Source organism: Leptosomus discolor, chromosome 7 (assembly GCF_034619465.1).
Source record: "Leptosomus discolor isolate bLepDis1 chromosome 7, bLepDis1.hap2, whole genome shotgun sequence".
In the NCBI taxonomy this organism is placed as follows: domain Eukaryota; kingdom Metazoa; phylum Chordata; class Aves; order Leptosomiformes; family Leptosomidae; genus Leptosomus; species Leptosomus discolor.
The window spans coordinates 13,047,616-13,304,011 of record NC_141397.1 but is presented as its reverse complement, the minus strand read 5'-3'; the positions used below and the strand labels follow the sequence as shown (position 1 = coordinate 13,304,011).

At 40.6% G+C, this 256,396-nt stretch overlaps 5 protein-coding genes across 6 annotated transcripts in view; 3 read left to right on the top strand and 2 right to left on the bottom strand.

Moving 5' to 3' along the window:
- Positions 1-79,526: 79,526 nt before the first annotated feature.
- DAZL (deleted in azoospermia like) lies at positions 79,527-90,707 on the top strand. The gene is made up of 10 exons (XM_009950844.2): positions 79,527-79,655; positions 79,921-80,012; positions 80,494-80,545; positions 83,999-84,065; positions 84,396-84,529; positions 85,917-85,994; positions 86,824-86,874; positions 88,913-89,017; positions 89,834-89,932; positions 90,654-90,707. The coding sequence occupies exons 1-10, from the start codon at positions 79,617-79,619 to the stop codon at positions 90,705-90,707; spliced, it is 771 nt and encodes a 256-aa protein (XP_009949146.2). The 5' UTR covers positions 79,527-79,616.
- Positions 90,708-121,626: 30,919 nt separating this feature from the next.
- Positions 121,627-208,220, top strand: RFTN1 (raftlin, lipid raft linker 1). The gene is made up of 9 exons (XM_086468267.1): positions 121,627-121,774; positions 152,766-152,952; positions 164,378-164,486; positions 177,802-178,225; positions 182,127-182,330; positions 191,654-191,769; positions 202,973-203,076; positions 204,423-204,504; positions 207,783-208,220. Exons 1-9 carry the CDS (start codon positions 121,630-121,632, stop codon positions 208,218-208,220), a joined length of 1,809 nt encoding a protein of 602 aa, XP_086324393.1. The 5' UTR covers positions 121,627-121,629.
- A 7,182-nt stretch (positions 208,221-215,402) lies between these two features.
- OXNAD1 (oxidoreductase NAD binding domain containing 1) lies at positions 215,403-234,056 on the bottom strand. The gene is made up of 8 exons (XM_009955012.2): positions 234,045-234,056; positions 230,314-230,476; positions 229,984-230,047; positions 226,430-226,536; positions 222,776-222,917; positions 219,294-219,536; positions 216,375-216,483; positions 215,403-215,732 (listed from the first exon to the last, which is right to left on the bottom strand). Exons 2-8 carry the CDS (start codon positions 230,442-230,444, stop codon positions 215,578-215,580), a joined length of 951 nt encoding a protein of 316 aa, XP_009953314.1. The 5' UTR covers positions 230,445-230,476; positions 234,045-234,056; the 3' UTR covers positions 215,403-215,577.
- Positions 234,057-234,752: 696 nt separating this feature from the next.
- On the top strand, positions 234,753-237,074 carry DPH3 (diphthamide biosynthesis 3). 2 transcript variants are annotated; one of them, XM_086468084.1, is made up of 3 exons: positions 234,753-234,878; positions 235,014-235,088; positions 235,558-237,074. In XM_086468084.1, exons 1-3 carry the CDS (start codon positions 234,771-234,773, stop codon positions 235,621-235,623), a joined length of 249 nt encoding a protein of 82 aa, XP_086324210.1. In that variant the 5' UTR covers positions 234,753-234,770; the 3' UTR covers positions 235,624-237,074. The 2 variants fall into 2 exon arrangements, with proteins under 2 accessions (XP_086324210.1, XP_086324212.1); XM_086468086.1 differs by lacking the exon at positions 235,014-235,088.
- Positions 237,075-254,526: 17,452 nt separating this feature from the next.
- GALNT15 (polypeptide N-acetylgalactosaminyltransferase 15) overlaps positions 254,527-256,396 on the bottom strand; it is a 25,615-nt gene continuing 23,745 nt past the window's right edge. Inside the window, exons 10-11 of the mRNA XM_086468252.1 lie at positions 255,753-255,893; positions 254,527-254,673 (exon numbers count right to left, since the gene is read on the bottom strand). Coding sequence (XP_086324378.1) covers positions 254,527-254,673; positions 255,753-255,893 — 288 coding nt within the window. The remainder of the gene's footprint in view (positions 254,674-255,752; positions 255,894-256,396) is intronic.

Sequence of the window (256,396 nt, the reverse complement as noted above, 5' to 3'; positions counted from 1 at the left end):
CCGGTGTGCCCTGACGTACCCCGTACGCGCTTGTTTGCGTTTGCTGTGAGACAAACACAAGTGACTTCGTGTACGAGGTCTAATTCAAAGAGCCACACGTTTATATTTACGTCTTGACACAGCAGCGTATTGCAAGAGCTTGATATTTCACGATTAAGTTGAATAAAGGGAAATGAAATGCCGCAGTCGAGCGCCTGGCCCTCTGCTTGAAATTCAGAAGTTGAGTCAGACGGGGAGGTGCTACATCGAGAGCACGGTCAAAATTAGGAATTGCAGAAATAGGAGTGCAAAGAGTCATGCTGAGCAAGGGGACAACTGAGGCAGCCCACTCTATCTGACTTTCAGCATTTGGCTGAACTGCTTAATGCAGGAGCTAGACTCGGATTATAGTTGAACGAAAGCACTACACACCCAATTTAGGTTCACCCAGTTGCCCCCTGGAGATTGCTTACTTGTCTGGAGCCTTGGCACCAGTGACCAGACACCTATCGTAGATACCTAGAATGAGGCAGCACAAATATCCCCCCTCAGTGTGCTGGTGCAGAGTCACACAGTGGACACACTGGAGTGAAGAGTACATTTTCAATCCAGCCCCTCAGCTCCAGAGTCTTACCACGGACTGCAGAGCAGTACCTCCATCCGTTGGTGGCCCACTGCCTTGAGCCGTCTCCAAAGGGAAGGCACAGAAGGCACCTCCATCTTCTTCGGAACGCCAGCTCACTCCAAGACACTGAGAGCTGCGGGGGTGATGCCTTCTTCTGTCCATGTTTAGTGATTGCATCGCTTGGAGTGTGAGAGCCCTTATTTCAATCCCCTCTCTTCCTGAAGGGATTCATGTCCGTGTGTCCCCACTGCCATTAGACAGCCACCAGCTCACAGACTGGTTTTGGTGAGAGCATTTTCCTCAGGAAGCTGTGCCACATTGTAGAAAGGAAACCAAGAGATGCTGAGCCAGAAAGAAGACGGAGTACAAGTGGGAATGTGACTGCAGTTTAGCGGTAAACTGTTCATGGCCGTTATTAAATAACTGTCTTGGGAGCAAGGAAAGGACCAAAAAACTCACCTTTTGAGGTGAGAGGTCTAGTAACTAAGATGCAGGAACCCACTTGTTTTTGTGTCATGGAAGTGCCACACTACTGCCACAGAACAAATCTGCTTCAGGTGCATGATAATTACATGTAATAAATCATTAATCTCTGGTCTCTGACTTGCAGGCAATATTCTGCCTGCAAGTCTGGACAACGGTGTTCATCACTGTAGGAAAAAGGTGCCGTGAAGTATATGATCCAGCATGGAGGAAAGTATGAACCTATGTGGAGAACATTACTTACTCAGTACCATTTCTAGCGGGTCAAGGAAGTTCAGAACCTGACACTGCTACATCACTCATATATGCGATCCCAATTCTAATCAAACTATTAACAATGCTTCAGTTTAAATGAAAACCTAGACATTTGTGGGATTTAGGCTGTAAGCACTGAGGGACACTAATACTAAACTCAAGATTTGAAATAGCCAAAGTTTGTGTTTTCCATTAGCTGGAGATGCAGTGATTTTACCATTTGCCATTATCTGAACATCTCTTGCGAACATCTTGCCTTGCCATTCAAATAGGAAAAGGCAGCCTTAAATATTAAAGGAACGTTCAGTATTGTATCTGCAGATGTGCACATCGCAAACCATCCCTACAGGAGACGCTTTGTCATTAGGATCACTGTTTCTTCTGGAGGATGAGATTTACACACAACAGGTACAAAATGTTATTAGAATCATTTGTCACAGAGCGTTGTCAGTAAACTGGTGAGGAAGATGTGTGCTTTCTGTCATTCTGCTGCTTCAGATGCACATACTAAAACACCAGTTTTAAGGCCTTTAGCAAAATTTGATCAGTCCTGTCTCAGAGAAAAAAAAAAGAAGAAAAAGCCCCTCCCTTTTCAACTCTCCTTATCTGTCCAACCTGTATAGAAACAAGATAACACCACTGAAAAAGAAATAATTTAACTTTAGCCTTGGCAGTTCTGTAATGAATGATATCAAGACCTGCAGACATTGCCAGATTTTTGGCTGTGAAAGCAACGATTTAATACAAAGGAATGAGTAAAAGTTCTGAACCTCATCCTAAGGACGCATGCCCACAAGTCAAAGTAATAGTACTGGCATTATGCTTATTCTAATAACTGAAATTTAATTACTGATAAAAACATAGTACTACACACTAAACTAGAAAGGTTGTGCTATGAAGATGGAGGTAGCAAATAATTATTTCTCCAAATCTGAGATTTCTTCTGATGACCATTCACTGATTTTTATTATTGCCCCATTCTGTTTTACAGAATTTCCTTCCGTTAGCAAAGTGTTTATTCCGATGCATTTTGAATGCATTTAAGTTGAAAACGACTGCCATATTCAGAACGAAGCATTTCTGATAAACCCAAGCCTCAGAAATGGCCACCAAGATTGGGCTACTCTATAGAGACCTTGTTTATCCCAGTGAGCTCAGATTTCCAAAGCAGTTCATGTTATACTGACGTAAACAGTACACTTCATTTGCCACAACTTTCTGAAGATCATGGGGTGAAGAAACTTTCTCTTTATCATTATTCAACAGTGGCATCAGCAGGCTCTATTTGTTTAATTGTTAAATGAAATACGGATTATAATAGAATCAAAAGGCACCTCTGTGACAATATTTAACTGTGAGAACTTGCTGTCATGTGCACGTATTAGCTATTTTCATAAAATCCTATTAAATATCAGAGTTCCACAGCTAAGCTAATATTACCCATTGAACTTTTCTAACTCAAATACTGTGGCAGCAGAAACCTGCTAAGAAACAGGCTATGTTTAAGCCCCTAACCAGTGACTAAATGACCAGTATTTAAATAAGACAAATACCAGATCATTACTAATATCCTAAATACTTTTTATTCCAAACACGAAAACTTTAATTAGCAATTACGTTGTTTAAATGCTGCTTTTCTGAAATCTCTGCTTGGAATGTGTTTTTTCATTATTATAAGTATCTCTACAATTCCAGTGATAATTTTTTAAATTGCCTGACTTGATTGTTCAGGTCACAGTCTTGAACATACTTGTTTATTATACTTGTTTATAATTAAGTATACATGTTTAAGCAGTCCCATTACAGATGGAATCTAATTCATAATTAATCCAAAGCAAAGTTTAGCTATAAATAATGCATTATTGTGTACAACATCTGTAAAGTGCAGGTGTGTCATATGCACATAAAAAGAGCAGACGGTACAAGTGGGGGAATATGAACGGATGTGCACTAAAGACAGGAAAAATGTAGGTAGGCAAACATAGGCTAGATTGACAGATTTGTTTACCGGAAAGCATTTGTTAACATTGTGTACTTGAAATTAATTATATTTATAATTTTGGAAAGTTCATTATACTAGCAGTAAGTATAAGGATTTTTTTTTTTTTTTTTTTGTCAAGCAGATCAACCATTTTAGCCTATTAATTGCAGCCTAGGGAATGTTCACTCTCTTTGCTACCTATCATGCCAATTAGTTTGGCTAACAGCCCACTAAATTTGACGGTTGAGGATTAACAAGAGCTTAACAGTAAATCAACTCTTCCCCTACACACTATTGAATCTAGAAGGAGTGTTTTTCCAAATCAAGATCATTCAAAATTTCTTCTCTAAACTGTCTGTTATTGAGACTGTCATGCTGGGGGGTGGGGGGTAGCTGGTTGCAAGGTAGCCTTAAATCACATTGCTTTGAAAATGAGATTCTTTGTTTATACATTTTTAAAAAGGTCAAGATTTTTCAAAACCAAACAACGGTATTCCCTGGCTTTTAAAATAGTGAACTGTACACTTTAATGGAAAGTTAAAGAGCAGACATGAAGGACTTTCTGGAAATCAGGCTCCCTTAAGCCTCAGTTTGCAAACTAGAAATTCAGTCTCTTTTTGAAAGTCTTGACCTCGGCACTAATTTTGAGTGACTCTGTTGGGGATCCTGACGCTATCTTAACTGGAAATGAGAGTTTATCGTATTCTAATGGCATGTTGTTTGTTTGCCACTCTTGAAAAGGCTGAAAACAAAACTTTTTCTGTTTGATTTTAGTATCACCGGTTGGAAAAACTTGGTTTGTAACAGTAATATTTCAAGTTATATTGGGTAAGGTTTCTATGGAGGAAAATGTGTATTTTCTTCTACAAGGAAAGACAGGCACAGTGGGTAAGACTTGCATCATGCACATTTCAGCTGAGGCGCATATGTTTTACCAGAGAGACTGCAACAACAAACCTGTTCTTAAAGTGTTTCTGATGCATCATTAAAAAGCACACACAAACAGTGTTTGCCATCTCCTAGTGTGTACTCTGCCCTCTAAGGAGAAGTTACAGTTACAAAATGGGCTGAAAGCCAGGATTCTGCAGAGGATTAGGTTTCATTTTGTCCCTCTTTATATTCGTTAGTAACTATTGGATATATACAGAGGCATTTGACTTCTGGGACGTAAGGCATTTCAGAAGTCATCTATTTTTGTAATTTGAGGCATCTGACTGTTATTACAGGAGCATGCAGATAAAGTAGCCCACAACGAGCTTTTATAACTTCTTCAAACCCAAACTTTTCTTTTGCAGACCAACCAAAGTGTTAATACTGATCAAAACTTTCGTTACATTCTCACATAGAAAAAACCCATAAAGCTTTTAGTTTGTAATTTCAGGATTATATGCTTTACAGATTCTCTTCATAGCAGAATATTAAACACTCACTGCTTTGAGGAAAATTGCATCTCTTCCATTATAGCAGAGTAAGTAAAGAAAACAGGTTGATTTTTGTCAGCTGAGTTGCTTCTAAAATTGTCTTCATTTTATCATGTCCATGAGGGTAAACACTGGGTCTACACATGCTTAGCAGGAATTGCAGTGTGTTATGTCTTCACTTTGAAGACATAATAGGAAAGTTAACACATACACACTTTGAAGACATAATAGGAAAGTTAACACATACACACTTCTGCTGATAAACAGTTAACTATATGCTGGTGTCTGTTTCTCTTGTTAGAAAGCTTATGACACACAATACCACAAAAAGAGGAAAAGACATGTATAACAGAAGAATGAAGTTCTTTTAATGAATGGCAGTCAAAATCCACACCCTTCACTTCAGCCTAGTAACTTTTCTGAATTACAAGAAATCATATGGTATTTTTAGTATATGCTCACAAAAGAGGTGGAGGGAGGAGTTGATTAAACTCATCATACTCCAAGACACAAATGCATTTCCTTTTAGTCATTTGAGAAAGATCACACAGCACCAATTATTTGAAACAGTTTTTAAAAAGGATGCCTACACGTGGTGGAACACAGTTTTTCATGCTGTTTGGCATTGACACTGGTAGACTGCATTGCAACAGCCAGTGAGATTGTAATGCAGTTCCTTAATCCCATTATTTTCTTTTATATTGCTCACATGTGTAAAATAAACATCAGCTCTTGTCCCATAGGGATGGTAGAACTGGGTCTGTTGCACTAACCAGAACAGGTCTTAACAGAAGTCAATTCCATCATTTAATTTGTTACCTAATCTTTCAAGTTCTGAAGCATAAGTCAACAGTCATATTTGTTTTCTTTATTTTTAGCTCTAAAAATGCTAATAAGTTACGGTATTTATAGATGTTTTCACATGCATATTCAAAACTTCTTTACTAGAAATAGCTTTATGGTTGAACCATCTGGTCAGAAGACCTTAACTGAACATCTATTGTACTATTACCACAAACCAATAGAAGTGCAGTAGTCAGAAAATGCTCTTCTTAATTTCTCAGAAACGTTTATTTATATTTTTCATAGACCACCCATGAAAATCAGGGTCCTGACTGTTGATGTAACTTTTCCTATGTTCTCTGGATTTTCAGATAAATGTATATATACAAAAACTCACTGTTAGTATACAGCAACTTAATTCGCTGAGTAAACAGCAACTGAAGTAAGGGGAAAGCACCACTTTTCTTCTGCCAAAAATCAGAAGGGAAATTCCCCACTCTGTTCTTTGCTATGGCAGTGCAGTCCTGGAGGAAGAGGGGGGAATCTCTAGAGGGATGACGGTGAGATGAAGCACTACTTGAAGAATCTCTAGTTTTCTTACCTTTTGCCTACATGTATCAGGAGGCTGGGAAAACAAAGTTGTTCCAGCTGGCACTCCTCAAACTCCTTTTTGTACAGAAAAAAAATCCTTCCATGTTTCATTCTCCCATCCAGCTCCTCCTTTCTCTTAGAGATCTGTAAGTTTCACTTTTCTTGAACTCACTGTACAAATTGCTTCTTCCTCCTCCATCTAAGAATCCACAACCAAGTCTGATCCTCTGAGAATTTCTAAGTCACAGCCCAAGGACAGAAGGAAGAAACCCCAGAAAAATTGGAAAAATACTATATAGGGGAAGAGGATGAAGGAAGAAAATTTATGAAAAGGGACAGCAGAGAAGGATGAAAGGACATAATGGTAAAAACTATTAACATTTACTTATAGCAAGTCTCAGGATTACTATCAGCATATTCCATAGCACTAATATAGTGACAGGGAAAAAGAAAATTGTGAACTGCGTGGTAATGGGCAAGTCAAAATTGGGGAAGGAGATAAAGCCAAGGAATTGGCAAATGGAAAGCCATGGTAGGAGGAGGCAAGTAAGAACTGTTAGCCACTGGAACTGGAAAACAGAGTTGAAGACAAAAGAGGACAGAAGGAAATAAAAAAGGTCGGTCAGATGGAAGAAAAATATATTACTGCAAAGAATGTCTTGAGATACAATATTACAGTAAAATTCAAAGAACTTACTTAGCTGTCAAGGGTCATACCCTTGAAAACTAGACCGATCTCATGAAATTATGATGAATGCAGGAGCTCCTTTACGTTCAGACACAATGAGGAAGTAACAGACACAGGCTGAAGAAGGGATTTTCTCTTTCAGACTACGTTGCTAATATGGATATGTTCCGTATGTGTTTCGTCCAGCAGAAGCAGCTGAGGCCTAAGCACATGCTCCTTGGCTATTTGACATTAGTCATTTCAGTACTTAATAAAGTCATTTTCTGGGGAAGAGGACATAGGGGTTTTGTTCTATTTAAAATTCCTCTTTTTAACCCCTTAAGTTATTAAGTTCTTCCTAAGCGAGAAACAGAACATGAATTTGCATATCTATGACAAATAAGATAGGATTACAGATTTTAATCTTTTTTAAATTAATGATACTTATGTCTGCATTAGAGAAGACTAAAGGCCCCAGCCAAGATCAAGGCTCACTGCCATTGACAGGATACAAAAATATATGGCATCACCCAGTTCAGAGTTGGCACCTAGCCACCCGGCTTGGAAGACAAACAGTGTGATCTTGCATCTGCTCGCAAAAGACCACAGAGATATTCTCTGGATAATTTAAGAAATGTCTAACAGTTGAAAATGGATCCAGGACCTCCAAAATTCCTGAGCCCCTTTCTAAGCACTTGATCATCTTTCCTCTCTGCACAAATGTCTTCTGGTGCATATGTGTGTAGCTAGAAGGAATTTAGGACAAAGAGCAGTGAAGAAATGAAGCGCTGTGTGTACCCAAAGGATCCACCGGTGTACACCAACAGGCTTCACTGATTGCTACCAGTCTGCGTCTTTGTATTTTCATTTGTTTTAATTATTTTAAGGCACCTCATAGACTTCAATCTTATTTGAAGTCTCAAGTAAGAGGCACTATGATAATACCAGCTGTTTTACATAAATGATTCTGTACAGGTGCAAAGGGTGATGTGTCAATGAAAGGAAAATTATCTTGATTAATCTTCATTAAGTGCTGCATTTTGACATAAGATAGGCAATGAAATAGAGGGACTGATTTACTTAACTTCATATCTTTTAAAGCCTCACAAAGGCTCCCTGGGCATTTAGAAATGCAGGTGTGTTTATCCAAACTCCTCAGAATTAAGTTCAACTCTTTTTCTGACCAATTATCTCAGAACTTTCAATTCTGGTGATTTCAGTCACTACTTCTGACTGAGGAGGTATCACTTAAAATGTTTAAATATTGTTCAGCTCGAAAAAAACAGTTTCTTTGGCGCTTTTTTTCCCCCTGTTATCTAGCTTGTTGAATTATTAATCATGCTTTGTTTCACATTGTTTATCAGCATGGTTTCTGCATGATGAGTACACACACACACACAGAGGTTTACAACTGTTTTCTTTGTTTCCACATTCTATGGTGAGTATCCTTTGGTTTTCCTAACAAAATACAAAGCCATGCTACGGAAAAAGTAGATGAAGTTACATGAAGCACATGCAATAGATGTTTCCAGCAAGACAAAGTATGTGAAAGGACCAAATAAAGCTAAAGAACAATACACAGCACTGTTCCCCAGTGCCAAGCATGGGAAACACCTCACAAATACTGGTTGTAAATGTAAATATACATTGCCTAAGGAAAAAAGAAAAAATGGCTAGAAAAACAGTAGGTTCCATAAAATAAGTATTTAATTTTTATTTCTGGCGTTTGGAATCAACCTAAGATTTTAATATGCAAATAACTTAAAAATCCAGTGGGAATCCAAAATTCAGGAAGAAAAAATCTTTACCCTAAGGCATTAATATTGTTTCATCACATGTGAACTAGTTTTCTTAGTGTTGTCTAGTGTATTTTTAAATTTAAATAGGAGTAATGTAAGATATACTTCCTTTTCCTTGTAGTTAAAGACTGACCTTTCAGTTCACTGGCACAAACTTCTCTGAAATATCTGCCAGGCAAAGCAAAGCTTCCATCTTGATTGTACACTTTTATATAACAGTTTGAACATTACAAATCCACCAAGTATTAAAACATACTGTTCTACACACAGAGCTGCTTTTCTTTCAAATGCAGACTATAATTAACTATAGCCTCCCTTCTGTTTTACCTTATTCTAAAAGAGTAGTGCTGGTTAAATTGATGTATAGGTTCCTTGGTTGTCAGACTGGCAAAAAATCAGTATAATACAAATAGGAGGACAGTTATTCTCAGAGAAGCAAAAAGTGCTGGGCAGCAGCTTGACTATATATTTTACATCTTGTGAGCTATGACTTAATTAAAACTTACAGAAATTATCTGAATATCTGTATTTTGTTCTACAACCTAGGGCTGTCAAGGAATTCTTTATCATGCCTTCAACTAGAAAGATTTACATACAGGATTTTTTTTTTTTCCTGTAAAAAGACAGAAGTTGAGAAATTCAACACATAAATTAAAGACTATCTACATACATGACATGAAGTTAGGCTGGCTACACCAACTGAGAATATGACCTGCAAGACATCAGCTACATTAGCTACCCTGAAGGGAATTCTATTTGATTCATAGAGACATGCTTGGGCTCACAATATATTGACTTTGACCAAGACAGAGAGAAGCTTGCTTGTATTTATGTTCTTCCATTTTTTTTTAATGGGGCTGAGAGCAGTCAGATACACTGAACCTTCGTGGACTGCAGTTCATGGACTTCAGACCCTACAGAGAGATAAGGATTGGGAGGGAAAGAGTGTATTCCATCCTTCAGGCAAGCCAATTTTGAAGTGGTATTTGTTTTTGTATGACCCCCCTCTATTGCTGGGACTCCAGCAGCAGTAATGCACGAAATAGTCCCCCACTGCAAAATGAGTGCCAAAGAACACTCTAACTCTGGGTTACTAACAAGGTAATCATGATTTCAGTCAAAGTCCCTCTGCTTTCCAGGCCTATTCTATGTTTCAAACTCCTAATGTTGTTTCCTTTCCATTCCCTAGTATTGCTGTCTTTATGCAGTAATAGTCTTCTCTGCAGTAATGCCAATCATTAATGCCAAACCACATTCCTTAAATAAATGAACAACTATGTTACAATGTGATGCTGTCCTTTTTTATTTTGCTTCACTTTTCTGGATCTCTGCAGACTACAGCCATTTGCAACAGGTTTTCTTAGGGCCTTATCTTACAGAAGACAAAATGTTCTGGCCCTAATCCAGGAAAGCACTTAGATACATGTTGACATTTAAGTAGATGAGTGGCCTTAGTGAGGTCAATTGGACTACTTACTTGTGTAAAGCTAAACCTGTCCTTAAATATTTTGTTCAATGGACACAGACTATTCAGCACTTTGAATGACTGAACCCTTCATGAGATCATACACAATTATTATTATTATTATTGCACAAATGCTTTATGCAATAATAATTGCCTTCCAAATTATTTGAAATATGCAAGTTTATATTCAGCTAACAATTACTGTATCAAATTTCAATCCAACCCCATGGAAAAGGTGTGTGATTAATTCCAGTAAGTATAAGGTATTTCTGATTGTCATTGTGTATTTCTGCAGTGTTGTGGAGTATTGAGAGTGAAAGGATAAGATGTACTAGGGTCTAGGCAGGACCTCAAGCCTGCCCCACAGAGCATGGCTAAGTCTCTATTACCCCTAGTTTGCTCTCTGGCAAACATTTGCAGCAATGCTAGTTCCTGCATTTTTCTGAGGGAGCTTTTCTTAAAACGAGGCAAATGACCAGACCCCAAACTTGCTAGCATTTTTGATGAAAAAAGAACATCAAGATACCTCAGCATTATGTTGCCTGTCTAATCACAAGCTAGTAATGCAGCAAGTCAGCTGAATGTTGGTTCATTGCCCTATAGTCCAGCAAGTCGATTATCCAATGTGAGACATACCTCAGACTTAGGTTTTTTCTTCCTCTACAGTAACTGAACGACTGTCTGCTTTCATGACTGATGTATTTTTCCCACGTGGCATCATTAACAGAAATTTACAAAGAATGACATTTTGTGGTCACTTACCAGTTCTTTCTTTGAAGTACGAAGCACAAAAGGGAAAGAGGATATATCTTTTATAAGGCCTGATAGGAAAGCCCAGCCGTGTCTGGCCATCACAGACCTCTCCAATACTGCTTGTTTCTGCTGTGACATAAAGGGTGCAAGGCTTTGAGAGCTCAGTGAACCGCTCTACTAGCAGGAATTAATTTGTTAACAAGTGGGACGATCATGGAGTCAGCTCATCTTTCAGCTTCCTTCAGACTTTCATCAAATAACTTAGATTAATGATTTCAGCAAAAATTCCAAGGCTTTCTATTAGAGCAAAATTCCTTCTTGGTCCTGACATGTATACATTACCTATGTAAGTAAACAGGAAATATTAACCAGTGAGAACCTAATTAAGGATTTTCCAGTGCTTGTGTACTTATATTTTTTTATGTTATTCAAGTTGTTCTGGAAAAGCGAAAAGCTAACACACTGCTTTGAAGGGTATCATCTTCTTCACGCGTTCTTCATCCTGCACATGAACTCTCTGCCACCAGCTGAATGCCACAGAAGGTTGTTGATCTCTGGAGTTGTTGATCTCTGACCTTAGTTTTTCTAGTACACAATAATCAGTGGAGTCATCAACATCTAAAGGTGCGTCACTCCTTCTTCATAGTATACCCATGTTCAGCATGAAGTAAAACATTACTCCACATGTAAAACCAACAAGGTTTACAAAGCCTCTGAATTTAACTAGCTGTCAGAAAAAAATCAAAGTTGCATTCAGTTCCATTCATATTAACACCTTGAAATTCGAATACTCTCAAACTGCACTTGGGCTACACATCCCTTTTAACTTCTCAAAACAATGTTGTAAATCTTGCAGCAATAACCTGCCTCACAGGCGTTCGGCACTTCCTGCTCGCTCTACGGTAAGAAAGACCACGCAAAAAAGACCGCTGCCTCTGACACTGGTCAGAAGCAGGAAGTCAGGGAGGCATCAGAGAACAAACAACACGTTAACCCAGCCTGCTAAAATCCTCACAAGCCCTTTGTCTGAGCTTGGCCAAAGGTTAAACTGTTCCTATGAACTAATCTCTTCTGCCTTAATTTTATGCTGACTTTCTATTGCATGTAAAACAGGAACCAATGGCCAGACTGAATTCCAGCTAAAATATTTTCTGGTTTTCTTTTGTATTTGTTTGATTCAGCAAATCTATTGTTTGTTAATTGTTTTTGTTACAATACCTAGCACTTCAGTAATCCAGGAAATGTCAGAGTATTTTGGCTTTGAAAATACTTTCATGATCATCCAGAGCTGTTAAGAATATCAGTTCAAAACACTTCTGCATATTTGTCTTGTTACAAGACTATCGGTGCACTATTCTAAGGAGAACACACCTTCAAAAAGTATTCAAGAATGTGTATTAAGAAAAAGGAACATTCCTCTTTCCAAAGTATGCAAATTTTAAACATGGCTTGAAAAAACAAGCCTAATCATTAAACTCTAACACAAGAAAATAACCTTCTGGGTTTTTTAAAGGGGGAAAGAACCTCACAAAACCCTATGAGAACCTTGACCCAAACTCCTCTTCAAACCTACCTGGAACAAATACCAATTTTATAAGTCTTCTGCTCGAGTGTGTGCAGTTAAGCTTTCTCTTTCTCTTTTTCTATCAGTGTTTCCAAAGTGCCTCCCTCTCACTGGTTACCAGGCAACAGAACAATATTGCTCTGCATGCACATCCAGCAATAACTGACATTTTACTGTATTTTTGCAGAGTTTCTCAAAGAAAATAAAGATGCCCTGAAATACTGTCTTGTCTGATAAATAGCTACTGCCCAGAAGACATTTAAATGCTTAAAATGCTGATTTCTTTCTTCATAGAAATTCAGAGATTGAAAAAAAAAACCCTTCTCTAATAGAGAAACTCCCATTAAAGTGAATTTATAACACTAAAATAGACCACACTGCAGAAGAAAGCTGCTGCAGTTGTTATTTCAGACAATTAACATCCTTTTAGGTTCTACAGCCACTTGCATAAGCCCCTATCTTACAATCAAGGCAAAACTAATGAAGCAGCTACAGGCATCAAGAGTACTTTTCAGTGTCCTAAAGACTAAAATGCTGTCTGTGTGACAAAGCTCTTTTTTCCTGCTTTGTTTGATGGTTTGATGTCAATAAAAGTCACGGAAGTTCAGCAGTTTGCCCAAAAATCTTTGGTTTTGTAACCAGTTATTAAAGATGGGCTCAGATCCAATCTAACCACACACCTCCTCGTCACCCAAATCACCATTGAGAGGAAGGAGAAGTTCACGACCCTTCATTTGGAATCAAGTTGCATTCAAGAAAGGTCTGATTCTAGGTCTTGACCAAAGTAACTCCAGTTACTTTTATGTAGTTGTGATTCACATTGTAGGTCAATTCACCTTTATGTAACATTAAGATAAGAAACTGAAGGCTTGTGAGTTTTTTCACTCCCAAAACAAAAAAAGAAATCTCTAATTATAAACAAATATCCCATGTAATCCCACCAAAACGTGCAGTGTACTGAATTCATAATCCTTCATTCTTAAATATTAAAAAGGTATGCAGCAGTACCAGTGAATAGCCCTCATGGGTATGTTACACAAATTTATCTTAAAACAATGTCAAGGGTGAAATCTCAGAATACTCAACAGCCTGTTTTTTGATTCTGCAGTGGTCAAATTGCACCATTTTAGAAGACTTTTTTTATTTAAATTTATAAGAGTAGCGTTCATTTTTGTCACAGTTCTGTTGGACATTTTTTGTTTCCTTTATTTTAGATGTAAAACTGGAAGTGAATAACGTTCTCAGACTAGATAAAAATGTTTCCAGAGTTATTTGAATCATGACCTTCAGAACAGACAGTGAATCAGGATATTTATGACACCTGAAAAAAATAGTTCCATTCCCTATTGCTGTTGATGTAAAAGTAGTATACAACTACTTGCTAGATAACAGCAGAAAGACCCATGGTTCGCTTTCTGGGATCTAGGAAAGCGCAGTACAGCATAATGATGCATTCTCAGCTTGTCTAGATAACACAAATAGCATTGCTCGATGCATACATTTGACACTTTATTTACTCCAAAAGTCAGCATAGATGAGCATTGAGTCCGTACAATAAACACCTCGGTTCTGTTTCTAGCTCTTGCAGGAGGCACCAAATGCAAACACTGGATTAACTTATTTACCGAATGGCTGGAGCGTTAGCTGGCTATTGCCTGTAGTGGGAATATTATGCCTTGGTCAAAAGAAAGACTCCAGTCTGCACTGAAATATAAATAGTGATCACAAGAACTAACACCTCAAGGCATGACCTGGCTTGTAGTTTACTGTCATTTCTTGTACTCCAGTCCTTCCCCATGTACAGCTTCTTTTAACTGAACAAAACATATCATGAGTTTATTTTACAGTTCGTAAAATCCAGCACACTCAAGAGTACTTACTGAACCTTATATAAAATCACCAAGCGGTAGGCAACAGCGTATTTTCTCTGCAGAAGAAAGCAAACAATTAAATCAGATAGGACAAGAGTAAGTGAAAAGACAATGTGTCTACAGAAATCAGACAGATCCCTTATGTGTCCATTCTAACGGTTGACTTCATTCATAGAAGTAGCATTTTTTTGAGAAAAAAGTTCAAGTCAGGCAGCAGAGGGGAGATGGTGGCATCTGGAGTCCCCTGAAGCCAACTTCACCTTTTATCTTATCAAAGTTATAATATTTGAGTAGTCCCGCTAAATAACAGGGGAGAAAAAAGCACTTAAAAATGAGTAGTTATTTTTTATATGTTGCCAATGATGAGAAACAATATTTGCATATTGCATCCTTTTCCACATATACAGACACACAACTTTCAATCCAATTATTTTAAGCTAAGCTAAATGAAAAAATAGATTGTGCTATCTCCTAAAACCCAATCAATGGCCACTGTAAAGATCAATAGCTTAAAAAACTATTGACTGTTCATGTCACAACCTGTACTTTCCATTCCACACTAAATACGATTGTAGATCAATATTTGCCAGATGTCCATTTGGAAACAAAACATTCTGGCTATGGTCTCTGTCCTTAACCTTGCAAAAAATGTTTGTCTTTACATTTCATTTAAACATCCCCTGGTGTGCTGTAGTATTCCACTAACAGCTTCTCCCAGAAGTCTTGTTATCTTCGTTTTCTAAACGTAGAGAGGGAGGTACTTTCCATGGCTTTCATTAGTCTGCCCCACATTGTACAAATCAGACTTCATCATTCTGACAGTGGAGATGTGTTTATTCAGAAGGGGATGAGAGGAAGGGTTCTGATCTAGTAATAAGGGGCAGTTCCTTATCTTTACAGAGAGCTGACTATCAAGACTCAGCATGCTTCTTTTGCACGCCCATATTATTGATGGATGTCCTTCTAAAAACAATCACCGCTTTTTTAAAAAATGGAAGGCTAAACAGTACAAAAGCTCTTCAGCTGTTAAAATCCCACTGCTACTCCCCCAAACAGATTTGAGGTGCTGCGTTTGTGGAGTGCGGGAATGTTCCCACGTCTCAGTGGCAGGTGGCATGGGCCCAGGCACTGGCACTCGCGCGCCCCGAGCCCGAGGAGCTGCGGTGCTGCCCAAGGCTCCACTGGTGTGGCAGAGGGGGAGCGGCGCTGCCGACAGGATCTCTTCCCTCCGAGTCCTGCGGTGGGAACTGAGTAAGCACTGTGGTGGTTTGCATCTGAAGGAGGAGCTGGATCTTGTGTTGTCAGAGACGGAGCGAAGGTTTAAATAGGTAATTTTTAGAGACTGTCAAAACTGAAAAGTGTAAACATTGTTAACATTTCTTTAAAATTCTGGCAGGGAATGAAAGCTGCCTGGATGCGTGCCACCCTACAGTTGCAAAAATGTTTAGCAACCCATATGCTGCCCTAGAAGATAGGTCCTAGGCAGATCCTCCCTGATGGGTCCGAGAGCAGCAGCAAGCAGGCCTTGGAGCGCCGCTGCCATTGCCCCATCCAGCACCACTGCCCTTCCTGTTTCTGCAACAGGGTTCGCTCGATGTGCTGCCGCACCAGGTCCTAGAGATAGTGGGCAGCGCTAGTTTTGGCACGGGAAAGTATGGATGCATCTCTTTTCAACTGTAAATAGTTCCTCTTTCCATTTACATTCATGTAGTAGGGATTCAAATATCCTTCTGACTTACCTACAGGTTATTAAATAAAGTCTAAATTTCCTTTGCATTTGATTTTGCATAATATGGTTCTATAGAGAATAGTTCTCATTTACCAATATAATTCTGCAGTAACTTTATGGGCGTCTTTAGTCCTACATCACTGTGAAATGGGTGTAAGTGATTTCAGAGTCAAACATTAGGATTTTTCACAAGTTTTCTGTAGCTTAGAAAAAACACTGATTTAATAACTGCGATGTAGATGTTTTTAACATGCTGTCAATGACTGCTATGCCACACGACTCGAAAAATTAAAAAGTCAATTGCTTACATTTTACTCTCTTGTCTGAGCAGTCCTGGTGAATTTATCAGCACACTAGTGTAACTGAAGCAGAATTTGGCTCAGTGACGCAAGATGCTATTAGCATTTCAAAACAGGCAACATTTTGCAACAATGACAAATACCCTATAACTCACATAAATTACATATACTTGCACAGACTTCTGTTTGGTCACACAAAAGATTCATTTTTTTCCCTAAATTCCAAATGGCTAAATCTGGATCCCTCATCCTCGATCGGGGGTTACCACATGCCTACCATCTTGACTTTAATTAATTGAATGCTTCTCGACCCTGTACCTTCTCAGTCCCATAAATTATTCTGGCCTTTTCAGTCTGACATTAATTACAGTGCCTCACAATTCACACTGACACACTTTATCTTGGACTCAAACTGTCTTTCATGGTGATAGCTCCAAGCATACATACCAGTCCTTCTACAGTTCATACTGCTCTCTCCCCGCTTTCGTACCTGTAGTCTGTGATGTAACTATCAGCTTCATCATCCTATCTTGTCCACTGCCCATCTCTGCTCCTCCTGCACTTATCTAGATTCTCCATTCCTTTTTCAGATCCAGGAAGGCAACTTCAGGTATCAGTTACTCCTGCCCATAGCCCTGAACACCAAGGAGAAGGAGAAACAGGGTATTTCAGCAGAGACTGGGGAACGAAGAAAGCTTGAAAACATTGAGAGCTTTTCTTGTAGATTAATGTCTTTTCCTAGCAGATTGATAGAGGAGTTGCTTTGAACACTGCAGCCACACCAGTAGTTTGGCAATTTTTCAGCTACTGGTTATAATCTAGATGTCTACTATATTGGGGAAAAGGCAAAGATCCCAATAGTGACTAATTTAGACATACTGGGCTGGCTTGCCTAGTTGGGCAAAAGAGCAAGAGCATGGTCAACTCCTGTGGGAATTTTCCTGCCCAGCAGCTCTGCAGCATTTGTATTTTGGTGGCTTCGCTGAACGCTCCCGCGAGCACACAGCTGCCAGCTGGAGGCTGGCAGAGCCTGCGGGGATCATCGCTGCCGGCAATCGCCCCAGGGGCCTCACTGCCTTCCCCAAAGGCTTCTTCCCAGCTGTGGGCTGCTGGTGCTGAGCAGAGAAGACACAGCCCCGGAGGCAAACAGCGGGGAGACAGAGAGAGGACTCAGGAAGGCTGCAGCAGCAGCAGGGCTGCAGAGCGTCGCAACTGAGAGAAAGAAAATGATGAGATGAAGGGAACGAAAAAAACGTTTTTCTTTCTAGTTAAGTACTGTGTTCTTCCTCTCCCCCACCCCCCATCCTATTTTTAGGTTTTTTAGGAAAAAGCTGATCCCTGCCACCCTCTTACAACCTCCATGTTCAGGATGAGCACACTCCTCGGAGCCCACAGCTCTTCTGGAGCTCTGGCTGTGCATTTCAGGTATGGCCACGATAAGGCTGTCCCAGCCACAGCCAGGCCACCCCAAGGACAGCAAGGCCAATACTGCTGACTCAGGAGATAATTCCATTCCCTGCAGCTGCAGGGAGAGGTTTAGGCTGGATTATTCCATGTCTCAGGTCGGTTAGGGAGCCTGGCATCATGCACTGCCACACTAGTGAGAAGCAGGTTATTATTCTCCTTCTCAGCTTCACAATCATAACCCTAAACTCCAGTCATATGTCTCAAACATTTTTAAAAATACCCTACTTAGAATCTTTTTTATCTGATTACAAGACCATGAAAATTTCCAGATGCACTTTTTGGAATTACACTGTCAAGAAACTGAGAATTTTAGCTGTCACCGTCAGCTAATACAGTCACTCTGGACAGCTGTATTTCACGGAAAAATACCAGCATCCCGATCTAAACAACAACAACTTGGAAAAGCCTGAGCAAACCAGCAAGAACATGATGCAGAATGCTGTAGAAACCATCAACGTATTTTACTAATTAGATTAGAATTAGCTGTAGTTATAGTTAAAACATGTAAGCATTTACTGTGTTACGTACCCTGATGACATTAACATGATGTTAAATTAGTTACGTATGGATAAAAGCTTTTTTGATAAGCAATGAAAACCAATATTTTCCTAGTGAACTTTTGAACCTCTGTTATTTCAAAATGTATTAACGTTGCTGGTAAGGGAAAAGAGACAAATTTATGACTGAAAGCATGGAAATTCTTGCTTTCTGAGGCATTCTGAGGACGAAACAGTCATGAGAAAGGACACCTACCCCCTATCTCCCCAAGCAATTTGTGCTCTAAAGCTAACCGGGAAACAATCTCAGCCAGTATTCAAACAGATGCCAAGAACAAACGTAATCAGTTAAAGAAAATATGCTAATAATACTTTAATCCTCAATAGATATAATCAATACATAAACAAGCCAACAAACACATGGCTGGAGATGTGTCCATAAAAGACTGGAAAGAATCAAGCCATCAATATCTACCCTGATAGTAGTCAAGTAATGCCTTGTGCTTCTGTAAGCTGGTAAAGCTATTTTGTTTGCCTATGATTCAACACAATTACTACATCACCAGTAAGTTTGGATTTGAGTAAGACTGAGATTGAAACCACAGTATTTCTTTTATTTTAGCTGAGATAAAAAACACTCCTGCAACTGGGGAATGATTCTGTAACATGGAGAGAGTCAGGACGAATCTTCCCCCTGAGTGTAGCGAGCACTGGGCCAAGCCTTGCCTGTATTGGGACTTGCAATGCAACTGTGAGATGGCAACATCACTACACATCCTGATGCTGAAGAATGTCCTTGGTATCACCTGATATAGTATTACCTAGTAACTTACAAAAGACTGAAATATTTAGCGTAGATTTCCCATTTGAAATGGCAACAACAAAAGTTTTCAAGTTTAATGGAAAAGTTACTTCAAACCTGTTAATGAAGAGCACTTTTTCAACAGATAAGTACTACCAGCAAATTTTCATCCTTGTTACTGCCTGTCTTGCATCCCATTTCTCATTGTTACCTTCTTCTTATCTTCCATGTTATCTTCTATGCAATATGTTGGCAGAGTATGTAAGACAGTAGAGCAATTAAATAAGACTGTCTAGTCTGGCCACTGGCATGACAGGACAGAGAACCTAACACAACCATCTATGCATCAAGCCCATATACTCTGTTTGGGTTATGCCCAACAAAGATGCCTGCTCTTCACTTTTTAGTTTTAGTGCTCTTTCCCTACTCTTTTCTTCTTCTCCAGCAGGCTGAAATAATCCATAACACTGGAGACACAGGAGCCGTGTGACTCATTTCTTTGCCTGTGGGGTCCATCAGCTGAGAGATTTTGTTTGATTTCTTTTTCCTTTATTACATAATTTTAAAATATAGTAATAAATTGTAGCATAACTTTAAAATTTACCACAGGCCACAAAGAGAAGTGGTGCATTTTATTGCAGTGAAGTCTATCTGCAAAGATACTACAACTAAGTAAACACCATATTACACAAACTCCACAAACTAGGATTTGACTTAATATATTGGGAATATTGTTTAAATGGTTAATTTATTGACTGCATCTCTAAAACAGCTTATGCAGAGAATTCAAATCCTATTTATTCCAGCCTTCCAAAGAGCTTAGGGACTATAATATCTGATAAAAGGTGTAATGAATTGTGTATTGTATTGTGTATTGATACTTTATTCAATATATTTTTTTTTTTATTAATTGCTTTTTTCAAGTGGATTCATACTTATAAGTCATTGTAAAATCTCTCCTTCCCCCTCTCCCTACTTTCCTTATCTGCCTTTCCCACTTCTTCCCTTATTTGTAAATGTCCCCCACATTTCCTGGCCCCCATGCTCTCTCTCCTTCCAGTCTCCATCTTGTAGCACTGTTTTTGTTTTCTATATTCTTTCTTTTGACATCCAGGATCTTCATGTCTGCCACCACCCTATACGAAATCATTCCTTCTGTACCATTCAGTATTCCCTGCCTCTGTACAGTATCTAAATGTCTGCCTGCCTCTTTCACTCCCTTCTCAGGGACTCTCCCTCTCCCATGTTCCTCAGAACGCTTTCTGTACATGCTGCATGCCCTGCAATCTTCTCCTATTATCCCTCCTGCTATTCATTCAAGCTCTTGAAGCCCATCCAGTTTCTGCTCTACACTCTGGCTCTTTTTGCTGCCAGAAAATGGTCTAGTTCTCGTATTTCTGGGCAAGGAAACAATCTCCATTTCCTATCTCACTTCCTGGATACCATTTCACCATCAAATGTCTCTGTCTTTTATATTCAACCCCTCTTCCTCCTCAGTCTTAGCAGACCTTAAATTTCTGCCTTGCTTTCTGCCATTTAAAGGTTCAAGTATCACAGCATCATTTATCCTTAATGTATATCTGCCTCTTTTATGTATAATTAATCCAACATCAAATATAGATAACCAAACTCCTCCCAGAGTACGGATTTATTGAAAGGCAGTTCTTTCTAGATAAATTATTTACAGGTCAAGTTTCCTTGTAGAATAAGGGGTTTCCCCCTGTATGGAAATCACTAACTCTCAAAGGTAGCCCTGAAAATCCCATTCAATAGTGTCTGGTATTCTTCAGTGTTTAGTGTTTAAACCAACAATAAGAGATTTTCATTAGTATGTTGGCCAGGTCAAAATCCTCAAAGAACTAGAAGTTATTTTCTCTGAACATCTTGGGTTTCCCCCATTTCCTCATTCACCTGTCAATGCTTGTTCCTTGTTGTAAATATCAAAGATCTTTTAAGTGATAACTACTGTTTTGCTCGTTTCTGCTTAGAGCCTTGTGCATCACTTCAATCACCATTTCCTTCCAGTGTCCCAGGTCTCTAAAATCAAGGTCAAGCTTCTCTTTTCTCCTCCTGGGAATGCCCACTTTACAGGTTACATACTTCACCTTCAGCTCAGAGGGTTAATTCGCCGCTAGACTTTTTTGAGATGTCAGAAGTCATATGTGGCCTATCTGTCTGCTGCTTCTTTGGAAGAATTAATTACAGCAGTGTTTGCTTCAATTCTCCAATAAAGTAGCTGTATTCCTAGATATAGCATAACCTTTCATATTCAAGGGGGAAAAAAGAGCATTTCACATGGGTTTACAGTTAACTCCTCTAGTCTAGACTTCAAAGTGAGACTATATTTATGAGATTCAGTAAGCACCAGTCCTGAGGGCTCTTAGTCTGAAAGACACTGCAAAAGTATCTGAAAAGCAAAATTTTGGAATCTTCCCTTCTTCTTGGAACAAATTTATGATTCACGATCAGCAAGCAGGCTAAAACAAAATTTAAAAAAACAACCAACCAAACAAAAAACCAGTGATTAGAGAGTCCAGTCACATCCTATCTAGCATATTAAGGTTCAAGACATTACTCCTCAGTGAAGGCAAATTCTGCATTTTCTCCTAACAATTGCTGAAGAGATCTTATCCAAGCTGCCTTCATTATGGACAGATATGAATCTCAATTTCTTAGAAATGTGTCTGTAACAGTAACCAGGGATGAACCCTCCATTATTTTTCAGTGCTGCTAATTCTACTGTTAGGATGGAAATCTGAAGATTAAACCTGCCCATCGTTTAGTACTTACGATCACTGCTGCTCCTTGTTGCTCAGGGTTAACCCCTTTATCTTAGAGGAAGCCTCTTGTAGGTCACAAAGACCGGAAAGGTCTGCAAATAAACCTTGTCAGAGAATTCCTTTCCTTCAGCCCTCTTCCTTTGCTTTGATATATTAGATGGTCTCTACAGCACGCTTGCACTTCAAATGAAGTAATCCTCCCTGTGCCAGCTACTCTGTCAGGGGGCCAGCTATTGCCATTATTTTATAGCACAAAGTGGTTGTACCGCATTAAAGTGTGCGACCAATTATTTTCATTACTGTCTATATGGCATGTAGCATGCCACTGCCAGCTTGTAAATTCTAACTATTAAACAGTAGTTTTGACTGTATTTTATTATTGGAAGAACAGTCTGCTCTTCTTGGAAACATTTTCTTCTTCCCTCCCCTCCAAGATACCCAGAAATTATTTCAGTCTTTTCAAGATAGGGATTTCAAAGTGTCCTTTCAATTAAAAACCATTTTTACTAGCTTAGATGGTACTCTGGTTACAATTTGGTTTTTATAGTTCTATTTTGAGGAATATAGTAATCTGAAACTACAAGGGAGGGAATACCACTGGTTCTTCCAGCAGCTGGAGATGAAGCACATTCCAGGGTTAAATGGCTCTTGGTTAATACTTGCAGCAATTTTGTCTATAATTATTCTCAATGCCTGAGAACTGTCTGCATATGTGGGAAGAGTATGGTTTTGTGGTTGTTTGGAGTTTCTGAAAATCCGTTTGTTCCGTTATGTTGCATCTAGGAGTTCGCTAAAAAGGTGAAAATATAGCTGAAATCTGACAATTCAGAATGCACGGCTGGTGCAGACTTTGAGGAGTAAAATTTGTGTGGTGCAATTAGAGGGAAAAAAGGTAGCTGGAATTCTTCCAGTCATGCCATCCTCAAGCACACTGCCATAGACATTCAGGATCAATCACTTTTCAGTTAGAAGTATCTTTAGGATGGATTTACATATATCCTCTCTCCTTCTGCACCAAGCACAGGTATATAGCGTGCATTATGCCTGCTCACTTGCAGAATCCCAAGAAATTAGAGAGTCCCCGAAAGAGAGGAAGGAGAGTAAATGATGAAAGTGCATATGGACATGTATCTTGAAGACCACTATTTACAGAGCAGATCTGTGCACAGACTGCCATGCTCACTGTAGGCAACGGGCAGAAAAGAAGAAAAGATTTAATCCTTTTCAAATAGAAGGACAAGGCTTGTTTGACATCCCAGGTGTGACATGATGCCTTGTCCCTAGAAATGTAAAGTCTGTGAAAAAATATAAGCAGGTTAATGTTCTGATTCTGGTGAAAATCTGATTTAGCATAGGCAGAAACCATCTGAGAGAGAAAAAAAAAACAGTTTCACTTATTTTGTGAAAAAGTCTGTATCTAGCTTTTAGCTTGCGTTTTTAAAAAACAAATGAATGAACAAACAAACAAATAAAACCAAACAACTTTAATGTGGACCACTAGTGCTACAAAAATTAACTAAGCCAAACTCAGGCTGAGGAAGGCAGAAGAGAATAATAATTTTTTAAACACTTTTGAAACTCTAGTGGAACAAATCAAAACCCACAAGACCAAGTAAAACTCTGAGCAGTGTACCAGAAGTTACAATTCCTACTATCAAATTCCCATCTTGATCTACTGTAGGATTAGCCTCAACTCAGTTCAGTCAGTACAAATAAGCAAGATAACTGAAACCGTAATTTATATTCCTCCACCTTCCAACTGATTGTTTTGTATGACTTCAGGTAACTTGGGTGAGATTCTGCCAAGCTTTCACATGAAGTGCTTCAAGAGAAGAGGGGACACAGCAGGCAAGGAATGTTTTCTGGGTGCTTATATACATATATGCTGAGCAGAGGTAGAGGGCGGATGACACCGAAAGGCTCTTCAGAAATGCTCAGTGCCAAAAGGGATGAGATGAGGTAGGTGTGACAGGTAGAACTGTAGCTCCACTGGCTGCCTGTGTACAAGGTCCGCTGACCCCATTTTAAAGATGAACGTGTATCTTTATCCAGGTCAGGGGAAGGGAGACCAAAACAAGACTCCTCAAAACCTTGTTCAGGAATTAAATGAAAACTTCTCCTCCCTGTACTATACCCAACTGTATTTACCACCAGTTGTATTTTATTGGTTTTAGTGTATTTTTTTTTTTTCCCCACAATTATTACATAGCACTGTAGGCATTACACAGAGACCCTAAGACACAGTAGCTTTATGTTAGAGATTGTACAAATACATACGAGGAAATGCTTCTTGCTTCAAAGAACTTCAATCTACTGTTGCTTATAAATAATAAAAAACAAAGGGGAGGAAGAGAAAAACAGGAATAGAAGTGTAACAATCACACAGGAAGTGAGCAGCATGGCCTGACTTTGATGTTTTTTATGTTGGAATAAATCTGGAGTGGGTTGACCTCAGCCAGAAGTCCTATACCAGCCTAAAAGCTGCATCAATCAGGAGAAAAGGAAAGTGAATTCTGGGATTTCTAGAGTCTAAGGAAAAGTCACGAATGCATTTTATATCATAAAGAGAGAAAAAAATAAGTTAAAAAATTACACAGATTGGAGAAATAAGATGCTGACACCTGTCTAGGAAACATTTGATAGCATTTATAGCACACCAGTGTGAACTTAGAAGAACTCAGAAGGGACTCCATGTAAGCAAAAACATTGGAAAATTGGAAAACAATTCCTTTGGTGAAAAAGTAGCTTACTGAAAGTCCACCAGGCTGGGAAGAAAAGGGAAAAAGGAATATATTAACACAACAATATACAACACAAATGATAAGGGTGGGCCACTAAAGACACAGCTCAGCAGGGTTAGGCTCTCCCCATTCTCTTCCCCAGCTTCCCACACGGTGTTCCCCAGCAAGCCTTCCCACAGGTCCGACTGCTGCTGGAAGGACCTGGAAGGACACACATGAGGGGAAGCCCAGCAAAGGCTCACAGTGAGGCCTTCCTCCCGGGCAGTCAGTGCCCATGTTGGCCACTCGTTTCACGCACAAGCACCTCCCCATCAGAGGACTGGGAAACCCATTTTTTATAGGTGGCCCCTATAGCCAAGAACTGGGTATTGTTTGTGTGACTGTTCAGCTGCAGGAAAAAACTCATCTGTTGTCTAGCTTGCTGTTTCGCAGGGTGGCACTTAGCACCACCCAAGCCACAAAGGGGACAAAAGGTTTTTCAGCTGCTGATGGTCAAAGAAGTTACTTGGTGGACTAACTAAAGGCCTGGATGAGATGCAAGGCACCTCTTCTTATTTGAGTTTCACTTTTGTTTTTTTTTTCCTTTTAATTAGGCAGCAATATAATGGGAGAAATACAGAGTCTGTGTACAACTAACAGCAAGCACAGTCAGCAAGATGAAGCTGGAGTAACGGGACTGTATGAAGAAAGGGTTGTAAGTTGGTTGATTTTTTGCCCCTATATTGCCCAGTGATAAAACAAATACATGGCCAAATGAAAGTGAAAGAATTCAGGATATGTATAAGGGGTAATTGTAAAATTTTAACATCCTTCTGCTACCATCTGATTTTGATGATAGAGAGGAAAAATTAATTCCTCTTTTGTATGCTGCTGAAGTGGGAATCACCAAATTAGGCATATTGTTTGTGTCATTTTATTTTATTGTTCTGTAGCTACAAGAAGAAATCAATAAATAGACACTAAAGAGAAATAATAGATACTCTCCAGAGAAAGCTAATCAACCTATTATTGACTCATCTACGATTGTTTTTTTAAGAGAAAAATATCGAGACAATTTTCAAAAGTCAGCTATCTTCACTGAATGCAAAGCCTTGGCGGTGAGTAGAAGAGCCATCAGGCAGAAGGACAACAGGAAAAAGCTCTCACTGGGCAGAGGTTACTGCCAGAACATAATGCTCCACAGCTAAGGACTCACTAGGCATTTGAAAGGAATACAGAATTTGCATTATATTTTCACCTCTAAATACTATAACCAAAACAATATACAAATGGCTTTTGGAGTATGTATGTGCATATTTACATATCTGATTTCAGTAATATAACTGCTTATCCACAGTTAGATGCTCAGTCACTTGAAACTTTTTGTCTGTGAGTCTTCCTAGTGGGAAACTGTTCATCAATGTCCCCATCCAGAGCGGACAGACCCTTGGACGTTAGGAGTTACGCAAGAGCCCACTCACACTGTACAAGTCCCAGTTCAACGCGTTATGTACCATGTAACATTCCTTAGTTTTCCTGCAGGGCAATGATTTCATCTGCAGTGCGTCTGCTCTCTGTCTGCTGGAATAACTCACCTCATTCATTCAGAGAATATTTTCTAACAACAGAGCTGCTCTCACATCTCAGTTTAAGAAGGACAAATAGCTCTCTTAAAAACAAATGTCTGGCCAAAACTCTTCTAATAATTCCAAATGTTATCCCATAATTTAAAGGAAAGATCTTTACTGAACAAGGTTGTTTGCCCTCATACGCCAAGAAGACTTTTAGTTACTTTTCCTGCTACTCAGATAGGCTCACATTTTGTATTCACTTGTGTTTCAATTAAAGAATTATGAGAATCTGTAACATCTGCTTCCTAAATTAAATACTAATTTTTTGCTGTCAGTATAACCTAATAGACCAAAAGCTTTAAAAACCTCAGGCCAAACTTGATTTTCTGATGCACTCAAGTTCTGAAACACATTTATTGCTCTGAGTAGAACGTATCTTAATATAGCATTCAAATTTCCTTTTTCTCCATAGATCTGAACAGTAAGATGGCTTACAGTATTAATCCTCAGAATCAGATGAATCAAATCACTGATTATTGATTTAACAGATAAGGGTTTTATTTTATTTTAAAAATGTTATTTGTAATTGCTAATCATGTTTTTATCTGCATCCGTTAGTATTTTTAAAGTGCAAAATACATGATGGGAAAGTCATCTTTAATACACATAAAGAACTGTGCCATCTACCAACTATACATCAAATCCGTCATCATGCACAGTACTGAAATTCCAAGTAAGCCAGTATTTGCAATTGCACTCACAAGTAGTACTGGTTAAAATGTGTACGTGGCATCATAAGTGTAGTAGCCAAGTTATCTGGAGGAAAGCCTATTTAAAAAACTGCTGAAAGAAGTTGGAAATAGGTACCGATTCTCAGCCAGTAGACTTAGACATCAGTCTTCTATGGATATTCATGTATATCCACAGTGGAAGAGAGTGGACACAAGAACATGACCTTCCACCTGCCAACACCTCCTACTCCGCAAAACGGAAGTTACCAAGATGTTCCCCAAAGTGGTTAGTTTAAGCTCTGTTCATTTTATCAAGCTTTCTGATACAAATTACTAAATACATTTTGCAAGGTGCAGGATTTTCAAAAGCATTTAAATTACACATGGAGCATAAGGCTCCAAATCCCACCTTGGCTAGACTTTTATTTGTGCAGGATCTGTTTAGTTATGATGCTTTAAAGAAAATGAAAGAGATCTGTTTCTTCCATAGTTTAAGTTCTAGTCCTCCATATGAAATCCTCAATAAATTCTGTTCCCAAGGGGTTTATAGCAAAACCAAGGGGTTTATAGCAAAGGGGTTTATAGAAAAGCCCGTTTGGGAGACAGTTACTCATAACCTCCTTTCCCAAACACAGCAATGCTGACAAACAACATTAACATAATTCAGAATTTCACATACTGGTCGATGTATTAGCTGATGGTATTTGAATTGCTTTGAAATGCTGCCTGAGCCTACAGGTGCTGTCTTGACGCATCAACACCAGCTCTGTCAGGTGGCAATAAATCCACCGCTGCTGTATTCAGGAGCAGTTATCTCTTGCTGTTAAGGCTGCTCCATACTGTACTCGCCACCTGAGACTTTCTCATACAAAATACTTGAATTAACGCCTTTATCTCCCTCTTTCCTGGTATTTAAATAAGGCACTATTTCTCCATAATCTGCATCCTTCTGCTGTAAAAAGAAAAACAATCATGTAGCCATTGGCTATTTCTTGTGGGAGCACTGCTTTTTCAAACATTATTTTCTACAGTAGCTACGTGCAGGGTGTCATTTTCACAAGGAAATGGCAAGAGCCAAATCACACTGGTGGTTTGCTCCACCTACCTGTCTCTTCATCTTTTGGTGAGTCCCCAGCATTTCTGATAACAGTTTCCAATGACATGATCACATTGGGTTTATGAACCCAAAGGCTGAACGAATTGCAAGTGATGAAAATCTAGATTTCATTTGTTCTGTTCTCTAACTTGGTAACACTAAACATGATTCAGAGTTTAACTTCACATATTTTTAATAGTTTGTTTGCTATTTTGACATTCCCACCAACCTGTAAGACTGACAGTGAGAGTAACCAATATTTGTATGGCTCAACTGCAACCCTCTGCAAACTACTTAAAGTCATGCCCAATAAACTGTACCCTGGGGCTAAACAGAATGTACTTAATTTTTAGACAGAATTTCCTCAAAGAGTTATCAGCAATATCTAAGCTGTAAATACACACCATAGATTCAGCAGAAAGCGCTGTTATTCATGTAGTACTGGAGGCTCAAGAAACCAGCTGCCCACATAAGCTGGCAAGGAAAGGACCGGGGAAAGCTGACCTTGTAGCAAAGGCAGCTTGACTTGCCCTGAACCCAATTTAGTGATAGCAGAGAGTAGGTGAGGCAGTTCTGAAGACCATAACAAGGAGAAGGGAATGAAAGTTAGGGTCAGCCGTCAGTGGCAGATAGGATGGAGTCCCTGGTCAAATAGATGAAACGAGTTCAGCAGAGTACCCAGGAGCTGCTGGGGGTTCAGCCTCCTGGGCTCAGGACCAGCTTTGAGATGGCACAGCTGGTGGCCTTGGGAGAAAGAGAAGAGACCTCAGCAAGGGCTGTCCTGCTTCCCAGGAAGCTGCTTTTAAGCTGAGGCTCTTGGCCGAGGTGTGCTCCAGCTGTGTCACAGCTACACCTGCGCCTGGCCATGGACACATTCATCTGGACCCCAATCCTGACCCTGTGGACTGAGCTTGTCCCTGCATGTCAGTGGGGATGTGCCTGGTGATGGGGACTCCAGACCAACCCCAGCTGCTCCCCCCAGCCTGTCCCGCTGCCCCTGTGAAGAGACCCCCCTGCTCCCGGTGCCCCAATCCCCAGGGAACAGCCTACCCTGACAGGTGTGAAGAGTGACTGATGGGTGTGAAATGGAGAAGAGAAAATGGAAAAGGTGATCCTGGCCTTAATATCATCCAGATGGTGCTCCAAGATGCAAGGAACAGAAGAATCCAGGTGCACAAGATGTGTAAGATCTGATCAAAACTCACCTAGCCACAGCTTTTCTAATCTGGAGCAGGCAGAGGGTTAATTTGATGCACCCTTTAGCTGCTGACAATCAAATCTCACCTCAGGGGACACAATACATCACTCCATCCCTGCTTTTCCTTTGAAGTAGTGTGGCAAGATGGAACTGCTATTCATCCTTATGGAGGCGTATCAATGTTGAGCATCACAAGGGATTCCCTCGCCCTCTTTTCAAAAACCAGCTGGTGAGTGGACTGAAAAAACTTTCTTTAATCGTCTGGATGGACAGCTGAATGGCAGCTGTCTGCTGCTGGTGTGCAACAAATGGAGCTAGATTATTTTTTCAGCATGTCTCAACAAATCTATACGTGTTTTGCTTTAGGAGGCCAATTTCCCTGCTACCAGCTTGGACTCTTTTGCTTGTCTCTGCTTCATGGATCCATTTTCATGTATTTTAATGTAACATCTTATGAATTGTTGTCCTTTCCCTTCAAAATGCAGATAAAATTGAAACCTGCCCCTTTAATTGTCAGGTCGGAGCTGGGTAACACTGTTCTGGTCATTCTATGATAATATCTTTAGGATTTTGCAAATAATTTAATTAGACTCCACAATTCATCTATGTCCAGCCAGGTTTATTTGGTTGTTTTTTCTTGTCAGATCAATATATGTATAAATCAGTTTACGTATAAAGCAGTTTATTCCACTGAACTGCTATCCAATGATGAAGACAGCGTGTCTGCCACCACTAAAGTTTATTCTGGAGGTGCAGTCTGCTTGTAAACATGTATCTGTAGAAGAAAACATGTCTGCTGCATTCTTAGGGAGGTTTTCAGCAAGGCCTTTTTGACAGGAACAGCTTACGACCATCTCTGCCTAATGCTAATCTCTCATACACAAAGACAAAAGGCTTTTTCTGCCTAGAGATGCCTGCCAGAGCCTGCGACCCTGCTGTGCCTACAGGCTTTCACTGTTTAGTATAGACTGTGATGCTCAAGTGCTACGCTCCAGCTTTCACACCTCTGCAGCAAGACAGCCTCCTTCCGCAGCAGCAGCAAGATGAGGCAAACATTTCCCCTCTCCATCTTCACAGGTTCTTACCATCAAGAATAAGAGTCGAGTTTCGCCCATTTACCTTGTGCCGATGGTGGATTTTCTCCCCAAGCTGAAGTGGCTGTTGCAGCTGCAGCAGCGACTGGTGTGCTTGCCTTCCACTTAAAATTAACAAAGCACTTTCTATTTGCTTGGGAAATGACAGCCCACTCAGTTTCTGTCGCGATGCTCTCCAGTAGTTCTGGGAAAGGTTGCTGTCTGCTGCACCGTCCAGACTGTGCATGGTTTGAAGCTGCCTACAAGATTTATTTCTGTGTCTGGAAGCAGTCTCTCCCTGCGGTGTCCCAGTCACAATCTGGTCTTTTTTAATAGGATCTCTGTCCCCATCCTTAGTTGCAAAATGGCTCTTCTGCCTTAGATCAGTCACAAGCATTGCTCGCTCTCAGACTGCTTTGTTTCCACCCAGTGCCATTTCTCAAAATGTTTTTTCTCCTGTCCCAGAGTTCAATCAAAGCCATGGAATAAAACAGGAATCTGTTTCACTCAGTGTGTGATTTTTTAATTGATTTTAACGTCTTTATTTTTCTGAAACAAATTAATAAAAACAACTCTCTCAAGGAACACAATATACAGAAGAAATCTAGCCTTCAATAAAAGATAAGCACTAGGATGCTAGAGCTCAAAATCAAGACCTGACAGCCTGATGATTGTCTGTGTAACCTAGGCACAGCCAAACACTTTTTCACCCAGAGCAGATGATGATCTGTACAGCAACAGATCTGCGTTTGGACAGGCAACTTTAGCTAGATCTTCCGGATGTGGCATATTTGTCTAAAATCTAGATATCCTCTGTGTATATATTGGCTTATATCATATTATTTCATAAAAAAATAATAATAAAAAAATCTCCCAGAAAGTCTGCAGTGAAATTTCAGTTACTTTTATTTTATGTTCACAGTTGTGCTGGGAGAATTACACAGACATCATGTCTTTACTCTAGGTTACTTCTCACTCCTTTTAAATGTTTTTGTCTGCTATTCTCCCATTTTCTTTTCTCTCTAACCGTATTTTATTCCAGGATCACAGACATTTAGTCCGTGTAAGTGCATAATGAGGACACTGAGACTAAGTGTAATTAAAATCCTTCCAAGTAAAATGATTACCTATTCAATTAATAGAAACATACTTAAAATTCTCCCCTGATTTTAATCTGTTGACAGTGGCAGCTGCTGCTTCCAGTGGTCTTTCTGTATGCATTGACTCTTCCAGTCAGCAGTATTACATCAATAAATGCATATGCCTGTCATGCTCTGATTAAATAATGAAACTGAATTATCTTAATTCTATCCAAAACCTTCTCTGGTATCCGATGTAAATTTTATTTTCAATAGTCTGAACTTCAGATGGCTACACTTAAGGCAAGTGACTTTTGAAATTATTCCACTGCGATTAGGTAGGAAAAATAATGTATTTTATTTGTATATTGCAGCAAATCCCCCAAGACCGACCTACAATTTATTTTGTAAATTGCAAACACTTTTAGAGGGAGCATATTAAATAGTTAGACAGTACACTGCAAGATGGAACCATTTGATTTTGCTCTGTTTGTCTAGTAATTAGCATACAGAAGACAGAAACTCAGCTGGGATTTCCATTTACTACCATCAGAGAAATCATCCTATAAATAGCTGAAATGATGCCACTTTTAAAAGATACATAAAACAATAGCTGAAAATACTGAAAAATAACTTGGAGTATGAAGAAATACATTCCAATACAATAGTAAAAGGTAAGGAAGTACAGGCATTGTTTTCAATAAAAGGATGGGAAATACCTTTGCTATATAGTTTCCAGATTTTATCACGTCAGGTTTACTTGCTTTGGCTCCAGTTATCTCTTCTCATAGAGATTTTCCGTACCAGAAAAAAAAAAAGTCTGCAGAGATAGGACAACAAATTGTATACGGAACTAAAGTAGAAACTATATTATAGAACTGTTGGCAAAAAAACCCCAACAGTTCCCCGAGTGCCCTTCAGGACTTCAAAAAGTGCAGGTATGTGGTCAGTATGATGTCTGCTTTTGGGGGTTGATCATCTATTCAGTTTGAAAAGAAGGAATATTTTTTTCAAACTTTAAAACACATAGAACCACCACCTGGAGAAAACATAATTTATGAGGAAACCTTGTAAAACCTTTGAAGCCTTTCAGCTCCCTCTTGCACTTGGAAATATCGGTGCTCTGCAGGTACTGCAAGTGTGCTGCCAGCTGTCGGAGACACCCGATACGCAGCATGCCGTGATCTACATACTTCATATACGTGGCCTGAAACGGGGTGAAGGAAAGCAGCGGAGAAACACAGTGACCCAAGGGATCAGGTTTTAAGCTTTTGGCATAAGAGAACAAGTTTACACACCAAAATTACACCAATTTATTCAACAGAAGTCAGAAGAGTATGATTAGCTTGTGTCATCTCTGGTAGATCAATTAAAAGGTGCTTGCCTTCTTATAGTTTATTCTCTCAGAGAACAGCAGAATAAGCTATAGCAGCCAGTCCGTCTATAAACAGTGCATGCGAGGAATTGCGCAACGCAGCTTTACTGGAAAAGAAATTGTAACCCTACCACCTCACATTCTTCTCACATTGGTGTAACTGTGTTGATCAAGCCTTAACAGGGGCAGCAGTTTGCCAGGGCTGAGACTGTCCCTGCAGATAACAGAGAAAGGCAAAACAGCGAAGGTAGAAAAGACTGAAAATAGAGTGAAAAGCATCATAACCGACTAAAGTCTTAACAGTTGATATGTAAAATAAGCCACTACAGTTGAGAAGCAGTCATGAAATCTTTTTCTAATTCAGGAAGTGCTCAAAACGGATTGAGGAATTGGACTGTATATTTTTTATGGTTTAGTGACTGAAAATGATAATACAAATTAAACCACTGAGCAAGAAAGTTCATTTCAGGCTAATGCACAAACAGAGCTAGAAAAACTCAGGGCTCCATTATCTTATAAAAGAAATCATGCTTTTCTAGCAAACAGCCTTAACTCTGTTTCATCTCAAACTATCATTTTTCATTAGTTGAGATGTTGTTCACAAATTTAAACATAATTGTAAAAAATCAGTTTATTAAAGACATACTTTTCAACACTTGTAAGAAGAATGTCATTAATTGGAAACATAGAGCTGTCCATCCTGCCTCTGGACCTCAAGGTTTGTCATTCAAGGTATGTCCCTGTCACTCTTTCATTCACTCAAGGATACCTTTTACTAAGAGGGAGATGGAATGGAAAACACAGTTTTCTTTTAAAAAAAAAAATTCCTTGTTAACTGCTAACCACAACTAACAGAGTGCAAAACCCTTCATTTTTGCTGATCTGGACAGCATCATACAAAGACAGCCAGAGAGAAGGAGGGGGCAGGATCTGTCCCCACCTGCACAGCCCTCATTACTGCCAGTCACGGCCCTGTGCATGTCCCAGCTCACGGTGGCAAAAATCCTTTCCCTCCACTGCCTACACTGTGGCTGCATTAACCTCTAAATGCATTTAAAGCAGTCCATTTACATCAGTGGAAATGCTCGGTTGTTACGGAAAGGAATTTGGCTCAAAGGCAACATCCACTCCTCTAAACGTGTCCTCCCCAGGCAGCTCCCGGCCCAGGGGTGCAGAGCGACTCACAGCCGGACTGCTCAGGACCAGCAGCAGCGGTGGCTGTGCTCACGCGCACAGTCCTGGTTTCCAGTCTCCCCTGTTGCCCTTGCAATCCTAAAACATCACTTTTTTCCCCGCCCTGTCTTTTTCCATTCCAAGTGCCAAGAAAAGTAAGTGAGGACTGTTATTGTAACGTGATGCTGAGGGCATGTGCTGCACACCATGAGGGCATGTAAGGGTTGAGATGATCTTGGGACACCGATGGAGGGCTGGGGAGAGAGCAAGGAGCCAAATTTAGTGCAGTCTCGTCTCTGCTCCCATCTGGAACAGTAACTCAGAAACTCTCCAAATACACCCAGGTTTTCTCCTGCGGGGAACCAGCTGCTTTGATCCAAAAGAGAAGCTGGGAATGAAGCAACATGCATGCAGTAGGCACGGACGCAGGAATGAACCAGAAAATTAAGGCAGACACACCCTATTGTAGCCCCCCCACCTAATCCATAGGAAAAATTGGTACTGCCCTATCCTGTCCATCATCTAGCAGAAGAAGACAGCAAACTAATGGAAACTGAAGCTGGAAAAATTCAAACCAAAGTGAGATAAACACTGTAACAGCAGAATTAATTACTCATGGGAAATGATACATTCGCTGTAACTGCATCTGGTTCGACATTATTGAGCTCCTTCTAATGGTAACGCAGTGGAATGATGGGCACAGTATAACAGTTTGTGACAGAACAAAGATAAACACTCATCACAGAAGCAGTCCTGAAAAACAACTATTTAACTACATAGGTGTAGATCTGTCTTCTGTAAAATAATATTTGCTATCTATGACACTAAATAAGTTACGAATGCCTCCACAGTGTGGGAGAAACGCTGATCTATCACCATTCAAAAAAAAGCACATGCTGTTTTTCCCTGAAAATTCCCTCTGCTGATATGCTAATCATATTACTGCTTATCCACGGGAGGGGGGGGAACCTAACACAATGAGAGAAACACGAACCCATGAGCACAACACAAGGCACAGGCATACATTCTCATAAACCTCACTTCACATTCAATATAACTATTCAGTTTTACTGACAAACAGTTTAAATGGCAACGACAATGAAACTGAAGATTCCTATTGACTTTAATATAACTATCCTGTACTTTCAAATTTTATTCAGCAGCTTGAATATATTCAGAGTAATAGAAAAAAAAGAATGTATGATATAGCTTATAGCTGCTGAGTTGAAGTAAAGTTGCAGATTGGGTTTTTTTTTGTAAAAATAGCAGTTCTTTCCAACATTCAAGCAAGCTTTCAATTAGGTTGGGTTAGCAGAGGTCAGAAAAGACAAAAATTTTGTAATATCTTTCAAATATCAAATCCTTTTCCAGAGCAATTCAAATCCTGTGAGACCTCCTTGTACGTCTTCTAGTGCTCACTTGAGCAGTAGTAGCCCCTTATCAAGGACTGAGTGCAATGAGCTGTCCCCTATTGCCAAGATCTTCCATACAGTACTGCAGGATCAAAGCACAAAGCTCAGGAGAGAAGTATTTAGGTAGCAAACCAGTCCGCTGTCTAATTAAAATGCTTGAAGCCTACATGTGTTAACACCCAATTTTCCACAAAATCACTTTTCTTTCCAGTAATGTTCAACGATGAACACTTCTATGAATATATGACTCAGAACTTGCCTACACAAGGGCTCCCAGACACCCCCACTTGTGCCCAAGGATCTGCACCAAGTACCACATGGTTCAGCCAGCACATTTACTTCAAACAGCTCCTTCAAGGTGTCCCACAAAAGCTTGCTTTCTATGAATAAGGGTGGTCGGAAGCAACGCATCCACCTTCTAATTCTGCTTTTTCTGCTGCAGCTTTAGCTAGATTTTCTGATAGCCAGATGGTCTTTGTCTCACAAACAACAGGGTCACCAACTAAGAAGCTGCAGACACAAAGCTAGGTATGGCGGGTAATTAACAGACACAGTTAAAGTCTTACTAGGATAGGAGCCAATTTCAGCTGTGTATGAGAAACCACAGCTGGATCACTGGTTTCTTGACTAAATGAGAATACATCCCTTTGTCCACTTTTTTTTCTAGAAACAACAGACTTGGGAGCTCAAGTCCAATGTCAAAAAAAAACCCAAACCAACAACCTTACATCCTTAAAGCTACTTCACTGTGTCTTGTCAGGCCCCAAGTGCACAAATACATGCTACGACCTCTTTCCCCTTCGGCCCCCACCCAGAGATTTGGCTGCCGCTCTTCAAGGTCAGCTTTGATACAGTGGAGCTGTGTAACTTTGGATCAGGCTGCTTTGAAAAGTGTGTGAGAAAGAGCTGTAAGACGTGTTATCTGGGGCCCCTGCCCCTTGGCTCAGGAGCTGCATTTGAGCTCAGGCCCTTGCTATCAGCTCTTGCCTGCGCTGCATTATAGATATGCCTGTGCCTGGCTCTATCTTTTGCTAATCCCATAAATGCCTTGCTGATTTGACTGGCCAGCTTGGCCTTGGACCTGTTTCATCACTATGGACGTTTCTGTGCAACTTTGTACTGCTGTCAATCAACAAGCAGTGGAATTACTGAATCCTGGTCTAGTAGGGATTTGCATACACTGTAATTCCTCTCCTCCACTCAGAAAATACCAGAGCTGCTCTCACTGTGTCCACAAGGCCTCACTTGTAACAAAAGCCTGAGTTCCCAACCCACATTACCCCCCCACCTCCACCGTGCCTCCGAATCTCTGACTATGTAAGACCATGTACGATGTGACTGCCTTGTGACTGCGCTGACCAGTCACCTGTGCTGATGGGGTAGCAGCAGATTAATCAGAGCAGGTAACTCCTGCACTCACACGTCAGCCCTTCCTTCATGCGGGCACCCATTTGCCCAAAACTTACAAGAACTTTGTATCTTTGAAATCCTTTGCTCCTCTGCCAAGTTCGAATGACACTGGCCAATAGGTACAAAAGCTATCGAAGGGAAAGAATGATAAGAACAGCAGGAGATCAGACAAAAAGCATTACTTGAGTGCTACTAATCTCTCAGATTTTAAACAAGACTATGTATGTCCAGCCATGTAGAAAGAAGAAGTTTCAGAAGTTTACTCCATTAGTATTCACTAATTATGCAGCCAGGAAATAAGTAGCCAAGTAACTAAGAAACAAATTGACGAACTGACATAGAACTAAGTAATTCCCATGAAAGGCTCCTTCAGGACTTGCATAGCACTATTTACATCTTATGGAGGTGATGAAGCAGGTTTGGCAGGATGTTGGTCCTCCAACTCCTGTAGTGCATCTTACACTGGAAAGACTAACACATGGGTAAGACACACAGTGAAAAACTCTTCACACTTATCGATCGGAGGAGCTATAATAACAGGTTCCTTTTTTCCCTCAAACAGCACTGAGATGTAAACTCTGAGCCCCTCATCTAACAGGGTTTTGTATTCTCACAGATTCTCCGCAAATCGCAGATCCTTGGTAGTGCAAAACTAATCTATTAACATTTTTGATTTTTCCTGTTTCCATTGGACAGTTTATCTTGAAGCCTAGTACATCGGTGTTTCTACTCTAAGACCTGTAACAGAACAGCATTTACCTTCTTTGAAAACCTCCCCCAGCTTTCCTGCATTTCACCTGGCCATTCGTATTTTAGGAAATTTGCAGTGAAAGTTTCCCCGTATTTTCCTTTCAGTTTAGCAGTCTCTTATCTTTCTTTCAAAGCTTTATTGTAGCATTCAGTTCTTCATCAGCCTGAGGATACAATGGTGATTGTTGTCTGTGTCTATGATTCCTCTTTTCCTCAGAAAAAATATGGCAGTTGCAAAGATATGAATCGTCATCTTTTTGCAGACATCAGTTTTCTGAGCTTCCTTCTCTGCTGAAAAGTGTAAATCGAAAGTCATGACCGAAGCAGAAGGCCTGTGATAGAGGCTGCTGCTGGTCATTTGCTGAAGAATTCATTTAATAAAACACCGTAGCATTAGTCAATGGCAAATGAGCAAGGAGGTCTACAGTGTCGATTGCCAGCTTTTCCTGCAGTCACTCAAATAAAAAGATGGGGTGGCATCGGCCTGTACCAACTCACACTTGTTTTGTCAGGTGAGAGAACCTTTTAGAGTAGCTTGAACATCCAGCCCTGGCTACTGATGGAGGACTTTTAACCACTGTTATGACAACCCACTGATGTGCATCATGTGCAAAGTGTATTGATTTTGCCTCTAATTCCTCCAGAATAATACATTTATGAGTTATTTCCCTGTCTTGCAGAGAAAGTTCAGTCCAGTTCAAAGTAGCAGAGATGAATTAGATTTGTTACGATTATTAGTCTATTTTGCTGTCAGGACGTCATGTAATTTCTGCTCAACAGGACAGACTAAACAAGTAGCTTTCTACTGTTCTTCTGAAACTGCAGCAAAGACATCTGATTTGTTCAACTACTCCCATAAAAGAAGACAGTACTTCTGAGTAGTCAGAGTGTTTGGGGAAGACAAAGATGAGAAAAACAAGCAGTCAAACATCACATTTTCATCTCCTGATTTGCTTTCTGTCACATATAAAGAAAACAATTTTACTTTGCACTTCTCTTTGGTGCAGAGTTTTTTCAATGTTGGCTATACAATAATGGGCAAAGGAACATGATCCGAATTTATGGCCCTAAGCCAGGGTGTCCTCTTCCCTACTACTCCTGTGCAAGCCAGTATTTCTTCTCCAAGGTTGGAATACTTTTCCCTTGGTTTCTGTAACTGTTCTTGAAGAGCCCATAGCGGTCTTCTCAGGGTTGATCTCGTGTATTTGGGTAAATGTGGCTACAAAAACACTGTCCCAAGACATTTCTACCTCATTCAGCAAAGATAAAGTAGCACAACATTATAAACTCTGGTCACTCATAATTACGGTTTTCACCAATTCCGAATGAAGTTGTGATACATTTGTTCAGGACCCACTTTAGATTTCAGGCTTTAAACAGCTTTACAGATGAAACATAGTTTGGAATTAAGGTTCCATGCCATAATGTAAGAATTAAGGAAGATTGAAACACTTGTTATGGTCCTAGTGCTGGGGCTTGCATAATTACAGCAGCTTACTCTGCACCTGGTTCCGTTCCAGTGGAGAAAGCATGTTGCCCTGAAAAGACAACTCTATCTGAAGTGGCATTTGAGAAAGTGAAATTTCAATTCTGCTAAGCTGATATATTGCAGAATATCCTGTAAATGTTCTTATTCTTTCATGACTCATCAGCTAACACTGGATTCCAGGCTGCTTATTGAAAGCACTGATCATTAATTCCTTTAAAAACATTAGATTCAGTTTCAAACACATGGCGAATGTTTTAAGCACAAAAATTATCTTATGAAGATCATGTGAGGGCTGTGAGGGCTCTGTTAATTTGCAAAACAGAGTGTAAAACAAGATTTAAAAGCATCTTTGCAGCCTGAACACTTGCATTAATCCAGTGTGTAGACACGGTCGGCTTGCAATGCTTACAGCTTTATTCAGCTTCCTAGATCTGCCCAAAGACAGTATTTTCTTTCTTCCTTGTCAGAAACGGTGGAAATATCCACTCAGGAGATACTATTTGTTTGATAGAAACGTTTGGAGCAGATCTTTAAGCTCTGGCGATGCCTCGTTTCTACAGAAATTGACAGCTGACTCAGGGTTTATTGCCTGGTTATCACACTAAGTCCAATCCTAACTCTGAATAAAACGCTTCGCACAGCTGTAACTACTCTCTGAACTACCTCGTGTAATTGATTAAACTTGAATCAATGTTATGGGAGTGTTTTTACAGTGTAGAAGCATTTTGCTTGTCCCACGCAGCCAACACAAACCACCCCCCTGCAGGAGTCCGCGCGTCGGGGAGCCCGCGAGTCCAAACCCACAGCTGCGCCCAGGCCGCCAAGCGCAGGGTTTGTTTCCTCAGGTGGTTTATGAGACACAGCCTTGATCGAGCGAGTGGCGACCTTCTGCAGCATCGGTCCGAACGGCACGGGGGCTCCGGTGTGCCCACCCAGCCGGAGAGCCACCAGCCCGCCGCCGCCTGCTGAACGCAGCAGAGCCACGAACGGCACGGCTCGCCCCAGCACGCTGCCCTCCGGATTGCCACCTGCGCCAAAACCCTCACTCCTGCTGCCCACACGGAGCTCCGCCGCAGCCCCCGCCCCGCTGCCCCGGGCTCGGGGGGCGCCGGCCCCGCCCGCCCCCCCTCGGCGGGGCCACCGCCTCGCTGCGGCCCGGGCTGCCCGCAGGGCGCCCCCTGCCGTCCGGCCCCCCCTGCCCCACCGCCCCGGCCTTCCCCGGCGGTGCCTCTGGGCTCTGCCGGTGACAACTGCAGTGCTGGTGGCATTCGGTGAGAAACCGGGATGCCCCCCGCCCCGCGGCGGGACAGCAGGCTGTACTGCGTGTGTTGCTGAAGACAACAGGTGTAGAGGAAACATTAGAGTATTACATGGGAAAGCAGAACAATTTACAAGGGGTAGCGTTGATGGAAAGAGCTATTTTTCCAGTGGAAATGCAGGCAGCTGAGTTACAAGGATGACGACGAATGTTATTCACTGCACAGTTCTCTGAAGAGCTGTCCTTGCCGAGTAAATGCGAGAAGTTTACGGTTTTTTTCTTGGAGGATTGTCTCAAACTCCAAGTTTCCATCAGAGCAGTCCAGGACCATCATCTGCTCCAGAATTAGGTTGCTTTCCTAATTTTTGTCAAAGTTTTAAGGACATCGTGTCTGTCCCAGTTCACATTCATCCCCATCGTTACGTATTTATCTAACTGAACCAACCAAACAAAACCTTTACTTTAAACTACTTCATTTTCAGGCAATCCTAAAGAAACAAGGCTTCTGTGGCTACCCTGTATCTCTGCTGACCCCTTATTTTCTGATAATACATATTTTCTGATAATTGGCAGCTGGATAGAAGAGCCAAATAGAAAGGGCACTTTAATTAGTACCCCACTCAGCATGAGTCCACAGTCTGTTTAGATCGCGCCCAGTCACGCCACGTGCCATCCCGTGCGGCTGCAAGGGAAAGGGGGAAGGAATGGAGGGCAGGTCAGAGATATGGAGGAGGAGGAAGCTGGGCAACCATACAGACATGGAATACAAATCACCAGGAACAGAGATTTCATTAGGTCAACTAACAGATCAACTTATTTTCTCTCTCCCTTGTGGCTCACAGTGTTTTAGAGCCATGTTATTTGGATTGACTTTGGCAGCAGGTAACTAGATCAAAATGCTGTCTATCCATCTGTTGTGTCGATTACTGTAATTTCTTCCCCTATGTGTTGTTTATATCATGTTTAGATGTTGTTTCAAGATTTTTTGTCAATAAACATGGCAATAACTACCAGGGCATACAGATCTTCACCACTGTGAAAGGGGAAAATAAAGCTAAAATGATGTGTTCGGTAACTTTTAGTGAATTAAGACATGGCTTTTTTAAACGTAGGTCTTTTATTAATTGCATGAGTGCTGTATAACCACTGCTTGGAGAAAAAATACCTGGTCAATGGTTTAATAGATTTAGTATTTTCAGCTTTTAGGACAGAATAAACCTAGAGAACATTATTTAAATATTTTTCATTGATTAGGTCATGTCAGGTTCCCATTTTTCCCACGGAAAACAAGAGTTGACCTTCACCTTCATGTCACATATAATGCACCAAGGCAGCCACGGTCTTAGCAAAAGAACTTTACAGGCTTTATAAATTCAAGATTTCATAACATATCTGTAGGTAGTAAGAGATATACTACCTGTATCAATAAGACAAGCACTGACGTACAAATGCATAACCCAAGCACTGACTGAATTTCTACCATACTCCATTGGTATCTCCTGTTTAATTTTAGACCAGAAGAATATTTACTTGGATGGGTTCTAAAACTGGGTATATCTCTTTCAATCCTGCAATTTTTCATTTTATTACAGCCACCTAATTATGCAGTTATAGTCAGATTTCTCAGGAGGATAAAGAAAAGATCCCTGTGTTTTCCACAATTACAGGAATGAAAAACAGTTCAATTAAATCTACTTTCTTTTGCATAATTTGTGTTCAGAGTAGAAGCCAAAAATAAACACTTTAAAATCAAATCAGAACTGTAGTTCTACATTTATGCTTATAAATGAAATTTCTAAAATGTGGAAACATTGTTTTTAAACATTAAAGAAAGACAGGAATTGGTAAAAATGTGTGCTGTAGCTAAAGAACTACCAAAGATAAGTCTCCTTGCTGTCAGAGCTCAGGCACACCAGCCTCCCCCCACCAGCCCTGGTAAATACAGCCAAGGAGCTAGAATGAACCTGGGATGCTGCACTAAACTGCACGTATGAGTGACGCCTGCGAGATGCTGGAGGAGGAGGAGACGGATGTTCCTTCCCTGTGAATTTGCTCTTGCACACATAGGGTACTCAACTAACGCATGTACGCACATATGTCAAGCGTACATATACAAAGAGGTATAGAAACACACCACCCACGCCCCCACTGCTACCCGGTGAAGTCCGCAGGTGGGATTGCTGGGGAACTTCAGGCTGAAGGGGCCCCATCACCTTCTGCAGAGCACTGCTAGCACCACGGGCAGAAGGGAATTCATAGCCACGGCCAGCCCTCACTTGCCAGGCGCAGTTTAACCAGAGTTCATCTTGGCTGTCACCACAAAGAGGTCCTGCTGGTCCCTGTTGAGCAGCACAGGGTAGCACCATGGTATGAAAGCAGAGCCTGTGCTGGCTGAAGTCCTGCAGTAATAAAAGTTCAAAAAATTGAAGTTGAAGCATTAACAATTAAAAACCTCAGTTGCAGTTTAAGGCCTTCTGAGTGAGGTTTGGGTTCTGTTCTTATTAAAAAAATAGACATTCAAGCTGCTGCTTTGGTTCAGGTCCAGGGTTCTGGTTCTGCATTCTAGCAGTAACAACATATGTTGGTCAACAACCCAGAGACAGACCAGGCTATAAACTGGGAGAACTGGGATGCCCTTAATGAACAGAGTAATAAAACGGACTGAAACGTGGTAGTGTAAATGCTCTGTCATGCTGCTGGGGAGCAACAAGAAAAACCTCCATGATAAGCCGAGGGCTGGAAATACCAGAAGAAAAGAAACACATAAGGCAGAAAACTGTCAGCAAACTGTCAGCTACTCAAACTGTGAGGCAAAATGTGCACAGCTGTGAAAAAGGCAAGTATCACAAAGAATTTAAAAGGGAGCTGTTTCCTGCAAAGATACCTGAATACTACTGGTTTTAAAATTGCTGAATTTTCATCCCAAATGCTGTATATATTCTGTGTGCTCTTCAGGAGAGATGAATTCACACTGGACCACGGCTACTCAGATGATAAAGAGGGCACAGAGCCCCTCTCTGACATGCGACTGAAAGAGTGCAGTGTACTCAGTCTGCAAAAACGAAGGTTGCCAGGGAAAATGACCACACAGAAATCAGATGGTAAATGACACTTTGGAGAAAGAGACACAACCTAGAGGACAGGGTTTTTTACAAGAAATGTAAAATGGTATAAATGGATCATTAATATATTTAACCTAGGAAACAAAAAAGTATTTTTAATCTACAGAGAGTTTTGAGGCTCTGGGACAGCTTTTCAATGGGAGTAATGGTAACAAAAAACGTAAGTAATTTCAAGATGAAGACTAATACATTTGTAAATGAAAGGATAATGTATGTGGTGACCTGCATTAGGGTAAGTGCAGCAAAATTGTCCCAGGAAGTCCTTGCCAGGCCTATGTTCATATCAAACAGCCTCAGAGAAACAGGAGTTCTGACTGGTACAAAGGTGCTGTAAAAAGTTCTGACATATAACTTTGTAAATCCAGATACCACCATTATTAATTATTTTACTGCTGCTAATTTTAGTGGAAATCTTTTTGGCAAGCCAGGCTTATGTCAGAGTGATGTATTTTCTTCTTAAACTGCAAGAATGAGTTGTCTCTGAGCTATCAAAGTTTCTATTTTCTTGCATTTTTTAAATTTTCATTTACTTAGTTTCTGGACATGCCACCTTCAGTTAAAAGTTTTCCTGTTGAAGGGCAGGGTTTCCCTGAGCTCATATTTTATTTCTTTAGAATTTTTATGATTTCAGGAATTTTCAAGTAAATTCTTCGTACCTTTTCAGATTTATCACTGTCAGTTTGGCTTAGTGGAGCCACATATTCTCTTCTACATAAAATTATAGACTACACTGTATTCATGCAGAATTTTAAAGCAGAGATTCAAAGGTATTGTCTTTACTGCCACTGCTCTAATTGCTCCAAGAATAACTTTATAATATCTGCAATCCCAGTAGGCAGTAGTACAGAAAGGAAAGCCATAGCAGCTTTGTTTTTCAAAACCTGTCATGTACCGTAAGCAGTGATGAATCCAGATACAGAATATCAAAAGACACACGCAGTGTTCCCCTTCATTAAACAAGCATTTGATTTTAAAACATGTATTGACTGCCAACTACAAATACACTGTTTTCTAGATCAAAGAGCGTCTGTGAGGTACAAAATCATTGACGGTGGCTGTCATTGCAGTACTGGATATGCATATTCTTTCAGGATACTTTAAACAGGTGCAGCCAAGTGTATAACCAGGCAGCAGAAGCAGACCAGCTTGTAAAAGGAGAATTCTTAGCAAAAAAAATTACCCTATCTGAGCTCCATGCTGCTGCCACTAGGATGCTCGCAGTACCCATGCATAGACACTTATAAGTAGGCGATTTATGCATCCACTGCACTGCAGTGTGCAGATAAATATATCTACAGATTTGGAAGAAGCAAAGAGAGTAGATGGTGATGCTGAAAATTACTCATCGGATTTCAGGCGAGCAGCTGGGATGCTGAGTATGCAGAACAGTTGAAGAACAGAATGGAGATTAACCACCCTGCACCCTTCCTGCAGGAGGACAGGCAGTGAGGGCTGGGGCTGAGAAAGGCAAGTGGGGCTTTTAAGGTGAGACAAAACCGCTGAGGTCTCACTGTTACTCTGCTGTTATCAGCTGCCTTTGAAACAAGGCTAGAAATGGCCCATGTAAAGGATGACAGCCCTCTGCTGATATGAGCTGGCTTGTCAGCTTGAACTGACGGGAGTTTCTACAGTTAACATAGCAGTTACTGCTTTGCTAACGACCTCTGTAGATGTCAGCGATGACATTTCTTTTTGTTCAACGTGCATTGATAAAACCACAGGCAATGGCACAGTAAAAAAAAAAAAAAACCACCAAAAGTAAAATCTCTTTAATATAAAAAAATTAAACATTTTACCAGTGTTGAAATACCAGGATTAGGATTGCCTGTGATGCCTTGATTTCCACTTGCTGTGCATATTTATATTACTACTGTCTCTAATCAAACAGCCCCCCCCAACGCTTCGTGCACAGGGTAAGTGTGGCGATTGAGCCTGTTCTCCCCAGCCCCCTTTCTCACGTGCTGCAGAGGTGGAAAACTGTGTGGCTAATCAGTCTGTAGACTACAAGAAGAGAAAGGGGAGCCCCGTGATGTAAAACCACGTACTGCTGCCCTGACGCGAGCTGTTTCAAAAGCTGTTCCCGGTTCCCTTTATATTGTTAACCTGTGCACCAGTCAGTGTCACACCAGCCACCCTGCCTGTGCTGGGGGCACTGGATCGTTTCGGAATACTGGTTGACTCCTGGCATCTGGAAGGTTCCAAGTTGCCAACCTGGGGTGACACAGCTTAGGCTTCTGAAAGGTGAAAGATGTGTTCATAGCTAGGTAACAAACTGATAGGCAAAAGCAAGCTGACTGACAGCAGTAACTTGGAGGGCCGTACCTCAAGCCCTTAGGAGGAAATGCACTATCAAATGCTTCCTCACAAATAAGTGCTACCCGTTTTTCTCTTGACTGCAGCATGACCCTTGTGAAGAAATAGTGTGACCATGCAATTAAAAATTATATCATAGCGCACACACATAAACTGGCTAAAGGCAATTGCTCTATTACAACATGCGCAATGCTTTGTGTAATCTTCTGTGCTTAAGTTTGCAATATTAGTAACATTCTCTCAACAATATTTGCAAGTTTTATAAGCATAGATGAAAGGCACTAAAGAATTACAAAATAATGTTACAACATTAGGCTGAAGAATAGCAACACAATTCAATTTCTTTCAGGACATATCCATTAGGATCAGAAACTGATGATAAGAGTTAATGGTTATCTAGTTATGCCGAGAGTTATAGGTATACAAATTACATTTCCTTGAACAGAGCAGACATCAATCTTTGATTGCTGAGGCAGAAGAGAGCAGCAAGTTAGTTGGAATATAGTGAATGACTGTCTATTTATGGTACAATTAACATTAAAAATTTCCAGGACTATAGGAGATCAAAAACAATTATTTATATTTTCAGGTGTGCTGCAGTTTGGCTATATTGTCTGATATTACTGTTTACTTTAAGCCAACTGTCTGCAGATTTCTTTTCATAGTGTATTTTAACATTTTTGTACTTTATCAGTCATAGCTGGAACTCTAAACCAATGCTGAGATTTTGATTTCGTTCAGTAAAGGACCATACCTTTACTACGTATTTGTACTATAAAACACCAGTACTTTCCTGACACTGCAACAATATAAGTAAACTAATAGACACCACCAGGAAAAGAGAAATACAGTAAATCACTTTCAATCATGTACTAAAGCTTAATGAACAAATATCAGTGGGATTTTCTAAGGCTTACAGAAATTGTGTTTTTTTAAAGGAAACTATGAAAAATTAGCAAATATTGGCACTAATAATTTTCATAAATGGTACTGGAATCAGGCCAATGGATAATAATTTATCCTTGGGTTACTAACATCAATTCTTACAGTATTACAAATATAAATGATATCCACATTTTACAAGTGGAGAGAGAAAGAGCAAGCAATTTGCCCCAGCAATCAAACAAATACAACAACCAAAAGCACAGAAGCTCAGCTGCTGCAAATAATATGCAAAATGTAAACATGAATGTATATATGAATATTCTGCTCTATTTAGGAGTATATTATCTATATTCATTCAGAACATCAGAAGCATTTTTAATCCCAGCTTGAGTCTTTGCAGTAAATCGTTACTGTAATAAGAATTAAATTTCCATTTTAATTTATGTCAAATAAATTGCTTGAGAGAGGCCTCACCCCTATGGGTTGAAAAACATTGTATTAATAATTGTTCAGATGGTAATTATACATACACTATGCTTGAAACTTTGTTTTGCGAAGCCTCTTTTTTTATTTTGCTTTGAAACCAATTTTTAAGCAAACCACGTGTGAGAGAAGAGAAGCAGTTTGGTTTAGAATACGTGAGTCAATGAAGAAATGTGTGTCATTCTTCCAAATCAAGTGAATTACTAACACCCACAAATTTAAGGAAGTCAAAGCACAAGTGTCAAGAAGAACAGGCAGAAAAGGCACTGAAAGGGCCAAAAGAACCCAGGAGAAAGAGAAAATCAGAACAGATGTAGAAAGCTAAGAGGATGTTGTGGTTTAAACCCCAGCTGGGAATTAAGCACCACGCAGCCACTTGCTCACTGCCCCCCTCAGTGGGATGGGGGGGAGAATCAGAAAAAAAAAAAAAAAGTAAAACTCATGTGTTGAGGTAAAGGCAGTTTAATAGGACAGAAAAGGAAGGGAAATACTAATACTAATAGAATATACAAAACAAGTGATGCACAATACAATGGCTCACCACCTGCTGACCAATGCTCAACCAATCCCCAAGCCATGCTGTCCTCCAGTCAACTCCCCCCAGTTTATATACTGGGCATGACATCACATGGCACGGAATACCCCTTTGGCTCCTTTGGGTCAGCTGTCCCAGCAGTGTTCCCCTCCCAGCTTCTTGTGCATTCCCAGTCTCCGTTGGCAGGGCAGTGTGAGAAACTGAAAAAGTCCTTGACTTAGTATAAACCCCACTTAGCAACAACTAAAACATCCGCGTGTTATCAACATTACTCTCATCCTAAATCCAAAACACAGCACTGTACCAGCTACTAGGAAGAAAATTAACATTATTCCAGCCAAAACCAGGACAGAGGAGTTGGGTGAATCAAGACTAAAGAAATAAAACTGGCAAGCAAGTGCTATTTGAATAAGCCATTTAGCAAAATAAGAGAGTCATAGTGAGAAAGATCATAGGAGTATTAAAAAGAAAACAATAAAAATGACAAAATTAAAATCTGTGTTTTCTTATGTGCTTTCTAACTGTGCCCAAGAGGCAAAACACAATCTCATGTTAAGACAGAATGTATTTTGGATTTAGCTCATTGCCAGTATGATTTATGAGACAAAGACCAGATACTAAGGGTGAATAAATAGTAAAGCAAGGTCTTATGGCATTGGAGGCAGAAAGAGAAGTGGGGAGCTGCACAAGATAATATCACAGTGATGGATGAATGCAGATACATTCTGGGTTTTTTTAGTATGCATTCAGTTCTATGATAAATATGAGTTTCAAAATGCAGCAAATTGCATACATAAAGGATAAGCAAAGAAACATTGCCATAAGAAGATTTTACATTTATCTGAAGAAGTGAACTGAAACTTGAACATTAAAATTCTGTATATTTCAATAATATATCTCCATCAGCTATGGAAAAGGAAACATTTATCACACCAGATATTAAAATGCATACCTTAATGTTCTTCTTACCTCACATATAAACTAGCTTCACTCTATTGCTTCCTCCCTTTATGACAGTGCAGTTAACAGATAAATCCTTTAGAGCATGGACCTGGCTAGCTGCAGGCAGTTATTCAGCAAATGGCAAACTAACAAATAGCCACATATCCCAAATATATAAACATTTTAAACCCCTCTTTGTTTCCAGATGGAGAGATTTGATTTATAGTGTGGTTAATGACACATGCACAGAAGACCGGTCTGCACAGCAGCCAAGGAATACAGTTGTCATGCTTACCAGTAGCTCAGGGTTTGAACACCCACAGCAGTGAAGCTGCAGCAGCACAGGCTTCTCCCGGACGGAGCAGAAGACATCTATTCAGGCCACCTGTCACACTGCTCACCTGCACTGCAACAGGCAACTAATCTGGGTTAGGAATGCCAGCACTCACATGTTTCTCTTATCTCTAGACATGTCTTCCAAAAAACCCAAAGGGTCTCTAAGGGAGGTACCTGAGAACACCGAGAAGGACTTGGGAGCAGCATGAGCGAGAATCACAAAAGGCTAATTTGTAGTTCATGTTCTAAATGCTCTACTTGTTCTAGCCTCTAAGTTATTCAGCAGACTTAACAGAACTTTCACATTTGCAGTTTGCTTTTCAGGTGTGCTTCTGCTCAGAACAGAGTTTCTAACGCTAAGGCTTTACTAAGTAATCCCTTAAGGATAACTCTGAAAAGAAGCATGTGTAAGGAAACAGAATGGACACATTTACTTTGAGCTAAAAATACATACTCACTGTGTAGCCTGGTGTACAATGTTAACTTCAGGTGGTGGAAGAAGGAAAATAAAATCTCAAGGACAACTATATATATGGACTGGGGCTTCTGTTCAGAAAAACACATAGTAAAACAGTTTTGAGCCTTGGAGAATTGTCTACCTCTGAATTTCTAAGTAGACAACCTTACAAGGATATAGAAAAGCCTCCAATAGTAGGAAGATGAAGTAGATTAGACACCTCCCTAACAAAAATCTGATATTGGTTAAATTGTTCAAAAATAATAATAATTTTTAAAAAATCACTGAGAATCCTATGATACATGTTAAATGATCCATGACAAGAGGGCAGGTAGACTAATGGAATGAATACTCTGTCTTACAGTCAACACTATACCTGACAAATCTATAACCAAACTTATTCCATATTACACAAAGGTGGACACATATTCTTCTTTTTAGTAAATGTAATATCAAAGTAAATAAAAACCTTCTTTAAAGGAGTTTGGCAAAGTAAATAGAGAGAAATAACTATGTATTTAATCTTTTCAAACACAGTATAACATGAGGACTTACTATGAAAAGGATACAATTGGTTCTTTTAGTTAAAATTAAACATCCAACAAAGGTATTACACTTGGGAAGGGACTATAAATTTCAGAGTAAAGCTCAGAAGAAAAAGACAAGTGATAATATTGGATGTTAGATGCAAAAGAAGCAAGGACAGTAAATGGCCATCTAGGAGACGAAAATATTCCCAGACATCGTTCAACAAAATTACTGATGGGATGAGTATTCTTACAAGGTGATAAATGCACTCAGTATTCTTTGCTCAGAGAAGTACAAAAACTAACTTTTTCTTTCAATCACATGCTTTTTGCTAATATTTTACGTGGTTTGTCTCTGTAGTGCCCTATTCTTTCAAGAAGTATTTAGACGAAGGTTACTTCTACTTCCAAGGTATTCATAGAATCACAGACTCACAGAATGGCTGAGGTTGGAAGTCGCCTGGTCATACCCCCCCTGTTCAAGCAGGGTCACCTAGAGCCAGATGCCCAGGAGCATGTCCAGACGGCTTTAGAATATCTATGTCCAAAGACAAGGACTCCACAACCTCCCTGGCCAACCTGTGCCAGTGCTCCATCACACTCACAGTGAAAAAGTGTTTCCTGATGTTCAGACAGAGCCTGCCGTGTTTCAGCTTGTGCCCACGGCCTCTGGTCCTGCCACTGGGCACCACTGGTTCCATGCTCTTTGCACGCTTTCTTCAGATACTCAGCATACATTGAAAAGATCCCTCAGAGCCTTCTCTTCTCCAGGCTGAACAGCCCCAGCTCTCCCAGCCTTTTCTCATAGGAGCGATGCTCCAATTCCTGCATCACCCTAGTGGCCCTTCATTGGACTTTCTCCAGCATGGCCATGTGTCTCTTGTACTGGGCAGCCCAGAACTGGACAGAGTACTCCAGGTGTGGCCTCACCAGTGCTGAGCAGAGGGTAAGGATCACCTCCCTCTACCTGCTGGCAATACTCCTCCTAATGCAGCCCAGGCTACCACTCGCCACCTTTGCCACTAGGGCACACTGTTGGCTGATGCTCAACTTGGTGTCCAGCAGGACACTTAGGTCCTTTTCTGTCAAGCTGCTTTCCAGCCAGGCAGCCCCAGCGTATGCTGGTGCCTGGTGTTGTTCCTCCCCAGGCGCAGGACTTTGCAGTTCCCCTTCTTGAAATTCATGAGGCTTCTGTCAGCCCATCTCTCCAGCCATATAAATCTCCAAATTAGAATTCCTGTAATTGTGATAGTTGTAATCTACCAAACGCTGTTGAACAGCTGAGTGCATACCTAATCTTAATTACGAGTTTATTTCACCTTCTAATGGATTTGAAAGAATAAAGAATGGTTATAGAAAATTTAACAAATGACATCACTGTAAAAAAAAAGTTTAGCATAATTCTTATTCAAATCCATACAAACAAGAATTAATCTTCAAAACAGTAGCTATGAATCATTGTTTCACAAGAGACGAAATTCAGGGCATAGAGTACATGGCCAGGGCAAAAAGGTAACCGTAATGAAGGTATAAACATAGAATCTGCTAAATTGCAACCCTATATTTATTCATCTAGACCAAATTATCCCTTCATGCTGACAACAATAATTACTTTTATGCACAACTGATGTTTACCATAAACTTCAGAATAAAAATACACTGCAAAACAAAACTGAGAAGTAAATGTTACATTTTGGTAAACATTTCAGGTCAAACCCTGGTCTCAGTGAAGTCAGTATTAAAACTCACATGGATTTCAGCTAAATCAGGATTTCATGTTTCACACAGTTGCAATGGACAAACTGGCTCTTACGATCATGCAATCTTGGTGAAAATGGGAAAGTTACAAAACTACAATATGCAAAGTACATTTGGCAAACAGAAGATAAAACTGTCAAAGATTATTTCACAGAATCGTAGGGCTAGATGAGGCTTTGGGAAGCTATCCAGACTGAACCTCTCACTTCTGTTGATTTCTTCTGCACCTCCTATAGTTTATCTACATCTTTTCAGTGTGGTGCAAAAACCAGATGCAGTGTTCCAGCTGAGGTCTCACCAGTGCTGAGTATACCAGCATAATTTGCTTCATTATCTCATTCATGACCTTCCTGCAAGTATTTCCCCAAACTACATTATTTCACTCTTCTGTAACACTACTGCATCATCAGCTTATATTTATTTTGCTATCCAGAATAAGCTCTGGATTTCTTCTGCTGTGTAACTGACAGATGGTCATTCCCTGTGTTGTTTCTCGGTAACTGATTTCTGCTTCATAAGTCTCGATTTTCCAGATCTATGTAATGAATTTATCCTGCTGATTATGGGCCATGATTCCAATTTGTTAAGATAGTTCTGCCCTTCACCATACTTGCCCTCTCTTCCAGCTTGCTTTTAGTCATAAATTTTGTAAGCACATTCTCCTTTCCACTATCCAACTGCTTAATTATAATATTAAATAGAAATGACCTTAGGACAGACTCTGCTGGAACCTAACTTAAAATTCCCTCTGTTTGAAGCAAAACACCAGTAACTCATCTTTGAGAGTCATTTTTTACTCTGCCTCTAGACTCCATTTTATTGTTTGCTTGCAATATGGAACAATATCAAACCCATTTCTAACAGCAAGATATATCGTACCACCCACAACCCCTTTGGTCATGAAGCTCCTGACAGTGTAGTTGTTGATGCCTCTTTTATTCTCGTCTCTTAATAAAAGAGCATCCTGTAGGTTCACAGGCTGAGAACAGGAAGGCAGTGCTGTGTCTCTTGACTCTTCTTCACCCGTCACTAAGGCCCTCAGCACTGCTTTTCTCCTCCAGACAGTAGTAAAGCATGCCCAGAAAGCAAGGAGGAGAAACCCTGCCACATAACCCTACCAGTCCTCCCTCTTTCTCATTCCCTGTTGCCCAGATCTGCAGCACCTTGTGTCTTAAGAAGAGAGAAGGCACTGCAGATGCAAAAGGTAGGATGGGGGCAGTTGCAAAGACTGCCTATAATAGTTGGGAACTGTTGGTCTAGAGTAAATTTGTTTATATTCTCCAACTTTGAACATTTCTCACTCTAAATTTCCTTAAACTTGCTCGGCCTTTCTTCAGGCTGAATTTTAAAAAGCTGGTGGAAAGGAAAGCAACTAGATCCGTCTTTAAAATCTGTTTTAAAAATCCAGATGTTCATATCAAAATAACATAGTTTAGTCCCTAAATGCAATATAACTTGTTTACAAATAAATTAATAATGCATTGCAGGAAAATGTTAATAGTTTAGTATTTATCTCAATAGCAAGAGAAATCAAATGAGTCAGCAATACCTATCACCTATTTGGCTCCCTTTCAGGTGAACACAAAGCAAGGAACAAGTAGCAAAGACGAGGAAAAGCAATAACCTACAGCAACAAGGTTTGAACAGTCACTTGTTTCTCAAGATATTACAAGTCCTGGTTTAACTCTCTTTCTCCTTTTCTTCCTTGCTGCTAAATTATACGGCAAATTTTGAGCATATACAAAAGTTTGTTATTTAAAGGCATTTCAGAAAAAGAAAAAAAAAGTTTTATTTTTCAGGATTGGAGCAGGTAAGAAGCTGTGAGGTACGATAAAGTGGTAGAGCTAAAAGGGGGAGATCTGCATAATCACTGCTTATATCAATGCTGAGATCAGCCAGTGCTCTCAGATCTGTGTTAAAAATAATTTGGGCCCATTGATGTGAACAATACTTTTTAAACAAAGACTTTGATGTCTGAATCACTATATTAACGGTGACGTGCAAACAACACAACAGTGAAATTGCCTAAAAAAAACCCAAAGCCACACACTACACAACTATAAAACACATCTTTTAGGTGAATGGAATGTCTACTTTTCAAACCACAATTACCTTCTTCAAAATAATAAAAAAGAACAGAGAGAAGTCTATAATCTTTTCCTTCAGGAATTTCTTAGACACTCTTTTATTCAGGGCCAGGTGAAATGCATTCTGCATACTCCTACCTCCTATGAAAAAAAGTGTTTAATGTAATTCCTAGCCTCCAAAGGACTTCTCAAAGACACAAGACAAAGAACACGCATCTCACCCACATTCTCCTTCTGGTGTACAGTGGTAAGTATTCAAATATTCAAAACCCTGAAATACACCGATGCTGTTCCATGTGTTGGTATGAGCACGTTATATGGGTTAAAATCCCTTGTGAATTCACTTCAGTGAAATGAGTGGAAGTTTAGGCTTACATATATGCATGTACACAGTATGAGCTTGTGTGAAATTTTCTTTTTTAAAGCAAATGTTTAAATATAACAGATGTTCACTTTGTTTGCCTTCAAAGTGCTGGGGAAAAACACTAAAGTTGTTCCAAATATATGGTCATAATATTTTCTCTTTTTTTTTGGCAGCCATCAGATTGCTTTAACTTCATTCAAACTGAAACAAGCAGTGCTATAGTAACACTGAAAGTTTGATCACGTATTATATCTAATGTGATGTAAAAGTAGTTTTCTAGGACAGAAGTTGTCCCGTCCTGTGTTACTGTTCTCTTCCCGTACCCTCGGCTCTTAGCCTCAGGAAAGGATCTCCCACCATTCTGTTTGATTCAGTAATTAGGAGCGTAAGAAACGCCCTTCTGGGTTCTGTCAATGGTTCATGTTATCCGTCTCTGACAATGGCAGTAGCAGATGCTATAGAGGGAGAATAACCTCTGCTCAGGATAAATTCTGACACAAATTTTAACAACAGAGGACAGGATCCAGGATGATGCCAGATACACATTGCTTTTGAAAATCATTGATTTTATGATACCTTTTAGAAAATAAAACTACCCTAATATTCTCTCAAAACAAGACATATTCTATCAACTCTTAATAGGGACAAGGAGAAGATATCTCTCCTCTTTGCTCCACTGCTTTACATTATCTTTTTGGGTTTTGGTAACATGTCCCTGTTTCTGTGACCTTTCCTGTTCAAGATACTTGAACATACATGAACTATTATCACTCCATTCAGCTTCTCTAATTTGAAAAAAGCGATTCCAGATGTGGCCAGTGTTTACCTCCTGAGCACAATCTCTCAATTCCAGTACCGTGGTAGACATCCTGCTGTGCTTGCTCTTTTTTATTCATTGCATTCACTAATGCATTGATCTCTCTACTTCTCTCAGTATCATCAGTATAGGACATATGTGTGGATTTAACATTCATGAACCTGGGCTCGCTGTCAAGACCTAGAAATTGAGATATGTAGTCACTTACAAGAGTGCCGTATAGCATAACAATTATTTTGCAGAGGTGCAATTTCCAGGCTAGGGTCTTTCTTTAAAACTGATGTATTCAAAAGTCTACTATAATAATAAATATAAAACAAGAAATAAAATTAATGATTACAGCATGTCACTTGTATGGTAAATGTCACATGATTACTCTTCAACATTCTTCCTCTAAAACCTTTTTTCTGTGTCATTTTTTCTTCATATGCTGCTACCTAAGATTGCATATACCTAGTCCTTTAAGCCAACTTGAAAGTTTCAAGAATGGTTACAGTTTATGACACTATTATGAAATCATAAAGCACCATTTGTGGTTTTAATACTATTTTTCATACTTTCCTTGTATTCTTGACAGCCATACAGTTCCACTCGCTACCTCTGTGACAACCTCTCCACCCCACCACAAAACTGAATCACAGAGCAGACTTTGGAAGAACTTCTTTACTTTTTTTCATCCCCTGTCATAACATAATCAATGAATATTTGCTACTTCAGGCATAGTCATCCACACAGACTGCCAGTTTTCATTCACGTGACTCCAGATTTGCTAAAGACTGTAGTTTTTAGAGCATTTGCTGCCAGCACTTAAACCATAGGGCTGATCAGAAACATTTTGTGTCAGTGGAGTTTGAGTGGGTGCACTTCCTTCAAGTACTTTGCTATGGGCAAACAACACTAAATTTTGGTATTAACAGCTGTGACATCATTGGCACAGTCACAGAGATAAGAAATTAATTGTTCAGTTTCTGCAAGATCTTTCAACAACCAAAACAGATAAACGGTTAATTATATTTAGTTCTATACCTACTGCTTGCTCCGTTTCTTAGATACTCGTCTAACTCTGGAAGCCCAGAAATAGTTCAGCCAGTACGATTTGTCAACTGTTGTGCATCATGGTAGTAAACTATTTGTCAGAGCTTTAGAGATACAAAGGACAACTGCAATTGTATCTTTTGCAAGCGCTCTCACAATAGGATGATTACAGAGCTTGTAAGTCATGAAGACATTAAGCCATTAATTTTGCAGAGAGGAGTAGCATTTCCAAATATACACATACTTTTACACGGGAAAATGTGATGCTGATCTCTGTGAATGAAGGTTGAGAAAGTTCTTCTTAAGAAGGCTGACACAAGTCCAGGAAATATGCTTTGATGTTGCCCACCTGACATTCTGAATGGCTGAAATGTCAAAGCTATTTCTTCTGAAAATAAATGATAAGGCATCTCTGACTTGGGACTATTAGAACAGTCTGAGAGAGACTTTAAAGAATTTGTGCACGTAACATTACATTTCAATCTCTTGGGGAGCTGAGGGGAAGTGAAATATAGTAAAATAAAATTCAATCTTGCAATGATTTGCCAGTATGTTCAGGATTACAAATTTGTGTCTGCTCTATAAATTTTCACACACCTCAGGTTGCAAAGATGCCACCTTCAATACAGTAGCATTGAAAATATGCTACTTCATAGTTGGAAAATGTCTAAAATACTGCATTTGATTAATGTTTTAATATTTTCTATGATAACACTTTGACATTTACTTCACATATGGGTTAGCTCTTGATTTGCAAGGCACTTTGTAAATACTTTTCTATGGTGACTTTTAAAAATCAGGTATGGCAAATGTTACAGCAAGGCAGCAGGAAGAGGAACCAGACTGACAGCTACAAGGATTGGGGTTAGTGAGGTAAAGTATTAAATTCTCACTATTGTGGTAAGTTCTTAACTGGGACCCCAACAGTCCCTACTTTTACCATGCAGGAATCATATTCAGAAAGATTATTGACTCAAATCCACTCAACATAATCATGTCAAGTTGCACCTGACAAAAGCAACCCAACTGTAGGTGTAAGCATGCAAAGTGATTATTTGCAATTAAGACAAATGCAATTCAAAAATAAATATTTACCAATTGTGGTGACTCCTGCAAGGTAAATAGGTTGAGCATTCCCAGTACTAGGAAGTCAACTGGAGACAAGATTGTAAGGCTGAGTGCTTATTTCAAGTCCATGACTTATTAATCCCTTGGAATTCAAATAGCCTTTTTTTTTCATGAGAAAGCTCCTGGCTTTTAACAAGTTCTCATATCAAAAGCCTTACTGGTCTCCAATTCATCAGCTAGCAAAAGTGATGGCTTATGACAAAGATGTGGGCAGCTCCTCAATTAGCAAGGAATCACGATTAGATGGTTCTTTTTCTTTTAAAAGCATTTCATACCCTTACTATTGACCTGTCATGAGGTCCTGGCTGAGATCACAGAATAACATCTTGGTTCAGAACTCCGACTTGATGGTCCCTAGCAAAAGCCTGAAAATATTATTATTGAAATAGTTCATCCCCAGAACTTTTTGAATCTTTTCACAATTCCTGAGTGGATAAGGTCATTGCAATGTAAAGCCATTGACATCAACATGAATAAAACTCTCCTGTGTAAGCAAAGTCCCATGCAAAACTATTCAGTAACCTCCAGTCACTTAAATCTTATGAGACAGAACAATGAAGATAAATTAGCTAAAGCATTTGATTCCAAAAGAAAATATAACAACACTGTAACAGTTAAAAGATCACAAAAATTGAGTAAGTGGTACAACAGATTAAAAATCTTAATTTCTCTCAAGAGGTATACATATGAGCTAGAAAAATATAAATGCTTCAATAAATATACTGCAAAATACTCCTCGCCCCACCCCCACCCCCCCCATGTTCAAGTAATGTTAAAAAACTGAAGGAACATAAAAAGGTGGAATTTTTATTCAATTTTTTTTGTTTTGATTCCTGTAGTATCACATGGTAGAAAACACGCAGATACTGATCCTTTTCTCAGCTATACTATTAATGGCCAACATACTGTACTTTCACTGAAGTCAGTGAAATTGTAACAGTTTAAGTCTTGAACTTAGATGGAGTAACCCCACTATCCAGTTGTGTAACTTCTAACTCAGGGAACTCTTCAATTAAATTGAGTGAAAAAACAACATGGCTAACGTGTAGAAAATCGGGCCCATAATCATGACAACAGAGAAAAGGTGAAAGTTCAGATTTTGTTCTATCAAGTAATCTTATACAAAAGATAAAGGCTTTAATACCTCCATGAGAGAGGAAGCACAGAGCTCTTGTATGGGTGCTGCAACAATAGTGCCGTTTTTCCCTCCCTGAGGATGTTAAAGAAATAAAGGGCAAGATGAGACTACACTGCTCTGTCCATTCCTTGGCACGGCTAAGAACGAGCACCAAGGCTGCTTTTGTTCTCCTTCCTGACTTCTCCTTTAGCATAGAAATAGAACAGCAAAAATCTTGACTGGAAGACTATAAAACACAATACTTCTGCAGTTTTTCTGTAGTTTTTTGAGCAGCCTACTCTGCAAATTCATTCAGCTGTAGCTGGAGCTGTTCATACTTTCGCTCACTCCTGTTCTCATGCCTGTGTTCTTAGCAGATGCTACATCAGAAGTAAACAAGCTTGTCTTCCATATGCAGAATGGAGCTACCTTAAAATTATACCTTTACCATCCATTTTCTTCTTCTCAAATAGTTTCAGAAACTAGGATTCTTCTGCTTCTGATCTGAGTAGCACTCATTTGTCACTGATTTGATTTATCAAAGAGTTTATTTCACAGAGTTATGAAAGTAGCTTGTATACAGGGTTACAGCAGTGAATGGATTTAAGTCAGCTGGAAATGTGTGGAAAGACAGCTTCAATACTTTTGGAAAAGCTAACAAAAGCTACAATTAAACAAAAAAAAACATGTCTGAAAACACTAAGATAAAACCATTGTCACTTTTTTTTTTTCCTCCTTAACTATGGATAATAAAAAGCAGTCATGGCATCTGTGCAACAGAGGATTGTTGCAGTCCAACTTGGATTCTGTATGCAATGTTCCAATTTCACAGAACCCACCAGGGGAAACACCCAGCAAAGCTGAATATACAATTGAGACAAAAATTCATTTCTTCTTATTTGAGTAAGGTTGTGATTATTCAGTAACCATAATATCAGTATCAGAACTATTAGCATCGCATATATTTTAACAAGCCTCAATTTAAAGTAAAAAATACAAATACTGGTTAAAGTCAACATTAAATTTTGTAATTAGCACGATTTTTCTGGTGTTTTAATAGGTGTTGATTTAGATAAACCATTTATGTTGCTGATTTGAATATTTCGGTTTCAAATAAATTGGAATAGTATGGGTTTAGCTGCACCTGGAAGGCTTGTTCCAAACGCAACACTGCATTTATCTTTTCCTCACATTCTTAAATTAATTTGGCTAAGAGCTATGCTGTACTAGAAGAATTTCCACCACTCCAGCAATTTGGCATAGCTGCACTCCTTGTGACAATGCAGGACACCAGCACTTTCTTTCTGGACACCACCCACATAAACAACACTGACAAACTACCAGATTTTTTGTGTTGGCATAACTGTATATTTAGGAGTTGTCAAAACATTGTGACAGTAAGCCTTTGTAGTTTATAGAACTGGCATGGTAATTAAGATGAGCTCAAGAAGACACAAAATTCACTTTTCTCATATGAACTAGCAAAGCAGAAACTACAGTCCCTGACGGTTCTCAACTTGTAGACTGGAGTTCTGAAAAACAGTTCTTCCCTACTTAGCATGCAGGTTAAAAACAGACTTCTAATGTAATGAAGATGAACAAATTTACTCAGCTTTTAGGGTTTAAATATGAACTATTCCAGACAGGAAATTAATTCAAAGTGGAATAACTATTCTATCTACAGTTCATCAGTATCAGAGTATCAGTCAATGACATCAAAGCGCTTCCAGCACAGACATGCTAGGTTTGTACCACCACAGTAAAACCATCATTCCTGGAAGGAACCTAATAAGAACAACAGAGTTTTTCTAAATGAGGGACATGGATGTTATGACCGAAACCTCGAGTGTAGACATCTCTTACAAAAATCTCTTAAAAACTGATGCAGAATATTTCTTATTTACTGTCTTGCATTTTTTAACATTCTCCACAGCTGCTGGAGGCAGTATTATTTGAATCCTTTGCAATATTGGTATCAAAACATAAAATCATACTCAAACCTTTTATCAAGGACTAGGTAATAGTATCTCTTTCTCTCTCTCATTGCTTCCTTATCAATGTGATCTTGTCAGGAGTTGGGACCTGCCTGGCAGGGCAGAACCTGCCTGGCATCATCCTATGATGGAGACTGCAGCATGCTGATGTTGGGATCCCACCGATGTCTTGCTTGACACGCTTTTTTGTCAAAAGTGCCTCTTCATTTACCTACTTTCCTGCTGGGACAACAGCTCTTACAGATTCACTTCTCTGACACAGATGGTCTGTCTACTGTACGAAAGGAAAGCCCTATGAGTTGAGAAGAGAGGGACAGTATAGCCTAACTTTTGTCCCTGCACCTTCTCACCAGCAGAGTGAAGAGGCCAACAGCTACCTGTCCCAATCTTTGGGAGACAGACTTGGGAGCCACAACTGCCCAAACAGGCTGTGAAGATCAGGGCATCCCTTTACAGTGTCACAGCACAAAACTACCACAGCATCCATGCATTTAGTCATCACTGCTTATCACAGTTCACCTTCACATTGCTTACAATCTATGGTATTGTAAATGAAGGAAAATTGAGATAATGTCATGGCTTTCCACTTCAAGTTTTTTCAGACAAATGCATATTACTTCTTTTTCTTTCTTTCTTTTTTTTTTGTAAATAGAAATAAAGAACTTACTAGATAACAAGACAACTTTCTATTGCTTCCCTGCATAAGCACTATAACTTAGAATACCTAACATGGAATACGTAACTTTTCCATACTCATGCTGCATCTGTAGTCCCACTCCACAGCACTAGAGGGGCAAACGTCAGGTGAAAAGTGCAAACACATCTGTACTGCCCAAGAACGAACAAGCTGACATACCAAGAGCACTGCAAAAGAACGTGTTTCTATGTGTGTGATATAAGCCCACTTGGACTCTGCAATACCTTCAGCAAAACTTATTTTTGACTTAAATCACAGAACCACAGAATGTCAGGGGTTGGAAGTGACCTCAAAAGATCATCTAGTCCAATCCCCCTGCCAGAGCAGGACCACCTAGAGTAGGTCACACAGGAACGCGTCTGGGCGAGTTTTGAATGTCTCCAGGGAAGGAGACTCCACAACCTCTCTGGGCAGCCTGTTCCAGGGCTCCGTCACCCCCACAGTGAAAAAGTTTTTCGTTACGTTAACGTGGAACATCGTATGCTCCAGCTAAACAAATACCTGCATTGACCTACAGAGAGATTTGGCAAGGGTTTTGGCAGAATTTAGATACAGAACTTGCCAGACACTCACCAAACTCCATATGAATTTCAAACCCTACGTTTTCACAAATGCATTTCTTGAAGACACCTAAAATTCGATTTCTACACGGTCACCTGACCTTGTCATTGCTAGGCACGTGGAGCTAAGGCCTGCTGCGATCCAAGTGCTCCCATACAAATAACAGAACTTTTAAAATTAAGAAAATACAAGTTTATAATTAATGGGAAATGCAGAACAATAGACGTGTTAACTGAACCACTGAAGTATTCACTATTTTTAGGCAAAAGTCCATCAGTAGTTGCCTGAGTAGCATCACTTTCACTGGTGTTATTTCAACATTATAGTCAAGGATCTCGGCTCATTTTAATGCTGGACTGCAAGCATGGCAAGCTATCTAAGGTCAGTGCCTGATGAAATTATTATAGAAATGTTAGCGCTCTCAGTGAATAGCTCATACAGACCTAGGGCTGAAAACAGTTGAGAGCTGCTAGTTTTAAAATCATGTTCCACGATTTTTATTATACAGTTCTATGTTTTATGATTTTCTATTTCCTCTTCCTAACTAGAAGCATCCTGACCTACTAAGTCTTTTTTGTCTCTGACTTATATAATCAGCTGGTAAGGAGCTACCTACCTTTCCAATGCTTTAGTGCAGACTACACAAGGTCAAAGTAAAATGTCACATGGGTCAATAATACTTAGTACTCAGCATCTGCCAGCTGTTCCTGTGCTTTCTGAACATGAACATTAAATTCAAGTGGAACCGTTCACATCTTTATTTTAGGCACCTCTAGAACATTCATCATCGCAGTAAGTATAATAACTAGATGTAGAGAGATCCTAATTTCTGCAACAGAAATAGTATTTTAATATACATAAAGGACATTAATCACTTTGCAAACCTTATTTTTATTCTCTGAGACTAATTTCATCTCACTAGGGTTTCATATGGGCATTTTCAGATCCGCTTGCTTTACCGCAACGCAGGTAAGTCAGATACTAAGTCAATGCATCAACATAACGCAGTAAAGTAAAAAACAGATGCAGTTTTTATCAGAAGAGGTACATTTATTGTTCTTCAAACTAACAGAACAGTGTAAATGTTAAATTTCTCAATTAAAAAAAAAACCAACAAAACGCACTAACTTCCTAGTCTGATTACTAGCCGTTTAGGCCCCCAAAATATAGAGTACATGCACAGCAAAAACTTGACACCTTCCCAGAAATCTATGCCAAAGTGTTTTTATAAAACATCATACTTCTAAAATCAGTGAATTTTGGAGGCCTAATATATTATTTTGAACACTTGGTTTTGGCAGAAAACTTTTCTAATTTTTGGTGCTAAAAAAAGGTTGAAAATGCAAATCCAAAGCACTGGAAGACAAGAAAGCAGACAAAAAGAACCAGAAATGTGTGTCTTTCTCAAGCTTCTAATTTTTAAGCTATATATTGATTACTTGTGACCTAAATTATAATTTGAATGCTTGAGATGTCACTATTATAAAAATGTGAGACAGGATCACTAGTAAGGTATCAAGATTTGCTTCCAAGGCCCAGTCATATGCAAGGATCAGAGTGACAGAACTATCCAGATGACAAGGAGTCAGTGTCCAACACTAAATGCATGTGACATCTATCAGGATATTTACTGCAGAGCCTACAGTACACAGACGTGACCAAGCTAACTGCACGCAGCTTGGCTTGGAACTTGAGGCAGTTTAGCTTCACCAACAAGTAAATACTGATGTGTGGAAATGATATGTATGCAGAAACGTTTAATGGGGCTGTCAGAGCAATGACTGCTGTGCAGACACACGGAACTTCAGAGTCCTCACTTCCACAGGCTCATGTACAGCCTTGCACGGCAGTGGGAAATACCAGAGGGCTGTCAGTATTGCCAAATCACTCAACTTTACCCTTTTCTATAAGAACTTGAGTTTTATATAGGGTTCAGCCTTCTTTGAATAGACTCTCTTCAACTGCAAATCGGAGTCCTTACTTCACCATTTGCATCTTCCAAGTACAGCAGCAATTATTCCAAGCTCTGCATCAACTTGGTTAGATCATTTCTGCTCTTGCAAAATAACATGATTCGAGCTAACTAAGCTATCTCTACACAGCACTACACTGTGCCATGTAGTCCCACAGAGTGAAACTAAACTGGATCCAATATTTAAAGAATGCTCAATAAAAGGGCCAGATATTGTCTTTAGGACTGCTACAAGTTTCTATAAAGATAACCATAGAAGAGTAATTCATAAGTGATAGAAAAGATTCCACGGTGACTAAGTGAACGAAAAGAGGACATAAAAATCAAATCTTTCAAAATCTTGTTTCCAAAATGAACTGTTACACAGAACTTCCTTTCCTATCTTCCTTTAACCAAGCCAGAGGAACCATCTAATCAATCAGAAAGCTGAAGCATGTCAAAATCTGTTTTCAAAGAAATAAACAGAAGGTTTGGGAGGACGGACAACAGCGTGTGCGGGCAATCAAGGGAAGATTCCAGTGATGTTAACAATAACACAGTACACAATTTATTTTCTCGGAGTGACAGAACTATCCAGATGACAAGAATTCAGTGTCATTTTCTCATTACTTGCTGAAGTGTGGATCTGGAGTAATCTACATTCATAGCAGCAAATACTTAAAGCCAAGATTAAGATCTGTAAATAACATTTTTCAGCAACTGCCATTATCAGTCAATTCTGAAAGTCTACAACTCAGGTATGTACATAACTGGATGAATTTTCCAAAGGCTGATAAGGCAATTATAATTGCCAAAATTCACGTGCTTTTGCCTACCAGCTCTACAGCATACAATGGCAAGTTAAATGTCAGTTAAAATTTCATTGGTTTTCATTGTTTTCCTCCTTCCAAAGGTAAGGAAGGAATACAGGTGACAATTCCACCTGTATCAAGTTCTTCTTGAAATCCCTCTCCCACCCCTGCCCCTTTTTCTTTTAAATTTCATGGTAAGTTTTAAAATAGAGCCTTTTCTTGAACAAATCATTGCTCAAAAAAAGTTTCTAAGACATCTCACGGCTACACGATCGTTTGTAGATAGCCCTGAGTAAAATTCTGACATTCTTACCTGATTAAACGCCAAATCCCTGATTTGGTGTCTTCCCAGCACCTTTTGCGTTGGAATGCAAGTTATTCTCACAGCCCTGGACAGAGTTTCCAGAGCATGCTTTTGTAGCATCATCTCCATTTTATGTGCAGCTCTAACGCTACAAGAAGCTATTGACAAAAAGGTCTCTAACACAGTACATCCTGTGGATGTCTATATTCAGTTTATCCTGAATGACTGGTATCAGGCCTAAACACTTGAGTTAGCTTAGCCTGGTACCACCACCCCAGCATGCAAGCCCACGCTCCAAAGCCTCGTGACTTCTGAGCACCGCTGCCATCTGGGGGTATGGTCACCTCCACTTACTTTGTTCTGTACAATTCTTTTCCGGTCTGTTGTGGCAACTGTGGGGGGTATCTGTGTTCTGAAAAACCGAAGCCACAGCAAAGTTATGAATATTCAGATTCTTTCAGAAAGTTTCTGATTTCAAGTAGATACCTCACATAATTTTGATTAACAAGTCAAGGAATGCTTGTGCGATGGAGGACACTAAAGAAACTGTTATCTCTAATTCAGATAATTTAGTTCAGCAAGGGTTCTCTGAGCAGGTAACGTGCTTCTACTAAACAAGGAAATAAATGATTCATTTTGGAAACAAGATTTTGAGGGCTTTGCTTCTTTTTTCCCCTGACAAAAAGCATTTCTTAACTCTTTTTACAACCAGTGCCACACCAACAAATGACACCAGTCACACGGCTTGACATATCCTTGACATCAGTCCTATTCAGGAAGGAAAGAAAATATTAAAAACAGAGAATAAAATGGAGATTTTTTTCTTTAGACAAAAATAATTAATGAAATTGTAGATCCACTGTATTCACAAAGGCACCCAGAAGTACTGGGAATCTGCTTTGCTCTCCAACACTCCGTCCTCTCTCACTATATACAAGTCATTGTGAAACATCAGAGCTGACTAGTGGTTTTCTAAACACCATTTAAAAAACTGTTTCTAATAAGAAAATTATTTATACATACAAAATTATGATTTTAACTGACTAAAAAAAGTCTGTCAACATAAAAATAACACTAAAATCTAGCCAGACTGTGAAAAAAACATGAATATTCAAGGAAAATAGAAAAAGCTAAAAGATTAATGGAAATTTTCAAAGATCTAGTGAAATTACTGCTAGTGAATACTCAAACAAAACAATTAAAAGACAAAAATGTATTTTTTTAGTCTTAGACATCCTTCTTTATACTGTAATTGACATCATTTCACTGGTAATGTTCACAGATACAACAGCAGGATTTACTCTACTATTATATCAAAACAGATGGACTTTACTGTATTTCATACTGAAGAAACTTTAATTACCAACATAAACCAAAACATTAGACTATGATGTTATCTTTTTATCCTAAATCAATCAGCTCAGGAAGGACACCAAACCTATCTATAAACACCTATCAACATATTAATCTACAAGTTTACCTCCACAAAGACATTTCCAGAAATTTCATTTCATTAAAGTTGACAGTGTGAAAGTTTAGTCCAGAACATTCAATATTACTTAGAGTAATTTTGGTAATTAAAGCATGCAAGAGGTTTACGCTATTTCTTTTTTGAGTAAAATCAAGAATCTAAACTTAACAAAGGAAAAGTGCTACTCATGTACTGTAAAATCAGCAAGCATAACACACTGACTAAAAACTTAGAAAGACTGTTGTTCTAATTTTGTTTTCCCACCAATATATAATAAGATTTTTGAAAGGAAAAAAAAAAGTAATCAGTAACACTCCTGGCAAAAACTCTAAACCAAAGATTTAGTGCCCGATTTGCAAGCAGTTTAGTATCCTATATATACATCCAGATCCAAATATACATTCCAGCAAAGACACTGCAAATGAAACTCATTCAAAAGTTAATTAAGGCTTTTCTACACATGGAACTGTTCCTGATTAATTCCATATGGGGCCATTCTTATTACAGAAGTGCCTCATTCCATTTTAGTTAACGGGATTGTTCAGGAATGAGAGTTGCCTGTACATGGAATTAATCAGAATCATTTGTACACTATTTTAATTACTCGTTGTCCTGGTTTGAGTTAGAACAGGACTAATCACACTCGTGACCAAATAAGATTTAAAAAATAAAAAAATCAGTAGGCTTTAATTCACACTAAGTTTTGTGCTGGCCTAGAGGTCTATCTGTAGGGATGTCCTTGTAAAAGCATCTTAAATTAAATATCTGATCAAAAAATATTAATTAGCAATGAGTAATATTTTGATTTTTCTCAATAGGTATAGAAAAAAAAAGGAAATACACCATAGTGAAAAGAAACACAAGTCTTAAGTTTCTGAAGAAGGGCTTTCAGGTTTCCGGCCTTGTAGTTGCCCATCTCCTCTCACTTCATAAACAATCTGATCATATTTGAGGGTCAGGACTGTTTCATAGTCTGCATGAACTGCATGATAGATTATGTCAGATGGCACACAGGGCTGGAACCTCTCTCTTTTCCTCTGTCTTGGGCAATAAAGGAACTTGTATGCCAGAGCAACAGCCCCACCCAACTATTTGTCATACATGCATATCACCCTGGCTTTGTCCTGACACAAAGGATGGAATGAGGTCCCTCAGCACACTGGTGTTGAAGTGGAAGGAGAAAACAAGAAGAAAATGCCCATACAGATGTTTTCCAGGAAGGGTTTCAGGGAGCTCAGGCCACAAGACTAGTACTGCGGATAACACAATAGTATCACCACCTTGTATTCTTGGCATAACATATATCTAGACTGATAATACATTTTCAAGACTTGTACATAGCCCATTCTCAGTACTTGCCACTCCTCTTTGTTTCCTTTGATTCAAAGATTTTTGAATGCTTGAAAAGTAACGATTTTGGCTGCTGTTCAGATGACCGACTAACAAATGATACTGTGATCCTGTGGAGAAAAAAAAAAACAAAAAAAAATTTCAAGTGCATTTTGGTTTTTATACACACATCAGCTCTGTGAGAGCTACACCACAATGATAACCCTTCGGTAGTCAATACCCTATGTATGTCTTATTCATTATTTCAATGCATGATTTTCACCTGGTAGATAAAAGATTGTAAAGGATTTGGAAAATTTTATCTCTCTAAAATCACTTTACAGGGAGTTAATGACTTCTGGCTTAGTGAATACCAACACTGCAACAGACAAAAAGTGGTATAACACCAGAAACTATCTGAATGTATTTCTTGGCTCCCTTTGGCAAAAGCATGTTTACCAAGCTATTTGCCTTCCTAAAGAATTCTAGCTGCTTTAGAAAACAGGCTTAGGTATGATGTTTGTAAAAGATTTTGTAGGATTTACTTACACAAGATTTTTTGGCATTACACGCTTGCTATGCAGACTGAATGCAACCGGGGGCAGGGGCGGGCAGATATACATCTCAGCTACAGGTTCTACTGCAAATGCAGTTTTATTAAAAATGTAACTTCAGTACTATCTTATTTCTCCTCTAGTGGAACACAGCCTATTTCAGCAAATGGGCCTTTCTAGCCATTTGTTATGTAGATACGAATTCTGTTTACACCATTAGACTTTGTTGATATGACCAGTACAAGGGTAGTTTTACCAGCAAACCTTTCAGTTGTAGACAGTCATATGCAAGTAATCAACTTCAGTACAGCGACTGTAAAAGGTCTGTAGTTACTGATCTAATAGCTGCTAAAGAGCTCACTCAATCTGCTATTAACTCTCAACCAACCAAGTCAAATATCCTACTGTTGACTGCATAACTCTTTGCGTAAGAAAGAAACGAGAACACAAGCCAGAAAGGTCGTGTTTACTGTAAATATTTCATTCTGATACTGAGCTCAGCAGGTGATAAATATCATTCATTGTCCTCTTCCTTCTCACTTCAGTCAGGAAGATGTTAACCTAATGGCATCCATAAATAAACTCAAGCAGCCTCCTACCATACCAAATGCTGCTGTTTGGTGACTAGGGAAATGTTTCTGGTGACTCCTTACATGACAGCTGGGACATCTTCCTAAGCAAGAGAGAAGCTTTAAACCCTGTTCCAGCAGGGAGGGAGTGTTTTGCAGTAAGCTGACAGGGCAGCAGAAAGAGTTCAAACCAGTCTCACAAGTCCTTTCACCCTAAGGATTGATCGCTATTTTGCTTCCCAAAACAGTGTGGGTTCTTACCTGCTGTCTGCAAATACGGCAGTCAGCACTGATTGAGGAACTCAGGGCTAGGTATTTGTATCAAGAAGTAGTTTTCTTTACATGAGCAAAAAATTGCTAAGATCCACTGCTGTTTTCCCATCTTCTTCATAGCATCAGTATATAGGATAGAAACTTTCAGGGAAGGTAGAATGCAGTTTGCTTGAATTTAAGAGAATAATAAAGCCAGTAGGCAGAGTTCAGTGCAATAGCAAGTCAAAACCTTCAGCTAGAAATCGGGATCAACAGATCTAAGAAATCACAAGATACACAAGAAGTCTATGGACTTCAAGCCATAGATGAAAACAGCCCAAAATCAGAAAGATTTGCCCAAGATTCAAAATATGAGTGGACATCTGCAGGTTCAATGTACTAAGTTTTCTTTTTAGGGTTTCCCAACGCTAGTGTACAAGAGTCTGGATATGCATGTAAGATTGCAGCCCACTAGTTCAATCATCTCAAATGCCTATGTGATTTTTAATCCGTGGTCACAATTAATCTTAAGAAGCTCAGAGCATGTATAACATATACTGTACATAGCATTTCGAATTAGGATTTTGTACAAGAGAAGGTTTAAAAGTACCATTACCCCTCTCTCAGTTCTATCCTTTTCAGTAGATAATTTTTATAAAAATAAAAAATTATAAACCCCAAATTGTTTGGTTTATTTCATAAAATATAAAACACTGACGCTGTGGAAGTCGTTGCTTTGCTGAGATATTGGTTGAAATTCAGGCAATAAAGACTGGGTTCAAATGGTATAAGCAAAAAAGTATCTTTGGACTCAGAGGTGTAAGAGGATAAACATTATCAGTCCTCAACATTACTGAACTGCAAGGGCATTTTTAGCGTTTCTCCAGAAAGAACTATCCACAGTATGTAGTGCACCCATCACGGTGAGAAGCACACCAAAATCTTTCAGAAGCTGGGCAAAAGATGTGTTAAATCAGGGCCAAGGCAATGAGCTGAGAGGGTTCTCTGAGCCATGGGTATATGTTTCAGTAAAGGCTGGCATCCCACTCTACAGAATACAGAAAAGCATAGGATGCTGCTTTTCCTCCTCCTCTTTCTTCTATAGCAGATGGAAAGGTGATGCTCTGCAAGGAAGTGACATTAGGAATGGCATCATACATTGAAACACGTGTGACAGACAGTATTTGTTCTATTTGTCTGTTCTAGCTTCTACATTCTGTTCCTTTAACACAAGGGGCACTAAGGTGAAACTCCCTGAAGGAAGGGACACAGCTGCTGTCATTGCAAGCAACTCGTGCTCCTTACCCTGCGGAAGGAAGAAAAGTTTTCAGCCTGCAGGGCTAGAGAAAAGGTAGAACCTGCAGCACACTCAAGAAACAAATGAGAAAAGCAGACAGATATTCAAACTCCCTTTGCAATGAAAAAACTCTTCTAGCAACTAGAGATGTGTACAATTTGTTAAAACCCAGAGCAGCCCTTACCTATCCCCTCAGCTTCAGTCACCTCTTAACAAAGTTGATTTATAGAAGCATTGGATGGCAAGGGGAGATTGTTTATAAACAATTTTTATTTCTAGTCTGTTTTATTTAGTCTTTTTTTCTTTCAGGAAAAAAAAATAATCCCTTGTCCTCTTTAATTATCAGTTCAAATAAAGGCAGTCTTTTGGTGTTTAAGCCTTTTTCACCTCTGGGGAACTCATTTTAAGGCAAACGCCACTTCCAAGGTCCAGCTGACTCAGTGGTCTCATCACACTGAGGCAAGAGCACTCTGGATTTCTGTTCGGAGGGCAGCATGTCGCCTGCGCCTGAAGCGGCTGGGAGGCTCTGTGCTGCCGTGGCCCTGCTGTAGCACAAGAGTTAGCGACGGACACGGGGGGGGGGGGCAAATCGGCTTAAACAAAGGTAGGACCTGCCGCCCTGTGAGGGGCTGAGCGAGCCAAGCAGCCGGGCACTCACCCATGCTGGAAGCTCTTGACCTGCGGAGGGAAGGGAAGAGGGAACACAGTTAAAACGCCAGTCTGAAAGCGGAGAGACTGAAACGTAGCTATGACAAAAGCCTGTAAAATCATGAATGGCATCAAAATGTGAAAAGAGGACAAACATTGGCTGTTAAGGCATGAATAAGATGACTCTAGTTAAATTATCAGGAGAAAAGCCTAAGCAAACACGCACTTTTTCCAAACAATGCCTACTTGCCTTGGGGCACTCGGTGCCAAACTCTGTTGCACAGGCCGCAGCGTAAGTGGAGTTCAAGAAGTGACCAGAGAAATTTACAGGAAAAAAACATCAAGTTATCAAATGCAGTAATGAAGAGGCTTAAGAAATGCTTTCGAGGTTGCCAAGGAGAAAATAAAAGCAAGAAAAATCACTCTAGCCCTGTCCCTCTTCACATCCTTTCCCTAAGCACTCCCGCTGGCTATCGTGAACAAAGACACCCAGCTGCTAGAGCCGTTTTTACATCTTCCTGTGTACTCGCAGAGTTCATTCCTCTAAAATGTTTGGATGAAGAATATTACATACCTGCACAATATACTACAATTTTTCAGTCATGCCACAGTACAAACCAAAGCGTATATCAATCCTTCCTACAGTGGTAAAGTTATTCAGGTTAAATTTAATGAACTAGTCAGAATTTAAGTGCCTAAAAGCTAATCACAATGAATTGGTAGTGTTAAATATAACCGTCACCACAGAATAGTCTCATATAATGATTTTAGTATTGTCCGGTCTTAGATTATGCACAACTCAAGTATGTACAGTTTAGATGCTGAGTCTGCACTGAATTATTGCCTGTACATTGTACAGAGTTAAATTTATCATCAGACTAATTAAAGTGTTCTAAAATAGCACAGTTTCTAGAAAAAATAAGCTCCCAAAGGAATTCCAGTACTGAAAAATAAGTCAATGGATTAGTGTTCAAAATATTATTCTGGGTTCCATCCAAATCAAGGAAAAAAAAGTAATTTTATTGGCATTTTATACATGCAGAAATTCACTGTGTCTTTTTAAAAATAAGTTATATGTGTCCCATTACTTCTTACAGTGTTAGGGGGGAAAAAATATTAAAAAAAAAAAAAAAAAATCAGTCAGCAAATGATCCACTACATTTCAAAGGATTTTACTATGCCAGTAAAACACAGATTCTGTTTTGCTTACTGAAGCCAACGGAAACTCTACTAGCGATTTCAATGTGAATTATAACAGCAAGTTATATAAGGGTTTTTTTTAAAATATAGATGTTCATCACAACATTATGGTATATTCCCTACCAATGCAATCAGAAGTAAAGGAAATGTCCAAAATTTAACTAGATACAGCATGATCCTTTAAAGCTGACTGCTGTGAAATGCATGTGGCATTCTCTCTTCAGTACGAAATAAGTAACTTGGAAAGCAGACATTCAAATCCTACTTGGTAACTCAGCATCTTTTTCTTAAACAAGCTTGCCTAGCTGCCTAAAAATTGGAACCGTCTTCTATTGTTCTTAACCTAACAGCTTGCATATCTTCTTATGTCCTCCTTTTCATGTTCACATTACTTCCTAAGTGCAATTAGCTGCTTTAGCTTTACAGAAAGACTCAACGTTATTTTCAAGATCCCAAAATTGCAGAAGAGTTCCAAGAAATGCTATTAAAATTCAAATGCTGTATGATACTCTTGCTATCCAGTTTTAGTTCCACATCTAGGAAGACTAAATCTAACCTGCTCTTTAAAGTATGTACTTTTGACTATTAAATTGTAAGATGTAACCACTACTATTTGTAATCAGATTTTTTTTCATCAGATTTTTTTTGTAGAATCCTCACCCACTGCAGCCTGTCAGATCCCAAACCAGGGGCACACCCTGAATTATTTTGATTTACCCGTACCTCTAATTTATTAAAAAAAAAAAAAAAAGCAAACAACCTAAAAACAGAAAGCCAAACCCTGATTTATCTTTTTATCTTTATGGTAACTTTGAAACAAACACAGTAACTGATCATAGCTCCTAGATTACTTAAAATCATAAAATACCAAGAGAATACTATTTGGCTAAGATACTCAGTTTTTTATTTTAAATGTGTATTAAAGTGATAAATACTGTGCGGTACAGCAGAATATAAAATTTGTTTCTTCTGCTACTTAGTGCCTTTAACATATAAAGATATTGAGCAATAACCCTTCCAGTAGCAACATTAACAAAATAAACCAAGACAGTAATCCCCTATGCCACTCCCTCCACCCCTTTTCAGATTTGTGTGTTAGAAGCATAAAATAAATTACTCTCTCCTTTGTTTAAGCAACGGATATTCTCCAATTGTAGAAACTAATACTGACTTAAGGAAAAACAGGACACAAACTGGACCCAAACCCAGTCCACATTAGCTCAGGAGGATAGCCTCACAAAACTAGAACCTTTAATGCCTTGGTAAGGGTTGCTCTTTTACGTTGGAATCATACTAGTTTTGCTAGGAGAGGGCAATACCACCATTTCCATGATAAAAGGTAAAGAATTCTTTTTCTTGGAACAGCATTTGTATTATCACTTCCAGGACAGTTATCTTGCACTTAATAGCAAAGGGGAGATCCTTCAGAATACTCCTGAAAAGTATCATAAAAGAGGAGCTAAGAATTTTAAAAAACACCCAAGCCACCCCCAATATGGCTTCTGCTCTACTTTTAAGAGTAGTTTAGTAGTTTAGTTATTAAAAGGAGAACTACTCTCTTTGCACTTTATAAACAGCAGTACTAACCTGTTGCCACTCTTAAGGCCAAATATGAATCCACTTTGTTTTAGTAAATATGTAATATTTACCCTTCATTGTTTGACTACATTTTCAAATAAAAACTTAATAAAAGATCTGATAGGGTATTGTAGAGCATCTCTTTTATTTAAGTAAACAGGCATTAGCTGCATGAAAGCCCATGCAAATGCTTACCTTTAGGTTATACAGCAACTCAACTAGCTTTAAAAAAATCCCTCCTATAGTTAACATAAATACATCTTATGTGATCAGGGCTTTGTTATTGCTATTACCTAAACCAGCTTTGGGTCCAGGTGCATCTAGTGCAGCAGTCTACTTTTATTAATATCAGCATCTGAAAAAGGTGAACACTTGGCACATTGTTAAAAAAATACCCATGAATTAGAAGAAAAATCTCATGGGAAAAATAGCTCACTTGTTAGGTACACTTCAGTTTATCGGTTTAGCTTTGTACTTCCATTTTTCATCCTAAACAAGCATCATTCTTATGCCTTTGCCGTTAAAAAACACTCAACATATAATATAAAAATCTTACTAAGCTAGTCCAGCCAGAGGCTGAGTTTATTTTGGTTGATCCGTAAGATTCCCTTCTGCCTGAAACTTTCTAAAATCAGTATCTGTTCTAAGCTTTTTAGATCAGTGGCAAACAACTATTTAAAACTAACTTCCCAAACCCAGTAGAAGCATTTTATTACTGTAGAACCAGAAGGGCTTCTGTAGAGGTTTCCTTCTAGAAAGGTCTCGGGCCACTGGTGAACAGGCAGCGGATCGGCCTTTGGTACAGGCAGCAGGAGCTGAATGGGAACAGCCGGCTCTGAGAACAGCTATGTCACACTGGTTCACGAAAACATTGATGAAAAAGCTTCAGCTTTTGTCTCAAAGTGAGTGAAAGCCTCTCCAACAAAACACGGCTCTCAAATCTCAACAAACCAAGTGAAGTGCTAGCCCTTGTCAAAATGACAAGAGCGTGTTGCTACCACGCGCACTCAACAGCAACATCCTGCTCAAAACAAGGCCACAAAGAATAGTCTCACCTAACCTCCGAACAAAGAGAAAAGCCACGGCATCCCTCACCTTTCTCTACAGACGCCCTCCTAAACCGCCGACCATACAAGAGCTGACCGGTGGGAGGCAGGAGGGGGCGAACCCCCGCACAACCCCTCGCACCGCGCCGGTCCCGGCCGTGAGAGGGCGGCGAGGGCGGGTGTGGCCTTTCCCCGCCCCTTCCCACTTGGGGCTACTTAAGGAGAGGAGCCATAAGCGAGACGAGCTGCCTTCTTCTACCTTTAGGGGGAAAAAAAAAAAAAAAGAAAAAAAAGAAAAAAAAAGGGAAAGAAAGGACTGTTCGGTGTTTGTTTTCTCAGGAAAGTTCATATTGTTTTTGTTTTAAAGGCCTCGTTTGTTTTTAAGTGTGTGGGCACTGCCTCAGCTTCGGTGAATGATGGTGAGTGGAGGAGGAGGGGGGACGAAAGGGGAGCCGCGGCCGGCACGCTGGGAAGTGGGGTGGTGGGGGTGCGCTTGAACGCTGAGCCGTGGGGCGGCCTTTTGCTGGGGGCTGCGGTGGCTTGCGCGGGTCCTCCCGCGGGGAGCGGAGGGGAGACATGAGAGTTAACGTTTATTTACTTGTTCTTGGAGAGAAGAACTGGGATCCCCACAGCCGCGGTGGTGTCGCGTTGTAACGCAGTGAGCGGTGCGCTGCTGCCTGGGCTGAACCCCTGAAGGTTACTGTCATTTTTAATACCTTGGAGGTTTAGAAGTCTAAAGAGGAGGTGTGGGGTTAAGGCTAGAGAGGGGGTACTGCAAGTAAAAAGCTAGGGGCTTGTGTGTGGGAAAGTTTTCGGGGCTGGCAGACGTCGGCGCCACGGACTGCTGACTTCGTGACAGGAGGCGCTTCACACCATGAGCGGCCATTTTGTGGCGGCCCCGCCACATGGCGCCGTGCCGACCCGCCGGGTTCTTTCCGCTCCGCGCGTGGCCTGAGCGGGCGCTCCTCCGGCGGGCCGGGGAGCCACGGCTGGGCGCGGGCGGCGCCTGCCGGCTTCGTCCCCGCTTGCCATTAGGGTCGGGCGGGAACCCTTGCCCCGGGCGTCGGGGCCTGCCAAACAGCTTCCATTGTCTTCGGAGGGGCGTGTTGGGGCCTTTGCCTTCCCCTCTTCCCCTGCGCCTCCCTTGGCAACGAGGCCGGTAGGCAGGCGAGGTGCGAAGCCCGCAGGACGTGAGGCGGCGGCAGGAGCGGCGCCGCGGCCCCGCCGGCTCCGTAACGCGCTGGCCCGAGGTTCCACGTCTGTTCCTTTTACCGAAAAAAGGGGCTTCGCGAGTGTGCTGTGGGCTCCGGGCGGCCGGCGGAGCCGCTGTATGAGCCGCACGTCGCTCGGTCAGCGTACGAGCTGCTCTTCCTTCTTCAGGAGTGTTTTATTTGAGAAATGGAATTGGCGACTGTGACCCAGGCACTTGAAGGACACCATAAAACCAGGGAATTTATTTTTTTTTTTTTTCCCCTCCGAAGTTCAGCCGTTGGGAGTGCGTGGCAGCGGTTGACTGGGAGCTCCACCTGCTGCCGGTGGGCGGCCGCGGCGCTCCCTGTGCCGGCAGCCCCGTTCCGCGGCCGGCGGCGCGCTGCCGTGGGAACCGGGTCCTGCGCACGAGAGGCCGCACAGCGGGACCGGTATCGGTGTTCTTAACGTCTAACTTAAAAAAAAAAAAGGAAAAAAGTTTAGTACTTACTTTAAATGAAGTGTGTGAGGTCTGGGAAGGACGAGGAGAAGCCTAAGAAATCGGGGACTTCTGCGGCCGAAAGAAAAGGTGTTTTTTTTTCTCCCCTAGATATGCATAAGACGGAGTGGTGTTTGTAACCCACTTGAGGAGGTAGGTGTTTCTGCCACCTGGCTCTACGATAGTCCTTTTCCACTTTTTTTTTTTTCCCCCGAAAGTATCTAGCCTCATGACTGCTGTAATCAAGATGTTAATCCAGCTTTCTGGCATCAATTTATAAGATGCTTGCTGCAATAATGCAGAGAACGCATTGATTAAATTCACGTTGTGATAAGAAAGGAAAAAAACATGCTATTAATTGCAGTAAATTGAAAAACTTTAAATAAGCCCAGGTTTTCTGACACCTAGAAATCTGAATTCAGAGGTACTGCACAAGAGGGATGGACAAATCAACCCTACTTAGGGTACTTTTGGAGGGTTGGGTCACTTGACCTGATGCTATAATTTCAGGGTAGCCAACAATCAACTTAAGGATTTTCCCGATTTTGAAAATTTAAGGTGGCTTAGGCTTTGGACACCGATTCAGCATCAGTGTGATGTATGTGGAAGTACAGTTGTTTATGTTAATGCTACATTAGGTAATAGAATAACAATTGCCTATTGCACGGGTAAAATAACTTGATTTTATGTGGGGCAGTACTTTGTTTGATAGGTTAGAGAGAATTTGTCTGATTAGACAGAAGTCTTTCATTGTAGTAATGAAGACATGAAAAGTAACTTTGAAAGGAGGAGGTTTTGTTTCTCAGCTTTGTACTATAAGACTTAGACCACTACATTTTTCAATAACTGCTTCTTTTCAAGTTCCAAGAAATACATATATAAACAGATCTTAAAGCTTATTTTTGATGACCAATTTGTCAGAATGCCTAAGGAGCCTGTTTACTCTTTCTTTTAGATATTTAACGTGTAAAAGCATTAAATAAGTGTATTTTCATTGAAAATTGTGTTCTGAATCATTAGTGCAAGAAACAAACGCTGCACTTGGGTGCCAGCCGAGGCCATCCATGGTGTGTGTACCAGCAGTATTTGCATGCCTACCCGTTTCCTTGTGCTGGTTCTGGCACCCGTGGGGCGCTTCTGCTGTGAGTGGTTTCCTGTTCTGGGTTGCCAGAGAATTTGCACAGCAAAGTGAATACTTCTCTTTTAGCCTGGCTTGCTGAAACAGATCCAGAAAAAAAGAAGTAGAAGCCAACAGTTAGGTCAGCTTAAGGTTGCTGTGGAGTTGCAGTCTCTGGTTTCAGTTGAAATGCCCTTTAGCTGGGGGTGCAGCAAAGACAGGGTCTTCTCCTCACCTCTTGCTTCATTTTTGCCCTTGATGTGTTCTTATGCTAGTGCAAGTGTTTACATGATTGCAGAATGTGCTTGGATCAGAAGTGGATGTATCTGAAAAGTACTACAAAATTTTTCTCTTGAGAAATAGGATTGATTTCCTTGCACAGTGATGTAAAGAGCCATCGTGGTACAATAGGAGGGAAGGGGGAGAACTATCTTTTTTATGTTTGTAGCAGAAATGTTCTATTATGCAATCTTTATTGCCATGGAACAGTGGAAGCTGCGGTCTCCAACTTCACTGGAGGGTAGAGGGAGTTCTTGGAGGATAGAGGTAAAGGATTGACTTAACTTCTATTGAGAATTCGTGGTAGGAGGCCTAGTCAGTGAGTAAATAGAGCGTAGGCAACAATATCTGGTGTGCTGGTACCAGGTTCTGTATAAGGTACAGCTTCATGAAATGGTTTTGAACAGAACTACTGGCTTAGCACTGCTCAGCAGAGGCTAAACCTCCTCGGTTTCCATTTCCTCTTTAGCATCCACTGATCCTGAGGTGGATCTGCTGGTTGTCTGCTAGCATAGTAGTTCTCTTCAATAGCAAAATCCTAATTGGATGAAAAACTGCTCACTTCATGTTAATCTTCCTGCCAAATTTTGTTGAGCCGGCTTAATTTGAACTGGGAAGTGTTAGAACTTGTGCAGAGGAGGTGTAGGGAAAGAGGTGGGGCAAGTCCTCTCTGGCTTTTACTCATGGTGTGTTGTTAATTTGGTTCAGACACACTGCGATTGTATTTGGAGGGCTGAATCTTAGTTTTGGCTTTGTTTAATGCTGGGCAAATCATGTGCCACATGTATAGTTTGGTTCTTGTAATTTTGTCATTGCCTTAGTGGGTGTCCAGTTTGAATGAGTACTTGTCACTCACAGCTGCCGTTTAAATGTGCATTAAACATGAAAATTGTTACATTGAAAAATTGGGTGCTCTCTATTGCAAATTATCGGGTTTCGAAATACCAGGTAGTTTAGACTAAAAAGTTCAGATTATATGAAGTAGGTGAATTGTATTAATGTTTCAGTGTACATTAACACAGAGGGAGGAGTAATACTGAACTGGTCAGAGTAGTTTGTTCTTACCAGCCAGGCAAAGCGTGGCACATAGCTAGAACTGTTCATTCAGGAGGGTAGAAGACAAGAGGGGCTAGAGTTTGTGCTGCCCGTGGTGCTTGGATTGTATTTTAGTTCTTGTAAATACCTTTGTAAAACAGACTTCAGACCTTCTGTGAAGTATGGAACACGTCTTTGCTACCATCGGTAACAAGAAATGGAATTGCAGATGGTCTGTTAACTGGAACAAAATATGGAATTACTGATTGTTTAGGGAGCATCGCATCTTCCTCTGCACTGAAGGAATCCATAGCTTCTAGGTTGTGACAGAATGCCTTAGGACTGAAAGTGCATCTGAAGCCTGGGTGTGCAAAGCCCATCATGTCTGCAGTTGCTTTATAATCTTAACGTTCTGTGCAGCTCATGCACAGCTCATGCAATGCACGCTTAAGATCCTGCTTTGGTGCAGGCAACTCGGAAGCAAGTTTGTAGTTATTCATATTCCTGTTGTAATTGACAATTTTTTTTTTTCTGAGAAAATGAATAGTGTGAATGTTCCATCAAGGTCTGATTTCCCTTTTTACAGCTACTCTGTAGTATAAGCCTGTTACCTGTGCTCTAAAGCTGTTTGTAAGCTTACTTGCATCTCAGTTATTTAAAGCTTTTGACCAGGAAGATGAAAGAATTTATTCTGTTGGTTAATGGATTTACAGTAAGCTGTATCTTTAAAGAATTTGCTGCTTGTCTCTGAAAGGAATTTGGGAAAGTTCTGAAATTAATTGTTTTGGCATTCTTTCTTGTGTATCTGGTGATAGCAACACTACTTGTGAAGCTTCACATAGTCAGACAGGGCTAATTAAAGTAGCCTAGGTTATGTCTAGAATTACATTTTTAAAGTTCTGTAGAATAATTACTTCAACTTATTTTCCAATGAATTATCTATTTGCAACAAGTACTTTAAGGAATTGGAAGGGTGCTATTGCAATCTGTTGTCACAGGCTATATCTATAGGAAGATGAAGACATTCTAGTCTTAAGTGTACTATAATAATTGGACTGAATTCTGTATTTCTGTTTCAATTTTTCAGTCTGTGAACGTGGAGGCCCAGTGTGCAGGTGTCTCGGAGGACAATACCCGTTTGTCAACAACCAGCCAAGGATACGTTTTACCGCAAGGAAAAATCATGCCAAACACAGTTTTTGTTGGTGGAATTGATATAAGGGTATTTATACACTTTTAATTGTTTTAAGATGGGTACAGGGCATTGCAGTGGGAAGGAAATGGGAATTTAACTCCTGGGTGGGGTTTTTTTAATGTGTGTCTTTACCAGTCTTAAGGTATTGCAGTGTTGGGAGGGAATTTTGGAACAGGTGAGTAACTTCTGTTCTTGTGGTCGTAGATGGGTTGAAAACACGGTACTGCCTTCTTCAAATCAGTTCTAAACAACTGGATGTGTTTGAAGAAGTTTAAGACTTTGTTTCTTTTAGATGAATGAAGCAGAAATTCGGAGTTTCTTTGAACGATATGGTACTGTGAAAGAGGTGAAAATAATCACTGACAGAACTGGTGTTTCCAAAGGGTGAGTAGAACATGAATAGTTGTTTTAAGATGCTGCTTACGTGGACATAATTCTGTCACAGATAATATGAGTAGCTACTTAGCAACTCACTTGACATGCTTTCATCCAAACCTCTGTAGTAAATACAAAATTTGGTGAAAGTTCCTATCATAATACTTAGAATTTTTTTTTACTTTCTGAGCTAGTGATACCAACAGCAGTGCACATTTTGAGTAGCTGAAATGGGAGAACAGCCCTTTATTGTATTTGATATTATTCTAGAATCCGCCGTTCAATTCCTTTCATCTGGCCCAGTAGTTTATGCTGCTAGTTAGCAGTAAATACATTTTCGTGCTGAATTAATTGTAGTCTAGTGTCCTGCGTGATACTTTCGGCATACAATATAATGTACCTGGCATATACTCTGTTAACTGGTCTTACTCAAAATAATATAGCTAACAAATCAAAATAATTACTGAATAACTTGTTTTTTTCTTTTCAGGTATGGATTTGTATCTTTCCTGGAGAATGTGGATGTTCAAAAAATAGTAGATGTAAGCTCTTTGTCAAAGTTATCTGAAGTTGATATATGAAAGCTGGAGACATGTTCAGGGGAAACAAAGTCATGTATGCTGTAGAGTAAATTAGGACAAGGAAAGTCTAGGGCTGCCAAAAAGTAAACTTGCTAAAAATTTCAAGTGGTGGTACAGTGTGTGTATATTTACTTCAGTAAGAAGCAAAATTAGTTTTAGCCTTGGTGTGCGTGAATGTGTTATGTCCTTGTATTTCTGGTTGTTCTCATTTGTTTATGTGTTTGAAAGCCTCACGTGTGTTTTGGCTCCTTGCTTCCTGTATTGGGTGACTGTCATAGATCCCTTGTGCTTATGGCAGATACGTAGACCTGTCAGCGTCATTATTGGGAATAACAGTAATGTGGAAAATGGCATTAGCTTTTTACCTGTGTCTCAGCAGTTGGAAGTATCTGTTTCTGTTGTGCAGTGTTCATGCATTTGGATGGTTACCTGGAGTGCAAGTATTTTTTAAAGCCTCCTTGTCTGTAAGATGCAAGTCATCACACAGTTTTCCTGTAGTTTCCACAGGAGATAAAGGGGTTGAGCTGTTACAGCCCTTCTGCTCTTAGAGTTTCAGTATCAGAGAAATCTTCAATCTCAACACTCTACCAACCAAATCTGTTAGGTGGTTCTGATAGACTTCAGCAGGTCACAAACCACCGACACAGCTTTGTTTGCCATCTTTCTCCCAAAACTGAGTGCAGTAACTGTGGAAAATAATGTGTATTGAAATATTTACCTCTCTGAAGTCTTTGCTTCAGAAAACTCCCATGTCTCTGGAAGATGAATGGTCTCTCATTTGCTTCTGAAGCTCTCGCATAGGGAAGTAGATCTGAAAGACAAATACAGATAAATGTGCCAGGCACAAATTTAGTGTTCTGTGATATGTTCAGATGTGTTTACTGACTGTCCAGCTCCTTAAAGGAGAAAAGAACATAAAAGTGTAGAGCAGTGAAACTCCAGCAGGAGATTCTTGATTCTCACCGAAAGACTTCCAAAGCTTGCTGTTCAACTCTCGTGGCAGGATGACAAAAATACTGTTGTACTAAGTAACAGACTTAATCTGAGAATACCTTTTTCTTTTTTACTATGGAATACATTTATTGTACTGGATCAGTGTGGAATGCTTGGTTTGAGTCAACAATCTCTGTAGAGACCTCTTGAGTAGTGTTGTCACTTGAGCCACTGCTGATTGTGTATCTCTGTTAATATGGTACTCACCGATGTGACTTTGTATACCAGGGGTATACGGTGGATTTTCTTTTCAGTGCAAATTTTGGTTGTACAGGCAGTACAAATTCTACCATGTCAGGATAGAAATGATCTTACAAAGCTGTTTGCTTCTGGAGGAGATGGGAAAAGGGAAAGAATGAACATCTGCATTTTAGGGCTTAAGTTGTAAGCAGAGATCAGCTCACTGAACCATTTCATGCATTATTTGTACTAAGTGGTGGTCACAATGTTTTATGTAAATGAACATTTGTGGTTGGAACCACTCTAGATGCCTGCATTTATCTGCCTAGCTTTGTGCAACCTAGAAGTGTTTTTCATCTGATTTAGATGTGATTCCGTTTGTAACTGCATGCTGGTCCAGCATGAACCTGTTTGCAGTTCAAAACAGAAAGCTATCTTCTGCTTGTCTTCCAAGAGCTCTGATTGCTCAGGTAGAAATGGTGGTTGCATGGTTCTGGGCCCTACAGGATCAGTTAAAAAAAAAACAAAACAAAAAACAAACCAACAAACAAAAAACAAACACATACACCTGTGCAATTGGGTTATTTCACCTCTTCTACCCATGTCTTGCTTCTGTTTTTATCTATATAAGATGATCAAATAAGACATTTTTTATATTACTATTTTTCTGCTTATTTTGCTTATTTTTACAATCAACAATAAAGTTGCTCTTACCTGTTCAGAGCACTTTCTTTAGTAGAAATGGGAGAAAAAGCTTAGTGTGTTAAAATTGCAAGCCTCTTATTTTGTTCTGAAGCAGGAAAGCCCTTAGTGTTGCCTGAGAGAGAGAATTGCAATAGACTATATATCTGCATCTGATACAGATTTGAAAACTTGGTACCAAGTTTGTGTTAATGGGGTAAACCAAAATCTTAAGTTCTGAGGTATAAAGCATTTGTAAACATCAATGTAGCCCTCCAAATTGTAACAGAGTACACTGTTTTGGGTAGCATCATGTGCTATGCACATCTGCATAGGTAGGTGAGCATGGTTCTTGTCACTGTCTTGGCAGAGAATGTAAGATCAGACCCAAAGGTGAATTTTCTTTTGGGAGTTTTGTGTGGAGATGTTCCTGAGTACCTGAACAAACATTAGTCTGCTTAAATCTGTGTATTAAAGCAACTGTTTATACTCCAGACTTAAACTGTAATCTTGTAGAGAGCAGAGTCTTACAGGCCCTCTTCTACAGTCAGTCCAAACAAACCTTGAAGTGCAAGGATATTACGGTGCTGTTTCAGCCTACATCCATCAGTGAATATTATTCTAGTTTTCAAACTAAGCAATTTCGTTGAAGAACACAGAATTCAACTTAAGGGAGGAAGGGTGCTTGAAATTCTTTCTGTGCTTTCTTTATGGCCTCAGATACTGTGCTGGCAAAGCAGTACTCAGTCATTGATCCTAGAAGTCTGAAATCCTGCCTTCTGTGTGAACTAGCATTTGGGCAGAATTTGCAGAGTGAGTTACGCGTGCCTCGGGCATTCACTGACTGCTGAGGAGTGCTTCCAGCCCTGTTACGCAAGGCTGTTTCAGCTGCCTGTGTTCTTGGGTTTGGGTATTTGAGGAACACGTGAACTGTATTTCAGTTTGTCTGTCTTAATTAGTTTGTGTTCTGCGTAGATGCTTTGGGCAAAGAAGTTGTGAAATGCCAACGTGTTGGATGTTCTGAAGGAATACAAGTGAGAATTTCTCTAGTGAGAGTACAGTAATATGCAGGTAGACAGTAGTGCTTAGACAGCCTTCTGCTTGTAGTACTAGGTGGACAGCTTCTAACATGTTCCATGAAGCCTGTTGGGAAGCTTGTGGGAAGGAAGGTAAGTGGCGAGGTAAATAGGGTTTTGAGAGAACCTAGGCTATGGTCACTCTACAGATACCCTTTCTGAGGCAAGAGTAGTTTGAATCGGTGTATAAAACCGGGAGGCTGGCAGCCACTGATAGGGAGTTGCGAACTGCTAGTAGTGCATGTTGCTGTTACGGCCAATGATGTGTGTGTGTGTGTATACAATAGGTTTGGAGAGTTGGCAAGCAGGCAGACAGGTGTGCTGAGTGCCTTGCAGGAAATCAAAGGCATGAGGTGTTGAGGTGGGAGAGGAGAATGGAGGCTGTTGAGCCTGTATGCAAGGTATTGAAGCAGCATAAAGTCTCTTTAAAATAGAACTATCCATCTTGCTGCTTCCCCAGCTTACAGAATAACCTGTCTTTCAGTCACAAATCAACTTCCATGGCAAAAAGCTGAAACTGGGGCCAGCAATTAGAAAGCAACAAAACCTGTGTAAGTATATATAAACAAATTTGTTCATATTACAAGTATATTGCAAATTGGTTTTTTTCTTAATTATACATTGACATCCCTGCAAATCCTTTTTATCTTATGTAATAATGTATATTACAATTAAACTTCAGGTCTGAATTTTATGACCTCACTACTTCTGTGATGTTGTGCAGTTTCGATAATAAACCTCAGCTTGGTAGCACAACACAGTGCAGCACAATAAACTTAAGAGTCAAAACACTTAAGGTTTTTTGCAGCTTGAATTCAGATCACAGATTAAATACATGCAAAAGTGTCTTAATGCTTTACTTTTCTTTGTTTTAAAACAAGGTTCTTACGCGCATCCCAGACCACTAGTTTTCAGTCCTCCTGCACCACAGTTCCATAGTGTATGGGGTAGTCAGAATACTGAGACGTACATGCAGCCTCCAGCTGTAATGAGCCCTGTAACACAGTATGTCCAGGTAAGGCTGTTCGTGCCACTGGTTTCAAATCATTGTTAAATATTTTTAAAGGTGCAAGCAAATAAAACTTCAGGAATATGTATTGAGATTCCATTCTTACCTGCTTGTTTTTGTGTTGCCTTCCCCAATAGGAAGCACCTAGCTTTAAAAGAATGCCAGCAACCTTGAAAAATGTACTCAGTGCTGTGATCTCTTTATAAAACAAAAGACAGGGAGATACTTTTTATTTTGAGGATGAGAAAACTGTTGAAGGTGGAGCCAAGATTTAATTATATAACAGTTCTTAAGTGATCTTGTTACTTGTCACAGATGTACTTCATAAATGGAACGCATACAGATATTTAATGTATCGCTGCCCTCCCTCAGAATAAACCTCAAACTTTAGATTTTTTTTTATAAAACAAGTTTGGAACCAGAAGTGGACTGTAACATTTTTTTCTCCTCTTAGCCAAACAAATTCTTGTTTCTGAACTGCTGTTCTGTCTAAGATGACTGTGGTACGGCATCTGCCGTTAACAGCTGTGACCAGTACTGAATGCCTACAGGACATCACTTTATTGGTACTTGATAAACATTCTTTGTGAGATGTAGGCAGGGTACTTCTGGCCTTGTTACAAATCCTGTGCTGTCAATAGAAGGCTTTCCAGGTTATGGTGTCTTCCTGTATTAACCCTATATGATACGGCCGTACAACAGGGCAGTGTTAGTTGCAAACTGAATCTGATTTGTATCTCCTATTAAGCAAATGAAGATGGGCAAACTGCAGTGATTCACATGTTTGGTTTTTTTCCTAATGCAGAGGGCTTGATGGTAGTACTCTTACTGGTTTTCCTTAAGTTTATTGGGAAAGCAAAATAGTGTAAGAGGAACTAATTCTTTTAAATGCTAGAATGTGCCTTTAACTGTTCTCTGAGGAAGCTGAGAAGGTTTCAGGTTAATGTTGTGTCAGAATACATGCAGTGAAGAAATGCTGGGAAACTGTCTGAATTTTAATGCTTAGCTTGCCTTTAGCTCGAAGAAACTGATCTTCAGGCTGTAGTCAACTATTTCATGGTGGTTGGTCTGCTTCAGGTCATACTTTAGAAGTTTATGGGATGAGTTGTACTTCTGAAATGACTGAAAGCAACAGTTACAAGCAATTGCGGGATTTTTAGATACGCAGTACACTCTAGAGTCACACTTTCTTTTAGTGCCAGAAGCATTGAAGTGCCGTGGGAAATACGTAAGGGTTGCTTTTAAATAATGGAGCTAGTCTGAAACAGGCACTGAAGTAACGATGTGACTATACCCTTCTAAAAATGGGCTGCTGGCTTTCTAAATACCTTTGCAAATATCATACTTTTACCTTGCTTCAGACTTGTGTTTTCAAAAGAAGTTTTGTTTGCAGACATACCCGTACGGTTCCCCAGCTGTATTGATACAGCAGCAAGTTCCTGTAGGATATCAGCCAGCCTACAACTACCAGGTATGTAACTGCTTAGAAGCAGCAGAAAGGCTGTTTGGTACCTGACAAAATGTGAACAGAATGAACGATGTTAACTGGGCTCTGATCTTTCTGTGTTTCCTTTCCTGTGAATTCTGTTTCCCTTCAGCTCTTGGTTTGCAGAAATCAAAAGTAAAATCAAAACTAATCATATTTTTATTCTAATACAGTGAAAACTGTTGAGTAACTTACACTTTTTTTGCCTTTTTCTTAAATATGCAATGAAAAAACGATGTTCAAATTAGCAGAAATTATGTGACTCAGTAGTACTTTTGTCTGGTGGGAAGGAACTTTGCATTTTGTAACACGCTACTGTGCGGGTAGTAGAACACTGAGTCTTATCAGACTGTGTAAATGCGGGATGTATATAGAGAGGGGATGTGCTCTTGAGCTCTAAAAGTATCTGGGAAGGCACTTCACTGATAGTGATTTTGTAAGTGAAACATGTGGGTAAGTCCTGTTACTGAAACTAAACTAGAAGTAGTTTAGTAACTAGAAGTAACTAGAGGTTTGAGATGTTTTCGTTGTGGCTGCTGTGATTCCCTTTATTTTCCTAATCTTTAGAATTTTAAATTTTTAACTTGGAATGAGTAGAGGAAGGAGGTGGTTGAATTTGTGGTAAGGATGACCTTGAGCTAAACATGGAGTTACACATGAAAAAGCTATCTTGCTGGACAGAAGACTATAAATGACTGTTTCATGAAAAATCCAGATGTGAAATGTTACAAAAGGTGGCTCTTAAAGAGCAGGTTACTTGTCTGTGGTGGAAATGAATGAGTAAAAGCTGGTTCTTGTCCAATTCTTGTTTGAGGTTCAACCACAATGGATTGCTGGGGAGCAAAGAAATTATGTTATGCCTCCGGTAAGTCTACAAAGTTCTAAACTTCTGGAACTTTTGTCTTCTCAATTAGCACACTGTTTTGGCAGCTTGATACTTAAAAAAAAAAAGTGGTGACCTGATGCACAATCCTGACTTACAAGATCTGTATAATACTACTGCTTATTGTTCCAATTTTTTTATAATTTAAAAAGCCTCAAAATACTGTGCTTTGCAAATGCTGATGTTTGTTTGCCTCCTTTCAACAGCTTTTTAAAATTATTTGCTGGATTGCTACAGACTGTAGATGGTGCTGATGACTTCTAAAGAAATTACTTGCTCTCTCTGACTTTACACAAGTGACGTCCACATGAGAGGGAAAAAGTATTGTGTATTTTTTAACAGGGTTGGAACTTAAACTTGCATTTTAGGTGTTTTTGTGTTCTTTGGGTATAATCTTGTCTTTATTGAGCACAGTTTCTATTAAATATTTAAAAGCTGTAATAATTAATTTTCTTCCAAGGAGTATTCTTTCACACTAATTCCCAGCAGATGTCTGTAGAATGTGTGGAACGTAAATGGGGAAAAATGAAGAAAATGGAACTTTGTGCATATATACTGCTGCCTACATGCATCTGACAACTCTGTGTCTGATCATATTAGAAGAATACTTTATTCCTGCTCACTTCCAGTCATGTGTGCTAACTAAGCTTTGCTTTCAGCTTCTCAGCAGGAAAGCAGCCTTTTCATGGAAAGTCTGTATTTCTGTTAGAATTACATTAGCTTTTATGAGGGCAGAAACAGACTTGAAAAAGTCCAGAAGTCACTGAAATACTGATTACCCTGTTGGCTTGAAATAATTTTTTTAATAACATCCGTGAGCATGATCCACCTGTGGTATATCACTTAACAATTAAATGGTAGCAAGCCAAAGGGTTTTTAGACTAGGTGTGCATGGTGGCTTTCATCAGACAGTCTAAGCTTGATTGTATGAGCAGGCAGCTTTTTCTAGAAAACTCAGTTAAGCAACTTTAAGTATCATTCTTCACAGACTCAAAAGAGGACAGGTGAGTAAGGAGATGGGAAACTTCATTCTTCCGTCTGCTGCTTTATACCTACCTGTTTGTTTGGAGCATAATCTGACACTGTAGGTGTCCCTATCTCCAAATATTATCAGCTTGAACCTAGTTTTGTTGACAGGCTTTTGGGAGTGTCAGGTGGTACACCTTGTGGTTCCTGTGGATAATCAGAAATAACATCCTTAAGAACAATGTTGCAAGAAACTGAAAGTTACTGTCAAGGTGGGGTAAACCTGATTGAGGAAAAAAGACAAAACAAAAAGATGTTTTGTCCCTGAAGAGTGAGAGTGAGAATGCTTAACCCTGCTGTTGAGATCCTGGTAAAATTGGCTGTAAAAGCTGCTCGTCCTCTCTGGAAGCATCAGGAAGAATGCTTCCAAAAGAGTAACTGCTTCATCAGCCTCCTTCGTGCTGTAATTAAACTCTGCACTGAGTTGCCAATTCCTGTGCTGCACTGTAAGCAGAGGGAAGCAAGGAGAATATTAAAGCTGAAAAATGGCTTGTGCTTTTCTAGACTTCTTAACATCTTGGAAAAAATTCAGTTGTATCATCATGAAGGAAAACTTGAAACAAGAAAGGAATGGTATAGAGAAAAGCAGCTTCTTGGAAGGGCAATGGTAGTAGGTGTTTTCCTTCCCCTTCTTTAATTTGATTTTAGTGCTTAATCTCTTAAATTGCCTGCTGGTTGTCTTGAATTCTCAGTGAACACCTTCATTGCTCAGTACGCTTGATGGCAAGACCCCTACATGGAGGAAGTAGGTTGAGGAGCTAGCTCTAAAAAGTGATTAGAGTGGGGAGAAAAGACAGACGTTAGAATACGTGCTTTTTGGAAGGAAATGGAACTGGCTTAGCACAGATCAGGATACAGTATTTCCTCCACTCATGAAACTTTATTGAGTTGTGATGATAAAGTTGTCATAGCTTATGGGTAGGTGGGAACTGATGGCAACACAACTGCATGTTTTCCCAGTGCTGATGAAACACTGATATTTAAAACTACACAGGTTTATACTTCAGTAAGCTATCACTGCCCTGAGGAACCAGAAATTACACAGACAGAATGTGCTGTTCCAGAGCCCACGCAATTGTCTGCTAACAGTCCACAAAAGGTAAGGGCTTTCTCAAAACTTAAAGGGTTGTTTTGGCCATAAATCCTATGCCCAGAAACTTGCACATGAGGATTATGTGACTTGGTGAAGAAGGCTTCTGACCACTATCCTGGAAATGAAGGTTATAGTTGCTGCTTTAACCAGTTGCTTAATCCACTGTATCTGATTTCTGTGTACAGCTTCAGAAGCCTCACCTTTCCATGACACTGTTAGTGCTTTCTGTAGTGCTGAGGTCTGTGTAAAATGTTGTGTTCATTAGTACAATTGGTTCATTAAGTACAATAATGTTTTTAAGTGACAAGGCTTTACTTAATCTGCTGAGAATTGCAGAAGAAATTGCAGGTACTAAAAAAAGCAGGTTGGGTAGCACTGCCTGCTGTCTTTCGCGGGTTTATTTTAAGCTTAAAACAACTGAATTGGTAACGTTTTACTCCCTCCTTCACTTTTTGTGGAAGGGGGACCCCAGTTTGGCCAACAGCTGGCTCTGAATTCAGTTTTCTAAAGGAGACTTCATTTTTTTAGCTGTTGGCCTATTCCATGACTGAAGTGGCTTGTCACCGGTCAGAACCGTTACGTTGCAACATCTAAGGGTGATAATGAGTTACCAAGAGGAAAAGATTAAAAAAAACCCAAACAAACAAAACAAACAAAAAACCACAAACAACAAAACCCCAAACAAATCAAAGACTGAGCTCAGGAAACATAAGGCAGTCGACAGGAATCCTGAATGCAAAGTGAACCCTGTGACACCCACATTGCTAGTAGTGGGCTAAGAAAATCAGTGTTGTTGTAGATGCACCTATAACTGTATTTCAGAAGTCTGTGGACAGGAGCATACAGACAGTGGTATCTTGTCTGTTTAATCCTGAGAACCGTCTGAGGAACGCCTTTGTATCACAAGATGACTACTTTAAGGTATGTAGTGAAAGCAAAATTAAATCCCTAAAACACAGATGACTTTCAATTTGTTCATCTACAGGATACCGTAAAGATGAAGGGATTCCTATCTGGAATGCTGTTTATGTTGGTTTTCCTTGTACGTGCTCAGAGGTGTATGGGTGTCTCTCAGTTGCTTAATGCTGGAAACAAGTGCTGAAATTGGATTCAGTGGTTTTAATCAAAACTGCGTAAAAAAACTTGCTGAACAGCCAACTCATGGGTACTTGGAGTGTAAGACTGGCCAGTCATTTCTCAGTAACAAATTGCTGTGAAAGGGCAGTGGGTTACTCCCTAGGTTGGATGGAGGATGTTGAGTTTGAGCCTTGATACCAGTTAAGTACCTGCTGCAGGTGGTGGCTCTGTGCTTCGTGCAAAATGTCTATGCTTTAACCAAGAAACTGTAGCCCAGGTTGGTAGCTGGTCATTGTATTTTTGCATAATATTCAGTCTTTGTAGAATTGCATTCCAAGTGGTGTTTAATTTCTGTTGTTTGTTAATGTTATATTTAATATTCTTCTTCCTTTTTTAAAAAGGACAGACGTATGAAGTAGGCATGTGTTCTTTGAAGCGGGAATACAAAAACTGTATTAATTGGGTTTGGAGGGGGGTGAATAGAGTACGGAATGTCTTGAGATGCTTTTCATGAAATTTCCATTGCTTTATTATCTAGAGAGTTTTTTTTCCTGTCCCATTCCAGGAGAAGAAGGTGCATCACTTCAGAAAAGGAAGAGCAGTACTCAAAAGTGTTTGATCTGCAAAGACTTCAAAGCACCTAAATTCATTAACTTGATGTTGCTGCAGTTCAGTTTAGCAATACGTGCAGTATAACCTCCTTCAAACAGTTTCTTCAAGCTGAAGTTTGTGTTCCTGTTCTACTGTTTCAATGCAGTTGTTTTTGCTTGAGTAGTTTGAAGTTCAAAGTTGTAAGAGTTGACAAGCTTCCAGGTTTTATTAATTGTTTGCATGCCTGTCCTGATAACTAACTGGAATGTTAAAGAGTTTATATGGGAAAAACTCCTGGGTTGTTTCGTGCACTTGGATTTTCTTCTGAGCTTTACGGTACAGTTTGCATGTTACACTTAAATTGTGGTTTAAGAAAAACTAAGTGACTAATACTGACCAGTTACCTCTTGCAGTTTAAAAATGGAAGTAGTTATCTGCCCAAGAAGTTGTATTTTGAAACAGAGTTCTTAATCAGTGGAACAGAAGATGTCAAGTTATAACTTGGCTGAAGCCCTTTAAGTTCTGGTTGTCTTTAGACTACCTAATAATGTGGTTATGTTCATTAATGACAGTTTACGTACCTGCAGTCGCGAGCATCCCTGTTGGTTTCGGGAAAGCAATTAAGAAAAACCTAAAATTCCTGTATGTAACTTCAGAGGCAAGAATGTAATTAGCTGTATTGGCTACTCAGAGTATGCTTTTTTTACTTGAAAAATTTTAGCAATGCCTGTATGTTAAAATGGTGAGGAAGCTACTGCGTTTAAAATGTGCCTTTGTTATGTGATGCAAACTGTTAATCAAATAATATATGTAAGCCTATTTTAATGATTATGTAGATTTTAGTTGTGTGTTTTGAAACAATTAAAATAAATTTTTATTTTCACTTGGCTTCCCAGACTTGGTGACATGCTAATATAAAATAGAGTTCATTTTGCATAATTATTGCAGCATAATAAAGGTTTGTTGAAGCTGTTGAAAGCTTACCTCCCTATAGGAGAATTGCAGTTACTACAGATTCATAGTAACAAACTTCGTTTCATAGTAATGAGCTGCAGTTTTGAAAGAGTAGAACTGAGGACTGTGTTTGGTCTGGTGTGTATGCGGGGTCCTAGGCTGCATTTCTCCTCCTACTCCCAGCACCTCAGTCTGTGCAGGCAGAAGAGGAAGTTGTGCCTCTCCTGTTGAGGATGTACATGTGAATTTGAACAGTGTTGCGTGTCGGGCGTCAGGTTTCCAGGTTTGGCAGCAGTAATGGCCAGGAAGAGGCTTACCCAGGGGTACGTGTTGGTGAACTGTCCACAAGGGAGCTGAGTTGCTGCAGACCTGGACATCCAAGGGAATGTGGCACTGACAGGAGAAGTGTCCAAGGACTGCTGCTCGGATGAAGTTTTATTGATGAGAAAAGGGTGGGGGGAGGGCAATAGCAATGATTGTAGGTTTCAAAGCCACTTTATGCAGAATTGTACCAGTGTTCCGATAGCATAAATTGACCTGAAGAAACAAAGCTGTTAAGTTTTTCTCTGCTCACTGTGTTCGTGTCACTAAAGATAGTGTTGAGTGTTTCCATAATACCAGTTTGCCATGTTTTTCTCAGACTATTGTTTTAAAGATAGTAGCTTGATTATACTTCTGTATAAGCAGCTTTAAGAACTCTTTAATCTTAACACAGTTCAACTCAATATTTAAAAAAAAACCCTGGAGTTTTCCAAATATTGGGACCCTTTCCTTTGCAACCTTTAAATACCTAAACAGCCTACTTGGGCTGTTAAAGCTGTGGTGTCAGTTTATTGATAAAGGTAATTGTTTCTTTGCAAATGTAATTTCATTTTGGCTTGATGTTCTGGATAGCTTGATTGATCTGGGATGTATTTGGGGCTTTATGCTGTAGCTATGAGAAACCAGGAAGTGCCTGTGTGTAGTTCCTCACTGAAGAGTCTCGACACCAAAAGAGGAGATAAAACAGAAGATATCTATATACAGTGCGTGTTTTATGTTTATTTGACCAAGTGTTACCCATAGGACCATCTGGTGAGTGAGCTGATTGTTCAGTCTGTCTGAAATGGTGGTGCTAGATAGGAGCTGTTCTTACAGGCGTGCTGGGAAGGTTTACCACTGTGAAATGCGTAGTCCAGGCCTTATGAGCGCTATTTATTTTCTCTTCCATTAGATCACGTTGATGTTGCGCTGGTTTTGTCAGCCGTTTCTCACCTGTACGAACTAATTCTTTTACTCCCATCTGGGAACTGTACATTCTGTGGCATATGCCAGTAAAACTAGCAAGTTATAACTAAGAACATACATTTCTAATGCTGTCTTGAAGTACCCTATAAGCATAACACAAAAAACAGGAGGTAAATCTCTTGTGTTGTACTCAGAAAGTTGAAACATCTGTTCAATACGGCTGTAGCTGAAGGCATTTCTAAAAGAGGTGCATGGCTGGAGCTTGCAAATTTGTACCTCTTGTGTCACGAAATCGAGAGGACCATGTTAGTTGTGAACGGGTTAGGCTGCAGTGAGTGCTTGCGGCTCTGCCTTTGCTTGCGCAGAGTGGGTACGTCCGGTGTGGGACCCAAAAGCGTGCAGGTCTCCTTGAAACAGGAGGCAGCCTTTTGTCAAAGGGGATGATTGTTTAGACGAGACAGAAAAATACAGTGCTTGCATTTACTTGGTATTCTAGAGTGATGGCACTTGTTTGTTTTAGGGTTCTTCCCTGAAGTGCCCCAGTGAGCTGCTTGGTGCTGTGGCCTTTTTATAGTTTTTCCAAGCCTTGCCTCCTGACAGAATTAGTCTTGGAATGAGACAGCCAGCCAGATGGTATTCTTGGATCGCCATTAGAGTGATTGTCTGGCACAGACGCTAATTCCCTGTCAAAATAGAAATATTTTTTTCCTTCTAGGTATTTGTGTGCTAAACCAAGATGCTAAATTCTCTCTTACATGAAGGTGATCTGATCCTTGAATGCTACAAAGAAACAAAGGCTTTTCCGTTAATTGTGTTTCACAGGGTTTTCTTTTGCGTGCCTTAATGGAGCAGATTTTTTAAAGTCCTCTAACAGGTATACAGTCCATGTTGCTTGCAGGAATAACTTGATAGAACAAGGATAGATGTATAATTTCAGACCTTCACTGTCTGCCACTTTCAATGGTGCTGAGAAAGTAAATAATAAAAAAAAAAAAGCAGGCTCTAAAGAGTAAGCAGGGCTGCTTCACCTGAAACGTGTCTCTCAAGAAAAAGCTTAAGTAGCTTTACAACCTAGACTGATTCTTACTTCATATTTTTTCATTCATACTCTAAAGTTTGAGGTGGACTTCATTTTAACTTTTCTTTGGGGGAGGGAGGGGAAAATACACTTCTGTAACAACATTTTTTTTTTTTTTTTTTTTTAGAAAGAAGACATGGTCTGAGTTAAAGGCCTTTGTATTCCCCCATGGACTATTCTGGCTTTAGCTACTGTGAATAAATTCAAAGTGTGTTTTTTTTTTTTTTTTTTCCAGGAGTGTGTATGTTATGCTAAAGACAGACATGAAAAAGGGTTGTTCATTCTTTTAGCTTAAGGCTGGGAGGCCCTAGTAAGTGTAGCCATGAGGAGGACAGGCTTTACATTTAAAAATGTTACTGTAAAATACAATGTCAAAGCTGAAAATAGGGGAGTATCTTTATCTGTACAGGAACTGTTTTAGGACTAGCAGCATAATTAAAATCACACTCTTGATCTCTGAATACCTAGTCTGGTAAAGATACATGCTGCAGTCAGTCAATATATGTCTGATACAGTGGAATATTAGAGGTGCTGCTTTTAAGCCCATACACTACCTATGGGTCTGCAGCACTCTGCTCTTCCTGGGGTGTGTGCATGTAATTGTGCCCTCTAAGTTTCCAGCTGTTAACCTGTTCCTGTTGGTACTTCTGCAAGATGTTCAAATTTCAATGTGGTGCTTGGCCTATCAAGGAGACTGCTTTCCTTTTCCCCTACTTCCCTCAAGGTAAGTCCGGCCTTATCCTCTATATGCTTTCTCTCTTAGAGGAATAATATTTTGTGGACTAGTGCCTTTTTTTTTGGCTAGAACGGACTTAACCAAATGGGTTTTCCCCTTTATTTTGTGCCGGTTCCTTTAGTACACTTTGAATGAGTGTTCAAGGAATTCTTAAACTTTTTGCAAAGTCTTCCTTAGAACAGTTTAGGACTAGAACCACCAGTTAATGGAGGTTGTTTCCCTGAGAAAAATTGGTGCCTAGAGCTGTAAAATCGTAGAATTGTAGAATGGTTTGGGTCAGAAGGGACCTTTAAAGCTCATTTAGTCCAACCCCCTGCAGGGAGCAGGGACATCTTTAGCTGGATCAGGTTGCTCAGAGCCCCATCCAGCCTGTCCTTGAATATTCATTTCCAGGGATGGGGCTTTCTTGAAAGCTGCCCAGCAGAAAGGGACCTGGGGGTGTTAGTCACTAGTCAAGTGAACGTGAGCCATCAGTGTGCCCAGGTGGCCAAGGTGGCCAGCAACATCCTGGCCTGTATCAGAAATAGTGTGGCCAGCAGGAGTAGGAAGGGATCGTGCTCCTGTACTCAGCACTGCACCTCAAATAGTGTGTGCAGTTTTGGGCCCTTCTCTACAAAAAAAGACATTGAGGTGCTGGAGAGTGTCCAGAGAAGGGCAACGAAGCTGGTGAGAGGTCTGGAGAACAGGTTTTATGAGGAGCGTCTGAGGCAACTGGGGTTTAGTCTGGAGAAAAGGAGGCTGAGGGGAGACCTTGTTGCTCTCAACAACTACCTGAAGGGAGGTTGTAGTGAGGTAGGGGTCAGTCACTTCTCCCAAGTAACAAGTGATAGGACAAGAGGAAATGGCCTCAAGTTGCGTCGAGGGAGGTTTAGGTTGGACATAAGAAAAATTTCTTTACTGAAAGTGCTCAAGCACTGGAACAGGCTGCCCAGGGAAGTGGTGGAGTCACCATTCCTGGAGGTGTTAAAAACAAAAACAAAAACCCACAAACAAACAAAAAATGTGCTGATGTAGCATTTTGAGATATGGTTTAGTGGGCATGGTGGTATTGGGCTGATGATTGGACTTGATGATCTTAGAGGTCTCTTCCAATCTTATGATTCTATGATTCTATTCTACCACCTCTCTGGGCAGCCTGTTCCACTGTTTCACCAGCCTCATTGTAAAACGTTTCTTCCTTACATCTAGTCTAAATCTGCCCTCTTTTAGTTTAAAACCATTACGCCTTGTCCTATTGCGGCAGGCCCTGCTAAAAAGATTGCTCCCATCTTTCCTGTAGGTCCCCTTTTGATACTGGAAGGCTGCTATAAGGTCTCCCCAGAGCCTTCTCTTCTCCAGGCTGAACAACCCCAACTCTCTCAGCCTGTCCTCATAGGGAAGGTGCTCCAGCCCCCTGATCATTTTTGTGGCCCTCCTCTGGACTCTTTCCAAGAGGTCCGTGTCTTCCTGTGCTGAGGACTCCAGAGCTGGATGCAGCGCTGCAGGTGGGGTCTCACCAGAGCAGAGGGGCACAGAATCACCTCCGTTGAAAAAAGGTCCTAGGTAGCTGAGCTGCGCTGCTGTCTGTTTCTTGCCATAAGATGGTTTTAAGCTGGACGTAGAAAGCAGTGAAATAGTTAAAACGGGATTAATGGCTCCTGTGCATCGTAACAAGCAAGACAAATTGTCTTTCTTAAAACATGCGAAGGAGATCCTACGTGCACGTTGTGGAGTAATCTTTTCCAGCCACTCATCCCCAAGCCTGTGGCATTGCATGGGGTTGTTGTGACCCAAGCCAAGGACCTGGCACTTTGCTGTGTTAAACCTCTTAGCATTGGCCTTAGCCTGTCAACCCAGCCTGTCCAGATCCCTCTGCAGAGCCTTCCTACCCTCCAGGAGATCAACACTCCCACCCAACTTGGTGTTGTGTGCGCTCGATCCCTTCATCCAGATCATTGATAAAGATATTAAACAGAAGTGGCCCCAGTGCTGAGCCCTGGGGAACACCATGTGTGACCGGCTGCCAACTGGATTGGACTCCATTCACCAAAACACTTTGGGTCTGGCCATCCAGACAGGTTTTTTTTTTACCCAGCAAAGAGCATGCCCATCCAAGCCATGAGCAGCCAGTTTCTCCAGGAAGATGCTGTGGGGAGTGGTGTCAAAGGCTTTACTAAAGTCCAGGTAGGTAACATCCACAGCCTTTCCCTCATCCACTAAATGGGTCATCTTGTACTAGCAGGAGATAAAGTTAGTCAAGCAGGACCTGCTTTTCATAAACCCATGCTGACTGGGCCTGATCAGCTGGTTGTCCTGTATGTGCTGTGTGGTGGCACTCCAGAGGATCTGCTCCATAACCTTCCCTGGCACCAAAGTCAGAGTGACAGGCCTGTAGTTCCCCAGATCCTCCTTCTTGTATATGGGTGTCACATTGGCTAACCTCCAGCCAACTGAGACCTCCCCTGTTAGCCAGGACTGCTGGTAAATGATGGAAAGTGGCTCGGGGAGCACTTCTGCCAGCTCCCTCTGCTGATCCCTTGGGTGGATCCCACCCAGCTCCGTAGGCCTGTGTGTGTCTAAGTGGTGCAGCAGGTCACTAACTATTTCCCCTTGGATTATGGGGGCTTCATTCTGCTCCCCATCTCTATTTTCCAGCTCAGGGAGCTGGGTACCCAGAGAACAACTGCTCTTACTATTAAAGACTGAAGCAAAGAACGTGTTAAGTATCTCAGCCTTTTGCTCATCCTTTGTCACATTTACCCCCCACATCCAATAGAGGATGGAGAGTCTCCTTAGCCCTCCTTCTGTTGCTAGTGCATTTACAGAAACATTTTCTATTGTCATTTCTATTTATGGCAGTAGCCAGATTAAGTTCCAGCTGGGCTTTGGCCCTTCTAATTTTCTCCCTGCAAAGCTTTGTGGTGTACCCTTAAAGCATCTTCCTTTCTCTTACACACCTACTAGGGTGGAAATCTCTGAAGGTAGTACCTTTAATTACTGGGAGAAAAATCCTCTTCAGGGTTGTTGGGACTTGTAGGACAGTACCTCATTGCACTGAGCAGCTGCCCCGGATTTGCAGGTAGGTTTCAAGTCTGCTGCAGATGGTGTTTTCCCTGTAGCCGTTAGAGGGCTCTCACATGCATTGCCACATAGAAGGATCGAACTGCGGTTACGAGATGGCAAACAGCAGTTACACTGAAAACATCATTGGTCAAGGTGTATATATATAGAGCATATAGACAAAACCTTACATTATGAATAAGATTTCCCTTCCTGTCCCTTAAGTCAAGACTGTTCATTACCTTTATTTTGAGCAAACATGCAGCATTGACTTACTTACGATACCAGAGTAAACATTTTTTTAAAAAGGAAAAAGAATCCAGTCTTTTCCTTTTTGTTAGGTGTTTCACTTGTGCAGACAGAAGTTACTGATACAGCACTAAACGTTGGGAATGCTCACTGAGGTTGCCTGCTTTGTGCTTCTGATTCTACTGGAACAGGAATCTTTGCACACAGTTAAGCAACTTATTTGCTGATTTTTTTCTAAAGAAAAATGTCGCAACAACAGATCTTTATTGCTAAGACACTTTCTGTAAATGCTGGACTCCATCTAGTTTTGACAGGGAAATAAGTCTGTGTAGAAGTCTTTCTATTTGGATGTTACAATAGCTTTCACAAACCTTAACTTGTCTGTTGTGCCTATCTCACTGTTACAGTGGGTATTCCCTGACTTAGGAGACAGCCAGACTCAGAAATTACTTATTTTCTTAGGTGGTCTGTGGTAGTTTCATTAATTGTAAGTGCAATTCTGTTAACATGTCTTAAACCCAGATTTTTCAAAGAAAGATAAAAAGGATGAACAGTAGTGGAGTTTCAGAAATGGTATTTTAGTGCTGTGTTGCTTGTTAGTAAATTGTGAAGCCTGGGCAGATTAGCTTTATTTTGCCATGGTTTCTGGGGACTTCATAAGGTGCACAGCGCTTAAGCATGCTAGGCTACTAGATGAGGAGCTGCTGTGCTGTTCACACCCAAGCATGCCTTCTGACACTGAGATGGTACTAAACATGCCTGCTGGGGTGAAGGAAGCCTGAATATGGATTTTTGACTTCTCTTGCTACGTGTAACTTGATTGTGTTTGTTCAGCTTTTAACAACAGTTTCTTAGGCAGTTGACTCCATGCAGGAATATCTGCAAGAGGTTTGGGAGTCTTGAGCTGGGGAGTCAGTGGATTGAAATAGAAGATAATCCTGGAACTAACACCTCAGCAAATCATTGTACGTCCAGGGAAAGAACATTTTCTAGGTTACTGTGTAAATTCAGGGCTGCTGCATAAACATTTCATGTCTCAGCATAGCTGAGCAGGTGTCTACTGACTCCATTTCCCTGAGCTTGGGAAGATGGACACAATAGAGAGCCATATCTGCTTCTGCAATGTTCCTTATTCATGCTTTTGCAAGTTATTAAGCAGGTTCTAAACTCAGGCCAGCACTAACTGCAAGCAGAGGTCCTTCAGCCAAGTGAGGTTTGGTTACTAAGTGAGCAGTAGGCTGTACTCGTTCTTTAAAACAAGCTCTTTCAAAGGGCATTCTCAAATAAATGAGACTGAAATATTTTTACATTATAAGCCTTGAATTCCGTCTCTTCTCCTAGAGTCTTTGATCCATTTTTGAGAAACTGTACCTGAATATAACACAGCCCAGTATGGTGACTGAGCTGGGCACAGACTAAAGATACATGAGGAGCTCACTGTTTCTGTAGTATTCCTCATTCACGTTACACTTTGTAATACTTCGGTGTGATCAATGTGGATGGGTAATAAACATCTTAGACTAAGCTCTGGTTTATAACCACCTAGGTTCTATCTTTGTATGTTATTCTTCACACTGTGGTGGACCCAGCTGTGCAGTCCATCGTCTACGTAGAATTGTACCAGTTGCCATGACAGCATATAACTACCTACTGGTGACAGAATAATAGGCATGTGACTTCTGTGGTAACTGTCACAATGTAATTTAGTCATCAGCCAGCAGGTGGGGCATTAAGCTAACAAAAGCCTACCAAATACTGTCATTTAAAACACGTTTCTCTTGTGCAAGACTGCAGTCTGTCCTTTTCACAACAAAAGCTGTGCACCGCAGAGTCTAGCGGTTCTTATTGTAGGCTAATTAATTTCTGCGTTAAAAAATACAGCTGTAAGACATGCAATGAAAATACTTTGTAGATTACCAAATCTTGTGGTACAATGCGTGATGGGTTTGGCAGAACTGCAGGGTTTGTTTCAGGTTTGACACTGGTTCTGAGTATATTGTCAGGACAGAGCTGGGCACTCCATAGGGGAAGAAGGACAGGGAAGTTCAAATCACTGATATGTTTTGTAGCTGAAAAATTCGTGTTATCTTATTCCAAATACTTTTCAGTTCCTCTCTCCATTTGCACAGTGCTTAAAAATCAAATCCTTCAATGAATTTGACAGTATTTCAAAGGGGTGTAGGTCAGAAAAGGCTTTGGTCTTCCTTTCTGCTCTAGGTAAGATTAGCTTATTCTACAATCCCAAGAATCTGAGAAATACAAAACAGTAAGACCACCACCCCGTAGTGATACTTAAATCTTGGTATATTCTAAATGTACTCATTTAGCCACCTTCTCTGTTCCCTTTTCTGCAGAGGTTGGGTCGAAATGAGTAAGAACATGGACCGCTTCTTTAAACTGGATACTCGTTCTGGATCTCTCTGTATTTGTAAATGGAACAGGGTAATTGGCAATGAATGGGAACTCAGCTATGCGGTTTACCTTTGCCACTGGTGCTCAGTGTCACCTGCTGTTTTCAATGCTTCCTAGGACTAGATCCCTCTAGGTTGGTTGGAGGAGGGGAGAGGGCTTATCTAGCAGAAAATGTGGATATCTTAATTTTCAGTTGCTGTGTCTGCTTCCCCTAGGGAATTATGAGCTCTCTGAAATGTTTGCTTTCTTGGGTGACATTTTCCAATATAAATGACATTTTATGACAGGGTATTATGAAGCCAACAGTGAACAGACTGAAAAAAAGAAAAAAAGAAATTAGTTAGGGTTCACTTACACATTTGCTTATCTTATTATTATAGAAGCATCACTGAAGAAGCAAAAAAAAAAAAAATTTTTTTTGCCGAGTCCCTACATTTGGTGGTGACCCTTAATCAATCTTAGTTAAGAATTACTATCCTTGTCCAAATCAAGGTTTGTCTAGTTCAGTATTATAGGTCATTATATGGAAATCTTTACTTTAGGAAAGTAAAAAGGCAAGAAAATAAATCCTCAGGGACGTGCTCAGCTTCTAGCAGCTTTGCGTTAGGTTTTCTGAGCTCGTCTTTGATCCTTCCTTTTGGTATATGTTGAATGGACCAGCAAGGCAGGCTGTGCTCGAGTATTTTGCCACAATGTCATAGAATGCAGTTACAAATAAAAGGAATTACATTTGCTGTGTGAGTCCAATATGTTTTCATCCTTGCCTTTACGGATCTAGTAATGCTTTAACCCAAATAAAAATCCATTAACTTGCAACAAAGCTGTTACTTTAAAAAAAAAAATCAAACTATGAAGCAAACTTCTTTCATAGACCATTAGGATTCTTTAGCAGATTTTCTGCCATACTCAGTGTTCTGAAGATAATCTGAATTCTGTATTTTTAAAAAAACCCCAACCCTGTGATGGAACTGCCTAAAAAGAGGGTAGTAGTAGATAATACTATGTATTTATACCTGCTGTCCAGAAGCACTCAATATTTGTTGTGAATATCATTGTTTCAGGTGCCTTATACATGCTGCCTAACAAGCCAAAAATATCCCGTATGCGGAATTAGAAGCAGCTCCTGAGGCTGTAGGTTGTGTCCAGACAAGCTAAGTGAGGGAAGTTCTAGAGTATATGGTAAAGTATTGTCTGAATAAGAGTCTTGTAACAAATGTAGGGGTCATACGTAGCTGATGATGACTCTGCGTCCTGAAGCTTCGAGTGCTCAGCGACAGATCCTGTTACAGCTACTAGAGTAGTCTCTTAATCCAAGTGGCAGGGGTCTGTGTTTTGGCAGCAGATGATGTATTATCTCAAACCAGCCTGCTTGGCTTGTAATGTGCTGCTTCAGAAACTATAAAATCCATGTTTCTGTGTCTGTTCCCTCACATATGTACAAGCTAAGGATGAAACAGAATTGTATTATAGCACTGTTAATTATTTTGGGAAGAATGCTTTTCAACTTGGAAAGCAGAGATCTCAAACCTAATTGGAAACAGAATTCTGTCTTGGTTTAAGCATAGGAGCAGTTAAGAGGATTGGCTGAAATGTCTGTTAAGTGTGCCTTGCAAGGCATTGTGAGAAACAGACATGATCTTTGTCTTGCCTTATTCAAGAGCAAAGTTCCATTTTATTTTGGTCTGAATTAAATAACATGGAGAGTTAAAACTCAGTCTCTTTGACCTGTTAGGAAACTTAAGTTTGAAAACTTGATTTTTGTGACATTTAATTTTAAGAATCTTACTACCTGCTCTTTCATCCTGGGCGCTGCGCTTCACACCTAGTTATAAAGAGAAGGCAGAACTTGTGGGGAAAATGGAGTTGCTGTGACTAGTCACAAATGCCACTAATGTTTTCTTACTTATTTGTTACCTATGACAACAAGGATATACTTTAAATATACATGCTTAACTGTAAGGTCAAGGGTAAAACTTGAAGTTTTTACGTTTCTGTGCACTTATTCCCCAAGTGCACAGTATAGCAGAATAAAATTTCTAAAGACTTGCAGCAGGTTTTGTATCTTACCATGCCAGAAAACTAAAATAGTGCAGAGAATACCAGCTCTTGCTGTTACAGTAAGTTAATCTGTTTATTAGTTTAATTGTACAGGTAACATCAGACAAGCTTATGTTTTATTGTGTCTGCATGGAAATGCTAAAGAGCATAGAGTCCACATTTACCTCGTTCTAATGCTGGTCACTTTGTTAATTTGTTGTGTGTTCAAGCAGCTTCTCTTTGACACTGTTGGCTTTCTGTCTCTGGTGTCACAGACTGTAAAGTTTTCCATTCTGAAATCACTTGCATAATGAAACTGCCCAGATCAGTATGGTTTTGTAATTTTCAAAATCTGAAACTAATGCGTAGCTTCTCCCCTCATGCTTTCATCTTGACTTTAAAAAAGGATTTCCGACGTGTTTGTGTTTATCTTTAGATTCTCTTTGGCCACATATTGATAAATAGTTCCTTGAGACTCTTCAACCTTTCAATCTGATTGTGTTACCTGTGCAGATACTTCCAAGGGTGCCGAATATTAGGCTGTATTCACAGACCACCTAGACTCAGGGCACTTTGCCCCAGTTATTATTGCTCAGTGTGACATTATGTACCTTGTACTGAATGCATCGGGTCTGTGCAGCTGTCCGCTCTCTTTCCTAAGTTCAGGACTTCATCAAAGCTTGCTCGAATATATCAACAATACTGCAATTCTGAGATACTAATTTTAGCGTAAACCAGACTCTACATACCACAGCTTCTTGTCATGTGGTGTTTTTTCTTGTAGTACTGTTCCCTGGGAAGTAGAGTTGGATCTTGGCCCTGTGCATCCATTGAAACTGCTACAGGTCTGATCCATTTGTGACTCGGAAGCCTTAAACGTCTTCAATCAATTTGCAGATACCAGACAAATGTGAAATTGCTTAGAATTTGATGTCATCCTCCTTTACCAAAGCTCAGTCTGAGGCCTGAGGGCCGTGTAAAGGATCACAGCTCTCATGGGATTTTTTTTTTTTTTTTTTCAAGGCTCTTAACACTTCTTCCTGTTAAACTAGTAAAGTGACTTTTGAATTGAGAGAAGTGTTCCTTGACTAGGAAGTCTTAGACTGTGATACTGCTTTTAACTTAACGAACTGGATTGAGTTGCATGATATGGATTCTACTGTAAGTACCTATGCTGAGCTGCTGTTGCTCCCCTTCTACTATGCAGAAATATTCTTTCTGTAGGTTGGGAAACTTTACTTACCAAAAGTACCAATTTTCAGATCATTGTGTTAAGTGCTGAATTTCCCAGGACTGTAGCTATGTAGTGTTTATTCAGATGGAAGTGAAGCAAACTCTTTCCACAAGCTGTTATGAGCAGGGCTAGAATCAAGTGCTCACAACCTTAAGACAGTGATGCATTCTAGTCTTTCACCTAGTCTGGTCACTGTTTGTGCCGTTGGAACAGCTGGGCTGCTGCAAATTTGTGGAACAGTTTTTTTTCCTGGGGTGTATCTTTCTTATCCATCTACTTTAAAGGTAATAGACTGTTTAACACTTACTAAAAAATTCATTAATCTTTTTGCATTATTTATAGTGCCTGGTTGTCTAGTCCTTTTCCATTAAACTACCAGAATGTTGAAGAAACAGAAACCTGTATTGAGTACACATCTAATTCCTTACTGATGTACTGCGTAGTGCTTAGTCTGGGTATCCAGAGAAAGGAAAAAGCAGATATTCCAGCTCCTTCAGTAGTTTAATGTTTTTTGTTAACATTAAGTCTTACTCAGCCTTCTGCACTGGTGTATTACCAGCTGACCTTTCATGTAGGGTTTTCACTTTCAGGTTTTTGAAGCACCTTACAGAAATTAATATAACTCAATTTTTTACTTCTGAGAACAGAGATGCAAGAGAAACAACTTGGGTAATGTAATCTGAAACAGGTCATAGCTTCTCTAACACTCGGTTAGATTGGCCTTTCCGACGGGGAAAATTTGACCACTGTTTTGCAGAGCCACTTTTAGTGCCGACTTGAAATAATTCTCACTCTCTGGTCAACAGTCTTTTATATGCAGCCATTTTGGGCCATATCTCTCCTGTTTCTGAAGGTTCTTCTAGAGCTTGTATTTAACCAAAATTATTAATGGAATGAGAATATAAAATCTGTATTTCTGTCTGTGTGTGGAAACATTCAAGAAAGGTAAAATAAATAGGGATGAATTAAGTAAACTGTCAATAATTCTCAAATGTAGCCCAGCTTTCTTCTTACCCCTACAGAGGCATATCCCTCAAGTCAAAGTTACAGGCACATAATGTTATATAACTATGTGTAGTCTTCAGAAATCCATGGCCATAAGTGTATTTAAGTTTCAAGACTACAGAAACCAGCTTTCAGAAAGAGCTTCCAAAACAGAAAATTGACCCTTAGTTATACCTAGCCTCTGCAGCTCGCTAGAAGTTGCGTGAGGATTAACAATAGAAGCACTTAAACAAACAATAAAAAAAAAAAAAAATTAAAATTATCCTGTGCCATTAAAATGCTGTAGTGGTAGGACTCTTGTTTAAGGTACTCTTCCTTGGAAATAGAATATGAGCTATTTTGAGTAACTAATTGGGCTAAAAATGTGACCCAGCCCGAGTACACAAGTGTGCATAGGCTGCTTCCCCATCCTGGAACCCTGGAAAGGTGAAAGTGGCTGCTACTTCTGAGCAAAGGTCAGATTTCTTGCTGCTGTGGCAGAAAGGGTTATACCACCGATAGGGGACTGGTCCGATTCCCTCTCCAGCAGCAGTATAGACCTGACTTCTCCATAGCTTTCTATTCTGTCTTGGTTCCTCTGGGATTTGGGGGCAGTTTTCCTGGTATTTCTGAGAAGCTATGGCTTAGTTCTGAATAACACACGATGAAATAATTCCTTTCCAGTAAGAAAACAGTTCATCAAAAATTAAAACTCTTAATTTCCACTCAAGCTTCTCATCACCTCTGTGTCTTGAGTGCTTCAGCCTGTTGATGACTCAGACCTGTTGAAAACTACAAGACATACAAGATCTTGAGAGTGCAAGAGCCTTGGAAAAACAAATCAGAACCAGACATGGGTCAGACAGATACAGATCCTTTCTTGATGCTACCGGGTGGGAGATTGCTTGGTGCTAAGGGATTGTGCAAAACAAAAGGAATGGTATTCCCTAGTAATCATACCAACTCATACAAACTGAGGTGGAAGTGGAAGTGAGTACAGGTGGAATGATATATTTGGCATTGGTAAGACAGAAGGTGCTGTCTACTACAAAATACAAACTAGAAATCAAAAAGGTGGTTTTTTTTAACAAATAAGAAAAGAAGTCTGATCCTTGAAGAGTAATTAAGATGTCTCATGGCAGTTTGCACTGGTGATCTGAAACTAACAGTAACAATAAATGGGGAAAATATACTAAATGCCTTGTCTACCTCACATGGAGTCTAGTATTTCTCATTTTGGCTTTTCTTTCATAATTTGTCTTGTTAATAAAAATCTCAGTAGATACTAAGCAGGCTTTTGCAGAGTGGAAGGTAAATAACAAAACTAATTTTCTTTACTGATATTTTTGTATCTTTCTGATTAACTTGACTTTTGCTGAAGCCTGTTCAAGGTGATGTTGCAGGTTTCTCTTGCTTTTTGACAGAAGAAACACATTTGTACTAAATTAGCTTCAAATATTTTTCATACTGCTGTGAAAACTAGAAAAATGGGATGTGGTTGATTTGAATGCTGGAGTCTAACATTGTAGTGAAAATAACAGTAACTGCCATTACGCTGAATTTCATACGAAATAATAAACAGCTTCCACTTGTGTGGATCTTCCCAATCAGTTGTTCAAATAATGCTTGGAATAACCAAGCAAGAGCTTATCTAGTGGCATAACTAGAAACACCTTCCATGAGAGAGAAATGCTGTGCGTGTGATTTCTTGCTGCTTTTCACAATGTGTAATCTTCTCTGCCTATGCCAAAGTACAGATATTTGGCAAAGCAGAATTCTTCAATGCCCTACCAGTAGCAATTTACACCTACATTGAACTTGCCTTACCCAGCTGCTCCCAGCACTATGAAGTGCAAATGGAAAACGTGATCACTCCTGCCTGTGATACAGGAGGTGGCAGAGCTCTGCACTGCTAAATGTGTGGATTTGCAAGAGAGATTACACTGGCTAGAAACAGAAATAAAACATATCAAAGCACTTTTTTAACTCCTAAGGTAAACTAATATTCCCTAATGGAGTGTCTAGGGGCAACATCTTACTGTTGATTAAAGCAATAAGGTCCTTCAGTTGTTTATAGTTGTTAGAGCAGTATTTTACTATTTAATTACCAAGTCATTTGTGTTTTGCAGTAGTTTATTGTTCTGAGGGGTGTGTGTGTGCGTAGACTTGCATTTATATATTTATATTTTTATATATATATATATATAACAACTCTGAAAAGTCTTGGATGCTCATTTAGTTTTTTTCAAGTTAATAAGATTTCTCATGGGAAGAATGTTGCCTTTTCTTAGATTACCACATGAAATACCTGTTAAAGTCAGAGTAAATTCTAGATAATAGATCATATCTTATCAAATCAAATCTATACCAAAATGGTTCTGATAAAGGCAAAGTATTTCAAAATATGTCAATACTGCATATTTTTTAAAGACCATATGAACACTAACTAGCGAGCCAGAGTGGAACACTGAAATTCTGACAGTGGTAGTCTGGAAACAATAGTTTAGATGTGCAGCACCAATTCAGATTGTATGCTATGCCTTGACTTCCATGCTTTGATACCAGGCACTTGAATCATCTTTGTTTTCTTGAATTTTAACATAGACACACCTAAATAGGTGATATTAGAGGCAGCCTATCCTGGTAATTAGTCTGCTGCTTCTGTGATACACTTCTGTAGTCAAGAGAGCTTCATGTCAAAAATCCTACAGAACAAAATTTTAATTCAATTTTCTCTATTAAAAAGTGCAGAAATAGGTTGTATACTTAACACTGGAGTAGAGGAACTCTAGGTTGAAATTGGTGCATCAAAACGCCTTGTATCTGATAGCTCTAAGTTTGCAGACATGTCTGATAGCTGCTGACTGTGAAGTGGGTAGTGGAAAGATGGTTCGTAGTGCCTGGGTCTGTGCTGTGTGATCTACCGCAAACATTAATTTGAAGCACTTTTCATCTGTACAGGACTGCTGCTTTGTAGCAACCTGTGGTCACCCAGGAATGCTGCTTTCTTAGCATTGATGTCCCTTTCTGTATCCAAGAAGACTTTGCACCAGCAAAAGTCTGTAATGTTGTCAGACATCCTTTCAGTTCGACCCCTGAGGTGTAGATCTGCAAATCCTATGGTGTCGGCAAGGTCTGGTGCCCAGGATGCTCCTTCTGGAGCCATCTATGACCTGATGTGTTTATAATACAGGGAAAGCTGCATTTTCACTTCTTCGTACACACTTAGCAATCCTTCCCCATATGTTTTAACAGTAGTTATCAGGAAAACAGCTCAATTACATGGCACCCTGATGTGACTGCATGCTGCTTTCTCACACAGTCGGAAAGCCAGAGAAACTAATGAGTGGAGGAAAAATGATGAAGGACAGGGAAAGAGGAAAACCTGTGTAAATAATTAAAAGAAATGGGGAGGAAAAAACCAAAACACACAGAAGGAAATAGAAAAAGGAGATGGGTAAAGTTCCCACACAAAATGCGTTGCTAGTTTTTGCTTCATAGTTCAGCAGTGGTAAAGTAGCTTCATTTCCCCTCTTCTGATGTGTTGATGTTATGCTTTTGGCTACTGACTACTAGCTAATGCTGATAGTTGTGCTTTAAGAGGACTTGAATGTGGACAGAGGCTACTCTGGGAAAATTTTCTTGTTCCCTGATGGCACTTGAGGGGAAAGTGGAGGGAGTAATTTCAAATAGATTTCATCCATCACAACAGCAGCCTTAAATGCAGAAATACTCTGCAGTTAGGAAGGAATTGAGGTGCTAATGTAATGTTTGCTTATGTATTTTTACAGAAATTTGGTTTATGCACCTACACAGTAGGGAGAGAGAGTCTCAAGTGGACAAAGTGTAGCAAATGTAGTTGTGACTGCTGGGCACAAGGGCTTCAAGCACTTTCAGTGTTAATCAAGGGCGTTTTAGGAGTTGCTGAACAGGTTTCTGTCCTAATAAGAGGACGTGCAATGAAGGTGGAAAGCAAAGTTCCAGACTCAGTCCACAAGCATGACATTTGGGATGGGTACACGTTTTTCTGGAGAGACAGGGAAGATGAGGGTGAAGGGTTGCCTCCTCTGTAAAAAGAGCAGCTGGAACGTATGGAGCTTTTGGATGGATAACAGGCTGGTTGACAACGCTAAGGATGACAGGAGAGGATACTGAGGGTGACATGTTGGTGGATTACAGACCAGCTACTTATGATGAAAGTCAATTAAATTAGCAACTCAACAGCATCTATGGGTCACAGGTCCTGATTCTTGGAGAGGAGTTAATCTCCCTGACAGCTGGAAGGGCAACATGGTGGGATACAAGCAATCCAGCAGATTTCAGGAAGCTTTCTGGTAGATAGACTGAATGGGTCAACCAAGGGTGTTGCACAAATGGATGACCACTAACGAGGAAGAATTGTTTAGGAACGTCATAATAGCAACCCTGGCTGTAGTCATGATAATACAGCGGAGCTCAAGATCCTGAAGGGAGTGAGGAAGGTGAGTCCTTGGACTTCAGAGAGCAAACTTTGGCTGATCTGGGGGACTGGTAAATGGGATGCCATGGGAGGCAGCTCTGGAAAGTGAAGGGAGGGTAGGAAAGCTGGCACGTTTTTTTAAGGGGGACCTCTTCCCTTGCAAGAGTGGCACATCCAAATAGGAAAACAAGTTGATGAACTGGGACACCAGCTAGGCTAAACAGGTACAAGAACAGGTTACAGTGAAGGAGTTATTAGAAATGTTGCCAAGGCATGTAGGGATGGTGTTGACATAGGCAGGAGCTTGTGGAGTCTCACGTTGCTCTTAAAAACCTATGCTAACAGTAAGAGGCTGAGCAAGGAACATGTAGGCCTGTGTTGAATGTGAGCACAGGTATGGCCGATGTACTCAGAGCTGCCTTTGCCTCAATCTTCCTGACCCATGTGCTTGGAGGCAAGGTTCAAGCAAGTAAAGAACTACTAGCAATGGATGAGGATCAAGACAGATATTCTTCTGAGAACTTGACCTATACGAATCTGAGACCAGCTGGGTTGTGTTTGAGGGTGCTGGGAAGAGCTGGTTGATGCCTTCAGAGCAGCTGCTCTCTGTACTTTTTAGAGTGCAATGAGGAGGGTCCACAACAACTAAAGCACGGCAAATGTTGCATCCGTTTTCAGAAAAGGCCAGAAGGATAATTTGGGGAACCATGAGGAAATCGGTCCCTGGGAAAATCATTGAGTACCCTTGGAAGAGACTTGCTTTTGTGTATTTCATGTATCTAGAAAGGGTGCCATCATGCCTCACCAGCTGTTTGCCTTCTATGATAAAATGGCTGCATTTATAGGCAGGGGGATGGTAGTGGATGCCATGGCAACTTTAGTAAGGTGCTTGGTACTGGCTCCCGTGCTATTTTTGTATATGCTTTGGATTCTGTAGTCTGGGTGGGTGGACAGCTAGATGGGTGAAAAGCTCATTGCGTGGTTGGGCTCAGACAGTTGCAGTTTAATGGGTTGCACTTTGCCTGGAGGGCAGCAGCACGTGGAGGCCTGTTGTATTTTAACATCTCTTTCAAGGACCTGGAGGAGATGACAGGATCCACTGTTGCCATGTTTGCACGTGACCGCATACTGGGGGTGCCATTGACAAGCTTCAGGGCTGGGCTGCTATCCAGGAGGACCTGGGCAGGCTCAAGAACAGGCCAGAATGAACTTTTTGAAATTTAACAAGGACAAACATTCTGCCTCTGGGAAGGGAGGGCACCTTGCGCAGCTCCAGACTGGGGGCTGCCTGTGTGGGTAGCAGCTCTGTTGCAAAAGCTGTTGGCTCGTTAGTGGGCAGCAACCAGACCCTGGCCAACAGAGATAACAGTGTGCCAGTAGCTTGGAAAAAGTGACTACCCTCTTCTATCTGGGACTCATTAGGGCTCTTCTAGACCATGTACTGTGTCCAGGTGTGTCATTCCCCCCTCACAATCCTGTGACAAGAAAGTTGTTGACAAGCTGGGACAAGCTCAGTGGAGGGCTACAAAGGCCAGGGCTGGAGCACGCGTCCCGCAAGGAGAGGCTGAGGGACCTGAGCTTGTTTGACCTGGAGCAGGGAGGTCTTGCCACCACCTGAGGGAGGATGAGAGAACAGGCATATTGAAAGGAGGTGTTCAGGCTCTGGGTTTAAGGAAGCTGGTTCTACCGCGGTGAGTCCAGGTGTGGCTTGACGGTGTGGGACTGAAAGCACCGAGGAAGAGTCCTCCCCGGCCCGGGGCGGAGGGGAAGGGAGCAAAGCTGCAGCACGGGGGAGCGCCGGGGCCGAGGGTGGGGGCTGAGGCGGGCAGTGCGTGAGGGACTTCCCGCCCTGGCCGGCGGGCGGAGCAATCCACCTTCGGGCCGTGTCGGCGAAGCAGGCGGGAAGCGCCGCTGCCCCCGTCCCTGCCTCGCCGCGGCTCTCGCTAGGCGCGGGGCTCGGCCCCGCAGCGCGGAGGAAGAGGAAGTGGCCGCGGCCCCAGGCCGGCCGGGCTCGGCGCGGAGCGGGGCTGCCCGGCACGGCCCCGCGGAGGCGCCTTCCCGCACAAACTTTCCGCCGGGCAGCGGCGCGGCGTGGCGGCGCTGCCCCTGCACCTCCCCATCGCGGAGCCGAGGGGGGAGCGGCCCCTGAGCGCGGCGGGCGGGCACGGGCGGCAGCCGGAGGAGGAGGAGGAAGCACTGTCAGTGGGGCCGGCCGTCTCCGCCCGCCGGGCATCTTTCAGCACTGCCGGGCTGCTCTTCGCCCGCCGCCTGTCCCAGGTACCGCCGCGCACCCGCTCGGCCCGCCGGGCAAACTTGACGAGGGGGCGAGAGGGGGTTCAGGGCCGGTGGAGGGTTGCTGCTGGGCAGGGTCGGCGCGGCAAAGCGGGGAAAGCCGCTTCCAGGCTCAGAATCATCTTGATTCTCTGGCTCCTGAAGTTCGGAGGGGGGCCCGGGCTGGCCGGCGTACCCGGCTTTGGAGGGGCTGCTCGAGGCTGGCGGGGAGAGGCACTCCTGCCCGCCCTTTCCCCGGGCGGTTTCGGTCTGTGCAGCGCTGGTGAACCGCTGCTCGAAGCGGTCCCGCCCGCTTCGGTCCTGCCGTTTGCCGGGGCGCCGGTGCGGAGCTTGCCCGCGCTGGCCCTTAGGCCCGGGAAGGCGGCGGGGGCGGGAGGGGGGGCGCCGTCCTGTCAGCCGGTGAGGAGACCCCCGGGCTCCGGCGGGGCTTTCTGCGGCCGGGGTGCTTGCGGCGAGCGGGGGCGGCATTGCTGCACATCGCTTCTAGCCAGCGCGGTTTTTCGCGTCCAGCCAGCGCCGGGGTGAGGGAGGGCCGAGGAAGGAGGAGAGCTGCGAGGGGAGCCGGGGCGGGGGGTGCCCGCCTGCCTGCGCGCCCTGCCCGGCGCCGCTCGTCCCACGCCGGGCACCTGAAGGCGGCGGTACCGCGCCATGCCACCGGGCGGCTGGCGGGGCTTGGGATCTTAGAGTCGTTATTTTCAAAGGCTGGGCTGGAGGTTGCCTTTTTAAATCCGCGGTACTGTTTCAGTACGTTCTTATGACAATACGAGGAGAGGTAGAGTGACCGTGGGCCAGCAGTTGTGCATCTGAGTATGAAATACATCTCTGGTTTATCTAAATTCTTCTCAGAGCAGTTACTTCTCCTAGCCTGTGTATTCCTGGAAAAGGGGGATTTGGTTGGATGGACTTCTAGAGCTCTTCTGTGATACTTCCAACTTGGTCAAATAATTAGCGGGAGACATTTGTTCTCCATTACGACTGAGTGAGCTGCCAGCTCGGGCCAGGGGAACAGGCTGAGCCAGCGGCTGCTGTGGGGCAGGATGAGAAGCAGTGCTGGAGTCGCCCTGTGGTATTGGTAGGGGTGGTTGTTGTGCTAAAGCGATCTTTGGGTGTAAAATAATAAAAGTTTAACTATGTCTGACAAAACGTTCTTTAATGTTTTCAACCCAAGTTTGGAAGCTATGGTATGATTGTATATCACTTCTATTTTTATTTCTGTTAAAGAAGCAAATTATAGTTTGCTTTTTTTTTTTTTTTAATTTAGTAGGAGAATAATAGTGTCAAGACAAGATCTCTAGTTTACAAGGGGAAATCTTTCTGTACATCTGCTTTTGTGTTTTATTTTTAATGAATCCAAAGCATTTCAGCTTCTGGTATTGAATAACAAGTTCCTGGCAATAAGCCTCTTTTTCACAATACTAGTGGTCACATTTGTGTATTTAATTTCTGTTTTTTCTAAGGAAAAAAAAAAAAAGTTCTCAGAATGAAGAGTTATTTTAGGAATCTAACTTAACCTCAAGTTAGTTACATTAGACAGGGGGCTTTCCACCACTTGAATGCTGGCATTCCCCTGGTCTGAGAGCAAGAACATAGCACGAAATGGGTATATACAGCTGTGATTAAATACCTAGGGGAGTTCTGAGCTGTGTGGTACTGGAAAACACAGATACCATATTGGGTATAATGAAGTGGCCTTAGAATCTGTGGTGAAAAAGCTGAAAAGCTAGAGCCACAGCCTTTCAGAGAATAAAAATGAAAATCGATGAAGTCTGTATTTAAAATAATAAATAATCACATAACTATTATTCCATCCCCCAACTTCTTGTGAGGTCCCGCAGCTTCACACCTGGCTCTGAGAGTCCATTTTACCTTTTACCCCAAATCGGTTGGCTAGGGTTTTACTGCAAGGCAAACTAGCAAAAGACAGTAAGCATGGGACTGTCAAATCTGTCTAGCTTTGTGTTTTACCATGGTTTTACTCACCGTCCTTCAAGTTGCTGTTCATACATTGCAATGTGCATCTGTTTTTCATGCCTGTTTTCTGTGGGTTCAGAGTGGTGTAGGATTGACTTTAAAGGAAAGTTGGATTCATACCTAATATTCTTATGCATGCTTCTGTCAGGTCCGTTCAGTCTTTAATTTGCTAGATAATAAATGTTGGCTGCTATAGTTTTCTCTTAAGTTCTTGAGAGTAGTTCTCTAGTCCTTCTTAGCATCTCAGTAGTCTCCTGACTTCATGTGGAGGCATCTTGCTTGAACATTTGCAGCCGTGGTATTTCAGAAGAAATTTTACCTGTGCTTTGTCCAGCGATGTTAACACCTCATTATCTCAACCAGAAATAACACCCTGCCTCAAAGTATTCTGTAGAAATATGTGGTACCATCTGAATCTTCTGCTATACTGAAAGACAGCATCATGGTATTACCAAGCATTAAATCTTGTAGATGAGTGTTCTACGGTGATGGGGGTGGGGTAAGAAGCAAGGGTCTCCTGCAGACCTACTGTTCTCAGCTTGCTCCCCAGCACCAACACAACACTTGCCTTACTCCTCCACCAGTTCTCTCTGATCTTGTTTGCTTTTCTTCCTCCCACCCTCTCACCCATGCACACACATGCAAATTCCCTAGAAAGGGTTAAGGGCAGCTGTGGCAGCCCCTGGTTCTGGGCGTGGAGCCCGCAGAGGTAGCCTGCAGGCCCAAGGACAGCACAGAGGAGGTTAAGTGTGTGTTATGCGGGGCAGCAGCGTGAACACCGTAATAAAGACAATAGCACCTGGTAATATTTTGTTGAAATCACATTATCACAGTGGCGTGCTATTTGACATGCTGCATGCCAGGGCTGTGCTTCCTTTGTGACTTGTGTATACAAGACCTATCAGGGTAGTCTGTTCTAACATTACTGAATCCGTTGTGTTTATCTGTGTCTTCCCAAAGCTTAGAAAACTCTTGAGGCTAGACTAGCAATTATCTTAATTGGCCAAATTATGTTTTCCTCCTTTTTTTGTGTAGGCAGTACATTTTCTTGTCTCCTAGGTAGATGGTAGGTACCAAACCTGGTGCAATACTTTGGTTTTTAATTCTAGCAGATGGATCTGCGGTTCATCATGACAGGTCTTCCAGAGCTCTTGGTATGAGTCTGAATTAGTCCTCCTGATTTGTATTCTGCTTCCATTCAGCTGTGGTATCTTTGGCCTCTCTAACTGGGCTTGCCTTCTGGCACATTTAGCTTTATGCTGGTGTTTCTTGGTCCGACTTTACACTGGTGTTTCCTGTCCCTTGAAAGCTCTCTGCTTATTCTACCTTTCCTTCTTTATTAGGTAATTCATCTCACTGGGTCTGGAAACCTTCTTATGAATTCTCTTGTCACTTCTTGGGTTACAAATTCTGCAGATATTCATATTGTAGTTTAAACATGTTCCAGACCTCCCCTGTGCTCACGTCCTCCAACTTTTCGTTCTTGTTCATTTCACTAATGCATTCCCTTAGTTTTTGAGGTATGCCTTTTGAAATTGAAAACCTTAATTGCAGATTTACTTGGGTTGCTCTACCGTTTAATTTAAATAAAATCAATCATAAAAAATAAATCTGGGATTATTCTTTCACCAGCCTTTCTATAAGCAGAGATTTAGTTATCAGCTGCAAGTCTAAAATCCTGATAGTGCTAGTCAAATTGTAGGTATACGATGAAAAAAACCAGTCAGTTGTGACATCCAGCAATAGATAGGACTGATTTATGGTAATTGTTCTTTATATTTTCAAAATAAGTCCGAGAGTCTTTTAAATTACTTGGTAAATGTTAGTTACTTAAATAACTGATACTTCCCCACAAATAAAAATTGTTACTTATTGTTTATTGAATATTTGCTTACATAGTTACCTGTACGGTGGTACTCTTCAAAAACGACCAAGTAGGTATCTCTCCGTACAGAATTTCCCTCTTAGTAAGTGTAATCCCACAGAAAAACTATACAGTGATAAGTCAGAGGGGGAAAAATGGGGATGTGTCAGGAGCATGGCTGTATTCTGGGAACCTATAAAGGATCATCCTAGCATACTGTTCTCCTTTCTTTGTTTACCTGTACAGCCAGTTTGGCAGGTCTGGTGTTTTTAATCCTCTGCTTCGGTTATGCTTCTCTGTCTGGTGTTTTTTTTGCCTCGTTATTCCTCTTCTGCTTCATTGCTTTAACTATGCTAGGAAAGGGACTCTGCTGTAATTTCCCAGCTCTCTCAGGGTTTGTTTAGAGCTGAATGGGGGACTAAACACTCTGATGTTTTGTATACTGGGAAGGGTGCAAGAATTAAGTGACCACATGCCAGCAAGTGAACTGAGCTGAGCATGAAGTGCTTATTTTTTTGAAAATGGAAAGGTCAGAATTGCAGGAGTGAGAGTTTAAGAAAATAAGTGTGTCTCATTACTGCACAACAACTGTGAAGTCCTATAATTATTTGTAAAAGCCTTCCAGCGTCCCTGTGAGGTAGCTGAGTATTACCCATGGAAGGCAGAACCAGGATGAAAGGACTTAACCAAAATTGAGAGAGAAAACCTATTAATACATTGCAGTTATCTTGTTTCCCAGCTGCTGCACTCATGAGTAAGAACATTGTATTCCATAATTTTGTGAAAGGAACTTTAGCAGTAGCTCATGATACGTATTTTAAAAAATAAATTAATTCATGACAAACCTTACAAAATTAGGGCACTAGTTTTGGACAATTAACATTTTAAATGTGTTAATGCAAGCAAGCTTGTTGTCACTAATTGTGCTTAAAAGCAAGCTGACAGTAGCATAATTTGGCTGTTTTCTTTGGATGCCATTGTAAATATTAAAATTACCTTGTTTCTATTTCAGGTGGTAGTGTATTGCACTTACATGTGTATTAGAATATTCAGTCTAATGCTATGTGCTTAGCAGTTGACTCCAATATTAGAAGTGTTTAAAAGAATCGTTTAGGAATTCTTTTCAAATCATCCCTGTAAGCAGTCATTGACATGATGCTTTCTGTGATATTGGTATAGTTGAAATAAACTGCTTAGCCAATATATGCTTAGTTGATAAACATCACTTAAATTACTTAGTCTTGTAATCTAGTCAAGCTTCCGTTAGCCATGTGGGTCTGTTAAGTTTCAGTGTAATTTTTGTTATTATTCCTTGGAGATAAATTGTTATGGAGTTCCATGAAAGGAGGGGGTGGTGCATCAGAAAATTAGCTCTGTTTGTTCTCAAAAAAACCCCAAACAGAAAAACAGATAGCAGGCAAGGTTTTCTTTCTTCTCTTCTTTGTGCTTTTTTCCTGCTGAAAAGGAATCCTGGGGCCTGGACCGCTATTAACAAGAAAATAAGTTGTTGGCTACATGATATTATTTCATATTTTTTGTTGTTCTTTGCCGATTCTGAACTTGTTGTATTACATCTGTTTTAAACGCAAGCTAGTAAAGTGAGAAAGCAAACCCAAGCTGCGGAAGGTAATTTAACAAAGCTTAAGTTCAGAGTTGATGAGTTGAAAACTTAGCAAGTATCTCTAAAAGAAATACAAAAATTCTGGTATTTTATTCAAGATGCACTCATTTTCATGGATCACAGAGGTGCTTAAAAATGGAAATAGTGTGGTTTTTTTTTTTCTTTTGCTGAGTACAATTTGTTGTTATTTTTTGTTTTTTCATGGCAAAGGACGGTACCAATTTCAATAAAACTTGCATTGGGAAGGAGTGCTCAGGGACAGGTCACTTGCCATGTTGGGGCGGGTTTCTGTCCTGTTACCCCAGATGCTCCCCAGAGCTCATCTACTCCTGAAATACATGACGAAGGACAGTAATGGTGAGGAGGTGGTGGAGGCAAAAGGCTTATTCGGTGGCTTGCAGGTTGGGCGTTTGCTTGGGATGTACAAATCCTGGGTTAAATTTTTGAACTCCTTTTGCAGAAGCAAACTGCTCATTTCCTAACCAGTGGGCACCTTTGCTGTCATTCACAAGACAAACTTAGGAATTAATTGACTGTAGGCATTGCTGTTGTTCTGCAACTCATTGCACCTTCCATTTTTGATGTTTCACGAAATAAAAATGAGATATAGACTAAAAAATTCCAATTTGCTATTAGATCTGCATTTCAGTTCTAGTTTTATCATCATGTGGCTGAACACAAGAACGATTTTAGAGATTATCAAGATCATAGAGCATGTATAAGATTAATTCACAATCTAAGTGAGTTTGTGGACAGAAGTAGTTTTTCCAGCAGGTGTAGCTGTAAGAGCCCATAGCTAAATCTTAATTTTAATGATTAATATTCTTCATTAGATGTTACTTTTCCTTTCACTCAAGGTATTTCTTCTAACTATGGAACTAGTGAGTTGATAATTAAATTTTACATTAATGAAAAAGTTTGTCTTAGAACCTACTGCAGAGCAAAAAATATTTGAAAATTTTACAGTGTTTTTGAATAACTTGTTTAATTTATTAAAAAGTTAATATTAGTGATAATATTTTGTTACAATACTGAATAAAACCAGTAGAATTCCCATGCGAGTATAGAAAGCCAGGATAAATACATGTAGTACAGTATATAGCAAAACAATATACCAGCTGAAAAAGGGGGTCGAAGTAGGTTTAGATTACATTAAATGCATTAATGATGAACACTTCTTACAGTACTCTTTGATAACGTCAACGTAGAAAATTAAGAAGGTGAATAATGTGCTGTTGGCAGCTAGGTTTGTAACTGAAAGGCAAGGAAATATTTTTCAGACAGGCATGGAAAGACTCTGAACAGCACTAACTTTGCTGCAAAGGAAAGGGAGGAAGAGGGTAGTAACTAGTGTTAAAAATCTTTGGAGGGTTATAAAGCAAGCTGTCCCAGTAGGAAGTTTGTGGGATAACATTGAGCAGAATTTGGTGATTCGGTGATTACTTGTCATATACACATTGTTAGTATCTTTGAGAAAACTTCAAGTATTCGTACTTCTCTGGATTTTTTTAATACTCAGACTCCTGTATTAAGGTTGGAACTTTATTTCTGAAGATTTATTTTCTACTGCTGCAGCACTTGCATCCTAATTACTGTGGAAAAGATTGTGATGTTGTGAAACTTACTTTTTCTACTGATACCTCATTTTTATTCAAGTGAAAACATCCTTTTCCATATGTGTGCGCTTTAGTATCATAAATATAATTGTCTATACTTAATGAGATGTGGGAAAGTGTTTATCTTCAAGGATGCTAATTGAAGTTTTAGCCAAGCAGCAGGAAGGTGAAAATCAGCCTTCTGGTAAGCAGTCACTTAGTCAATTAATACAAAAAAATGTATGCTTTCTGTCCAGTCCCAAGTGGGCAGATGTCTCCACACTGAATGACTTAGTGGGTTGGCAGAGTTTGCAGAGGTCACTACCTGCATGGTCAGTGAGGGTGGACTGGTTTTCTCAAAAGGGCTGAGGAAATATTTGCTAGAAAAACATAGGAGAGTGTCCGTGGCTGCCACTGGAAGAGCAGCCTTGTGTTTTCTAGCACTTTAAGCCCAATTTAGGAAAGAATGCAAAACTGAGATGTGAAATACTGAGTCCTCAAGGCCTCGTTCTGCAGCCAGCACTGTCTGAAGAGTCCCATGGATTTCAGACCCTTTCTATAACTAAGGGTTGCAGGCACTGCTGCCTAATGACCTCTGAAATGGAATTTTTTTCCTCACAAGATGCTGTGCTGTATACTTACGATGTGTAAGAATTACCGGGCAATCACTGAAACAAGAAATCTGATACACTTGCTAACACTTACTGCTCTCTTAGTTCCTCACTCTACAATACATTAAAGCACAAGTTTACTGCTAGATGTGTTCCATTAGAGACCATGGAAATGTGCATAGTATCTTGTTAGGCACATTAATAATATACGATATACATTAAATAATGTTTCAGACTAAGCTAATGCTATTGCACAGGCAAAAGAAAGAAGCTGCTATGTATATGAAAGACCAGTCCTTTTTTTTTACTTAATGGTAGTAGCTGTCATTACAAAAAGTTAGAAACTATCATTTTGGGAACAGGAAAATATTGTGAGGATTTTTAGTCTTTAATGTTAGAAGACGGAGAAAAAAATCCCAAACTTAGCTTTCATCTATAGAAATTGTTAAAATAAAGTAGTTTTTACTTTTCTGTCAAAATAAGCAGGGAGGTTGTTTTCTGTTGGATGAATCCCCCAAATACTTAAAACTCAGTAACACATGTGGCACATCATCCATTTTTCTTGATGCTGTTGGTCTTTCTAGCAAATGTTTTTTTCTGCTTCCAGTTTCTGTGTGATGAAATATTTACTATGGTATTTTTTTTTAAGGTTCGATGTTGGTCAGTCCTATTTTGATGTATTTATTAGTGACTCTGCAATAAGGTATGCGCTTACGGACTCTGCAGAGGATGTGAAGGTGGGCAGCATTGCTCAGCCTGGAATGTCTTCCAGTGGTGCAGGAGAATGGGATGAGATTATTACCGAGTAGTAGAAATGCAAAGGAATAGAGCAAAGTTATGGGGGATGAGTTCAAAACTCCTCAGTTACCTATGTTGGATAAAAATTAAGAGAAATGGGATCTTTGTCTACTGGGAAGCTAATGGTAGACTGAATGAGATTCAGTTGTGAACGATGATTTTGGGTGCGGTAGGCATTTTACGTGCAGTAGAGACAGGGAAGCATCAGTGTTATTTTACTAGGCCTTGTTAAGATCTCATTTTGAGCATATGGTCACCTGTATTCGTGTAGAGAAATGAAAACAGGAGTGATGCAAATGAAAGTGAGTGAGGTGGTGAAGACAGCAGAGATCCTGTCTTGAAAGGACTTGAGCACATTTATCTTAGCAAAATATGGGAAGAGATTTGGTAATTAGTCATAAAATTGATCTCACAAGGAAATATGAGGGAGGGACAAAAATTATAAAAGTTAAAACACAATACAAGTATAAATAAATTCCTACAAGTAGATTCCAAATACATTGGGGCTGGAAATTTTACTAACTTTCTAATGATTTGGGGGCTGCAGCTGTGGCATAAGCTTACAAGCACCTCTTTGGAGACAGAGAACCTGAATTAGTTTTTCATTTGCTGCTTTATGTTTATTAACTGTCAAGGTAAAGACAGCCCTAGTCTGTGACTGAAGTTTTTCAGGCGCTGGTTGCTATCCGTCAGAGGTTGCAGGGAGGCTGAAACACTGATCTTTGTGAAGCTTCATGCAGCACGTTTGCACTGAATGGATCCTTGAAGTGTCCGGGGTGGCCTGCGGGAGCCCCTCTTCCTCACTGAGTCTTTATTCTGCCTTTCCCTCCCCGTCCCCAAAGCATGAGTTTCTTTGTGTGGGCAGAGGCAGGATGTTGGGTGGGTTGTAATGAAGAGCCTCAGGTGCCTAGCTGGTGTGTCTTTGTCTTTTCATACTCACCGCTGGTTAAAATAATGTGCCTCAGTCCGATCAGCGTTGTTGAAAAGGAATGAGAGGATTTGGATCGCTGAGTATTTTCGCCAAGCTATTCTTCCATTCTTTCATCCTCGGATGAGCCGTAATATGCAGAATATGGAGAAACATTTGCTGTGCAGCAGAATAGTTGTCAGGGGTAATCCTTGAAAATGTTAGGGACTGGCAGTGTATTAAAGAGAACTAGATTTATCTAGTCCCGTTCTGTGGTTATGTGCCTCTTCTGGTTTAAAGATGGCGTTTATGAAGCGCCATTATTTCCTGTGGTTTACCTGAAAAAAGGAGGTGCAAGGAAGTAGTCTTCTATGTGCTGATAGTTCTCTGCAAACCTGCTTTTTCCTTTGAATTGCAAGTCAAGATATTAATTTGAATGTTACAGAGATCTGTGTAAAAGATAATATGATCTGCTGTCATAGTAACTGCATATATAGAAATTGTTACTAAGTTGTCAACTGTTATATTAGCAAGTTATTTTGCATTTTCAGCCACTTTTTATAATGGAACATGTGTCTTCTAGAGTGTACTATTGAATAGATTTGAAAGATGGAAAATATATGCATTAAACTGTCAATTTGCCAATAAAATAATAGCATGCCTGAGGGTTGATATGAGTAGTATATACTTCAGTTACTATCTGAGTGTTTATTTAATTATACTATTTTATATAGTTTTTAGGCAGCTTGTACTTAAAAATTAAAAATAACCATAATGTACTAGTGTGGTGCATGAAACTGGAAAGAAAAAAAACAAAATGAATTATGTTTATGCATTTTCCCTTTTCCCTTTCCCTGCCTCTTTCTATCAGGAGCTGCTGAAATGGGTTGTGGATTGAACAAACTAGAGAAGCATGATGAAAAACGACCCGGTAATATCTATTCAACTTTGAAGAGGCCCCAGGTAGAAACCAAGATAGATGTTTGCTATGAATATCGATTCCTGGACTTCACGACACTAGATGATAGTAAGTACACAGTGTTTTTCTTTAGATTTTTTTTCTATTCAGATTAACATGTTAGTTGGTCTGTAATGTTTTTTAAATTGTAGTTAAGTTTTTAAAATGTTTTCGGTTTCTTTAAGTAAATGCCTTCTCTTCAGTCATGATGCTTACATGCAGAGATCTTACTGAGAATTTTCTGTAAGTTTTTAAACCTTAAAGTTGTAGGTTATCAGATTTTATGTTCTTTTACTCCCCCACACCTTTTTTTTTTTTTTTTTAAAATTATTTACTCTAATATGGATGTTTGTTTCCTTAATTTGTTTTTTTAATCCAAGTTTCATATGCTAAAGCAATTTATCTGCCAGGTTATATACTTTACTGCTCTTTTTTTCTTCCTCCCCTACTGCTCCCTGTATTCCTTCAGGAGTATTTTGAGAGGTTGAAGTTAAGTGTTTTCAGTTTTGCTAACTTACCTTAAATAAGTCTTACACATACAGGTGCACCCATATGGGTGGAAACAGGATAGTGGGAGACACTAAAGATCTGAAACATCAAAGGGGTGAAGATCCAGTCTCAAGCAATTTTTATCTTGATTTGTTTTTGCTGTCTGAAAAGTCTTGCTTTAATTCACGTGACAATCCACAGATATTCCATTTCCTTCCTGATTGACATCAAGCATTTCTGCCAGTATTGCTCACACCGTCGCCTGTGCCCTCTTTCATTTCAAAATTAGCCTGTTCCACAAGCGATTACTCCTCACACCATTTGGAAATCTGAAGCTTGAGCAGAAGGCTGGGACCTGCTTCTTGCTATATATAAAACAACACAGTACCCAAATCTGTTATAGCTAGCTGGCAGGATGCCAGGTAGAGCCTCTATGCTTTTGCCCTGCAGTGTGCTGCTGCTTCTCTTGTTTTGCAAGTCAGGTCAAAGGAAAAGCAAAGCGGTACGTCTCTCCCTGTGTGAGACAAAGAGCTGCTGGTACGTCGCTTCATGTGATACCTCTAGTGCAGTTCAGTATGTTCAGCCCAGAGTAATGTGAATTTGTTGGTTTTTTAAAACTTGCTGCAAATGAACTTCAATTTAGAAAAGTGGAGGTTTGGAATAGGTGGTTGGACAGGAGTGTGCTTTTGTAGGCGATGTGGGAGCTGAGAAGTTTTTTGTCTTTGCAGGCTTTTCTTAGGGCCCATCTCCTGCACTCATGGATTCTTACAGTTCTTGTTACACTAATTGGGAGGCACTGCAGTTATTAAGAGCACCAAACAAGTGGGAGAGGAATGTTTTTCGTGTTTATGTATTGCAGTTGTTTCTGTGTTTATGTGTTTTTATTTCAAAGTGAACTGTTTATGTCCTTTGATAGTTTGACAGCTTTTACTGAGATGTACTGCACGCTGTGTCATTAGTGAAAATGAATTAATATTGAGGACACACTTCCGTGGGCTTTTCTGGGATGCTCATCAATGTTCTGTCTGATTGCCTCACAAGTTTTAGTGATACTTCATGAAGTCTGGTCTTCATCACCGTATGGAGGAAGGATCAGTAGATGCGATAGCAAGGTGACTTGCCTCAGGCATGGAGGATGTCTGGCACGGAGCAAAAAATCAAGTCTGATTAAGTGGATAGGTTTGTTGTAAAGTGTACTTGTACATCTTTCTTACTTGTTGTAGATTGTTTTATTATGATTTTAGGAGGCATAATTTTCGAGAGACTGTAAGTAGAAGTACTTCTATCACATCCTTTGGCTTGCCAAAGTGTGCAAGCTATGTGGCTCCCATTGAGTTCTGCTTTGGCATGTTGTATCCCCGTCACTCCAGTGTCTGAAGATGCCAGTGGATAGGCAGATGAGGAGGGGATGGATCTGTTGTTCCTGCTCTTTTTACTTAGTATCATCCACAACTATGTGCTCTCAGGATTGGCAGGGCAACAGCTTGTGGTTATGCAGCTCCCTCCTTATTCATGTCACTGTCTGTATGAAGGCTCACGTTGAACTATGTAGTGTTACAATGTTCCAGGTTTTTCTCAATGGTGACAGCATCACTGGTTCGCTTATGTTTTTGCTTAGAAATAACCTCTGCAGATAACCAGAGTTGATGAGTGTTTCACCTATGCCTGTGTGGATTCAGAGGCTTCTAAAATTGAAATGCTCACAGCTGTATAAAAAGAACTTTTGGATTGTGAAGTCTGTCTTCTGTGAATCTACTCTAGCCCTTTCGGTGTGTATATATATCCCGACATCATTTTTTCCACAGGTTTTCTTCTTCATTAGGTTTTTAGAATAAACCATACTAAATTACAAGTGGCTGTGTTTACTGCTCTGTTAACTGTATCTCTCACAAGCGTTTAATCTTAATGGTGAGAAGGATGTGATTATTTCCATGTTGCAAGTGGGAGCTAATGCACAGGTCACTGCCAGAAGTTTTCCAAGTCCTTACCGTTTCTTCGTGAGTTCCAAAAGTAGCTCTCAGTGACTTTAGACGTAAAGGTGGATGCTGGTCATATTTGCAGTTTGGAACTACATGTATTCTCAAATCTGATATCCAAATAATCAGAGATCACTTCCAGAATGTGGTGTATGTTTTAACTGCAGTTTCACAGGCAGGTAGGTGGATGTAAGTTTTCTGCAACTGTACGTGGGGAGATATTGCTCCTCCCTCTTGCCTCCTGTCAGCTCACTGAATTGATTTAACTCATGGATCTGACAGAAAGCTATGCAGTCTTTTTGTTTGGTTGTCGTCTGCCAGATCAGTGTCTTGTGGAAGGGTCTGAAGAATGCTGGAGCTGGTAGAAGTGGTGGGAGTATGCAGTCAGGAAAAGAAATAGGACCCTCTTTAAATCAGCTGACACAGTTATGAACTCATTCCCTTAGCATCACTCTGTTGAAAACAGGGTTAAAATGCTGTCCTGCTGGTCATTTCTCTGCTGTTAGCCAGAAACTTAACTTTGCTTGCCTGCTGTCTTTGGTTACTGTTTACCCTCTGATACACACAGCTGAAGGAATGTAAGGAAATATGCTCCTTTATTATATATTTTTATTCATTTCTGAACTTGGGCCTTGCTCAGCACTGATGCAGATGTCCAGGGGAAATAGTGATCACTTATTTAATTACTGTAAGTAATGCATAGATGCAAAAGACAGAATTGAGTTTGCAAGTGTAAACTTCATTCTGACATTTTGCCATGTTAGACGATTGATGCACTTCGAAGTGCCTAGAGAAAGACTTCCTGAGATTTCAAGGAAAGCAGGCTATGAAGAAGCCATCAGTTTCCATTGTGTGCCACAACACTGATAATCTGCATGGTTCTTCAGAATTAAAATGGTTATATGTGCCACTGTCCTTTAATACCTAAGTGTGATAATTGATAGTAGCAAAGTGTTAGCATCTAGTGTAGACTGGCACTTGAGGAATAAGGAGCACTTGCTAAGGCATTTCAACACCTTGAGGTGGGTATGCTCATTCTGGCTCGTTGGCTTTAAAATGACTGCTTATGAGCCTTACCTTTCTTGTTTCTGCTAAGGTGGCCTCTTCCAAGAGATCACAGTCTGTGTTCAGTGTTGTCCCTTGGCAGTGTCATCCTGTGCCTTATGCTTTAGTCATCTGTATTGTCCAAAGCTCGTGGGCTGCTGCTCTCCCTCAGCTGAAACTGCACCAGATTTCGCTTGAATTGGCTGGAGCCCCTCCCCTGTGAGGACAGGCTGAGAGAGCTGGGGTTGTTCAGCCTGGGGAAGTGAAGGCTCCAGGGAGACCTTACAGCGGCCTTTCAGAAGCTAAACAGGGCCTACAGGAGAGGTGGGGAAGGACTCTTTATCAGGGAGGGTAGTGACAGGATGAGGGGTAACGTTTTCAAACTGAAAGAGGTGGGATTTAGATTAGATGTTAGGAAGAAATTCTTCACTAAGGGGGTGGTGAGGCACTGGACCCGGTTGCCTGGAGAAGCTGTGGCTGCCCCCTCGCTGGCAGTGTTCAAGGCCAGGCTGGATGCAACTTTGAGCAACCTGGTCTAGTAGAAGCTGTCCCTGCCCGTGGCAGGGGGTTAGAACTAGATGGTCTTTAAGGTCCTTTCCAACCCAAACCATTCTATGATTCTATAATCACATATTTTTACTTGTCGGCTGGGTTGGCAAAATGCCAGAGGAGGTGCTGAGGAAGAGCAGGATCTGTTGGCAGCAGTGAGCTGGTAGGTTGCCCCAACTGTAACATGTAGCTTCATTCCTGGTGTGCTCTTCCAGCTCCTGAACTCTGTCCATCTCACTGTCATCTTGTAAGGCTCATTCCTTCACTGATTCAGGTTCATCTGTCACTGTACAGACCAGTCCTATGTCATCTCCATCTTCAGCTGGTTTCTTCTGACAGGTTTCTACCCCGAGTCATTTCTTCTGCTGCTCCTCCGAGTCATTCTGTCTCAGAGACCTGCCACTCCCGATGGTGGCATGCAATGGGTGCAGGTAATGCCTTGGAGAGGGTGTACACTTTAACAACTTACTCTCAATAGCTTTTTCTGCAGTTTCAATGTTCTAGATCTCTGCTGGTTCATCCTCACTTCAGAGTTGCTCAGTTGGTTGCCTTCTCACTGACTTTGAGACAATACCAATACTAAGTGGCAATGACCGAATTTTGTAACAATAAAAAAATTGAGGAAAGTAAAAGGCAGTAGCATTAGACTAATGTTGCAGCAAACGTTATGCTACAAAACTGAAAGAGACAAATTAGGGTCTATGTATATATACTTCAGGCCTTTACTGGAAAAAAACCAAACCAAACCAAAAAGTTTGTGTCACCTGCCCAAAGGTAAAAAAATTGTTGTTTATTTTGCATTCCTCTCCATATAAAAATAGGTGAATAATGATCATCTTGTACCTCTCTTATCTCCAAGCTTTATTGGAAATAAGAGCTAAAAGTGAACCTGAGGAGGACATGTGCTGACAAACGGAATAGCCTTAATTTAAAGTAACCATGTTTTCCACAGTGACTCCGTGGGGCAAGCTGGTTGTTTTGTTTCGTTATTTTGCTTGAAAGAGAATTATTTCAATAGTCTGCATTCCTTCCCTGCTCTTATCTCATCTGCTTATTTTGGAAAACTTCACTTGCAATGATAGGTCATCCAGAAACTGAGCTCTCCCTCTTCTTCATCCTTTATTTCTTTTCTTCCACCTCATTTCAGTTATGATGACCTTCTGAAAGAAACTGGGAATCTGATAGTTATTCCTCTCTTCCCTTCTCCTCAGAATAGCGTAAAGTGTTTTGGTATTTAGCAGATTATTTTTTATTTTTTTTTTACTGACTTGGTTGGATCTTTTTTTGCTTTGCTTTACATTCCTATAGTAATTCATTGGCCTGATGAGTTACAACAGGTTTTGGCCTTGAATAAAGTTGGCATGAAACATATGCTAGCCATGTGATGAGAATGAAATGGGAGATAAATTTTTTTTAAATGGGGAAAGGCTATGCTCTGAACAGTGCTATAAAACCACTAAAATCCAGATGTTTTGACTGACGGAATGAAAAATAGCAATACTTCACATGTCCCAAAGAAGTTCTTAAGTTATAATGCAAATACAAGGGTGTATGGGTTTTATCCTTGTTGTCAAGAATTTGTCTCTTTAGTAAAAAAAAAATCAAAATGAAGGAAATGATTTAGAAAGTAAGGTTATTAGTTACATTCCAACATTTCCACCCTATTTTTTGTTTGTGTGGTAAGTGTTGTTGTCTAAGGACATGTATTTTGCCGGGACAGCACTTGTAGTAAAACAAATTTACCGCACACATAAACCCTCCTGATTTGAGGCATTATTTATATGTACATGTATATATATTTATATGTATGCATATATATATATATATATATATATATATATAAAATTTGAAAGTTTATCTATCAAGTTCTGACAAGCTTCTGGGTACTATACAATAATGATTTGGAACCAGTTATACTGCTGAAAAAACAATTATTACAGTCTTGTTACAACTGCTATGGCGGGGCTTTTGTTTGATTTTTATTGTTTATTGCTTTTTTGTATACAAGACACAAATAATGTGTTAATGAACCTTTGTAAAAGACGTAATTATTATATTACAATCAATAGTTAAACATTTCAGTATGGACATATTCTTAATTTAGGATTAGCTTTCAGTTGTGTGTAGACTTAAATTAATAAAACCCCCTCAGTTTTCCCCTTAGTGGGGGGGAAAGAAGAAGTCTAATTGGAACTTGGATGTGTCATGCACATGCGCTCTGCGAGTTGAGGACAGAGAAGGCATTTTTCCTATAGAATATGTATGAATTTTTTATCAGGAAATTCTGTTTGCTGCAGAACATAGTATTTATTGTTGACTTCAGTGCTTACCATCTCTTCCTATTGGTAATTTTTATATTGCATTAAGCAGTGATTTGTGCCTGGATTCTGCTTTCTGTTTCTCTTCACTAGTCACTTTAAGAAAAAAACAGACTCAAAACCAAACAAAAAAACCCACTTCTCTGAGCAAGTGGCTGTATGTCTGAAAAAAGAACAAACCCTGCAACCCTGCATTTGCAGGTGCTATTATTTGATTTAAGACTAGTAAAAGCAATTGTTTCCCCATTGGTAAAGTTATTTAATTTCCTGTTTTCACTTCTGTAAGCAAAAGAACATAAATGAAATTATCATTTGAGTTTTATATTCCAAGTTGACCAGGTCTGTTACCACCCTTTTGTCCTCAGGAGTGATGAAATAAAATTAGCATGGCAAAATACTGTTAGGTTATTAATGTGATGTGATAGTTTGAATCAGACTGTGTATGGATTGTCTACAACAGACTAAAACATTGCTTCAGAGGAGATTAATGTGTAGCAGGTTCAGAGCAGCAAGATGATGAGCAGAAGAGGCCAATAGATTACTTCTGTGGAGCCTAGATTCTGCTAATGCTTCCCCTTTGTTTAAGCTTTGTCCATGTGCCTGTCCCATTCAACTTAGCTTGATTATATGCACATGGTAAAAAGGATAGGCATAAGGGGTTTGCTGGATCTGGGCTTCAGTCTTGTCCATTAATGCAACCATGAAGAAATGAAATTTTTTGGCTTCTTTTGGTAGTCTGTTTCAAGTGAATTACCGTCTGTAGTAATATGTAACCCTTCAGGACTTGCCACTGTAAGTCACAGCAAAATGAAACCTTCATGCTGTAGCAGTTTATAAAACTTATTTGTGTGTCTTGGGAAACTTGCAATTTGACATAAAAGGAGTAGTCCATATGTTAGTAGTTTAATAAATGCAATAAATTACATCATAAATGTAATTGCTTTAAAGAATTGTGGGGAATAATTTGAACTTCTTTACCATGGCTGCCTTTTTAATAAGGATGCATAACTTGAGTAAAATCTGTTAGACATATTCTAGTTTCTAAATACAAGCTTTGCTTTCCATAATTACCGTATCTAGATCCTTGTTATGGTAGACTGTATGCACACATTCTCTCTTCTATATGTAAAAGCATATCCATATCTGTACATCAATAATGTGCATAATTATATATGCATTTATATTGTTGAGAGGGGTAGTTCATGAGGATATGAACATTCAATCATTTACGTTTTGCTTTATGGCTACACTTACTGTACTGCAACAGAACGTACAAAGAGCTTTACCTAAAGTTCTATGATGACTGTGACAGAATGGGAACAGGTCCTGGGCAGTGCAGTGCTCTAGTGGCTAGATCATGCCCTTCAAAGCACCCTTCTCACTGAATCTAAAGCAAGAAGCTTGTCAACATTATGAATTAAATTTCCCAACACATATCTTAACAGTTATATGCCTGCAAAAAAGCTGTACCTTTCAAATACTTTCAAATGAAAAAAAAAAATACATTGCTGGTATTGCCCGTCTCTTCAAGCTCCAACTGAACTGTGGCACTGCTGTTTTGTGTCGGAAGAAGACATTATAGGCTAGATGGAAGCTTAGATACAGAAGTCTCAAATATGTTAAAGAACACATGTACGACATGTTTTGGAACTGTATTTTTGACCTGTGGTGATTTGAAACAGTTTTCTTTTAGATACTTTTATGGAATGCCACTCCAAATACATCTAGGGAGTAATAGCCACTTTTTCTACATGGATTCTGCATATGTAGTTGGGCAATGGGTGTGTGCCAATGAAAAATGGACTAGGGAGGGAAGGAACATCTGCAGGATGTTTTCTGTTTATGCATGTTCCACATGGTGAAAAAATATGGATGCTGCAGTAGTTATAACTTGAAGAACTTGTTCTAACTTTTGTAGTCTGTACCCCCACTCTTAGACTGAAGAATGGGTAGCTCTAATACTCCATTCTTACCATGCAGTCGTCACTGGTATCTGCTGTGTTAGTTGAAGCTTCTTCTTAATGTAGCTATTGAATTCTTACAAGAGATGCATACCGTACATCACACATACATGAATGTTGTAATTCGCTTGCATCCTGTAAAAATAGTTACAGATCTGTCTAAAAAGAGCTCTGAACTTCCAAGAAACCCTTTCTTTCTATCAGCAACTTTGGAATTGCACGCACATGATCTTTCTGAGTGGCTCTGTCTTTTCTTTTGCCTGTGGCTTTGCACATTTTTCCAGTCTTCATGTGGTTTTCATCCTCCTGATGCTGCTTAAGAGCCAAGGAGCCGGACTTGGCAGTCTGCAAGGCTGGTAGACAGGCATTTCTGATGGACTGGTGAAATTCTTCAAGCCACAGGGGCCCAATCCTGTTTTCTCAGAACCAAAATTTACTCTGTGTTTAACTGGAACAGGAGATCACTCAGTGGCTTGTAACTGAATAATAAATGCCTCATGGTTTTGTTATGGGAGAGAAGTCATTGGGATTCATCTCTGTAGTGTAATCTGCTTAGTCTCTTTATGTCTTGTTCTTTGCTGTCAGCCAGATAAAAAGATGATACACAAAATCTATGCAATATTTTAATTTTAATGGACTAACTAATAATTTACTTTGTAAATAAGTGGTGGTGTTTGGCTAAAATCTCATGCAGATGTGTCTATGGGGTTATTCCTCCCCAGGTGCAGGACCCTACAAGAAGGGCCTATGAAGAACAAAGACTCTCTATTGTGATGGAAACCGTGGACACTGAGCTATTTCACATAACCTGTAACAGTGTTTTGGTGGGTCAGACCCAAGGGTCCACATAGCTAAGCACTGGCTGGTGTTGGGCTGGGCATATCTTAAGCCAGTAGCGTGGTGCGAGAGGAGTAGACAGCCATGCTGGAGCGGTTGCTTCTGGGGAGTTTACGCTGCACTGAATGCATTTTGAGGGTTTTACTTTGAACAAAAGTTAGTGTCCTCCTGTACACTGAACGTCGCACTGCACGTGTTTCAAAACAGCTGGAAGGAGGGATATCTGAAAAATGTTTGTTGTCTACCTTGCAAGCCCTTCGGGGGGCCACTCTAGGAGATGCCATTTTGTTACAGTGTCTGTCTCATGCAGATGACTTATCATTGCCTCTGCCACTGACACTTGTAAGAGATTTCACACGCAGAAACAAGTCTAATTTCTGTTCTACTTCTGTTCTGGGTTTGTTTTCTGTTCCTGCTTTTTCATACGTGCTACAATTGCACCTACTGCCTGAAGACTTCTCCTGACTCTTTTGCCACTGGTGAAAATGATGAGCATCCTTCTGCAGCTGTGGCAGCTACTGTGTGAGCATGCTGCAGACGAGCTGACTTCCTCCTCCTCCCTCCCTACTTCTGTCTGAGGAGGAAGACATGGACTGTGCTTTCCAGTCTTGAGTTTTCACTCTTCTGTGTGCTCTGCCCTACATCCAGGGGATGTAGGATGGACTGGTAGGGCTAGTGGTTGCCTCTCTGCACTGAGGATGGTGTGGTGGGTTGGAACTTCCTGTTGTTACAAGCTACTGCCGTGACTTTGCCATCACAGGTTGAACTTTTGGGAGTCCAAACCCGCTCTCACAGGAGCGGCTGTCGCCTTGCGGAGTTCCGTGATTGCAGTACCTACCGGTCAGTGGCTAACCAGTTTGGGGAGGGAGGGCAAATTTGCAGTAGGCAAAGTCATGATTAAGGTCTGCAATGCCATCCTCCAAACCCTGCCCTTGCAGAGGGGTACAGGAGAGCTGAGTGTCTAGAGGTGCGAAGGTTCACTGTCTTCCTGGTGGCATTTGACCGCTTGTCCCTTGTAGGCGGGCATAGTTACTTTGTCTGTTCCCTGACACTCAATGCCAGTTTAAACTTCTTTCTGTTAGCAGATGCCTTTGGCTGCTGTCTCACTGGCGCTCAGGAAACCTAACGGACTTAGGACTGAGTTGTATGCTAAGGAAAAGTAGCAGCAGCACACCATGCAGGAAAAGGGAGGGGTGAGGGTGGATCTTGTGCCCTGGTCTTCTGAGAAGTAACAAAGAAGAGAGAATTGACAAAGGGAAGAGTGACAAAGTCTGTCCTTCTGCTCCACTGGCTTGGGGAAACTTTTAAGGACAAGGAAGGGGGATAGTACAGGCTGATTAAGTCCTGCAGTATGGAGATCAGCTCTTGTCTATTCTCAACAAGGAAACATGCATCTCTCCATGGGAAGCATCTGTTCCTTCCCTGCTTTCCTTTTAGCTTGCAGAGGAAATGGCCTGCCAGTCCTGTTCCTAGGCTTTTGGCTGAAGCACCCCATTCAGAGCAGGACCATGCCCTGTCAGCTGCTTGATAGGCTGTCAACACTCAGCTGACGTGTCAGCTCATATGAAGCTCCAAAGGGTCTTCATAGCCAGAATTCTTCAATCCTAGATACTGCCTCCACTCTCTTTCACGCAAAAAATGCAGCAATCAAGATGTCTGTCAGCCTTGTGATGCGCTATAACATCCCTAGCCCCGGCTCCCTGCCGTAGCTTTCCTGCTGCTGCACCCCAGAAAATGCAGGCACTTAGGCTTCTCTGCTGAAAAAGTGGAGTGGAAGGCACAGCTGCAGCTAAACAGCAATGGAGCAGAAAAAGAGTTCAAGCAACACCTTTGCCAGCTTTATACCCGGAGAAGACCAACATGGCCCAAAAGTTGTAAGGAAGTGAAAAGCAAAGGAGGGAAAGTGGGATCTGGAACTTGTGGAGCAGGGACAAAGGTAGGGAAAAAGAGTGATGGGGTGCTGCTATGGCCTACCCCAGAAACTTTTCCCCAGTGAACCAGCATGTCCAGAGGATTAAGTGGAGCAAAAACTAAACAGTAGAGGCCAGCTTGGGCATCTGGTACTGCACCTGCAGTCGTGAGGAGAACGTGAGAGCTACGTGCCCAGTCTGCAGGCTGCATGCTGAAATGGGGAATAAAAGCAATTTTATTGCACCCGACATCCTTCCATTGAACACCCCCCTCCCCAGTACAAAGTGACTCGTCCATGCTGTGGACTCTGCAGAGGATCACGCACAGAGCTAAGAGGAGTTCCAGGAGCAGGACTGCGTTGCTGCTGCTGCTCCCCTAAGGGTGTATGTAACCAGGTGGCTTTTCATGCAGAGAGGAAGGGAAGAGCACTGCCCTGATGGCCTCTGCCACCTATTGCTTTGTCTGCCGGAGAGGCAGATCAACCATTCTGTGCTGTTGTAGGTCACGGAGACCCCAAACGTTGTGCGTAGTGCCGTTGTGGTGGTGTTGGACTCTGTGTTTCCCTTCGTTTGACAGGGAAGGGGCTTCACAGCAGCATCTCTCTGCATCTAGAAACCTAAGAGGGCTGCGTTAGCACGACGCTTCGTATGCTGTGCTCACTTTGTTGACGGCATAGATGTGGGCACTCATGCATGGTGGAAAGAGGACACAGGATTTTCAGAAAGGAGGGGGCATCAAGAGAAAGTACAGCAGATAAAACGGGGAAAGAATATCAAGGGACAGGAGGAGCTGAACACACAAACTGAAAAACCTTAAGGGTGATGGGTGACACTAAAACTGGAAGGACAGATATCATTTGACTTGTTAAGTAGGAAGAGAAGACATGGCATTGCATGAGTTTTCAGTGTTTTGGGAGCTTTCCACTGCTGGAGGGGTGCCTTTTTGTTGATATCAGTGAAGCCCGGCAGGGACCGTGGCTGTCATTCTGACAACATTTGCTGTCGAGTTCTGCTGGAATAAAATCCACGGTATTGTGCACGGGCAGGCCCATGGTCTCGTACTGAAGAAGACAACTCACGTTTCTGGGTTCAGATCCCTTTTGGGTCTTTCATGACAACTTGTTTTGTTTTTTTGAATCTGAAAGTGACATGAAAAAACCTCCCTTGTGTGTTTTTCATTACTGAACAGGGAAAGGTTATTTTAAACCTTAAACCGCTATCATTTCTAGGAAAGATCAACATTCAATTTAAACCTTGTCTAAAGAATAACCTGAGAACATTTAGGTAGTGTAAATCTATCATGTCTATTGTGCATGGAAACTGCAGGATTTCTTATTTGCTTTGCCCAGTTCTGTAAATTAGTAAAGTTGATGCTTTAGCAACAAGCGTAATTGTGACCGCAATTTAAATTAAGGTTATAAATATCGTACTCAGCAAAATAATGTAGTTTGCAAACCTTAATGATTGTGTCTCAAGTGTTAACTGTTCTTTAGGTTAGTCTTATGGCACATGCGTAGGTTTTGTCTGCAAATGCCTGACCTGCGCTTTCTTTGCCTTGACTTTATATAGAGGCAGGCATTGATCCTATGTCTGTGATAGTGCATTATCTACATATTACGAGACCTTTGTTTCTGTTTTGTTTGTCAGTGCCTGTGTGTGTGCACAAGTGATAGGTAAGTGTTCTGCCTGTACAAGATGTAAATGTACTTCCAAGCAAACATCTCAAATTTGGCCTGGTATAATGCACCTTTTTGCATTAGGTCTTAGTTTAGTGCTGCATTCGAGATGCTTCTGACATGTGCTTGCTGGTTCATGGCCAGTCTGCAGCAATTTCAGAACTCTTCAATGTAATTTCTTGGGGAAATACTATTTGAACATTACTGTCTTACAGCCATAACATATTACAAGGCTGATAAAGACTGATCCAGGCCTCCAGACTGTGGCCTTCTTTTTAAGCAATGAGGCAGTCTGGAAAAATGCTCACTGCTCATGTGGAGGACAAGAGCATTTGCTGAGCACTGTGCTAGTCTTGCTTCCAGTTCCCAAGCTAGCTCCTTCGGCACTTGTACGGGTGTCTTGACAAAACCCTGTCACGTGTTGTATGTTTTTGCCCTGTATCTTAAATACTAAACACAAGTCTCAGTGACTTGGCTTCATCTTATTGCAGTGATCCAAATATGTGATATCCTGGACTTAAGAGGAGTCCAGGTGACACAATTACTGTATGAAATTGCAGCTTGCTTTCTGTGATAGAACTTGCACACCCAGCAAACTCTGGTTTGTGTGCAGTCATGCTTTTGTAAATGGTTTGATACTTGTGACACACTGTGCTATATGATAAACTTAGTATCAGCAGCAGTGCCGGGGTTTCCCAGATACGAAGTAGCGTATGCGAAGTTTCAGCTGAGTCCAATGCTTGCTCAGCTGCTGTAGCTAACTGGTATGGCTCTTACTGGTAAGTGGTAACGCATGCATTGTGATAACGTCTTGTACAGGAACTACAAGATTAATGCTTTCCAGCCAATTGGTTTTTGCAAACCCTGCTTATTTCATATAAATGGAGCTCTGTTTAGTTGAAATTGTAAAGAACTCTCAGCTTCCTTTCTTTCCTTCTCCCCCCAAATAATCATCCTCTCAACTTGAGACTTGCAGTGATTAGCTACAGATTCTTCTTGAAAGAAACAGTCTTTTCAAGGGGAAGAGAAGCTCATTAAGCCTTTGCTGTGAGCTGGAGCTCTTGATCAACACACAAAAGACAAGCTTGACAGTCATCAGGTGAGTTAAGAACTGCAAAAATATTGCCTGTCTCTGTTACACAGTCATCAGTTGAAAGAGTTCATCTCAGTCTGAGAATACAGAGGCTTTTGCGTACTATGTGGCACATAAAAAATTAAAGACATCAAGGATGTGAGAAGTCCTAAAGATGCCATGCGTTTCCAAATGAATTGATAAAAGGCCTTAAATCTGAAAGAGAATGAGGTATGAGGTTTACAAATAAATAGATGGAATTTTGAGAAAGTTAGAGATAAGCCAAGACTTAGTTACTGGTGAAATATAAATAAACAGCCGTCTACTGCTGTAGTTCCTCGGTTGCTAAGCCCTCTATTGGTGTTCTTTTATTTGAACAATTGTTTCCTGAATTTCTTAATAACAACTGATAGAAGAATTGACAAATAGTGCTAAATTGCATGGGTTAATTCACTAGCAATTATTGTACAGATTATTAGTAAGCAAAAAAAATTAGCATCTACTTTTATCTCAAATCACAAAACAAAAGAATGAAAAGAGAGTGACAGAATAAATGGTCTTTTGTTAAGTTATTGTCTCATAAAGTTTGGAACTGTGTCAGAATCGCTTTTTTGTTTTGTTTTGGTTTTGTTGTTTATTTACTTAGGAATGCTCAGCTCAGATGCAGCATCTGTCTTTCTCTGCAGTCCTTCTACCCAGTTTTTCCAGCTGGGTTGATTGCCTTGATGAAGCCTTTCAAATGATCAAATAGATAAAATTGTACATATTCTGTGGGATTATTTTCATTGTTCTTTACCACATGTTCACTGAATAAAATACTTTATAATTGTAAGACTTTGTTTTCAAGCTGCACTCTTGCACTACTTTTCGGCTTTGTTGTTTGTTTAGTTTTTTATTATAGTAAATTTTGGGGAAAAATTCGTTTGCTTGTCAACAGATACTTCCAGGGAGGCCTTCTAGAACCGTTGGTGAAAACTCAGGCTATTTTATCAGTGATATTTCATTATTAGCCAGTAGCAGATCTGGCCCTTCTTGCCCTAAAAGGACTTGGAAATGATTCTCTGTTTTGTAAAATACACTTAGGAATGGAGGGAAGTGGAAATGTCTTGAACGCGGGCTGTCATGTGATTAGAAGTTAGAGCTGCGTGAGGCTGCTTGTGACCTCTCTTCGGGTTGCATTATTAGGCACAGTGAGAAAACAGTTTTAGCCAAGGCATGAAGGCACTGTGCTTTGTGCGCTTTCACACGTTTGCTCCTGAGGTGCTGCCTGTGCTAGCAGTGGCTGACAAGAATAATAGTGAACAGTCCTGTTGTGTATTCTGGCTGTGAGTGTGCATCGTCATACACCACTGTGCCACCTCCAAAGTTTATTTTCTGTTCCTTGTAAAGGGAACTGAGAAACTGACCTGTTTATTTGCTTCTGTGTTTTATTATTTAATTGGTAAGAATGTGCATTTGTGAAACTAATTTTTTGATGTCACTAACCCGAAAGGGATCCTATCCGGGGGGGTAAGGAAAGTCTTAGATCTTAAGATTGTCTGCATAATGCTTTTTAATTACCACCTTCATACCATGAAAGAATTCTGTCCCTGTTGGACAGGACATCTGTTACATCCTTATTGCATATACTTACTGCTTTGGGATTAGATTATAACTCCATTAACTCATTCTTTGGCTGTTTGAAGGTAAGGTGTCTCTGCTTCTTGCCTTTTCATTTCCAATAAATGTTTTAGATACAGCACTTTTTCTGACAGAACTACACTGAGAAATACACTGAGAAGTAAGGGTAAAATGATGCCTTCTCATAAACATTTTGAGAAATACTCTGCTACTTTTTGCAAACAAAATTTCAACAGAGATAATTTTATTGCAAAAAAAAATCAGTTTGGCTTTGGTCGTTCCATTCTAATGATGCTTGAATTTGTGGCCATTTTCCCATGACCCATACTAAACAATAGATTTGCATGCTATTACTATTACTGTGTGGGAATTCTTTACTTGAAAACAGAAACCGGCCACATTTTTCTGAAACGAGGGAGTAGGAGTTCAAATTCTGGAGAGTGACAGGAAAATTTGCTCTAGGCAAAAAAAGCAGGGTTTTTTTGCCAAGAAAAACTTTTTTCTTTAGTAAATCCATCACCCATGCTCTAGCAGACTTGCTTAAAAAAACAAAACAGTACTTTTGGGAAGTGCTTTGTTAACTTTTAACAGCCTTTTTCACTACTCTTTGGCTTTCTATCAAGTGTTCTTGCCAAGTCGAAGTGATGTGGTGGGTTTGGCAGTGACATACTTCTTTTAGGTGCCAGTGGTGAACTATTGCTTGCTAGTCGTTTTCAATATTCTGTGAAAGTCTTATCGCAGTTAAATACACTGTTAGAGGTGTTACAGAAGGCAATATCCCATAATACCTTTTGCAGGGTTTTCCTTCCAGGTCCTTATTTTTGAAGGATTTTTTTTTTCGGGGGAGTTGGAGGTGGTAGTGCAATGGGTATTTCTGTTTTGTTTCTGAACTGGTTTCCTAGGGAAACGAGAGTTAAAAAAGGCTCACAGTCTGTCTGTCTCATTCCACCAAATAATTATAACCACACAATTTCAAACCAATTTGCTAGAAATTTTTAAAGACAATTCGACTGCTTCCTGATTTTGTGGAAGCTGACAGTTGGGTGGAGGACAGAGACCTGTGTTGATCAGGGAAAGGTGAGGAGAACCAAGCCATGCACACTCTCCTTGGTGACAGCTCACTGGCCAGTGAGCCAGTGCATCGCTCCAACATAGCCACAGAATTGCTCTTTCTCATCAGTTTGAGGAATCCAAGGGGTGGGAGGAAAAGAGAAGGGAAGTTTGATGCTATGGCAGCAGTGAGGTTGGAGAACAAAAGCCTTGTCAGTAGGAATCACTCTTCATTAACTATGCTAATGGAAAAAAACTGTAGTAGGAATTTATGTAATCATAGAATCACAGCATGGTTTGGGTTGGAAAGGACCTTGAAGATCATCTAGTCCAACCCCCCTGCCATGGGCAGGGTCACTTTCCACTAGACCAGGTTGCTCAAAGCCCCATCCAACCTCACCTTAGCAAAGAGCAAAAAGTGTTCTATCTAGTACTGACTTTAATCAGATCTTTGACCACCTTTGTGTACCAAGAGTCAGCAAATCCAATAACCTACTGACTGTAAAGTAGGTCCTCTTTGGTATAGCTGTAAGTCTCCCTTACCTCATTTCCGAAGAACACAATTGCCTAATCTGTTGCAAAGTTACCGATCCATTTGGTGATTCTAGCTTTATATCTTCTGGAATTAGTTTTAGTTTATGTTGTCATTCTAAAAATCGTACATGGAGTAACACAGGGCTCTTCCACATGCCAAATTCATCAGAACCATTGCGGAAATTGCTTGATAGGGATAACAACCACCCTGTATTTTCATGCATGCCCACACAAATCTTTGCACGTTAAGTATTTCATCAGAGAGGGAGTCTCTTTGACAATTTTAAACAGTGAGGATTTGTATCACAAGATATTCCTCTTCAGGCCTCTTTTGCTGCAAAGATCCGAAAAGCTTTAGTTCCAACCGGATTGCTTCCTTTGATGCTATGGGGTTGCTGGGGTCTCCCAAGTACAGCTCAACGGTGGCACTGAAACCAAGTCTTGTGAGGGTGATACGAGGTCTTCTGCGACAGTAAAATTTAAATCCTGCTTGTGTGCAGACCCAGACTCTTCACATGAAATTTGCATTCCCTAACAGAGGTATTCTTACAGTTAGCAGTGATGGAAATATACCCCTGTTATCAGAACAGCTGAACAAAAGTAGAAGTGTGGAGCAGGAGAGCTGAGAGGAATGGTAAATACTTTCTGGAGAATGTTTTGCATTTGTTTTTTTGTTGCAGTTCCCCAAGCAGGCCTGATGATTGGAAATGAAGACAGATCTAGTTTACTTTCTATTCCTTTTTAAAATCTTGGAATTTTCCTGGAAAGTTTGGTGGAGTTAGATGGATCAGTTTTGTTTCAGTTTATAAGCTAACAGCTGTTGTGTGTTCTGGGTTTTGTGTAGGTGCCCATGGAAGTGTTTGTCTTAGGATCACTACAGGGTAATGTATTTTAAAAAAATCTAAATGCATTGTGTCTCCCTTTCCTCTGAATTTAGTTTACCTGCCCCTGAATATCTCCTGTTTATATTGAATTTCATCATGTACGATTCTTCTACCCAACTTTTTTTCAACCGTAACCAAACCTGAGGCCAAAATCTAATTGAGAATATACCTTCAAGTAAGACTGCTTGCTTAGTTATACAATGCATGTTACATCTTTGGCTGCTTTAACATTTATTTAGTTTTGCCAGTAAAGCTGAAAACAATTTAAAAGACATTTATGAAAAATTACAGGGTTTCCCAAATAGGGGAATTTGATTTAAAGGAGCACCAAAAGAACACTGAAAAGTTACACTTTATGTTGTCTTCCAAATAAAAAACACACATAATTTGGAAGTGTATTCTTTTTATCTAAAAAAAAAATATTTCACACCAGGAAAAAAAAAAAAGAAAGTCACTATGATACTTTATTAATTCTAATTTAATATATTAAGTGTTTAGTATTTATCGCTGCCTTTTGAAGAAAAGCAGTGGTATTGGTTGATGCAATCAAGAAATGAGAACATCTGAAATAGGGTAATATATGGACTTCAGTGACAGGATTGGAAAAAAATAAATTTCTAGCTTTTAAAAAATGAAACAAACTTGGCACACAGTATCATTGTAGATAAGATTTTACAGGAAAGACTGAAAACATGGATTACAACAGAAGGGGAAAATGCATGTGTAACACTGGAGATTTAAAGTGAAAAGAAACAGAAACTAGCAGGTAACATTTGAGTAAAGCCTTCCAGCATTTATAAAGCTATCTGTCCTTTTCTGTATATATAGTGCAAAGTGTTATGTATGAAATATATACAGACATGACCTGCCAAGAGGATTTTGGTTTCCCTGGAGACTATCAGTTCTGTGTTGCACAGGTTGGCTTGGGGAATAAAAGCTATCTTGATAAATCCAAACCTTTCTTCCTGAGGTTATTGCATATGTCAGTGAATGTAGATCTTTGTGTTGAAGGCTGAATTTATAAAATGCAAACTTTTAAATGTTCTCTCTGATGTCCAGTTCTTTCTCCTGGTGTGTACTATGATATGCAGCAATTATCTTGTGAATTGGGGAAAAACCCCACCCTTTATTGTAATACTTTGATGGGAGTTTTATATTCTTGTTTGTCTGAGTTGCACTAAGTCTTTGATTTTAATCACAATTTTCGGTGTATTGTGAAAAATGTACACCAAATCATAGTGCACGTATTCAGCCGCAGTTACTACTTTTGACTTCTTTCTCCCTTTACCTTAAAAGTTTTGAAAGCGTCTTGACATTTTTCAGTTTGGAAACTAGACTTCAATCAGATTTATACTTATTAGCTATCTTGTGAATATGGAAAAAAATTCCTAATATAATGCATGCATCATCTGTGCTTGATTTAGGATAAAACCAGTAATCTCAAGGTTGTTCTTCGTTGGTTTGGATGGAAATGCCTTTCTGCTATTTAACTCCTTGAAGAGTCAGCACATGCGATGTTGTATTGACAACAGGATATAGTGATTTGGAAAGCTTCAGAATTCTACAAATTCCATTTCAGAGGTGATTTTTCTCATCTAGAAAAGTAAACCATAAAACGAATACATTTGCATAATTTAGAAATTATTAAAGTAGGCATTTTTTGTGCTTTCCTGAGGTTATTATCTGTGCGTTTTACAGTTCTTTTACTGTGGTCCAAGTTTCCTTATTGTAAAATTTTTAAAGAATCCAATGTTACTTCTTTGTTATATTTTGCAGTTCTAAAATCTGAAATGAAAGTTTGCCAGAAATATGGAAAGAACATCAAGGTGAAGCATAAAACAGAGAGGAGCAGAGGAAAAGGAAAAGGAGGAGGCTATGCCAGGAAGAAAAGACATATATGTATTAAAAAGTATGAGAGGTGGAGAATGAGAAGACTCTGTAGGCTGCAGGGTTAGCTGTGAAACTCTCTACTGTTCATTAGTGTTGCTGCTAAGAAAAAAAGGCGAGCACATTAGCTAGAGAGGGGTCAAAGCCAAAAAAGATGCATCAGCCCTCCAAATTTTATGATGCCACCAACTTCTAAGATATCAGAAGACCTCTTCAGTAAGTTTTACATTTTTTTTTTCTCCTTGGGTAGCTCCTCCTTCCCTTCCTTTTAAACTGTTTGATTACTGGCTACTTGCTGTGGGAGGACATAACTTGCTGCACCACTGGTGGAAGTGGTGGAAGTCCTAGTTCACTGCAGCTCAAGCTGTTAAGATGAACGGTATTCAGGGTTTGACTTTGGCAGCTAAAGTATTGGTATCGGGAGATTAACTTGGTGTCTAAAGGTTTTAGCGCAGGGAACAAGTACTTTTTTGGGGAGTTGGGAATAGATGTGAATTAATGTGCTGGCCCTTCCTGTAGTTCAGAATTAACGCCTTCTCTCCTCTAATTCAGTGTAATATACTTGCCTTTTGGAGTTTGTACAGCTAACAAGTCTGTATGAATAAAATATTGTAACTTTGAACACTTTCTCCTTTTAGTTAGACATAATTGGAGTTTTCTTGGATTTGTGAAATGTAAATTATCTGTCTTTGTTGTCTCTGTGTTTGGGCTGCATCAATTTAGGAAGCAGAACCAAGCAGGAGGGGGGAAAAATAAAAAAAATATAATTTCAAAGAGCTGCTCAAGTATAGAAGGAATAGGATTTGGTTCTTTTTTCTGTGCACAGTTTAAGTGAGAAGTCCCTTCCCTTTTTCATCGTCTTTCATTTTGCTTTTTGCACACTCATTAACCCTTCTTGCATCTAGTAGGTGGTATTATTTTTACCCCTTTTGCATAATTCTGCCCACGAGCTAAGTGTGTAAGCTGTGAGTCATTTCAGAAGTGCTTGTCAATTTATTTAGGTAACTAAACTTCTGTTTAGTGGTTGTTTTTTCACTTAGTGGAGGTGATAGCCTGGGTATTTCCTTTTTTCTGAAACACCAGAAATGAAACCATCCGGTGTATAATCACATCATGTTTGTGGCAAACGTATCCAGTTCTTAAGATATTTATCATACTCTTGCAAGATACAGAAATGGAACTTGACTGGTCAACAAACAAGATAACTCAGAGATGCAATGAGATTAGACAACACAATTGATTAGATGAAGTCGTCTAATCTCATTGTCTTGTGAGCTATCTTAGTATGTTCTCGATTTGACTGATGCACATATCTACTATTTCCTAAAGGAAAGAAAAGAATGTTGGTGTATGTCTGTGTGTGAGTACAAATACACACAAATATATGTATGCATAATATATCATAGACAATCATAGAAAAGATAGTCATAGAATACCTGGTTGGAAGGGACCTCAAGGATCATCTGGTCCAACCTTGGGAAGCAGGATGGCCCAGCACCTTGTCCAGCTGAATCTTAAACATACCCAATTTTGGGGAATTCACCACTTCCCTGGGGAGATTATTCCAGTGGCTGATTGTCCTCAATGTGAAAAATTTTCCTCTTCTGTCCAGTTGGAATCTCCCTAGGAGTAACCTCTACCCATTGTGTCCATGAAGGGACGGAGGGCACCCTCAGCAAGTTTGCTGATGGTACTAAACTGGGAGGAGTGGCTGACACACCAGAAGGCTGTGCTGCCATTCAGTGAGACCTGGACAGGCTGGAGAGCTGGACAGAGAGGAACACAATGAGGTTCAACAAGGACAAGGGTAGGGTCCTGCACTTGGAGAGTAATAACCCCAGGGACCAGTACAGGTTGGGGGGTTGACCGGATGAAGAGCAGTTCTGTGGAGAAGGACCTGGGAGTTCTGGTGGACAGAAAGTTGACCACGAGCCAGCAATGTGCCCTTGTGGCCAAGAAGGCAAATGGTCTCCTGGGGTGCATTAAGGAGAGTGTGGCCAGCAGGTTGAGGGAGGTTCTCCTCCCCCTCTATTCTGCCCTCGTGAGGCCACATCTGCAGTACTATGTCCAGTTCTGGGCTCCACAGTTCAAGAGGGACAGGGAACTACTGGAGAGAGTCCAGCAGAGGGCTATGAAGATGATGAGGGGACTGGAGCATCTCTCTTACGAGGAAAGGCTGAGAGACCTGGGGCTCTTTAGCCTGGAGAAGAGAAGACTATCTATCTAACTATCTATCTGTCTATATGCACACACATGCACACATGCATACACATATCTATATACACATATTTACATACACACATACTTTCAAGGGGTATGTATGCAGTTTCACAGTCTTTCTGTGGCTTTTCCCCTCTCTAAGGGGGATGGATACAGTGCTTTGCTTTTGAATATTTTTAAGTTTCATTATTACATTTTCACTAAGAGTAAACACTAGGAGATTATTGAACAGTCATCCTTCATTTAAAGCCCTGATTTCTCTTGCATTGCATATTCAGTCTTACTTTCTTTGATGAGGACATTTATTGTATTTGCCTTGAAGACTGAATGAAAAACCACTGTGAATGAAATTTAGCATCACAAGAAAAAGCAACATGATATATTAATGTCTAGTGTCTTGCTTCTACCAACAGCCTGAACAGTAATGCACCTGGACTGTCTGTCTTGTCTTCAAAATTAAGTAACCTCTATATACATCTTGTGGAAGCTCAAGCTCTATTAGAAAGGAAAAGAGACTATAGTACAGTCTGTATAGTTGTTAGTCTGAAAGCTTGAGCTTTTAGGTCATTAAATTCTAGCATTAGTGTGATTCAGGTAAAGCTGTGCAATAGTGTCAGAAGCACCATATATTTTCTGCTAGGTGAGTCATACTGCTTTAGCATTTGTTTGGCAGGTTTTAGTTCAGAAACAATTACTTGGAATTCCTGACAAAACTCGCCAGAAATCTGTGTTCTTTAAGTTAACATTATTAGGGGGTTTGCCTTTATTTTCATTGGAAGTACTCTGATTCTCTGATAGGTTTTTGATGTCGTTGACAAGAAACTCTTTGTGGGTTGAATAAGGAAAGAATAGTTATAGTTAAGTGAGAGTGACATGAGTGCATTGTTTTGCCATGGAAACAATTTGTGCTTCATGAAAGACTGTTCCTCAGTGTTTGTAACAAAGAATGAAAATTTCCAATAGATACCTTATAATTTTTTTGTTTGAGATTGACACTGATTGGAAATAACTGTGTTCTCCCAGGATCAGTCAATAAGTCTGTTGATAATATTCAAGTAACAGTTTGCTTTCTGCTCTCCAGAGTAAAGAATTGGCCTTACCAAGCCTTAATAGTTGGAAAGGATGATGGTCTGGATTCCTTCAACTGTTCCAAACCCACTGCTAAATAAGTCAGTGAAAAGTGCCTTAAAAATTTCTTATTTATAGTACAGAGAGGGGTTCTTTTCCAGTCTGTGCTGCATCATTAAGACAAAAGCCAACACTTCCTGACAGATTTTTACCCTTCACCTTCCTCCAGGTGAATTCTGATGTTCACCTGCCTCTCTGAAAGGAGCTGTGGTACCATTTAGCCCTCAGGACCTGCACAGATAAACCTGAGGACTTTGAGAAGCCAAAAAGAGACCTGACAGGATTGTCCTTCATTTAGCAGTCAGCATTTGGCTTGCAGAAACCAGCTGCCGGAGCAGCACTGCTTTGTTTGTGTATCCTAATTGTTGTGAGTGTGCACCTTCTGTCGCTGCAGTTGTGCCTTCCAACAAGAAATCACACTTCCAGTAATACACAAAAATTGCGATTCCAATAATTCAGAAGTTTCAATTGGAGTGGAAATTCTCAGAGCCACTGAAGAAAATGCTCCTTGTTTAACCACTTTGATAGTGTAAAACCATTACTTTTATTTAAACTTCTGAACGTTATCCAACTGAAAAACTCTGTTGCATTTGACATGTTCCTATGAAATATTTTAGTTTAGGTGAAACTGCATCTTCTGATGGTGAACTTTCTAGTTGAACTTTTTGACTGGCCCTAATGCAAAGACAATGTTTTACTCTACTAGAACTTAGTCTGCTGTAGATTTGATTTCTTTAAATTAAATTAAAGTTGCTGGAAATGAATTAATATTAAATTAAGAAACAACAATCCTCATACTAAATAGAGGAAATGTGCTTGCTTTGGTATTCTACAGAATGATCAGGGCTGTTATAAACAATCATAAACATGCTCGGGAAGTGCCCTGTGTGAAAGCATGGGAAATTTTGTGGACTCAGGCCAGATTTATGCATTTGCTCACACACGTGCTTGGTGGTATAGTCTCCATTTGTCGTTGCTATTTAGTTTCCTGCCAGCAGACATGCAATTACGACCACCTTGGTGGGATGCGTGGGGCACAACAGAACGAGCTAATGCCATTTTCCACGAGGCGGTCACTAAAGGCAGGAGGTAAATAGCCAGATCTATTATAAAGCCCTGCAGGATGTCAGTGGATGGCGTTGGGGTAATGACTGTAATACCACATGACCATAATTTTGCTTGTACCTTGTTTTCATCTTATATGCTCATTGCTAGATCTGTTAAGGTCTGTAGATGGTAATGCCTGGCCACTGTCCAGATTCCTTCAGGTGGTTCTCCTACATGCTGTGCAGAGTGCAGGAGGGAGATTGAGGTGCTTTAGAAGGACAGCAGCAAAAAATTCATGCTGGGTAGGGAGCTGTGTGGAAGTAGTGAGCAGGAGTGACTAAGTGTGTAGCGTGCCTGAATGCTCCGTTCTAGCTCACAGGCACAACCCTGCTCAAGGCGACTACCTGCCTTTGAACCCGCCATGGGGAGAGGGAGAGCTGCACTGTGGTTGCCCTTGTGGCCCTTCTGTTGGCCGCCTACCTCCTCTGAGGAGGGCTTCGTAAGCCCTGAGCTGTCCTGGGGAGGAGACATGAGGTCATTGTCCTTTCTGCGAGTCACCTAGAGCAGCTGTAGCTTTGCAGAAGAGCCTGCAAGGTTTGCAGTGCTGGAAGGAGGAGGTATGACGAGGAGCACAAGTGACTCTGTAGCTCACTGGCTCTGTGTGCCTCAAATGGGAATGGCCTCATCCTGCGCTTTGAAAAAGAAAACAGTTACAACTGTATTTCTTGAAGGGTCTGAGCATGCTGGTGAGTGTCAGGCCTGATTAAATGACATAGACGGTGGGATCTAGTGCAGCCTCAGCAAGTTTGCAGATGAGTGGTGTGGTTGACATGCCTGAGGGGTGGGATACCATCCAGAGGGACCTGGACAAGCTCAGGAAGTGGGCCCATGTGAACCTCATGAGGTTCAACAAGGCCAAGTGCAAGGTCCTGCACTTGGGTCAGGGCAATCCCGGGTATCAATACAGGCTGGAGGCTGAAGGGATTGAGAGCAGCCCTGCTGAGAAGGACTTGGGGGTACTGGTGGATAAAAAACTGGACACGAGCCGGCAATGTTTGCTTACAGCCCAGAAGGCCAGCCATGTCCTGGGCTGCATCAAAAGCTGCGTGGCCAGCAGGTTGAGGGAGGTGATTCTGCCCCTCTGCTCTGGTGAGACCGCACCTGGAGTGCCGTGTCCAGCTCTGGAGTCCTCAGCACAGGGAAGAGGCTCCGGGGAGACCTTATTGCAGCCTTCCAGTACTTAAAGATGGGGACAGACATTTTAGTAGGGCCTGTTATACAGTAAGACAAGGGGTATGGTTTTAAACTGAAAGAGGGTAGATTTATAATGGATATAAGGGAGAAATATTTTCCAATGAGGGTGGTGAAGCACTGGAACAGGCTGCCTAGAGAGGTGGTAGAAGCCCCATCCCTGGAAACATTCAAGGTCAGGCTGGACAGGGCTCTGATCCAGCTAAAGATGTCCCTGCTCACTGCAGGGGGTTGGACTAGATGAGCTTTAAAGGTCCCTTCTGACCCGAACTATTCTATAATTCTATGAAATAGGGGTATTGTGCTTGTGGCTACCAAGGAACTGAGTTGCTGCATCAGTTAATAGTGTGGGTCTGTTGAGTTTGCCGGTCTTCCTTTTTTTTTTTTCTTTCAGACCCGGTTATACACCGCATTTTGGGCATGTATTGGTGCAAAGTGCTTTCTTCTATACCCATTATAGATGGAGAGTGCGTAGGATCTATGTACACACCAATTTGATCTTTCTTTGCTTTAATGTAAAGGAAAAAGGCTTATTTAATGCTTCATAATAAATTGAGGAACATTACTTTGAAAATGCAGATGAGTGTGAAAACTTTAAAAGGGAAGAGAAACTAGTTAAAAGGAGTCCAATATTTTTGTGGAACATTTTCGCGTGTAATATGAGCTGTCATTAAAGGCTCCATCAGTCTTTAGCAGCTGTGACTGGAATAGGAACATAAAAGCTCAGGAAAACATGTTAAAAAATGAAGACTAAAAGATCCCAAACTTAATTTGTTTTATTGGAGTAAGCAAACTAAGTAAACACCTAACACAGGATAGTAGAAATTTAGACTAAAACTGTACGCTCGTACCTTTAAATAAAGTATTAAGAATAAGCACTGAGAAACTAAGACCTGAATTTGACTATTTCAGTAAAGAGAAATTAAATAAATGCTATTTTCGCATTTAATGTTTTGTTTTTCCTGGATAGCATAGCTATCATTCAAGTAGAAAGAAATTAAAAACCAATAAAGTTTGTTTTATCTTTGTCATAAAAGTAACTGTCAGGAAGGCAAAATTGCTGCTTATCAAATAGAGTAGAGTTAAAAGTGTCTGATTCTGTGGGGTATATATATTATATAAAGATGTACTGTAGTTGATGATTGTCGTTATTAAGCATGGTCTAATAGGTGAATCCGTGCTTTATTTTATAAAGCAAAATATACCTTCCTTATTTGAAAGTGCTGGGTTATAGCATCTCAAGGTACCCAACCCTATTGTTTTAATATAGAAAAATTAGCCTCCTTGTTGTAGACAGTTGCTGTAACTGTCTTTTCTCTTAATGTTTGATGATGATCTACCCCTTTAGCGTGGACCATAGCGCAGTTGTCAGAGGTCATATGATATGCTTCAGTTTGAAGCTGGTCAGTGGCTGTTTGATCTCTGTGGCAGCAGGAGGGAAAGACTTGCTCCATAACACAGGAGGAAGCAGTTCTCCTCAATGCCTGTTTCTCCAACCATATTTCTCAGCCTGGTCTCAGTCCCTCAGGATCCCTGTGTCAGACTGCACCACCTTCCTCGGTTTCCCATAAATTGCTTTTTGGAGCTGTAGAGATGATTCCTTTCAAATATACATGATTCAACCTGTAGAGTCTTATGTCAACTCAATCCTTTTACTGATTCTTCTGTGGCAAGATGGGGACAGTGTGAGTGTTTGGTCAGGTTTTTCCATTGGCAAGAAAGAATGCACAGTCCCTAGACCCAGGAAAGTCACCTTATGGATATCAGTAGTGTAACACAAACTTTCTTGTCTTTTTGAAAGATGTCTAAACTGTAGTTTTCTGTATGTGTCTGAGCATTGCTGTAAGTGTTTTCAGCTTTAATTATTAGTCTAACAAACTAATTTGCCTGGTAATCAGTTCCAAAAGCAGTCGGCATTTCTATTTCCACTTTGAGCCTTAGCAAAATTGAAAAACATAGCATCTGTCATTTACAAGTTTCTTACACACCGGTCTAGATTTAGGCAGAATAAACAATGGAATCTTTTGAGGTCAGGTTGTGAAGTGCAACAATAAATAAGGAAACATGGAGCAGAATATAAAACTTGGAGCTAATTGCATTTCAAGAGCAATATGGAGGCTGCTAAATAATTGATCTTTATCTGTTGGCAAAATAGAGGCTTCTAATAAGCACTGGAGTTATAAAAGATTTTATTTGATTTTTTTTTCATTTGTTCTTTTACCTTATACAAGTCCCTGTTGTACAAAATTTTGATTTTCCTTTTCTTTCAAAAGTGTCACAGTTAGAATTCTCTTTAACAACTAAACCAGAAGTTTTAATTGATTTTATTGGAAGTTGTGTAAGGTTTTCTGAAAATGATAGCATTTTTCTAAGGTAAAGTAAGGAAAGACTGGAAACAACAGCTGGTTTCATAAATTAGGTGTTTTCAAGTAGGTTGAACCTACAGATGTGCACTTTAGAGGAATTAGCTGTAGAAATAACTGAAATCTTATCATTTAAGTTTGAAGACTGTTCAACGATGAGTGCAACTCTCCAGGAAAGTGTGATGTCCTTTTTCAACCTAATTGTAAAGAGAACTGTATGATTGGTAGACTAACAATGCCCAGAAAGATACTGGAACAAACAACTTAAACCCCAGAGGATGATGAGTAGCAGGGATTTCTGGGGAGGAAGCTGCATCACACAAACCACTGTGTGTGGGAGAGTAACAAGAATGCACAGCACAGGTCTGTAGACCCAGAAATGCGTGTAGACCTTGTGGGCATCAGTTGTGTAACAGGAACTGTCTTTTCTTTTTGAAGGATCTCTAGTCCAAGGAGAAATCAGCAGTCGTTCAGCATTGAACCAAAAAGAGATATTAACTGTAAGGCTTAAAATGGTTCTGTCCAGCATCTGTTGAAATTCACCATTTTCGTTAACTATTCCAGCCACAGGCTGCTGAGTATGTGTATTGAGGTTTGCCAGTTTGAGAAGTGCTGTTCACACTGTGGAGGTCAAAGTCCAGAATGGCCCTATAAAACTGAAATAAAAACCCTCTGAAATTCGCTAAGGGCAGGGATATTTGGCCAACTTAATTGTGAGGAGAAGAATTTAATTTTTTTCCCCCCAAATGATGTAAACTGACATGGGATGTGTAATAAGGTAAAAGAGCTTTTCCATTCTACAAAGTAGCGATGAGGCTTGTGCTGGATCACTGTGGCGAGGCTTAGATGCGGACCAATTGGATAGAATCGAGAGAACCATCAAAAATTATTTAGAAATCTAGAAAACACAAGGGAACAGGAAACATTGAAAGGACTGAGTTTATACGGTCTAAAGAAAGTAAGATTAAGGCATGACAGGTATCAGGAACTGTAAAATGCTGATGCAGAAAAGAAATATTCTAGTGAGGAAGTAGCAATCTTGAATTTCAGAGAGGGAAATTTAGGCCAGATGCTAGAAAAGATTTTGAGCAGTAAGACTAGAGAAGTACTGAAACATGACTTATGGGGTTAGTGAAATCTCAATTACTAAAGGTTTTAAAAAATAGATGAGAAATACTGTGAGAAATAGCTAAATTGGAACTGATCCTGCCTCTAGGTAGTAGGGTGGACAAGCTGGATATCCCTTCCAGCTCTATTTTCTATTACCTTTCTTTTTTAATCATCCAGTGTACATCCCAAGGCTCCAGTTCCATGTGCTTTCACACTTTCCCCCTTCTGTTTAGCTTTCAGGAGGAAGCAATCACTTTCCCATGTTAATGACTAGACCTTACCAAGGCATCCTCAGAAGAATCCAGATACTAGGTTCATAGGCAAGGCAAGCATCAGTTTTCATAGATGATTGTTAAAAATCGGAGTGCCATTCCCAGAACTAGCATTACTGAATAGTGTTTAGTCATTCCATTGTGTTCAAGTAAACCCCTCGTTTAGAAAGGTATTCCGGCTTTCATATTTTTTTAATTAATTAAACTATTTGCTTCATAGTCCAAAATTTTTGGAGTCTGTGAGCCACAAGAGGTAAAAAGTAGTTCTGACATCTGGGTTTGTTTCCCCATTTTGATCCCCAGTAGGGTCCAGTGAGTAGCAGTCGGTTTTATTATTTCTTATGCATTATTCATTGGAGCATCTTTTTTTATGACTCTAAAGTGATTTGTATGCTGCTGTAGAAGGTAGAGCCCTATTGTCTGTCAATGTACACGTTGCTTGTATTTCTCATTTTATTTGCAAAAATAATAAAAATTCTGTGTCTTACAGTTCTTGGTCAAAAAGTTCCATTATCCTCTTCTGGAACATGGTCTTATATGAAGAAAAAGCATACCAAGCACAGCTATTCTATTATTATTTAAATTACTCCTCTGTATTATTGGTTTTGAATATTTATTAGTTTTTTGATAACCTCTTTCATTATTCATAAAGGGTAGCCACACATTTTGATGAAAAAAGCAGTACAATGAAACCTTATTTTGCATAGCTGGCGTCTTTCAGACAAACTGTTCTCCAGTGCTTTTTTACAACGAAGGCCTGCACAGTGCTGGGAACCTCGGTTGTGTTTCTTGCAACATCCCCTCCCTATTAGTTTTGGTGGGAGGGGAAACCATCCAGCACCTCACCACCCTATATACTCTAGCATCATTAGGGATGAAGTAATAAATATCCCCCAAGAGAGATGGAAATGAAGAGGCAAAGGTCAGGAAAGAATGATGGCTTTTCACATAAGATATGAAAAACGTACGAAGAATTACTGACGTAGAGAGAAAGAGAATGGAAGGTTGTTTTAGGTGATTTATGGGTTTTCTTTTGAAGCCCATAAGACTCCAAGGAAAGAAGAGCAATTGCTGTACTGACTGCAGTACCTGTGTGTATCTTGATTGTCTGACAGGAGTCAGCATCAAATGCTTCACAGGAAGGCATAAAACCCCACAGTAAGCAGATTGGGGAGGGATTATTTTCATGCACTAGGTCTCATCCTCATCCCTAATAAGTATAGGTTTGCTTAAACCCTGAAGTGTCAGGTTTAGTGTCTATTCTGAAAGGTTTCTCATCACTACAGGTGTGCGTTGCTCTCAGCGTTCTTGTTATCAATATACGTACAAAGTACTCTTTAGATGTATGGGTAGATATTTGGTCTCAACAGCATTTTGCAGCGGTGATCTCTTAGTCTGATAATAAAGCATTTGTGTAGATGAATGGTTCTGTTTATTGCTTTCGAATTTGATGCGTTCTACCTTCGCTGACTATCCCCTTTCTCTTGTTTTGTACTCTTGGACTCATGGCTCACTCTCCTCAACTTGCATTACTGTGACGACTACTGAAACTTAGAATATCTTTTGACCAACTGCCTTGTTTTTATTAAATCCTCCACTTCATCTCTGGCGGACTATGTAGTGAATTTGGCATTTTAATGTATCTGACTTCTTGTTTAATTGCACCTGTCTCTTCTGTGGTGCAGGTCCTTCACCAAGACAGCCTGCTTAAAATCTGAAATACAAAATATGCCTCAGGAAAGGTCAATTTTTGTGTTAATATTGTAGATCAGTGTGAAGTTTGCTTGACTCTGAAGAGCCTGGATTTTAAAAAACATGATAGTCCAGTGGAGGATTATTGACCAATTTATTTTTGTTTCCAGCTGAGCTGCCAGGATCATCTGCAATCAAGCTCTCCTCCTTGCGTGATCTTCCAGCTCAGCTGCAAGAATTGTACCAGCAGGGCTTCGTCTTGGCTGCTGTCCACCCTTTCGTGCAACCGACTGATGAAAAAGAGAAAACTCCCCAGGAACAAATCTTCAGGGCTGTGCTTATCAAGAAAACAGAAAGGTAAAGCACTTCCAGTGAACTGGGATAAAAATAGACAATGTGATTTCCTGCTGAGTTCTGACCTACATCAGGAAATTATAGCAGAGTTTACTGTGCAAGCCTAGCCTTGATTTTTTTTTTTTTTTTTTTTTTTGATGGACTTGAACGGGCTTAACATGTCCTTCATGTTTACAACTCATCTGCAGTTTGGCAGACGACTTGGAGAATAACAAGTTGAAAGTTGCTCTGTATTTTGGGATGTGTTGTTATGAGAGGCAAACAAATAAGCCCTGTGCTTGACAATTTGTGAGGATGGTCCTGCTGGTACCCTTTAAGAATTTATTAGATTAAATTAAGACAGAAGAAATGTGTGCTTAGAAAAGGCGTATTTTGTGTTTGGATGGTTAGAGTTAATGCAATTAATTTGAGAACTGCAGTACTAATCCATACTTCTTAAATTTATGTGTAGACTTTAGGCCCTTCTTCAATGGAATATGCTTCAATAATGCTTAAATGTAACTGTTTTAGACACCTCTTTAAAGTAAAACCAGCATTCAATTTGCTACACCCTAGTAATCAATTGGTAGCAATTATGGACAGGGTCAAACTTCAGACTGTGACCTAAGGAAAAAGTTTTGCATTTCGTTAGGAAATCTGTGTAGGTATTAGGTGTTGCAGGCAATTTTAGCTTCTAAAATAACTCTCAATCTAACTTGACTTGCTTTTAGTCTTATTAATACAGAACTTCATGCTGGCTTGCCTGATATTATTGTTTAAAAGGTTTCTAGTTTTATGGTCAAAACAAAATGTTTGGCTGAACAATAGACTTCTTGAGTAATGTTGGGCTGAGCTTGCCTGGTTTTGGAGCCTTGTTTTCCCTGCCTACAAAATACCCTGCTGCAAATAATGCAAGTATTTACATGCATGAGTTGGCAATGTTAAGTAAGTGCTTAAGCACTTCTGCTGGATTGAGGTCCAAGGGTTCAGCACCTTCCAAGACTGAGCTGTGAAGACACGTCAGGGAAAAGCAGCGTCCTTCTCAGCGGAACGATACGGTCTTCAAGCCAGAGTGCTCAGTGTGTCGCTGCTGTCTCGTACTGTATCCAGTAGTTTACATCTGTGCAGAATGGTCCTGAAAGAGTAGAAAATCTTAATTGCCTACTCACTCACTTGGGTGCCAGTGTTTCACACACTTTAGACAGCTGTAAATGACTGTACAAAATTGAAGACAGTAGAGAGTCTTGAACCAATTATAGTTCTTTTTACATTTACACTCCATTTCTTTGCATTCCTTTATCTGTCATTTCTGACTGCCTGGGGAAGTGGAAGAAATGTGGTGCAGCAGGAGAAAACAGACAAGTACCAGAAAGGGAACTGACACCAGTTTGGTGTTTCATGTAGTTTAAATGTTCCTGAGTTTGGCTGAGAGTACAGGAGAAGCTGCTCCATAGTGTGCGGGTGCGACGAATGTTTGCATTGCCAAGCGCGGTGAAGAGAGATGGGTGTTGTGCACATTTCGGATTACAATGGCCTGCATAGAGACTGGCTGTATTTGAACCGTGAGTTTATCGCATTCCACAACAGCTGGGGAGAAAAAATACGCGGCAGTAGGAAAAAAAGACATACTGTTAATTTTTTAAATTACCTTTCTCAGTACACTGCTGATAAAGAATAAATGAGACTCTTTTTCACTGAGGACTATCAGATTTCTGGCATCTGTAGGTGGTCTCTTGGGTTGAGCTCTTGGGTAGGAGTTATGGTCTGCTCAGGATATTTGTTCATCAGATGAGTGTTTATTTCTGTCGTAAGATTTAGGAGTATAAGTAGTCCAGCTACAGTTGTAGGATCACTAGTAACATCATTTATGCTCTGAAGTACAAAGTGGTCCCCTGCTGTTCTCTGTAACCGTGGTACCAGGCGTTCATGGGGAGCCAAGGAGTCACAAAAAGCTCTGTACCTTGGTGTGAGACCCACCCGCCGGCTAGCTGGGCACTTTCTGCAAAACACCTGAGGCTGTAGCTCCTTTCTTATTGCAAATGTTTCACCACGGATGGCTCCAATGCTGTACACTTCATCTGTCAGTTGTCTGGCAGGTACCAGCTGTGGTTTTTCACCTTGCTGTTTTTGTTGCCTGAATGGAACAGAAATGAAATTGTTGTGTTAGTGCCTTTTTGATACAGTAATGTCAATTCTGTGTATACAGAGACGGAACTGAACACTTGAATTAGTCTTTAATCAGAGTTGCACCTTTATATGTCAGTTTTATGTTCTAAAATGAATACTGTTGACTCACATTTTGAGGGTTTTATAGCACTGGCTCTCCAAAGGTAGGAAGAGACTATACTAGCTGCAGTGGATGGTGTGTGTCAGGATCTACATGCTACTGCTATTGCTGAGATTTGCAATACCTTAATTTGTTCAAGAATAAAATGGAAAAGGTAGTGCTTAGGGATGTCATGCATTAAAACTCGTGGAAAAAGTACATATTAGTGTTACTCCTCCTGTTTTGCCATTGTCCTGGAGTTTTAAAATGCTCAGTGTGAATTTGCAACGTCATCGTACATTTAAGATGACTTTTAAAGTCACTATTATAGTTTTGTCTTTATTCTGTACTGATATCTCTGTGGCTTCATTATCTTAGCTACCTAATCATTTCTGGTAAATAAGGAAGTAGGGGCCATTCCTGCTCTAGGACATTCGAGGAAATGCATTCCTAACATATTTGGAAGGTGTAAATGTTGAAAAGCAAGGTTTGTCCCTTGGAAATGTTAGGGAGAATATGAAAGTAAGGGACAAATTTATTTTTCTAAAATCAACAATACTGTCATTTGTGCTGCAAAAGGTGTCATGTTTAATTAAAGTAAATGAAGTAAATACAGGAGTGTTTAATTCTCTAGAGGCACTGGGCGTGAAGGTAGTCTACCAAGTAGCTGAAGTACTATGCCTTTGCTCCCATTAAGTTTAATATAATAAATTCAAATATTTCTGTAGGACCTAATTGCATTGTGCACACTAAACAGTTGATTGGAAGTGGTTTGGAAGTTGAATAGGATACAGTTGGATAAAGGAATAACAACTTCAGTGTTCCTGTCAATACTTTCTCTCTCTAAATTTCAATGGACTTCTCAATTAAAAAGCAATTGACTGTTTTACTGCCTGTGCGGAGTTCTGAGATACCTGGGTTTCTCAGAGAAGGCATCTTATAAAAAAAATATGCAATGAAAAATCTTCAAGCCCAGGTTTTTGCAGGTTTTTTTGCTGAATGTAGGGAAGGATCCGTGTGTGAAGTATAGCTCCTGGCCTGCTGGTTTGCATTGATTCACGCTTGAGAAAGGTTGATTCACACTGATTTACACTTGAAAACGAATCTCAGGAAAAGGGATGTATGATGGTACCCTGGAAAGCGCAAGCGTGTGCCAGTGTATCTCTCCTGGCAGAAGGGACAGGGGAAGGTCCGTGCATTTGGGAGGTTCTGGCTAACCGAGATAAGGGAAGTAGCACGTACGTCGCTTACATTCCCCCGAGGAGCGGAGATTGTTAGTTCTTCGTGTGTGTAATAATAACCTTTCTCTCTTTGCCCTTTTATTTCTGTACTCGCTAGTTTTTAATGTAACAATCTCTGTTTAGGTGTCTTGTGCGTGTTACTATTTCGGACAGCTTGTGGCTGTTGCAGATAACCTGTCCCCTGCAAAGAAATGGCAAAATCAGCCCCTAAACAAAGTTGGAATAAAACCATAGCACAAAGCTGCTTTGATTTATTCCCAGCTCCCTGTAGTGTGACAGCCCTGTCTAGTATCTTAAAGTTTCAAAATTCAATGTCAATTAAAATATTTTAATTTCCCTTTCTAAAAACTGTGTACCAGAAAACAAGCTCCATTCTCTTCCGCTAGGAAGGATAGGTGGTGCAGGCTCACAAACTGTCTGCTTACACTAGTTTTTATGTGTTTGCAGGTGCTCCATTTCACCACACCAGAGTGAAGCAGGGGATATAAATTGAATTCCAGAGAAGTCTTTCTTGCTGTGTTCCAGGTGTGTCTTAGGACATACCCTTGTACAGGTTTTGCCTCCAATCAGTAAAGGAATCGGCAAGGAAACACTGCCATACAGAAGTAGACTAAGTAGTATAATTTAAGAATAATTTTTTTAGAGTAGACTTCTATGTTTACCTCGAACAACTTTGCAGTTGTTTTCCCTTTCTGTAAAATAATGAGTTGTCAGGTGTTCCAGTGATTCACTTGGTGAGATGATTCTGATTCTGTTTCTATAATTTCCCTATATCCATTAATCCTGATGAAATGCAAACTTTCATCACTTGGCCAAAAATAACTCTATTTATCTGCAAAGGAATTTGACAGACTGAGTTCAAAAGTTTAATAGTAAACCAGGATTTTTACAGTTCCTTTTTTTTTTCGTATGCAACGTTAATTCCAAGTGTTTTCAATTGATGGCATCTTCTGAAGTATAACTAGATTTGTGTGTCCTCTGTTGTCATTTAAAGTCTGGATTTTCAGAAAGTGTAGAATTGGATTTATAGAAAGTCTGGAATTATATAAAATGTAAAGTAGCATGATGTAAATGCAAAAGATTGAAATGGCTTAAACATGCAATGTGAAATGACTTAAACAAGACAATAGTCGTGTTGTTTCTTTGATGCTTTGTTTGCATTTCCAGTTGTCAGTGTCCACTTGGTGTTTGCCTAATTATGTTGACTGAAGGTTTTGGGCAGCTACGTCAGAGGAAATCCTGATTTTTCACATCTGAAAGAGCAACTCTTTCACTCTGTCTTTTTCCAGTCATGCTAAACTCCCATTTCAATAGTAGTGAACAGCCCTTCCCATGAAAGAAAGGAAAACTGTATTATACCAAGGAAAAGGTGAAGTATGAAAAGACATATTTATCTTGGGAAGAAGCAGCAGCCCCTCAAAACGTTGTTTTGTGAAGTCTTCATTTGGATTTGCCCATTTGCCTTCTGAGGGCAAAGGAGAATGTTTCTGAAAACATCCAGACAGTTCATCAGATTTCTGATTCTTAGCTGTTTGAGACACCTTCTAGCCCCAAAACCTTTTCTTCTCTTTAAGCTTTTTTGATAGGCACTTGAAACAGGGAGTTCTTGCTCTGACTTTGTGTAGAATTTAGTGGATAGAGCCTTGAGCCATAGCTAGTGCCTCTGCCTGGCAAGCCTGTCTTTGAGTTTCTGTGGATATTTCTTCATTTTCCACGTGAAAATTTTTCATACCTCATTTGACCTTCAGTGGCACATCACTGTATAAAACATGCACAGTGGTCTCGAGCTTTCTTGGAGCAATCACTCTGCTGCACCCCCCACTCTGATGTCTTTTGTAGACATGACAAGAGCACACCTTGTCCCCTCCTCAATGACATCAGTGAAGATGTTAAACATGACCGGTCCCAGGTTGCAGACCCCTGGGTGGGGACTCCAGTTGTCACTGGCCTCCAGACAGGGCAACACCATTAACCATGGAACTGCTTTTTACTCAACTGGTTTTCCGGACTGTAGTACCCTAACTTGCATACAAGGAGGGCATGTGGGAGTGAGTGCCAAACCTCTTGCTAAAATTGCCATCAATGACAGGCCACTGCCCTCTTTCCACTCGTCCACAAATCTGCTCATTTTAACATCAAAGGCAATCAGGTTGGTCAAATGTGATTTAACCTTGCTACATCCGTGCTGGCTGTTCCTAACAGTCTTCTCTTTCCTGGGCCCTGAAATGTGCTACAAAAGATTTCTCCAGAAATACAGGAATTCCAGTTGAAGGCATTTCAAAATCATACAGTCTGACAAAAAAATACCAGTGATCTCCTCCAGTGCTCCAGTGCTTGCTTGAGTTAGTGAAATTGGGTACTTTGCATTGGTACAATATATTTTTAATTTAGATGTAAATGCGTGTGTGTGTATATATATGTGTATCTGTTTGGTTTTCATGTAGGATTTAGGCTTGAAGATGGCAAATGTCTGACCTTACCTTCATGAGCATTAGGATCAAACACGTTTTGTGTGCAAAAGCAGTGTGTGTTGTTGCTCTCAGCAGGCTGACTTCAGCTTGCTGAAAATAATGTTTATTCCATACCCATCTTCCTTTAGCTCAAGGGACAATGGCTTGAGTTTTTAAAGCTTGTTATTTGTTTCAAGTTCAAAGAAATACATATTTCCTTGCAACAACTTTTAACATTGACCTAAAATAAATGTTCTTTCATCTGTGTTCCCAAAATTATAAACACTGCACATTAAAGATACCTACATATCCATATATGCCTGAACTTTTCTCAAGAAACTCTGTATGCTGTCATTAAAAAAAGTTTATAAATTTTACTGTTAAATAACATACATTCCAGTGATAAGGTTTCCTATATAAGAAAATTCCTAGTAAAGAAAATGCTTAGGTAATAAAGATTTTTGACTTGGAATTACACAGATACCAGCTGCTCATGTTAATGACCTTGATGTGGTTCTATTTTTTTTGTACTGTAGATCAGTTTGTTATAAATGTAGAGTTATATTTTAACTGTAGAGCTATTCCTGAGTAGTGGAAAATCTCAAAACTGCACTTACATTTCTAGCATCATCTTAATCAAATAGTCATTTTTGGAGTGTCTGCGCAGCTTACAAGTGTGCTTTTGGCTTTCCAAATTCACGGGCATAGAGAACTTCATGAAGATTAGGACCAAATGTTGGCTCCCTCATTTCCTTCTTGTATCTGAAAAGCATTGGAAATCCAGTTTGTAACAGACACCAACTTGTCAGCTTTAATAGTTACTGTGTAAGTTACTGGTACTCTACAGCTGGTAATGGTTTATCTGCCATGAAATGGTGCTTAACTGCAAACAGCTGTGCAGGAAATGACAGCCTACTGAAACAACCATTGTAAAATATTTTTGGCCAGTGAACTTCCAATTATAAGTGAAAATCTTATTTATTGTGTGTATTTTCTTCTTATTTTATGAGACTAGAGGTCCTGTTTAGGATTCAGGATGCCACTCTTTTTAAGACTGCTCCTCAGCCTTTTCCATATCAGTACCACTGAGGGTACTCTCTACCCCCAGCCCCAATGTGCCTGCAAACGCTGTCCCTCTGCACAGTGTACAGTAGACTGAAATTCCCTCTCAGCATTTTGCTGCCCCCTGGTTAAGGTTGTCCATAGTGATCACTGAGGGTACCTACAGTGACAGAAAAATCCTTCTTTGTCAAAATTGATAAACAAACTATGAGATATATGACAAAGGAAGAAAAACAGATGAAACTCCAGGGTGTGTAAGATACAGTGAAATTTTCTGTCGGTCTAGGTGATTAACCAGTGGTTATCCTCTCCTGGCGCGGTGGGCAGAAGGCTGCCCTTTCCCTCTGCAGGTGAAGTGCTGGCATTTTTCCCACTGTCTCTTCTGTTCCTTCTCAGGTATCACAAAATGCATTGTAGTGAGTACAGGGTGTTGTAATGAGTCGGAGTGTACCAGCTACTCTGGTTCATCTCAGCTTCTGAGAAGGTACAGCATTACTGTGTGCTTCTTTCAGGGCTGGGCTCTTTTTAACTAACCCAGGGTTTTTTTTGTTAGAGGAACAAAGGTAATAAAAAAACCTTGAATGTTTAAAGACAGTTGAAGGGAGGAAGATTTCAGTTTTCCAACCTGGGAGGAGGGAGAGAAGAGGAAGAAATTGCTGACTGTACATCCAGAAGAAAAGGAAGATGTTTCAAACTGTTGGGGCTTACACATTTTTTTGTCTAAACTGATCTCGTCATTTCTCTTTAGCTTTCTGTTGAGAAATATTTTATGATCGGAAAGTGGAAATTAACTTTACGTAAAACCATTGCTTTAATTTTAAAATATTTTATACAATGGACTCCCAGTAACTGGAGTTATCAAATAAAACTGATAAGAGACTCCAGAGTATGGATTATTGATTTATTTCTCGAACCATTGACATCGGTCCTTCTTCAGAAGAGAACAGAGAGATGCAAGTGCAAGGTCAAGACTGGAGCCAGGGGACCCTGAGCTTCTGCTTTTGACTTTTCTGCTGACTTCTGTGATCTTGATAGATGTGCATATTTTGGGGATCCTAATTCATAGTCTCTAATGAAAATGGTCCTAAATGTAGTCCCATTAAATGAATAAAACAAAAAATATATTAATTTCTGTTCAGTATAGAATTTACCTGTACCTATATTTAGCTACTTCTCTATGGCTATACTAATAATATTCAAAGACTGTAATGAGAGACTTTTATGATATTTATGAAATACTTTCAGATTCATTTAGGAAATGCATTATTTATTGTATAGAGGCTGGAAATAGTTTCCTTCCCACCTGGATTTGCTCAGAAAATTATTTTTGGGGCCTGTGAAATCCAAGCTATTCATTATTTTCATGTGAAAAGCTATGACTTTTGTTTTGTTAGTTCATTTTTGACAGAATAATAGGCTCTTAAATGTTTCCTAAAAAGGTGAAAACTACCAGTATAGACAAAGACTTGCCCTTAACGTATATGGACACATTTTACCTGAAGGCACGGGAAAATGCTTTTTAGTAATATGGAGTACTTCTTTTGGAAGATTTTAACTAAAGATTTTATGGCCTTTAGCAGGATATGTTACACATGTTCTGTAAAATAATGTTCCTAACAGAGTGCAATGGTATGTGATGGAATTTCTTTCATGAGCCCTAGTGCAGAGGTAGCTCTGAGACTCTTAGAGGAAGAATTCACTGTCCCCTGTTTGCTTAAATATTTACAAGCAGTAAGTGTATTTCAAAGTAAGTGCTTGTTAAAGGAGGAAAAATAAACAGGTCGTTTTAAGCAGTTGCTTTATATTTTTATGGATATAATCTGTATCTCGGGTAACTCGTACTCCTTTCAAAGATGTTGGAAGTAGGAACTCCCAAAACTGCACAAAATCAGGGGCCTGGGAGCCATTGAGGGGGAGGAGAGGCATTAGGACAAACATCCCTCTTATACCTGTGTGTAAACCTCACCAATATAGATTGAAAAGAATTTGTTTTTACCGGTACCCAGTGAGTTTAAACATGAAAATACAGTCTTGTTCTTTTGGAGCAATTAGAATAGTAAGTTTTTATGTTTGTCACAGTGAGTATTTACAGCAGTGCTGCAGTTTGCATGGAGAGCTACCTCATCACCATGTAAGGAGCAGGCCTTGGCGAAAGAGTGGGCACAGAAATAGCGTGGCACATACTTCATTTCTGGGATGTGATATCTTAACTTTGAATTTGAGCTGTATTACTTCAAAGTCTGTGGGCTCAGAGTATGGCTTCCTCAGCCAGGCTGGAAGGGGGGCTGTGATGAGTGTGGTGGGTTGTCCCGGAGAGGGAACTGGCAGGGATGTTTGGTCCTCACATTTGTAGAGGCTTAGTATTGTCTCCCCAAAATGAGATTGATTGTCTAAAAAGGGCTTGGTTCCTTGCTGCCTGTTCCTGGTAACCCACTTCTGGTTTGTAGTTAAACAACAACTGAAGCACTGGAGAATTGAGTTTGCTGTGTTTGAAGCTGTATGGGCTTTGCATTGCAATATGAAGTGGCAGTTTTTATTGATTGCTAGAGCATTAGAGAGCCCTAGCTCATACCTATTTCTATCTGGAACATGGCTAGATAACATCAGGGCTACGTTTCCAGTTAGTCATATTTAGATTTTGGAAAAAAATGTAGATATAGTAGTAAATACTCCAGCAGGGAGACTTTCTTCAGTTTATTTTTATGTTCTTGAATTCCTTGAGTTCATCTATGGCGGAAACTCTGGATTATTTTATCTAGGACTTGATCTAGAACAGCAGAAATAGTTATCTACAGTTCATGCATTGTCCCTCACAAAATTACGTTGTTGTTTTTTTTCCTTGACAAAGTTGTTCTTTGCTGCTTAGATTAATTTCTGTAGGCCTATTACAGAGAAGTAGTGGTGCAACACTTTTAGTCCCCCAGTAACCATTTCTGTAAATCCTATAAAGATGTTTGGAGAGTTTCCATGAACACCAATGTTTTGTTAAATTTTTTTTGTCCTGAATCAAGAACAGAATGGGACCATAAGTTACGAGAACAACCTAGAAAGGAGGGGAAAAACAAAAGGGAAGGGACTTCAGTGTTCCCCAACAATTCACAGTCTGGTACTGCCTGACCCACGTATAAGTGAGATAAGAGAAATGAAGTGAAAGTATAGCCTATGTAAAAGTGGGAGGATCAAGTACAAAATATAGAGTCGTGTGATAGTTCAGAAATTTTCTGCAGTATTGCCTAGGAAACACACTGCCAGTTTGCAGTCAGCAGCCTACGCATCTCATGGCTCCGAGTCACTGTTGGCATCTTGGGAAAGCCCCTGGGACCATCTGTAGCTGAAGTGTGGTTTACATGTCACGCAATCTCAGTCCCCAGAACAGGGCTTTTATACATACCTGCTTTGGCAGGCATGGCAAGCCTGCAAAGCCCTTGTTCTGTTGTTTCACTGCTTCCTCGGCACTCTTGGTTTTCAAACTTCTGCATGTTTCTTCCTGTCCTGTATGTACCCAGCATGTCAAGCAACTGCTGGCCTAGGGTTCATTCTTTACTTCAAGCTAGACCTTTTGATTCTCCATATGGGATGTTAAAATAACTACTTTATTACTAATCCCAAGTATTACAGGCTAGCTTTTATTTTTGTACGTTCCTTCATGTGTTCTCCTAAAGAACTGATAAAACAAAGAATTCTCTAGATATCTTCTACTGATCAGTTTCCTTCCACGGGAGTCCAGAGATGAAAACTGCCTTCAGTAGCACCACGCCTACAGGCTGTTTCTCAACATCATTCAGAATAACTTCCAAACTTTCCCTTGGCATATTTTGATTGATACCGTGTTTCCACAGCACTGATTTGTTCAGCAGTGTGTATGGCAGAAGCCTTACACTTTGAATTATTTCAGGAGTTAGTGTCTTCTGACAGGGAAGGGATTTCACAACAACAAAGCATAAGGTAAGACTGAAGGATAGACTGCTTTGATTTTTAAATGTGTACTTAGAGCGGTGGTAGATAAGAGATTCCTTTAATTACTGTCTGTGAAACACACCCTACATCAGGCTTCCCTAAGGGGCCCAGAGCATCTGCCAGCCCCTTGCACTGGAACTTGCTTTCTGCATATTCTGAGTTACATCACCTGTGCACCTCCTTGGCATTGGCCATAGCTGCCAGGCTGACAAAGTTTTTCTTGGACAAATAAAGAAATTCGGAAGTCCCTGAGGCATTCCACCATGCACAAGCATTGGTGTGATTTCCTTCCCTGGCAAGTAGATGAGATGCTGTAGCTGCTGCTTGTCAGAACTGTGTTGAGCTCAATGGAGTGAATGTGCTGGAACTGAAGTTTTGTCTGAAGGTTAACTCTCCGTGGGAAATACTTATAAAGGACATCTGGGTATCCAGTGTTAAGAACAGAAATGGATTCTTTTTTTCTGTCTCTTTAGGTCTCCAAAAGGTGATGTCCATAGTGAAGGATATGTCTTGGAGGTAGAGTGCTGCTCCTCTTTAAACCAACTTTCAGACAAAAAGGAGATACCTGATTTTATTAAGAAGGTGAGTTAAAAAAAAAAAAAAGGGCCAAACCCAAAGCACAGTATGCTTTTATTTGCACTGTCATTACTGCTTCTAGTTCTGTCAGTCTGTCAATAGGAATACATGTACATTTTGTGCAGTGGAAACACTACACTAGAACTTGATGTTTTGTAATTTTAAGTATCTGAAGGGCAATTACACTTATTGAAAGAAATGTTTGATCATATTATTGTGAGAAAATGATTTGTAGTATCACAGGAGAATGACCTCTCACAGATGATATAAACTAAGTTACCAATGTAGAAGACAGTCCTATAATTGTGTAAGCATTTTAAGTTGAAACATTGTATGTAGTTTCCATTGTACTGTCAAAATGTCCTGTTGGATAGTATTGTAGCTAAAAGGCCTGTTAACTCCTGGAATCCCTCAGATTATTTAAGTTTTATTTCAGTATCACATGATGTCAGCAGTTAGAGATGGTACTGGTAACCTAAATACCTTTGTCATCCAGCATAGTAGTGCTTTCAATAAAATTTTATGTATACTGGGGAATTTGAAAAGAACCCTGCAGTTCTTTATTTGTTGCCTTCTTTTTAAAATTATTTTTGATGCTGTAATATTCTGCCAGACTGGAAATTAGCAGGTTATGTCCATTTTAGTGAAGACAGATTAATTGTGCACGTTTTAAATTTTGCAGCATCTGTCGTGTCCTATTGCATGTTATAAAAGCTAGCATTAAATACTATATTTACTTAGCCACATGGTGAAAGAATAGTGTGAGTGGCATACTCCCCTAGCATTAATCAATCTTGCAGTGATAATAAGAAAATTTTGTAGACCAAATTTCAGCACAGGCTGTATGAGCTTGATAGGGCCTCAGCTTGACAGACTGCAGTCATGTTCAGTCTTTCCTTTTTACTATGAATTGTAAAAACTGGATTAAAAGTAGTGCAGCTATGACTATCTGATCATCATACTTAAAGATATATAGATTTTGGTATCTGAAGTTTTCTTAACACTTACTAATATTCAAAAGTTTGAGTCCGAGAATTTTGTTTCAGGGTTTATTGTGTTATTGCATTTTTATTCTGACGCTATCTTCAATTATTTCAATATATTCACACTTAGGCAAAACTGCTGTAGTTCTTGTGTATCAGTTTCAACACGTTTGATTTTGTTCTTCAGTTCCTTGAGTCAGAGTAGAAATATAGGCTTATCTGTCACAACTGGTAGCAAAATTTTGTATCATTGCAAGAAAATTTCTTTGTATTTGTAACTTCAGAAGGAGTATGGCTAACATGAAAACAAAGTGACAATCCAGGAGTCAGCTTATTTCCATAAATATGCAATTCTGAGACTCTTTAGAATGCTTTTCTAGACATGGAAATGTTTCTGTTGGTAGAAGCCATTTGATTGTGGGGTTATGAAGATGCCTTTTTGAAATATAATCACTTAAATTTTAATAGCTAAAATGTATATTTACTGTTTCTCTGTGGGCTGAGTATGTCGCTCATACTCAGATGTTATTTGATGTAAAGGAATTTGAAGTTCTTTGAAGCTGTTGCTGTCAAGTGTGTATCGTGTCACTGTCTATATCTGATTAAACACTTTGTGAAAGTCTCAACAGTTTTATGTAAATCTAACTCAGGAAACAGGACTTGTTTGGGAGTAGGAATTAATTGTCATATTAACTAATTTGTCTAAGCAACAAAAATGTCCATTGCTCTTAAAGGTATATAGAACAGATGTTTACAAACAAAATAAATGAAAAATAAAGGATGTTCTTCAAAGAAAGTAATAACAGAAAGCTAGTAGAGAGGGCAATTGCTTGCTTTCAAAAAAGAACAACCCTATAATTCTTCTTAAACTGTGGAATACAATTGAAGTTAATAGAGTGTTGTAATTGAATAGGCAAGTCCTTGATCACAGAGCTTTTCATAACAGAGGCTTTTAGCACAGGTTTACCATCTTACTGCATTACAAATTACTATATTTTTAAAAAGAAGATACCAAATAGACTAGCCATATATTCAAAACAAAATAATGAGCCAAAATTTTCTCCAACTGTGAATTTACTAGAAAAAAATCCTCTACACTGAGAAAATTAATTTCATTAATTTTATCATGCACTTGCTGAGCAAGAATTGTTAACATGGAGTTTGAGCAAGAATGCAATTTTAATAACTTCTTTTTTCAATTGACTCTTTGTTGCATTGACGATACATTTCATATTGAGTATTAACTGCTTGCTCCTGGCAAACACAGCAGTGTTGCAGTGGCATACAGCATCGGTGATATCTTTTTTCTTCTTCTATAACTCCATATAAATGTTTCAGAGTAATGAAGTAGAAACAAGGAGGTTATTTCACCTGGAGAATGCTTCTCACTCACTGAAACAAAGTGCCTCAGTGCAATGCTGACTATAAAACATTTAAGAAATGCCAAAGAAGACTTTGGTCAAACCTGTGTTCTGTTGCTGAGATCCTCCTGCGCTGCAGGACTCTGTCCCAATTCTCTACTCTCTTCTGTACATTCTTGCCACCACTGTGGTTTCCGACCATGGTGAGAGCCACTGAAGACAGGACACCGTTTAGTATTGGGGACATGAAGTTGCATGGGATACACTCTTCTGGTACCTTAAAATCATGTTGGTATCACCATGTTCTGTTTGTTCTTCCATATCAATGTGGATCTAGTGCAGCTCTACATGTCTTAAAGAGCTCAAACAGTCCCATGGTGTCTTTGTCATTTAGTTCCTGGGAATGAAAGAAGTAACTTAGCTGTTGTATATGTACTTTACTGCTGTATTGGTATTAGCACTCCTGTCTTTAGCTCTCAGGTAAAGAGAATAAAGATTTGCTCATCTGCTTTTTAATGAGCAAAGCTAACTTCTGAACTTCTGATCACTGTGGCTCAGATCATGCTGAAGTTGTTGCAAGTCAGATACAGTATTTTGTAACAATTTGACTTGTGTCTGATGTAAAATAGGGTAGCCTTTAATTACTTCCTTACTTGCTCTTTATTTCTGTGTATCCTGTTACCGTTTTTTTCATCTGAGTGTGTTCTCCTGAATCTTCTGAGACAAGAAAGGGAAGAAGAAGCTAGGCTGACATCCCAAGAAAAGAGTTATTTTGGATACACAGTCATGTATGAATGCCAAATATGTTTCTCATGACCTTTGTTTTCCACAAGGATCTGAGTTACATGCTCTGGAAGAGCTGCCACAGGCAGAAGGTTTTACTCCTATGATCACATCTTTGCGGTGTAAGGTTAGGAAGTGGAGGATAGTCTCTGACCATTTCTTCCCAGTTCTGACTTTCTAAAATTTAGGAAGCACATCTTTGTATCCTTGATTGCCTGCTTAATAGTATTCTGTCAGAAGGAAATTCTTGTATGTTAGCTTTTTTCAATTTGACCCCGTTGCAGAGTTCATATTTCTTGCCCCTGTGGACTCATTATCCTTCCCTGGGGAAGTACGATAAGCATAGAAGAACATGGTTTAAAAATGCTGCAGCTTAACTGAAATCCTAGTGCAGGCTTCTTCCTTTTGTGTTTTTGACTAGACAAGGACCTCTCCCTGCTGGTCTGTCCTTACTTGACTCAGAAATGAGTCTAATTTCTTCCAACAAACCTAAGGCCATACAGATGAATAATGGGGTTTGCATTTTCAGAAGGAGATCAGTTCAGCTTGGAACACAACTGCCATCTTGCAACACCTGTGTAAAGCTTGTCTTGTGATGAAATCTGCCATCTGAGACAGTGCTTGTCAAATCTGCTGTTCTCTCTGTTCAGTCTTGGTGAAGTTCAGTGAGCATACAAATACCATCACCAGCACTAGCGCAAAAGCTGCCAGTAACATGTCACTCCCTTATGTGGTCCTCTGAACAACTTCTGTAGTCCACAGCACCCTAGAAATAATCTTGACTCCTGCAGATGTAGTGACTTAGCCTGTAAGTTTGTTGATGTTTGTTTTCTGGTAATGGCATTGCTGGGCCAAGGAAGTGATAGTACTTAAACGAGCGGGACCGCAGCGAGGAATATGCCAACAAAACACATTGCAAGGGCACTGCCACCCATGTACTTATTCTAGAGTTGGCATCTGAAACAGTGACCACTGGTTCTCCCTGGTACAAAGGCAAGTTGCGCAGGGAATTGGACTATTTTGAAAGAAAGACCATACGATACTAACACTTGTGTGAAGAACTTGCATCCTACATTGCTGAAAGGATCTACTGCATTTGATCCCTCTTGCCAGTTTTATGGAATGTATGGTATCAACTGGTATTTACTGTAATTTTTCTAAATGTCTTTTTAAAAAGAAAATATTATCAGGAATAGAACTGGCATGAGGAATTAGGGTGTTTCAAGTGTTGGTTTATGTACTGGAAATTAATAAACATTACTACCAACAAGTTTAAACTGTAGTTGAACTTACTCAGTGTACTCCTGAAAGGGGAGACGTTTCTTGGAGGGGTTCGATCCTCCTGCCAGTTATCTGCCCTTGCTCCTTTGAAGGGAGCAGCAAGCAGGAGACTGGCTGAGCGGTTGGGTAAGGAACTGCTGCATGCCCCAGACAACCACAGGCCAGTCTCACTGCATGTTTCTCCATGTTGATGTTTTTATCAAACTACCAAGATACTTCTTTTCCTCCTCTCTTGTTTTGTCCCTCCATTCCTCTGTAGCTGTTTTGGTGTTATCAAGATAACTGCTATCTTAGGTCGTGTGCATTGTTTTCTGGAGGATCATCTGTGTTATGGGTCTAATTGGTGAATAATTTTTGTATTAGTGTTGCTGTTAAAAGACAGGTTAATTCTCCAACTTCTTTTAGGTTGCTAGGTAGAAGCAGGGTTGGAGTATTTCGGAGGACATGTTTCTCCTATAAAACAAAAACTGAATGGCTATATGAATTCTCAAGAGCTTTTTAAATCTTTTCTGTAGCTGTTCCTAGTCAAGGGAGTGATTCAGCCCAGACTTGGCTTTTCACTTATTTCCTACATGTTTACTCACGTCAGAATGAACATTTGTCTTGTATGATCAAAACAAGGGACTTCACATACCCATATAGTGTGTAAAAGGGGTATTAAATGGATTTTGAACTCACAGCTTCTGAATTTTAAAACTCTCTGCAGCATCTAACTATGAAATGGCAAGATGTGGAAGATGAGAAGTGTCTCATAGGACAAATTTGTCCATAAAGATATATACTTTTTTTATATATAGTTATTTGTGTTTGTAACAGTATGGTAAGAATTTAGAAGACAAAAGTCTGCAATTTCCTAGAAAAAAAGAATGTGATAATTACTAATCTTGTAATTTTTTTTACTTTGGTTTATAATCGCTAAGAGAAATACTGGTTTCTATATAGCTGTTCCAGTATTTCTCACATCCTTCTCCTTTTGTTTGTCATTTCTTATTCTTCATCTCTTAATCTTTGCATTGAGATTTATTTTTAGAAGGAACAAAGAGATGCAGCTTATCTGTTCTGAAGAGCACTAGACTGCTGGTGGATTTCTTGACTGTTGCTGCAGTCTTACAAGGATCTCCTCTGTGAAGTCTCTGATTGCTCTGTTGGTGCCAGGGTTCCTTAAATGGTTATTGTAATCCTAAGCATTATTCTTTGCTTTAGATGTGTTTTAGCTGGCCTGTTCAGAAATTTCCTGCGGGTTAGTCAGAGCAGGTGGCAGTAAAAGACAGAAGAAGGAAAAAATTGAATCTTTAATATTGCTCAGAGGGTTGTTCTTCAAATGAACAAGCAGTTCCAGTTTACTTCTGTGGCTAGAAAATGATCCGTCTAGAGTACTGTTTATTACCTAGGATTACTTATCTAGATGCAATCTCAACCTCTTCTAAAATAATTTCCATCCTCAAAACGAACCCAAAAAATCCCACCCCAAAACCTTCACTCTCCAGGGTATTTGCAAAAGAACAATACAACATTTATTTCTTTAGCACACTAATGGAAACCATTGCTGAGCACTTAGCTGACTGCTTTGTTTTCTGCATGTTTTCAATGCAAACACAGCCCCTATTTTATTTTTTTTAAGTATTTGGATCTTAGAAGTAGATATGGTCAAGAAGCAGAAGTTGAAACTCAACATCAATGGTTCAGCTGTTTGTGATCTGCTGTGATAACATTTATTAAAGTGCATTTTGTTAACATTTTGTAAGTGTATATATAACAAGAGATGGTAAAAAATAGCATATACTGTATTTTGAACAGCCTGGTGTGAAGGGAAACATCTGTTCCTGGTTAAGCTTCTTTCAACTTGTGTTCTTTTGACTAAGCCCTGTAAGAGTGGTGTTGATATATATCTTCCATGGACATTGCAAAACTATTTTCAGGACTCTCCCAGGAGCCTGGTTGTGCTTTTATAATCCTTTGCCCCCAGCAGCTTTCAGAGTCATCCTCTTGACCAAGATAAAAATAGATGTTGTATGTAGTTGATGTTTTTAGTGATCTCACTTACGTCTGGTAGGAAAAATAACTTTTTTTTTTTTTAAATAACAAGAAATATGATAATATTTTATGGTGTGCTAAAATAAAATATGGGCAAATTGTTCAAATTGTAATTTTGGCTTTGAGTAATAGATGGCTTGATGAAACAATATGATTTAAAGAAATACTCTTTGGTTTATATAAAGATAAAAGAAAGTGTTCCCTGCAATTTAAATGTAAAGTCTGTAAGTTTGAGACTGAATTCTTAGTTTTTAAAATACTCCTGTTGTCCTGAACCTTTTTTTTTTTATTATTTTCAATGCTTATGACAGAGGTGGACTAAACCAGTGTCCCAGTTTTGAATCACATTCCTCCTAGTTGATGACAAACAAGTGACTGTTTTCTCATGTTCTACAAAGAATGCTGAATTATGTTCATCCAGCTAAAATGATTGTTAGATACAACACGCAACCATCCATCTCTGTAAATCTGTATTTTCCACTTGCTTATGTTCACCCATTAGTGTGGGAGTTTCTCTCAAAAGATTCATGCACGAGACATGGTCTGCATTTTGAAAATGCCTGTTCTCTAGAGCAAGCGCATGGACAATTTCCACAGACATTTTTTGACAGTGTCTATCAAGTATTTGGGTTGAGTGAGCATAGCTGGGTGCTCTGTAGCAGTTTATCCCAGGTCTAAAATAATTTTTAGGGAATAAATCTTAAATGAGGTGGATAAATTCAGGATTTCTTTTCAGTTTATGGCAAGGATGGGATGACACAGGTATCTTACATGGCTTTTGGGCAGGTACTGTAGTCACTGAACCTTTGTAGCCTGTGTCCAACAATGTTTGCCCTTTGCCAGCTCTGTGAAGGAACAGATGCTGAAATAAGATAATAATTTGAGAAGAATCATTGCACTCAAGACCACAGAGGATGAGACAGTGTGGTTTCAAGAACTGTCATCTAGTGAGATATGCTGAAAGGAACAAGTGTACTTGCACCACGCTGCACTACATGTTTAGTGTGATTGTATTGTTCTCGGGAATGAACGTACAGCTAACGCAAGCTGAGGAGGAATTTGAAGTTTTTACTCTCATCCCTGCCTCGGCTCCAGTAGCAGGAGACATAATAGCTTGCTGTAACTTAATATCTCTTGGCAGCACTGTCTTAGGAGCCCATCTTGCTGTTTTATTCAGCGTAGCAGTAAGTTGCAGTAGCTGCTTGCTTCCCTACATTTCTCCCTGTTCTGTTTGTAGCTTTCGGTTCCCTTTTTCAGAGGCTACAACCAATGAGCGTGTTGTCAAACTGCAAAACTTGGTTTCTTTTCCCTGTTCGGACAGATAAATGAGTAGCAGTTGCTGCTTTGCTATTTGATTAGTAGAATTATCTTTTTTTTGTAACGTAGTATTAGAGATGCAAAAATGCCAAAGTCACAAAAGTTTCAAGTAGTTTAGAAAGAACTAAACATCTCCTTCAGAACATTAGCGGAGCTTAGTTGGTCTTAAGCAGTAAACGCTTGATGACTGTTGCTGTCTTCTCAGGAAGGAGCATGTGAGACCTACAGAAAATGTCAGAGGCAAACTAAAAGCCTGTCTTCATTTTAAACATCTGTTTTCAGAAATGAACAAACTAAAAGGGAGATGTGCAGTATTTGTGATGAAACATGTGCTACTAAATATTAATGAATGAGGACATAGTTGGAAGACTGTAGTCTTGAACATCCTTTTCCAGTTTCAACTGCTGGCATGCAGTACATAGCATTCTCCTTAAACCACAAGATCATGTTCTTTGCATGAAGATCCCTGGTCTATGTCTATTGTCAAAGAAGATTTGCTTGAATCATAAAAAGAAGGTAGAAAAATACAGTGATCTTGTTTCTGGTGCACATTATAAGTTCTAACGCCTGTAATGTTGTTCTTTAAAAAATCACCACCAAATAAAGAGACAGAGAAGCATTTCTTTTATTGGCTAAGACAGTTTATGCTTGGTTTAAATAGATAGCTCTAAGCAAAATTAAACAGCTATTGTTTTGAAGGCCTTATTTTTGGCCATCAGTAGAACTAAGTAGCAGTCTTTCTGTTAGTTCACTGCAGAACTAACTAAATGCATCTCACCATTGGAAGATCGGTCCATTGCTCCTAGAGAATGTTTTTGTTTCTCCAGGTACATTTTGCTATGTGTGCTCTTCGTAAATCCTTTCCTTGGTTTGTTTTTATATTAGCAGCAGTCGTCTTTACTGGATTGCTATGACATTTTTTCAGTACCTTGTTATATCATGAACCATATAGCAAACCTATTAATGAATGTTCAGTCCTAGTGCCTGTGTTTTGAAGGTGTTTTTTTCCAGATCATTAGGAAGTGTAAGCTTTGAGACCATTTAGGACTGCTGTAAACTGGAGTCCCCTGGTGATATTAGTAAAACTGCTTTTCCTCTGGATGCATCCCAAAAATGTCCAGCTCCTGCCATACAAGAGTTAAGAGAAATTCCTAACACTTGTCTTAGTAAATCATTTGTTTCAAAATTCTTATCCAAGAGAGAGATCCTCATTATTACATTGCTATGCATTATTTCCCATTTATTGTGGGTGGGAATACTATTCTGAGCTTGTGGGAAGTGTTTGATTTGCTGTGTGCCATCCCATGGGACAAATGTACAGACTGCCCCTGTAAGCAATTACCAAAGCTGACAAAAGTTTGTGATTCTGTTCAGCATGGGATCTATATCTGTGAGCTTCTGTATTTGTAAGTAGTACCATCACGATCGCTATGAATTGGAGATTATTACAGAGCTGATAATGCAACAAGAAACACAGAATTACAAACAATATGTGGACTGTACAATGAGCTTGCAAAGTGTCTTTATTCTAGATAGAATTGAAAAGAAAACCTGTATGTGGCTGTTCAAAATGAGTTTCAACCTGGAATGTCTGCACTTCTTTCATGGCTGTGAAGCCTGTAGTTTAAAAATAAGTAGTTTCCAGAAAAGAGGATTTCAACCATACTGTTGCCAGGTGTGGTTTTATAGAGCAAGCTTTAAATTAGACTGTCAGCCATTTTCTAATTAGGAAGGGAGCCTTCAAGAGAGCCAGAAGTATTTAAAAAGATGGAACATACATTTGCTACATCAACATAATGTTTAGTGACACTGCTTTGTGCTGCTGACAGTTCCATTTTTTCCAAATACAGTATAAAAATAGCGGTCAGTCAGTTCTGAAATAAACAATAACACTTCACAAATGTTAAGAATGTTAACACGAGTGCCCCAGCTAAAATTCAGTTAAGGTAGTGACATTTGGGTTGGACATGGTGCTTGTTCCTCTTGCTGCTAGAGTTAGTGGGAGATTTGATATTTATTTCACAGATAGGAGAGGCTAAATCTGTCATTTTTTTCCCCTCAGGGAAAATGCCAGGTTTTTAATCAAGCAAATTATAGGGATGACATTAAATTCTGTAACTGCCACAGCCCTCCGTACACATGAAATTTTATCCCTTCTTTAAGCAGATTCTATTTTTAAACTGTTATAAATCAAATTTGTTGCAAGCCAGTTATAAATTAATTTGGATGTACCCACTTGGGAGTTTATCCAGATTGAAATAAATAAATTCTGCTTCTGTTGTCGAACAATAACATCTTTCGTGATGGAGACCTGTTCTTGTATTTGTGGTTAATATCATCCAAGCAGCACTTTATGAGACAAGAAAAATGTTTCTGTTCCTATCTGGGGAAAGAACCAGAGACTTTTTAAGAAATATTTTTGTAATTTCCCATTAAAAAATTTCCCAAGATGTAAAGAGCAGGTATGTAGCATATTTAAAATACAAGAAAGGTCAGTGAAACAACTGAAGTTAGTATGGATCATGTAATGTAAGGGCATTTTTAATCTAGCTTTTTTTCTGATGTGGTAAGTGGTGGAGAGGTAGTTCTACTTTTTATGCTTTTTCCTCTCATTTAGTCATAAAACATAGTATGACAAGGACCTTTGTTAGTACTATAAACTGGCCCATAGACAAGTAATTGTAGTATTTACCTGATCTGGAATGTGTTCTGGGTTACCCTGTCAGAGTAGCATCATGTTCTTCCCGTTCAGTTCAGCTTTATCCCTGCTTTCTCCCATGCATTGCCTTCTTACTGGTTCCCAATTCCGCATCTGCTGAGATGCTTTCTCCAAAGGCTGGAGCAGACAGATCTGTCTGTGTGTACCAGGGCAGGATGCCTCAAAGGGTCCGTAAACTGCAGGTGGCTGGTAGAAACAGCCCTTCTGCTCTGCATAGCTCCTCGGCATGACCTGTCCCGGTACTGAGGTTTGGGCTTAAGTCTGGGGGTTTGTTTTTTATAATTCAAATATTCAATATTTCAAATACAGGAAACAGGAAATGTGAATGTATGCTGGATGGCATAATTCATTCTAGATGTGAAGGTAACTAAAATGTTGTACTATTTAAGCTCTCAACAGGATGCTGAAAAATAGAATTTTCTTTGTAGCTTGAAAATGTTCAAGCTTTATACTTTATTTATGATGAGAGCTAACCTGTTCATGGTTCTGTGGAAAGTTGGAAGGAAAGACTGTTTATGTCTGCTGATACCTCACTTTGCTGTTCTGCAGCTTACATTGCATTGTTGATGTAACATTTCCTGCTAAATTGACTTTATTGAAAGTAATGGGATGCTTGGTTCTTCCTTATGTAATTGAAAAAATTTGAAATATAGGTTTAAATAAGATTTTGTAATTTGTATACTGCCAATTAACTTGTTGGGAAAGGGCCTTGAAGATACAGTCTTTTTTCCAATCTTTCTGCTAAACGTATTAGACTAATACAGCTTAGACTATGATTCAGTCCTTAGTTCCTCCTATTTCCATTCTGAGAACAAGAGCCTCCGAAGAAAAACATCAGCGTCATGTATTCCTTAGAACAAACACATTTTTTTTAAGTGAGCCAAGACTGCAAAACATTGCTACAATAGCTGTGAAAGCTTTCTCATCCAAATCACAGCATGGGAGAGTCCATGCTATAGATTGACAAGCAGTCTTTATTGACCAGGACCAGCATAATTACTACATATGTGCTATCCTCAAACTCTTAACAGTTGCATACTAGTTAAATTTCTGTAATTAGCTGCCCTGCAGCCTACTAAACAAATGTAGTGATGTGTCTGTAATTAGTGATAAGAGATGAACTGAATTTGTAGCTCTATCATTGACTGTATAAAAAACTATTTGTAAAGTTACAACAGGGAGTCAGAATCATTAAGCCTGTTATGAATGCATCTGTCATTGACATTCACTTAAATATTTCTGAGCAAGCTAGTTTCATGCTAACTTTCTTTGTAGACAGATATTCATTTGGTCAGGATACTGCTGGAGGTTTTTATTTGGAGGTTATTGTCCTCTTTAGCAATGAGCTTTAGTTAAGTCAGCGTCCCATGTTCGCCAGGCTAAACACCTGTGAAGACCATTGCCTTGTTTCCTGGAGAGCTCTGTTTAAGTTCCTGTGATCATGAAATCAAGAGTTAATTTAACATGGAAAATATAATAGTGGTTTGAAAGAGGAAGTTCTTGTTGATCAGCTGTCATCTGTAGGTTTGTGCGTTCAGAACAGTAACACGTTACCAGGAAGCAGATAATTCATTTGGAAAAAAAAATTCTGGGTAGGGAAGATGCAGAAATGAGCTTCCTCTTAAAAAAAAAAAAAAAAAGCCCACCAAAAAAACTTGTCCAAAATTCTTCCTATTTACTTGCTATTGAAAAAAAGGCCTGAACTGTTTCACATAAGTTCATACTAAATTGAGCCTTGGAGAATAATTAAGACACATTAACTCTCTGGAATGACATGGTATGCAGAGAAAATGAAAGTACTCCATTCTCAAAGCATTTTGTTTTGAAATATTTATGTGTGTTTAGACTTTATATTATATGAAGAGTATACATTACATGGAAACCTTTCCTTTTCAGTGGGGGATTTTGATAAATGAATTGGCACTCAAATGTTTTCACAGAAATGTGGCTCTCGCTGCACCTTCTCTTGGGTTTGAGGAATGTGAGGTTGGTGATTTGAATGGATGGTGTATCCGTAGTGCTGAGCCTGTTTAAAAGAGATTTCTCTTTCTGCTTCACCACAAACCTTCCTTAGTTAATTCCGGCTTTGTTTAATTGTCATTACTACTAGCACAATTTTTTTTTCTTAGGATCTTTTGTGATTTGATTCTTTCATTTTCCTCCTTTACCTAAAATGCAGAGGATTAACAATAGCGCCTCTTAGTTTCCATTTTTCTTCTTCTTCTTCTTATCTCATCTCACAATGCCTTTTTCTGTTCTGAGTTCTCTATCTTCCCAAAAGAGATGTATTAAAATAGCTTTATTTTTATGTACTCATTATGTGAAAGTTTGCCATTTGTGCCTCGATACAAAATAGGACAAACAACAACTGTTGTTATAATGGTGCATATAACAGAGAGAATTAATAACCTTTTCCTTGCATAAATGTCATAATCGCACATCGCACACCTAATACAGCAAAAGGTGTAATATTAAGTCCATGATTTCATACGTTGACACTAAAACTTTGTGTGAGTAATACCACTTTTGGTAATTTAGCATAAATAAACTTTTCAAACATACTGTATGCCTTGTGAAGAAATACGTAAGCATTTCCTCTCTCCCCCCTCCCCCCCTTTTCTTTTTTGTCTCCACTTTCGCATTATTTCAGATGGTTTAGGGAACTTTTAATCCTGCTTCTCTTGAATGTAATTTTTTATGTAAATGTAACATAACAATTTCTTGTGATAGTGGACAAAAGTAGCAAAATGACATGCTATCTGCTTTGAAGGGTGTTATTTTCTGTATTTCTATTTAGCTAAGACAGCTTGACAGTTAAAAATCTAATCTTCTCTGACTTGTAGATTCAAGATGCTGCAAGTCAAGGCTTGAAATTTGTTGGAATTATACCTCAGTACCATTCCCAAAAGAACTGTCTTGTCAGCACCTCCCTGACACCCGCCAGTAACAACTCTGTGCAATCAAGAGATAATAAAAATGTTTCAGATTACTCTGAGGATCATGCATCACCGGATGGCGAGAAAATAGATGGCATTAATGGATGCAGTACTCCAGCACCAAGTGAGGAAAGTGCTGACCAATGTGCCACGTCCAGGGAGGGCTGGAGAGGTGAAGGACAGGCTACTGAAGGGCTGAATCTCAAGTCTGCGAATGGAAACGAAGAACAACTTCAACACACGAACCCAAGTGTAACTGAAGCAGCAGACAAGCCAAATGGACTTGCAGAGAATGAAACACCAGCACAATGCTTAAAACCACTTACTGGCAGTAAGTATTGTAGTGACCTTTCATACATAAAAGCCAAGTTAGAATTGCCTCAATTATGTTCCCAGCTCCTTTGGGGGATGGGGATTTGGGGAGGACCTTACCTATGTAATAGTGAAGAAAAGATGCACCAAATGAGCCACTTAACCTGATTTCAACATGGTTACACAGTTCACGACGACTGAGCGTAATTCAGATGGCAGATGGTGAGATGATATAAGCCCTGCTAATCTGCCTGACAAGGTTTTGCAGCAATAGAAGGAATAAGTCACAAAGCCTTATCACAGTTAGCCCCTTTGTAGCAGGTGAACAGATAGCTGAAATTAAACCACATCAGGAACAGCAGGAATATATGTGATCTGGACTCTGAAGTCTCCTAGTATCCTATAGTCAGGCTGGGGTCAGTTCTACGGTCGTGATTGTAATTACTGGAAAGCAGCAGTTATTTTTGTTAATGCTCGTGTTTGCTAATTCATAATAAAGGTCCTCTTGGTAGTGGCACTCCTAATAATTTGCCTTCTATTTCCGTTTTTTTTTTTTTTTGATAAGATTATTCTTCATATACCAGTTTTCTTTCTTTCATTTCTTTAACATATTTCTCCTTAGGTATGCTTTTCACTTTTAAACGTCATTTTATGCCATCAAAACCCAAAAGCCTCAGCTGAGGTCTCAATACCCTCCTTAAGGTGTTGGTTGCTTGGAGGTTATTTCAGTAGCAGGAATTGTAGTTCAAAATAGCATGTAGACCAGGGTAATTTAGAAAATGAAGAGTCATCAGAAAAAAATACTCTTGCCCCATTTCCAGTTTAAACCTCAAGATATTTTTCTTTCCTATGTTTGCTTAAATCCTAGAAAATGGTGTGTACACTCATTTCTCTGGCCGCTTTGCTTACTTTCCTTACAAGCTACAAATGTACGTAAGGAAATTCCATCTATGTTCCTTTCTGCTGGTACTGTCCTTGACTTTAATTTATCCCTATTCTTTATGTCTTACATAGATTCAGTCAAACAATCCTACCCCTTGGGATTTTGTATATAGGACTGAGAATGACTTTGCATTGTACCCTCCTTGGGCTATTGTCTTGGTTTCCGTTGCATTTTGGTGTAATTAGTTTTTTGCCATCAGGTTGGGATCACACTCTAGTAACTTTTCACCCTATTTTCTTCAATTTTTGTTGGGCAAGGGAGCACCCAGAATCAGTCAAAGCATACCTATTACTCGAATAATTTGTGCTGGTTTACACTAGGTCTTACACACTATAAACCTCTCTTAGTTTTGTAGTTCTAAATTGGTTATCTCCGAGTCTAATCAGACCAGTTCTTTCTCTTTTTATATACGCTGTCTTTGAGAGAGTTAACATAGCACGTTTAATCATCTTTTTGATGCTATTCTTCTCCATACTGAACAGTGAAAATCTTTTGCTGCAAGTAACCGTGTTCTTAATATTTCTGCATAGTGTGCAGCTGATCACCTCCAATCTTCGCAACTTCTATCTGTCTGTAACACCCCAGGTTTTTATTACAGCTACTGAGTTGCCAGATAAGAGGCTTTATTTTAAAAATGCATTTAGTTTCCTTAATTATCTATCTTTCTCTGAGTGCTTTTTGGCTTTATTTATTTCTCATACTTTTTTTTTAATTGGTGGCTTATGCAAATACTTTCCAAGACTGAAGGCGTGAAGGCCGTTTTATGTGACAACTCACCTATAGTAGGTTTTTTCCCAAATCTATGGCCTGTACAACATCGCTGATTTCCTTATTACTCTTGTATGAATTTTTGTTATTACAGCACTCCCTCTTCCTCCCATGGAAAATGTGTTTCAGTCTTTGGCACCAGTTCTCCATCCTTCCTTGGGAACATGAAGACACAAAGCATCGGGTGGTTTGTTTTTTTTCCAGTCAGCTTACTTAGTCTGTAGGAAGTTACCACTCTTGAACCCCTTCATCCCTACATAGAACTCCAGAAAAAAAAAAAGTAATATTTCTTACTATTTTGTTCTTTATTTTAGGTTTTACACTATTCAAGTGTTACTTTTATGTTTCGTCATTTTTTTTCTGAATATTTTGTAGAGCTCATTCACTTTCCCTTGTATTAAAGGGCATTTCAAAGCAGTGTTGAAAATTATTTGCCTGTGAACAAGGCACAGATATTCCAATGATGTGTCCAAAAGTGCTGTGTTACCTAGAAGCAAACTCAAGGTGTCTTTGTGTCCATGACTGAGCAGTCAGACTCAGTGAAAACTGTTGTCTGGGTTAGGGCTGTTGTAGTGTACACTTGATAATGGTGACAAACCAACTCAACCACTGAAAGACTCCCACACATCTTAAATGAGTGTTGCCAACAGTCCAGTGTCAAATCCAAATTATCATCTCCCTATGGATTTTCACTTCCATGATTTGCTATTGTTAGTATAATGTCCTAATATGCACCAGAAAGGTCTCCGTTTCCACATGAGTATTTCAAGGGTCAGAATCAAGCTGATCATGGAATTTTTCTGTGTATGCTCTTCTGAGTTAGGAGTATCATAATTTTGTTCTTTCTAAACAGGTGATAAACAGCAAGAGGATTCGTGTTAACAGTTTATTCCTTCTTACTCTGTTTGAATCATGGTTCGTGTCTGAGATCATTAGGTCTCTTTTTCATGTTTGGTTATATCGTGAGCTTCCTGCTCTCTTCTTCAAGTGCTGCCAGCCTGTCTCTGAGCATCTCCCTTCTAATATCTTTTTCAGTTTACACACTACTTCTTGCTCGGTGACGGTTGCTAGAGAGCCATCTTAACATTTCTCTTGACATCTCTTTCTTTACTTTAATGCTTGAGGTTAGAATGTAATAACTTGGAAACAAGAGTTGCTCACTGAATGAATGAATTTCATATAATGTCTTTACCTTTTATATTAATTTATTTTGTGAGAATTTTTGGTGTTTGGAAGTCAATAGAAATTGTACCATTGATTTCCATGTCCATTAATAAGTAAAATAATAATGTAAAAAAAAAAATTATCCGTAATTTTATTGACAGTTGTACCTCTGTGGGAATTTGGAAGGTGCACCTGCACTTAAACTTGCTTCCAACTTAGGGCTGTGAAAGCTCAGCTTTGCTGGCAACAATGACTTTTTTGTAATGGTAAGCTTGCCTTATATGCTCCTACAATATACTAGAGGAGATACGGAGCCGAGTCTAGAAAATGTTCTCATTGTTAAGACCCTTCACAGTTCCACTTTCAGAATTCATTTGCTGTTGTGTTAATGTCTCACCTTGGCTCAGACCCAGAGTAAATCAACGAACGAGCTAGCATAGTCTCTACATTAATGATTCATTGCATTTTTTTTAGATGAGACTACTACTTGCTGGTTCGATGCCATTGTATTATCAAAACCGTTATTTAAAACTTTAGTTTGATGGCCATGATCTACAGAATGCAGTACCTCCTAAAGCTGCAGTAAGATTTTGTGTTCAAACTGTCCTCAGCGTCACAGTTTTTAACAATTATTTCAGTAGAAAAATAAAGGTACTCCATGCATTAATTTTTAGTGACTTTGTGACTGCTACAGTACTTAAAGCAGTTTGTGGAGCATATTTTCCTATCTTGGTTTACACTGGTAACTCCAGTACGGGGGTTGTGCATTAGTACTCAGGCATTACTGTATTTAAATGTTTTATTATCAACAGTGAAGCTGTTATTGGTAACAAATATCGTAACAGCAGTCAAAATACCGTACTGGGTTTTGGGACCCTACTGTGTTGGACACTGCAGAAATGTGTTAAGGAGATAACCACATCCCAAAGTGTTTTTTGCAGTTGCACAGTGTAATCGGGCGTGGGCAAACAGTGAGTTATGCATTGTTTTAGCTGAAATATTATGATACGGTTTTTGCATTACTCCATTTTTTACTTTTTGGTAGAAGCAGAGATCTTCGCTCTCTTCAACAAGCCAAAAACCCCACAAAGATGCAGCCAGTATTATACAGTGACTATCCCTATGAGGATCTCCAGGAATGGGCAGACTGTCAACAGCTTAGAAGCAAATTGGCTGGAGCACATGACAGATCACTTCAGGAAAGGAGGCTCATTGGTAAACGCCATCTTCAGCCTTGGAATGGTAAATGGTATGGAAATTACAGAAAGCATTATGCTGTGATTATTTTCCTTTCTCCTCTAATAGACATCATTATCTTTGAAGAGAAGACATTTGGGAGGTTCTTTAATGTAGGCTTGGGGCAGATTTGTTTTAGATCAGCCTATTTCAGTGAAATGGACTGAAAGCACAGGAAGTATTTTGTCATTTGAATAAGGAAAACAGATCAAGTATTGTATTTTATAAACATACTAGAGATGATCCTGTAATTGCAGAAATATACAGAGTTCATAACAGTACCAAGTAAAATGAATTAAACTAATAAGATTGTAAAGCGGATGACGTTAATGGAAGAGTGGCTTTCCTCTTAGCTGTCCAGCCACTCACTGCATCTGGGTCTGATTGCAGGTCCGTGTAAGGACCCTCCAGTTTCATCTGGCCAACACGTAGTCAGTTACTCCCAGCTCTTGCAGAGACCCTTTCTGCCTTGATACCATAGGGTTTTACAAAATTGTCTTCTGTGTTTGTTTTATCCTAGTTAGTGTGTTCGTATGAGTGATGGATAAATGTTGGTCTTAATTTAAGATTAAAAACCAGATTTTTGCATGTTGCGAAAATGTGTGACTGAGTCCATCTTAATACTGAAGCCAGTCTGTGCTACACTCGTGGCTACCATGGTTTTGAAGACAAGCCTGCTGTACAAACAAAGACTTCGGTGTGTAGTGCGGACCTGAGACACAGAACCAAAGGACCATGAGAGCAAACCAAGGGAAGTACTTGAACATAAAAATATTGAAGTTACAGCCAGGTAATTTTACTGGAAAATTGCATGACTAGTATACTTCATGGTGAAAGTGCTTACGGCTGAATCTTTCACCTAATTTTGGTTTGTTTTGCATTCTTCAAAAGGAACGTAGTAGCTGATAGATTGAGCACTGCTACTGAGATTAGTGGGTTGGTGCCTTAAAATTATAGGGGAACTGCTTCCAGAGCATTTTCTTCCCATTTTGCTGCTGGTCAGAATTCAAGGACCCGTGGTAAAACAAACAGTGATATGAGTCAGTTCTGGTAAAAGTCAATCAGGAAATTAACAGGCAATCCTAATTTTTCATTTTGCAAGCAAGTAGCGAAAAAGGAAGGTCTAAAGTTCAGCTGATGGAATGCTTTCGCACAGCTTCCTGGAAAGCCTTGTAATTGCAAGTTAACTTGCTTAAAAACAAATAGTCATTTACTTTATGTGTATAAATTGCAACTGATAGAAGCAAACCTAATTGGCTCTATCAGGCTCAGTGTTTTCTTTAATAAAAACTGCTTATCGGTGCACTCTAAAATGCTTTAAGCATGGCATTTTTCTGTTATTTAAACTTCTAAAGTTCATTTACATAACAGAGGCCTGGGGGAAGTTGATGTACTTGGACACCAGAGTGAGGAGTGCTGGATAACTGCCTGGGGACACAGATAAAGTACGCTTGAATAATGACAGTAAAGTTTCAATGCAAACAGGACAACAAATTATGTAAAAGTGGACAGATTCTGGATTAAATTAGATTAGAGATAGAACCATAGAATATTAGGTTGGAAGAGACCTCTAAGATCCTCAAGTCCTACAATCAGCTCAACACCACCATGCCTACTAAACCATGTCCCAAAGTGCTGCATCAGCACAGTTTTTGAACACCTCCCGGGGTGGTGACTTCATGACTTCCCTGGGCAGCTTGTTCCAGTGCTTGACCACTCTTTTGGTAAAGAAATTTTTCCTGATGTCCAACTAAACCTCCCCTGGCACAACTTGAGGCCATTTCCTCTTGTCCTATCACTTTATAGTCGTGAGAAAGACCAACCTGCACCTCAGTACAACCTCCTTTCAGGTAGTTGTTGAGAGCAATAAGGTCTCTCCTCAGCCTCCTCTTCTCTAGGCTGAACAGCCTCGGTTCCCTCAGCTGCTTCTCATAAGACCTGTTCTCCAGGCCCTTCACCAGCTTCGTTGCCCTTGAAGATGAACATTTTTGTTAGCATTTTACAGTTATAGGAAGAAAAGGTTTAGAAGTCAAAAAGCCAAGGTTTGTAAAAGTGTATTAATTGTTACCTTAAAACACTGTGAACATGCCCATGCTATTAGAAGAACATTTGCTAAGAACATCTGTAAATTGCTATTGGTTGCAGTTAAATGTTTATGATTTAAATCCTAAAATTTTCCTATGCTGCAAAGGAACATAACAGCTTTTTAATTCCTATGCCAACCAGTATGAAACAACCCAGGGTAGGGAGGAGAGAAGAAAGGTTGAGGGCTTCTCAGCTTCTTACTTTTTTCTAGTGTTTTATGGCAGCCTGTCCCAGCTCTTCATAGCTCGTCTGTTCACTGATTAATCGTCTTCCAAATTAAGGTAATATTAGCATACTTTCTTTAATTGGTTATATCACATTTCTTTGTTGTGGGGGGTGGTTTTCTCTTTGGCTTAAAGTACAAATTCATTATTTTGCTTATTTGACTTAAAAGCAGGGTTATTATCATCTTCTTTTCCCTCTTGTCCTTGGGATTCCCAGTGAAGTGAAGATTTCCAGATTGTCAGTAGTCATAAATCTGTTTCTTCCTTCTGCCAACAGTTTAATAATCAGTCTTTAAAAGAGTTTTAAAGTTCACTGATAACAATTGTTTCTTTCTGCTTATTGTACCAGATAATTATAAACAGAATTATAACACAGTTGCGAATTACAATATGTAAACCACGCAGAGTTACACCATATATTAAATGTATTCAGATTTTGCTAGTAAGTTAGAAACAGCAGCTTGCTTGATCCTTGAATGTGCTTATGTTGACAAATTACAGTTACTTAAATTTGGAGTTCAGTTACTTGCTGGTGTTTTTCGTCCAACTCATGTCATTGCTAATTCTGCCTGTAGTCTGAGGCGTAAACTGATCCTGCTAGTGGTCTAAAGTGATCATAGGACTTCACCCTTGCCCTCTTCTAGTGAGAAGTGGAGACTGTACCAGCAAGCTGCAGATTAGTACCGTTGCAAATGGAAAGGATGTAACAGCTGGGGTCTCCTTGTTTCGTGTAACAGCAAGTCTTCAATCAGCAGTGTAAGAAGGAAGGGAGATATTTTGATGCCTTGACAGAGTAATCACAAGCCTGCTCATCTTTAGTTGTTTTGAACTGCAGGTCTTTAAATGTCCGGCATTCTTGTATTTTACCATTCTGTCTGTGAATTTCCTGTCTTTCAAACTTAGAAAAAGCCAGCCAACCAACCAGAAAACATTGACAGTGCTTAAAGACAAAGCAAATGAAACAAAACATGAGTTGCTTGGAAGAGGAAAGTAGTCAGGTTTTTAGAGGGTCAGATTGATTGTCTCGATTATATTCGCACTGCCTCTGACAGAGATGAACCAGTGATGCATTTGGCCAATTATAGTCACCTTATCCACTGAAGCGTCTGAGATTTTTATCATCCATATGGAATTATTTTCTCTGCCTGTACTGAAGGCGAAAAGATTCAGCAGGAGGGAGGAATATAAATATGACACAAAGGCCAACATTCAGGTCACATGCCACATAAAGCCACAGATAGCTGGTTTTCCTCATTGAGAGCATCAGCAGCCTAAAGGTTAGTTTCCTGGATAAGGGGAATTTGTACTTTAAAGGCAACAAGGGGAAAATTGTTGCCCACTAGGAAAGCTGTCATGGTAAGAAGGAAATCTTTTCCCATATACTTCTTGTAAATCGGAAGCAAGAACATCAAGATAGCTTTTTGTTAACCGAGCTGCATCAAATATTTATACAACCCAGGGAAAATAGCTTTTTGTGCACAGTAGGATACCTTGATAAAAAATGCAGTGATAATGGAACATTTTCAGAGGAAGGACAGTGATTGTAACCTTTATGTTCAGAGCCTTTTCTCTAAGAAAGAGTGAAGTTATGTCAGTTCAAGAGTAGAGATTTGGGAAATGATGCCACAAACAGCGAAGTCAAAATGTTTTGTTTTATTTGCATTCCTTGCTGCCCTATTGCAAATGAACTAACATTTGGAATTCTAAAGACCTTTTTAATGTAGGCTAAGTTCCAGGAGCTAAATCTGGTTAAGCAAGAGATGACCAAAAGAGAACACAACTGCATCAGAATCAGGAAATACCTTGCGTGAGGAACGGTGGAAACTGGAAAGACCAACTCACCGTCTAAAGCTGATCTTTGTAGATAGGTTGGGCAAGATTCAGCGGAACGAATGTAGGCATCTGCCCTGCGGGTATCTGTGTATGAGTTGTCACCCAGAAGTGCCATTATAATCAATGGAGATCTAGGCCTAGACCAATATAGTAATTGGGATTTGTGTTGTGATCCGCCTCATCCTTCATCAGATATATAAAAGAGATCAGATAGATTAGAGTTCATGATTTAGTGACAGCAGACCTAGATAAGACTGAGATACTTGGTGCTTCCTTTGCCTTAGTCTTCAATGACAGAGTCTTCCAGACCTCTGAGCTTAGAGGCAAGGTTCAAGGAGGTGTAGAATTAGCAGCAGTGGGTGAAGATCAAGACAGGGATTGGCCGAATGGTCTACATCCAAGGGTGCTGGAAGAGCTTGTTGATGTCTTAACAAGGTCACTTTTAGTCATCTTTGAAAGGTCATGGAGATCAGGGGAGGTTTCCAACAGTTGAGAAAGGCAAAGGTTGCCCCATCTTTAAAAAAAGGCCAAAAGGACAGTCCAGGGCCCTACAGGGTGGTCGGCCTTACTTCGTTCCTAGGTAAATCATTGAGTAAGTCCTTTTGGAACACATTTCTGGACACATGAAGGAGAAGAAAGTGATTTGGAACAGTCAGCATGGATTTAACAAGAGTAGATCATATTTGATAAAACTTACTGTCTTCTGTGATAAAATGACTGGATTTGTGGATGAAAAGAAAGCAGTAGGTGTTACTTTGGGTGAATTTATCAAGGGATTTTGACAGTGTCTCCCATAATATTTTTGTGTCCAAGTTAGGACCCTGCAGCCTAGATGGGATGACAACTAGATAGATGAAAAACTGGTTGCATGGCTAGGCTCAGAGGTTAATAGGTGATACTTTGGCCAGAGTAACAATTGGAGTACCACAGAGATCTATCCTGGGACGTATTGTGTTTAACAACTTTATCAGTGATGCAGAGGAGGCAATGGGGCTTGCTTTTGTCAAAACTGCAGATGATACTCAGGGGTGCAGTTGAGGTTATTCAGAACTGGGCTGCTGTCCAGAGGGACCTGGGCAAGCTGGAAGAACTTGCCAGCAGGAGCTTTTTGAAATTCCATGAGGACAAATGTCCTGCCTCTGGGAAGGGAGAGGTCCTTTTCACTAATCCAGGCTGGGGACTACCTGGCTGGGTAGCAGCTCTGTTGAAAAGGTCCTGGGAGATGTTAGGCAGCAAGCTGAAGCTAAACCAGTGGCATGCCCTGGCAGTAGAAAAGGTAACAGTATACCAGGCTGTAACAACAAGAATATAGCCAGCAGATAAAAGACAGTGATTATCTTCCTCTACTTGGTGCTCGTTAGGTTGCATCTAATGTCTCCAGTTTTTTACGCCCTCCCCCAAAGGGGGCAAGGAAGATGTTGGCAAACTGGAGCTGGTTTAGCAGAGGGCCAACAAGATAGTCCATGGCTGGAGTACTTGTCCTGTGAGGAAAGGCTGAAGGAGCTGAGTTGGTTCAGCCTAGAGAAGGGACAGCTTTGGGGGACCTAACAGTGCCTGGCAGTGCCTATGAGGAGACTATCAAGAAGATGGATCCAGGCTCTTGACTGAAGTGTATGGTAGGAGGATGAAAAAAAAGATGTACATAAATTGAAACAAGAGAGGTTCTGGTTGGATATAGAGAAAAACTTTTTCATCATGAAAACAGCTATGCTCTGGAAAAGGCTGCCCAGGAAGTTGTGTAGTCCCCATACTTGGAGATTTTCAAGGTGCAACTAGATATAGCCCTGAACAATCTGGTCTGCACTTGTATTGAACCTGCTTTGGGCTGGAGATTGGACTGGAGACCTCCTGAGGTCCCCATCCACCTGAATTATTCTATGATTCTATGAAACTGGATCCTGAATGAAAGAATGGTTATTTCTCTCCATCAGTTGTCAGGAGAGCCTTGGATGACTAACAGCTGTAGACCTCTATATCATAAATATCTGATGTTAGATTATGTAAATCTCTGCTTGTGGGCCAGCTCTAGAACACGTGACTGTAGACTTAAGTTTCTCTTAGAGCTAGAGCATCAGTGTGATAAAGGTATTGGAGGCAGACTCAGTGCATCTGTCCATCTCCTTGCCCTTCCACACCTCTGTGTAAGTTTCCTTGAAATTCCTGCTGATCTTGACACCATAGCATGTGTGCCTTTTCTCCAAAAAATGACCCCATTAGGTCTCTTTCTGCTGCTTTCTCCTTTCCCCCAATTATTCTCAGCATCCCAAATGCTTCACATGTGAAGGAATTAATAATCCGATTATTCTTCCCTTTACCTCCCCCTTTTCTCTGGAAGAGTAGTAGATGACCTATAAAAGGCTGTAGCCAAGGTGTGAGAATTGCCAGACATGCATTCATGGCATGAAAGTTTATAATTGTAGTATGACAGGTAGAAAAGATGTTATGGTTAAGAGGGAAAATCTTAATGAGCCAGTTTCTCTTAGAGAGTTTTTCACCAGCATCACTCTGTTGGACACCAGTATGCAGCAGCTGTCTCTCCCTCATAATTTTTCCCCTTCCATTTTTCTCATTTTCTGTAGATTTCTTTCCTGGCCAAAAAAAATAATGGATCTTAGGATTGACTGGATGTAGCATTCAACAGTAATCATTGTACATCCAACAAGGGAGCAAAGTCATAGAACCATAGAATCATTTAGGTTGGAAAAGACCTTTAAGATCATTGAGTCCAACCATAAACCTAACAGTGCCAAGTTTATCTGCTGCCTGTAGGGTCTCATGAGCTCAGCTATTACTTTCTAAAACGTTACATATGTGCCATAATGTTCACATATGTGGAAACTGTGAACTGCATGAGTGGAATGTGCAGCAGAGTGAAACATAAAGGATGATTTACGAGTGAGTGTAAACACACGCATGCTGGTTGTGTTTTGATCGCTTATTAATTAGCTGGCAAACGCGTGGGGAGAGCTCAGGCTGCAGTTGTGCCAGCAGTGCGACACTGAGTTTCGTTAGGAGAATTGACGACACAGGAGCAGTACACCAACGCTCTATAAAGCTTCCTGGCAAGAGCTGGATGTCTGTGTCTAGTAGGGATCTATGTGTTTCTGCTTTCAGCCTTAGGTGCTGTCCTGTCATCCCTGCTTTGGAAAATTAAAGGGTTATTGTGCATTCTGCATCCTAAAATAGATTTGGGCATGGGTTTGGGTGTTGGAACATAGTATATTGCACGGAAGTTGAGTTGGTTCCCACTTTGAAATGTAGGGTTTAAAAAAGTGCCATTTCTGAATGAAATATGATAATTAAATCTTGTAGCCATTTGTATGTGGCAAGTTTGTTCTCCCTGTGTTTTCTAAGCTGTAACCCAGATACTTAGTGATCTGGCCTGTTATTTCACACAAAAATGTCTGTTGTCCTCACTTGGATGAGAAATCTATCTAGATGACAGGAATTACTGCTTTGTAGTCCAGCTCATCTTCCTTGGAGCAGTGTGTAATACTGGCTTGCTGTAGTGGTGAGGAGTCTTCATCTCCCTTTATTCTAAACAAAGTTACAGGAAACCTGCCTGGGGAGACAATGTGAAAGTAGATGGTGTCCTTTATGCTTCTTTCAGTCTCCCAACAGAATCACAAGGAGAGTTCCTATTAAATGGTTTACAACTTTTTTCCTTCACAACCAAACTCAAAAAAAAAAAAAAAGCCGTGTTAATTTAGATACAGGTATTTGCATCTACTCACTTACTGCTTCATGACTTGATTGAAACTGCAGCAAGAGAGTAGTGGACTGTGCATACAGAAGCAGGGGGGTAGGCAAATGCCTGACAGCTGCAGCAACAGTCTTCTACAGTGTGTTTGTAGACATAAGCCTCCGCCTGTAGGAGTCTAGTTTGTTGTGGGCTTTGCCCACGACAAATCTGTTATTTCCAGATAATAAATTGAATTTAGATCATACAATGACATCAGATCATATAATGACTTAGAGCACGTCTGCAAGAGGTAAGAAGACTCTTAATCCTCTTCGCTGCCCCCTTTGTGAAAATTGGTTCTGAGTTTGACCTCGTAACATCCACCAGGGAAAGCAGAAGGACCTGATGAAACAGGTAAGCACTTACCCAGAAGACTCTCTTGTCTGTTCAGGAATCTGTCAGTTTGGCGTGTGTGATTGCATTTCGAAAACCTGTATCATAGCAGTGCAAGGAACATAATTTTCCTAAAAGTGTAAAGAGACTAATGCAAAGTACAACATTTGGGGAGGGGATGAACCAGGTCATTCTAATCACTCTTACTGGGTAAATGTATTATTTAAACTAGAAAGGCTGAAAAAGACGCTTTGTGACAATGTGAGAGGAGTTTTCTGTGTTCATACTTACAGTTTTTCTAAATATAATTCTATTGCTTCATGATTTAGCATATTGTAGCAAAGAAAGTTAAGTAGATTTTTTTCCAGTTATTGTGATTCTGCTCTATCATGGAGGTGACAAAACTTGAGTTCTTGCGTATGGGAGTGATTGCTGGTTATGGAGTACATGGCTAAGTTGAAGGAGAAAGGGCTGCTCAAGTAACTTTGATAGTATGTGTTGTCTGAAAAAGGCTGGATGTGCTGGGAATACAAATGAGAATAGCGAGCCACTAAGCCAGATGGTCAAAATGCCTTCATAAATTGATTAAATAATTATGAACGTATCTTTTCTTTCACACCATTCAAATATGCCAGATCATTGTTAGTCCATGTAGATCACAGTAACTGCAACGACTGATCCATATGTAGGGTTCTTACTTGTGTGAATGAATGGGTATTGTCATTAATGTCAGTGTACCTTCAAAAGCCCTTGAAAAGTTGACGTAAAACATAGTCTTTAGCCCCCAAAGTGCGTGTATAACTTCAAGTAGGTGAGCAGTACTGCTGAACTGAGGTCTGAATTAATTTTACCTGCTTAAAATGGAAGCTGTGTTTTTTTGAGGACAAACTCTGGAATAACAGATTGGACAGTGAGGTTTGCTATTAGAGAGTAGGATGGCTCTTAAAAATGCTAGAGATCGTAGTCTCATTCATTTAATAGAGCTGGACTATCAAAGGAAGGTTCAATCACTTTTTTTTATTAACATCCTTAGAAGAATTTGTTATTAATAAATTCAGATGCCTAACTACACATGAGGTGCCTTCCATAAAGCTTACAGATAACCCTGTGTTTTCACAGATTCTTTACATGGGACAATGGATGGAGTATTTCTCTTTGAAGATGTTGCTGTGGAAGATGGTAAAACCATGCAGGGCTATGATGCAATTGTTGTAGAGCAGTGGACTGTCCTGAAGGTATGTGTGCAGTTTTTCTTCTTTGATTATTTTGTAAATCAAAACACCCCAAGACTGTGAGACAGATTCTCACGTGCTGATCTGTGCTTCAACAGCACCAGGCAGGCAAGCGAGGGAAAGGAAAGCAACATAACTGTAACACCAGTTAACCGCACACTAGGTTTGTACAATGCACTTTTGATTTTGATAATCTCTGTGCTTTATAGGGGTGTGTGTGTGGGGGGGGGGTGTAGGAAATGTGAGTGATGGTGAGCAATGAAACTGAGCTAGCTGAGTTTATGTCCCAAAAGTACAGGTGTCTGCTAGATTTACTGTAAAGAGGATCTCCATTGGTTGTCAGGGCAACATGGTCACACAAGTTGCTGTAGCATCACGGCTCTAAAGGCGGCAGCCATTTAGGTAGGCTTAGCTCAGTGGGAATGCACAGTAACTGCATTTGCTTCTGTCTGACCTCCTTCATATGCTGAAAGAACGGTATATTCTGGCTAGGTCCCTATAAACAAATCATGTGTGTCATAGATTGGCTTTTTACTGTTCAAGTGCACACTCAGGTCAGTAGAAACACTGTTTAGACCAGGTCAGTCAGTACCAATCTTCCACAGCAAGTTTGATACACAGATAAGTATTTGAAAAGCTGGGCTTAAAATTCTTTGCGACTTGAAGCAAAAAGATCGTGGGGGAAAAAAAGATACCATTGCATAACTCTTAGAAGTTTTTCTTTGTTTTATTTTATTACTTTTGACTGCCAGAAATAGATGTTATGTATCTATACAGGCAATGTCTGGTCTTTTCACTTGGAATATATTGTAAATGGTGTAAAACCCTAAGAAAGACAAGCAAGGCACACACATGCTAAAAGGATGGATTAAGGGAAAATGGGACAGATGCTAGACTGAATGTGTAAAATTCCAGGAGACTAAGGTTAAGAGTTTGGTTATTAGGTGATGACTTTGTAGTATAGCAAGAAATGGCCATATAATAACGGCTAGAAACTTCTTAACAGTGCAGTGTATTAATGACAGGTTTTCTTGTGCTAATGTGCATCTGAACAAATGATTCCTAGATTACATTTAATGTTATTTCAGTTATTACAGACTTGACTGGAAGTTCTTGTTCATTTTTAGGGTCAAATTATGGTGTTGTCACTCAGGAGCAAGGTTTTGTGTAATGACAGATGGTTCCATGAGTGCATTAGGTCAGTGCTGATCAAGAAGGCAAATGTTAAGAAGCTTTAATGTTAACCATATGTTAAAAGCTGTTAGGAAAGAATAGAGGCTGAAACAGCAAGCATATACTACTGTATAAGCGTGGTTTGACAGCACCTTGTTTCAGAAGGTTATGCAAATATTCAGAGAAGAGCAATGAGGATGACCAATGATAGAGACAGCTTCCATATTAGGAAGGCTGTACATGGTGTGTCCTTTCAGCCTGGAAAAGAGAAGAGTTGCAGGGAGCGGAGTAGGTAGAGGTCTAAATCACGGGAGGCATGTCAATAAGGATTGGCTGTTTGCCCATCTGTTCCAGTGTAAGAGCAAAGGGCTGTCAAATGGCACTAGTCAGGGTGTCTGTATTTAGCCCATATCTGGGGCTAAACTACAACAGTTGCTCTATCACCCGATGACCCCTCACCAGCCAGGGCAGGGAATTAGGAAAAGGAGAGGAGACCCGTGGGTTGAAGTGAAAAGAGATTTAATGAAACAGCACTAGTACCAACAAAGTTATACTCAGCCAAATGAGCACGCAGCAGTCACAATCAACAGGAGAGCAGTCCCAAGCAGCAAGGAGAAGCCAGAGGAGGAGCAGGAAGAAAAGGAACCCTGGCCAGAACTCCAGCATGAACCCCACAGGAGCTCCCCTTCCTCAGCAAACCTTCCCCCTCTATAATGACCATGACATGATAGTGTGGGCTGCCCCTGTAGCTCACTCAGGTCAGCTGCCCTGGCTGACTCAAACTGCTCACGGCCTGCCTGGCATGGCTGGGCTGGGGTTCTGTCCCAGCCAAACCAGAACAGGGGGCCAGGTGCAAAACAAATAAAAAGGAATTCAGGTAATTGTTTCTGCAGCAGATCTGTGGAACTCCTTTCTGGAGAATCTGCGAGTTCAAGAAGTTTAGATGGGTTCAAGCGGAAGCAATGGTTGTTTTTTCCTCTGCCATATCTCTGTGTTTATACAAGCATTTTAATTCAGATCAGGAGTGCATTTTTGAAGTGAGCCCCCTGATCCTCCCCGCTTAATATGCCTCACCTCACATCACAGAATGGTCTTGTATTGCACAAACTGGATTCCTTTTGGTAGAAATTAAGCCAGATTTGCTGAGTGGAAGTATGCTAAATATTTGGGGCAGGTATCCTATATTACTCTTCCTTAGCTGTCACTTACAGGCATGTTGGAGACAGCTTTCTGAGTTAAATGAATTCTTGGTCTGAATCAGTCTGGCTCTTAGATAACCACTGAAAAGTTCTCTGTCTCAGATGGATATTACAACAATGTTCTGCATAATGGCCCCCCCACACCTCTTCGTTTGCTCTGTGTGGACACAAGGAAGTTTGTTGGAAGCTACATACAAAACAAGGACAGCATCTGATAATGGGGATCCTGCAGTGGCAGAGTGGTGACCAAAACACTAGGACACAGCAGAAGAGATCTTCTAGCAGGGCCCCTTGAAGTGTTAGAGCCCTGGTAGGTGGAGTATCATTTCCTTCAAATCTAGCAATTCCATGCTGGAGACACAGCTGGTCAACAGATTAAGGAATCAACTTCCCAGTGCCATCTGGTGTGTCACGAGATGCTGTACTGCTGCACACCATGTCTGTGTGAGGGCTAATGTGGAGAATCTCTTGTTCCAGACATAAGATCAGAACCTGACTGATAGCATATACACAGCTTGTCGGTATGATCAGATTATTCTCTGCTGTAATTTAAAATTTGGATGCTGGATGTTCCCTGGCAATTTCTCTCTTCTGAGATCAGCTGCCCCTCTTTTGGGAACATTACAAACGTGTACCCACCAACCTGAAAGTGGAAGAATATGGAGAAGACAAAGCCTGCTGAAGGAAGGAGGTTGAGGCGTTGGGGAATTCTTGCAAAGGTCTAACCCGTTTGGAAGAAGAGCAGAACTGACCACCTCTGTTTTCTCCTGACATTTAAATAACTGCCTGGATATTTCACATCTCATGCTTTCTGAGACATAATAGGCATAAGTAGGTAAAGTCATCAAATGAGTGAAAGAAACACTGGAAGTTGGGGGCTCTGTAGGCACTTGCCCACTGTTGTACCCAGAAGACCAAGGCGCCTCTCTGTTAAACCCTGTCGGAATTCACCTTTATTTACCATAGAAGTGGAATAATGCAGTGGCAGAGGAAGGGACTGTAAAATGGGGGGTGTAGAGGGAAGGAGATGGAGTTCAGTAGTGACAGAAGATATCTGAAAGCCAGTAAAGGCTTTGTTTCTGTTATGAGTACTTCAAAGTATAATTATCACAGAGATAATTATGGAGCAGTGAAATGACTCATTGATGTAGACTTTCTTACATTTTTTTGGTATAGGTTCAGCTCTGATCTAGATTAACCTTTTCCATTTGTCATTTTCATTTGTACCAAGGCAGTGGAAGAAGCCCTGATGGGCAGCATGACATAAATGTGTATAATGGAATCTTGGTTTAAATTTGTATCAGATTTGATTATCTGAGTGAGCTATAGACTTGTTCAGATGCGGTCTGAACTGAATGTAAATTTATTGTGCTGTATCCCAATTAAGAAGGAGAAACAAAGAAAAGAATCCCAGCCACAACAAAAGAAGGCTGTTTTAAAAAGGAAGACATGCAGCATGTATCAATGCCCTTAGTAATAAAAAGAGAACCCTTCTAAACGAGATGGTAAAGTTTTGCTATTGAAACATAAAGGCAAAAGAGAGGGGTTGGCACACCTCTTAGCAGGGAAAGTGCTGCCTTTTTAATTGCTAAGGCTAATAGAGAAAACAAGCTGAACAGTGTGATGCACTCGGTATGTGTGTAAAATGTCAGTTTGTAGAGGATGTAAAGCTCGCAGCTGTCACAGTATGTGGTCCCGCCAAGCAGCAGACAGGATGTAATAGCTCTGAGTAATTTAACTCTTTCTTTTCAAAGTAGAGCTGCGGCATCCTCTGCAAATGACCACAGGACTTTTAAAGACAAAATGCTGCTCTCATCTTTGTCACTTTAACTCTAAAAATGTCAGGGCGTGTTATTTCTACCGCAGCCTCTGAGATCTAGTCTTAAAATGTGTTTGATGGTTTTAATTCTGCTTGTGTAGGCAAATGTGGGTAGACAGTTCTGATTAATCAGAGCCTGCGTGATTTCCGTCTCCCCAACTCTAATCTGTCACCTTCTCTTCCCCATTACCCAAGACAAAATAGCTAATACTGTCTTTAAAATTGAGTGCTATAATATTTATTTTAGATTTCTGCATTGTTCTGCTTCTGAAGCCTTGTTCATTTTGAAAGTAAGTCCTTAATTTACAGGTATTTTCTCAAAATCTTTCTTGAAAATCTTCAGCTGGTGATTCAACACTTTTTTATTTTCTGCTGTACCCTGTCTTTGGTGTACTGACATGGACTGAAATCTCAAATACATCATGGTGTTGCCATTTCCCTGGCAGAATTGAATGGGGTCAGTGGCTGCTGTAGACATGGTAAACCTTTTAAAGTGCGACATAGCGAAAGATTTAAAAAATGATCTCTGCTGAGCCTAGGTTGCAAGTTGCCTTAATGTAAGCCTTGAAACAAATTCTCTGGAGATGAGGATTTGATTTGTCTGTAAATCTGATTTAGGTCATATGTCAGTTAAGCTATGTTCTGCTGTCTCTGGCCATGGGAGAAAGGCATGACCAGGTCAGCAAAGGAGCTGATGGCGATGGGCATGAAAAGCAGTCGTGTGCGTGACCCTCTTTACCACTCAAAGGACATATATGTTGCCTGGGCATAGTATTTCAGCATTTTACCCCTTGTTGCTTTTTAAGAAAAGCTGATCAAAACCCTTCAGGAGCCTGTTATCTTCAAAAAGTTTTTATAATTCTTGTTTCATTCTTACATGTAAGATATGAAAGCAGCATGTATATGTATATATTTGTCTACTGAACTCAGTAGACATACACTCTATACAGGATTAAAATCTGCAGGCTAATCTTTCTTTGTTGATAAACTTAGTAATAAAATCTAGCAATATGAACTTGGAACTTCCCTGATACTTTCTTGTGGCGCTGGCAGTACTGGACATCTGTCTAACAAGGCAAACACTTCCTCCATGTGAGTAAAGGACACTTGAAGTAACCAGGCAGAAAAGCACAGGATTTAAAACACTACAAATAAAAAAAATGAGTTCCTGTCCATCACGGCTTGCTTACGTTTGTGACAAGATCACAGATTTGTTCTCTGCTCACCCATAAAATCTTTCAGGAAAAAGTGAGTATACTAGATCTGAATTTTCCACTTAAGAACAAGCTGAGAAAAAATATTTCAGTTCTCTTGTATACTTTATAAAAAACCAAACAGGGCACAAGTCATATTTCTTTTCCCCAGCAGGTCACCTTTAGCCAGGCAGTAGTGCCCTGGCTAATGCACCTCTCTGACCCTATGCTGCTGCCAGGCAGGTTTGGGAGGGGCCTCAGCATTGGAAGAGGCACGAGAAGCAGGTGCTGGGACCCCATAAATCGCATACACAGCCTGCATGCAAGTGAAGGGCAGCGCCAACCTTTGCTCTCCTGCTGCCTGAACCGGTGGCAGTAGAGGGTCTGTGCTTCAGCTGCGTTTCTCGCATGGAAATAGATTGTTAGTTCCATAATGGTAGAGTGGTGCACAAAGCCTTTTTGCAAAAGCTAAATTTTGTTTGAGAATAAATTATAACCAAAGGAAGTGATGTGGGGGAGGCTGTATGGAGATGATTAAGCTGTGTGATATATAAGACACCCTGGCGTATACAAGTTCTCAGGTAGTGTTTTTCTATGTTGGGTTTTTTTCCCCCAAGCAGTTGATGGACAAGCAGTAAAATCAGCTCTCACCTTAAGGTACAGTGGGCAAGCATTGCAGGGATTACAAAACTAAAAACGCCAGAGTTATGTAAGAGAATGTACTGATGGATTGCTAGATCACGTTTATTTTTTGTGCTCCATGGCCAAATATGTGGAGTTTCTCCTGTCATGTGTATGTTGCCTGTGCAATGGTAAGTTTAAGACATTTCATAAGATGCTCTCATGCTTCTTTTGTGGAGAACCCTCTGTGTCAACAGGTTCACCTTGTGGAGGTTTTGCTACCTAGCCTGTGCTTCTATAAATGCAAAATTGTGTTGCTGTGCAAATGTGCTTCTGTTTAACAGGTACAGGCAATATCAGGAGCCCTCAGACATTTTTGTTAGTTTATACCTATGCTAGAAAGTAAGATTTGCATCTGCAAAAGTCACAGAGAAGTGGGCTTTGTGGGCCACAGAAGGGTGTTTTGGTGTTTTTTTTAATTTTACCCTAGATGTGGAGACAGATGTGAATGCTACTCAGCAGCCTAGGTGTGTACTGAAATTGTGACTGGATACATCTGAATCGCAGAAAAACTACCCCATATAGCCATACATATATATATACCCCACACAGCCTTATTATATTCTCAAAAATATTTCACAGTGCATGAATTCACATATATTAAGTAATCATAAATAGCTCTAAATTACATATGCCCAGAATAATGAGCAAAAAAGCCTGTCTCTGGATTTCATTTTTTTTTCCCTATTAACTTTCCGCTAAGGTCCCAATCTGGCAGGTTGTCAGTGTTGGTCAGTGACCCATCAGCTGCCAAAAGCCACTGGTGGTTTCTAAGGGTGCAGGAGCCGTCCCACACCCCTCTGCGGTACAGCTGATGGGTGTGTAGGAAGCGTCTGCTAGCAAGGTGCTGCCATGTGTTACACACGGAAATTTCGGAGCGGCTCGATACTAGAGGAGCATAGTCCAACTTTTATTGCTGAAACACTTGTGAAACGTCTCTTCTGCTTCCAATAAATGTTTTTAATGGATCGATGATGTTATATTGTTAGCAGAAATTACCTTTTGGAAGAAATCTTAAAAGGAAAAAGGCAAATAATTCACAAATTTAGAGCTTGGATTCAGCCTCCTTGTCAGCTGTGTTACTGCAAACATAGAACATTTGCAGCATGCTTTTACCGGCTCATCCTCGCACAGCCATATATTCAATTTCTCATTTTATTTTCCTTCTTTTCCGCTAAGGTGCAAGTCCTGTCGTCGCCACTTCCTCCCTTAAGTGCCCTAGGAGAGAAAGCTCTGGCCTTAGCAGTGGTGGGGACTGGTAACCAGCCCTGGCTGGGGTGCGTGTTGCCACCCTCGTGGGCTCTCCCCTCTATTTTTTTGCAGGAGCTGGGTTTGAACACACTGCCCATTTTCCTCAACAAACAGTAGGTTACACTTTCAAAGCCACTCATGTTTTTTACTTCCCATTCCTTTTGCCATCTGTCTGTAGATCTTAGTATGCAGTCTGTTAGGATTTGCTGAAAAAGGTTTTATTAAGATTTATTTAATGGGATTTTCAATCTTCTACTCTTTAATCCTTGCTGGAAAAAAATATTAAATAGTGACAATCCATAGCTGCCTTGTAACTAAATCACATTCACTTAACCCAGGAAAGAATGATTTCTTAAGAACTTCTGTCTCACAAGAGCTTAGTAGTCGTCCTGTTTTATTATCTTGCTGTGGTTAAAATTGCCACAGTAGGGGGGGGAAAGAAAAGAAAAATTGTTAATACAGTTGTTTTCATGGCTTGCCCTAGATGTTATCATTTTTTAATTTTTTTTTTTTCCTAATGACGAGAATCTACTGTGAAAGAAGAAAATGCTGGAAATAAACAGTACAACTATAAATAAAATGAATTCTTTTCATGTGATGCAAGTCAAGGGAAAAACCTAGCTCAATAAGCTCTGGCTTCTTGACACTCAAGGTGTGATCAGAGATTACTTACCATCCACAGGAGAGTGGGAAGCAAGTTAATTAAAATTTTCCACCCTTTCACTGAATGAAATGTCTCCCAGTTTGAGATGCATTATTTGAACACCTTTTTTTCAGTAGAGCTCTGGCATGTACTTTCTGCTTCTGCTGGTGTTCAAATCCAGTATTTGCTAGGAAGAAAGAGCGTTGCAATTTCATCTTACAGAACTGTATGTTTGAATTTTTATTTCCATTGTCTCAAATAATAATAATAGATAAAATTATTGTATTAAATATAAAATGAATACAAGATGACTCTTTTCCTCTGCACCCGTTCCCCAGTGTATTGTTTGTTTAGAAGCATTTTTGCTTTGGAAAGCATTTAATATGACACCAATTAAAGATCTGTATAACCGTGACTCCTGCTGGCACACAAATTCCAGTCATGGGACAGCATTACAACCAATGATTCAGGAGGGGGAGGGAGAAGTCATTTCTTGTGGTTTTAAAGAAAGCTTCAATTATCTGTATTTGCAAGTAAGGAGCTTGAAGCCCGTATGACTTACACCTGTTTATTCAGGAGTGACTCCTTTCTCTTGTCTGTCATCTTCAGACGTAGCCAATTATTAGGAGTAGTTTATTCCCCCGGGGACCTGGGGAAGAGGTGCGGTGTCTGACTTCAGCAAAGCGTCGTGCAGAGGTGCAGAGAGCTTGTTAAAGAGCGTGCAGGCTCGGAGGGGGTGTGCACTTCTGCATGACATGTAGGCTTCCTTCCTCCAAACAGCCCAACATGCAGATTGTGGTGTCGGGTACCAGCACACATGAAAAACAAGAGGTCACCTTTTTGTAGCAGTTGCACAGCACTCTTTCAACAGAGTTCTTACTTTTCCAGACTTTTAAAAAAACTTTTTCTTTAAACCTAGTTGACTTTAATTTAAAATTAGTTTCCGATAACTTTATACTTTTTAACATGCTTTACCTGCTCTGTTGCTTTCTGCACCATTGGGATTGTGAAATACAACATCATCTGCTGCAGATGATGCTTACCCTGACAAGTCAGACAGGTCCAAAGGCAGCCTCGTCTCGCCACTCAGAGCCTGCAGGGACAGGGGGCTGTGGCAGGAGTGATGGCGTGTCCCTGAAACAATTTGGCTTCTGCAGTGGCCAAATGAGCTCTGCGTGGTATTGATGTCCTTCCACATCACCGTAATCTCCCTCTGATTTTTGACGTTTGTTGCATATCCTGATGCAAGGAGAAGGTTCTCCTTGCTAATCACCAGCCTCGGGCAATGAATTCAAAATAGAAATCCTCTTTGCAACATAAAACGTTGCTTGGGGCACAAACAAGGTCTGCCGTGCCAGGCTTTCCTGACCTACTAGTCTTCCACCCTCTAAATGAGTGAGCTCCTCCTGTTTTTTCCTTGACAAACACTGTTTGATGGAGGGAATGTTTTGGTTAGTTCCTTTTATGTGTTCTTCCAGGCACCTCACGGCATTGCAATGGCGGGTGCTCTGCCCTTATTCTTAATGCTCATGTTGCATTTTTTCGTCTTTATTTTTGGAAGGCGTTGTTGACCAATCTCACAAATCTCAGTGTGTTATTAATGTGTTTTCTTAAGACATTAGCTCTTGAAGACATCTAGGTATGTCATAATTTTTGCATTACTCTTGGACACTCTATTTTAAAAACTGGAAAGAAGGTGGAAATATCCATCTTACAGAGGGAGGTGGGAGCCTCGAGAGACTCTGAATCTACCATGATCACAGCTGTAAGATAAGTCCCGATGGCTTCAGAGGACGTGAGTCAAAGGCCAAGCGGTATTGCTCCCCTCTTGCAGGGCATCTCTTTCCTCTCGTGGAGTTAGCAATTCTGGTCTGTACATCGGGGTGCTGTAAAGTAACTCTGTAAGTCCCCGAAAGCCTCTGTACAGAAATCAGAAGTAACATTAGTAGAGTGTTCTCTCGCATGCACTTTCTGGAATAGAGTTTTTAAACATTCTCCTTTTTAAGCAAAAGTGATACAGCTTCTTCAGCTATTTGCATTTGTAGTCATGATCAGGTTTCTAATAGATACAGTCAGGCAGTCATTCAGTTATGAAGATACCAAGTGACCTAAATTACATTCGTTAGAAGAAAGGAATAGCTGAGACTGGAATTCACTAAAATACCTTGAAATAACTACAGCAGGATTTGGATTAGTTCTGATCTAGTGACTATTTTATTACTGCGGAATAAATGGATTTTTTGGAGCTGCAAAACTATTGTGCCTTACCCAGTGTTGAGAATTGGCAGCTAAAACCCATTGCACACACATGAAACCAGGGTAAGTGCCTGAGCTTTCTGGCAAATATAATTGTTACTCCAATGGAATGCAGCTGTATTTGTAGAGACTAGTAGTTACCATTTACCTGCTTTGTGTTTATTAAAATTAAAAACTAGTAAATATGCTCTAGCATCTTTTTCCTAAATTACTGGAAGTCTTGGCAATGAGACACCTCCTCACTGGAGCAATCTTTGTTGAAACCACCAGTGGTTCTTTCTGTGCAAATTACAGGGTCTGCCATTTAGCAGAAAGAGAATTAGCAAGGCTCTGCTGGGTAGATCTGCGGCTGCAGCCAGACTTCAGCACTGAAAGGCAATGCTTTTGGTCTCGCCCACAGATTTCCTGATTCAAAATATGGGGGAGGCGATGTGTCTTTGTGGATGATAAAAGGAAAAGACCTGTACTTATATTTTCTTTTTGTTGCTGTTGGCTACTTTGCTTTTGATCCATCATGGTAGAGTAATCCAACTGATTTCAGTACAGATCTTCAGGATTTACCCTAGCCTAGACAAGAGCAGAAACCGAGAAAAGCAATGCTGTCATTTTTTAACTACTTGAATATCTTTTTGCTTGGGAGGAGATAATTGATAAAATGCAATGAATTTGCCCTGTTCAGATCTGGAATCGTCTAAAGCTAGATGGATGACTTGGGCAGTGTAAAAGCAAGATCACAGATGTTTACCATTTTGAACAAACTCAAATTTAACAGTTTGTGATGTATGGGCCGACCGGTCCCATGTCTCATGTTTTCAAACATTTTCCTTCCTGCCTAGCTGAACATTCAAAATGACCCGCTTCAGTACAAAACCCCTTTCTCCCTCCCAGGAAACCCACACATGTATCTTTTTTCTTTGTTATGTTTTTGTGTGCGTCAAACTGAATGTCTCACTCCAAGTGACGATGCTAACTGTTGATTGTTCTTTGCTAGGGAGTCGAAGTGCAGACAGATTACGTTCCGCTGCTGAATTCCCTTGCCGTGTACGGCTGGCAGCTGACGTGCGTGCTTCCTACTCCGATTGTGAAGACGAACAGGTAGGGAGGGGGTGGGCACTGCGTTTGGGACAGGGAAGTCGCTGTACGAGCACCACGGTCCGCACAAGCGGTTCTCTGTGCAGTTGGCATGGATCTCCTTGCACGTGCGCGGTAGCAGCCCTTGCAAACCCTGCTGCAGCTGTTCTGCGGGTTTTCTGAGCGTCACAAGCCACGTGGGGCAGGAAGCACGTGTCTGGCAGGCAACATACTGCAAAGTGGCAGTGTGGTTTCTGCATGAATTTTCTGGGTATTCTCTCTGCCTCTCTGTAAACTCGTTTGTAAAAATCCTGCTCTGGATCTCCCAGTAGCTCCTCTTTGCTCTAAGACAAAACCTGTGATCACGTTTTGAGTGAGATGTTGCCGATCTGAAGAAAAGTAATTTTATTCTTAATCGATGTCTGTCTAATGCTGCTGATACACACAGTCTAGCTGAGAAGAACCACGTGAGATTGGTGTGCCATTACTCTAGAAGCCTTGTTTGCATGTGTAATCGTTCTGCGGTCTACTTTGTTATTAATAATAGTCCGAGTTTTTGATTATAAATGCAAGTCACTTAAAAATACTCATCATAACTGTGGTGAAAAGCATTCATCCCACTTGTTAATCATGAAGATGGTGCTTTCTGAATTTTCACTGCTCAGGAATATATTTATATACATATACACCAATATAATCAGTCATGATTTTTTAATCTTAAAAATACTTTATGAGATCTAGATGAAGACTACTCCTACACATGAAAACCTAAAAAGTAAAGGCCATCTGTGCTGGGGTATTTTAAGTTTTTCGTATATCTTTGAATATAGGAATGAATAGAAAATCACAATTATGATTTGTAATCCCTGTCTCTTAAAGGCATATATGGTTTTCTTTCTCTTCTCGCTTTCTGTATCCCATTTGTAACTTCAGAAACACCGGTCAGGTTGACAGTGCAGAAGGGCACCCACCCAGTCTAACCGCTGGTGGCGTTAGTTTGTGCCTGTAGGGAGCACCCAGCCCCATTCCGGATCGGTGCCCTGGGAAGGAGGGAGCACTCCTGTGTCGCTGAGACACTGCTACACACAGGCACCATGGGGCTCAGGTTTTTTGCTTAAAAAAAATTACTCTGTGTTTACACACTAATGCTAAAACGCTCAGCAAAAGTATGTCACAGGCTGACAGGCTCTTCCCCCTCCCCCAAAATACCGGGCTGCTCCAAGACTCTGGGGACAGGCAACGTTTAGGTCATTCTTCATTTTGTTGTTCTTTGACCTGCAGAAATAAATGACTGAGATGGATTTTTGCTTTGAATGATGCTGGATGTGAATTTAATTCATTCTCAGGAGTGTGCATTTATTTCTTTTCAGGGAGGGGAATTTATCTACAAAGCAAATTGTATTTCTTCAGAGACCTTCTTTGCCCCAGAAAGCAAAGAAGAAAGAATCTAAGGTAAATAACCTTGAGTTCCTGGTTTCTTTGGTTTTTGTTGGTGGTATTTTAATATTGTAATTGATCTCCCATGGAAGTAAAAATGGCCTGTTCAACATTTCTGTGCTACAGTAGCAAGATATAAGGAATTGAACTGTTCAAATAAGAGAAACAAAAAATGCTCAAAAAGCTCTTACATTTCATTCTCGGTTGAACTCGCGGCAGCAGAAGAGATGTAGATTTCACAGCTGGGCCATAAACCTCCATATGTGACCTAAAGTTCTCTGCCCATGTTCACTGCCTGCAAGGTGGAACCAATACTGTTTTCTTTCACCTATTGCCTGCCTTTTCTGTTTAAATTGCTCTCTCTTTCTTGCTACATGTTTTGATAGAGCCTAGCACAGTGCGGGCCTGATCTTGGCTGGTGTTTCTGTCTATTGTGTGAATGTTAATGAATTCTGCTAGAATTTAACCAGAAAAAGCCCTCTGAATCCAACTAAATTATCTGAGAATGTAGCTGACAGCTAATGATGTACATATGTGGATACACATAAATATTCCTATTTCCATTTTTAAATGTGTAGCTGTGGGAATCCCTGCCCAAACCTGTCACGCCACACAGTGAGAGGGAAATACAAGGACTGGAAACTGGGAAAGTGCTGACCTTCCTGTAGTACTCGAATTTGCCTTGCCCTTTCGGTATGCAGAGAGACCAGTGCTCTGTGCACTTAGGGGAGTGCTGGCTGGCCAAATGTCACCTGGCGGAGTGGTGCGCTCGAGGCCCTGCCGAAGCTGAGCTAGAGCAGCAGATTGGAAAGGTGAAGCAGAGCTGAGCGCTGGAGCACTTCACCCAACATTTCAGATAATTACAGATAGTTTTCATCTATAAAGCCCTCACTTTTTTTGGAGCCTGGTTCTGTGGAAGTCATCTTTTAGATACAGTGGAGACCAGGAGAGTGTTTGAACTGACCGAAGTCGGAGAGAACCCTGGGAGCATGACTGTGATTTAGGAGTTACCCTCTCTCGTTGGCAAAGCTGGAGCCCAGGGTGTTCTGTGAATGTGTTACAAAGCCCATCTTCCTTGTTTCTTCCTCTTGGTTTTTGGGTGATTAAAGGTGTCTTGGGATGAGGGTTGGAGTGCCTGTATTCGGTCATTCTTTTCCTGCCACTGTGTGTGGGTTTAATGGAAGAGGTGGGAACCTATATGCGATTGTATGTCTTCGAATAGAGAAATTAGTGTGATACTGATTTCTTGTATTACAGTAACAAATGCATACCATCCAGATGACTCACAACTTTGTTTAAATCTTTTCATTCGGGGATATAAAAACTTATTTAACAATGTCTGGTTGACAAAACAAAGGATTTACTCGTTGGCAGTATTAAATATACAGACATACTTGCGGGCAAAAATCACTACAGCATATTTTCATACCAAAGGTCAAGGAGAAATGGGGTACACTGATTATAGCTATATAAAGAAATGTAAGGCTGGTTCAATGTCTGTAAGTGGTTGTTGTGAGTCACATCAAAGGTGCCAAACCTAGCATTTGATTAAGTTGCTGAATATTCTGCACATACAACATCACAGGCTCTCAGGGTTTTTTACCATGTGATACAACATGTCTAAGATGTTTATAGATAACCCTCGGAGGAGGGAAGGAGGCTGGTAAGATTAAAGGGACATTGCAGTGTTGGAAACTGGTCCATCCTATCTATGCACACAAACTAACTGCTGTTCAGTTTAGCCAGAGGAAAATGAAAATGAAAGGAAAAGGAAAAAAATGAAAAGGAAACATGCAAGGAGTAGTGCAACTTATTTTTCTGTTCAGTAAGACAGAAGTACTCTTATTAGTGCAATATCCAGTCAGTCATGAGGTAGTCATGTTCATTCACTTTATACAAAAGTGATACTTATTTCAGCAGATACTTATTCAGTATGCAGTTTTGTGAAATGCCAGAAGTAGACATACATTTGCACATACACACAGAGTTTGATCTTTGTCACATTTAAGGCCCTGATCTTACCTTTGGTCAAAGAGAGCTTGGAGTTAAAGGGGAGCTGTGTGTGCCCAGCACTTCAGCAAATCAAAGAGGAAAATACTCAGTTGAACTCTAGAACTGAGATGTTATCTTTCCTCTTTCTCTAAATTGTAATGTTATTTAAGTGAAAGATAGCTTCCTCTAAGTAAAACCAAGAAGAATCTTGTGACCGGTGTCTTTTTTTTTTTTTTTTTTTTCTTTTTTCCTCTCCTTTTCTTTTTACATTAAGTTCTGGCTAGCAGAAGGAAAGAGCATTGCTCTGTCTTTGTAATCTAATAAACTTAATAGGTTTTGAATGGCTTTTTGATTAAGGAAGAAATAGCCAGATCAAAAAATTACAAACATGAGTCCTTCTTTTGACCAACTTCAGCACAGACCTGGTTGCACTGGAGAAAAGGACTTTTGGACCACAGCTGACTTTGCTGAATGGCCTGATGAGATTAGTTGTGCCACCCAAACATTGCCTCCTGACCCACCCCTGAGTTTCCATCAGCGTGGGCACTGCTGACAAAATGGTTGTGCACATTTACTTGTACTTAGCAAACTTGTGTAGGCTGGCTCATGGAACATGGTCTGGCTTTCCTTGAGAAGGTCCATTTATTTTTTGACAAATGAAACAGATATATTAGCAGCATATTTTTCAGCTTTTATATATGTTATACCTGTCAAGTCAGTATTTCAGGTACTGCTAGGTTTTTAACAGTAGTTAAAGCAGTTCTTGTGAAATGGCGGCTGTAGTAAGTCTTGTGGCGAGTGCCGCAGGAGGCCGCCTCATGCTTTCCCATCAAAAACTTTCATACAAATGGTTCAGAATATGTTACCGTTTGGGTATAGTCTTGGGCATGGTGTTAGTTCTGCTGCTAACCTGGTGAAAAACACTGGAATAACGCCATAGGATTGCTTCCTCCATCTGCACTTGTGCAGCTTTTCACGTTCTTGCGTTGCACACAGCGCGGGTCGGTGCCAGGGCGCTGCAGGCCTCCGCAGGGACACAGCCTGTGGAGAGGAACCCACTAGGCACGTGAAACGGCAGAAGCAGAATGCCTCACAGTCTTTTTACAGATACATACCTGTAGGCACAAATGATCTTAAGCTGTCTGATTTAGTCATGCAATTTTTTTTTAAATCTTGGGTCTTTCTGTTCAAACGAGTCATTGAATCAAAACTAAGTACTAAAAACATTTCTACTCAGGAAAGTAAATGCCCATGTGAGATTGTCTCTAATGGTCTTTAACATTTGGATCTCTTACTTGTAGTTTCACTGGAGGTTCTCCAAAGAAGACATGCACAACAAACAAGTTAAGAATTCCACAAAGGCTAAATTCAGTACCAGTGAGAAGCAAATGGCAGAGGAGAAGCAGGAATTTGAAGTCACAGAGAACGCAAGAAACTTAGAAGCACAAATCTCAACAGCAGCCAAGCCTGATCCAGAACAGCAGCTGGATGATGTCATAGACTTGGGAGATGCGGTATCTGGGACCAACGACAGAGGTACCCATCATGACGGGGCGTCAGAAGAAACATGTCCTGCCAGTTACGATACGGATGGCAGTGATGCGCAGGTGTGCCTCGGGCAGAGCACGGCTGGCAGCGGTGCGGGACAGGTAACAGAGGGGGGAGACAGTGCTCCGGTACCGGACAGCTGCAGTGGGAGCGACGGGGCAGGGATGGACGCGGACTGCTCCTGTGAATAAGACCTGTGTTTCAGGAATCCTGTGAGTTGCTGATACTTTGCCAGGACAAAAGAACATTTTGCTAATCTCCATCGCTAACTTCATTGCTCAATTCAGCATTTCTTTGGCCTTGTACTTACTTTGCTTCTTACCACACTGATATCTTGGTGTTTTAAGTAACTACAGGGCCCAGGCTTTTTAACCCACAGAAATTAATTGCAAAATTCTGTCCTGTATACAGAGTGGGAAATGCCCTACGCTGTCTCCTAGAGCCACACTTTAAATTGCAAAGTGGAGATAGAAAACGTAGTTGGGTTTTTCTGCGACCAACCTTAACAAACCAGGTTTGTATCTAGGTCAGGGCAAACGTTCCACTTGGTCAGATTTTACTCTGTAATACTTTCTTGTCCACATATCTTTGCTGGAGAAGTTATTGTGCCATATGTTATTTTGTCATTAAGCTTGTAGTGTCATGAAAATGGTATTTGGGCTTAAACAGGCTGAAATTGGAAAGCTTAGATAAGACGGCTGTTATCTGTATTTATCTCAAATAGCGTACTTACTGACGATAGTCTCTTCTGAATTTTATTAACTCTTGCAGATCTTCAAGCAATAAACAAATCATGTACCTATTTTAGGCACACTGGGTAAACAGACCTCATGGTAAATTTCTGTGAGGCACACGATTCCAATATAAATATGCGATTCCCTGTTCGCTCCCATCTGTGCTCTCTTTGCCAACCAACAGTTCATCAATAGTTGTGGGGGCTTCAGAAGATAGAAAAACAGGAAACAAAAAAGCAGGTAAAATGTACTTCTCGCAGTGGCTATCTTCACCACTTCCTCCTGTTATAAGTTGTGAGAAAATTGTAGACAAACAGCAGGGCTCAGTGGCCAACAAATGTCCCTAAATAACCTTACAAACTGCAAATACCTTAATAGAGGGGCTTTTTTTAATACAAGTAACCATATTTTGGGACTGGTACATAACAGAATTCTGTAAAATTACCAACGTTTTTATGTTTGGATCTACATTAAAGTATTTACAAGTGAATGTACATGTGGAATATAGCTTCTGTGCCAGTGTTCTCCAAGGACTTCAGTATTCTTAAAAATGTAGGAAGTAGTTGTTTCTCTCTTCTTAACCACCTGCATCCCTATTTAGAAGTGGTCAAGTAATCTGGTAAGAAAGTGCAAAATATATTCGAAATTCCCCTGGTTTTTGTTTTTCTAAAGCAAGAGATCATCAGTGATTTGCTGCTTTTTCTCTTGACTGATTAGTGCCTAATAATTTTCAAATTATTCAAATTTTCAAATCAAAATGCTGTACAAAGAACTATGTTCTGTATCAGTTGCGCACCTAGAGTGGTTCAAAAGCATCTTCCGCGCCTAAAAATTATACAGTTGGCAGAACATTGAAGAGAAGGGAAAAATCGTACCACTTTGAATATTCATCTAATTGAGACAACGGCACTCAAGTTTAAACCATTTGATTTCACACACACAAAGCATGGTGGTATTTTTTTCATTGATAAAGGGGTTTTTTATTTTTAATTCAGTGGTTTAACCACAGGACTATAAGTAACTTCAGTTTCTGCTGGTATTTTTCAATTATTTCATTCTGATTCTTGAGATTAGATTGGAGTTCAAATAGCCTCAAAAATAGGTTGGTTGAGTTGTTCTACTTCAGTGCAAGGTCTCTGCTCTGTACAGTTTTAAGTACCTGTTTGCAAATTTTGTTAGCATAAAATTCTTCTGCTGATGGTTTCTGTTTCAAGGACCAGCTTTGTATTAATCTTGTTTAAAAATTCACTGTATTTAATGAACATTGTACTAGTAGAAAGTCTTGCAGTAGAAAGAACTCTCCAAATACTTTTGAACAGAAAGTATTTATTGGATTGCAATTTGACCTTGTTAACTGGATCCCAACTGCTTACGAAACTAAAGAGAAATAAAGGTCATGTGGAGATTTCTTATTTGTGGTACTTGCGCAACTGCCAATAGTTTGTCCCCAAGAGGCGGAACTCAGGGTCTCTAAGTGGTGATGAAGGAAAGCTCCTTACTACTGAGTTAGCAGTCGTTACCGGTGCTAGAGAACTGGCTACTGGGTTTTCCGTCACCAGGCTGACAGAGCATGTAAGGGTCTATGAGGACCCTTGCCCTTGTTTAAGTGGAAGCTTGATTTAAAACGTTGTTCCTGTAAGTGCTGGAGCTTTCGTTTTTTTAGTTTGAAAAGGCCAAACGGTTTTGGTTTTATAGTCACATATTCAGTTCCAACTTGTGACTTTGAATTACTCTGAGTTAGTTCAGCGATCTGGAGTTGTGTGTGTGCTTTCACCGTACCCCTGTCTCAGGTAAACTGAGAGCGCCTAAATCACCGTGTGGATGGAGGATAGAGATGTGGTGCGGGCTGGGGAAGGCAGGCTCGGGGTACGGCAGCAAGGCTCCGCAGCTGTTAGTGTGGTTTGTCTCAGCTGCCTTTGCTGTTTTGGGCTTGAAAACGCAAGATCAGCAGAGCGGCCAAGGAAGTGAAACAAGCAGTTGTCACCTTAGTTGAAGCCGGAATGGAGAAAGCGCTAGGCCAGAGCTTAACTCCCAATCTGGGAACCTGACCAGTGCGGGGAGATACACCAACAGAGGGGAGACCCTATGTGGGAGAAGCTGGAATGGGAGTTTGGCCGCAGAGGTACAGCCTCGATGGCCAACTCGTGGGGGGAGGGCAGGGCTCCATAGTGCCCCCTCACCCAGAGGAGCCACAGTTACTGAGCCACCAGCTCCACGGCAGGGTTTGTCACCCCCAGCAGAAGGCGGAGAGAGAAGCCAGGCCCTTTCCCACAGAGAGCCACCATTTTAAGCCCAACCTACTTTTTCCCCCAAACTAAGCAGAACCTCCCAGTAAAGATGCAAACTAATCTTACCGTGCCGGTCTTGGAAGGGAAGGAGACACCAGTGAGTACTGCCAGCGTGCCTAGGGAAGGAGCCGGTGGGTCGTGCTACCACATGTTACCGACGCCGGCTGGTGACAGTGAAGCACAACAGCACATGCAGGTGGCACTCTGGTGTATTTTAACGTGAACACGTCCTTGTCAGACCAACAAAACTCACATGCGTAGACCAGTCCCAAGAGTTGCCCGTCTTTGAGGGAGAGGCCCGCGGCCTACTCTGTCGGGAGGAGGAGTTACGCAGGCTGGTGTTCAGAGCCAGTGGTCATCGGAACAAGACAGCAGTTGTCAAACGGGTGGGTTCAAAGGAGAAAATCCAGCTCAGACAAGTGAAGAGATGTCAAAGGCTGAATGAAGATGGCAAAGAGCAGTGGCTGAATTAAATGAAGGGTGGAAAAGGGGGTTTACATTGAAACAAACAGTGGGGGGCAGGGGTAGAGGGGTAGAACTAGGATGGGTAGGAAGCCCAAAATTTTGAAGCATCATAATGAAAATAGTTTATGTAGAGTTTAGGAGGGGTTAAATGCACAAACAATTTGACTGGCACTTCGTCTTGCATAATTTCTTTGACTATTGGATCTATGCTCTTGAAAACAGTGTAATTAAAATAGCTCGAAGTAGCTTTAGCATATGCATGGAAATGAAGCCGAGTACAAAACAGTATACTTTTTTTTTCCTAATTTGGCTCCATCAGACTCAGTTTCTGAGGTGAGCGGAGGAAGGGCTGTACATTTGGATACCCTGCTTCTTCTTTGTAGTTGCCGTGACTGTACATTTGCCTCAGGGAGCCAATTATAGGGCAAAAATAAAGCATGATCAGCTTTTCATGCAGGAATTTCATCCTCCCAGAACTGAAGCGTGTAAGAAGAGCAGATACTAATTTCTTGCTGATAAATGCCCCTCAGAAGTATGAGGAGTGCTGGCTCACAATACCAGCACACCTAGGAATTAAGAGTTGCAGATGCAATTCCTACATGTCCAAGGCTGTTAGTGGAGATGTGCTTCTGGTGATCCGTGCCGCAGCCCCCGTCAGCAGAAAGGTGCCTGTGGTGCCGCGTGTGGCAGCTGACGCTAATCGGGACCTTACCTACATGCTGGGGGGGGGGGGAGAGGCTTTTCAATTTCAGTGCTTTCTGTTACTCGCTCTAAAAGCACCCTACTAACTAAAGTGATGTAATGATAACTGAATAGCCACGCTTTTTTCAGTTAATTAATGCAAATCCTGTAGGAATACTTCGCACTTGTACCAGATGAGCACGCAGCAAACTAGTACAATGTCACAGGAAGAAGATTCAGTCCAATATAAGGCTGTAACACCAGGTCACTCACAAACCATCTCACTAAGTTTAAATTTCAATGCATAGATGGACACGTATCTTGCTCCTAATTTGTTGGGGGGGGGGGGGGGGGAAAGAAGAAAATATGAGTCTGCCTTTTCTCAAGTCACTCCTTAGCTGATGACACAAATGTAAGAGGAATAAACATTTTCTAAGCTTACATGTTACAAGTCGATGATGTGAGTATTTCTCCAGCTCCGTGGCTGCTGAACAGCAGGGGTTGCTCTCTGTTCCTGCCAGTGTGGGCTAATATCCCATTCATTTATTTGTAGAGCGGATGTGTATATACGTTAATTTTCCTGGGTTTTTTTTTCCTTGTCCATTATGGTGGAGTCAGATCCAATAATAGACTTTAAGGTGAAGCTGATGTTTTGCTACAAGACCACTAAGCTCTAGCAAGAAGAAGCTCCCAAAAGGCTACAGAGGGAGGGGATGTTAACAACTCTCCTGGCTTCTTGGCTTAGAAATGGCATTTATTACTGTTACGTGCATTGTGGCATGAAGGTGTTGTGCGCCCTTTGGCGGGGTCACTGCTCAAGGTAAGAGCGAACTTCTCGCTAACAGTAACAGAGGTTGCTTGTATTTGGGGGTGGGGAGGCAAGAATTTTTCCTTTCTCCTCCATCTTTTGGTGCAGAGTGTGTGCGTGCATGTGCGTTTAATACTGGTCTTCAAGCGGGTGAGCCCATACAGCTATGAGATGTGTCCTTGCCCCACAGTGCTCAACCTGAGTATAACAGGGAATGACAGAAAGAGGTTAGAGGGAAAAAGAGGATGATTACAGAAGCAAAGGGTTTTGAAATACTTTTTGTTAAATGGACATTTTGCTGCAAGTCTGAGGAGTGGTTTGTGAACAAGAAGTCATTTGGGCTGAAGAAAGCCTGTGCATTAAGGGAAAAAGAGGGTAAAACAGTTTATAATCCACTTAATGATTTAAAAGTCATAAGAAAAACAACATTTAAAGGCTTCTCAGAATCTTTTTATCATTACACTGTTAAAACATGCAGGAGCTTAATGCATGGGTTTTATTTCAGGGCATCAGTACCTCCCGACAGCAATGTATTGCACGTTTCCAGGAAAAAAAAACTCTGCTTCCTTCAAGCATCAAGCTCCAACATGTCAGTTGTGATCTTTGTGAACACAAAACCCCCTTGGTTTTATTTTTTGTGACAAGCACGCTGCCCTATTTACATTCCAGAGTGAACAAACAAGGAACCATTCCTTAAAATAGGGGTACTCAGAAAGAATCTTCCTCTCATTTGAGTAGGAGGGAATTTGATGAGACATCCCCTCTGGGTCTGCAGTGACTGCTGAGGGGGCAAGTAATGTCAGCAGGCGTGTAGTGCTGCGTGGTACGGAGGCACAAAGCGAAGTGAGTGAGGCTGCAGGTAGCAGAAGATGAAAACTTACTGGCAGAGCCTCAGCGTGGTACTGTCCCCAAAACGCAACTCTTTAAGGTCCATCATTCAGAGTCACCTCTTCCTGACCGAAAATAGAGCCTGTTTCTTGAAAATAAGTTCTGTTGGTTCTGAGCTGCAGTAAGTGTGGGTTTTCCTCTTGGACGCTCAGAAAGCGCTGGGCTTGTTTCAGTTGTTCAATCCACTGTAGTTCTGCAACAAGCAGAGCAGCAGCCTCGTGCTGCACCCAAAGCAGGGGTAGGCTGGCGTGCTGGCTTTTGAAGATGAACTGGCTGTGGCAGTAGGTATCCTACAAGCTGTAAAATGGCTCAGAGAACCTGACAAAAAGAGGTTAAGACCAGAGGCTAAACTCAGCCTCCTGACGCTGAAATGGTTTCTTGGGAGAGCACTACAGCTGGGCTGGAGGCCTTTTTAGCCCAGTGCTGGGATGTAAGCCTTGCAAAATGAAGTGCTTCACCCCAACAGTGCTGTCACCAGCTGGAAATTGGGTGATGGGATCAGTATCTGCAACCCCTCTTTAAGGCAGAGCAGAGAGATGCTGATAGCAAGAAACTCACTGCAATACCTATTTCACTATTGTCTGAAACATTTAACTCAAGAGCCACTAACAAAGAGAAGGCCTTACCTGTTAAACATTTTCAATAATTCAATAATAATTTGGTATTTTTAAGAATTTAAGTGTTCTTTAAATGTACAATAGGAATCTCTACCACTTCAAGACTTGAACTCTCTGTAGTGATAACTAAGAAACTCTTTATGGCTTTTTGTTAGTCTCATCATTTCTATGATGAGTTTTTTGGCAAGCTGGGGGAAGAAGCCTCATTCTGGAAGGGCTGAGGTGTCCACCATTACCCTGGAGGTACACTTGTACCTTGAGAGCAAACTTCCCAGAGGCTGCTTTCCAAACAGAAGGGGGAGGTTGTGCAGCAGGAGCAGGGAGCCTGGCTGGTGCGGGCCCCAGCTGCTTTCGAGGACGTGGCAGGGGCAAGCACAAGCTGGATGGGCTGCCTCCGTGCCCGAGTCACTGGGTACAGCCCTGGCAGGGGGGAACGGATTCTTAACACTTTTACACTGAATACTTTTAACTCATGTCTGAACACGGTTCTGAAAACACGTCTTTTACTGTCAATACAGTTGACTGACTTAAAGTGTGGGGTTTTTTTCTTTTAAAGGGGCAAGAGAAGGAAGTCATAACACAGCAACTCTACTTTATAAAAATATTAATTTATATAGAACTGGGGAAGGCAGTGTTGACTCATTAGTACAATAATTTAGAGCAGATGCAGAAGTTGTGGCCTGAATTATTATTTATTATGAACTGACCTGGCATTGCTGCACAACTAATTCTGTACAATTGCTGAATCAGGCACTGAAAGTCTTAAAAGCTGACTAACAAAACATGTGTATGAAGTGAAAACCTGCTGTTACCCATAAGTAAGCAAACCATCAAAAAAACCAGAACAGTTAATGTCTTTAATATAAAATCACTTCTTCCCCCCTAAAAAAAGCAGCAGCACTAGATTACAGGTCTGTTATAATTAAATTAAAGAACACCATCACAACTGAGGACATCTTCATGTATGAAATAAAATCTTCCAAATAATTCATAGTCTGTTTCTGTACATTTTAGCTTATCAAAATACACTGGAAACAAATAATACATTTTCTGTTCGGCAGGTGCCACTACCACCATTTCTCAAAGAAAACACAGTTTCTAGGAACACCAATGTTAGACAGTAGTTTGGATATAGACTCTATCATTGGAGGTGGACCGCAGATGTACCATAACGTATCCTTAGATACATGTTTTTCTAGATCCTTTTCAGATATTCTTCCCTCTGACAAAGAAAAAAGTACGACATGAGAACAGAAATATTAACTCATGAAACAATTTCAAAAAGAATGATTGGTTAGAGTATTTCAAGCACTCATTTCTTAAAAATGCCAGGCCTGGTTAATTATAATAGGTACCAAGATTTGAGGCTTCCAAAACCATTTGCTCTTCTGGGGATTTAGATCTGTAATTCCAGTAGGAATGCACAGGATAGTAGCCACTGAAGAGGAACATGGCTTACGTACCTGGTTTTTTCATCTGAACGTGGTATTTTTAGTTGTATCTCAAATACAACAGAAATGGGAACATGATCTCTCTCAAACAAGCAGTCTGCTTACCCTTCATCAGTCCCACCTTAAGCAAAGTAAATACTTTGCTTAACAGTTTCTGGAATAAAGTTTGCAGTGGGAAACACCAGTATAAAGTTTAGAATTAACAGAGCTTTACTAGAAATGAAAACAAAAACTGCAAAGGGAAATTTTTTTTTCCAAAGCATAATATGTGCAGGGAAATTCTTTAGGTTTAACTCATCTCCTTTTGAGTCTTTAAATGTAAAAAGACTAAGTTCTGCATATAACTTCATCCTCTAGAGTGTAATCCAGCGTAGACTTTAGATACCACCTCTGTGCATTGCTGTTGTATTTACCTGTAACATGTGGCTGAAGTTCTTCACAGATCTGTGACCGCTGTTGGGTAACGTGGAAGCGACACGTGATCTTTCCAGGAAAGGCACCCATCAAACCAAGAAGGCTCCTCTGTAACGTTAAACACACTGGCTTACACCGCAGGCCATGACATCAGAGCAGATGCGCCCACCAGGCCCCGCACGCTGGTGAGAATTACCAAGTACCAAAACTTGCATTTTAGCGCCGAGAACTTGGTGGGCCTGACCTCCCCGGGCTGACCTGCGCGCGCACAGAGCGTCCGTGCCTGAGCGCGTGCGCGCTGCCGGCTGTGCCCTTGGTGCTCTTCTCCGCTTTTACAGTCGGTGGCCATTTGCAAGGTTTCAACCTAAGAACCAGTTATGTCCTTTCTTCCCTGTATAAATGCTTGCCATTTCCTCCTTCCACTTCCCTAGGGGTTTTCCATTTAAAAACCCCTGCAGAATGTATTTACCATTTGTTAGGAACTTTGAGTCTCGTCTGCTTGGTCTGGTACGATTACTAGACCCTTACTCTCCCGTGCTCTCCAAATAAAACCAACTACAGTGTAATGCTAATGGTACTTCTACCAGAGTAGCAAAGAAACTTTCAGTTCTGTAAGTCACAGCTGTGATTTTTACCACCAAACCCCAGTGGCTGCAGTTCAAATGACAGTTAAAAAAACCCAAAATCTGTCAGTGTCAGATGCTGTAGTTAGTTAGTTCGGAAACTAAGAGTTAGTTACTGTCTGGACTCTGCATTATTTGGGATTTTCACTGCTGGAACGGCCACTGGAAAGTCTTAGAATACTCTGAAATAAAAATTAAAAATAATTTCTACTCTGTGAGTAGGTAAGTGAGCTTGTTTTGTTACGTGTTTGCTTGCTAACTAGTTACTACGCTGAACAGTCTGCCATGGGTTGCTTAAAAAACCCCAGACAGGTTCTACTTCACAGACAAATCAGTTTCTGATTCCCTAAAAAGCCCTGGAATGACGAGCAGCACAGCCAGCCACAGTGGTACGCGGCTCCACTCGGACCTCTGGCGCTGGCCTGCTTCACTGCTCTGGATGTGGCTCTCAACTCCGGCCCCTTCACACGGAGCCATGTACAACCTGATTGCGCGTTTGAAGCCAGCCATGTCCTGTTGAGCTGAAGGATGCACACCTAAGGTAGGACTTCGCCTGCTTAAATACTCCTGCGGTCATTCACAACTCCTACTTGTCGCCTGTCACTCTGTAATTCAGTGACACGGACAGAAAGTGGCAAATATCATACACGTGACATCAACCACCCAAGAACTATTTTCTGGTATCCTCAGGCAAAAGACAGGCTTTCTCTAACTGAACGAAGGAGAAATTCAACAGCTCAGCAGGCTCGTTGCAGCCTAGTGAGTTCCTGTACAAAATGAAGCAGGCAGCTGAGCAATACAGACCTCAGGGAGGAGACCCAGCCCCCGTGTCCCAGCCACAAGACAGCAATAAGGGTCACGTTCAGTCCTCATGAAGCGGGGAAAACCCAGCTACGTGGCAGCGTGATGCAGCAAAGGCAGCACACTGGCTTTTGGGACTTGAACAGCCTGTGCTTCTACCCATTTGAGTAACGGGATTGCCAAAAGCAGTGTGTCTGCCTGCGAACCCACAGCTCATCCCAAACACCTATCAGACCAATTGCATCAAGGTGACTCACTGTCCCTGTCAGCAGCTGCTGCTTCAGGGAACAGGCCCTCCAAACTGCTAGCAACAACCTAGCAGTTCCTACGGACACGTGTGCAGCAGCACCTCACCCCAGCATAAAGGCTCTAGTGATCCCATCTCCTCACCCCTCTGCACAGAGGTAAAGGATTTTCATGGACATGTTCTGGACCCGAGGGACACGTGACGAAGGAAGGGAAGGATGTATTTTAAGCACTGCGATGTGTCCTTGTCCCAGAGGCTCTAACGCAAAAGCTCTGCTGTCATAACGCTGCTGAAGTGGAAGTCAGGACACGGTAGCTCTTGCATTGAAAAAAATCATGTGCTTAGAACAGACTGGGAGATTCGCAACTGGCCAAATGGAAGAGTAGGCAGGTTCTGGTTTATTATTCTGCTTCCAGCAACAAACAAACAACTTTTCAAAGAAAGCAAACATCTTCCTATCTGGAAATATGGTAGAAGTACAGAAAAACTAGTGATGGATCCTATAGACATATCCTATAACTTCTGGACTCACGATAGATTTTCACCTTCATCTTGCAATCAGAAGCTGTCAATACTTCAAAGAAACCTAAATCATTAGGGATGCTGCTTTACAGAAGCTGTGCTAATTTGATAAAATGCTACCAGTGACCGTTAATGGCTGAGTGTGACAACTGATCTTGACCTGCTGCCTAAATGTTGATGAAGTTCTATACGAGCAATTTTCAAGTGGCCCTAGAACCTTCATTCATACGCCAGCACCCAACAACAACTAATGCATTATCAATAAAAAAGTCCCCTATTATTTAGAAAGTATTTCCTTTGGAGAGAATTGCTCTTGCCAGTCTTTAAATTCCACACCATCTGTACCGAGACGAGGTGGTTACAGTATTACAGCACACAGCATGATGCATCTACACAGCCATATTATCGTGTTTGTCATCCTTAGCATCCTATGACGCTCTTAGGAGATTATAGTAAAATGCAGACATTTAGGGCTGATTGACTTACCAGTGAAGTCAATGAGACCAGGTATGTCCAGCAAGAGCCTTAATTTGTACACTGGCATAAGTAATTAACAAACACACATGGGATTTGAGGCAGGAAGCGACTTCTCTCTGATTCTGGTTCAGTACAGTGCCTTACACAGAGGAGCTCTCTGGAATTTGGCAACAGAGTGATACACACACACTAACAGCTGAACAGATATTCAGATAGAGATCTGTTTTTTAAAAAAACTTTTTATTTACCTTAAATAAGAGTTCGCTTGTATTTTTTGCACTGTAGTACAGCTTCACTGTTCCCATTTTGTATCCATTTCCTTTACTCTCTTGGTATCCATGAAGATCTGCTACATGCAGCAGCATAGAAAACAATGGGTTAATTCCAACACCCCCTGCTATCAGCACTAGTTTTACAGGGGAGTCACCAGGCTGAGGATCAAAGAAGAAATCACCTCCCACTCGCAGAGCCACTTCTGAGTCAAGAGTACACTAGGATGGAAAAAAAGATAACTCAATTTTGAAACTAAAAGCAAAAGCTGAAATGTTATTCTTCTTGCACCACAGTCACAAGACTTGCTGGGCTGTGATTTTTTATTTTTATTGACCAGCGAGGGAAAGCAGAAGTACTTTAAAATAAACTCAAGAGTTTCCAGCTATCTGCAGTGATCTGTTTCAGTGCCTCTAGGGATCTACTACTACTTTCAGAAGTTTCAGTCTTCTGGTAAGGCAGGATGGTGACTCCCCCTTCCCGCCCCCACAAGAGTTGCAACACGAATGATTCATGCAAGAGTTTTCAGTATGTGGTTGACAAAACCCGAGGTCAACATGTGAGATCACACTTTTTCCCCAAACCTAGTCTCATGTCAAAGGCGGCCTCACTATGAGGTCAGAGAAGGAAGTCAGGACAAGTTGCATAGACACAAAGGGTTTTCCATCCCCATTCCTAAAAAATAAAAACACACCCAGAAGTGAAGCAAGTGTCTACAAGAGTATTTCTTGTGGAACCACTTCTGCATTTGCAACTTCAGAGCTGCAAGGGGAAGGAAAAAAAAAAAAAAAGATCAGGGAAAAACCTTCTCTCTTCCTCTCCACTTGTACACAGAAGTTATTTCTTAGAGGAATTTGCCAAAGCATGTTTTTTGATACATGGAAAACTAGAGCTACAACAAAAAAAAACTATTTGGGTTGGTATCTTCTTGGTAAACCAGCACTGCATTCTGTATGACAGGCGAAACCGCAGTACAGAGAAGTCGGGGGCGCTCTCCCGCACCACTGCAAGCCAACAGAACAAACACGAGCCAAAAGCAGAACTCGTTTCAGGCCATATCTAGGGTTTAAAAAATTAAAAGGCTAGGGAAACCAAGGAAGGTGGGAAAGGAGGAGAGGAAAAAAAAGCAAAGCCACGAGAACTGCTGAAAAATGAGCAGGTTTTATCACTTACAGAATAAAAACACTTCCTCCAAAAAATCCTTTCGATATCAGGAGACAGTAATGGAAACAAAAGGATTTCCATTAACGACAGCTGTGTAGTAAGCAAAGGACTAGGCATGTAACAACTCCACCAGGAGGAAGGAGGCGGCCCTTGGACACAGGTACTGCACAGGACACAGAGTTCCTAAAGCAGTGAGCATGGCCAAGAAAAGTTTCTTGCCTTCCTTAATTATCACATGAAGTATCATCTCTCAATTACAGTGCAAGACAATCAGCGTTCGTTATCTGAAACCCATTTCTCTCCCCCTTTTCGATGCTCACTGCCAGGCTTTCCCACCGTGGTTTGGAGATGTGTGAATCCACAACTGCTCCAGATTCACGTGGCAGGAGGAGGACACAGCACACGGTACCCTTTGTGCAGATCAGTTTTTCTAGGCAGAAAGAATCATCTCATTATGGTCGAATCTGCCTCCTTAACCAGCTATAGCTCATCAAGACTGGACACAGGACACAGGAAGAATGTCTCTTAACCAGCAGTCTCCCACATATTTCAGAGCTTTAGCCATGGCAATGGTAACAGTAAGTCAGTATTCAAGAAAAAAAAACAATAAAATTCTGGATTAATAAGGTGAGAAAGCGTCCTTTAGTTTGTAAAGGCAGCACTGAAACAGCTTAGGCAGAGAAGTGAAGCAATACATTACATGTACATTTTGCTAAAGGAAAGGCTCTATTTTCCTAAAGGTCTCAAGTAGACTTTGCTAAAATTTATGATTTTATATGCGGCTACAGCAAGTAAATGAGTGCTAACTACTCCCATAACATCTTCTACCCTGAGATATCAACTTCCTTTAGAAGTAACTTTTAAACTCTTAAGTACCAGAGTTTTTTCACCATATATACAGCCTTTTCAAATGCTAGGTCGCTTTTTTTTTCTTCTTCTTCTTTCCTACGGAAAAGCACGCATTTTTGTTTAGCTAGAAGAGTCCGTATGTACCCTGAAGGTTTCTCCACAGCAGCAGGTTTGACCCAGCTCACGTGCTAACTAAGGATTCTCCTATACATTCAACCAGAAAACGCAGCAACAGCAAACTGATTTACGACATCAAAAATCCTAAGAGAGTCTCCAGAGACTGGGAATTATGAGGTTAGGCCTTCGCATTCTCTGAAGAGCAATACCAAAAGCCAGACAATCCCTTAGGCATTCCGGGGTCTGCTGGCACATGCACCGCAAGTTGTACACAACATCTCAAGAGAGTTATTTTGTTTATGTCCCAGTGGAGAGAACTTGAAATGACACCAATTAAAATACTGCGGATGGTCACATGCTAACGACTAGACTGGCACCGCCTTGCATATTCTCAATTCTAGTAGTTTGCATCAATCTCCGCTGTAACTCTGTTGGCCACTGAACAAAACTGCAGTATTTGTAAGTCTAGAACAATCTGTCCATTTAAACTTTGCAGCCACATTTAAGAAATACAAATGCCAGGCAGAGAACAGTAAATAGGACAGATCGCAGGGGGCTGTGAAAAGAGCAAAAGTTGACAGGACAGATCTTCCATGATATATGATCAGCAGCAGAAATCGGACTCTTCTGACTATAACTAGATGGGGTAATTGGATGAGCAAAAACACTGCAAGAGGCCAAGGTGTCCGACTTTACTTTTAATATAGCAAAAAACCATGCCTTGGCTTATGTCAATATTACAAAAATATTGCATATTTAAAAGAATACTATAGAAGTTCTGAAGTATTCTGTTTCATCATTTCAGAAAAACTGACCTCAATAACTCCCTTTGCTCCCCCTAATAATCTATATTTATATTTTTCTGACAATGACTCCCAATTTATATTTGTAGTAATGGCCAGAAATTATGGCAAGTTATCAAATACAACTTTGTAATGTGTAACACGGCCTGTTCTCAGGGACACAAGTTAGAACAGAGGTTTTTCAACATTTTTCATTTCATTAATCCCAAAGGAGTGGGAACCCCTATATGCACTAACTGCGGTATCACTGCAAGTCCACCAAACAAACACAAGTAGAGTCAAAAGATCACAATAACCATATTACCAGATAAACACCCAATTTCAGTCCCTTACTGAACAAAACGTTTTAAATTTATGTTACATTAAAAATGGTTGAACAAGTCAAGAGGAGGTTTGCAGTCAATAGCAAAAAGTGGTCTGAAATCACACACCCCACCCCCTCTGCTCCCCCAAAAAAGGGGAAGAAAAAAACCCAAAAGCAAACAACAAACCAAAAAACCCCAAACAAATCTCACAATCTCCTTTACCTCAGTGTGAATCCAGTGAGCAGGAGGATGAATAGTGTGCTTTACTGCCAGCTCCAATATTCCTTCTCGTTCCAACAGGCCAGGACTTGAACATATTGAGAATCCCCCAACTACGGATACTCCAGGAATAAAGAAATCAACCCTTAAAAACAGACCAGAAACAAAAGTTTAAAAAAAGCCAACAACCCCAAACATGGAAAATACCCAAAACAAAATGGCTGCCTTTGTTTCAGTATCCTTCCTTTACAGTCATCTTCATTTCCATAACATAACTTTTCCAAAAAAGGACTTAATCTTGAGTACCTCGATTTCCTTATTTTCATCTAGAAACATGTGATCACCTTTGTTAAATTAGCAGAGTTTTAAACCATTCTGCTTTTAGCATTAGATGCCACATGTTACAACAGGCGAGATTCTAATTGTTGAAAAAAATTATGTGTGTATTAAACCAAAACCACAATATGGTGTGATAGAGTGGCTTAAATCCCACTCTTTTTGGTCCCTTTGATGGGCTCTTGAATTTTCAAACACGAGAAGAATGGAAAACTAATTTAGGAAAATTACTTTAGATTAAACACTTTCTTGTCTTGGGAAGATGAAGTATCTGAAGTAAAACCAGAGTCTGTAAAAAATTCCTCATGTGAAAAATCAGTTAGTCGGAGTAGAATTGCTTCACCCATTGCACTGCAGTGCCCTCCGGTGGCAGATCTCTCTTTCCAGTTCATAGGAAACTGAACTGGAAAACATTTTATATTTTAAAGTAAACCACACGTGGGTTTCTACAGACTAGAAGGTAACACATGGCTAAGCTTTTGCAACACCAGCAATCAGAGAGCGTGGAAGGCAAGCCATTACTACACGTGAGCTGTAATTCATTTTCATACAAGTAAGGCTTTGATATTCTAAACAGTTATCAGAAAAAGTTAGAAGTTGGTTCATGATCTAACATTTAAACTCCTCTGTGATGCATAAATCTTAAATACTTCCATTTTCTACAGCACCTAACAAAATCCCTGTATTTCAAAAGAAAACTAATGTTTAAAACTGATTGTGCTCTCCACTTAGGGAACCACCACACTGGTAACAAGCATTGCCAGGTACTAGAGAAGCACTGTTCAGCTCAAGCCTGAGTTAGGCTGGCTCAGTGTTAGTTAAATGAGAATGCAACAAGAAATACAGACTGGCTTCCGCTGCACAGGTATTTTCTTTAAACAGCAATGCTGTATTCTTCACAGAGATCACTAATTCTTGAGGGAGGGGAGAAGCACTTCGAACAGTTCACCACTTTTTAAAGAAAAAAATCTTGCTCAATTATTCCCCACAAAGCTTCACCCTTTGAAGAAAAACATCCTCTCTTCCTCTCAAAAAATGCACAGTGTGATATACACAGTATTATAGCGATGTAATTTTTAACTTCATGTTAATGAACTCGATTGTGAAAAAAGGTATCTGACTGGAAATGAAAGGTCAACCACCAAATAAAGTGGAGAAGGTTTATTCCCCTGTGCTCAGCTTCTGCAGCCTCACTGACCATGGGGCTCAGCTTTCCTGGCAGTAAGGATATAAGAGATTACAAAGGACGACTCTTGTATCAAAGAACACCTCAAGATGCTACTAAAGCTCTTTACCACCCTCTGGTGGAAAATAATCTTACTACTTACATTAACGAAAAAAAAAAAAAAAAAAGAAATTCTATTTATGCTGTAAAGTAACAATTTACATTCAAGTCAAAGTAATGTTCTGCCTGACATACAAGAAAAACATTATTTGTGCCTAGAGGGGAAACATACATAGGTACAAAACCAAACATTGGCGTAAAACCTAAATTAAACGCGGTTTTCATCCCTCTAAAGTACTAATGTAGGTAGAGGTTTCTTTCTGTATCAGTATTGCTTTCCCAATTACATAATTATGAGAGATTTCAGGGCACAGTATACTAGCTTATATTTCTCATCTTAGCTGTGTGTAAGAAGGGTAAGAGGAGTCCCTGAAGAAATGCTACCTGTGACAGCTTAAGCAAAAAGAGTAGCTGTAGGGAAAGAAAAAAACCCAACCCTACATAAACCCACAACAAGGAGAAGAGCAAAAACCATACAAAACAGAGATCTTACGGTGGTTTTTCATCACCCTCCTTTTAAAGGCTACCTAAGCCAAATCTTTAGGAAAAGAACAACAACTAGCAATCGCTGGAGGAAGAGATCAGAAACATTAAAACCATAAAGCTACTTCTTCAAAGCATTTTTAACATGCATATACCTCAGTGCATGCTTTAGTAAATCAGAAGAGGTAACAGCAACAAGTCTCTTCGTTATTACCTGAAGTCAGACAAAGACCCAATATCTGCCAGCATGCTTGCAAAAGAAATTCACTTTTGCTTCTGAAAAACTTGATAATTAGAACACTTTCAAAAAAATATACACATTTTAGTGACAGTCTCTGGCTGTAACATCTTACTATAGCAAATCCTAACAAGTTAGCCTTTTCTACTCAGGAAATTGTGCCCTGGTGTTTTGTACCGCTCATCAAAAAAACAAACCACAGTTTATGGCTACAAGTATAGAAAAGTTGTTGTATACCTTACAATAGCATTAGAACACTTTCAAGGAAGAAGAAAATGAAAAAGAGTAATTATAATTAAAGCTTTCAGTTTTCAGCATGATAATTTGTAAAACATTTTTGGAGGGTAAATGCACTTTCCAAGTACTGGCAAGCAAGAATTTCATATGAGTCACTGCACATGTGCAAAAACTGCAGCAAATTACTCCACAAACAAATTATTGCAATCAACATCTTGTGTTCTGGTTCTAAATTTAAAAGCCAGCATATTAACACTACATGAGTAACATATGCTGTTAATACCCTAGCAGCTATACTTTGATTCCAGCAAAACCACTTTCAGATGGCCTAAGCCAATAAAAAGTTATAGGACATTTAAATGTCTAATGCCAAAAGCAACTACTCATAGTTTAAATTAATTTCTAAGAGAAAAAAAAAGTGATTGAGTGGGAATATTTTTAACAAGGAAGATAAACATGGAAGTCTACTATTTCCCTGGGAAATAAAAAAGCTGTAAGGTTGCTGAAACAAACAGCTAATTATTTCAAAGGCTTAATAATTTATGGGCTTTTATTTTCAAGTTGGCCTATCTATATTTATATATTAACCTGACTTAACAGGCTTAATTTTCAGAGTGGAAACTTCTAGGGGAAGAAACAAAAGTTACTAGGCAATTCTAATTTAATTATAAACCAAAACTAAGTAAACTTGCAAATCAGCAGGCCTGGCTCTGCTGTAAAAACAACTAGTAAATAAAGACAGTAAAGACAACTTGCAGAATAAAGTGCAACGTACTTCAAAGTACTCTTGAAGAAACAATGTAATATACATAAACCAGAGGAAAAGAGCAAAACGATCCAACTGAACATTTAAAGAATATCCATTTTTGCACTTTTAGAATTAACAGTAGCATATTTAATAATGGCTATTTTAAAATTATGCCAAATATCAGCTACTTGACAGAGCACCCAATAATAAAACATTGTATTATATAAATTAACATTTTTTTTCCAAGGCTCAAGTATCAGAAGACTTTTAACACTTCACTGTACTGGCCTTCTGCTAATAGTTTTCCCCTCAAATATCAGAAGATCTTACCACTGTCCTGCTTTGAAAGTAAAATCTTTATTTGCAATAGCCAAGCGAAGTCTTTTGACTGTCTCGGATTCATTGGTGATTCCACACACTTTTGCTTGTGAAATTACCTAACAAAAGGAAAACAAAAGCCGTTGTGTTATGTAGATACCATTTGCAGCAAAAGTAGTCAAGAATCTGCACAGGAGGTATCTATCACTTCACATGTCATCTGCGGCATCGCATTACCTAAAAGCATCAAAATTTTCTCACTGGGGCAGAGAAACAAAAATGGATTCCCTTGCATAGTCACTGAATAGAGAAATGGTTTTCTACTTACAGTCCACTATTTGCCAGGGTTATTCTAAGGTTATATACAAATTTCTTTTATTTTATAAGATTTTATCAATTTTATATGTAAGAGAACATAACGATAAGGAGAAGCAATTGCTAGTTACCACTTCGCAGGTTCTTTTGACATCTTTTGACAAGGCAAACACTCCTGTACCTTCCAGCAACAAAAAAAAAGATCTCTGATATAAAGACTGACAAAGAATACTCGTAAAAGATCATCTGCTACTGAAGTCCCAGGGAGAATTCTGGTTCTCTACCTAGTTTTATTTCAGCAACGAAATTAGTTATGGAAAGATCAGGCATTAATGCGTAAGGCATTCAGGAAAGAAAAGCAAGCAGCCCGGTGTCACTGCTTTTAGACCCAAACCCACGTGACCCCACGTGTCCTTTATCAACAAGGGGAATCTTCAACACAAGCATTCACAGCTAGTTAACAGAAGAGTTTTTGTTTGGAAACCAGATGGGAGGGGATGTAAGAGCCATAGTTGGTACCGCTTTTAAAGAGATTTAAAAAAAAAAAAAAAAAAGAAAACGGATGCTTTTCTAAATGAAAAGCAGATTCTGCAACAGGACCATTGGAGAGGCATCCCACGTAAACTCTTTGATGCCCATCAGTACAACATGGATTTCCATCCCTTCCCCTCCCTGCCCTTCCTTTTCAGGTATTTTTGAGTTGTAATTACTAACCTTTTTCCTCTACAAAGAAAGTAATGCCCTAAATATTTTCTACACAGGCCAATATACAGATTTTACTCTGCTAAAAAATGCTGATGTCATTTACCACACTAGGAAATACTAGCAATACCACCAAAACTCTACCATTTCTCATTTGTATTAAGATCAAACAGATAAAAAAAAATTAAACTTTAAGCAACTATGCTCCAATTTAAAACATATGGCAGGAAATTAATTTATTCATAGAGCAACATCTGAACACGTCCACTGTCCCATTAAACAGCAGGACATTTGCCAATTTAAAATAAAGTAGCATACATTTCTTTTCCACTTTAGCAGACGGTATTAAATGGGGAATGCAACCACTCTAAGTTAACAGGCGAAATGTTAGACACATGACTTAAATGGTTGTCCTGATGGAGAAACCGTCAGCGCAGGAAATGGCCACTAAGTTTGGATCTTCTTTGTTCCTTCTTTACTCTTCGGTACACTTCCTAATTTGTTCTTTGGCTGACACATTTGACAGACCGCTGAAAATTTAATTCTTAATCGGTATAAAGTTATTACAAAAACTGAATTTGAGTCAGGGTGATGAAACACATTCAACCCGTGTTTTGGACCATCACAAAAGTATCCAACCGGCCCAGAGCAAGGCTGCAGCGCGAGGGAGGAGGACACGGGACTCCAGACTTTGCCACTGTATTTCAAGAAAGTGTTAGCCACTGTGTCTTGCCCTGGTCCTTCCCATTACCAATCCTGTGCAGCATGCACGCTAATGCAACACAGACCTACGATTCTTTCATCTTTCCACATCACTGAAATGGCCAAATAAGGCAATACAGACTGCGGGAAGCCAACTGCTGATTATACGGAATTTAAAACCAAGCAGGGGATTTAAAATAAACTGATTTTAAAGTGGTCAGAAATAAAGTAACAAAGAATAAATCAAGCAGTAAAAAAGAAACACCATAATCCTCTGATATGCAGAGAATTTGCAGTAGCAAGAACTGAGCCCTGCTCTTTCACCTATCCCACAGAGATTCCTTCTCTTCCCCAGGCCTTATGCAGTTCCCCGCACTACCTCAGAGCTTCCAACACCTCATAAGGATTCATTTTCCACGTATTTTCCAGCTACCCAGCATTTACGTTGAGTAGAAAGATTAAGCAAGCCAAGAAATATCCAAGATCAAAAAACCATGGTTGCAAAACTCAGAAGCGCAGTCATTGTTTGCACGTCAGGAGCAAACAAGAACATGCACCTGCCTGCACCTGTCTCTACCCTCCTGTTCTCCGTGCACCAAGTTAATTTGGCCTAAATCGGCCCCACGTGAGCAGCAGCATGTCCACGAGCAGTGCAGGCTGGGCTCAAGCACGAGCTGACCAGAGGTGCGAGCAGCTGAGGCCCAGCTCCCAGGCACTTGGTTCCCCACGCCGCTCACACCCTGACAGCGCTGGGAACAGGCAGAACGAGGCTGTGTGTGTCTCACCTGGAGCCTACATCACAAGTGCTGAATCTTCAGTGTTGGGGGCTACATCTATATCCCCTCCACCCAGCTTCCTTTCCAGAAGAATTCCCTTGGCCTGTACCTTATTCTCAACTATAGTTACAGAAAAAACCTAGCAGACAAGGACTTCATTAGGTACGTGTATGCACAGTAACATCTGTGTAGTGTGTTGAGAACACAACTTGTCCTGCTGTGTGACACTTGCAAGACTGGCCTGTCATGAATGGCTTGAGAGAAGCTAACTAAACAATGGAGAAAAATTGGGGACCGTTTCCCAACTCCTGGGAATTAAAGATGGGAGTTTTCAGTTCAAAAAGTGCCCCACTTCTCCTGAAAAGTCTAAGAAAAATACAGAATGTTTCACTAGTGAACCATTTTAGAGAACTGAAGTCATATTCTCCCAGTATTTAAAAATTTCAAAACATGTACTTTAGCTAATTACAGAAAGGAAATTCTATATGAAATGCAAGAGTATGTTCACCTCTGAACATTATGAGAAAGAATGCTTGATGCACCAAACTGAGATCCAGAACAAGTATTTCTGGATTTTGATGGAGAACAATGCTCTATCTTCCTTGTACTTGTGAATTAAAATAGATACAAACTAAGATCCTTTTTACAACTGTCTATCATCTCTCCCTTCAAAACGTCTACACTTTTTAATCCTAACTTCTATGTTACAAAAGGACATTTTCCACATCTTTTTAATCTCAAATTTGAACCAGAATTGTAGAAATCCATAAAAATCTAAGAAGCCTGAGTAGAGATGATGGTTATCGGTGTGCTTTCATTACTGATCATAATCCGTACTTGACTAGAATTCTATTAAATTTCTTGTCCAACAAACAGTATCACATGTCACTGACAATTTTTATAAATCATTACATTTCACCCATTTACCACAAAATACACTTATTTTACAAATATGAAAAAACAAGGAGAAAAAGAAGTAAAACAGACAACAGACTCCAGCAGAAGACAAAATGAAGCCTAAGAATCAATTACAATTATTGGTTTCTTCATACCAAAAAAACCCTTACTTACATCCTGGCGAAAATTATTTGCTGTCCTCTCTAGATGATCCATTTTCCTTTTTGATTTTGTTGTGCTGCAACAAAAAGCAAAGGTAATTGTCATTCTGACAGCTGTGCTACTCACCCCTACTGATATTTCTATTAACATGACAATTTACCAGTGTAATCCAGACTACAGATGACATAAGTCTAAATAAGATTTAAATATAAATGTGTAACTGGGAGTTAAATAAGTATTTATAGGTCTGCAATAATTTGTCAGCTTCATTTTGGCAGTGTTACCATGACATTCTCCTAAAAAAAAAAAAAGAAAAGGCACTTTTCATATGTGGATACCTACCCGTTCACTGTGCAGTAACAAAAAGCAGAGTGCCTCAGCACCACCAATGCAGAATGAGTGGGAAAAATTCTCCTAGCACCTCTCAGTAATTGAGGAACAGTAAAACCCACATAAATAGCAGCATGAGCCATGACGACCGGGCTGTCTTCAGAATCACCAGCTCCTGAAAGATTCATATAAATATTTGTTAAATAAAATACTCACTGTTTGACATTGCTTGTTTTCTCCCTTTATTTCCATTAAATCAGAAAGACCAAAGCTCAGCTGGAGCTAAAACTAGCAGGAGACATACAGGGTAACAAGAAGGAATTTTAGAAGTAGAAAAGTATGAAGAAGTGAAAATGTGCATCCACTGCTTGAAAGGGAAGCCAACCTTGTCACAGCTGATACAGAAAAGGCTCACGTACTCAATGCCTTTTTTGCCTCAGTCTTCACAGGCAAAGCTGCACCTAGACCTCTGCTTGTACCAGTGGTGTTCGGGAAGAAGGGGGGTAAAAGCAGGAGTGGGGCCAGCAACTGCTCAGATAAGCTGGATGTCCTCAAATGCACAGAGCCAGATGTGTTCTGCTCGAGGTTGCTAAAAGACACAGCTGACACGCTTGTGAGGCAACTACTACCCAAGAAAAACAGTTATCAGAGAAAGTCTCCAATCAACTGGAAAGAGACTAATGCATGGTCATTGCTACGAGAGGCAAGCAGCAGTGCCCACGCCCAGTCAGTGCCACCTCAAGTCCCTGGGGAAAATGCTCAGAGCTTGTCCCTTCAGCTGTGTGAAAGCTAAGAAAGTAATGAGGGAGCCTGAACATAGATTTACCAAGGGCAAGTTATGTCTGAAACTGGAACGCCTACTGTGACGAAATGTCTGGTCACGCAGCAGCTCAGGGGGCAGCAGCGGATACAACACACCTTGACTGCCCTGCGGCCTTTGACACCACCTCCCATAGCACACACACTAGGAAGCCGAGGCCAGACGGACTGTTGGAGTGGCTGAAAACTGGCTGGGCAGGCAGAATTGAAGACTTGATGGCTTCAAGTTGCTTCAGTTGCTGGCTAGTAACAGTAAGAGTACCCTGGGGCTGATACAGTTCAATACATCTATCAATAACTTGGATGATGAGACAATGCACCATCAGCAAACCTGTGGATGACACTAAATCAGAGGGATGGTTGACATGCTGAATGGTAGAGCTTCACTTCAAAGGGGCACTGAGAAACTGCAGGACTGGAAAACAGAAAGCTCATGAACGTGAAGTACAAGGGTCTACACCTGGGACTGGGTTAATCCAGTGCTAGCAACTGCCCTGCTCCAAGCAGGAGCTTTGACGAGATGAAGCCAACATACCTGCATTTCTAAATGCTCAAACAGTACTCATGTTTGAAAGATCAAACACTGAATATGCATTCCCTTTCCATTGGTAAAGAAAGGGTTCTGGTTGGAAATTTTTACAAACATTCGATAAAAACTGTTGGTTTACAGTTTTTATTTAAAAACACGTAAATCCTTCATAGTTCATACATCCTACCTAAGACTTGCATCTCTAACAGTTAAGCAAGCAGCAGACACTTACATGCACTACAGCGGAAACATCGTGTGAAGCTTCAACACCGCACACTCAAACGGAGCTACGACAGCGAGAGAGAAACTGGCATGTACAATATTCAAAATACCCTTCATTTACAAAGCGCAGGAACAGGTTCGTAGTGAGTCAAGAGATATTTCTCCTTTGTTTTTTCTATAATGGATTAGTTCTCTATGATATCATCACCTATCAAACGACATTATTTCTACGATGCAGTCCATTGCTTCTTTGAAGCATTCTAAATCTTTTACTTCCACTTAAATCTCTTTTCCTGCATTCTTTTAAAGCATATGATTTATTTTCAAAATGTTTTTGGTTTTCATTTTGAATCCTTTGAAATGGCAACAATCCAGCTTGGGCAACTAATCAGGCCTCTACTCTCTAGGCTTTCACCAACAGCTGCATTGGCTGGTCACTTAGTAATTTCTCCTGTTTGTTATCTTGCACAAATGGGAGGCAGAGCTTTCATAAATTAGGCTGCTCAGAAGTAGAATACATTTACTGTAACTACTCAAAATGCCCACTTTCAAGCATCAGAAATACTTCCTGCAGCTCTTAGCTGTCTGTAATTAACAGCTTTTTAGCCTTTAATTCCACAGCAGCTTGCAACTTCTCCAAGTGGAATTATTTAAAACTCTTCTACCACCAGCAAGCAAAATTCCTTTATTTTTTTTTGCTGCAGCATACACAGAGTGCTCTTATTTTTAAAAAATACTTTAGCACTTTCTACATGCAAATGTGTAGAAGCTATGATAAAGTATTTTTAAGATTTTAAATACTTTTGTTAGCAAGACAAAGTACACAGCCAATGAAGAAGTCACATTCCTCTACCTCAGCATGTTCAGTCTGGAAACCCAGAGTGCTCAAAAATCACAGAGTTACTCAAATTTATGAGACCATTTTATGATCTGCAGTCTTTTAGATGGCATATCTTTGTGATACCCATCTACAGCTCCTTTAGGCTTCTTGCTTTTTGACTCATGTTTTCAAGTTTTTCACTCTACTACATTAATTAATTAAAAATGAAGGCTGTTTGAAAGCAGACTTTCTTATGTAAGCTGTTTATGCCAATAGCTGTGACCTTAATTAAATCACCACAACATAAAATGAACCACAAAGTCCAACACTTTGCTTCAGAGGCCACAGACTGAGAATAAAGATTTAATTAATTTTTGGGGTTTTGTTTTGTTTGGGTTTTTTTTAAATCACCTCCCATCCTTCAAAACCCTTTCTGCAAGTAATTGCTACTAAACGCAGCGACACCTGCTGGTAAAGCCCAAACTTAAAATCCAAAGATTCTCGACTGTTTATTTTAAGTATTTGGTCTAATTCTGCTGCTAAGGTTGACAGTCACTTAAAGCCAGCCTCATTCCCCTTTTCACTACTACTACTTTAGGAAGCAAACAGGTTCAGTTCTACACATGAAAGTGTAAAAAACCAACCAACCTACCAAAAGTTCAGTATTAATACATAATGCTGAAAACAAAATACGTCAGCCTTATTTTATTGTAGCAGCTACAACCTTGAAGTCAGAGCAGAAAGATCCTATTGATACAGACTATTTTAAGACTGAGACTCTACCCTAAATTAAAAATAACTCTTGGATAGTAGTTCAAAGTACTTGTTCCATTTACAATATCATCGATCAGTTTCCAATCCTGAAAATCACAATAAAAAGCAGATGTAATTTTTACGATGTAACTAATAAACTCCAAAATATCTTTTAATGAGTCCTGGTTCTTCTCTACCATATACCAGTCTGATTCATGTCTTTACAAAATGTGAACAGCCTCTCTCCCAATCTGTCATCTCTGTAACTTCCTTGGCTCATCCAGCTCTTTGGCAATCAATCCCCTGCCCTCCAAGAAGGGCAGCGCTTCAGCCTCCCAAGCTCCTGTCTGGTGGGGTGGTCTTCCCTTTTTTATTCTCTCCTTATCCAAGCCCTTACAGAAACAGCCACTCCAAATGCTTCCTTTGCTCCACGGAGGGAAATGAGCGTTACTTCTGTGCACGAGTCCTTTCTCTCCTCACTTAAAATCAAGCCATTCATTCATTCTCCTCACCTCTTGGCCCTGGGTTAATATCGCTTGAGATCTACGACCGCGCCTCTTTTCCTCAACCCTACGTCAGCAGCTGAAGAGACAGAGTTACCTTCCGTTAACCTGTACCACGCTGAAGAGCGAATCGCTACAGAGGGGGCTGAGGGGGAAGCGAGGGTAGGCCGGCAGGCAGGGCAGGAAGTCCTTCACCCAAAGCGCGATGGGCGAGAGACACCCCTCCGCACCAGCTGTCCCTCCTGCCAAAGGCATCGCCGAAACCAGCCTTTCCCCAGGGTCACGGAGCGCACGGCGGGGGGCGAAGCACGGGAGAAGGCAGCTGAAGCGGGACAGCACTGCGGAGGCTGGACGGCTGCCGTCCCTGCCCGCCTTCCGCCTCGGCCCGGGAGGGAGCGAAGGTCGCGGCAGTGTCCTGCCGCGCCCCCTCCGCCGGCCAGGCCGGGGGGGCGGTCGGGCCGGGGAGCCGGCAGGCCCGGGAAGCCGAGGGCACCGCTCGGAGAGGGCGGCCCGACCACCGCCTCCGGCCGAGCGCGGGGCTCCCGCCGGAAGGAGCGGGCGGCCCGAGCAGACCCCCGCGGCCCCGCCCCTCCTCGCGCGCCGGCCCTCACCCGCCGCCCCGCAACAGTCCCCCGCGGCGCGCGCCCATCTCCCCGCCCGCCGCCGCACCGCTCACCCGCCGCCGCGCTCACGTGACGAGAGCCGCTCTCGCCCCGCCCCATCACGGGACGGGGTGCGCGAGCGGCGGCCGCGGCGCGTGCGCCCCTGCGTCCCTTCCGCCTCCTGCCGCACCCCCCCCCCCCGCTCCCCCCCGTCCGGCGCCATGTCGGTGTTCCACGATGAGGTGGAGATCGAGGACTTCGAGTACGACGAGGAGACCGAGACCTACAGCTACCCGTGCCCCTGCGGGGACCGCTTCCTCATCACGCGGGTAACGGTGGTCGGGCGGCGACGAGGCGGCGGTGGCGGGAGGGGGGAACGGCGTTAGGCCGCGGCCTCGCCTCCACGGGCGTGTGCGGGTCGGGCAGGCGGCGGGTCCGTGACTGCTTTCCCGGGGCCGTTGCAGGAGGACCTGGAGAACGGCGAGGACGTGGCCACCTGCCCCAGCTGCTCCCTCATCCTGCGCGTCATTTACGACCAGGTGGGTGCGGGGGAGGGCCGTTCGGCGCGGGTGCGGCCGGCTTCCCCCGGCGGCGGGCCGGCCAAGTCGCGGGCCGGTTCGCCACCCCCTGAGGACTCTTAAAAGTCCGGGGCGAACATGGGGTGGGGCTGTGGGAGTTAGGGGCCGTTTCGTTTGTGACTACGTCTCCAGCCTCATCTCTTGTTTTTCTGGGCTCCTTCTGTCGTGTTTGGGCTCTGAAACGCACCTGCTTGGCTAAGCATGGGGTAGAACACGGCCAAAACACTCTCGGTGACGTTAAGATCGACCTGTGACTCTGCTAGCTAGTTTTTCTTTTCTAGTAGGCATGTTATGGCTTTTATGCTTTGGGAGGCAGATTCATACCAGTTATACCCAGCCTAGAAAACAAAACGGTTATCTGGCGTTTTTGGGGGGAGAGTGGATCCAAAAATACTGAAAAACAACTAAAACTCTTACTTACTGTCTTTAGGAGCAGTTCATGCGTGATGAAGTCATTGCAGAACCTTTGACAAACAAGGAATTGATTAAGTGCTGATGAACACATCATGAACTGTTGCTGCTTTAGAGTAAGAAAGTACGGGGATGGCAACTGGGAAGAGCCGTACATGGTCCTCCTGGAAGTGCTCGCTGCTGTGAGATAAAAGTGCAATAACTGGCTGTCTTCATAATTTGAGTGAGAATTTGCTGTGACATCAACACATGAATGGGTTTGGGTCAAAAGGGTTATGCATTTTAAAAAATATGTGAGTTGCCAAGTGTATTCTGGAAGTCTCGAGGGTTGGCAGCAATATACAGAAGCGTGTGGAGTTGTGAAATTACAACATTTATCTGGCGGTGGCTTCATAGCCTGTGGAGAAAAGCAGGCTCTGTGTGGGCATATACCTGTGTGAAGCAGCATAGAGAGCTGGAATGTTGTGAGGCAAAATTTAGAAGTCTGTAGGACGTGCTGGCGTACAGCATTCCAGCTTTAACCCAGCATGGTATCGCCCAGGATGTGGGCTCGTGTTCTTCCAGCCCCTACTGAAAATGGGCAGAAATAAAGAGACCGAGAACCAGCGCTGTTGGTAGATGGGGGTTGCTGCTGCGCGCACAAAGGCGGCGCGGTTGTGTCTGTACCTGCGGCGAGGGCAGCACCTGGGGTGGGCAGATTTGTTTCTTAAAGTGCAGCTGCATTGAAACAGCTTTGGTAGCCGTCACCAGACGACTGATGCAATAGCGATACAGTCTTGTGGGTGTTGTGTGATGTGAAACAAGAGGAGTCAAACATCTCACCCCCTGCAAAGCCAGTAATATACAAATGGACTTGAACTCAAAGTGGGTTGTACTTCACCCATATTTTCTCAAATTTGTGATTTGGCTGTTGCAGCAGATACCAAATGGGCTGCAGTTCCCTGTGCCATTCACAGTAGTACATCTGCTGTATTCCTCAGTCTTCCTTTGTTGGGTTCCGTCACTTCCTGGCTGGGAGGTGTACACATTCCTCTTGATTAATAAAAAAGAAATTTTTAGGGTAGAAAAGAGTTGGAAGAGTATACTCCGAAGTCCATTGACCCCAAGGCAGCTTCTTGTATTACAAGACACTGTATTTAAAAATTTATTTAAAATTATGGCCGTTCATATATTTGACATCTGTGAAGTTAAATTTGGGGAAAAACACTTGTGCAGCATTTACGTAGTTATTTTACCCTAAGGATAACCAAGCCTTACTGAATTCTTGCGTTTAACTATTTTTGTTCTGACAACGTTCTGTGAATGTTGAAGATGAACATTCTAATTATTTTTCAAAAAAAAGAAACCCCACATGCTTCAGTTAGAAGTTTCGAATGCAATATGCACAACCCAAAGTGTTTTCATGCCTAAACCAGAAGGTGGCACTCGTGTTACTTCGATATCTGTGCTTCAAAAAAAAAAGCTGTGGTACTTTGGTTAGTTGTATCTTATCAAATATTTATTTTGATTATTTAAATAAAGATATTTAAGACTCCACCAGTGGTTATAATGGGCCATTGTTTATTCTGTTGGTGCACCAGCCACAGTGATTTCCAGAGGTGTTCAGTTGCTGCTGTGGTAATGAGACTGGAATTTCTTCAGGTTAGTTAATAAAAGGTGTTTCAGTCTATCCATAGACGTTACAAAGAAAATTTTCAGGAACCGTGTTTAAGCTCCTGTTCAAATTTCGACTGCATAAAGATCTTAAAGATTTTTCCACCAGTGCTCTACATAGGACTCAGTAGAGTGAGTTTCGAATGGAACACCGGGGGATTATGCTTCGATGTAATTCCCTCAAAGTTAGTTGCCAGGTGAGGCATCTCTAAAGGTGCACAGATTTTACCAAAGTGATTTGACTGGGTTTCATTTTGTAGTGAAGGTAAGGCACTGTCAGAGAGATTTCCATGAAACTTGCATGGAGAATTATTTATACTCCATGTGGTTGAATCCCTACGTGGTTGTAAGAAGGGTTTATCGATTGAATCTTACTTGACCTGTGTTAATACAAGCTTTGAAGTGGTTCTCTGTGGTGTTCCCTGCTCCTCTAAAATACAGGTAATGACTTATTTAACAGTAATTTAAGCAAAATTAAGTACTTCATTACATCAGTGGGGACTGTCAGTGCTTAAGGTTTCATGATAAATGTTCCTGACAAGTATGAGTAGCATCCAAGCTATCTAATGCAATTTATGCACATTGAAATTCTTTGGTTACGTAGTATGTACCAAAGCTTTAATGAAGGTAAACGTGTTAAGTTTGCTTTTTTGGGTTTTTTTACAGTGTAACAACAGTGAAGTGTTGTGGCTGACTTCGGTAGAAAAGGAAGTGGCCACATTTGCTGGCATAAATTGCTCTCGGCTCAGTCTCAGTGCAGTGTCGTGAGGATCTCAAGACGGTAGTTGCTGTCCCCCAAAAAGGCGGCAGAACAAGGATGGGTGTTGTGTATCTCTCTCTTTGTTGCCCTTTGGGAGTCTGAGAGAGATGTTCAGAAACTGTTGACCTGTTTTGTTGCTTTCCCTTCTGCTCTGCAGAGAGGAGTGGAGCTCTGTAGCAGCAGAGCTCACCCTTCGTGAAAGCTGGGCGACGCTAAAGCCGAAGAGCTGGCTGCTTCCGTGTTTGGTTAGCTTGTAAGAAGCCCTTGACTCCAGGGACTGCAGTCAGCTTTTTAAAAGTCCTTAAATGCTGTGTGATGCCCAAACGCCAGCTGAGGCGGTCGGAGTAACCCATCGGAAATGCTGCTCTTGAGGAGCTCAGTCACAAGGTTTCCTCGCAGCACCGCGGGCTCTCGCACAGCGGGCAGGCCCCTTGCGCGTCACTGCTGTGTTACACGTCTGGAAACCAACGGTCCGCTTGTCTGCTAAAAAGGCGATTGTGTAGGACACAAAGAAGTCTTTTGCTTGCTGTTTGTATCTGACAAGCTGATGGATTGATTGTGTATTTGATTAGGTCCTTGGCTGCACAGAGGAGTCCAGTGTGATGGAAACGGCATCATGTGAATGTTAGTGGAGTAAGTCATGTTTACTAGAGACTGAGGAGGGTGGAACAACTGATGATCGGTTTCAGATAGTCAAGCTCTGAAATGGCTCATGCTGTTAAACACCACTGAACTCCCCTGTATTATGGAAAACAAACGATACACTCTCTTGCCACAATTTTATGGGAAGAAATGGAAGATAATTTATTCTTCATTAAACTAAAGAGGCTCAGCTTCGCCAAGCAGTCAGATTCTCATTTGCATTTCAGAGAAGTTTGCGGAGAATGTCGTGTACTTTCAGCTCGTTGTGCCTGTATGTCAGTGGCATACGTGGTTAGTTTTGAATAAGTGCTCTGGAAGCCTGTGACGGAGACCCTGGGCCTCCAAGATCTGAGGTCATTAGGCCACCAATTTCAGCTGCTGCACTTGTTCCGAATGCCTGTATATTGGGGAAGTCATAATGTCCTAAAGGACCTTTCTGTAAAAACCTTGGCATTTCTTCCCTCCATCGCAATTTTCCATTTTGATTCTCGGCACCAGTCAAAAAATAGACGTCCTTTGCAGAACATCAGTTTAATAAAGATCATTACGCAGATGACCAAGTCTGTCAACCAAGAAGCAGACACAGATTAATTTCAAATGAACAGTCAAAATTTGAGTTAAGAAAGTGAACTGATGACTATATTGTCGCTGAGCAAAAATTTTCTGCATATCCTATTTCCATCTGTTCTCTGTTCCAGTTTAATGCTCAGATCAGGCTAACTGTAGGGATGGGTGTTTGTTACATGGAAAGCTTCTTGAAGTGTTTTTACAAGTAAGGTTTATCAAATTATTTACCACAGTAACGAATGTTTGTCATGATTTTCTCCTAGCACGGTTCCTTGTGGATTGCTTTCTCTATATTTAGTTAGGACATAGCTTTGATTCCGCTTCATGGTAATTTAAAATGCTAATTTCTTAACGACTCTCCGTAGCAGCCTTAGTGGCATGGAGGAGACAGGGAGGATCCAGAGGATCCTGTGCAACCATGAAGATGCTCATCAGCCCTGAAACCGGCCAAACCTTTTGAGTGACAGACCACAACTGACAGAAGCTGTGCCAAGCTGGGAAACAGCTGTCACGATGTCACCTGCGGTCAGGGAGGAAGTGGGTCAGCAGGGACTAACCGAAAGGGTGAAAGCTTAAGTGACCTGTCGTCACTCCTTCCCACCCCTTGCTGTCACCCCTTCGATTGGTTTGCGTACCAGGTCACCTCTGCAGACCCCCTGGCCACTCACCAGCCCAGCAAGGCTTCCCACCATGTTGTGGCAGGTCGTTGCCGTGCTGTTTGCCCTGCCGCTGAGCGCAGCGGCCAGGAGAAGCTCGCTCTGAAGGCTGGGTGCTGCACCGCGGCCCGCAGGAGAGCTGCCCCGGCCGGCAGTGCCATCGCCCCCCCGGGGCAGGCAGTCACCGTAGCTGCTGTAAGAATTCTCTCTCTCTACAATGACCCGACTGAACCACAAATTGGCATTTTCTGCACTGGGTTATGTGCTGCAGTGCGCGAATCTGGCCCTTTAACCAGGTCAAGCAGAAAGTGGGGCCCTCAGAGAATCCTTCAGAACTCTACCTGTTTGGTTTTTTTTTTTTTTTTGAGCCAAAAGCTTGATCACAGCGTCCACCAATGTGCAGTGAGGCAGCAATACCCTGCGAGCCCTCACTCTTCGCTTTCGATGTCCGCCCTCGTTCTTGGCATTCTTTGTCTTTCCATAGAGAAGGGACGAGCTCTGCTGGTGTGTAGTGATCTAAGGCAATAATTCAAAGTATGTGTGATGCTGTTGCTGGCAGCTGTGTAATTGAGGAGGTGGCTTTTGGCACCCCCAAATAACAGGTCATTGTTGTGAAATGTTTCCAAAGGAAGCAAATAGGCTAAATCATGAGTATTATGATCTTATCCTGCTCTCTTCCTTCTAGTGGAAAAGTAATTTAATTTGCATTCACGGAGTAGTAATTAATTCATGAATATTTGACCCATATATATATTGTTAACTAAGCGTCTTTTCTTTTTTACTCTTTTCCTTATTTTTCAGTTGTTGTGTGATTAATATGGTGTAACTTTCAGTGTCCCATTTTCTTCTCAGGATCACTTCCCTGACAGATTTTCAGTCAGCTCATTGATGTTGCTGAAACCAAGCTTTCAAAATTTATGACTTGGGCCCCTGAAGATCCTAAGTTTGTCTTAAAGTTGTAGTATTAAAAAAGTATTTTAAATTTATTCTTTCATATGGAAGCTTTTAGGGATCATGTTTTCATTTTGCTACCAGGATTTTCTTTTTTGTTGTGCGGTGGTCACTTTATTTTTAAGTCAAAGCTAAGATCCTCATCGTGCTGTTTGAATGCTGAAACTGTTGTTGTTGCTGGCGATACACTGACCCGTAAGTCACTCCTTCAGTGCCCTTTTTGGGCTCTTTCTGCTCCGAGGCAAATGTTTTTACTTTGGTCTCAGGTGTAGTCCTTCTGGACAAGTTGGAAAATAACTTTTTGACACATTTGTTATTTCAAGTAAAAGTTATTCCAGTTCACCAGAACACTAAATAGCTGCAACACTTTGAGCATGATCTTTTGTGTGTAGTCCTATGGTGTTTACACAAAATACAAATTTCTGGTGTAATCTTAGGAAGAAAAACTGTTTCACGCTCCCTGGGAAAAAAATTACATTTTTCAAGAGAGTTTTTTGGGTTTTGTTTTTTTAAAACATCTGGAGATAGACACTGCTTAACAGTTCTCATTTCTGTCTATCTCTGATCATAGGCGTGTCGCTGCTTCTTTCTGTGGAAATGGTGTACCTGTGCAAAGCCAATGCAAACATCTTCTGGTATTTATTTTATCTTTCGAACAATGGTGAGACTGGTGAGCTCCATCTGAGCTTTGTATACTGCAGCGTAAATTTACCATTTTGTGTGGCTCCATAACAGAGGTTAGAAATTATTTTGTAGCTTGTGACAGATTTTAAGATTAACGTTTCATTTAATTTAACACAGAAAAAAATATATAAAATATGAACCGTACATTATCCTACCTTTTCTTTCCTTATAGAGTCATAGAATGGTAGAATGTATGGAGTTGAAAGGGACCTCTAAAGGTCATCTAGTCCAACCCCCCTGCAGTGAGCAGGGACATCTCTAACTAGGTCAGGTTGCTTAGAGTCCCATTGAGCCTGACCTTGAATGTCTCCAGGGATGGGGCTTCCACTGCCTCTCTGGGCAACCTGTTCCAGTGATCCACGACCCTCATATTGAAGAGCTTTTTCCTGATGTCCAACCTAAACCTACCCTTTTCTAGTTTAAAACCATTACCCCTTGTCCTATAGCTACAAACCCTTGTGCACAGTCCCTCCCCACCTTTCCTGTAGGCTCCTTTCAGCTACTGAAAGGCCGCTCTAAGGTGTCCCCAGAGCCTTCTTTTCTCCAGGCTGAACAACCCCAACCCTCTCAGCCTGTCCTCATGGGGGAGGTGCTCCAGCCTGCTGATCATTTTTGTGGCCCTCCTCTGGACCCGCTCCAACATCTCCATGTCCTTCTTGTACTGGGGGCTCCAGAGCTGGACTCTACTCCAGGTGAGGTCAGAGCAGAGGGGCAGAATCACCTCTTGATCTGCTGGCCACGCTGCTTTTGATGCAGCCAGGATGCAATAGAATACAGTTCACTTATGTCATGCAGAAGCTTCTGTGACCCCCAGCACACTGCACAGGTGTTACCACATTGGTGGGTTCTGGTGTACATGAATTACCTTGATAAGGAGAACCAGACTCTGGATTTAGATATGAAAGCAGTCCGGAGATACAGATTTGTGAAGCCTCTTACTGGAGTCAGTGGAGTGTTTCAATGTGAGATTTCTTTATATTTGAATACACTGTATTTACTTTTCTAAAAGAGGGGTGGATGCTGCCCAAGATGCACATATAAAATATTCCCTTTTTGAAAGTGCAAAGAATTTTTTTTTATTATTATTCAGATCTACTATTTCCTTATAACTTTATTTTCTAATACTGGCCTGGGGGTGGGGGGGAAGTCTTATCCTGAATAAATCATGAGTGATGAATGTGAAGAATTCTTGCTTTTCCTTTTGAAGAAGGAGTTAACTGTAACTCACAGTCTCTCTCCTCTTGCAGAACTACTCAAGATAAAGCTATTTCTTGGAAGAATACCCTTAGGAAGTTAGTGACCTAGAATGAGCTTGGCATAGAATTGCCTTTTAGCCTTAACGGTGATATTTGCTGCTGCAATCTCCATACACAAATGGTTTTTGACAGGCTTTGCAAACAGCCTGGGGTCAGAGCCTACGAGCTTTCCTTGGGCGAATAAAAGCTGTGGAGTTGGGGAACGTAATCTGTTTCTTGTTGAGACGAACAGCAAAATTCCCAAGCCCTGGGATGGCGCACAGTGGGACACTGACAGGCAAATGCAACCCCTCGTTGTAGGACTGTGAAAAGGACATGGCAAGCAGCAAAGCGTGCTCCCTGCCAGGGATGGTTCAGGAAGTTCAAGTGCTGCTTTGAACCGGAACCAAGACTGTATTTTTAATGTGCCTTGACATAAGACCCAGGGGAGAGCAGGTGATGGCACACCAAGCTGGCATCCTGCCTTGGGCATCAAAATACGTTCCTGTGGCCCCTACACCTCCACTGCAAGCTGCTTAGTGATCTAGAGATGTGATTTTACCGTGGAAGCAAGGGTGAGCGGGAGAGAGGGCTGATACTTAAGTCTTTCCTATGCAGACTCTATGCACACTGAGAGCGCATGGTAGTGGGGCAGCCTGGGAGGATGCATGGGTATAGGACCCACCTCCTCCCGCTTATGAGAGGAAGGATTTTCTCCCTTTTCTCCCCATTCCAGTTGTTTGTTTCTTGCTCAGTAAAAGTAGCAAGTAACCTAGCAGTTAGGGCTGCATGGTTATCCCTGGTGCATGCATTAAGTGAGGGATGATGTATAGAAGACACACACTGGAAGAATTTAATCTGGTCCCTACAAAATGCTCTGATTCTTGCAAATCCTTTTTTTTCTTGATAATTTTTTCAAGTCTGGGATTTTCACAACTGGAGGAAAATTCAAATAAATCAGCAACCGGAGAAAACGCCAAACAACCGCAGTCAAACTTTCTCAGTGTTTTCAACTAATAGACCCCCTTCTCAAGATATTGCGCCTAACAGGATTTGATTGCGCTTTCTCAGCCAGAGAATTTCTGTCAGTACCTCTGCCAAACGCACGATCTCACGGAGGGAGGATTTGATAGCGATTCAGGTTAAGCCAGCCTCTTCATTCAGAGACAATGACTGCCAGCCCCACACAGACTGCAGCGGGGCCACCCAAATGTCGAGTTTCCATTGAGGAAGGCCAAGTTCCCCACACTTTTTATTTTTGCAACTGTAGCAAGGCCGTGTCCTTGGTTTCTTTCCATGCCAAATAAAGCGTCTGCACATTTTGTCTAGTTCGTTTTTGTACAGTTGAGGCGTTTATACCAGGAGCACCTGCAAAAATAGAGGTCTGAAGAAAGAGATTAATTTCTGACAGGTTAATCAACCCAAAGAATAAGAAATTATCGTGCTGGATCTGTAAACACATTTGCAGGTTGCCTTGCAAGGGCAGCTTGTGAAGGTTAAACTGGCTGGGGATACTCTGAGCCCTAGGCACAGAGCTCCCTGCAAGATACGGCTAACATAAAATGCTCCAAGGCAGATCCTGCCATCCAGCACAGCCACGTAAATCTGGAGTAACTCGGGCTGCTCTGGGAATGTTATTTCAGATCCACTTCACCCAACAGAAGGGCAGAATTTAAATGAATTACCCATGAATAGGGAGTAAAGGACATGTACAGTAAATAATAAATTTCTGGGTTTTCTGCCCTTCATGACTCACTCTCATAAATATTTCAGGCTCAGTCCGATTGCTGCTTCACTGTGTCAGCCAAAAGACCAGACTGGGCAAGTGCATTTCGGTGTCGTTCACATCTGAAGCTGTTATGGTTCGGGGTGAGGCAGAACCACAGGCAAAACTCTGATTTCTGAGAACGTGATGCTGTCCTCACTACAGCTGTATTTGAAGTGCCAGAGGGTACATTCTGTGACTGCTGTCAGTCAGATGTGGCTCCCGTTTTGTTTGGTTTTTATCTCTTGCTGAACTGAAAAATACTTAGGAGAGAGGAGGAGCAATTTTAAATTCATAAAAATCAGATTGGTTGAAATGTGTCAATTAATTTCATTCTGAAGAAGTCAATATAAAATATCACAGTATTTCTCACCCTGCACCATCCCTCAGTGCAGGTTGGCACTTGACACCAATCTGTGGGTTGTTTTGGTTCCTCCAAAACTTAATTTTTCAGGGTTCTTTACTCAGTGAGTACTGAGTCTGATTTCTCTTTTTTTGATACGTTACTGCTGGATTCTTTCTATTCACTTACTGTGTTCAGCAGCTATACAATCTCTATTACAATACCCTCCAGATGTAAGATACCTGATTAGAACCAGCCTCTATCGCCGTAACTTGCTTCATGAGGTCAGGCTGTCGGCCCCACCATCGGATGCACCCGAACACACCCCTACTCTGTTACGCACTCTTGGTGCAACACCAACTGGGGAGCAAAATGCCTCGGTGAGATTTGAGGAGCTCCACCCGTGCCAGGAGGCACAATGACCATTAAGAAACAACCTTTTCATAAAATCTGAAACTACTCAGTTTTAATATTCTACTTTCTTACTCAGTTGACTGTCATATTTTAAACCTGTCAAATGTGTTTTATCAATGTGAAATACTGTTTACTTTTGCTTGTTCTTGCGCTATCCAGATCTTTACCATGCAGACTCTTTCCCGTATTCCCCCCCAGATCTTGCATATTGTAATTAATTGCTTATGGATGCCAAGAAATGACAATTCCAACACTGTCCATGGTTCACAATATAGTTATTTTACTGGTGGAAATTCCATCCTTTTTTTCATTATAGCCAGTCCAGCAGAAAGCAAACAGAAAGCTAAGTGAGATGAGCCTCTCAAATAGGGCAGAGAGGAAACCTCAAGTGTAGATTTGTGTCTGTTTCAGACATGTCCAGCTAGAAGAAGAGAAATCTTGGTCTCAGTACAAATGACCACCTGCACATTCTCACAGTCTGAGAAACAACCTCCTCCATCCTGCCACTTCTGCTATTATTTGCTCTCCTGTGTTCTCCATTAGGATTGCCTTTCTACTGCCAAAACGAAGAAAAAAATGATACAGCTCTCCTATGCTCTTGCTGGATCTAGACTTTGTCCACATCTAGGGGTTTTACTCATTTTACCATTTATTTTGCAGGTGGTTTTTGAATGTTTTAATAATATGATTGCACTGATGAGACCTAGTATAGGAGCAGGTATAAATTGCTCGTTACCGTTTTGCAGCTTAATATTCGTCTCATTTCAGAGGGGGAAATTGCTGGCCTGGCAGAACTAGATCCACACAGGGTGGGGGGGTTTAATGGTACCAGCACAGCTAGTGTGATCTGGCTAAAGGCTGCAGACAGGTTTTCGTTGTCAAGGGTCAAAATGAGGGTTATCTGGAGGGATGGAGTTTCATGGCCTGCTGTACATTTCCAATGTTCATCATGCCAAGAGTATTCCTATTGAGAAACAGAAAATTAGGGGTTAAACCTGTCCTCTACAGAGTCACTTTGAAACCTCATAATGAAATATCAATAATTGAGGATAGCTGCTTGCTAAAAAGATCACTGACAGGAATAAAATAACAACCACCAGTAGCTATAAATGTGTTTTATGTCTCGGATATTTTCCTGGCAGACTTTAGTCTTTCATTGAGTTATGCAGTAGCAGCCCTGGATTTGGACAACTTGCGCTCATAAGAATAGTAAGATGTATTTTAGGGTGCCAGAGGGGAGAAAGGATAGCTTTTTTTGAATCAGTGTACCACAGTTTTCCTTGGTTAGCACGAAAGCATACTTCCCTCCACAAATGGAGAGCTCCATTTCAGTTTATTCTTTTGCAGCATCCTGTATAAGGAGGAAAAAGATGAGATAACTCTTCCTGGAGAAAATCCAGAATGTTAATTAAAGAAATGGGATTTTGACATTCATTCCTTCCTAGCTGGAGTTCATGGCCGTACTGGTATTTCATGTCTTGCTTTCATGTTAAGAGCTTTCTAAGATGATCCTCTCTACAAATGCCTTTTTTTCTGCCACTAGAGATCCTAAAAATAATAAGGAAAGGTGGCACAAAAAATAATGAGGAAAGGAGGCACAAAGTACCCATGTGTTTGACACTGGAGCATTCTTACAAGGTGGACCTGAGTGTCAGGTCACCAAAACCCCCAGTGGGTCAGCTGACAGAGTGGGTTAGCGCTAGGCAGACTAGAGAAACAGCATCTGACTGTTGGACCCAAAAGATCAGTTTTGCCTCTGATCCAGAGTGATTTTCATGCATTCCTGCCACATCCCTGAGGAGCGGGAGGCAGGCTTTTCTTACACTTGGGCAATGCTCAGATAATTTGTCATGCCACCCAAGCTGAAGCAAGGAGGGTTGAGTTGTGAAGGCTCAGGCTGCTCAAATCTACCTGAGAAGTGAAATGCTGGGGGGAACCAAGGGTGAATCAAATGCCAAGATGTTGAACAGCAGGGCAGCTACCACCAGCTGAAACAGCTTCTAGGACTTGGTTCTGGGTCCTTAATTCCCAGCCTCCAGCTTTGTCCCATCCCCTCCAGAGCTTGCTTTTGCAGGTAGGGAGAGATGAAAATCACCCCAGCTGCCGAGGAGAGCGAATAGAGAGAATATGGCTCAAATGTGTGAATATGTAGAGAAAAAGCTCTCCTGCCAAGTGTGCCATTAGGAGCCAGTACTTGCAACACAAACCTGAGGATTCTGTTACTGTCGTAGCCCTGTCGGGTTGTTCTCCAGTGCTGTAAAAAGAAATGGACGGGCATACTTGGGAATTGAAATTAAATTCAACTTTTCCCATTTGATACTTTTCTCTGTTCTTTCCCTCTGTTAAAAACTGAATATTGATTTTCCTTATTCTGCTGAGTCTGCAGTCTTTGCTAGCATGTAGTTGTTACAAACACATTCACTGGAGCTGGCAAAGGAAATTCCAGCAAAACGATTTTTTAACAAAATTTGCCAGCTTGTTGAAATCAAGACATCCCAGAGGAAAATGTTCTTTCTTATGATGAGGTGACAAGAAAGCAGAGCCCAGCACCTTACCATGGGCAGCCTGGCCTGGGGACCTCTCTCATCGTGCCTCCAGTGACGGTCACAGCTCTGTTTCAGAGAGTAATGGAAATGCTGGGTCTTGTTCCACACTGAAACCAAACCAAACTTGGAAACCTTAGAATTTCAGCAAAATGAAATTACCACTCTCTGCCAAGCCTAAGCATCATGTTACAACATCTGAAGTTGAATAAAAACATAGGACATGTTATATTTTTCAGAAAAGACAGACATTTTCTTGCAATTAGCAAATTATGGTCTCGTCGTACTTATTTTCCTTATCAAGTTATTTTTCAGTGTCAAGACCTATTTTATTTCACCCTTCCCTCTCATCACTGATTTAAGAGTTGTTCTTGGCACTAGGGAATCTTAAGAGTGCTGTCACGGGCTGCACGCAGGAGATTGTTCCAACAGCAGGAACTGGAGCCGAAACCACTCATTGTTTATGTAAAACTAAAAGTTATTTCCTTAGCATCAGCACCAGGCTCCGTTCCTGAGGTTGTATGTGTGCGTGTCTATGCAGACACCACAGACTGACCGCGGTTTGTTACACTAGGAAATTAATGTTTCCTTTGCTTCTGCAAATAAAGGAATCAATGGGAAACAGCCCTGAAGAAGCGGCTCTTTCCACCATCTGGGGGCTTGCTACAGCAGCTGGTGATCCATCAGCTGAACTGCATGAACTCAGGAAGCGTTTGCTCCTCAGTCAGACTAAGTGGTCTTCCAGGCTATATGATTTCTTGACTGATTTGTCAGTGAAAACAGCTCTTGGCACGACAGATGAGTTTTCGATGGGTATGACACATACACAAATTAGATAAGAAGACAAAAAGCCAGTGTTTTAGACAGACAACTTGGCCAATGAGAATTTTACTGCAAGGCTTATTTTTAATTGACGTGATGAGTTTTATGCATCTGCCCACTTGAAATATTCTGATTATGAAACTGTCTCTTTGTTCACTGCTTGGCTCTTGATTTCTAAGCAGGCAAGGCAGTCAGTGTGTGCTAATAAAAGGGACAGAAAAAGAAGAAAACGCTAATGCAGTGAACTGTCTTCTCCATAGGACTGTTTTGCGTTAAGGATTTTGCTTTGGCTTCTGCTTACGGCTTTTGGCCACTTTTGTTTTGTTCAGTAATCCCAAATCATATGTATAAAGAGTGATTGACAGAATACACTGTGTTTGAAGCAGCCTCCCAATGGCTTGCACTCAGATATAAACATCTGATGTTCAAAATCTTTAGAGATGAACTCCTGATGCATCAAAGTACAAATTGATTTTCTTTCATATCTGCAATTAAATTTTTCATGTAAATGTCACATTAAATGATGAAAAAGAGACTGCAAAACCCACCAGTTTTCACCTAACAGGATATCAACTTCAGAAGTTAAGAAAAAATACTGTGAAAAACATAATACCAAAGGATGTAATCCTTTAAAGTTCATTTATGCCTATAACAATATAAGTGACATTATTAGATTATTTTTTATCAGTCTGTAAGACTGAGACTAATGAATATATATCAAAGAATGGAGATTTGTGGTAGCAATCATTTGAATAATTGCACAAAATAGCTCAGATTATTTTAAAGTATATTTAGTATTTTTATGTAATGCATATTTTAAAAAATGGATTATTTTCACCATCTTCTCAAATAGTAACACAAAATTACTGCTAGTGTAAACATATAACATGATAGTATTACCAAAGGTCATGGACTTTAACAAAGGTCATTGCATAGCTACTTAGAAACTGAATAATGTGTTCAGCCTTTAGGCTGGTCTGTGTGTAACTCAGGTTCCAGTTAAAAAAGAACCGTGCTGACAATCCTGACACCTGTATCTGTTCTGTATCACAAATATTCTGTAGTAACTTTCTAGCCTACTCAGCAAAAAGATATAGAAGATTCATCATTAATATTACAGTTCACATCTTCAAAATATTACAGAGGCTTTCTGAAAATTTAAGTTCTTATCCCATTGGGACCAGGTCATGCTGTAACACAGCATCCTACACAGCAGGGTCTCTCAGTTTGTGAACAACAAAGCTATCTTGAAATAAAAATGTGCTGTTGGATGTAAGCTTATTCGAGGAAACTGCAGATGGTAGAAAGGGAGTTTGTTCTTGGCTGTCTTCTCTGTGCCCAAAGCCAGATCTGGGGGGGAACTGGAAGAGCTAGGCGCTGCGGCTGGGCTCCTGGAAGGGATTTTAGCCTGGGTACCCTTCGGATGATGTTCCTTCCACCTTCCTTTTAAACCTTCCAGTTTAAAAGCTACACATGCCATCTAGATTAATCATTAAGACTCTCTCTCTAATCACTAGAGAAAGCAAGCACTTCTAGATAGTGATTCACCCATCTTGTTTAAATGCTTGTCTCTGAAAAGAACGACGCTACCTCTGGAAGTGTTCTCTGCTGACCAGTAGGAGAAGCCTAGGCAATTAGCTCAGTTGGGACTACTGTTTAGGTGGCTGCAGGCAACAGAGGGGAATTCCATCCCACGTGTCTAATGCATAATAATCCCCGAGTGGGATAGCTGTTTTACAAAAAAAGCCACCATTTGCACCTAGAAAGACACCAAAAATGCCATGCCTGCTATCCCAAGTCGTGTAGCCAGACTGTTTTTCTAGTACGTCCTTCCAAGCCACCTGGTGAAGAAACAGCTGTGAGCTGTCTGAAGGGTGTGCCAGAGATGGTGCTTTCCAGGGACCTTAGGTCCGTAGTGCCTATTCAGGTAATATCTATCCCTGATAGAAATTATGGTGAAGGACTATAAAACCAAACCCCCTCAAATGTACAGTGTCCTCCTGTACATTTCTGTAAGACCATTAGGTGATGACTAAATGAAAGTATTGCCACTGGAGGCTTTTCAACAGGGTTCTTTGCAGGCCTGCTATTCTGCAGCATGAGGAAAAAGAGGCATTAGCCAATCATATCACAATGAAGAGGAATAAAAATACAACATTTCACTGTGCACTGATATACTTTATTCAGGGCAGAAGTGTGCAGTCTGTATAGCTTAAAAACACAAGCCAAGAAGTTATCAATATTTGCAAAACACTCCTCTTTTAATCTCTTCCAATGCGTTCGTAATTTGAATCAAACTGCTGGAGATAAAATGAGATACAAAGGCAGAATCTGAAAGCTCTCACATGTCACCTTCCAGCTGTTATGAAAATCTAGGCTGTTACTGTTCTTGTCTTGGTTGCCTCAGCCCAGCCCCATTCCTTCCTGGGGAAATCTGTTATCAAAACTATTGCATTTTAGTAAGCGGACACTATTACCGCTCAATCAACATCTCTAAGGGAGGGCCTGGAAGCACTTACACGTAGACTGAGAGATGCCCTGAATGTTTCTATGCCACAGCATTTAGCATAAAGGTTGCTGTAGCCTTCCCCCTGTTCAAACTTCAGGTTAACACATGGAGAAAAATACTGCCGTTGTTTCTGAGTGTTAATGATGACACCTCACCTAATAGGACAAACCCCAAACTATGGCCAATACCGACTGCATCAGCTGGGTCTAGGTTTAAAAGTAAGTTGAATAATACTTCAAGCCTTTATGTTCTTCCATTTCCAGTTAGCTGAAAAAGGAATAAACCAGGCTATTCAGCAAGCGTTGTCAACCAAAAGGTGACCTGTTCTTGTATCTGACCTTTTAGCTGAGCTTCATGGGTGGGTTTGCCTCAAAGCATTCATTACGCCTGGGGTGCCAAATTCAAAGCAACAAGTGGCCATAGACTATAAGATGTTTACTTGTGTTATGCTGGAATTTCTTTGCTCTTGGCTGAGGCTCTGCTTCAGAGGCCTTCACAGTTAAAACTGCTGCTCCGTTCTTGCCTGAAACATTTTGTTCTTACGTTTCTCTCCTGTCAATGGGAATCAGAGGAACCTGAAACATTGTCTCTGTCTAAATACAGAGCTAAAAGTAATTCCATGTTTTGTGATGCTCACAGCATTGCTGTCTGCTAGCATTGTCTGAAAGATGGGCAAAAATGAGGAGAACACACTAGCACCCTTAGCAGAGACCCTTTGTTGAGCATCCTGTACAACCTACATGAGGAGAAGGGTCTAGGCGGTGGACCTAACCACGGGGCAAAGTGTGAATGACCACAACGGGGAAACGGCGTTGGTCCAACCAACCAATCCATTTAAAAGGCATACAGGAAGGAAACTAGGAAAACCAGGGAGTAGATGTTTTCCCTTTGGATTTTTAGTGCAATAACAAGTTATGTTTGTATTAGAGGGAAGTGTGCTCCATGTTATGGCCCACAATCCATGTCCCTTGGCTGTTCCTGTAGGGAGACCGCCTAGACCGCACTGCAGCTCCCTTCTGGCCTGTGCTCTGGAGTTTAGTTCCTTTGGAAACCAAACACATATTTACACTGTTACTGAAAGAAACAAGTATAATAACAATTATTTTTTAAATGGTACTGAACCATGTATTTTCATTTTATTGTTGGAAGAGGTATTATGTAACAATTTTTTTTTATTGTACATATATCCACAGCAAACCTTATTTTCTGGGGTTTTATCATTCTGTTAAAAAGCAGTATAAGATGAGGATGTCCACATTTCTGAAGTTTAATTCCAAACATTTCCTCTCTAAACCAAAAATATTTTCATTCTTCTTTGTGTTAAATCCTACTTGTAATCAATTATCATATTTGTATACACATTTTTTTAACATTAAGCTAAATGCTGAAGGAATGATATTCCCAGTGTAGAGTCCAAAATATAATAAATAATACATAATTTAAAAATCTGGCATACTTATAATTTAAAATAAAGGAATCACATGTCATTAAAACAGCATTTCACTAAGCTTTTATGCAATTTTAGAAGTTCTCTTTTCTCACCCTAGATCTGGGCAATGATCAGGGATCACTTGGTGTTCTGGAAGAAGTTGCTACCATCCTTTCAGCTGAAAGTTGAAGCATTTTCAAGAACGTCACAGGAAATTTTAAATGACACAGCAGCAAATGGTATTAGATTCTGATGCTATCAAAGAAAGAGTAAGTGGTAATTAGGGTGATTGGAGTGATGCTTGAACATGGTGTGGAATCTGTAGCTCTCAAAGCAAACAGAGCCCCCAATGGGAAATGTTTTGGACAACCCAACGTAGAATGCTGTTCGTGTCTTCTGTTGTAACCAATTTTATATGCTTGAAACTAATTTATTATGATTTATCAAGAGCAGATGACTGGAAGGCTCTGAGCAGAATATCCTGTTATTCCTTCCTTTCTCTAAAGTTCAAACACTTGTACATTTTACACACCACACCCCCCCCACTTTCCTGTCTCTTGAAAAAAAATCTCAAAACCAAATCAAGTTTCATTAATGATGCCCTTCCCCTTTAATAAATACATATGGCTATGGCTGATTTATACTACAACTTGGGTGTGCTGCTGATGTGGGAAGACTCCCAAATCTTGTCCTTCTGTCTTAGCAGGCTCTTGGAAAGTGTCATCATTATTGGTTTTAACAATGAAAGTGCCCTAACAAAATACTGACAGAAGTTTGCTTTGCTAGTGCATACTGGATGAGACCATTCCCGTTACCTAACATCAACTCTCATTCACTTCTTTGAAAGACAGAGGTCAGCAGGGATGCAGGCTCTGCAGAAGAAGCTTGTTTAGAAACTTTTGTATGCTACTGTCTTTGGAGGGTCAGCCCGGGTGCCCATGACAGCAAGAACCTTAAAGATCTTGGCTAAAACCAACAGTGTTAAAGACTTACTCACTTTCAAAGTGTGAAAAACTTAACTGAGGCTGCAAGCAAGTGGAAGTAGGCACCAGTATTTTCTTTCTAAGTAGCCACTGTTGAAACCTGCTGTTTCCTTTCATTTGCTGGTTTCAGCCACCACTTTTGTCACTGGAATAATAAGCTTCTCCCATAGCTGTATAAGAGCAGATGGATGCCACTGATACTTTCAATTTCAAAGCAAGCAGGGAAGTTGCTACCCTTCTTTCTAATCTAGTTCAATTTTCTTCCATATTCCACAAAAGTTTCCTGAAGAGTTGTTCTTAAATGTCATCAAAACAAAACAGAAGTTGTTAGTATTTCAGTCTCACTCTCCCACCCAAATTAGACTGTGGATGAAGGATTTAAGGAAGGGTGTGCCAAATGCTGAGGACTGCTGGTATTCCAAGTCAATTAGAGCAGTTAGGGCCTAATGAAGTGCTAATTTATGCTCTGTGCAATTTCACAGAGGGTAGAAATTTGGCTCAGGCTAGTTGGAACCCAAAATTTTAGCTATTACATGTGAAAACATCTACTACTTTTATCCATACAAAACCTACTTTGTTTTATATGAGCCGAGTGCACTGTAAAACAAGGCTAAACTCTTATCCTGGTTTGGTTGGTTTCCTCTTACAGTTTCAAAAGTTTCACAAACACTCATTTTCCTGTATCATCAGAAGTCACAGAATATACTAAAGACAAGCTGTCTGGCAGCCAATTTTCCATGTTTCCTTCAAAAGGCAAACTTAACTCTCTTCTGCAATGGCAGAACTTGTTGATGCTCACAGTACCTTTATTCCCTGCTTCACAGAATAAATAGAAATTTTAGCTAGAGCTGAATAAAGCAGGAACTGGCAACAACTATTTGAGCCAGGCTTTCAAAGGAGAGACCTTCCTAACTTCCCTGCATGCTACAGCAAACACAAACATCTTTCTTGTCCATGCAGGAAATGTGTCTTAAAACCCAAACAGAAGTAATGTTACATTTTGGAGACTTGACCTTGACAGAGGCCTGTCAGTCATCTCTGACGTAGCACATGGGAACGTTCAAATTGCCACACCTGATTTGCATTCTTGTTACATACACACAAAACCAAGTTGTCCTCATCTTCACTCTTCGCTGCCTCTATGCATTTGCCAGAAAGGACATGGACAATCATTCCATTCTACAAGATGAAAGAAGAAGGAAAAGAAAGAACAAATTAAAAAGAAGGGATTTCCAGTAAAAGCTAGGCCATGTTTCTGAAACTTTTTACATACAATAGATCACCAGTAATGACTAGTTATTCAAAAGTTTTCAAGTATTGCTCTAGACACTAGGTTTAGCTTTGAGCCTGGGGCATGGTGAGTATTCATAATTCACAGAATCACAGAATGGTGGGGGTTGGAAGGGACCTCTGGAGATTATCTAGTCCAACCCCCATGCCGAAGCAGGTTCACCTAGAACAGGCCACACAGAATCACATCCAGGCAGGTTTTGAATATCTCCAGAGTAGGAGACATTCCTTTTGAAGCTGACAGGAGTGGTAGGTACAGAATTCAGTAAACGTCTTTTCCACCACTATGTGTTTCCTATGGGTACAGGTTGTCATCAGCATCAACTACAGTGCTACAGACCACAACATTTCAAAAGGGCCAGTGCTTCCCTTAGGAATCAAAACAAATTACAGTAAGAACTGTACCAGAGGATTGCAGCATCCCTACTACAGTAACTGCTATTTTCCCAGGCTGTCCTAGAGCATGACATTTTTCAGTCTTGTAGAGAAGTTCCGGCTCTGCTGGGTGAAGTCCACTGCATAATACTGAATTCCTCTAGCAGGAAGTTTGCTCTTCTCTTACAATGTAGGAGGAATTTTAATGATTCCCCTCCTCCCAAAGGGCTCTCATCTGGGAGAGTTCAGGATTCCCAGACCCTTCCTCTATTCCAAAAGAAGTGGGCAAGGATTTGCCTTTCACAACCACTGATTCTGATTCTATTCCTGTAAGGCCAGTAAGAAAAACAGTTAAAACGAGAACATATGCATTTAGGTGGGATTCCTGTAATTTGTATTTTTAAACCAAATTTATTTCACATGGACAGTGTACATGGGCGAGGCATCATAAATTTCCTGGGTGAAAATGGTACAGAAGCGAAACTTGCCCTTCAAATACTGCATCCCTTCTGCACACACAGATCCTGTCAATCACCCAGTGATCCCACAGTCACCACCAGCTGCCTTCCCCTCACGGCAGAGTCACTACTGACCTCCTGGACATCCCAGTGCTGGTGGCTGTTGTCTGTCTCCTTTGTACAGTTTTGAGGGATAACCTTCCCGTGTCTGACATCAAAGCAAAACAGTGGAGCAGAACCAAGCCGGATTTCCTTCATGCTGTTATATTCAAAGTTCTGGAAAAGGGAGGGTTTGTTTAAACAATGATGGAAGGACATCCCAATTAATTTTTAAATGCTAATTCCAAAAATAATATCCTGTACATGTTTGTTAAGATGCAACCAAAACATGAGTGATGGGGCCCAGCAGACTTGACCCAGCAAAAAAATCCCCCCTGCTAGCTAATTCTGGCATAACTATTTACCTAAGGAAAGGCTTTGTGTAGGACTGTAATTATGTATAAAGTAAACCTATCCTATAATAAAACAGAAGGGTGTTTCTTACAGTGTCTGCACACATCGCAGCTATAAATGTGCCTGCAGCTCACCCTGAGCTCAGTGTGAGCAGCAAAACTTGCTTGGGACTCGGAGTAAATATCTGCAGTTGGTCTGTACTGGTTTGGCTTCTCTTAATGCATGAACTTGCTAGTCAAACACCAGCTTGGGAGTCTACATGAATTTCCCTCCTGTCTTTGCAGTTTAGGCATGAAACGGCAGTTTTAGGCACTAATGGGGAAACC

What these genes read in the sequence shown, in the direction of transcription:
- OXNAD1 (XM_009955012.2), bottom strand. Translation starts at nt 230,444, where the DNA reads ATGGCTCATGCTGCTATTTATGTGGGTTTTACTGTTCCTCAATTACTG. An exon ending in CAAATAATTTTCGCCAGGAT is followed by an intron (nt 226,537 to 229,983) that starts GTAAGTAAGGGT and finishes TCCTTTTGTTAG; the next exon opens with GTAATTTCACAAGCAAAAGT. An exon ending in CAAGCGAACTCTTATTTAAG is followed by an intron (nt 216,484 to 219,293) that starts GTAAATAAAAAG and finishes TTAACGTTACAG; the next exon opens with AGGAGCCTTCTTGGTTTGAT.
- DPH3 (XM_086468084.1), top strand. Translation starts at nt 234,771, where the DNA reads ATGTCGGTGTTCCACGATGAGGTGGAGATCGAGGACTTCGAGTACGAC. An exon ending in ACCGCTTCCTCATCACGCGG is followed by an intron (nt 234,879 to 235,013) that starts GTAACGGTGGTC and finishes GGGCCGTTGCAG; the next exon opens with GAGGACCTGGAGAACGGCGA. An exon ending in TGCGCGTCATTTACGACCAG is followed by an intron (nt 235,089 to 235,557) that starts GTGGGTGCGGGG and finishes TACTGTCTTTAG; the next exon opens with GAGCAGTTCATGCGTGATGA.
- DAZL (XM_009950844.2), top strand. Translation starts at nt 79,617, where the DNA reads ATGCCAAACACAGTTTTTGTTGGTGGAATTGATATAAGG. An exon ending in TTGGTGGAATTGATATAAGG is followed by an intron (nt 79,656 to 79,920) that starts GTATTTATACAC and finishes TGTTTCTTTTAG; the next exon opens with ATGAATGAAGCAGAAATTCG. An exon ending in AGAACTGGTGTTTCCAAAGG is followed by an intron (nt 80,013 to 80,493) that starts GTGAGTAGAACA and finishes TTTTCTTTTCAG; the next exon opens with GTATGGATTTGTATCTTTCC.
- RFTN1 (XM_086468267.1), top strand. Translation starts at nt 121,630, where the DNA reads ATGGGTTGTGGATTGAACAAACTAGAGAAGCATGATGAAAAACGACCC. An exon ending in CTTAAAACCACTTACTGGCA is followed by an intron (nt 178,226 to 182,126) that starts GTAAGTATTGTA and finishes ACTTTTTGGTAG; the next exon opens with AAGCAGAGATCTTCGCTCTC. An exon ending in CCGATTGTGAAGACGAACAG is followed by an intron (nt 203,077 to 204,422) that starts GTAGGGAGGGGG and finishes ATTTCTTTTCAG; the next exon opens with GGAGGGGAATTTATCTACAA.